This window comes from Salminus brasiliensis, chromosome 25, assembly GCF_030463535.1.
Source record: "Salminus brasiliensis chromosome 25, fSalBra1.hap2, whole genome shotgun sequence".
Classification (NCBI taxonomy): domain Eukaryota; kingdom Metazoa; phylum Chordata; class Actinopteri; order Characiformes; family Bryconidae; genus Salminus; species Salminus brasiliensis.
In genome coordinates this window covers 3,420,796-3,702,377 of record NC_132902.1, presented here as the reverse complement: position 1 = coordinate 3,702,377, position 281,582 = coordinate 3,420,796, and the positions used below count along the sequence as shown (strand labels likewise).

The window sequence follows — 281,582 nt, the reverse complement described above, 5'->3', positions numbered from 1 at the left end:
TCTGTTTGGGGTTGCTTGGGGTCACTCTCCTTTTTCTGTGACAGAATAATTGGTGGAAGTTTTTTTTCTATTTTTGGAGGGTTCTTGTGAAAGCAACACAAGTCCAACAACATCCAAGTCTTTGAACCTGCTAAGGCCAGGCTCTCTTACCATCCTGTTAGTGATCATAATTGACTGCAGCTGGTAGCTTCTTTGTGTCCTCATGAAAAGGATTTGTTTGTCAGCACTTATTGGACTGACCAATACACAGTATACAATGGTGAAAGTTCAAGGAGCTCAGTGCAGATCTGAGAAGGATGATCATAGACTTCCTGACACAAGTCAGGAATGTCACTTAGATCCATTTCTAGATAACTGAAGATTCCAAGATCACTAGTTTAAATACATGGGAAGAAGACCCAAACTGTCACCCTTAGCTAAGAGGAAATTGGTTTGGCTGGTCAGGAACAACACAAGAACCACCAAGGCTTAGGCCTGCCCTGATCTGGAAGCTGCTGGGACAACAGCATCACTGTCGAGCTAGTTGTAAATAGCCATGGACTGATACGCTGCCGTTCAAAAAAGAAGCCAATAAACGTTTAATGGTTGTTTCGAGGAGTAAATGTGAGGCATTCAACCCCTATACCAACTGTTGAGCAAACCCTGGACCAGCTGTTTAGCAGGGTGGTGGTTACACAAAGTGAATGAAGTAGTGAAGAAGGAGGAGGACAGCCTCAGAATTCTTCAGCATGACCTTAAAACATCAACTAGATGGTTGATACTTGGACACAAATGGGAGATCCTACAGGACAGTGACCTCAAACAAAGATTGTGGAATGGATAAGGTAGCTTCTGGTAAGCTTCTGGAAAGCTTCTGGAACGTCCTGCCCAATGTGTATAATTTAATATGACATATCCAAATTTATGTCAAATATAAAACTCAATCTGCAATCCAATAACGACCACCTGGGATACCATAACAACAATTTGCAACACCATAGCATTCGCTTGAAACAGTATAGCAACCTTCTAGCAAGCACAGCAACTGCTCAGTAACACTGTAGCAACACCCTAAGAACCACCTGACCTGATAATCGCTTTATTTAGCTTTGAAATAAAGAAAATGAATAATGATTATGAATCATCATAATGTTGCTGAAATAATACAATAATACATTTTTTACATTCATACACGTTTTTAAAATGGACCTTTGAACAGTTTGGAGAAAGTGTGTGATGACTTCCATAAGTGTCCGTTGCTTGTTAGCTTAGCCTCGTAGCTCCAGTGCGAAACCTAGGAGATAAACTTCACACCTTGCTTTAATCAGTCAATCAGTCACCAAGCCGTCATGCGCAGTCATGCCGGAACAGCGTTCCCAGCATCTTCCTAGCCTGGATAGTCAGGAATGTCATCGTATATGACGTAGCTGTGCTGCTGATGCTGTGCCAGACAGCGCTGGATGGTCTTAAGTACTGTTGCCAAGCGCCGGTCTAACGCAGAGAGGTGTGGCTCCGCCAGCATGGGGGCCACAACAGACAGAGGGTCCTGGGACAGGGAGGCCCGCATCATGTTGCTCAAGCGGTACTGAGGGAGGGAGAGCAGACGTAGGCGCAGCAGAGTCGAGCGGCGGATTCTGGAAGAGAGGAAAGGTCAGAGCTGCTTTAGTAGGAATGGCAGCACACTGTACTGCACTGCACTGAGGGTACAGCCGTCATTACCTGTGCTAAAAGGCTCCAGCTACAAGGAGGGACTGGCGCGGTGCAATGCCAGTGCAGTCTAGCGCAAAGCTGAAGGAAAGCTATGGGAGTGAAACTGCTAGAACAGTCTGAAAACAGTGGAGATGCAGAGCAATTTGAAGCTATTTGGCAACCAGTGGGGTTGCCAAATTAGTGATTTACAGTTATGGCTGGTATTTATAGGCCGATCAGTCTAACATTGAGTATCTTCACATACAGTGGCATCTATCAAGGGGTGGATATACAGTATTAGGCCGTAAGTAAACACTGATGTCTAGACGACTGGGTCAGAACACAGGTCTTGTGGGATTGTGCTTCAAGGAAGTACAACCAGTGAACCCGTGGCAGGGTCACAGGCACCTAAGTGGCTCATTGATGTGACCCATGGAGGCCCCAGTTCACAACTCACAGAACTCTCAGAGGTCTGGTGGAGTCCATAAATCAATTGGTCTTAATGTTATGGCTACATTCTTAATGTAGCAATAATCCAGATTACTGCCTACCCTAATCTCACATGGGTCCCATCTAGGCCTTGTATACATGTTTAACCCCTTCTGGTCCCATCACCGACCCTGGTGGGTCATCTTGAAGCCTGTGTTGCTACCCATACAGGCCCCACATGGTTATGTTAGCTGGGCCCAACCACCTAGCAAGACACAAGCATCCACTTGGAACGCTCACTGAGTGGTTCACTGGACATTAAATCAGTGGTGCAAACTTCCAATATATCTTTTAACTTGCCATGTTCAAGGCCTTTTGACTTCCTGATAGTGATCATGATGGACTACAGCTACTCTAGCTTCTCTGTACCCACATTAAAAAGGGTTTGTTGGACAGAACTCAAATCCTTAATGAACTCAAACACTGGATCTGTAGCAGAAAACCAACTAATTTAATTGAACTTTACCAATATCCAACCAGAATTCTTGCCAAATGCTTGTTGATGGCCACCATAAGCGTCTAATGCTAATGCTTACAGACATTTAACCAAATATTAGATGTGCTGTCTGTATACTTTTGACCCTATATCAATCATTTTGACCCTGTGTTGATTTCAGAATTGACAGTGCAGTGTTTTGTCTCGTTTATGTATCTCGCTAGCTGCTAGCTGGACTTCTGGCTCTTATTCATTCTTTACTAACACCACTAGCTTAGCACTGCTCCAGTCACGAATCCCTGACAGACTCTATACTATAATAATTTGACCTCTAGAGTAACGTCAGATTTACCTGCAGCATTGAACAAGAGGGGTGAGGATGGAGGGCTCGTCCTTAGAGTATCGGCCAAACCTGCAGCGTCCACACACATCACACAGAGTATGATTAGTAAAGTTCATATGCTGTTCCAGCAGTTAGATTAGGAGGAACTCATCAAGGTCACTCCTTAGCTGTATGTAGGCCAGATGAAGGTGGTATGTGTGGGCCATTATGCATTAAACCAATGTACATACAGTATGCCATAAGCACTCCATTGGTCTACTACAGTGGTCCCCAACACTGGTCCTGGAAGCCCACTGACCTGCACATTTTTGAGTTTCCTCAGCTTCAGCTTTGTAAGGACTTGCTATTGAGGTCATTAGTTGGGTCAGATGGTCTGGGAGCAGGGAAAGCATTAAAATGTGCTGGACAGTGGGCCTTCAGGACCCAGGTTTGGGGCTGCTGGCCTAATATGGTACATAATTAATACATTCTTGGACCAGTGGTGTACATATCTGAATGCGACTCTGTGTCTGTATCCCTGCGGTGTGCTGTAAGACTGCCACTGCTCAAACACTCACGCTCTCCCGTTATCCAAGTGTATGAGGAACGTGTTGTTGCCAAATATCTCAAACGTTTCATAATGGTGTCTGTCCATATTACCTGCCATAAGAGAACATAGCAGAGAATGCTGGAAAAGTCAGCGGAAATATGGTACGAATTTGCTAATATGAGTCTTGAATCTTCCAACTACGAAGGTCTTTACTCTGCAGGAAGTCCAGGATGGTCATGTCTATGAGATCCACCAGTCGGGTTCCTCGGTTGTAAGGCGGAGTCTTTTTCACAGCTTTGCAGTACGTTGGGGTGTTCTCCCACCTGGAACGTAAGACGGCATCCAGGCACAGCCATATTAATGATGGACTTCTAATTATACACGTAATCATAATCATACATATAAGCAGCCAATATCTGCAAAAAGTCATATAATGATGACATAACTAATCACCACATAATAAAAATATTAATAATAATAATAATAATTGTATTTATAAACATCTTTGCCTGGTTGTTGCTGCATGGTTGCTATGGTGCTCCAGGTGGTTTCTATAGTCTTCTTAGCTAATTGCTATGGGTTTGCTAAGGGGTTGATAGGTGGTTGCTATTGTGTTCCTTGGTGGTCACAACGGTAGTGTAGCTGATTGCTACAGTGTTACTTAAACACAGGTTTTTGCTATAGTGTTGCTAAGTGGTTGATATGTGGTTGGCATGGTATCCTAGGTGGTTGCAACGGTATTAAAGGAGTTTGCTATTGCGTTGCTGGGTGGTCACAATAGTAATGTTGCTACGTGGTTGCTGTAATATTGCTAGATGGTGACTATGGGGGTTCCCAGGTAGTTTCTATGGTCTTATTAGCTAGTTGCTATGGTGTTGCTAAGTGAACAATAGGTGGTTGCTATATTGCTGCTAGGTGGTTGTCCTGGAATTACAAGTAGTTGCTACTGTTTTTTGCGAGGTGGTCACAATAGGAAGGATGCAAAGTGGGGGGCTACAGTGCTGCTAAGTGGTTGCTGCATGCTTGCTATGGTATCCTAGGTTGTTGCAACAGTGTTGCTAAGTGGTTGCTAGGTGACTGTTACAGTATCCCAGGTTGCTGCAAAGTGGTTGCTATGTTATCACAGGTTTTTGCTATAGTGTTGCTAAGTGGTTGATAGGTGGTTGCCATGGTATCCTAGGTGGTTGCAACAGTATTACTGGAGTTTGCTATTGTGCTATTGTAAGTGGTTGCTGCATGGGTTCTGTGGTATCCCAGGCTGCTGCTCTAGTGTTGCTAGGTGGTTGCTAGATGGTTGGTAGGTGGTTGTTATGGTGTCCTAGGTTGCTGCTATAGTGTTGATAGGTGTTTGCTATGGTATACTAGGTGGTTGCTAAGGTCTTGCTAAGTGGTTGCTATGGTGTTCCTATGTGGAATATTGGTCCTGATTCATCTCCTCTTATTCAAATACTCTGCAGACGTTTGAATCAGTTGAATCAGTGCATTCACATCACATCTACCAACTTAATGATTACCTCATCACTCTATTGCACACACACACACACACACACACTCCACCCACAGTGCAAGCTTGCTGCGGCTGTAAGAGCGCCTCCAAGGGTTTTTCCATGAGCGGCGGGGGGCCAGGGCAAGGTCAGGCAGCATGGCAGCCAGGGAGCCCTCCAGAGAGTGGGGTCGGCCACACACAGCATGCTCCGTGGAACAGTAGTATGAGCACTGGCCATAAAAACACGCGTTCCCCACTGACTCATGCCGAGATAAAGGGCGAGAAACCACAGAGGAAGCAAAAGTTGACACAACAGCACAAAAAAACACAACCAGTCACTTATTACTCAACAGTAAGATGGCGGGCCTGAGTTCCAGTAACACTGAAGGAAGGAGGGGTGAGGCAATGTGTATCTCCTAAAACAGCCAGAGGGTCACGGCACTTCATTATCCATATCATCCATTCATCTTGTGGTGTTATGGGCCGAACCCAGTTTAACCATTTCCCAGCCTCGCTACGTCCCTTAGAAATGAATAAGGTGTTTATATAACTGTGGACTTATATATGTAAAAAAGAAAAAAAAGCTCTGTTCTGATTTGCTGCCCTGTATTGTGCCTCATTCAAAAAGCACTTAAAGCTGAAACACTACTTAAACATACATGTCAATCCATACATACAATTCTGGTGTATCATTCAGTCCCGTTGCCACAGGTGTCTGGAATCAAGCCCACAAGTATCCACTATGAATGATTCAGGATCTAATAGAAAATATTCAGTATCCGCTATGAATTATTCAGAATCCGCTATGAATTATTTAGAATCCGCTATGAATTATTTAGTATTTCATATGAATTATTCAGTATCTTATATGAATTATTCAGAATCCACTATAAATTATTCAGAATCTGCTATGAATTATTCATTATCCACTATGAATGATTTAGTATTTAATATGAATTATTCAGAATCCGCTATGAATTATTCAGAATCCGCTATGAATTATTCAGTATCTGCTATGAATTATTCAGTATCCACCATGAATTATTCATTATCTGCTATGAATTATTCAGTATCCACTATGAATTATTCATTATCCGCTATGAATTATTCAGTATCCACTATGAATTATTCAGTATCCGCTATGAATTATTCAGTGTTTACTATAAATTATTCAGTATCCACTATGAATTTGAATAATTCAGAATCCACTTTGAAGGTAACCACTATGAATTATTAAGCAACTACAATGAGTTACTTAGTATCCACTTTGATTTATTCAGAATCTACTTTAAATTATTTAGTGCCCACTATGAAATATAACTCATATTTCAAATATAACACAGTTATTCAGTATGTAAATTATTCAGAATCCACTAAGTACAGTAGTATTAAGGATCTAATATGAATTAATCAGTATCTACTTATTTAGTATCCACTAAAAATGATTTACTATCTAAAATGAAATTGTTCAGTATGTATTCTAAATTGTTCAGTATTTACTATACGTCATGTATAACTACTACACAGTCTGTATCTGCAAGTAAGTTCATTCATATCCATTAGAAATGATTTAGTACTATGAATTTAGTATCCACTCCCAATCAGTAAATATCCTATTAATTAATTAATTACAATGAATTATTGAGTACATTAAATGAATTGTTCAGTAATTACTGTGAAAGAACTGCGTAAATTATGAGCCCTTAAGGCTGGACATGAATGGCCAACATTTCACAAATGTTTTAAAGGCAAAGCAACAGCTTTACCGCTGCCAAAGCCAACCTGGGGAGTTGAAGAAGGTCCGGGCCAGTTTATGATCTGTGGTGACATCCTTAATCTCTTTGATGACGTCAACCAGCCTTCCCACGGCCGGAGGAACCCGCCTAAAACCCAGAATCCTTCCAGACAGAAAGCAGACAGAGGGAGGAAGAAAGAGGAAGCGAGGGAGTGACTAGCAAAATATTGAATAGAGCTGCAGATATTTCAGACAAAAGGGTTTCTGTTAAATGACGGCGGTCTCTTCCCCGTATGCAGAACGGTGCGGGGGGGTTGGGGGGCATATGTTTATCAAGTGTGGCCTGAAGAGACAGTCACAGTGCATCCAACAATAATGGTAGCATGAAGCTGCTTATACTGTATATACAGCCATACACAAAAATACCATGAAATTCGAACAAAAAAAATTATATTTACACATATTTAATAATAATAAAATATAAATATGATATTTTATAATATTAGATACTATATTATATATAGATATATAATATTTTATTTGATTTTATAAGTGAAGGTGCCAAATAATGCAGGAAATGAAAATTTGGTGTATAAATAGTAAGTATATGAGTATCTGTTCTGGGTTTTTTCAACCTTATTTAGAACCCTTAGAGTGAAATTCGCTGATTTTATGGTTTATGGCACCGGCAACAGCTTGCAGAACCCCCATATTATAGCACAGTTTTAACAATACAGCAAAAAATACTGTAATTATTCCTTAATTAGCGGATAAGACTGCTGTCCTCCCGTTGTGTTTTTGCAGCCGGTTAGCTTTTAGCCTTGCCCCCAGTCCCTTGATTTGCCTTTCTCAAGTCTTAAGCCAGTGCTTTCCCTTCTGATGTGTGTTTAGCTCCATTTCGGTTCAGCTGAGGCAGTCTGAGGTGTTTCCGAGGAAGCAGATGGTGGAGAGAAGCGATGGTAAAAGCTAGCATTGTTTTTAGCCTAACTCAGATCCTCATTTGCCCGTTTTAGCACCCATTCTGTGGACATGGGCGCAGGAAAAGCCATGGGCACGAGGCCTGGTTCGCATAACAACTCGTAGAGCTGCCTAGTGGGTGGAGTTTTTGGAAATGTTGGGGAGTCAAGACTGTGATGTAACAGTTTGAGGGTTTTAGCATCGGCCCGGTTCACGGTTTGTCACGTCCCTGTATCAAACTCTCATTATTATTATTATTATTATTATTATTATTATTATTCTCAGATGAAAACAGTTTGCTGTTATACTGGGGGGGATTAAACACGGCACTTTCTGCAAAAACAGCACTTGAGCAGGGATGCCCGACCTTACGATGAGGTTAAAAGGCTGTGTCCTGTCTGTACCTGTCCAGGTGAAAAGCTGCGATCTCAGCATTGTGCCTCTCAAAGTCAGAGAAATAATACAGGTTCACGTCGGTCTCCTCGTGTCTCGCTTGTCTGCAGTAAAAATAGAACGAGACTGATGAAGCGATCAGATTTTTATAGCTCCATGCAACACTGAAGGACAGTATGAGTTCCTGTTGCCTAAAGCGTCTGCTGAACTCAGTGGAATCAGGGTGAAGGCCAACTAAAGGCCAACAGGACCTATGTAGCCTTACTCCACAGTGACGCCGCACACTGAAGAACCTAGCTTTAATTACACTCCTGCACAGGCGAGTGTGTGTGAAAGTAAGTGAACCTCTGTTTCCTAATGATTCTGTTAGAGCTAATTCTCAAAATGTGTTTCTCTCAAAGAGATGATCAAGCCTGGTTACTGACAAATCTGTTCCTCTCAAAAAAGATAGAAATGATTCAGTAACTGATATAAATAATCCAGTAACTGATATAAGTGATTCAATAACTGATGTAAATGATTCAGTAACTGATATAAAAGATTTAATAACTGATATAAATTATTCAGTAACTGAAATAAATGATTCAGTAACTGATATAAATAATCCAGTAACTGATATAAATGATTCAGTAACTGATATAAAAGATTTGGTAACTGATATAAATGATTCAATAACTGATAAAAAATGATTCAGTAGCTGATAGAAAGGATTTAGTAATTATGGGGAAATAATTAAGTAATTAATATAAAGGATTCAGTAACTAATATTAATGATTCAGTAACTGAAATAAGTGATTCAGTAACTGATAAAAAAAGGATTCCGTAACTGATGTAAATAATTTAGTAACTAACATAAAGGATTCAGTAACTGAACAAATGATTTCGTAACTGATATTATTGATTCAGTTTTATTATTAAGTATTATTAAGTAACTGATATAAATGATTCAGTAACTGATATAAATAATCCAGTAACTGATATAAGATTCAGTAACTGATATAAATGATTCAATAACTGATATAAATAAGTCAGTAACTGATATAAATGATTCAGTAGCTGATGTAAAGGATTTAGTAACTGATGTAAATTATTTAGTTACTGATATAAAGGATTCAGAGACTGAAATAAATGATTCAGTAGCTGATATAAATGATTCAGTTACTGACATAAATGATTCAGTGAACTTGGCAAGTGTCTGAGGGCTGTGACTGTCATCATCGTGATCAGCCACAGACGTGTGTAAAAATGGCAGTTATGCGTTGGACTCACTTCATAGGCTTGAATAGAGCCTGTCCGTAGTTTGGGAACGTCATCACCAACTTCAGCTGGGTTCCTCCTGTCTTCTGAACTGCGACATGTAAGACACAGAACAGCAGAGTGTAGTATACCACATGGACAAAAGTATGAGGACACCTGTTCATTCATTGTTTCCTCTGAAATCAAGGGTATTAAAAAAGAGCTGATCCTGCTTTGGTTGGAGTAACTGTCTCTACTGTCCAAAGAAGAAGACTTTCTACTAGAGTTTAGAGGAGCATTGCTGTGAGAGTTTGATTGCATTTAGCGACAAGAGCGTAAGTGAGGACAGGATGTTAGATGATCACCACCACCCCACCTCATCATCCCCAACTCCCCATCTTATCCCAAAGGTTATAAGATGGAATGATGGATGGCGCACCATCCATCATTCCAGAGAACACAGTTCTTCCACTGCAATTCCATCTTTCTCCACTAGGGGTCTTCCTGCTCCATCTCTGTCCATCTGTTTAGTGGCCTTTCTCATTTTCTTCCGCAGGGACAGTGTGAGAGATCAGAGTGAGCAGTAGCTACCTGCGCTGATGATGCGGCTGGTTGCCATCTGCTTTAGGAGCACAGGCAGGTTGGCATCTCTGTGCTGGTACAGCTGCCAGCGGGAGATGCCCAGGTGAAACTGAAGCCAAGGCGGGTGGGTGTCTGCGCTGCTGTTCCAGTTGACGGGGTCGTAGCCTTCCTTGCTGTTACTCATCCTGAAAGGAAGGGGGCAGTTTTTAAATCGGTGACACAGGGTGTGTCCTATCATGGAAATGTGGGTGGAGAGGTGGGAGTGGCTAATGCAAATCAGCCCATAAGTATTTGGACATGACCCAACTCTTACCAAATACTTATGGGCTGATTCTAGAAAGTGAGATATTTGACCTGCCCTTTGCATTAGCCATAAGTATTTGGACAAGAATAAGCCCATAAGTATTTGGACAAGAGTTGGCTATGTGTCCAAATACTTATGGGCGGATTTTAGAAGCATAATTAGAGCTCTATCCAATCTTGAGCATATTGAACTTATTTTTTCTCTTCAAACTTACACTTAATGGACAAAAGTATTGGGACACCTGCTCATCCACCGTTTCTTCCAAAATCAAGGGTCTTAAACATTTCTCCTGCTTTTGTTGGAGTAACTGTTTCCACTGTCCACGGAAGAAGGCTTTCTATTAGATTCTGGAAGGGCATTGCTGTGAGGATTTGATTGCATTTAACAACCAGAGTGTTTGTGAGGTGATGTTGAATGATCACCACCCCAACCTCATCATCCCCAACTCCCCAACTCATCTTAAAAGTATTGGATGGAGCACCACCAACCATCATTATAAAGAAAAACAGTTCTTCCACTGCTCCACGGCTTAATGCTGGGGGGCTTTATACACCCCCTAGCCCATGCCTCTTATTGGGCACAGTGCCAATAGGTTCATGTTTATCTGCTCTATAGACTCTTGTTCTTTTGACTGAACTTACTCTACAGGGACTAGACAAGCTGTGTGTCAATCTCTGTCAGCAGTGGTAGCTAAATGCATTCATATGCAAAGAAGGGGTGTCCACAAACATCTGGACATACAGTGTAAGCAAAATGAAAGCTAATAAAAGTGATGTTCCTCTCACCACTGCTCTGCATTTTGCTCTTCGGACCCCTTGGATCGGATCTTCAGCAGCCAGTCCTCGTCGGGGGAGGGTGGAGCGTGCAGGTTATACAACGGGTGAGAGAACAGAGCCTCCAGGTTGGCGAGGTCCGCCGCTTCCACTCGTATCACGCCGTTAACCGTGTTGACGGAGGTCAGGTTGGTTTGCGGCTGAGATATAGGCGGCTGAGGGGGCTCGCAGGTCGGGGGGCACACAGACAGAACGAGCACAGCCACCAGCAGGTGCAGGACCACCGACACACACAGCAACAAGGCGCACATACCCGGCAGGCGGCGATACCGACATGCTCTCATACTGGCAGAGAGAGAGAGCATCCTGTTAGTTCTTAACCGGGTGAAGCATCTAAATGGTTCTCTGAGTGTCATGTTTCCTCTACCGAAGAACCCTTGAGGAGGCCTTCGTTCAAGAGAGTGATCACGCAGCGCTCAGATCTGCTCCCTGAGCTACCACCACCAAACCGAACAATCCGCCCAAGTCTGCCCGGAGCACAATGAATCTGTCCAGCTTTGGTGAACGTACCTGTCTTTATGGCTCCAGTGAGAGTTCCTCAGTAAAAATGAGGGAGTGCCGCTATCACTCGCGGCTTTCTTCATCTGTTTGTTCACCTTCTATCCCTCAGAGCGAAAAAGGGCACTGCCAGGTTAGGATGATCTGAACTGCTGTGTGTTTACTTGTCCCCGTTGTCACTCAGTAGCAGTTACAGGTACAGAGGCCCACATTATCTTACTTTCTCTCTTCCATGATTGTATTATTCATTCAACCCACCCACATCTCAGTAAGATCCACAGTGAGATCACCATCCCTAGAGTCGAAGGACTCTCTATGGAGAAACAGACAAGAACAAACTCCACCGCATCTCCAGAGAGACCACCTGTCCCTACAGACTTAGAGAAACCAGTGATCCCTGTAGTCAGAAGACAGGACCCTACAATTTCTACAATCCAGACAAAAGAAAGACGATCTGTACCATAGAAAATCCACTGCCCATATCTACAGAACAACAGTAAGGCCTAAGGCAGGGGTCAGTTCATGCTCACACTGAATAGGACTGTATGGAAAGATAAGACCGACCTCAGATCAGTGTTCTAACTAAAGACCAGTAGTCTTGCAACTCTTCGGAGAGAGACCATGCAGTCCCTCTAGTCTAAAGGAACACCAACAGGATCTTTAATGTCTTCAGGAAGATAAGCAGTTCCTTTACTAAACAGAAAGACTAACAGTTCATCTAGTCTACAGGGAGACCAGCAATGCCTCTAGTCTAGACGAAGACCAGTAACCTGTCTAGTTTTCAGGAAGACTAGCAGTCCCTATAATCTATAGAAAGATTAGGACACCAGCAGGTTATTTAGTTCTCAGGGAGACCAGCAATTCCTCTAGCCTGGAAATAGACCAGTAGATCCAGTCTACAAAAAGACCAGTGGTCCCTCTAGTCTACAAAAAGACCAGCAGTTCCTCTAGTATACAAAAGAACACAAACAGTTCATCTAGTTTACAAGGATACCTTTACAAGGAAACCTTCTCCTTATGGAAACCAGCAGTTCCTCTAGTCTACAACAGAACAATCAGTCTCTCTAGTCTAGAGGGATACCAGAAGTTAATTTAGTCTTTAGGTAGACCAGCCTTTAATATAGTCTACATAAAGACCAGCAGTTCCTCTAGTCTACAACAGAACAATCAGTCTCTCTAGTCTAGAGGGATACCAGAAGTTCCTTTAGTCCTCAGGGAGACCAGCCGTTAAAATAGTCTACATAGAGACCAGCAGTTCCTCTAGTCTACAACAGAACAATCAGTCTCTCTAGTCTTGAGGGACACCAGAAGTTCATTTAGTCTTTAGGGAGACGAGCCTTTAATATAGTCTACATAAAGACCAGCAGTTCCTCTAGTCTACAACAGAACAATCAATCTCTCTAGTCTAGAGGGACTCCAGAAGTTCCTTTAGTCTTCAGGGAGACCAGCCTTTAATATAGTCTACATAAAGACCAGCAGTTCCTCTAGTCTACCACAGAACAATCAGTCTCACTAGTCTAGAGGGACACCAGAAGTTCCTTTAGTCTTCAGGGAGACCAGCCTTTAATATAGTCTACATAAAGACCAGCAGTTCCTCTAGTCTACAACAGAACAATCAATCTCTCTAGTCTAGAGGGACTCCAGAAGTTCCTTTAGTCTTCAGGGAGACCAGCCTTTAATATAGTGTACATAGAGGCCAGCAGCTCCTCTATAAGGAGACAAGTAAACCCCTTTACATGGAGGTTAGCAGTCCCTATAGTCTTCAGAGATGCCAGTGGTCCCTCTAGTCTACAAAGTTCCTGTAGTCCACACGGAGTTCATCAGTCCCTCTAGTCTAAAAACACACCAGTAATCTCTCTAGTCTTTAAGGAGACCGACAGTCCCTCTAGTTTACAAAAGGATGAACAGTCCCTCTAGTTTACAAGGAGACCAGGAGTCCATCTAGTCCAAAAAAAAGACAAACAATTTCAGTCCCTTTAGCCTAAAAGGAGACCAGCAATCTCTCTGGTCTACAAGAAGACCAGTAGTCCATCTAGTTCACAGATAGTCAAATAGTCCCTCTAGCCTAGAAGGAGACCAGACGTCCCTCTAGTTTACAAAAAGACAAACAGTCCCTCTAGGCTAAAAAGAGGCCAGTAATCTCTCTGGTCTACCAGAAGACCAGCAGTCCATCTAGTTAACAGAAGGACGAACAGTCCTTCTAGCCTAAAAGGAGGCAAAAGGTCCCTCTTGTTTACAAAAAGACAAACAATTCCTTTAGTCTAAAAAGACACTAGTATTTTTTTAGTCTACAAGAAGACCAGCAGTCTCTATAGTCTAAAAGGAGACCAGCAGTCCATTTTGTTTACAAAAGGACGAACAGTCCCTCTTGCCCAAAAGGAGACCAGTAATCTTTCTGGTCTACAAGAACACCAGCAGCCCGTCTAGTCTACATTAAGGCCAACTGTCCCTTAAGTCTACAAGGAGACCAGTAATCTCTCTAGTATTACAGAAGACCAGCAGTTCCTCTACTCTCCGTAGCCGTCACTTGCTGTCTACCGAAAGACCAGCCGTCTCTCTTGTCTACCGAAAGACCCGAGGTACGTCTTTCTAGGTAAGCGTAAAGTGCGACAGGCGAATAGAAAGAGGCTTGTAGGCTGCTGGGCGTCTGTGTCTATAGGCCTGATGAACAGAGCATCACCATGACAACCCTGTGGAGGTTGAGAAGAGTTTAACAAAGGCTCCGGTGCTGGGTGCTGGGTTCGCAGGCTTTCCGCTCGTGCTGTTACACAACAACAAGCCCTGAAGGTTGAAATATTTAGAGCCGCTTTTGACAGCAGACTTTAGCAGTAACGCGTCTGAATGCTCCTACAAAGAAGGGCCTCAGGAGCCCTCCTGCGACTTAAATGAAGAAAATGTCTGGCTCAGGTTTCATCAAATATGTATCTGCCTCTCTGTTCCACCCGTCTGTGCCTCTGCTTTCTACCAGCATCATGCTCTCCTCCGTAAGGCCTCCTCCGAACGCCTGCTTGTGCCGAGATTCTGATGTTTAACAGCGGGTCTCGGAGTCGGCCTCACGCCAGCAGGCACAGAGCTCTGCTTTGTAACACCGGTCAAGTGCCAGCGACAGCTTAAACGGAGAAGAAAACACTACGTCAGTGCCAGCTTGAGATGCATTGGTACAGGGTGTTGGTGCGAGAGAGAGAGAGAGAGAGAGAGAGAGAGAGACAGAGAGCGAGACTGAGCGGAGTTGAGCAGAGGGTACGGACTGAGTGTGTCTGCACATGAATATTTCAGAGAGTAGAGATTAGGCACGCTGAAGGAGCTCCATCCATAATACAGCAAATGCACCTGCTCAGAGTTCACTGCACCACAGAGCTAAAGAAAGGACGGCCTCCTGCCTGAAGACCAGCAATCCAGCAGGAATCTCTGCTTACGAACACCTGATTGACCATAGAAGGTCATTGCATCCATCCTGAATCCACCCCTTACCAGTGAAATATCCCCCCCTGTCCCACTCACTTCAACACTAGCCCAAAGGTGCTGGAAGACCTTCAGCAGATGCTCTTCTCCAGAGCAACTTCCAGAAGTGCTTCAGTATGGAGACCAATAGTACTCTACACTACACTAAGTACTCTCAGAAGAGGGGGGTCTTCAGTCTGCGACTCCCAGGGGAAGTTCGATCCACCACTTCGGTGCAGGAAAGTAAAAAAAATCTGGACGCTCGTCTTCCGTGGATCTTAAGGGATGGCGGGTCGAGCCGAGCTGAGCCGACCCGTGCTTAAAGCTATAAGGGCTCTTGGTGCAGATCAAAACTTTGGAATGCCGATTATGACCCCAGTATGTACGTGTTTTCTCACCATTAAATGCATTAAAAAATATCAACAACAAAATGATACATTTTACAAACAATTCAAATAATATTTCAAAGGTTTACTTATGTTTAAATATAAAATAGATTTTGGATAATATAATATTTCATATTTCAAAAGAAGTAAATACATATTATTATTATGTATTCCAAAATAATTTATGTCAAATTAATGTAAAAATATGTTTTTTTTTTATCGCTGTATGGATTCATGAGAGAATTTTAAAATCTAAATTTTATGACTTTAATTTCATTTATTTAAAAAAAATTTAATACTTTTTTTTAATCCATTTGTTTCCTATTTTGCAAAAAAAAAAAAAACTATGCTTATCGTATTAGTGATGACATCATGTACCACAGTTGTTGCCATATCGTCCACTATGTGTGTTTGAAGGGGGCGTGATCAGGCAGGCCGAAAGGGCACCATGACCCGACGCTGTGTGTCTCTCAGTAAACAGATGCTCCGAGTCAGATTGCTACACTGTATAAACAGAAGCTGTGTCCAAACTCCTCCCACTCGTGTGTGTGTGTGTGTGTGTGCGATTTGCGATTTGAGTTGTGTTTAGAAGTCCCAGAATGCAGTGTAATATGTCAATGTCTCTCTGGAGCATGTAAACACCTCCCAATGAGAGCTAAGACAAGACCTTAAGGTCTTAAGGGCCTTGCTCAAGGACCCTACAGTGGCATCTGGCCGAGCCTGGGTATCGTACCCACAATCCTCTCAGCAATGGCACTGTGCTATAGCTGGTCTAGTTGCTATAGTGAAGTACTGCCAATAGAATAGGACTGCCTGAGCAGTTAAACTTGAACCTATTGGCATCATACATAATTCCAAGCAAGGGCTGGAGGGGTATAAAGCCCCCCAGAAAGCATTGAGCTGTGGAGCTGGGTGCTCCATCCAGTACTTTTGGAATGAGTTGGGGAGTTGGGGATGATGAGGTGGGGTGGCGATGATCATCCAGCATCCTGCCTTCAGTAACGCTGTTGTCGCGGAATGCAATCAAATCCTCACAGCAATGTTGCTACAAAATCTTGTAGAAAGCTTTCTTCCCTGGACAGTAGAGATATTTACCCCAAGAAGAGCTGGATTATCTCTTTTAATACTGGAAGAAACAATGAATGAGCAGGTGTCCCAATACTTTTGTCCACATAGTTCTTTATGTATGTTCCTCATACAGGTATCAGATATTAAGCGGAGAGACAGTCGGGGGGGGGGGGGGGGCGTAGAGAAAGAGAGCGCGCGAGAGCGACAGCTGACCAGAGACGGAGCTGAACACCCAGATGGTCTGGCAGGGGAGTGAGAGCCGTTGGACGGAGAAGCAGAAAACGTGAAATGTCATAATTCTCCTACTAAAATGTCTCCAGGAAAAATGCATGGAAGTATGTAAGTCCAGTGATACCAGTGCCCATGTGTGCTCATACAGTCGTGTGCAACAGTTTAAACAGCCCTGAAGCGAAAGCCAGCTCCAGGAAACCTGGATCCGTAGGTGTTTCAGAAACTGTGCCCTAGTCCCTATCCACCGTATTCCATAAAGTAGCAAGATCAGCTCCAGTTTGGTTCAGTGGAGGCGGTCCAGCTTGTTTTTGAGGGAGCAGACGATGGTAAGAACAGAAGATAAAAACTAGCGTCGGCTAGCGTTAGCTTTCAGCCTCTTGAGCTCCCTGTCTGTGGACACTGGCACAGGACAAAGCTGTGATCATAAGGCCTAGTTCCCATAGCAACTTATGTTCCCATAACCAGCAGATTCCGGAGGTGATAAGCTGCTCTCCAGTATCAACAACACCATATTCTCCTGAAGTCGCCATAGTGTTTTACATAGCGGGTGGAGTTTATGTAAGGACTGTGATGTAACAGTTTGGTGGTTTTGGAATCGGCCTGTTTTACAGCTCTGTTTTGGTTCTGCTGGATTGTCTTTTGAAGTAGGAACAACTGTGTTTGAGGTTTACGGTCCATCTCCTCCAGGGTCTAGGGACCCTTTAAAGGCATGGAAACCCACAGCACACACCTCATTATCTGTGTATCTGTGTCACCTCATTATTACCCTTAAGAGACAGGACGGAGAGTGAGACTGCAAAGAACGAGAGAGGAACTCTTTGAGTAGAGCAATGTCTCACACATCGTCCACCCCCCGTTCTCTTGCGTCAACTATTGTGTGTGTCATTCACCGTGAGCGGATGTCCACTCTGTTCTTCTGTCTCGACTTGCTGGCCACAGTTACACCCTCGCCAACTGGTTCAAACGGATACACACTCTGTCATCGCCTGATAATATGAATGAATGTCCTTGCTTTTCCTAGCTGGTTACGCCTCCCATAGCAGGCACCATTGTGGGAGCCTGCCTTAATCTCATATGAGGCCCATTTTGGCCCCGTGTGCACTGCACAGTCCAGATGTGGCACATGCTTAACCCCTCCTGGTTCTATCCATACGGGCCTCACTTGGACATGTTAGCTGGGTTGGATCATTGTCCTGTTACATGACCAAACTGCACTTTAGCTTCAGCTCACAGATGACAGATGACCTGATTTTCTCATTATCTACACCATTACACCACCTCCACCAGGCAGGTTGGGTCCAGGGATTCAAGATGTTGGTGCCAAATCCGGACCCTGCCATCTGATGCCTCAGCAGAAATCCAGAGATACAGATCAGACCAGTCTATAACTGCCCGGTTTTGGTGATCCTGGGCCTACTGCTGCCTTAGCCTTCTGGTCTTGGCTGACAGTGGAACTGGGGGTGGTTCTAGAAAGTACTAGAAATTCTAGCAAGTTTTATGTTATGTTCAAAATCACATTCTGATGGTTGATGTTAATGAACATTAGCTGAAGCTTCTGATCCGAATCTACATGGTTTTATGCATTCCATTGCTGCTACATGATTGGCTGAGACATTACATTATTGCATGAATAATACAGGTGATACAGGTGTTCCTATTAAAGTGTCCAGTGAGTGTATGTTTACAACTCCAGCATGGGGAATTGTCTGTATTTGACAAATGAAGATGACAGCATGCACAGCGCTCACCACTCTCTCCCTCTCTTGCTCTCTCTCTCTTGCTCTCAGGCACGCCTGACCTAAATATTTGCCGCTGCCACATCTGGCTGCTGCAGGTGATTCTGCTGCTGCCCCAGATATCCCTCACTGCAGGATCTGACCTGACAGCATGAGTGGGCTCAGACACGCATCTGCCCGTGAGAGTGAGATCTGACCAAAACAACAACAGGCAGATGCTGTAACCCAGTAGCTTCTGTAACCTCACTGGTTCACATGCAGTCACTGGTACATTGTCTGGGATTTGACCCTGAGACCTTTTAGATTTTAGGGGGGGTTATTTTAGGGGGGGTTAGCGGTCAGTTTATCGTCACCACATTCTTCATTTTTAAGCATTTTGCTCAAATATTTAAAGCAACAGACGAACGTCTGACTGTTGACGTCAGCCTAGGCTGTTTTCAATCAGTGGAGCTCCTGTGTTTTCCTTGCCAAGACAGCTATAGGCCAGAAATTGACCTTTCGAGACCACAATGCCCATCGGGGTAGATATATTCACAAGGCATGAAAATAGGCGGTTGGTGGGTGAGCAGGGTATAGGATAGGGCCCCATGACTGTCTGTTATGTATGGAGCAATACAGTTAACCCTCTTTACTGCATATGCCCTTGCTGGTGTATAGTTAGAGAATGTAGGGTTTTTTTTAGTGGTCAGAAAAGAAACTGGGTGGATATCCTCTTGGGTGGACGACTCCTTACCTAGCAGTGTGTGAAAACAGTGCTTAAAGGTCCACCACCCATACACATCTGGCCGACTGACCAAGAACGAAGGCTGTAGAGTTGCTGATAAATTGTATATTTGACTGACAAGATTAGCCAGCGTTAGCTTTCTGAGGCATTATGACCACCTGCCTAATGTGTTATTGGCCTGGAGTTGCGGACAGGGCTTAGCATGGGCACTCTGACCATTCTGCAGCTAGGCAGCGCAATGTGCAACATGGTTCAGTGCTACAAACCTCTGGAGGAGGCACAGGGAACATTCGGTCAGCTTAAAATCTGAGTTTGAGGAATCTCATGTGTAAAACAGCAGCCTGGGTCAGGGAAGGACGCTGTGTGTGTGTGTGTGTGAGTGTGAGACAACGCTTCGATTTCAGTTTCGAGGATTAGTGAGGATTTTCCGTTCCTGGATAGATTTACAGCAGAGGCCAGCAGTATTTAGGTCACGTGTGAATGTGAGTTTGTGTGTGGGTGGGGTTAGCGCACCCACCCGAGCAGTAAGATAAGCAAAAAGCTGATGTTCTGATATGAATTATTGCTGGGGTTGTGGGACTGCATCCATCTGAAGGTGTTAATTCAACTGCATTGATTTTGGAATGTTGAGTACAATTGATTATAAGAATATTCCATTAGATTTGGGCTCAAGTTTTGGTCAAAATAAAATAAAACATTTGGCACACGTTCCCTTTATTCCGCTACTCTGTCAATTCCTAGTTCCACCAATCATATGTGTGTATATAAAAAAAAATCCTCAAATCCAATTAAATTCATAAGTAAATTAAGTGAAATTGTGAAATTTTCAATTTCACGATGCATTGAATCACTTGCCAAAGACCTGTGATTCATTTAATTTTATGTGGCACTGAATCATGATACATTTTATGTGGCACTGAATTATGATACATTGAATCATTTCTTAATGAACTACAATCAAAGCAATTTATGATATATTGAATCATATATTATGAATTAAAAGCTACTCAATTTTGTGTCATATTGAACTGCTTTCTATGAATTTCTTCTCAGTCTCATGATACACATAATTAAATCATAAATTACAATCATCTCAATTTCATGTCGTAATTCTACAATCAAACAGTTGTGCAATTCTGAACTACAATCAAAAACATCTCCATGATACAATGAATCATTTCTTATTGAACTACAGCCAAATCAATTTCACAACAAATTGAATCATTTTGTAATAAAGAACAATCAACTTAGTTTAATGATACATTGAATCATTTTCTATAGAACTGTAATCAACTCAGTTTCATGACTCACTGAATCATTTCCTAAAGATTTGTTATAAACGCACTTTAATGATAGACTGAATCATTTTCTACAGGACTGAATTTCTTGAGTGACTGATACATTTTCTAATAAAGTAAAATCAACTCTGTGAATCATTGAATCATCATCCTAAGGAAGTACAATCCAGGCTATTTCATGGTGTATTAAATTGTTACCTACTGAACTACAATCACATCATTCTATCACTACAAGTCACATCACTACAAGCAAATTAAGTTCATGATGCATTGAATCAGCTCAATTTCATTCCATATTGAATCATTTCCTAAAGAAATTCCAACTGAATTTCATGACACTTTGAATCCTTTTCTAGTGAATTATTATCAACTCGACTTCATGATACATTGAACCATTTCATTGTTTCATAATGAATTCAAAACAACTGAATTGTGATACACTGAATCATTTCATAATGATTATTATTCTTATCTTAAAGAAAAGAAGGAAGAGCAGGAATGAGAATGATGATGCCACTGGTTTCAGTGGTTGTATTTGCTCTGAGGTTTCATATTCTGCCCTTTATAGAGATCCAAAAGAGAGGAATCGAGATGGAGGAATGAGGACAGGCCGGGGAGTGGAAAGAGAGTGTGTGTGTGTGTGTGTGTGAGGCTGAGTGATGGAGGAAAAGATGTCATCCTTGGTAAATAATACATGATATGGCTGTCATTTTCCCAGTGTGAAAATGAGCGAATGTCATGAAAGAGAAAGACAGACAGAGAGAGAGAGAGAGAGAGAGAGAGAGAAAAGGGGGAAGAGTGACATAGGAAAACATGGAAAGACAAGCAGAGAGTGATATAATGAGGTAGAGAAAGAACAAATGAGAGAGAGAGCGAGAGAGAACAGTGGTGGTCTGAGCAGGGGTCCTGAATGAGGTGATTAACACACATTTATAATTCAGCAGCAGCAGCAGGGAGAAGGGCGGTGAGGATGAGGATGGTGTGGCTCTGGGCTTCGGCATGACTAGAGCAGCGAGCTCTGGAAAGGCTTCTGTGGGTTAATGCTGGAGTTTCATCGGGCTGCATACTGTACAATATACAGTGTGGGATACGGTATAAACACTTATGAGCCAAAATATTATAACCATATGCCGTTAGTCCCCCATGTGCCACTAAATTGGCTCACTCTACAAGCCCTATAAAGGTGGTATCTGTGGTATCTGGCACCAAAACTTTCCAGCAGATCTTTTAAAGCAGCAGTATGTAAAATTTTTAGCTAAGAATAGCTTGTCATGCAGATCATGCAGATGCTCCACTGACCTGTAATAGAGTTAATAGCATCACTGTTGTTACTATTCATTTCCTAATGAACTAAAAGTAAATCTGTTTTCTCAAGTTTCCTAATTAATTAAAAGGAATTGAATTTCATGACACACTGAATCATGTCATAATAGTCAAATCTGGTCCATGACATATTTCTGAGTATTACCATCAACTCAATTTAAAACCATATTGAATCATTTCCTGTGAATTAGAATCAAATCAATTTCATGATGCCCAATCATCAAACCAAGCTATTTTGTTGTCCCAATTTTTGCTTTACTTTCTGTTTGTAAATATAATTTTATTAGAAATGATCTGTTCTAAAAATGAATATGAATGAAAAGTATAAATGAGAATGATGACACTGACGATTCTGTATCTCTCAGCTTGTAAAATGCACATGACATGCTTGTCCTTTAGTGGAGGCTCAAAGCGTAAATTCCACTTCCCAACTGTAGGGGGAGCCCAGGAGCAAAACATGCCAATTCCTACATACTGCTGCTTTAAGTTCTGTTGTGAGTTGTGAGGCGAGGCCTCTATGGATCTTACTCCTTGTTGGCAAGCCTCCCACAGGTAAATCGCGTCAGGTTAAAGCTGCTATCAGCACTTTCCAGGCCAGGTGACCTTCTTCCAACACTCCATGATCTAATTCCAATGCTTGAATGTCAACTGCAGGTGCTTTTGATGGTGGAAAAGGGTTAGCATGGGTACTCTGACCAGCCTGGAGCTTTTTTCATAAAAAAAGTTCTGAGACCTGATACACCCTAATGAATAATTGATGAAACCAGGTGTTGGATGGGATCTGTTAATACTGGCCCAATCCCAGTATACCCATAGCATCCTGAAGGCCATCATTAGCTGGCTTAGGAGTGTGTTATACATTTTCAGAGTGACTGGGAGTCATAAAATGGACGTCAGGCCTCTTGAGGCATTTCAGAAGGAATCACCATTGTCCTACACCACCAATCACCATTGTCCTACAACCCTCCCCATTTTGGGGGGCTCAAAAGTAAGGACAGTTCAGGACTGCTCAGGCCTTCCATGGCCAAAACCCAGAAAGATTTACCAAATGAACAGTTAATGAATGCTCTGGTAAACCGCAGGTAGGCCTCAAAAACAGGAAGCCTGATTAGACAGATTAGATTTGAGAAAAAACACCTAACAATTCTGGGACAATATTTTATGGAAAGATGAGACAAAGATCACCTTGTACGAGAATGATAGAAGGAGAAGTGTATAAAGAACAGGCTTATGATCCGAAGCATACCACCTTACCTATATTGGGGTGAGGTCTGGACTTTGACTGGGACATTGCAATACCTTGATTCTTTTCTTTTCCAGCCATTGTGTTGTAGATTTGCTGGTGTGCTTGGGGTCATTGTCCTGTTGCATGGCCCAATTTCTGTTGAGTTTTAGCTGTTGGATAGATGGGCTCACATTTGACTCTAGAATAATTTGGTATACAAAGGAGTTGACTCAATGACTGCAAGATTCCCAGGTCCACCACCGAGCTTGACTGTTGGTATGAGGTGGTATGAGGTGTTGTGATATGCTGTGCTTGGTTTTGTCAAACGTGGGTTCCAGACATCTTGTGGTTTGTTCAGCTGCAACTTTGCAAACTTTTTAGAAAGAAGAGGCTTTCTCCTGACAACTATACCAGTCTTTTTAATCATACTGTCATTAACTAGAACGTTTAACATGCTAACTGAGGCCTGTAGACTGTAGGTTTTTTGCAGCTGTTTTGAGTCTGGAACGTCCACTCCCGGGAAGATTGCCAACTTTCTTGAATCTTTCTTCACTGTAGAATGATGGACACACTCAAATTGTTAGGACATGGCCTTATTACCCTTCCCAGATTGATGGGCAACAACAGTCGCTTCTCTAAGGTCATTGCTGACGTCCTTTCTCCTTGACATTGTGTTAACATATAACACAATCGCTGGGTACAGTTAATTAAGGGCATTTGTTTGTCAGCACCTGGCTGCTACTCACCCTCTTAAGACCTTCTAAGGACAACATTTCTTTTATTATTACCTGATATGTACAATCATAGAATTCAAGGAGGAGGTATTTGGTTTTTCACATGACTGCATGTGTATTGTGAGTGATCTTGTCATCTTGTAGTTGAGTGGGGATGAGGGTGTGGATTTTCCTGAACTGAGTTGCCAGCCAATCTGCTCCATTTTAATCTGCGGCAGTCCAGCCGTATGCACCAGAGAGCCTCTCAGTCCATGATGAAACGCTAGATTATCAAAGTCTTAGCCGTCTGACCATGTCACTCAAACAGTAGACACAGCGGTTCTTAGTGTTTGACAGTGTGTGATGTCTGCTTTTCAATCTCGGTGTGCCTTACTGTGTGGTTTACTGACTCCCTACTGACTCCCTAGCACTCACAAACACCTACTCACACGCCTACTTACACAAAGATACACTCACACCACCCACTGCCTTAAACACTTCCCCACCAAAGGCCATTTATTGGCCACTTTATGGGCTCTGTTTACCCCATAGGGTCACTATGCAGGTGGACAATTCTAGACTGTAAACCTTCTGATGCTGAACTATTGATCAGCTCACCTCTACTCCATTCATCAATGCCAGCTTCTGACCACAGGGCTGATGTTGACCAAATGATAACTTGCCCGTGTGAGGCCTTTATGGGTAGCCCAACTGGGAACTAGAGAGGTTTGTCCATGGGTTTCATATGAGGCCTAGATGATGAGGCCCATTGAGAAGCCCAACTAACACATCCCCAACACAAACTCACTCAGAACCCATGCCCACCTAGAACCCACCTAAAACCCATGTTCCACCCATATGAGCCCCAAATGAGCATGTTGGCTGGGCAGTTAGTGTCACTGCTAGGTTGAGAGCGGGTCCACCATCCAAAAGACAAAAATGTCCTCCTCTATGTAGCTGCAGAAAGGTTTAGCTGTGGGCGGAAACTCTTTGGCATTTGGTGATGTCCATGGCTTCCAAACCGAAGGCAGTCAGTGACAGTTTCAATGACAGTGTGGGTTTGTCCAATTGCTAAATGGTAAATGCAGTATTTCTGATAAACCTCTTAACGTAAAGCTGAACGTCTCAATGTCAATCATGTCCTAATTGCTTCACTGCAAAGAAACATTACTGTCCAAATACTTATGACTGCATAAACAATACATCAAATAAAGTCACTTGTGGACACCAGCTTTTTTAATTTATTTTTTTAATATATTTTCATCCACATATGTCACAATATCGTCATAAATCCATTGCGGTGCAAACAATGCATGAACAAGCACTACATTGACATCACAACTGATCGTCGTCGACCAATAGCAAAAGAGGAGAAAAGAAAAGTGGGTGTGGCCACCCAGACAGGCACTTCCTCATGCTCCTTATCTCTCTGTGCGACGTGTGAGAGCGACGGATGAGTTTCTGAAACACGGTGACAAAAAAAGATGTCCCTTTGTGAACCAAATAAGCTAATACTGCTGAGTCCAACCTCCATGTCCGCCATGACAAAAAGGTGATAACTTGCCAGCTTGTAAGCGTCGCGTTTTGATTACGAAAAAAGAACGAACCGTACGAAAAGTAAGAAACGCCAGGAAATCACACAGCACATGAAGTGAGTAAAAAGTTGTAGCAGAGCATGGATGCGACAGGGAGAAGACTGTGATAATGGAACGGTACGTTTTCGTGGTACTCTACTGCGGGCAGGGAGCCGGCGGGTGCGAGGGGCACTAAAATACAGCCACAGGACACGGGACGACACGGACGAAGCTTAGCATTTGTAGCGTATGGGTCTGCCGATCCAACCACACACATATCGGCTACACTACAGTTCGGAAAAAGCCATATATGTACAAAACGACAACTACAGCGACTAGCATGCTAGCATTACATTAAGCTAGCATTATAGAAAGCTGGAAGTGACGTTTGGAAAAATGTAAAATCATTTTATTGTCACTTAAAAAGCTGTTTAACCTTAAAAAATTAAGAAATAGAAGAGTTAACATCCAGACTGCCTTGCAGTGTCTAATGTATAATATTTGAATCCTCGTTGTATACGATATTATTACTATTATATTGAATATATTATTGAATTCTTATATTATTGAATAAAATAATAATTATTAAAGCAGCACTATGTAAATTTAGGGAATTTGGCGCCCTCTCTGGTGGAATATGCAATTGCAAGTAACACACTCTTCTCCTGAATGGATTATTCTGATGATTGCAACCGCATACACACTTAGGACGTCCTTTAGCCTCTTCTTAAGTCTACATCAAGCAAATTTACTAGGACAAATTTAGACCTTCCGAACAGTAGTGCACGAGCAAACAGACACTAATGGACACCAGCCAGCTTCCCTGCCTGCTGATACTCACAGATACACACACGTACACATACAGATCCCTGCCCGGCACACATATACAGCGGCGAGCATGATTATGAATGTAGTTCCACAGTGGACATTCTTCACCAAGACATTCGGCCATGTCACAGCTTCAAAAACCATCCTTCTGATCTCCAAGCCAACCCCGACCCCAAACCCCCCCCCCACAAAGCCACCCCTCACTTCTGGGCCCCAGTCCCACCAGAGCAGGGATCTACGGGTTCCTTGACTGCCCCCCCGAACACATCGATGTCCTGCTCCGTCCAGGGCACCACGTTCCCCTGCTGTGGGGGGTCCCTGCAGGATGCCAGTGCGGCCACCTCTGCCGGTGGCAGCACCCGGTCCCACAGGTTAAACAGCGACAGCTCGCCCACCAGAGCCTGAGAGGCGTCAAAACGGCCCCCCAGTGTGTCCTGCAGCAAATGGGCGAGAGACAGAGAGAATGGTTATATATATTTATATATGTATATACAAATGTTTGATATTATATTACAATTAATATTAATATTTCTGAAAGTCAAGAGTGTTAATATCTGATATCAATAACCAATGCAGTTATCTGGCATGCTGAAGCGGCTAAAGGCTAAGCTTAGGACCGATGCTGTTACCCAGGGCCTTGGAGCCTTTGGAGCAGCTAAAGGCTAACACTAGGTGACCAAAGCCTGGACGGATGCTATTATCTGACACATTGGAGCCTTTGGTGCGGCTAAAAGCTAACCATAGGCGGCCGAAGCCGTGTTGTAGCCTTTGGAGCAGTTAAAAGCTAATGCTGGGCGATCGAAGCAAGGACCAAAGCTGTTATCTGGACTGTTGGAGCCTTTGGCACAGTTCTTTTTGCAGTTCTAAATGCTAGGCTACTGCTCAGAGGTAAAATAACAGGGTTGTAAACAGGCTCATAAAACAGCATCTGGGCATTTTTAACCCCAACCCCACCCAAGGTGAAATGGCACAAACTCACCCACCCCCTTCCCCAACCTACCTGTTCTTGTCCCAGCACCAGCGCGCCCCCCGCTCTGATTGGATGCCACGATGACAGCCCCTCACCCCGCCCTTTCATTTTTCCCCCTTGGTAGGCCTTCCACACACCATCACGCAGAGTCCAGCTCACACAGACATGCTGCCAAATGCCCTGAGGGAAGGACAGGGGCAACTGCGCCACCTATAGGACAGATTACATCAGAGGCACAGTTAGCTTCCTTCACGGATGGCAGCCTTTTAGGTAGACAGCGACACTGGTGTTCCTGTGTCATCTTCCAGTTCATGGCAGGCCTGTGCCTTGGTGGTCCCCGGGTTCTCCCTGACCATCCAAACCAATTATCTCTTAGCTGAGGGTGACAGTTTGGGTCTTCCTCCAGACCTTATATCTTATATCCCAATATCTTGTACTGACTTGAGAGTGGTAGGCCTGTGGTAGGCCTGTGCCTTGCAGGTTCCTGGGTTCTCCTGAGCATATGTCAGCTGACCAGCTGCCAGCTGTAGCCAATCATGATCACTAACAGGGAGTTTAGAGGCCTTGAGCATTTGGAACCTTTAGATGCATTGAATTAATAATCTACCCTCTTAAAAAATAAAAGTCCTATAAAAACCATCTTCGTTTCCATAAAGAACAATTTTTGGGACACTCACACATTTCTATGACAACTGTGGTTCTTTATGGAACCAAATGTGGTTCTTCTATGGCACCTTTATTTTTAAGAGTGTGTGTGTGTGTATTATGACTTTTGTGTATGTATAATTTTGACCTTTGCTAGTTCAGATCATGCCTTCAGCTTCTGATGATTTGAAGATATGGAATTTATAGGACGTTAGATTAGGGAGGAGGGGCTTCAGGCATGTTCCTTGTCCCTACTTTAGCCCTCGTAGCTCCAGTGCAAGGCTAAAAGAGCCAGGATTCATCTTTAAGTGTTAATCGCTGTCTCCGTGGTGATTATTTTCCTGGTGGGAACTGAAGAAGTGCTGTTTGAGGTGTGTGTTATTGCACCTTGTCATTGACCAGCAGCTCAGCTGGATTGTGGACCCCCTGCAGAAGGACGAGTTCGTTGGGCTGTTCAGCCACGGCGTAGGAGAACGGCGTTCCGATCCCGTTCTCGGCCGCCTTCAACCACATGCAGGCTGTGAAGGCGTACATCTCCGGAATGTTCCGCCTCACCAGCCCGTACATGTAGTTGGAGCGCACTGGAAAGGACAGCTTGTAGCCCTGCGGGAATAGGGGGCCCGTGAGACCTGTTGAGACAAAGAGAGGTTTCAAACCATACCTACTCATCTACTCGTCATGACTGTATGGTCTACAGACGAACCCAAAACATAATCTATTTGGAATGGATCACGGATGTGATGTCAGCCTATAGCAGTTAGGCCCCGCCCATTTGTAGCAACGGGAAAAGGAGTGTTGTTACACTGTTAAAAGAATAAGATCCTTTGAAACTGTGGAGGAACCTCCTAAGGTGCTTTTGAAGGTTCCTAGAAGGTTCCTCAAAGCACCTTTAGAAGGTTCCTCTACTGTTTCAACCCTCCAAAGGTTCTGTGCACTGCAGAAGGGCTGAAGCAATAGTGTCCCTGAAGACATTACATTTTAGCCCATTTCTACTTTTTTAATGAAGTGCCAATCAGAGCATAGCTCATTTGCATAATCTTAAAGCCTTCTTAATTCTGAGAGACAGAAATGAGACATAATGAGGCTAACCCCATTATGCCCTCCCCCCCAACCATGTTCAGCCCTGAAGCCCCCCTCCTCACTTTGCTCCAGCTCTGAGATGCGGCCCTGCAGGGTGTTGATACCCTTGTCGATGTGCTGGTGGTGGATCTGCGTTTCTTTGCGTAGGTTCTTCCTCCCCTCCTCCAGCAGCTTCACCTTCTTCTCCAGATCGCCACCCACGTCCTCCACACGCCCACCAGCCTGACCCGATACGCCTGGAGCCCCCACCACCGCCTCCGAGTGATTCAGCACCACAGGAACCATCTCCAGCTGAGGAAAGAAAGAGAGAGAGAGGGGGGGGGGGGGGGGGGGGTGAGAGGGTTTGTTAACCCTTTAATGTCTGGGATTGTCGCTCTTATAAAACGTTTCCACACTGATGTGAATTGTGCTCTGAATGTGTGAAGTGCATCCAACAACTAAGGCAGCACAGAGCTTCTTTTATGCAGTAGAGTGGAAGCAAACACAGTAGCACACCTAAGAGTCCAGCGGAGAGTTCTGTTATTATGCTCTACTAGTACAATCATACAAGCTCAGTTGAATGGAATGGACCTGAAATTAATTGTTGAATTGTTGAGTTGAACTGATCTGAACTATGTAATGTATGTTATGTGGCTATGTAACTAATTATGTACTGATAGAACTGCACTGACTAACTGCAACTGCATTGAACTGAATTCTATTGAGTTGAATGGAATGGAAATGAACAGAATTGAACATAATTGCATATTTTAATTGAATTAATTTGAAAAGTTGAGTTATGTAATTATGCTCGAGTAGTATAACAATGCAAACAAATGGAATACACTGAACTGAATTGAATTGAATTACAATCAACTGAAAAACAGAGTTATGTAATTATGCTCGACTAGTATAGCAGTAATGTTAAACTGAATGCAACAGAATTGAACTGAATTTGATTTATGTGTTATGTAAGAGTTATGTAGTTATTCTCAATTATTATAACAATACAATACAAAGGAACTGAACTGAACTGGATTAAATTCAATTGAATTGAAAAGCTGTTTAACTAGTACATATAACAATACACTTACACCAAACTGAACTGAACTGGATTAAATTCAATTGAATTGAAAAGCTGTTTAACTAGTACATATAACAATACACTTACACCAAACTGAGCTGAGCTGAGCTGAACTGAACTGAGCTAAGTTGAGCTGAAAAACAGTTATGTAATTATGTCTGAGTAGTATAACAATACAGTTTGGAACTTAGCTGAACTGAACTAATATGAATTCAACTGAACTGAACTGAACTGAACTAATCTGAATTCAACCAAACTGAACTGAATCTAAACTGAACTAATCTGAATTCAACTGAACTGAACTGAACTAATCTGAATTCAACTGAACTGAACGAATCTGAATTCAACCGAACTGAACTGAACTAATCTGAATTCAACCGAACTGAACTGAACTAATCTGAATTCAAGTGAACTGAACTGAACTAATCTGAATTCAACTGAACTGAACTGAACTGAACTAATCTGAATTGAATTTTTTAAAGCTTAACGAACGGTTCCACGGTCTGTCGATGAGGGTGTTTTTACCTTGGAACCTGACGTGAAAGCCAAGGAAGCTGGAACACCTTTATTTATAAGACTGAGCGCTCAGCCTCGGCAAGAACCCCGTGGCATCTACCCCAAGGCTGTTTCTCTCACTCACTCATATTTTATGCATGTGTTTTCCCCCACAGCAAGTGCTTTACAGAACACAGGAGGAGCCCAGGGAGAAGAGAGAGAAGGAGCGAGAGAGAGAGAGAGAAAAGGAGCGAGAGAGAGAGAGAGAAGGAGCGAGAGAGAGAGAGAGAGAGAGAGAGAGACAGTTAGAATGGCTATTTCCCAGAATGATGGAGGACGTTTATTGGAAATCAGCTTTTGCTGCCACTGAAACCGAAGGTTCCACAGAAGAACCACCATTTACTGCTGTGTTGTGTTGTGAGATGCGTTACCTGTCCAAATGTTTGTGGACACCCCTTCTGCTTGAATGCTTTCAGCAACTTTAAGCTGCACCCCCCTGTAGAGCGGTACTGCCAATGGAATGTTGGAATAGGAACATTGGAAGCAGATCAACATGAACCCATTGGCACCCTGCTGCCAAATGCCAGGCGTTGGCTAGTAGAGGGGGGTATAAAGCCCCCCAGCATTGAGCTGTGGAGCAATGGAAGAACTGTGTTCTCTGAAATGAGGGTTGGTGCTCCATCCAATACGTTCAAGGATGGCTTGAGGAGTTGAGGAGGGGATGATAAGGTGGGGTGGTGATCATCATCCAACATCCTCATCTCACCAACGCTCTTGTCGTTGAATGCAATCAAATTCTCACAGCAATGCTCTTGCAAAATCTAGTAGAAAGCCTTCCTCTCTGGACAGTAGAAAGTAGACAGTTACTCCAACAAAAGCAGGAGAAAGTCATTGTTTCTGATTTCAGAAGAAACAATAAATGAGCAGGTGTCCCAATACTTTTGTCCATATAGTGTGTGTGTGTGAGCGTGAGCATCTATGTACAGTTTAAAAAAACGAGGAAGAGCTTCAAATGGTTCTTTGAGTGGAAGAATCACTAGAGTGTACAGAACCTTCAAATTGGTTCAAATTTCATCAGGTGAAGGTTCTTTAGGCGTAGACTGCCTTGTTCTGGTTCTGCTCCATTTGAGGGCTTTCCTACACTCTTACAACTAAGGGGTCTTAGCGAAAATGGTTCCATGTACACCCTAAAAATGAGGTTCTTCAGTAAATTTAAGCAAGGTTAAAAAAAAAACAAGTTAAAAGCATTGTTCTGATGGTTCTCCTCAGAACCTCCTCAAAAAATGAGCCAAAGAACCCGCTTCAGTTCTGTATGGAAGCCTTTCAACTAAGAGTGCAGCACTGAAAAGTGTTATTTGACTCGTGACAATATGTGCTGATATGTGTTTGGTGCTATCTAGAACCCTTTTAAAGGTTCCTTAAGTTACCATAGATATGAGGATATCTTTCATAGGAAACAACAGTTGTCATGGTTCTATATACTGTATAACCGTTGCCTTTAGCTAGAAGCCCTTGCAGCAATAAGGGTTCTTTATGGTATTAAAATAGGGTCATTTCTCTCACAACAGTGGTAGAACCCCCTGTTCTGTTGAATGTTAAATTTGGAGTAATGCTGTAGAAGAACCATTTTTGGTTCCCTTAAGAAGTGGGCTGGAGTGACGCCATAGAAGAACCTTTTTTGCTTTCCTAAAGAACTGGGCTGGAGTGGTGCCATGGAGAACCCTTTTTGGTTCCCTAAAACTGGGCTGGAGTGGTGCCATTGAAGAATAATTTTAGATCCCTAAAACTGGTGATGGGGTGATTCTGTAGAAGAACCATCCTTGTCCCTTAAAGAACGTGCATTGAGTAGTGCCACAGAAGAATGTTTTATGCTGTAGAAGAACCATCTTTGGTTCCTTTAGGAAGTGGGCTGGAGTAATGCCATAGAAGAACCCTTTTAGTTCTCTAAAGAACTGGAAATGGAGTGATGCTGTAGAAGGTGGCTGGAGAAATGCCATAGAAGAACCTTTTTTGGTTCCCTACAGAACTGGGATAGAGTAGTGCCATAGAACCTTTTTGGTTCTGTAGAAGAACTGATGATGGAGGGATGGTGTAGAAGAATCATTTTTGGTTCCTTAAAGAACTGTTGATGGAGTGATGGTGTAGAAGAACCTTTTTTGGTTCCTTAAGGAAGTGGGCTGGAGTAATGCCCACTAAAAGAACCCTTTTAGTTCCCTAAAGAACTGGAAATGAAGGGATGCTGTAGAAGAACCGTTTTGGTTCCTTAAACTTGGCTGGAGAAATGCCATAGAAGAACCTTTTTTGGTTCCCTACAGAACTGTGATAGAGTAGTGCCATATAATATTTTTGGTTCTGTAGAAGAACTGGTGATGGAGTAGTGCCATAGAAGAACATTTTTTGGTTTTCTGGTGAACTGGGGATGGAGTGACGCTGTAGAAGAACCTTTTTTGGTTCTCTAAAGAACCTTTAATGGAAGGTTTGATTGTGTGTAAATGAGATGAACCATGAAGAACCTTTTTTACAGTGTAAGAACCTAATAATGGGTTTCCTGTGCTTTAGAACACGAGGCTACTAACGGTTCTTCAGAGTGAGGCCAAAAATAAAACCACGTTTGGTTCCCTCTGGAACCCCCAGCTGGTCCACATCTCTGTTCTAAGTGTTGCAAACTGGGTTGGAGCCAAAAGTTAAACCATCTGGAGGTCTAAAGAACCTGTATACTGTAGCTAGAACCACTCGTCCAAGCCAGGAGCCATTCTGGAACCTGTGTTTTACAGAGCAGCCCCACTCACCTCTAGCTTCTCTATGCGGTCCTTCAGCTGCAGGATGGCCTTCTCCAGCTCCTCAACGGCCCTCGCGGTCTGCAGCTGCGACGCCGAGGTGCTCACGTCGTCCCCGGCCATGAGTCGGCGCCGGCCGCCTGCCCATGCTCCGACGCTGCGCTCAGGCAGGCTCCTCTCCTCCAGGCCGCTCTCGCACTCCGACAGCTTCCCTGTGAGCTCCTGGATGGTTCTCTGGTCCATGAGGATCTGGTCGTTCTGCCTGAGGACGGTCTGACGGAGCTCCTCTGCGGCGACGCTCAGCTGTCTCCAGTCCTCATCGTCTTCGTCGCCGCCGTCCGCGTACGGCTGGTCGGCTTGCACCTTCAGGCTCCTCGTCTTGCACTCCCCCGGAGGCACGGGCGTGCAAATGAGGCGGCTGAAGGAGAACTGTTTGGGGCCGGGAGAGCCGGTGAGCTCGTTGCGGAAAGGCACCTCCAGGCCCAGGCCGAGTCCACCACCCTCGAAGGAGCCGGGCCCGTGGAGAGCGCCCAGAGAATCGGGGCCGTGGAGAGCGCTCGGGGCTTCAGGGCCGTGGAGACCGCCCGGGGTTTCAGGACCATGGAGAGCGCCCAGCGGCCCGGCGTGCGCCACCGAGCCGGAGGAGAGCAGCGCGTCCGCGGACACCGAGTGGTTGTCCGCCAGGGCCTGGGGCGCGGCGGCCCGGGAGCGCGGATACACGCTGGCGATGATGCAGATCACCGCGCCGACGAAGGCCAGCATGCCGGCGGCCACCAGGATCACGACGAATTTCATCGCCGATGTTAGAGCCGCAAAAACAGGGCCGACTGGTCAGGCTGGAGGGGCGATTCTGATGTCCAGCGAGCCGCTTCTAGAGCATCGAATCCGGCCTGTTCTGCTGAGACGGTCCGTTTGGGGTCGGCGGTGTTGGTTCTTTATTTATTTATTTGCTTGTTTTTTTCATCTGCAGGAGTGATGAAGCTCTCTTCCTCCTCCTCCCTGCGTTGCTAAGCTCCTCGTGCGCTGGTTACTATGGTCACTGATCGAGTGGATGGATGGATGGATGAGGAGAGAGAGAGGGAGAGAGAGAGAGAGAGAGAGGGAGGGAGGGAGAGAGAGAGATGCCGACGTAGACGGAGTAATATAAGTCCCGCCCCCCTTTGCTGGGATTGGCTTACAAGCCTTTCTACGACGCTTCGCCTTTGAAGTAACCCCGCCCCCTTCGCTATGAGCGTTTCAGCATGTAGTACGAGCCAGTTTTGTGAGCATAAACCATCAGCCAATCCCATTGTAGTGGGCGGGGCTTGGTGGAATACGGGTGCGGGAAAAAAATTACGGATGAAACTGCCAGCATAAACCACCAGCCAATCCGCGCGTAGGAGCTGGAACCCAAACAGCCAATCAACAGAGAGTGGTACGCTACAAGCCAATCTTGGCGCGGGAGGCGGGGCTTGTTGGGTTACGGGTGGGAAATAGGGTTCTTTAGTAAATGCAAGCGTTCTATATAGAACCATGACTCGTAGAACCCTTCTGTGACTCGATGGAACCCTCATTGGTGCTATCTAGAACCGTTTTAAATGTACTTGAGTAATGATTGCCTTCCGTTATAGGGTTCTTTATCTCAAAACAATAGTAGAACCCATTTTGGAGCTACAATTTTTTTAAACATTTGTTTAGAGAACCATTTGCAAGAGGTTCTCCATTATAGAGCGACCAGGCAAAGAACCAATAAATCACTGAACTGCTTGTTTTGAGTTGTTATGGTGCTGTAACCTATAAAACCACAGCATTTACTGAAGAGTTGAAGGGGGTACAAGTACCTGGTTTGGTTTTAATGGATGGTTCTGCTTGTAAATCAGATGAGCAAATGTGAACAACCTCTTTAAAAGTCTGAGAACCTCCACATAAGGGAGTCGGAATACTGGCAGGAAAGGAGTTAGGGTAGAAGTAGCCTAGCTTCTTGTCTTATATTAGCTAGAGTTGCTAACACGTGTATCTGAGGGAAATTAAATTACAGATTGAAAAACACAGATAAGAAGATGAAAAATGTTCTAACAGATATAATTCTGTAGACCTTGACTGATTATGAAGAGCAAACTTCCAGAATATGGGAAAAATCTGTTATTTAAGATCAGTATGGAGTACTTTGCTAGCTAGCCGGCAAAGTAGTGTAAACAGCGGCTGACAATCCAGAGCCGAGACCGAGACCAGGCCGCAGTCAGACCAGCTGCCTTGAGATGCCACCTAGATCCAGGGGTTCATGGATGTAGGGAATTGTGGTAAATTAAATAAGTTAGTGCTGTCGTCCCGCCGCCTGCATGTGATAACCCACATTTCTGGACTGTGGAGTGGGGGGATGCTAGTGTTTCAGAGTGCTCCCATGTCTGTGTTACCTTCTGGCTCTTTCCTTTTAGTTAGGCTGTTACAGTCAGATCTGCCAGAGCTGTTAGCCACACTCAGACTCAGTTTTATGTGCTGTTTCGGTCACTTTTATCAATTATTTATTTAAATAGTTCTGATCAGGGGAGGATGGGTCACCCTTGTTCGTCCCAAGAGTCACAAGACACAATTTATGTTGTATTAGTTCATAAATAGAGTGCAGCACCACACAGCCAAACGTTTGTGGACACATTCTTATTCAATGTTTCTTCTACCTTTGTGCAAACACTCTCTCTACTGCTCTGGGAGGGCTTTCCACTAGATTGGGGAACACTACCCTGACAAACTGATTTCATTCAGCCTCAGGCCCTCACAGCTTTTTCAGGGTGCCTTATTCTAATTTTCAGACATGGCCTATAAAGTCCTATAAAAGCCTCCTAGATTGGTCCACTTGATGGCGATGTGGAGCTGTGTCAGGTACTCTGTACTCTGTACACCCTACTTCTGGTACGATATCAAACATTATATTGGGAGATATGGGCCAACACATTTAATCCTCTGCTGGATAAGGTATCTTTGGGAGCCTTATGCTTTGTCTGAGGGCTGATGTAACAGAACTTGAAGTAGGTGTTCTCCTCCAAGCATGCTGAGCTGTCCGGTGGCATTGTGGTTGGTTGGGTGGCATCACGTGATGGAGAAGTCCTACGTAGTGGGTGGGAATTGGACTTGACTAAGCTGTGAAGAAAGTACAAAGCCAAAAAATCCCAACTGGGGGCACTGGAGACAATCTTGGGACATGTGGCACTGGGGATGATCTTGAGACATTTGGCACTGGCGATAATCTTGGGATGTTCTTGGGACACTTGGCAGTGGGTGGCACTGGGGATGATCTTGAGACATTTGGCACTTGGTATGGGATCTGGGATGATACTGGGACACTTGGCATTGGGTGGCACTGGGGATGATCTTGAGACATTTGGCACTTGGTATGGGATCTGGGATGATACTGGGACACTTGGCATTGGGTGGCACTGGGGATGATCTTGAGACATTTGGCACTTGGTATGGGATCTGGGATGATACTGGGACACTTGGCAGTGGGTGGCACTGAGGATGATCTTGGGACATTTGGGACTGGGGAATGATATTAGGATGATCTTGGGACATTTGGCACTGGGTATGATCTTAGGATGATCTTGGGACATTTGGCACTGGGGATGATCTTAGGACAATCTTGAGACATCTGGCACTGGGGATGATCTTAGGACGATCTTGAGACATCTGGCACTGGGGATGATCTTAGGACGATCTTGGGACATTTGGCACTGGGGATGATTCTGGGACATTTGGGACTGGGGATGATCTCAAGACGATCTTGGGACATTTGGCACTGGGGATGATCCCAAGACGATCTTAGGACATTTGGCACTGGGGATGATCTTGAGAAATTTGGCACTGGGGATAATATTAGGACGATCTTGGGACATTTGGCACTGGGGATGATTCTGGGACATTTGGGACTGGGGATGATCTCAAGACGATCTTGGGACATTTGGCACTGGGGATGATTCTGGGACATCTGGGACTGGGGATGATCTCAAGACGATCTTGGGACATTTGGCACTGGGGATGATCCCAAGACGATCTTAGGACATTTGGCACTGGGGATGATCTTGAGAAATTTGGCACTGGGGATAATATTAGGGTGATCTTGGGACATTTGGGACTGGGGATGATCTTAGGACGATCTTGGGACATTTGGCACTGGGGGTGGTATCTGGGATGATACTGGGACATTTGGCACTGGGTGGCACTGGGGAGGATATCTAGGATGGAACTGGGGCATTTAGCTGTGAAGAAAGCACAAAACCACTCAGCAAAAAACTTCCCAACGTCGCAGTCCCATTCCAGTCTTTATTCACACCACCAAGAATTCCAAACCTCTGATTTAACTCTGTTTCAATGGTCTCAGTTTTCTTTCCAAAACAAAATTGAACTTTCTGGAGCTTATTCTGAATCTTATGAGTGACTTGAAGGTCAAGAACAAAAGAGTAATCATAAAAACAAAAAAGATCATGTATGGAATCTAGAGTTATGAGCATTGTGTGGCACAGAGCTGGAGTTTGGAGGGAAGGCACCAACAGCTTTTGCTAAACACTGCCCACCCACTGAAGTCGACAAAGAAATGAACCCTCTGTAATCTGTAATGCTCTGGCCAGGATTCTCCTGCTACGTGATTCTGAGAGGAAAACACCGCCTAGATATGACAGGAAGGTTCATCACAGGGATGAGGACATCTAGCGCCCCAGAGCACTGCTGTTATTTCAGTTCCAGATCACAGCGATTGCTGTCCAGCATAAATAAAAACATCTTATGTTGCATCAAATTGCTGCAAAACATACATGGCACTTTCTCCACAGAGAAAAAAAACCCTCAAATAAACAAAAACAACAACAAAAAATAGTCCACCGCTGCAGGTCAGAAGTCCAGCCACTCGGCCATGTACACGCAGGTTGAGGGCGAGATCTCTCCGCCTTCATGGCAGTCGTCAAACACCTGGGGGAGGGACAGAGGAAAGGGGTCAGGGATAGAGTCTTTACATTTTTACCATCAAGTTCTGACTAACTGTAATGATCTGGGACTGGGGGGGGGGGGGGGGGTTTGGGACAATCTTGAGACATTTGGCACTGGGGATGATATTGGGGACGATCTTGAGACATCTGGCACTGGGGATGATATTGGGGACGATCTTGAGACATCTGGCACTGGGGATGACATTGGGGACGATCTTGAGACATCTGGCACTGGGGATGATATTAGGACATCTGGCACTGAGAGGGATGATCTTGGGGACGCTCTTGAGACATTTGGCACTGGGGATGATCTTGGGGACGCTCTTGAGACATTTGGCACTGGGGATGATATTGGGGACGATCTTGAGACATCTGGCACTGGGGATGACATTGGGGACAATCTTGAGACATCTGGCACTGGGGATGACATTGGGGACGATCTTGAGACATCTGGCACTGGGGATGACATTGGGGACGATCTTGAGACATCTGGCACTGGGGATGACATTGGGGACGATCTTGAGACATCTGGCACTGGGGATGACATTGGGGACGATCTTGAGACATCTGGCACTGGGGATGATATTAGGACATCTGGCACTGAGAGGGATGATCTTGGGGACGCTCTTGAGACATTTGGCACTGGGGATGATCTTGGGGACGCTCTTGAGACATTTGGCACTGGGGATGATATTGGGGACGATCTTGAGACATCTGGCACTGGGGATGATATTGGGGACGATCTTGAGACATCTGGCACTGGGGATGATATTAGGACATCTGGCACTGGGGATGATATTAGGACATCTGGCACTGGGGATGATATTAGGACATCTGGCACTGAGAGGGATTATCTTGGGGACAATCTTGAGACATTTTGCACTGGGTATGATATTGGGGACGATCTTGAGACCTTTGGCACTGGGGACGATCTTGGGACATTTGGCACTGAGAGGGATGACATTGGGGATGATCTTGGGACATTTGGCACCGGGCATGATCCTATTATATTGGAAAATGTGGCACGGGATGATTTTTGGGCTGGCACTGGGGATATTTGGCAATGGCACTGGTGCATATGCCACTGGGTGTGGCATTGGGGAGGGCACTGGGGAGGACATACTGGCTGCTGGGGTAATGATCGTACTTACCGGACACAGTCCACAGGGTGTTTTGACCAAGCCTGTGGGCTGGATGATGGGGTTCACTCCTCTGTAGAGCTTCATCTGACCGTCCACACACCCCACTGTTCCCTCTTTGGCTGCAATGATGGTCATCTCCACCTTCCCATCGTAGATCAGCGTGTTCAGGATGGTCTCAATGTCCTCCATAGAGAGATCCACCTGTACACAGGATCCCAACTGCCTCAATCATCTCCACAACAGACCACAGCTCAAATTGTCCTAATTGCTAGAAAAATGTCTAGCAAATGTCTAACAACTTTTAGCAATATTCCTAAACAGGGTTAGACTTCCCTCAATCAGTAAAATGTCCCTCGTGCCACTGGCTGCAACACAACCTTAAAGCATGATCAATCCACCCTTATGCTTAACAGTTGGAGAGGTGTTCTACAGGACGTTTCCAGAAGACATCAGGGCTTGTTTAGACGTTCAATAACGCTACCTGCCATCAGCAGCCGGAGCCCAGGAGAGCACAACTAGCCATGCTAGCCTTTCTCGCTCTCTCACTCTGATGCTTTACATTGGACTAGGATTGGATTAGGATAAATAATTAAATAATAAAGCTAGGAGTATGGAGTTAAAGGAATTTGGGTCTGAGAGGGATGACATTGGGGGACGATCTTGAGACATTTGGCACTGAAAGGGATGACATTGGGGACGATCTTGAGACCAGAAGGCATCAGGGCTTGTTTAGACGTTCAATAACGCTGCCTGCCATCAACAGCCGGAGCCCAGGAGAGCACAACTAGCCTTGCTCGCTCTCTTACTCTCATGCTGGTCGACAAGGGCGTCTGCTAGCTGATGCATCAGAGTTGGGTACACTGTGCTTTCCTCAGATTGCGTTGGTAGCCCAGTGACGCTGCATCAATGGCAGTGGCTGGTGGTGAATGTGTCGAAGGAGGCATGTGCCAGTCCTCACCCTTCCAGGGTTGGGAGCATTACGTGTGATAGGGGGAAGAGCACTCACGAGTGGGTTGGGTAATTGGCTATTTAAAAGCTTAAATTATTGGAAGCTTCTCCATGGTGAATCAACCTTGTCCTGAAGCCAGCTTTAAAGGCAAATGTCCAAATCCTGTGTAATCCTACAGTGTAAAGTGCAAAGCAGACTGAGACTAGCCTTGCTGATGCCCAGCTCGCAGATGTATTTCCACACTTCGTGCGACGTGGCGAAGGAGCTGTTCCTCTGCACCATGGGACTCTGCTTACTGTCCCTCGCTGCCTCCGCCTGGAACACACAAATGGATGCAATCGGATTACGGCTTTCCATCTTGGGCATGCACTCCATTTCAAGCCACACTGAACAGCTATGCGCTAACCTCCAAGTCACTGGAGATGAACAGGTAGAACGAATAGGCTCACCTTGCTTTGTAGGAACTTAAAGCACTGCTGGTTGAGAACCTCCACAAACTCTGACTCAAAGTCCTGATCACTGTACCATGCTCCCCCTGTGACCGAGCGGTCCGGCTGCAGGTTATACAGCATGTAGACCTTCTTCTTTGAGGCCTGCACACAAGAGCCTGTGGTCAATATGGCATACAAAACAGTGGACCTAACATGTTTATTTACTTCAAAACGCTGCTTAAACCCTTTAGATTCACCCTTAAATCACTGGTATCACTACAATACTGTCATCATTAACATAAGCTTCATAGGCCCCAAAATAAAACCCTGTGGGACGCCACAAGATACGCTAAACCAAACAGCTCCCAAATACTTTACATTAGACTCTGGATTAGGATTAATAATTGAATAGTAAAGCTAGGACTATGGAGTTAAAGGAATTCGGTTTCTCAACTCACTGCGACAGACTTCACAGCTTTGATGAGCTTCTTGCTCTCGAGGTTCTTCAGGATTTTGTTGATTTCAGTCAGAGGGAGGTTGCTCTTATATCGGATATCCCTGCTCCAAATGCCTGTAAAAAAAGTACAGGTAACAATGAATCAAAGACAAGACCTCTCTCTGTAAAGCTCATGCTAGTTATCGAACATACACAGATGAGCCAAAACATTATGACATTAAAAATTCCTGATTATCTCATAACACAGCAGCACCTGTCAGGGTCTGGGACATATTTCACAGTAAGGGAACAGCCAGCATCTCTGAATCAGCAAGGCTTCCAGTCAACAGTGGTAAGAACCTACCAACAGCAGCCCGAGGTTGGACAGACCACTACCCGGGGACAGTGGTATTGGGCACCCAAGGCTGACCCAAAGAAAGCTTTCCAGGAACATTCAGCACCACTGAATTATTAACCTAAGTGAGTGTACAGATATTTTGTACCCTGAATGAACAATTTGAACCCAGTGTTGATTCCAGAAACCCCCACAGAAATCACCAAGAATGACCGTGCCCCTACCACTTGCAATGCTCCAGACACTAGGAGGGTAAGCATCCCTAGGCAGCCAATGTTCTTAGAGAAAAGCACCGGATCCCCAGCTCAGATACATGCCAACAGACGCCTGTGCTGGCCAGCATTGCAACAGGAATGATGCCGCCATCTACCCACTCAGAGGGAGCAAATCCAATTGTGCTCACTCTGGCTCTGGCAGATGATGGCGAAGCAGCATGAGGGTCAGTGTCCAAGTCAGCCACTTGTTTTTAGCTTAAGCCAGTCTGCCATCCCAATAAACACAACAGGAAAAGGAAATAGCAAGTCACCTTTATTCCCAGCGTCCTCAATGATCTGGTAGACTAGCTTCTCTTGGTTGTCGGAGCCCTTCATTTTACTGAAAGTACAAAAAAAAAAAATGACCATGTTGTAAAAGCCTAACAAGCAAAACTACTCTATAATCAATAAGTGAACGACTCTTACCTTGTTGACTGGACATCCTTCATCCTGTACAACAAGCCATTGCTGTTTCTGAGAAGATCCAGCTGGCCCTGCATAAGGACATAAGAGCAGGACATGACTTACATGAGCCATGATGTCTCATGCAAACTAGGACAGTGTAGTTTACAGTACACACAATATTTCGGGCAAATGCTGAGATACCCTGACTTTCATAACATTCAAAAAATGTTCTATTGGATTCTGTTCTGGTCACTAGGAAGAACCACTGAAGCTCCACTGTGTTCCATCCAACACATCTGGGATGAGTTGGGGAGTTGTGGATGATGAGGTGGGGTGCTGATCATCCAACATCCTGACCTCACTAACGCTCTTGTGGCTGAATTCTCCATCACTAGGCCTGACCGTAGCTTCTCAGATGGCGAGCACTTACCACAGACAGCAGTCGGTTGATGGCCATGGCCCGCTGCTGGGGCTCCACATGAGGCATGTCATTCTGGATGACCTGATCGGTGATGCCATGCGGGAACTGCTGACAGAGCTCCTTGATCCTGAACACAGATATTCAAATGAATAAACTTTTCCGCGTATGTGCGTTACATCAGGTGTCCGCTCACGTCAATCAGGGGCTAAGCTAAGAAGCCCAGAGCAGTAAAATCGAAACAGCTTTCTTAATTCCTGGAAAATAAACCAAAATGAAATGTTTATTGTGTTCTTACTTAGCAACACTACCACCACCATGCTTAACAGTTGGGTGCTGCCCTGAGCTCCTTGGACTTTCCCAACTGCATACTATGTGTTGGTCGATCCAACGAGTGCCGTCAAACCAACCCTTTTCATGTGGGCACAGAGAAGCTACCAGCTGCAGTCAATCATGATCACTAACAGGAAATTAAGAGGCATTGGCAAGTTGGAACTTTCAGCACCACTGACTAGTAATGAAAGTGGGTGTGTTTTATTATTATTTTTTGACCCTGTATGATTAATTGTGACCGTGCTGATTTTAGAAACCAACTAAAAATACACACCAGATTATTATTATTATTTATTTTCTTTTTTTATGTACATTGTAACTCATTCTGCCCCTAAACAAAGCCCAGATTAAATAATAGGAAGCTGTTATTCAATTTTATCTAACTGTTTAAGCAAGAAATTCATCAAACCACCAAATAAATATTATGCAAATACTGTGCACTTCCCCTTTAAATTAAGCCTCTCTCTCTCTCTCTCTCTCTCTCTCTCTCTCTCTCTCTGACGTACATTGTGCTTTTAATGACATTCAGATGGCTTTATATAAAGTTAACTTAGACTAAGAGGTCAGATCTACGTCTAAATGAGCTGCAACGCGACTCTAAACGTTGTACTGCTGGACTACAGAGTGGCCGGCCTGCTGTCTGTCTGTCCTCCTCCCGACCTCACCTGTTTTCGATGTCCACCGGATCTGTGGACTCCTTCTTCACTTTAACGTCCGTCATTGCCCCTGTCGGACTGAGAGGATCGTGGAGTCGCGATACGGAGGAAGATCATTCAGTTAAACTCTCCCAAACGTTCCTGTCAACACAGCAGCATGTCGGCGAGGTCCTTCTCCTCCACAAGAGCCCGTTCCTGAAGGCTTTCGGTGGCTCACAGATGGCCTGTTTAAAATATCCGTACGACTACGCTGTTTAGGACTGTTTTGTATTTCCTTTTTTATATTTATTATTATTATTTAAAATTATAACAATAAAACATTCTTATTTTCATGTCATCTTAATTTCAACCGAAGACGCGCTATAAAACAAACCGAATGCTTCGAGTTACGGAGAGGCGATAACGCCTGCCTAAGGCTACGTCTCAAATAGCTCCCTACTCCCTACATAGTGCACGTTATACGTCGTGAAACCAAGGCTTTTATTAATTGGAATTGTATTCAGTGCTAAACGAGGAGTCGTGTAGATTATGAATGAATGTACATGTCTTTCTCTTCGACATATAAAGAAGCCCTATTTGGGTGCTTGACAGAGTGCCCTATGTAGGGAGCATGTCAATTTGAGATTCTGCCAAAGCAAAAATAAATAGAATTGGCGTTGCACAATTTTGTTAATTAATTATTGTTATTAATTTTTTTATGTAATGTGGTGTCCAGAATGGCAGCCGCATCTGTTTATTATTTCCAATGAAAGTTTGAGAAGAATGTATTAGAATAAATTATTTTAATTAATTTAATATTTTTGTTTGTTTACGTCCAGTAATTATTGAATGGTCATTATTATAGTAATTATTGAGTGCTTAGAAAAAATAAATCATAATAAACTTGTGACCGTTTGCATCGGCTCCGACGGTTGCTAAGGGCTACGCGATTGACCAATAGCAGCGCGCGTTGCTCCACGGTCGAGTTGATCATTGCGGCGTCGCTGGAAACGATGCACATGCAAGACGTAGAGGAGAGCGCGCATCCCAAATACCGAGCAGATCATCGAGGAGTGGCCGCTGTGGTCAGTTCTTAATCGTGCAGATTGCTTCTCCTGTTTTCCTCCAGGGTTTGCATCAGTGTTGTGCTCGATGTTACGCACTAAAAACCCCAGCTGGGCTCTTTAACACCTCCTACTCTCTCCTCTTTCATATCTGCTGGGTTTGACCTCCAGGTCTGCAGGGTTTGAGCTGTGAAATCCAAAAAGCTTAAAAAGCCCTGGACACCTTTGACCTCTGACCATGACTGCCGGCTCCATTGTGGCCCCTTTCATCATCCCTATCCGTGTGCCCCTCCCTGGTAAAGCTAAGCATGAGATAGACACCAGCACGCCCGTGGAGATCAAATCAGGTGAGTGGGTTCAGGTGAGTGTCTGTGTTTTTTCCCGCGCTGCTCCATAGCTGTGTGTTGTGTGATGAAGGGCTTGTCTCATTTCAGACACCCCTGACGTGAGCATCTTCTACACGTTGGACGGCGGGAAACCTGAGGTGGTGAGAAGGCCTGGGTTTGGGGACAGCAGCACCATGACCTACACTGGACCCATCCACCTACCAAGTGGGAAAGTGTCTGTGAGAGCAGTGGCGGTCACCAGGTAGTGGTTTCGAAAATGCACCAGGCTTGTTTAGGTGTTGCTTGGTGTTGATTGGTGGTGAGGAAAGGTTGGGTGTTGCTGCACAGTAGAACAGTGTACCACCAGCTTTCCTGGTCTGTCGGACCTCGACTTGACCTCCACCATGTCTGTATATATCACTTTCCTCTCAAATCCACTGTTTTAGCAACAAACTGACGGACAGGTCCCTCTCTCTTGGTGCAGTGATGGCCGACAGAGTGCCGTCGTAACCAAGGTCTTTGTGGTGGAGCAGGTTCCCTCCGAGCTACAGGACGAGTCGGAGCAGGACCAGCAAGATATCTCCACCCTGCAGGTTGTTTTTTAAACCTTTGCTATCAAATAAAAGCCCTTGAAGGTGGTGTCAGACATTCGGCTCCTTTATTTTTTTGCACTGGAGCTACGATGCTAATGTAGCTAACCGGTACCGTCAGCTGATGCCCCACCAATTAGCAATGCAGCTAGCATTTTAGTCTAAGAGTATTGTGGCTGTAAGTTAATGTTATGGCTGCGTATTGCGAAGCCACAGAGCAACCACCTAGCAACAGCATAGTAACCACCTAGGGTACCATAGCAACCATCTACCAACACTAAAGTGACCACCCAGCAACCTGGTATATATTAGCTATAGCAGAAACCTGACAGTAACACTGTAGTTGTACCCTAGTGACCACATATCAACAGCCCAGCGACTGCTGATTTTTGATGAATTTGATTTTTTTTATTATTATTTATGTCATATTTCATGTTTACCAGGATCACACCGCCTTTCTGAATGGTGCTGGAGATGCCTCTGGGAAACATTTAGGTACGTGTCCTACTAAAAAAAAAGTAAAATTGAAATCTAGCTTGATTAGCTACCTATGCTAAAAACGTTAGCTTAATTTGAATGCTAGATTATATTAGCTAGCTAAGTAAGCTAGCTAATGATACTCCCAACAGAGCAGCTTTAGATTTAGCGCTGGCCGGATGGACCAGCAACAGTTACAGCAGTAAAGTCGTAAACGCACACAGTAGCTGATTAGATCTTAGCTAGCTAAATGGATAGCCTTTATACTTTTCAATTTATAATATAATTCAATATAATATTATATTATAAATATAATGTAATATAAATGATATATATATGATAAGATTAATTGCTACTTTAAAACCCTACCCTGGTTAAATACTTTACTAATATAATACTAATATTTTATACAATTAAAAAAATTATATTGCAAATATTTGTATATTTTATATCTTATTTTTAGTTTTAATTATTTATATTATGTATATATATTGCAATGTTTTAAATCTATTTTTTGTATCTATTTTCTTGCTATCCCTAATAAAGGATTATCTTATCTGATCTTAAATAAATAAATTAAGCAACAGTAAAATTATAGCATGTAATTATGTTAATATAATAATTATATATATATATTATATATATATATATATATTTTAAATTTTATTTATTTTTTTTTTGTGTGTGTGTGTGTGTGTGTTAGATATTCCTCCTTCAAGTGGATCCCGGCGTGCTCGAAAAGGCCCTCGCTTTCTTTCCCAGCGGCTACACACAGCACCCGGAGCCCTTCTCACCAAACACACACAGGTAAGAGCTTCTGCTGTGGCAGTTTAATTGAACAATATTTATTGTTTTATTATTATATTTAGTTATTTATATATATTTCTTTATTATTATATTTTTATGATGTTTCGCTTATCGGTGGCTCAGTGGTTAGAGCTCTGGGGTACTGATCACAGGGAGAGAGGGAGCCATGTACCCACCCAGCCAGCAGTGCTATATAATATATCATAATAGCAGTACCAAATGCTTATAATATGCTTATTTTTAAAAATGCTTATAATAATAATAATAATAATACATATTTATTTTATTAAATATTATCATTATATAAAGGATATTATTGGCAATCACACACAAGACAGTACGGTATGACCTTTATCAATTGTGTCCTTTTCAGAGTGCAGCTGCTGTGGACAGCGTTTTCAAAAATTTGACCAGCACTCAAATGTCCCGCATTCAGCGAGAGACTGATTTCCTAAGGTGAGAGAATAAGGGGTGTCCATATGTTTGTGGACACCCTTCTAATGAACGCATTCAGCTACTTTAAGATGCACCCATTGCTGACACAGATGTGCAAATGCACACATACACACAGCTTGTGTAGCACCCATAGAGAAGCACTGCCAATAAAATAGGACACTCTGAAGCAGATAAACAAACCTGGACCTATTGGCACCATGCTGCCTACTAATGCCGTGGGCTAGTAGAGGGGTATAAAGCCCCCAAACATTGAGGAGCTGTAGAGCAGTGGAAGAACTGTGTTCTCTGGAATGATGGATGGTGGAGCTCCATCCAATACTTTTAAAAGGAGCTGGGGAGTTGGGGATGAGGTGGAGTGGTGATCAGCCAACATTCGGACCTCACTAACACTCAATCAACGAATGCAATCAAATCCTCAGAGCAATGCCCCTCCAAATAGAATAGCCTATCCTGGACAGTAGAGACAATTACTCCAAAAGAAGCAGGGTAAACTCTTTTTAATACCCTTGATTAGATACGATGAACAAGCAGGTGTCCCAATACTTTTGTCCATTTATTGCGCATGAATATTTTCTCTTCCCAAGTGCTGGATGCACAGTCTTCTAAATAAATAGTTATTTGAGAGTTCCCACTCAAAAGGTTTTACGGCAACATGCACTTTGTGGACAAAAGTATGTGGACACCTCACCCTCACAGCTGTTTGAGCTTGTTGGACATCCAGTTCCAGATAGCGAAGCATGATCATCTCTCCAGAGAACCAGTTTCCACAGCTCCAGAACCCACAATAATAGCACTTACAGTTGACCGGGGCAGTTTTAGCAAGTTACTGTACTATTATTACACTGTACATTTTATTATTATTTATAACATATATAATTATATTTACGACAAATGGTCCCAAACATTTGAATGGTGACAAATCCGATGCTGAGTTTGATTCTTTCGGTCTGCAGGTGCACTAAGTGTTTAAGCCATCGCCCCTCGGACCCCTTTGCACGGTTCTGCCTGCACTGTGGGGCCCCGGTACCCCCTATCCCGGGACAGAGACTGCCTCCCACTGAGGGTGGACAGGTAAATGCAGCCTATGTAGATATCATGTAGGTTCCCTACAGAGTAGGTGAATGGTCCCTAATGATATGTGTGTGTTTGTGTGTGTGATTCCAGATGATCCTGTGTGTGCAGTGTAAGAGCATGATCCCAGCAAACACGTCCTCATGTGTGGTGTGTGAGGCACCGCTGGCTCCACAGCTTCAACCGCAGGCCAGCCTGAGACTGCAGGTGCACATGACTGCACACACTCCCCGGCCACTTTATCAGAAACCCAAACCTTGTAGCGCCACCTGGATGGTGTACAGTTGAAGACACCATCTGTTGAAGCTCCATTTGTGTTAGCAGTCTTCTAGTCCTCCATCAGTGATCAGTTTCTGACCACCGAGCCACTCTTGATGTTATGGGTACATAGTGGAGCAATAAGGTACACTGTATGGACAAAAGTATTGGGACACCTGCTTATTTGTTGTTTTTGAGAGTTGATCCTGCTTTTCTTGGAGTAACTGTCTCTACTACTCAGGGAAGCATTAGATTTTAGATTTTGGAGGAGCATTGCGGTGAGAATTTGATTGCATTCAGCGGCAAACGCATAAGTGAGGAGGGGGGTCCACAAACTTTCAGAATAACATGGCCATTGCTTTGATAATAAAAGGTGGCATTGGCATTATAGTGATGTTTCAACTCTTCCCCTATAGGACAAACTGATCTGTCAGTCATGTGGAACAGGAAACCCCGCCCACGTCACTTACTGCGTGACCTGCGAGACCAAGCTACCTCAGGCTGACTGCGTAAGAGCTTCATTTTTACGGTGAATCGTGTTCCGAAGCAATTGATTCATTTGATTCAAAGCTTCAGAAAGCCTTGTTTATTCCACCATGCTGTTTTCTAGCCTGTACTGAGTGGTCAGCGCGCCCCTCCTCTACCCTGCACTGAGGGGAAGATGGTGTCCTGCTCTAAATGCAAGAGAGTGAACCACTCGGACGCCCGATTCTGTGACTGGTGCGGAGCCAAGGTCAGTAAAACGCAATATGAATCCACTTCCATTAGAATATGTATGAAACAATGACTGTGTATATCAATGTGTGTGTGTGTGTGTGTGTGTTTATGTGTGTGTCCCAGCCTGGCCATGCGATTAGTACTCTGACCTGTTCTCAATGCGGAGCAAGCAGTCACCCTTACTCTAACTACTGTGGAAGCTGTGGTGTGTTTCTGGAGGGTCCACCCCGACTGCCCACCCGCACCACACAGCTGGGCTCACAGGAGGGCGCAGTGGAGTCTAAACAGGTGGCTTACCGGACTTTAAAAAATGAATGACATAATAGCCACAGTGGTGGGCATTATACAGCATCCGAAAGAGTTCGATCACTATCATTGCAAGTCACTGCAAGAACCCTTGTTGGTACTATCTAGAACCATGCCTGTAAATTGAAGAACCTCGTCCTTTCTCCCTCACACCATAGACTTCATCTGGAAGTGCAACCTGGCAGCCTGTCTCCGCCTGTGCGTCCTCATCTGCGGCAGATGTGCCAGCGGTGAGCGCGGCAGTGTGTGCGGATGCACAGACTCAGACCGCTGGGCTCTTCTACCCCTCCACCGCTGAGCTGCAGAGGCGGAGTCAGAAGAGGGAGGAGGAGCTTAGCAGGCAGGAGAAGATGAGTGACAGGAAACCTCTGCTGACTTCCATTAGCCCTGGACGAGGTGACATTTCCTACTACTGCGAATGTGTAGAATTAGAACCAGCTGCCGATGATCAGAACGTGGTCAGAGAGGATTCTGGGGGATCTTAGATGTTTACTGTAAACAAAAACAGTAAACACCTCGCCAGCTCTTCATCGTAGACTCCTCCATCACTTCTTTATTGTATTAGAGAGCACGCGAGGAAAAAAAATAGAGACCATCTGTCTTAAAAACTGGAGCTGAGACATCACATAGCTGAAAGATCTCTGCATAGAGGAGTGGGAGCAACTTTAACACATGGGCCTTTATGTGAAGAATGTGGGCCTGAATCTGTCCAATAGCTTTTGATTACTGTGTGTGTGTGTGTGTGTGTGTGGTTGCAGGGTACTGGAGGAAGCAGCTGGATCATATCTGCGCTCACCTGCGCAGCTACACGCAGAACAACAGTGAGTTCAGAGCCCTGATAGGAGAGCCGAGGATGGGCAGGGTGAGACAACTTATGTCAACTTATGTCCCTGTAAGACCTTATGGAGACACTGGGTTGTCCAGGAATCTAGCTTGCTAGTTTGGCTTAGCTAGGTAGTATTATACGCCTTGGCTCACAGGAACTGACTGGTTTTAGTGTTGTGTAGCTTTTTAGGTTCCAGAAGTCAGAATCAGAAATACACGATTTGGACAAAAGTATTGGGACATTTGCACATAACCCTTATAGGAGCAGGCATCTTTAATATGGAGTTGGTCCCTCTTTGCTCTAAGCTCTAACAGCAGCAGAACCTCCCACTCTTTCACTAATGTGTGGAAATAGGGGTGTCCCATATCTAATAGACCAGGATATGATAGCCTGATTGGGACATCCCTGTTTGTGAAGGCAGACTGCATGGCTAGAGGCTCCATTTTATACGATGGGAGTGACTGACATACACCTGAATTCTTAGGATTAAGAGGTGTGTCCCAATATTTTTGTCCATACCGTCTGTCTCTACATGCTAATCTTAAAGGGATACATTCATACGGATCGGTGCAGATCAGAGTGGTTTGATGTGAAATGGGGACCTGTACAAAACTGCAGACGCCAGATGATCTAGCCAATTTCATGCATCAGTACTATTTTGGCATCAGACATCAGTGGATTTAGAGCGTATTAGCTTTCCGTGGGGGACGACCAGGATGCTCTTCAGATGTCTGCCTCCCATCACCTCCACTGTGAACAAAGCATTTCACACCAAACCACTCTGAATGACTTTGATTTTAATTGGATTAAAAATGAGAGATTTGTTAGGAGCTTTATGAGAGTGTATCCTCTGTTGTTGTGCTCTCCAGCTGGTTTCTGCGGTTATTGAAGAGGACAGTTATGAAGTCAGCCTACGTGTTAATTTCATCTCTGCTGCTCCTCCGAGATCCATGGTAAGGAACCAGAGCCATTCACTGCAGCTGTGTATGTTCAGTAAGCACTGCGGAGCATTTCGGAGGATTCGGTGGCTAAATGTACACAGGGCCAGTGTTGCAAGCTAATATGTCAGCCCACAGCTAACACACTAGCCCCTTCCTGTAGCTGCTGCCCACATCGCATTCAAATCCCTGACGCTGGCCTACAAAGCCAAGACTGGACCAGCCAGCCCCTTTGTACCTGATGGCGATGGTCAAAAGCCGATCTGCACCAAGAGCCCTTCCAGCTATAAGTACGGCTCGGCTCGACCCGCCATCCTTTAAGATCCACGGAGGACGAGCGTCCAGACTTGTTACTGTCCTGCACCGAAGTGGTGGAACGAACTTCCCCTGGGTGTCCGAACGGCTCGCTGTCCTCAAACCCAGCCTGAAGACCCTCCTCTTCCAAGAGTACTTGGGCGAAATTTAGTGTAGAGTATTGTAGCCCAGTTGGCTGTGTTCCAGCTAAATTCGAACAAGCTAGCCAAGGACTTCAGAGTTTACCACAACTGGTTTGACGATCCTTTTCTGCTGTTTAATGGCGAGTCTAACCAAAACATGTCCCACTTCTTATGTTCTAGGTTAGCATCGTTAGCATCATTAGCATCATTAGCAATACCGGTCAATAGCAATGCATTATACAGTATTTTGCGTATCCAAACATCAAGAAACACGTCCACAGCTAGACGTTGGACAGCCCTGTGTGTATGACTGACTAATTGAATGAGACACAAATATTACACAAATGCTAACAAACTGAAAGTAGATGGAAGACTGTGGCCATCTTGGATTTTGAACTCTGGGTTGGGGAGGCTCTCACGCCTTTGGGGGGCGTTCCAGTTTAAATGAAATTCTGGGAAATCCGACGTCCCAGTTCAGATGGAACACGGCATTAGTTGTGGCTAGCACATTGGACTTGCAATGTTAGTGCTTAGCAATGCTAGCATTATTTAAGTTCTAAAGTAAGGCAGAAGGTGGACAGCAGGACATTTCACAGTCTTTAAAAGACCAGATGAAGCCGTTTCTGCTGCTCTGTCTGAATGCATGATTAGCATAGCTATATTATGTTAGCGGTGCGCTTCACGGTCGTACCATTTCACCTAGGACAGGAAGCAAATGAAAAGTAGCCCTGACCACAGAACACCTCCATTATGGATCAGTACCACCAATGTTCTAACAGAGGTACTCTGTGTGTAGTCGTTTCCAACAGGGCAGCTGAATGGATCTTTGTCCGAGATACACAACCTCAGTGCTGTTACAGAGGGTCGAGAAACCCTAGCGACCAGCTTGACCAGCCTAGGTACATGAATATACACACAAACTCATCATACACACACACATATCGGAAACTATGCTCAGATCTTAATGGTGTGTGTGTGTGTGTGTGTGAACTGGCAGCGAGTGAGAATGGGACAGTAGTGTCTGGGACAAGCACCAAGAACCGGAGAAAGAGCCGCACATCGGCCATAAGAGAGCGACCTGTGGCCTCTGCGGTCAGTATTCTTCACACAATCCACACGTATTTGTTTTTGTACAGTGCAAGGACGGCTTACTCTCGGCTAAGCCTAGTTCTTCCTCCGGTAAGTCCCGGAAATGTACAAAAACAAGTGCAGCCATTAAGACTGTATTTTTTGCCATGTTGGTTATTGTGACTGCTGTAATGTAGTTAATGTGGTTGACAGGACTCGAAAAACAGCCTGCTGCTGAAGGAGGTGGGGCCAGAGGGGCATGGCCGAATCTCAGAAGTGCAGCAGCTATTGGACGAGGCAAGAAAATGACTGCTTTAATATATATATATATATATATGTGTGCAGATTCTAGAGAATTCAAATCCATTACTGTCTCTCTATCCAGGGCGCTGACCCATCGTGTCTGGGCAGCGATGGTCGCCCCGCTCTGGTTGCCGCGGTGATAAACGGGCATCATGACACCATCCCTGTGCTGGTGCAGAAAGATGCAGACATCGACCAGCAATCTGGACCGTGAGTGTCACAACTAACCCGATCCTGCAGAGGTTACGTTTAGCAAGGAACATGCTAGCCTATGCTATTCCAGGACTAATTGACTAATTGTCATTGTGCAAAAGTTTGTAGACACTTGCTCACACAGCTTTTCATCTGGAAAGGATGTATACTAGGCTTTTATTGGATTCAAGGTCACATACTGATCCCAAAAGTACTGGCTGGAGCTCAATCACTCCAAAGAGCTCCTCAGTGCTGGGGGGCTTTATACCCCACTAGCCGACACTTTGCTATGTGCACTCAGCAGATGTTTGGATCTGGTTACAAGCAGGAATGAATGTTTTGCAGGGTGAACAACACAGCCCTGCATGAAGCTGCAGCTCTAGGGGATGAAGGCCTCCGGAGTGCTGAAGTCCTGCTTGGGTGAGTTTGGGTGTACACTTGCACATCTGTGTCAGCAATGCATGCATTAGAAGGGGTGTCCACAAACATTTGGACAGCTAGTGTGTGAAACGCGCTTCGGCCGATAGACTGCATCCAGTGGTGGTGTGCTGATTTGTCTCGCTTACAGATGCAATGCCAGTTTGAGGAAGGTGAACGCCCGCGGTCAGACGCCGTACGACGTGGCAGAATCAACGGGCTGCCGTTCAATGATGGCTCTGCTGACCGCTCCCAGTGGGCGGGGCATGACCCGAGTGCTTCTCAATAGCAGGAGCACCTCCGGACTGGACACGTTCTCCTAGGTTGTGTTCGCAAAGCCAGATGCTGGCTCCTGATTGGATCTTACTTTTTATGATTATGATGATGATTACTATTATACACTGACCCTTAAAGGAATGTTCAAAATTAAATACAGAATTCATTTTGTAATGAAAGTAGATGGAAGATGTCTCCTTTTTCAAAATAAACAAGAAAGCTGTATGTGTCATTTTAGAACTATTCTGTTTCCAGTTATTTCCTGGAAATATTTTTCATTTTGGATTGATCTGCTGGTAATATTCAGCTTTAAATCAATTCACTGTTCGTTTTTTAAAACACTAAAATAGTAGGAAATCGGTGGGTTTCTCTGTTTGGTTGCAACCTCCCTCCCTCCAATCCTCCAATCCCCCCCAGTAAGCAAATTTACATGGTGTGATAACCAATTTTTCTACCAGGGTACAGTACTGCAACCCATGCAAACGTTTTTTTTTAGGAAGACATTAGTAAAGGAGGCCAATACATACTTAAACAAACTAAAAAAGGTTCTCAACCATTTGCTTGAGAATTTCCCTACTGCGGGACTAATAAAGGATTATCTTATCAAGCCTTTTATTATTTTTTAAAATTAATTAATTAATTAATTAATGTATTTATTAGATTTTCCTAAATTTTATTTAACGTAGCTGTTTGTAACAATCTAAACATCGAAAAAACGCATGAAATCCAAATTCTTCCAATTGAATTCCAACCATATTTGTATGTGGTTCCAAATTGGATTCAAATTGCTGGACGTACGGCTCAGTTGGACCGGTCACTCACGGTTTTTCAGTTACTTGAGTAAAACAAGTTTCTCTGATAGATTGTTTACATTTGTTTGACCTGGAATGATGCGGAGTAGATTTATTCTTATTATACATACACAAAATTTATTGGGTTTTTTTCTATTTATTTATTCTTTTGGAAAAAAGAGGAGCCCTGCTAGAATGACTTTCTTAAAACAACACAAAGCTCCAAACACAGAAACTTACATCCTTTTTTTTTTAAACTCAATTTTCTCCCATTTCTGAGTCTATTAACCCACCCACTCACTCACTCACATTGACTCCTCCCATCACTTGCAATGCTTCCAATGCTAGGAGGGTGAGGACAAGTACATGCCGCCGCCTCTTTTCACCATTTAGCCCAATGCGCTCGGAGGATGCCAGCTAGCATCACAATGGGAGTGATAAAGGAAGAGAGAGTATGGACAATTGTGCTCTCTCCAGCTCCGGCTGCTGATGGCGAAGCATCATGTCCAGGGATTTGAACTCGCAGCCATAGTGCCAAGTCTGGTGAGCCACCCTGATCCAGACTTCCGTACATTTAACAGAGGCTCTGCAGTCTGATGCAGCCCAGGGGTCGCGGGTTTGAATGTCGAGCTTTGTCGCTTTGCCATCAGCAGCTGGAGTCAGAGAGAGCACAATAGCACAATGCTTTCTCTAGGTGGGTAGATCACGCTTTAAGTGATGTTGGCCGACACGGTTGTCTGTTGAGGTGGGGACATGGCCCCTTCCTCCACGCTGCCCGGCGACGGTCATGTACATGCGTTAATCCCTTGCCTTCCTAGTGCCGGGAGCATTGCTAGTACTGAGGGAAGCTACGATCGGCTGGGTTAATTGGCAGTACGAAACTTGGGAGAATGGAAATGGAAAAATTCATCAAGAAATAATAAAAAATATATATATAATGGTCCTCAATTCAAAGGTCAAGATCAGTCACATGTAATCAGTGCTGATCCTATAAGACAGCAGTCTCTATCATGAACCTCTTTTGCTAACCACGCTCTTCAGCTTTGTAGGAGAACATTGCCTAGCCACTGGCAATCGGACTGTGACTCAAAACTCAATGGTACTCAAAACACTTACAGAAACCAAGACCCAAGTGAATGCTGGGTCTCCACAACAACACCCAAACATCTGGTTTTAAAAAAAGTGCAGTCATCTACAACTGTGGTCGAAGTTTATACACACTCAACATGGACATGGATGTCATGGCGGTGTTTGGCTTTCAGTGATTTCCCAGGGAACTGTTCATTTTCTGGAGCAGAATGAGGGACAACATGCATTCCTACTAAGGAAAAACAAGAATTTAGGTCACAGTTTTTCAAATTTGAGGGGATTCTGAAATCAACACATGGTCATAAATCTATAGACATGTTTTAAACTATACATACACCCACTGCAGATTAGTAATTCAGTGCTGAAAGTCCCAAATGTCTATAAACCTGCCACAGCCAAGGCCACATGGAAAGGGTTTGTTTGATAGCACTCATTGAATTGACCAACACATGGTACGATGGGGGAACGCCCAATGAGTCATTTAGAGCCATTTCTAAACAGCCGCTTTGCCCAGGAGTGAATCAAGACCCAAACGGACACCCTTCAGTGGAGAGGAAACTGGTTTGGATGGTCAGGAGCAATCCAAGAAAGTCAAAGACACAGGACTGTCTGTCTTCTATGTAATGAACCAGAAGATGCTGGAACACCAACACTGTCACTGATGACAGTCAAGCCAGTTTTACATCATCGTGGACTTAAGAGGTTGGGCTGCTGTCAAAATCAGCTTGACACCTCCAATCGATCGACACCTCGACTGAAGTTGGCAGGTGAACCACATGGACAAAAGAACAAGTCTTCCGGAGGAGGTTTTATGGTCAGATGAGACAAAGATTAGGTTGTTTGGTCATAAAGAACTGAGACATGGTGGTTTGGAGGAGTAAACATGGTACCAACTGTTAAGCATGGTGCTGGTAGCCACCTATAAAAAAAAAATACATGGACTGTGCTTAAATATTGGGTCTGTGCCAGGAAACCATTCTTCTAAAAAGAGTGGGCAAACATCCAACCCAAATTCTGCCAAGGTGCAACTTGACCATATATTTTATATATAAAATCCTGACCGTGTGTTTATTTCAGAACCCCCACCCCCACCCCCACCCCCCAAAGAATCAAACCACCAAAATCAAATAGACAGCCCTCTTCCCTGGACAGTAGAGAGAGAGGGGAAAAAAACCCCCAAAAAAATCAGCAGGTGTCCCAATACTTTTGTCTATGTTGAAACTCATTCAGCCTAAAGAAAAGAACAGTTCAAAGAAGTCATTACAACCATGACAGACACTACCATGACATCCGTATCCATGATGAGTATATGTAAATGTGTGATCACAACTGGATCTACTGGGTGGATCACACACACACACAGCAGAACACACTTCTATACGAATGCAAACATCCTGGGACTTGACATTTTGCTCTTTGAACCTCATCCTCAGTGGCTAAACCTGACTGGTAATGGTGCCCGATACCTTCTCTACATCGCAGCAGTACTTTCCCCTGTACCCTCAGCGACGGCCAATCAAGCTGTCTGAGTTAGTGTTCGCTCATCAAGACTGGCCTGTGTGACCAAATATGTGTGAAAACATAAGTGAGTGAGTCACAATTAAGAAACAACGGAGAGCGCAGCCTTAATTTGTGAATCAGCCAACGTCTTAAATGTGACGCTGTTTGCTCTGAACATCACAGTGAATCTCCCGGTTGCGTTTTAGTCTGGTCCACAGTTTGCTTGAAAGCCTGGAGTGCTGCAAACACACAGTGCTGCTGCTGTCCAGTGCTGACGGACTGCCGGACTGCACTGCATCAAGACGGAAATGAATGGACGTTCAGCACTGACAGATGTGTCGTTCCTTATTTGGTCTTCTTCTGTCCTGTCCCAGGTCTGGAATAAAGTCAAGTCCATGGTCAGCCATCCAATCAATCGTGACAGGCAGCTCAGCGGCGTAGTCGCAGGAAGAAGGCATGGCGACACTCTTTGCTGTCCACTGGGTAATATTTGTCGTAGAAGTCCAGGATGTACTCTTCCGTCTTAAAGCCGAACTTCTGATAGAGCAGCATGGCTGGATTACTGGCCGACACGTGCAGAGTCACGTCCTTTCCCATGCAGGTCTGGAAGTGAAAGAGAGAGAGTGAGTGAGTGAAGGAAGTCCACTGCAGAAACAGCCATGCGAGCCCAAGCCACGACACTACCTCCACCATGCTTGACATGGCTCACCTGAATGAGATGGTAGATCATGAAAGTGGCGATGCCGGCCCTCCTCCACTCTGGGTGCACCAGGAGAAATGAGATGTAAGCCTCGTTGTACTTCACGTCAGGCACCATGAAGCCAAAGCCGATTATAACTTTCTTGTACAGCACCACCACACTGAAGTCGGGGTACTGCAGGCACTCGGACAGGTCCACGCCTTCAAACACAAAGGAAGTGCAAACAAAGACTTTGGGTGAAAATGTGACCCAAAAACTTCCAAACATTACATTTAAGTACTCAGGAGATTGCTTCTTTTGTTCGGAATACCTTTCATTGCACGATTTTTTAGCCCCGATTGTCGATCATTAGTTTGATCATTATCTTGATAATACATATAATACAGAGTACCATTGGCAAGAGGGGCTCACCAGGCCAGAACATGTCGTGGCACATGGAGTTGACGGAGGGGATGTGGTTGGGCCGCACGTAGCAGTAGTCTATGGGCGCGTCGGGCTCCGGGACCCACGACGAGTCGTTCCTGTGAGGGTACGCACGGATCTCAGCCAGCAAGTTCATCTTCAGCGGCTTGGTCTCATAGTCTCTCCTGAGGACACACATCAAGAAGCCACTTTAGCTGGAAGAGCCAGCACTCTCCATGGTCTTTAGGACCGCTGGTTCCGGCCACAAGCGGCCCAAAGTCGTTCAGTGCTTAAAGAGAGGGCACATGCACTCTGTATGTACCTTATATAAGGTTTGAGAGTTCTGGACGTGTAAGGGCTCTTGATTCCTTGGTCTATGCAGGCATCGGAGCCCATAAGTCTGTGCCAGAAGGAGACACTGGACTGGTAGAAGCCCTTCCTGTTGGACGCTGTGACCTGTAAAGAAAAACAAAAAAACCATTGAGTCATAAAAATGTGAAGATATCTCTAACACAGACCAATGCAGGAACGAGGAGAGCAATCTTCAGTCCTCCAGTCAATTCCTGACTGACGTGTGTGTGTGTGTGTGGTGTTACCTGGAAGCGGTCGAGTATACGCAAGTCCTGGCTAGTGGTTCTGTACTTGCCAGCCTCACGGGTGATCACGCCGGCCTGCGCACTGTAGACGCCCCCAACCAGGCTGAGGGCAGCGCTGACAGCCTGGTCAGCGTCCAGCAGGGGGAGCCCTCGCTCACGCTTGGCTTGCCGCACCAAGAGCTTGCGTCGCAGCCGCTTGGCCTGCGGGGTGACGGCCAGCGCTTGAGGGCAGGACTCCAGCCTCCGCAGCAGCATGCGCTCCTCATACAGGCCAAGGAGGGCGTAGCGGGGTCCGGTCTCTGCCTTCTCTAGGGCTGTCCATAAAAAAAAAAAGAAATAATTTTTAGCCTCCTTCCACAGCTTCTTCCAGCGATGATCTAACAGATCTTGGTCATTTTAGATAACAAATAAAATCTATTCAAATGAAAAATGAATGCAGCTTCTGAACCCTACCCTTCTCTTTCCTCCGCTCGCCGCCGGCAGGGGCTCGGGTCCGTAGGCCTTCATCCTGGCCTTCCTCTCCCTCTGCGCCACGACCTCTCTCCTCGTCCTCACTCTCCGGCTCCTGCTTGATGAGCTCGGCGGGCCGCTGCTGCTTCTTCCGCACAAAGAGTGCACCTGCTGCCATCGGCATGCTGGGGGGCGGGATATACTCGATGCCTGGGTCGATCACGCCCTCGCCGTCCAGCTCCTCGTCGTCTGGAGTCACAAACACAAACACACATATTTAGACAAATATATTTGTACACCCTCACATGACCCTAGTGCAACCACTAGGATAGCATCAGTACTACAAGCAGGGCCTGTCAGGATCTCACCGTGGAACAACGCCTGAGGGGGCATGACATCAGGAATAAGGTCTGCCTCCGACAACAGGCTGGGCGTGGCCGAGTGCGAGGCGGGCGTTCCCGGGGCAGAGAAATCAGGCGAGGGGGATGGTGAAGGAGACGTAAGCGGTGTCCTGTCTGACGAACTCAGCGAGGAAAAGTCGATGACCTCCCCCTTCTCCAGCAGCAGGTCTGGACGTCGCCCGCGGTTCCCCAGTTTGACAGGCGTGGAGGACGCGCTGCGGTCCAAGAACCCGGCGGCCTCTTTCTGCGCGCGTCGGATGTCCTTGGCCTCCTGTGTACGAGAGCGCTTCTCCTTCAGCTGCATGGCGCTCTCCACCGGGTTACGTCCCCCTCGCTTCCGCAGGCCCTCCACTGTGATGGTGGGGTCCAGGCATGGCTTGGACACGGCTTGAGGGGGGTGGGGGGGGTGGGGGGAATAAGAGGTACATGCTTTTCCAAGTCTTAACACAAGATCTTTCCTGCACAGCAGCTTATGTAGAGAGCTTTACCTTTGGCTTTGAGGGCAGCAGTGGAGGTCTTCTCTCCGTCTGGTCTTAGGGTCGGTGGACGGTTCTGGACCAGCTTCCACCAGCCGGGCTCCCCGAACTCCTGCGCACCCGAACGGAAGAACGTTGGGCTGCCCACAGACAGACATCCTGCCACCGTGCTCCACCACGTGGACGTCTTCTTCCTGAGCAAGGCAAAGCAAAAAGCAAAAGCACAGGTCGATGCACGGCTCTATGCTCAACCATGAATCAGCGAGGTACGTGAGCCGTCACCAGTGCTGCCAACCAGCATTGTAACAGGGTTGTAAATAACAGGGTTGTACATTTTCAACCACAACTACACACAACATTCAGGCTTTAATGGCTGCTACTACCAAACGCATGCCAAAGCTCATTTCAGTTTCTAAACAGCTTCCCGTCGGGGTGTTCGCCTCACTCACCTGGTGCCCAATAAGAAGGTCCAATGTCGACTGATGAAAGCACAGATGTCCTCCTTCCACCGGAAGTAGCCCTGCCGGCCTGTACCCTCCAGAGACAGGTTATACATGGCCAGCATCACCACCTGCATACAGAGGGAGCAAAGCCTTTAGGATCTTGATCTGAACAGAGCACACTCATCAGTCAGTACTTTATACTAGGCCCGCAACCAGTTATTTACCAGTTCAGTAGACAAATAAAAGCTCTAGAATACTGCAATCATATGATTTTACTATTTTTTATTTATATTGAGCCTTCCGTGAAAGCTCAAAGAGCATAATAAACATTAGGTTAAAAATCAATACACTAAAAAAAATACATAACTAACGTTGAGAATGATGTTATGTAAGTAATTTAATATTTCTGGACCAACAACTATACAATTTTAGGTCATGGCCAGAAATCTTATTTTGAGACTCCACCTCTTAAAATAACGAATTATTTAATACTGATATCATTATTGTGCTCCACATGATGCTCAATAAAGTCACACAGTGCTTGGTCCCCTGAATATTGCCACTGCTTGGTTCCAGCGGCTACGCAATACATGCAACGCATTCGACAGTGTCATCTTTGTTCTGACTACGCCATGAAAAAATAAATACCACATATGAGGCCTGGAGGAACTGTGACGTGAGCCACTGCTGTGCCGTGTACCTGCTGCCACGTGAGCCGCATCCTCTCGAAGCTCTCCTTGCCGTCATCGGAGCAGTCTGAGCAGATGAATTTGAAGAAGTTGTCTCCTTTCAGGTAGCTGGGCTGCTCTCCTCGGAGCTGGGCTGAACGACCAAAAGAGACGAATGAAAAGAGAGCAAAAACAAAGAGCTGAGACCGGATGTGCTTTTTTTTTTATTTCAGAGACGGACTTTATTGAGATGTGAAGGTCAATACAGAGGTCAATGAAGATGTCCATCAAGTCTTTTTCCACAGAAATTATATTAATAATAAATAATTAATAATATATTTATACTTATACATAATTTAAAAATATTTGATTAATACATAAAGGTCAAGGGCTTTTCCCCACTAGGGAACCGCCAGCCATCGCCCGGCCATCCCCTTTATGCGTGGGCACTGTGCTGTCCCCTCACCAGTAGCGATCCACTTGTGACACTTGTCGCAGTAGTAGGACATGTCTTCGTTCCAGCTGCCCTCTCCGTCCTCGCCCACGTCGCTGTTCAGAGAATCGCCACTCTGGTCATGGGAAAGATCTACAGACGCCTGGTCCTCCGACTCCACGATCAAGAGGGTCTCGCCCTCCACTTCCCCCTCCTCCAGGCCTTCCGAGGCTGAGGTGCACATGGCATCTTCATCCTGCCCTGACAGGCCCCTCTGATCCCCACCGTCCATGTCCCCCTACTAAGAAAAGCAAACGCAAACAGAACGCCCCTCATTAGTGACTGTAACAACCTGAATGTTCATCACCGGTGTTCTATGCGTCCCAATGATGACGGGTGGTGCCTGGTCCCCAAATAAGTTCCACTGCCTACTGTATTAAATTTGCCCATTTGTTATTGCAATCGCTCAAAGAACCCTTATTTCTGTCTGTGTACCATTCCTCCTCGCGCTTCTGTGGGTTTTTTTGTGATCCGCATGAACATATAACTGAACATCAACCATGTTGGCTCAGGCTGAGCCCCAGCACTACTGGTCAGGGGCGCGGATTTGCATCTCCAAGTTATAGACAACTAAACCAGGCCATTTCTCTACCTGCTCAGATGGGCTCTTCAGGACCCCCTGGCCGCTTCGGCTTCCTGGCGCGCTCGTTCAATCACAAGCTCTTTGGTCAGCTGGATCTGCTCCTCGAGCGCTCGCAGGTTCTCCCGCTTCCGCTCTAGACGCTCCACGTCCCGCAGCACCCCCTCACGCAGCCTCTGCAACACACAGCAAGAAACAGAGTGCACACATGTAAACAGCCTGGAAAGAACAGCCTGTATCTGTACATCTAGTCACTTTACTCTTCATCAGAGGCTTCTACATAAGGCTTCTACATAGATTTGCTGTAGTGTTCCTTCATGAACAGAACGAACTAGACCTTCAGTGAAAGCCTGCTAGGACTGGGGCGTAGTTATTAACGGGTGTGCGCTGTACACCTGCCATTAAATGGGGCGATTTCAAAGTGGTAGAACTTCAGATTTGACATTACCTAGAATGTCTCCCACAGATGCATGCAGGGTTGTCCAATTTTATCTGCAAGGGGTCAACACGACTGCAGGTTTTCCTGTCTTACACCCAGCGGACCACATACACACACACTTAACTACACACACATGTTCATGTTCAGGGAATACTATGTGCAATATCCCCCCCATGTGCAATTAAGAGTCTTTTGCTGTAAATAGTATTGTTATTGCTCTTTTAATTCTTATTTATATTGTGTGTATATAGTGTAAATTATTTATCCAAATTTTTGTAACTGAGTGTCTTGCTATCCCTTTCTGCTGTTACACTGGGAAATTCCCCACTGCGGGACTAATAAAGGACTATCTTATCTTATGAGGTTCATCCAGCTTCTCCTAGAAGTCTCCTAAGGATGCACTTGCGATTAGGATAAGTGGAGCCGGTTGTTCTTCACCTTCTATCCTCATCACTGATAGTCAATCACACATCTATATCCTACGGATCTACCGCAATCTGATGGACGAGGATCAGGGCAGATCCAGGCTATTTTTAAGCCCTAGCCAGTTCCGATCCTTAGTTTTTACCACTGAGCTCTAGTAAAGTACAGAACGTCACAATGTTCCATAAACTGTTATTTAAAATAAATCTGTATCTGCCGATACTCAGCACTAAGGCACTCGGATCGGTTCGAGGGGGGAAACCACCGGATCGACCCCTTGTATATCTGCATTGTTGACAGACTGACTTTCACTGCCTTCGCTGTACAGAAACCTCAGCAGTTCAGTCTCTCAACCACTGAATGACTTTGTTTACATCTCAGCCATTGAATTTGACTCACATGTGGGGATAAACTGTGAGAAACCAGTGAATGCAAGTGTGTTTTGAAAAGACATCAGACAAAATGAGGAAAAACTACATACAGAGATGCTGAACACTGGCTGTGTCCACACCACCACCCTCATCTGCTAGCTATAGCACGGACGGTGGCTATAGTGGGGTGCTAACCCTACAAACTACTGCTAGTCCCACCTTTTTTTTATACCCCAAAACATATGATCTACCTACCTCTGCAGTTTATGTGTGTTATAGTTAACTCCTGTGGATGTGCTCTAGCTAATCACTGAGCTACTGAGTCTCGGGTCAGGCATCGTGTGGTCACCAGTCTGTGTGTGTGGGGGTTAGCCACCGGCTAGCGGAGCTACAACCTTTACCTGCCGGTCCCAGTTCTGCTTTACGTGGACTCCCACAACCGTGCTGACCGTCAGGACCACTGATACCCCGAGGACCACTTTAGAAGCTGTAGACATATTTAAAGGACATTACTGGAGGGGGGCAGCAGTTAGCGGACTAGCTAGCTTAGCCGCGCTACTAACAGGACAAATGCTCACTCGGGGAGTTTCGCGGCGGTGGGGAGGAGGACGAGCTGCCGCGTTTCCGCCCCCTATTGAGCTGGAGAGAGCAGGGCAGCCTGGCAGCCTGCCTCCTGAAATTACCTCCGAGATTTTAATGGTCAAAAAAACAAACAAACCCCACAAAGGTTTCCACAGTTTTCTCCTCGCCCCAAATAAACAGCCGACCGACCGCAACGTTTGGTTTATTTGGCTGAATTTACATTCGTCCACTTTTTTAAATATTTTATCTTCACAAAACTAGCAAGCAAAACTCATGAGACCAAACCAAAGTTTTTTAAATAATTTATTTTACCTAAACAAATTAATTAATTTTTTTACACAATTCTTTAAGACTTTTTTTAATTAAAAAATAAATTTTATAAATAAATATTTTTTTAAAAAATTAACGAATCGGTTTTAAACTAAAAAAAAGCAACGCAGCGATTTTTAAAAGAATGCATTTTGATTTAATTGAACATTTATTGTTTTCTTAATTTTTAATTAACTTTAATTAATTTTTAAAAACAGAAGCTCTTTCAACTTTATATTTTTTTTCTATGTCAATAAAAAACACACCGCCTTTTCTGATCAGTCTAAAGCAGTGAAATGTCTATGCAAAATAAATTACTCTTTTATCAACACTAAAAATACCATAGCAACTAGTTAGCAACACCAGAACAATCCACCTATCAAAAACAGTTTCGTCCTAGTGACCACCTAGCAACAGCCTAGCAACTGCCAGGAACGGAAAACCACTTAAGCAGCACAACCTTTCAGCGCATTCTTCAGGAAATGCACTTTTCCAGGCTCAATCTGACTAGAACACCATAGCAACCAACCAGCTACCACTTAACAATATCTTAGCAACCACTTGGGATACTACATAGCAACACCATAGCAACTACTTATCAAAACACCTTAGGAAACACTTCACTTCTTCAGGAAATGGACTTTTCTGTGTGTCTTTTGACCTGCGTGTCCTTTAGTGTCCTGCTGTCTCTCACCCTGTTCCCTTCGTCTGAGAAGCTCTAATAACCTGAACCAGCCTGTTAGAGAAAGACACGACACATGCGGTCTTACCTGCGCCCCCCAGTGGTTAGCATGTGAACTACAACTAAGCTACGACAATTAATCATGATATTGATTATTAATAAATAATAAAATACCCGGACGACTGGAAAGGTTTCCTGTTCACGGTTGGCCTCCGAAAAATAATCACAGAACGTAAGAAACAAATAATTTACATAAATCAACCACATAATAATATTCATCAATACATAATTAATATATATTATATAATATATATTAATATAATATAATATATTAATATAATATAATATTGTGGTGGTCAGTTTTTGTCTAATGCCTTTAATCTAAACTGTGATCAGAGGCTGCATTTACCACCAGCTGCCAGCAGAGGGCGACGCAGCACAGACTGCAAAACTGGTTCTGAATAAAGAAACTTTAATAGCGTCTAAACGGTTCATCATATGACTCTGAGACACGTTGCATTTTATGAGGTGCCTCCTTCACAACTAACTACAGCTCTTATATGGCTATTTTACAGTCCACTACATTGTGGTTATCGGTTTTATCTAATAATTTCAATATTTGAACAGGGTAAGGGGTTCAGGCTATGCAGACAGCTGCCAGCAGAGGGCGACGGCGTTTCTGCAAAAAAAAAGGCAAATAAATGGTTTATCATTTCTCTCCAAAGTAAGTAATATTTTATCAAGTGTCTCATTCACAGTAAACTACAATTGTTATATGACCTAATTTAACATTATATTTTATTTGTGGTGATCAGTTTTTGTCTAATAATTTCAATATTTGAACAGGGTAAGGGGTTCAGGCTATGCAGACAGCTGCCAGCAGAGGGCGACGGCGGCACACAGTTCTACTGGTTCTGTATAAAGAGGTTTTCTCTGCAAACAAAACAGAAGAGAAAATAAAGAACTTCAGCAGCAGCTGGGTTGTATTGTATTAAGTGCATTCTTCACAAGAAGCTATAAATATTATATGTCCATAACTTTCACTTTATTGTGGTGGGCATTATATATATATATATATATATATATATATATATATATATATATATATATATATATATATACACTGTTTCCTCCCTTCCACCAAATCGCTCAGCACCCCCTGCTGGTCTCAGAACTATATACATAAATAACCACGACATATCTCATTATCATTTTTTTATCCAAATAGAAAAAAATATTTAGTTAAAATAGCTACTGTTTTTAATTAAAAATGAAGAAAACAATTTTTCAATGTAATCAAAATGCACCCTTTTAAAAATCAGTAAATTATGTGAAAGTAAAAAAACGACATAAATACGTAGTTTTATTTTTTAATATATTTTTTTCCTTTTGAACAATTAAAACATAAAATATTTTAATTTATGGGCAACAAAAGTAGAAAACTGAAAGTATCTTGAAGTTAAACACCGTTTCCCTCTGATTTGTGTCATTTTCACACTTTGTGGCTAATTGAATGTGGATGGCGCCCTCTGGTGACGAACACCAGCTGAGCTACACATCACAGGAACAACAGCCTCATTAACCTCATACAGGACTAAGTGTAAAAATGTTATTATTAACTCTTTGAAGTGCAACTATATTAATACAACGAAGAAAATAACAAATTTTTATATTATTATTTTTATATTATTATTATTATTATTATTATTTTAACTTAAATTAGTTTATACTCACTTAATGTGTCAGTATATTATTTTTAACAGATGAATTCAAGCAAAATTATTCAAATTAATCTATGTATTATATATTCATTAACGGTTCACGGGTAAATAGTGCATGTAGATATGTCGTGTTATTGCTGTAACAGATATCAGATATCTGAGCATTAAAGTCAGCTTTTATTCAGTAAAGTTTGAGGTATTTTTATGTTTTATGTTTTTATCTTTTTCTGCCTCCTGAACGCTTTTTAAAGAGCCCTTCTGAGACCAGCAGGGGGTGCTGAGCGAGGGGGCGGTCTGCAGATTTGGTGGGAGGGAGGAGACAGTGATGTAGCCAATGGTTTTTGGAGCCACAGTGTTCAAAGGAGCAGCAATTGTGTTGCTAAGTGGTTGCTATGGTGTCTGTAGGTACTATGTTGCCCGACACCAACCTTTAAGATGCATGTGACATTTTTGCTTGTTAGTATTTTGGCCAGATTATGCAGACTTCAAAGCCTTAGTGGTAGCTACGTGGTTGCCATGGTATTTCAGATGGTTGCTACAGTGTTGCTAGGTGGTGGCTAAGTTGTTGCCATAGTGTTGCTAATGTATCCCAAGTGCTATGGCGTTGCAAGGTTGATGCAATGGTGTTGCTATGGTATCACAAGTTCTTGCCAATGTATTGTTAAGTGTTAGCTAGTTGGTTGCTATGGTGTCCTAGGGGGTTGCTATGGTGTCTATTGTGCAGATCCGGTCAGCAGCCATGGTCAGCACCGCATCTTTTTGCGTCCTCACCGCATCTTTCTGCATCCTCACCGCATCTTTTCGCGTCCTCACCACGTCTTTCTGTGTCCTCACCGCATCTTTTCGCGTCCTCACCACGTCTTTCTGTGTCCTCACCGCATCTTTTCGCGTCCTCACCACGTCTTTCTGTGTCCTCACCGCATCTTTTCGCGTCCTCACCACGTCTTTCTGTGTCCTCATCGCGTCTTTCTGTGTCCTCACCACATCTTTTCGCATCCTCATCGCGTCTTTCTGCATCCTCACCACGTCTTTCTGCGTCCTCACCACGTCTTTCTGCATCCTCACCGCGTCTTTCTCTGTCCTCACCACATCTTTTCGCATCCTCACCACGTCTTTCAGTGTCCTCACCGCGTCTTTCTGTGTCCTCACCACATCTTTTCGCATCCTCACCACATCTTTTCGCGTCCTCACCACGTCTTTCAGTGTCCTCACCGCATCTTTCTGCGTCCTCACCGTGTTTTTCTGCGTCTTTCTTGAGGAACCTTCTTGCAGTGTACAGCAGGAGACGGCAGGAGAACCTCGGCAGCTTCCTTCCCCACAGGGTTTCCCCATGGGACGTTTTCCTGAGAGGAGACTTAAGGAATGGTCCTGCCACAGCTGGCCAAATACTCATTTACATGTGTGGAACTCTCATCCCCCCCCCCCCCCCCCCTCTCTCTCTCTCTCGCTCTGGCTTCCTCTCTCTCGTCCAATGACCTGGGCCTGCTGAAGGACACACTCCTGCCATTACAGCATGTCCTATCCATACGTGTGTGGTCTCACACTGAGTGCATATTTACGCTCCATCATAACAGAAAACCAAATGAGGGCTGTTGTGTGGACATTTCGGGGGCCTCGCTTTGACCTTTTGACCCCTGTCCCCTGTGTATCAGCATCACAGTAAACGTTCATGTTGAGCACGTGTCCATACTGGGGCTGGAGTGCTCTGAGAGGTCAGGAACCAAAACCCTTAACGAGACACACTGTATGTCCATATGTTTGTGGACACCTTCTTCTAATGAATGCATTCAGCTACTTGTATCTGCTGGTACAGATGTGCAAATGCACACACACAGCTTGGCTAGTAGAATAGAATAGGACTCTCCAAAGCAGATCAACATGAACCTATTGGCTCCATCCAGTACTTTTGGGATGAGTTGGTGGAGTTTGGGATGAGGTGGGGTGGTGATCATCATCTAACATCCTAAGCTCACTAACGCTTTTGTAGCTGAAAGCAATCAAATCAATCAAATCCTCACAGCAATGCTCTTCTGAAATCTAGTACGTCTAGAACGCATTCTTCTCTGGACAGTAGAGACAGTCACTCCAACAAAAGCAGGATAATCCCGTTTTAATACCCTTGATATCAGAAGTAACAATATATGAGGAGGTGTCCCAATACTTTTGTCCAAATGGTGTAGATTGTTTTTTAAAGACCCTTTTTGCATCCAGATGGTTCTTTGAGTTGTCAGGGATCTATCTAGGACCTTTGCCCTTTACTGAAGAACCTTCGAAGAACCCTGTGAAGAACCCCACACCCCTCCAATACAGCTCACTCTAGAAGATCAAGGTCCGGATCCATGTCCATTGTAAGTGCTTTTGGTGGTGGGCTGGGGTAAGCATGGCATCCTCTGGCCAGTTGTCTCACTGCATACACGCATGCACACATTCTCTAAGCCACACACACTTACACACATAGCTGATTCTGTCTCTGGTGTGTGTACTAGCACCTTGGGTGTGTTCAGAGACCTTTAGAGAACAAACAGCAGTTCACACACTGTAAGCAGGCCCTGTGAAAATAAACAGAGCAGCATAGCTGGAGGGTATTTCAGCAAGTGCAGGCTTGACTTTGGGCTTAATGTAGCTGGTTAAACTGACCCATCCTCAGGTCACCAGCAGAAACCAGAGCATGCTGTGTTGTGAACACTGGTGTACTGGTCAACCAGCACCTGACCAGCTTCAGACCAGCAGAAACCAGCATACGTTAGGTTGCACCCACACAGATGTGCAAAAGCACACACACACTTTTGAGAAGTACTGCCATTAGAATAGGACTCTCTGGAGCAGATTAGCATGAAGCTATTGGCACCATGCTGCCTAATGCCAGGCGTGGGCTAGAGGGGTATAAAGCCCCCCAGCATTGAGGAGCTGTGGAGCAGTGGGTCTCTGGAATGCTGGATGGTGGTGCTCCATCCAGTACTTTTGGGATGAGATGGGGAGTTGGGGATGATGAGGTGGGGTGGTGATCATCATCACCACTCCTGACCTCACTAACGCTCTTGTCGCTGAATGCAATCAATCAAATCCTCACAGCAATGCTCCTCCAAAATCTTCTTTCCTGGACAAAAGCAGGATTAACTTTTTTAGAATATCCTTGATTGAGGAAGAAACAGTGAATGAAAGCAGGTGTCCAAATACTTTTACAGATTGACAGAAGGGTTCTTTGACTCGTAACTATAGTGGAACCCTAATTGGTCGTACATAAAGCATCCATTGAGTCTACATAGAACCTATGCTTGTACTAAAGAACCTTAGAAGAACCATTGTTTAGGCCATACCTCTGTGTGGTGTGAGATAATGCCGCGATGCCTTGATTTCAGCGAAAACAGCGAATAAGCAAGTGTCCCAATACTTTTGACATGTGACAAAACCCTTTTTGGTGCTATGGATCCCCCATTTCGAAAAAGGCTCTCACCACCCCCAACCCCTGAGCTCCAAAACATTCACGTGGGGACAGTCAGGGGCCAAAGGTGTTTGTGTGTTGCTCTGGAAGGGTATGTGTTTGTTGTGGGGAAGGGGAGGGGGAGAGGAGGGGCTCCTGAGGCAGAGCTGTTGTCGTCAGTGTGTGGATGAGCGTACCTAACACACCTGATTCAACGCCTGGACAGGCATGGCGGTCAGCTGTTGAATCAGGAGGGTTACAGCAGGGCAGAGAAGGGGGGGGGGGGTCACTGCTCCTAAAGCTGGAACTGAAATCTTGCACCGGTCGTGTATCCATGTGTACACTGACCCTTATTGCATAATGTGACCTCACCATTTACGGCCGGGAAATTGATCACATTTTTAGACCAGGCCTCAAAATCCCACTTTTATCAACCAGGGACACTCTGCATGGCCTAGAGGTCTTAGCTATGGTCACTAAATGCAATCAAATCCTCACAGCAATGCTCTTTTTTTTAAATACCTTTGATTTGGGAAGAAACAATGAATGAGCAGGCGTCCCAATACTTTTGTCCTGCTGTGCGCTTTAAGAAACAGATACGGCAAAGGAGAAAACAACCTAGCTGAAGTGCGCCACTATGTGCAGCAGGTGGGATATGATAGATGGGAGTGTAACACAGGCGTGTGTTGTGGCAGACACACACACACACACACACATGCCTAGAGGTTGCTTGCCCTTTTTTGTATTCAGTTCGGTTCCAGGCTTTGTTTTAAAAATGTGGAACGCACACACACACACACACACACACACATACACACACACACACACACACACATACACACACACATACACACACACAGACACACTTTGCATTCTGCATACTTTGTCTATTAGTATTCCAAGACCTCTAGTGGCAGGAAGTGTGCGTTCCATAGCGAAAGCTCAGTAATCACTCCCAGGTTCTGGTAAGTGTGTGTGTGTGTGTGTGTGTGTGGTGTGTGTGTGTGTGTGTGTGTGTGTGTGTGTGTGTGTGTGTGTGTGTGTGCAGGCAGCCACTCACTCCCATTGCCTTCCACTCTATTCCACACTCAGCGAATCAACCGTTTACTCTGAGCCCCGTGGGGATAAGTGGGCCTGTACGGCTTATACATTGCTTTAGAGACTTTCTAGAGGTCGAGAATGATGGGATATGTAAGGAAACCTGCAGTTGATCCATGTTCTAAAAGTTCTGATTACATCCATAATACACAACGAAAAGTACACAGCACTTCACAGCGATATATACCCATAATATCCACATAATAATCCCATAATATCCCCATAATATTCCCATATTATCCCCATAATAATCCCATAATATCGCCATAATATTCCCATAATATCCCCATAATAATCCCATAATATCCCCCTCTCTCTCACCATAATATGCCAATAATATTCCCATAATATCTCAATAATATTCCCACAATATCCCCATAATATCTCTATAATATCCCCATAATATCCCCTTAATATTCCCATAATATCCCCTTAATATCCCTATAATATTCCCAAAATATCCACATAATATCCCCTTAATATTCCCATAATGTCCAATATAATATTCCCATAATATTCCCATAATATCCCCTTAATATTCCCATAATATCCAATATAATATTCCCATAATATCCCCTTAATATCCCTATAACATTCCCAAAATATCCACATAATATCCTCATAATATTCCCATAATATCCAATATAATATTCCCATAATATCCCCTTAATATTCCCATAATATCCAATATAATATTCCCATAATATCCCCATAATATCCCCATAACATTCTCATATTATCCACATAATATCCCGATAATAATACCATTATATTCCCATATTATACTCATAATATCTCTATAATATCCTCACGACCATAATATTCCCATAATATTTTCATTATATTCCTATAATATCCCCATAATATCCCAATCATATTCCCATATGTCCACAATATCTCTCTGATATCCCCATATTATCTTCAAATCTCCATAATACTTCTCATATGTCCATCATATTCCCATGTATCCATAATATCTCCATAATATTCCTATAATAAGTAATAAAAGGGGGGTGAATACCATTGATAGGTACTGTAGCACTTCTAGCCCAGCATGTCCTGTTCTAAAGAGTGCAGATCTCCGCTGCATCTGGGGTCAGTGGTCAGTCATGCTTTTTGCCAAATCTCTCGTTTAAGCACAACTCAGACCAGGCAGTCGTTAATCACTCACTCACTGCTCCCCACCCGAGCCCTCAGCAGGAAGGTGAGATAACAGTCTATCATCATCTGATCAAATCACAAAATACAAAGGGTCACTGACAGGGAGACGAGATTGACAGCGGTCAGCTGGGGGCCATTATCAGTTAGCATTAGCCACTGCTGTGTGTTCAGCTTCTACACTGATGCCCCGTCTATCAGAGTATCTGACCTGAGGAGTAATGAAGGAGTCTCTACAGCTCTAATCCACTATCCCCTCCTGTTCCCTCTCTGACTCGAACTGAGTCGTACTGGCTCACTGCACTGATTCACTCACTCACTCTCACTCACTCCTTCACACCCTTTCAGTCGCTCACTCATTCACTCTCCCTCACTCATTCTCACCCTTTCAGTCGCTCACTCATTCACTCTCCCTCACTCATTCTCACCCTTTCAGTCGCTCACTCATTCACTCTCCCTCACTCATTCTCACCCTTTCAGTCGCTCACTCATTCACTCTCCCTCACTCATTCTCACCCTTTCAGTCACTCACTCATTCACTCTCACTCACTCATTCACTCTCACTCACTCATTCACACCCTTTCAGTCACTCAATCATTCACACCCTTTCAGTCACTCAATCATTCACTCTCACTCACTCATTCACACCCTTTCAGTCGCTCACTCATTCACTCTCACTCACTCATTCACACCCTTTCAGTCACTCACTCATTCACTCTCACTCACTCATGTACACCCTTTCAGTCACTCAATCATTCACACCCTTTCAGTCGCTCACTCATTCACTCTCACTCACTCATTCACACCCTTTCAGTCACTCACTCATTCACTCTCACTCACTCATTTACACCCTTTCAGTCACTCACTCATTCACTCTCACTCACTCATTTACTTCCTTTCAGTCGCTCACTCATTCACTCTTACTCACTCATTCACTTAGTAATTCTCATTCACTCTCACTCACTCATCCACTCTGACTCACTCCTTCACTTATTCACTTGTTCATTTACTCATCCACTCTGACTCACTCCTTCACTTATTCACTTGTTCATTTACTCATCCACTCTGACTCACTCCTTCACTTATTCACTCGTTCATTTACTCATCCACTCTGACTCACTCCTTCACTTATTCACTCGTTCATTTACACATCCACTTACTTTCACTCTTGTTGGTGGAAGAGAATCATTAACCTGCAGAGGTTTCTGTATTTACTCTCGCCTCCTGCCAAAGTGAGTTTGTCTAAAGTTTACGAAGCAAACAACCCTCCTGTCATGGATGTGTGTGTGTGTGTGTGTGTGTGTGTGTGTGTGTGTGTGTGTGTGTGTGTGTGTGTGTTTGAGGTCTCAGTGTTCTTGTGTGTGTATAGACGTTCTCCAGTGTGTCAGTACGCGCTTGTGTGTGTCAGGTCTCTATGTTTCTGTGTGTTTACATACATGTGAAGTCATTGTGTGTGTGTGTTAATCTGATGTGTGTCTATGTGTGTGTGTGTGTGTGTGTTAATCTGATGTGTGTCTATGTGTGTGTGTGTGTGTTAATCTGATGTGTGTCTATGTGTGTGTGTGTGTTAATCTGATATTTTAGTTTGCAGCATTGATATTGCAGAAGGCTGAAATATGCAAATGAGCCCTCTAGTAATAATTTACATAATAGGTCAACGTAACGGAGGTGGAACATTAAACAGACCATCAGAGGTTCTTATTCACCCTTTCACTCTTATTCACTTATTCACACACTCATTCATTCACTTTTACTCATTCACTCTTATTCACTCATTCACTCTTATTCACTCATTCACACACTCACTCCTATTCACACACTCATTCATTCACTTACTCATTCACTCTTATTCACACACTAATTCATTCACTTACTCATTCACTCTCATTCACTCATTCACACACTCACTCTTATTCACACACTCATTCACTCTTATTCACTCATTCACACACTCACTCTTATTCACACACTCATTCACTCTTATTCACTCATTCACACACTCACTCTTATTCACACACTCATTCACTCATTCACACACTCATTCATTCACTTACTCATTCACTCTTATTCACACACTAATTCATTCACTTACTCATTCACTCTTATTCACTCATTCACACACTCACTCTTATTCACACACTCATTCATTCACTTACTCATTCACTCTTATTCACTCATTCACACACTCACTCATTGTTCACTTATTTACTTAATTTAGCCTTACTCACTCATTCATTTATTCACTTGTCCTGTTATTCACACACTCATTTACTACCACAATTATTCACCCAATTCACTCTCGTTCACTCACTCACCTCATTCCCTCACTTTCTTACTTTATTAATTCTCACTCATTCACTGACAACCTTATCTCATTCATTCTTACTCACTCATTCACTTTCTCATTTACTTTACTGCATTCACGCTCTCACTTCATTTACCCTCCCTCTTTTACTCTCATTCATTCACTTTCTTATGTCATTTACCCTCACTTACTCGTTCACTCTCACTCACTCGTTCATTCACTTTCTTACTTCATTTACCCTCACTCACTCGTTCACTCTCTCACACACTTATTCATTTTCTTACTTCTTTTCCCCTTACTCACTTGTTCACTCTCACTCACTCATTCATTCATTTTCTTACTTCATTTACCCTCACTCACTCGTTCACTCTCACTCACTCATTCAGTCACTCTTACTTCATTTATCCTCACTCACTCATTCACTCTCACTCACTCATTCATTCACTTTCTTACTTCATTTATCCTCACTCACTCATTCACTCTCACTCACTCATTCATTCACTTTCTTACTTCATTTAGCCTCACTCACTCGTTCACTCTCACTCACTCATTCATTCATTTTCTTACTTCATTTATCCTCACTTACTCGTTCACTCTCTCACTCACTCATTCATTCATTTTCTTACTTCATTTAGCCTCACTCACTCGTTCACTCTCACTCACTCATTCATTCATTTTCTTACTTCATTTATCCTCACTCACTTGTTCACTCTCACTCACTCACTCACTCATTCACCTCACGCACTCTTATTTAGTTGTCGGCTGCATATGAAAAGCTACAGCAGCAGCACTTGAATGAAAGAGCTGTTTACTGAGTGCTTTGTTAGTTTTAATAGTTGACGTGGAGGAAAATCTTGCACCCAAACCTTAACCTTACATTTATTCAAGCACCCTTCTGCATCATGTTGCGTGTCTTGCATGCATACAACCTCAAATATTTGCTTGGAGACATCAGGAATTTCAAGTTCAGATGGTCCTAATCGCACTCAGGACTCTGAACCTTCCCTGTTCTCACCTCAGGCTAATGTGAGGCTAATGTAAGTCTTGGTCACCCAAAGAATTCTTTCTGTTAGCCTCATATCTCGAGTACTATAGATAAGAGGCAAACTTCGGACACCCAGCATGACTTGGCCAGACATTTACTTTCAATTGTGTAGATTTTATTTTTGGGTGAACTTTCCCTTTAAAAGACTACAGTCATCACATCAAGAGCTCCTGTCTCCTTATCCAGAACAGGACAGCTCCAGGACTGTAGTATGTGTGTGTGTTTGAGACAGGGCTCCAGCATTCCCTCTCGTGTGTGTGTGTGTGTGTGTGTGTGAGGGGAAAATTTAGGAGGGGGGGGGGGGGCAGCGACCCTGACCCCTAAAGTGATGACGAGCCTTTAGTGCTCGCGCCCTCTCTCTCTCTCTCTCTCTCTCTGTCAAGTTTGCTCCCCTATAAGACTAATGCAGCTGTACAGTTAGCTAGCAAGTTAGTCTAAAGAGACTAAAATCGGCTCAGACCTGGTTTAAGGTGGAACTGAAACTCGACCGAGAACCGATTTAAGGTTCTTCCAGCGCAAAGACGAAAAAAAAGGCGTCTTGGGATCATCTTATCTACAAGTAGTCAGCTGGCCATGCAAATCACACGAAACTGAAACGTAGCCTGGGGCATAAACACGTCACCAGCACACTCCAGGCTATATCTTTTCTGGCCTGGTTTAAAAGAAAATCCCGTGTAACGTTGCCCCAACGTTTTCAAACGATGTTTATGGCCGCTCACATTCCAGCATACGTGAATATGGACTACAAACCCCATTCATTGAGCCACGACGCCTGCTTTGTCCCCCCCCTCACCCCCCCCCCCCCCCCCCCCCTCACCCCCCCCCCCTCCTTTTCTCTCTTCTGTGCGGACTTCCCTTAACCCGATTGGACGGCACGCATTTGCGCGACAGCTCTGTGGCCAATCAGAGCGCTCGGTCGCGCGTCGTGTTCGGCCAGGAGGCGGGAGCTCCGCCAGCTCACAGAAAGTGCCACGACTCCACAGTCAGCGGCGAGTCCGAATCACTGACTGAACATTTGGACGTCTGGTAAGTTACGTCTCGCCTTTTCCTCCTTAATTCCCTTCTTTTTCCATCGACTTCGAGCACCAGTGTAGGTTAGAACTTTAAAAATGGGGTTAAGCTCGATATTTTACCTCAGAAAAGTCTCGAAGCGACGCGTGAACTTTAAGCTTTCTGCTGGGATGGGATGGGATGACCGTTTTTGTGTTGCTAGCTAACTTAACTTCAGCGTTAGTGTTAACTAGCTCTCCTAGCTGGTCTACCGAGCATAACCGTCCCCCTCAGGTTTTCTGTGGAAAATGGCTTCAGAAGTGTGTTAACTCGCGTGTGTATCGTTTAATTGAGGATTTGTAGCTTTATTTTTAAGCTCTCCCAATCTCTCACTGACCGGCCAGTCTTGACCCGAGCGCTTAAAAAAAAAAAAAAAAAAAAAAAAAAAACGCAGCTAAAGATGATGTGGCCCAAAGTAGCCCCTCTAACACCACTGCAGTCCTGCCTTTACTGGGTTAACCCACTGGTTTCGCTTCACAATACTTTCTTTAATCCACTTTTCCTTCCAGTCTGCCTCTTTTTTAAGCCCTGGAGAAGGAGCTTCTGACATGGCTTTTGTACACGTTTCACTCTGTGGAGAAGCAGAGGATGAGGCTCCCTCAGCTCTTCAGAGCAGGACTCTGAACCTCTGAACCTCTGAAGTGAATCATCATCTTCATCTTCATCATGATGATGATGTTGATGAGGATAATATGAGGAAATATCATCTGATATTTGTTTTGCAGGGTATTTTCCATAATTTCAGCAAATATGTGCAATGCCAGACAGACAGACAGACAGAGAGACAGACAGATACAGACAGACAGTCCTGAAAAGGAGCACCAACTAAGAGGTAGAATACCCTCATTCTCACGTGCTTTTAAAAGGCTCAACTAAGGCCTTCGAGAGCTTTTGAGGGTTCTCAGAATGCCAAAACGACCCAGACTGAACTTGGAGAGAGAGTGAGAGAGAGAGAGAGAGAGTGAAAGAGAGAGAGAGACGGTGAGCTGGCTGCGTGGAGTTATTAATGTTATGCAATCCTCCAGATCCTGCCTTAAGGGGTTAATGTCTGAAACTGTGCCGTGGCCCGTCTTCTCTGAGCCGCGGAGTCAAACACGTTGGCATTCTGCCGCGTTTGCAGAAGCTTTTCAGCTTTTTTTCAGTCTACTTCTCAGCATCCATCCACCCGTCCATCCACGATTCTGGTCCATATAGTCATGCTCCATGAAAAACTGTACATATTTCCATGGATTTTAAGCATTTGATTTGATTTGGACGATCAAAAGTAATTGGACGGCTGGCGGCTAGTCTGTCATTTCTCAGACTGCTGAATCATTTTGCCGTATTCGTGCATGCTTTTCAGGATGTCCCAGAAGAGAAGAGTACATTCATGATGTATTCAAGACGTATAAGTCACTGGAAGACATCTGCAGTAGGGTCGTATGTATGTATGTGGATAAACATGGTGGAGGTAGTGCCATGGCTTGGGCATCTGTGGCTGCTAGTAAATGGGTTCAGTTGTTGTCTGTTAGAAGTGTTACTGGTAGACATCTGGAACAAGGTTGTAAGTATGTAGATAAAGTTAATAAAGGCCTTACTTTAGTAAACAAAAGTCCCACTCATGGTCAAAGGCATACCACTTCATCTGTCAAACATGGTGGAGGTAGGGCCATGTCTTGGGCATCTATGGCTGCTTGTCAGTGAATTAAATCTGTACTTATTAGAAGGGTTTTGTGTCTTGCAGTATATTAACACATCAGTATGTGACGTCCTTGAGTCATGGCATATCAGTAGAGGGCTCTTTTTCATATAGCAGCTTTTTGTTGCCTTAGTAAATAGTACATGAAATTTTGGATAGGTCTAAAATGAAGCAAATTGAGATTCTCTTTGAAATTATGTCACAAAAATTACAGTAATTTGAGATTTTTTTGAGAATTGAGAATTTTTTTTTTTGAGAAGTCGGTTTCCAGGAAGGGCATAAAACAAAATAGACAGAAAATAGAAATTGGGTACCAGCTCTATCTTTGTAGCTCCCTTTTATGATTTGTGTACACTTCTAATAAAAAGACTGTGTGTAACAAAGCATGCAGTGCTTTCGGTTCGTTGAAACCAGCAGTCAAATCAGACCCCCCCCCACTTGATTTGATATGCATCATTGTCCTCGAAGTGCAAGCAGTATGCAAGGTCTGACCAGCTCTTTTGCATTTAAGCTTCAAATGCATCCATGCACTGATACCGCCACAAGTTAGCACATGTTAAGATCATGTATCACAATACTTATCAGATGCTCCTCAGAGGGGAGTCTAATCCCAGAAGGAACTCTGGAACCATCTCGGTTTGGCAGTTTTCCACTCATGATCCACAGCATACCATACTTTTGTCTGTGAAACGTGGTGGAGGTTGTGCCATAGCTTGAGCTTCTGTGGCTGCTGGTAAATGAGTAGAGGTTGTTCATGTATAGCCATGCTGTCTCAATGATAGATAGAAATGAATGGAAGCTAAAAGGGGAAAGCATATCTTGATGGGTGGTGTCTGGTTTCATTCCCAGTTGATATTCCTGCAAAAAAGCAATGATAGAAATGGACCAAGTAGTCCTAATTGCCCCATTTCTGACGATTTATGAGACATTAGGGGATGCTATTTATTATTATTATTATTTTATTATTTATTTATTTATTTTACACTTTACACTTTTACTCACAGTGTTGGCTAAAGGCACATGAAGCACACTTCCTGTACTTCATGTGAACCAGAGTTGCAACATAAGTAGGATCTGAACTTTAAACTGGCTCTTTAAATTCAGAATTAGGATAAAATATTGGCTGCTTTTTTAAAAACATTTTTATTTATTTATTTATTTATTAATAAAAAGGTTTAAAATAGCACTACTTTTTTTGTACTCCATATCGCCCCACATTGTTGGATTAATTTCCAGTGTGTGAGTGTGTGAGTGTGTGTGTGTGTATTAAGGCCAGTCAGCGTTTTCCCCCCTCACCTGAGGGCCTCTCTGCATGCGGTGCACGTTCAAGCGCAAGCGTGCCCCTGTGGGTTCTCGGTCAGGCTTTAAGACATTCCTGTCAGAAAACCTCCAGCTAGTGCAAACACACACTCAGCGTAGGGGAGTTAGTGTGTATTTGGTGGACGGCTGCATTGTGTGCTACTGCTACTGCGAACCGATCACACAGAAGCTGGAGAGCCCTTTGCAGACCTGTGGAGTGGAATGGAGTGGGCTGGAGTGGGATGGCATGCTCTTTGGACAGCGTTGCGTAACCTGCTCTCCAGTGGTCGAGAGTTGGGGAGCTGCCATTTCTCTGTGAAAAGGGCATTGAGAGTTCTTGGACGTTGTCTTTACCTCTTTACCTGAGCAGACTGCTTGGTAGGAAAACAGGGATTTTTCTTATGTGGGTAGTCTCCTGTCGTTGGTCTCTTTAGGCATTATATACACGGGGCAGGATATACCGTGTGAGGTTTGTACTGTACCGATGCCCGCCTCATTTAAGGGTCATCATAAGTGTACTGATCTAAAAGTGGTGGAGTCCTTACTACTGATTAGGAATTGAAAGTGACCTAATAATTGGGGTAAAAATCGGGCTAATACTCCAGTAGACTTCACAGATGCTTTTCATCCTTTTACAGAAGCAGGACCAGCGGACCAGGACAGGACTGAGCAGAAATGGACGTGTACGACCCTCAGACTCTGGGCATCATGGTGTTCGGTGGCTTCATGGTGGTTTCAGCCATCGGCATCGCCCTGGTGTCCACCTTATCCATGAAGGAGACCTCATACGAGGAAGCCCTGGCCAAGCAACGCCGCGAACTGGCCAAGACCCAACCCCTACGCGTCGACAGGAAGAAGAAGGTGTCAGAGAAGAAAACCAAAGCCAAGAAGAAGGAGGATAAACCCAATGGAAAGCTTCCGGAACAGGACTCTGGGCCTGGCTCAGAGACCAGCGAACCAGAACCTGAGTCAGAACCTGAGACCGCGGCTGCACGTGAGCCTGTCCCTGTGGTCCATGCCCCATCTGTCCCGGTAGCCACAATCCCAGAGCTGAAACTGGAGGTCGAGGTTAAGGCTGCCGTAGCAGCCGCCCCACCCGCACCTTCCCCAAAAGACAAGAAGAAGAAGAAGGCAAAGGTTGAGTCTGCCCCTGCTAAATCAGTGGAGATTACAGCAGAGACCGTCACCAAGGAACAAGCCCCTAAAGTTACTAAGGAGCCCGCAGTTAAGGAATCATCTGCGAAGGTTGTCAAAGAACCCGTTGCCAAGGAAACGACGGCTGCTAAGGCCGCCAAGGAGCCGGCTGCTAAGGCCGCCAAGGAGCCGGCTGCTAAGGCCGCCAAGGAGCCTGCTGCTAAGGCCGCCAAGGAGCCGGCTGCTAAGGCCGCCAAGGAGCCGGCTGCTAAGGCCGCCAAGGAGCCGGCTGCTAAGGCCGCCAAGGAGCCGGCTGCTAAGGCCGCCAAGGAGCCGGCTGCTAAGGCCGCCAAGGAGCCGGCTGCTAAGGCCGCCAAGGAGCCGGCTGCTAAGGGTGCTAAGGAATCCGTTCCTAAAGAATCAGTTACAAAGGTCGCCAAGGAATCTGCTGCAAAGCTTGCCAAGGAACCTGTCAATAAGGTTGCCAAGGAATCTGGTGCTAAGGAGTCTAACGCTAAGGCTTCCAAGGAGCCTGCTGTTAAGGAAGTGGCCACAAAGGCTTCGAAAGAGACCTCCAAGGTCGCAAAGGAATCAAAAGCCACTAAGGAAGCAGCTCCTAAGGTCGCTAAGGAGCCGGTGGTCACTGTGGCGGCGGAAGTTGCTCCGGTGTCTGCTGTTCCACCAAAATCTGAGGACGCAAAACCTGAGACACCTTCTAGAAAGAGGTCGAAGAAGAAGGCAGAGCAAGGTAGGTGTTGCAGGGTTACAACTTAGGAACATATGCTAATGTGACTACAGTGAGTGAAAACCAGTGAAGACTAGTTAGCATAGTCTGCTTGGCATCATGCTAACTTGCCCATGCTTGCTTTCATTCTTTAGTAGCAGTGTCAGCATTTCTGGCTGAGATGTTTTTTGAAGTTGCCGTACCTTATAGAAGACGTTGAAGTGCTCTGACCGGTACCCACATCTCTTGTCTTTCAGCAGCTAATGGGGATGCAGCGGACGTGCCTCTTCTTTTGCCGTTTAAGACGCTGGTTGCCACTCTGAGCAGCTCTGTGTTCAACGAATCTGAGATCCAGAAACTTCTGGAGATCATCAGCGACAAGGCGGGAGCTGATACTTGGCAGCTGGTACAACCTCATTCTCTCTCTGTCCCCATTATGCATCTGCACTGGTCATAGCTGAGCGGTCATCTAGTAATATGAGCAGTTCTTCTTGACCTTGCTTCTGTCTCTGCCCGTACCTTTATTCTGCATTTCTCTGTGTTTTTCTCTCTGCAGGCATCTCAGAAGGGTGACCCCTTGGCAGCTCTGAAAAAGCAGTTGGAGGAGAAGGAGAAGATCCTGTCTGCTGAGCAGGAGAATGCGTCTGCAGCCAAGACGCGCCTACGTGAGCTCACCAAGGTAGGTACTCGAGGAGCTGAATATTTGGATACCTGACCCTCCAGGTCAAGATCGACATGATACTTAGATCTCTGTGCATGCCTAATGGGTGGACTTCCAGGCTGAACTTTCCTTGATCCACCTGGTCACTGATCCGCCTGTGTTTTTTGACAGGAGTTGAACACTGAGAAGAGCAAGCTGGCGTCTGTGGAGACTAGAATGAGTTCTGAGCTGAGCGCCCGCGAGCAGGAGATCACTGCCCTGCACGCACGCATGAAGGCCACTTACGACGACCACACCCTCCAGACCCAGCAGCTCAACAGCAAGGTCAGAGTGCGGAGAAAATCTCAGAGGTTCTCCATAGTTTGATAAGAATCCAGTGCTTTGTCCTATTTTCTGTCAGGCCACTCCTCTCTCTTCTATCAGTGTCTTCGTTAAGCTTAGATCAGACTCCTTCTCATCAAGGCCTTTAATTACTCACAGCCCACCTCCTTTCTTAATTTAAGCAAATTTGTGTATGCATACAAATGTAGGGACAAGTGCTAGGCTATGCTAGCGGCTACGCCCACACTGTCTGCATCAATCTGGCTAAGCAAATAAAACAGACCAAAGCCAAGACCTGAAACAAAATCTGGACGGAGAAAAATCTATTTCGATCAATTCTATCAATTTTACTCTATCAAATCTGTAATCCTTGTTACAGCCAAGGTCTAGCAAATAGTGTCAGTGTATTCATATTACAGATAAGGCCATTTGTGGCCACTAGGGGCAGTAAACAGGCTGACGTTCTCCTTAAGAATGTAAAGTAAATAAATGCTTGGGTTTTTTTGTCTATTTAACATAGCAGGTTAAAAATGTATCCCATCTCACATAAAAATCCTTAATATTACCATTTGTGTTTAGACATATTCACAATAGAATGTGACAGGGTGGTAAATTTCATCCTAAGATAGCCATGGTTTCTAATGTGGTCATGTACCTGACCTAGTACACAATTTTCCTTGCAATAATGGCGTAAATTCTTTAATAAACACTTTCCCCTCTCTGTTTTGTGTGACGGGGTGGTTGGCTTGTGCTTGACGGACCCTGTCTAGCATAAAAAAGCATCAAATAAACAATGTGAAAGAATGTCAGAACTTTCTGGCTGCTTCAAATGCTCAACCGATGCCATTTAAAGCGACAGTACATTATTTATTGACAAAGCAATTAGGGCTGTATGATATTGGAGGGGAAAAAGTGACATTGCCATATTATTATTATTATTATTATTATTTTTTTTTTTTTGCAATTTAAAACAATTCTCACCAGATTTTACAGATTTTTTTATTTTTTCGCGCATGTGCACATTGCAATAAGGATGCTGAAACGATATGTTGTGCAGCCCTAAAAGCAATGTAGTGTGACGGGGTGGTGAGTCCAATTGAAGGAGACACACACAAAACATGCTTACAAAAATAAAGTAAAGTAAATATAGAAAATCAATATATTATGTCAACAGGGACGCACAATGGTTTGATTAAAATGTGTTAATTAATTCAAACCTTAATTTGATGATATTTTAGAACAAAGACATGTAGAGCAAATCATCATGATGGCCAATACTGACCAGTGGAAAAAAGTAATGTAATGAAAACACTGGTTTAAAAATAGTGTTCCTAGAAATGTCTGTATTGAGCTGTACAGCTTGTGCAGTTTATTAAAAGTATGTGTGTGTGGTTGCTATCACAGATCCAGAGCCTGCAGGAGCAGCTGGAGAACGGCCCCAACGCCCAGCTGGCCCGTCTCCAACAGGAGAACACCATCCTCCGAGACGCCCTGAACCAGGCCACCAGCCAGGCTGAGAGCAGGTACATGCAACCACAACCAGTCAGGGCTCAGAGCAAGTACATACACGTGTACATACACACACACACCATTTACATCAATAAATCGCAAGCCTTACATGCAAACATTAACCAAAGAACCAGGCTGGCTGAAATACAGGTACACAAACATGCATACATACACACACATCATTCAAAGACTCCCAAAACAGACCACCAGCATAGTTTCAGGTCAGGCATACGCAAACTTCTCTCACACACACACAAACAGGTGAGCAGCCACATGAAGATCAGATAATAAACACACAAACACACGTGTATACACACACAAAACTAGACTGGCTAAAGAAGAAAAAGAAACTGCGTAGTTGGCTCTAACCCTGGAGCACCTCCACTCTCCACACTCTGGCTCTCTGGCATCCACTCAGGGCTTGGACTCTCTTTCTTAGGACCCAGATTGGAATGTCTGATTGTATCTTTTAGTGTTGTCTCTCCTCTTGTCTTCTGTCTCCGTCAGTATGTACGGCCTGAGGGCGTAGAGATGAAGGCTGTAGTTCTTTTATAGCCTCAACCTCAACTAGCAAAGGCTGTTCGAGTAGTGCTCGCCCACCCTTTCATCTACCTGTAATTGTCATTCCGTCTGGCTGCTGTCTTTATCTTGCGCATATTACTGCGTTTGCAGGCAGAACGCAGAGCTGGCCAAGTTGCGGCAGGATTGCGTGCGCCTGACCCGTGAGCTGAGCGACACCCAGCACGCTGAGGAGGAACGGAGGAAAGGACTTGAGACAAAAGTGGTGGACACAGAGGAACAGCTGACCCAGGCAAAGGTGGGTGCCAGTGTCTGGCATTGGAGGTATATATCTATATACCGCCTACTATCTGAACTAGCGTTAACTTGCACACAGATCCCAGAACACACCACAGAACACCAAAACTCACCAAATTCACTCCACAGCTTTTTACTCTGGCTTTTATTCTGTAGAGTTAGGTAGAGCCAAGCTTATACTGTGACCTGTGGCACCTTTGGCCAGATATCTAAAGTAGCATTAACTTGGCTAACTGGCTATAGAACAGGTTTGTATGCAAGTGACTCAACAACGGCTAACCGCTAAACACACCACAGAACACCAAACCCCATACGCTTATCCCACATATTTCGCCCTGTTTTTAATCTTCTAAACATTTAGCTGAAACTGACCCTCTACTGAGGCGTGTCCGACTTTTGGCCTGCTAACTAAATTAGCATTCGCTTAGGTAATCGGCTACAGATCCAAACACCCAAAAAGCAAACTTGTAGGCATGCAAATCAAGAACTAGCCAACAGATAACTACACAACTGTTTACCACAATTCCAATCACTCAAATTACGCTAGCTAGAACCAAGCCTGTACTGTGGGGAATGGCTCGTTTGGACTGCCAACTAAACCAGCTTAGCTAACCAGCTACGTATTCGAACGTCTAGAGAACGAGTGCGATTTTGTCTTATATTTAGCTTTCTTCTTCAACTTGCATTGCAAGTAACGATCATCGGGGCCCAAGCACTGCACATCATTATAGAAGAAGTAGAGCACAAATAACAGGCAATGTCTGTAGAGACCCTGCTTTTATTATAAATGAGATTTTTGGATATGACCTAAAAATCCTATATTTTATGATTCAGTGCACCAGAGTGGATATTGTTTACCATGCTAGCAAAATGTATTATGATATCAATAAAATGTGTTCATATAGCCCACCTTTACATACCAGTGTGCCATTTTTTTTGGGTGTATTGTGCAATTGGAACTCTGCGAGCATTCACCGCCCTCAGTTTTGGCCTTTGTTTTTGTTTATTCTTTTAAATATTTGCCAAAAATCAAATCTCATCTATTAGCTTTCTTGACTTTGTCCAGAATAAAGAAAGAAAACATTTCTGTTTGCTCAGGCAGGACACGTGGAAGCTGAGCAGGCTCTTCAGCAGCGTTTGGAGCAAGTCAAGGCAGAGTTGCAGCAGGTGCAGGACAACAGCGCCACCCTTCAGGCCCAGCTAGAAAAAGCTCAACAGGAGGCCAGCAAGTTCACTGGTACGTTTACACTGATGTGAACATCTGGAATTTCAGGGCCAAACCCATTATTTTATCCAGTTTATTCATTTCTCTGCGTCAGTTGTGAGAACGTATTAGATATTTGATATGCTGTGTGTTCAGAGCTGCAGGAGCGTGTGCGTGGTACGGAGGCCCAGCTTAAAGACAGGTGTGCAGAAGTGATGGCTTTGAAAGCTCAGCTTGCTCAGGTACAGGGCGGCACACCAGCTCCCTCTGAGGCCCCGGTGCAGGTGCAGAATTCTGCAGAACTGGAGCAGCTGAAGAACAGGTAGAGGAGATGTGTAATGATGATATTGTGTTTAAAAACGTGCTAAAACATGACGGATGCCAAGTTCACAGCCTAAGTTTCAAGACTGCTCATAGCTCCATAGCATGCTAGCCTTTTTTTTTTTTTTTTGGGTTACGGTTCTGACATAATTAACGCCATTGTTCCTTTAATTACTCAGTTCTGTGTTGATGACCACTTTGTTTTTATCTTCTTAGTGTGACAGAGCGAGAGGGACAGGTGAGATCACTGGAGGCGGAGCTTAAGCAGCTGAAGGAGGAGCTTCAGGCAGCAAAGAGTGCACGTCCTGAGCCCACTCCTAACAGGTGCGACACACACTTGGTCTGATCAAATCTAGTAGTAGTTTCGTTAACAGTGCAATTAGCAGTTAGCCTAATCCTGTTTAGTCATCCGGGAGCTGAACTCTGCTGATCCTGTGTGTTTTAGGGAAGCGGAGCAGCAGCAAACTGAAGCTGAGATTCACCTCCTACAAAACAGGTATCTACCTCTCCTCTCCTGTCCTGTCCTGTGCTGCGCTCATTCAGACTTCACTGTGAACTCACCTCTCATGTCTCTCTCCGACAGCCTGAAGGAGAAAGAGGGTTTGGTGGCATCTTTACAAGAACAGCTGAAGAGCGTGAAGGCCAGCGTCAGTGAGGTACTTGAGTGTACCCTCATTCTGTGTTCATATCCATTGTGTTTGCTACTAAGCTTTGTGTGCAGTGATGACTTGGTACAGTGACCCACTGTTCGCCACAGTCAGTCTGACACACCCGGGATCTTCAAAATGCTCAACGGGGGTTTGGCCCCTCAGTGGTTGTGCAGATTGTGCAGTGACGGCCTGTATTTCTGTGTGTGTGTCAGGCTCAGGGTTCAGTACAGCAGCTGCAGGGCAGTCTTGCTGAGAAAGAGAGCCGTGTGGTCACGCTGGAGGAGGAGCTGAAGCAGCTGAGGGAAGAGAAAGAGCAGCGGGAGACTGCGGTGAGTACTGATCCCAGTCCTCACTGATGATGACTTTGGTTACTTGGTCCTTGCTCTCTTCCCCTCAACAAGTCTGTTTTTAAGTGCTTTTTAAAAAGTTTTTCCACACGGGTTTCTGTAAATATTTTTGTTTGTCTAAAAAAAATTAAATCAGAATTTCTATAATTCTTTTTCTATAAATAGTTTTTTTTTAGTTTTCTTAAACAGAAAAACTATAGTATTATATAGAAATGTAAAATAGAATTTTTTCTATTAGTATTTTAGTATTAATATTTGTAATTTTTCCTATGAATATATATATATATATATATATATATTTTTTTTTATTTGTATTATCTATATTTTATGTTTTTCTTAGTATTACAATTTCTGTTTGTATTTCTCCATTTTTTTAATTGTCTAAAAAATTTAATTGGTATTTCTATAATTTTATATTAGTATTTCTTAGTTTTTCTGTTTATTTCCGTAAGTGTTGTAGTAGTTCTGTAAGTAGTTCTATAAATATTTAGTTTTTCCATACCATTCCATTTGATTTCCATTAGTATTATGTAGTTTTTTTTTGCTAGTTTTTCTATGAATATTTCAGTTTCTATTAGTATTTCTGCTTGTATTTCTAAAACTACAGTACTGTAGTGCTGTGTACTTTTTCTGTATTTTTCTATTAGTATTTCTTGAGCTCATAATATCTGTATAATAAGTTGTAAAATATCTGCAGTATAACCTTTTTTATAGTACATGGACATCTATTTACTTAACTTCTATTCTTTAAATAGTTTTCTATTCTTAGCAGACATTCTGAATGGCTGTATTGTTTGTATCTATTTTTCTGGTGTCGTCTCGCTCTGCTCAAAAGTTTCTTCTTTGTCCACAGGCCGAGATTGCGGAGGCCGAGCAGCCGTTTGAGAAGTAAGGAACGTCTCAGAAATTTTTTGTTTGTGAGCTGTCCCACTAAACGCTTCTGGTTTTAAATCCGGTTTCGTTTCTTCTCTTAGCTTGGAGAAAGATGCTCGTTTGATCTCTCTGGAGGAAGAGCTCCAACAGCTGAAAGAGGAAATGGAGCGGACGAAGACCAAGAGCAACGTGAGTGCAAGCAGCAAGCAGTTAACACGCTCCCAAACATCAAATACACCAATATGTTGCTGCTACTAAGTCCTAATCCCGTTTTATACCCATGCTTGGGTCTGTAGGAGCTGCGAGAGAAGAACTACGCTGCTGTGGAGGCTCTGGCTGCAGCTGAAAGACTGAATGAAGAGAGACTAAGCCAAGCTAGGAATGCTCAGGTACACACAAGCATGCCTGAGTGTTTTTACGGTGCTTGCTTCCTTGCCCTTGGTTGAACTTACTCACACTTCTAATACTTCTCTGTTTCGTACAGAGTGAGGCTGAACAAAAGCTCAACTCTCTCCAGATGGACACCAGAAAGGCTCTCCAGACCATCTTCCCCCATGTCACAGTGGAAACAGAACAGGTGAGGGCCACAGCAGTTTGGCATCAGTGAAATGATGAAAATACACTGTTAGGATTATAAGAAGGGCTTCTTGTTTGTTTTATAATAAACAATAATATCAGTCAATAAATGAAGAAATTGCAGAGCGATTGTGCAGCTTAAGCCATTCCATACTGTTGCTTAAGGTATTGCCAGTGGGTTGCTGTGGTATTTTGCTGGTAGCCAGCTTATCTCAGTTTAGCCCGACCCACTAACCCTGCATTTCTCCCTGTTTCAGGTCTGCATGCTTTTTGAATGAGGCACAATACAGCACAGGCAATTAGAGCAGAGCTCATTTACCTTATCTATCCTAAATGTGCAGTAACAGATTCAGAATAAAGAACAAAGAATGGATAGAAATTGATTAATTATGACAGATTTTTGGACATAAAATCACAACATTGAAGCAGTTTCCATTTTATTTCCCATTCCCGCTCCTCAGTGTTGATTAATTGTTGATCTAAATGCAGCTGCGGTTTGTTGTGATTGTTTTAAAGAGTAACTGGTTGGAGACGTTCACACTACAAGCTCAGGAGACGCTCTCACACAGCCAGCAGGCGCCAGCTGAGCAGCAGAACACAGAGCTGACAGTAAGAGAACATGCACTACTCTATTACAGTACGTCGGTTCACAGACTAGGAGTGCATGTGCTAAGTGTGTGTGTGTGTGTGTTTGGTTCAGGACGCCCTGAAAAAGCTGAGGGAGGCAGATGAGAGCCGAAGCGCACTGCAGGCCCAGTGTGACCAGTACAGAGCTACTCTCAGTGAAACGGTCAGACACACTTACTCACTCGTTTCCTCTCTCGCGCTCTCTTACACTCTCTGATGCAATACATAATCTATGTTCACATCATTTTTTTTTACGGGTCCAAGCATGTACTTTTTTTTTTCTTTTTCTTTAGAGCCATAAAACTTTGGCAGCTAGTAGTAGCCTCTCTTACTCTTCAGGTGCGTCATATAAATCGGATCATTGCAGTGCAGCTTGTTTGAACTCCTAAACTGAGAATTGTACATCCAGATTTTTTTTTTTGTCTGATTTTTTGACTTTAGATGAATTAATCTAGGCCGTGCTCATAATTTTCGCCCGATTATTATATTTCCTGCTATTTTACACAATATGTGAAACTGAAGTAGTCCTAGGGGTTATTGGGCCTGATTGTCATGCTACTTAAGTCGTTGCACATTTGGTTGGGGCTTATTAATCTTTCCATATAGGAGCAAAAGTGTACTGTAGCGGCTGTAACTCATGTGCTTTATCCAGTTTGGAGAATTTTGGCTTATTCTTTTTGGAGCGGATGTGTCAATAGGGGCGGAATAAACCCTACATAGCTGTTTCTCAGTGACCGTCCATCTGATCAAGCTAAAATTTAGCCAGCTGCAAATTTGACCTAGACTGTACAAGTGACGATACCCCGGGAAGAAAACCACAGATACCTTGATAATTGTGATTGTTGTTAGCCAATCGATTGGCAGCATGCATTTCACAGACTAGACATTAGCCAATTAGGATGAAACTTCAGTGGTACACCCATCTAAGCAGAATGAATCAATACAATTTTAATTGGTCAGTGTGGGGGGGCGACTGGTGCGTCTTAACAGGAGAGCTGGCGTAGTAGTAGATGATCTGCCGAGCTTGGACATGCTTGGACCCCTTATATATTATATAGGTATCGGTATATTTGTTATTGTACATATGTATTTATTTATTGTAAAATAATTCTTTTATTGCCTCCTGATTCTCTTGGTCTCTGTAGGAGGGCATACTAAAAGACCTGCAGAGCAGTGTGGAGGAAGGAGAGCGAGCGTGGAAGGCAAAGATCTCGGAGGCCGAGGAGCAGCGCCAGGCAGTAAGCACAAACTCTCTACCTGTAGTGATGTGTAGGTGTGCTGAAAGCTCCTTGTGTTGCGTGTGAACAGTCTTTACATCCTTTGTGCATGTTTGTGTCCTCCAGGCTATCTCTCAGCTGAAGGAGCTGGAGGTGAGGGTAGAGGCTCTTAGGGCGGAGAACCAGAGCACAGAACAGGTAATGCAACACTCAGTACTGTTGAGGTTGGGTGCGTCTTATAGAAACTCTGGAATTACGTTACAGACAGCAGTGTACACTTGGATTCAGGTTTAGCAGAACGTCCTCCTGCACGCTAACTAGTGCTTCTGTCACCACTGTCCTCATTACCAGAATAAGGCAATGTCTCTGACCAGCTGCTCACAGCGCCAGTATTGGTCAACTAGTCGACTACGTTCTGCGTCAGATCGTCAGTCTTACGGATTTCTGAGCTTCTTTGTGCTGCAGCTCAGTGGTCATGGTCACTCATGGTTCATGTTTGAGTTTCGTCTGGCTCGCTGTTTAGGTTTTGTGGTCGGTGAAGTCCGTCACTGCTGTTGCCCCACCCTGTCCACTTCCTTTTTTCCCCCCCATCCACTCAGCAGACATGTGCTCTCAGATTAAAGGAGCTACTGGTTTGGCTGTAAAAGCACTCTGTGTCTAATGTGGGACATCTTTTTGCAGAGTGCTGGAAATTATTGCGACATGAAGCCGAAATCTTCAGGATGTGTCGTAATCACACCAGTGTGAAAATTCAGATATCACACTCATAACAGAAATTGTAGACACATCAGTTTTCTTAATGCCAAGTGTCCCACAATCTGCATTTCCTATTGTGGATGCAGTTAATTGAACGATACGACACGTATCCCAGGTTCTTGCCAATACACAGCCTGGAGCTACACGCAGTGGAACCTTATACACTACCAGTTAGCACACAATGTTTTCATTTGCATAGCAAACAGTGTTACATACTGTGTCGGGAACCACAAGCAAAGGCATATCTGCTTGAGCTTACTTAACAACTGGACACTGTTCGCGGATACAGCAAGTGTGTGATGATTTAGGCCTGCTGTCGAAACCATTGTCTCATTAACCTGGCTACTACGCTCTAGCTCCTTAAAGAGTGTCTAAAGATGTCCACATTGTTACAAACTACCTAGAGAAACTCGCTTGAGTGCCACCAGTGTTGAGTTTAGAGCTAGGATTAAAACCAGGGTTAGCCACTAGCCTTGTAGCTGCAGTGCTAAGTTGTATGGGACGCTGACGGACCTTCTCTTTCCTCCTCTAGCTGAAAGGTCAGGTGATGCTGCTGGAGGCACAGCTGGAGAAACAGTTGGAGTCCATCAGCTTTAGCCAGACGTGCGCTCAGGAGGTGGAGCAGGTAAACTCCCACAGCCCTGATGTAAATGAACATGGACGATGCTTGGTGGTGGTTTGTTCTGATGACGTGATCTTGTTTGTTTCTCGTACAGTTGAAAACGTTGTTATCAGCCACTCAGAGTCAGCTGGAGTCTACCCAATCAGAAGCTCAGAAACAGAGTGCTGAACTCTTATTGGTAGGTTCAGTTGCACTCTCAGTAAATATCATGTCATATTTAGGATGCTTTGAATTTGTATGGGTTGTTTGACCTTGATTTTAAAGGAATAGTTTGGCCAAACCTCGATCACCGACCCTGGATGCAGCCTTATATCTGACCGATCCGATATCTGACATGTGCTTCTTTAGATAGTAGAATGGGAGATGCTAAGCTAATGTTGCTAACACACTGGACTTGTACAGTCACCGATTTCATGGTTTTATATGCACACTCAAATGCGTCTCAAAATGAGACTCCACAGTTCAGTCTTCAACTGCGATAAACTTCTCCACATGAGTGACTAGCTTTTAGCTATTTTTAGCTTAAACATATAAATCAGGTCTATTCATGCTGTTTTTCATACAGTTTATAATGAATCATGGTCGTGTATTTACAGAGGTGAGATTGGTGACCATCTACGTCCAGTGTTTGTTAGCAATGTTAGCCTTACATTTCCTGCTGTAAACACAAGAAGCAAACTTCAGATACCGAACTTGTCTTGGCTGATCGATTGCATCTGTGGTCAGTGATCAACCATGCTAACTCCATTCTTTGCCAAACTACGACTTTAACATCACCGAGCTGGATCTGCGATCTGTTAAACCTAGTACGGTTCCCAGGCTTCTGTAGCAGTGCTTTGAAAAGCAGAAGAGAGACGACTTCTGTGCGGCTGTGGGTTTGGTCAGGTCTGGAGTGACTGTTGTGCGTTGCAGGTCAGGCAGCAGCTGCAGGAGGTGACTGAACGCGTGCAGAGCAAAGAGGAGACACAGTCCGGCCAGGTCAGCCTGAGGAGAAGCCCTGTGCGCTGAGACAGTGTGGCTTTTCTAACCCCTTCTGTTAACAGTAGCTCTTGCCGGACACTAGTTTGGCTGCCTGCTGTACCTGACATGCATGAACATGGAACAGAGCAGCGTTTAGTTATTTGCTTTGCTGGATGTTGGTCTAGCTGTGCTGCAGAGGCTGAAATGTGTGGGTGTTTTGTACTGGATGTTTAAAGCAGCATTATGTAGCTTTATTACCTTTTACATAACTGCTTCAAAAATCATTCTGATGCTCCACTGACTGCCTCAGTCCACATGCTTCTTTCACTTCCAGCATGTCCTTTCGGAGTGATTTAAAGCATGAATTTATAACACTTCCCAGCCGTAGGGGGAGCCTCTGAGCAAGAAATGCCAATTCTCGCATAATGCTGCTTTAAACTGTTGCATGTCTATCTGTTGGCCTGCCATAGCTGCCTGCTACTAACCTAACCTTTCACCTCCGAGCCTCCGAGCCTGGTCTTGCCTTGCCTTTGTGGACCATAATTCGGCTCCATTTGCCATAATGTAAGATTACCTGGCATGTGACCTCTGCTGACCTCCATCGGCAGGTGCAAAGTCAGCTGGAGCGGACAGAAGGCCGTCTGCAGACAGAGGAGGGCGTCCGCCAGCAGCTGGAACACAACTACGATCAGGTAAACGGGATGACGTATACGTAGGTCACAGCCAAACCGTTAAGGCCACCTGTCTCAAATGCTGGTGGTTATCTGCGTGCTATCAAAACTGCTCACCAAGATGTTACCATCAGATTCTTGAACTCCTGGTCATCCAAATGGCGTAAAAGAAAACAGAATTATTTTCCTTTCATGGCTCCAAGAGTTCAAGGATCTGATGGTAATGTTTTTGGTGCCGGATCTCATAGGGCACCTTTGTAAGTCTTATAAAAAAAAAAACAGGACTCCTCAGACCTGGTGACCTTCTTCCATTGCTCCAAAGTGTAGTCCAAGCATTTTTGATGGTGGACATGGAGGCTAATGGGCAGTCTGACTGGTCTGCAGCCACACTGCACGGGGTGCTGCACTTTATGCTGTGAGAGATCCTCCCATGATCATTAATAAACTTGAGTCTTGAGCCACAGTAGACTAGATGGGGTAGCCTTTGTTCAACTCATGGGTCAATGAGCCTTTGGCAACCAACTCAGACAGCTGTTGGTAGGTACCAGGAGCACCGGAGAAGTTGCTTGCTGTTTCTGGAGATGCTCTGACCCAGTTGTCTGGACCTTGTCAAAGTGACTCTTCACACTGACCATCTATTCCACATCTAACCAACTATTCAGCTACCGTCTAAAATAGTCCCCTTGTTATGGGATAATCAGTACTACTTGCTTCATTTAGGAGTGGTCCTAATGTTTTGGCTCATTTGTATGTATAAATTAATTTGGAAATGAATCAAGATGATCATTAAGTTATTAATTACAGGTGTGATGATGCAAATGTGCTTGTTGTCTCTTTCTCCCAGGCCCAGAAGTGTGTGAGGGATCTGGAGGCTCAGTTGGAGGAGCTGAAGGCAGCTGGAGAGGGATCCACCGCTGAGCTAAAGGTTCCTACTGCTCAACAACAACAAGAACTCCCCCACCTGCTACGTGCACCTGCAGAGCCACAGTCTCACTGTGTGTGTTTTTCAGGAGAGGCTGGAGAAGGAAGTGAAGCTGACACAGGATCTCAGCGGGGCGGCCCTGAAGCTCCAGCAGTTACTGAAAAACACCCAGGATGATCTGACCAAAGAGAGGGAGGCAGTAAAGAGCCTGCAGGAGCAACTACAGGAGAAGGTGGGGCATACACTTCTGGACCACTCTGCAGTCCTGCTAATGACCCAAGCTGCAACAGCTGTCCACCCTTGCTATCCGATAAAATCTCTCTCTGTGTGTCTGTGTGAAAAGACGCCCTGTGTGCACTACTGTGGGCACTGTCAGCCAGTAGTTTGCTGCTATGGTCAACAGCACACAGTGAGCTCCCTATTCAAAGTAGTGTGTGTGTGTGGGGGGGTGTAGGCCTGTGTGAAGCAGAGTGGACAGGCTATAATGGCCAGAACAGTAAAATGATGGAGCAAGGGGGGATTGTGCAGTTATTTTATTTTTAAAGAAATTAATCCACCCCTCCACTCACTGGCCAGTTTGAGCTCCACCTGCCTTGTAGGTCCACTTTATATGGGATAGGAATTCAGATAATTAATAACACTATTATGAAGTGTCCTGATAAAGTGATTTTTATATATATATATTTAGAATAAATAAATAGGCCTTGGATTTCTAAGTTAATATTGTTGAGGACCAGGATCACCACAGCTAACCACTACTGCTTACCTGACTCGCCGAGTAGCTGATTAATACAATTTCTAGGGTGAAAAAGAGAAGCTGAGGCCAGACAAGATTACAAGATCACTGCTGACAAGATATAAGGGAATTTTTAAGCAGCGTCAGAAACGGCTAGTTCTGCAGCTCTGCTATGGTAGAGTTGTTTGTTTGCCACACACTTGCACACTACTGCCATCAATTAACAACAATTTCAAAGGTCCTAAAATAGAACCCTGTGGGACCACATATGCCAAATCAAACTGTTACAAAAGTTCCAGAGTATTTTCTGTGTGAGGATGAATAACAACAATAAAACCAGGGTTCAGAGGTTAAAGATTTGATTTCGAGGATGTGTAGGTGTGCTAGCTGTTAGCACCGTTGCTTCAGAGGATCGCTAACATGCACTGCGTCGACAGCCGTGTCTTTTAACTATACCCCCCCCTTCCTTCTGTAAGGTGGAACTACAGGGGAAGTGGCCAGTGCGTGTAGTGTCCTTTACCTTGGCGTGAACTGATGTCCCCTTCTTTTTCGTCCCTCTGCAGGAAGGGGAGGAGCTGAAAGAAGGAACCTCTGTGTGACGTCCCAACCGGAGGAAGGAGCGACAGATCAGCCAAAAATGCCTTAATTCTTCTTTTGCGTTCTTGTCTTTATAATCTCTCTTATGTACTGTAGTGGAAACTGCATAAACGACAAGGAATTTCAAGGGAGGGGAGTGTCATAAATAGGTTCCAAAGGGAAGGGAGTTGCAGCGATGGATCATGTTTTAGTTGATGACTCTTTTTTTTTTTTTTCCATTTTTGTTTGTTTGGTTTTTTTCCTTCTTTTTTTCAAGACTCTTCACATTCCTACAACTCTCAGCGCTCAGTGTTACAAAGAAGGGCTCGTGCATTAAGACGTGCGCCGATGTGCAATCACTTACTTTTTTTCTCCAAAAAAAAAAAAAAGACTATCCTTGACGTGGAAGCCAAAGGAGAAGGAACGTTTCGCCTTACGCTATTTGTAGTCGGCTGCCGACCAAATGTGACTTTAAAATAAATAAAAACATTTAAGGGATGATGTGCTTTGTCTTTCAGTTTACTTAGAGGTTGACATTTTGCACCATTGTAGGACATACGGGCAAGACTAGACCACCACATTCACCATTAGTGTTGACCACCACTAGCAGTGTTCACAGTGATTCAGAACTTTTACTGTAAGGGTTAAGTCCCAACTGCCCTTTAAAAACAAGCTCAGTCATACTTCCTGTGGAAGTAAAAGACCAAAAAAGGAGAGAATCATGTCTTGGAGCTTGTTTAAGCTTCAGTGTAGCCCTGCTTAGATGCATTGTTGGTCGCCCACTATACAAATGATCATTTAATTAGTAAAAAAATAAAAAATTAACCATTGATTTGAATTGAACCAGTGAATTAACCATAGAAATTTCAATTATATCACTGCTGTCCAGTGAAAAAACGCAGGCCTACTTTAGCTATCTTTATGTGAGCCGGCAACCGCGCACATAAACCTCAGCTTGATTTAGGGCGTCGGTGTGTCTTTGCTATCGTAAGTCTCTTAATGAACACAGCTTTAATTTTTCTGGTTCTGGTTACTGGGAAGGTCACTGGTGCATCTACATGCTGGAAGTATGTTTCTCCAGTCTTCAGTGGTCCAGTATTGATGAGCCTGTGCTGAGCCACTGCAGCCTCAGCTTTCTGGTCTTGGCTGAACGGAAGTGGATCCCGACAGAGAGGTTCTCTGAGCTACTGTAGTCTGGCCATTCTCCATTATTGACCTCTCACATCTACAAGATGTTTACGTCTACAGGACGGCCGCTCAACCTGTCTAGAACAAACATGGTTGTGATGATCACCTTATAGGCTGCACTGCTGCCACGTAATTGGCTGATTAGATAATTGCATGAATGAGTAGGTGTGCAGGTGTTCCTAATAAAGTGCTTCATGAATGCAGATTTCTATTTAAGTATCTTATGTGTTTATACTGACTGTTAATATAGGCATTCATAATAATAATGTCTAATAATGTCTGAATAATTAATAAATTATTCATTTTATGGGATTATTTCATTAGAAATTTCCCATATTAGAAATAAGTATTAATCCAATTAAGCTACACAAATAAAATAATAAGTAAATGTTATTTTTGTTAAATAAGTAACATACGTAAGACTGTAAAATCTATTTTCATAAGTTTATATTTAATATCAATGTGTTAATAATAATAATAATAATAATAATAATGCATAATGTCTCTTATTTTACGTTTTAATATTTTTTTAAAGCAACTTTTATTTTTAAAAAACTGCACTAAATATCAAACGACTTCATATAGTGCACTTTTTCTTACACGTAAACGCGCCTATTACACCCGAATTGAGTAACACTAGTGCTGCGTCCCAAATCACACACTCCTATACTTTACATCGTTAACTAACCTCTGATCGAGGTGCACTGCCCTTACGTACTACTTAGGGGGGTAGTGTGTGGTTTGGAATTCAGCATATATCTTTCAATAGAAGGCGATTTGGGCTTTAAGCCATAGGCTGCACTAACTACTGCACATTTGGTAGAGTCTGCTGACATTCGTAGTGCACTATGTAGGGAGAACGGAGCCATTTGAGACTCAGCCTCCGGCTCCTTCGTCCTCGTTTCTGATTGGCTTCAAACCTCAGTCCTCAGCCTTGATTGGTTCCTCCGGCCTTGGCGCTGATAGGTCGTTTCTCCCCTGTCACCGAGGTCACCGGTAAACATGGCCGCGTGCATCCGAGCAGCGCGTAGCTGCGCGCGCCTGAACGTTGCCGCGAGCGTGCGGCGTTGCTCAGCTCTGTCACGCGCTCGCGGTCACTTCACGTCGCAGAAAGCGCGACGGACGTTCATCGAGTTCTTTACGGAGCAGCACGAGCACCGCGCGGTACCGTCTGCGCCCGTGCGCCCGCGCGGAGACCCGAGTCTGCTGTTCGTGAACGCCGGAATGAATCAGGTACCAGCGATTCGATTCGATTCGATTCGATTCGCAGCGAGGAATCAACTCGTGAATCGTTTCTTTTTCTTTTTGAATCTTTATTTCCTTCTGTAAAAGTCCTCCTGAGTTGTTTTGAGGTAAATATGAGGTACAATATTACTGTTAAATAATAAAATAAATTAATAACTCGTGTAGAAATGAATTTAAGTTATATTTACACAAATAAAATGACCAGAGATTAAACGATAGATTAATTTATTCGACCGTGTTGGTCCCAAATACAATTTCTAAATCACGTTTATTACAGAAAAAAATATACTATTAATTTCTGAGTTGCAAAAAAAAAAAAAAAAAAAATTAACTGAATAAAAAGCAGATATTTTACTGTAGTAATCCAGCTGAACCTAAACACGCTTCTTCTGGAGTTAAAAAGAAATGAATCAAAATATGAGTCAGATTTGTTCAACATTATGTATCGATACCGGTTTTTAGAATACTCTCATTACTCTCATTGTTTACAGACAGGATTAGAATGAACTTGACTCATGAGTCAGTGAATCATTTGGTTCATTGAATCGGAGAGTTAGTTTAATCACAATAAGATCTGTTCAGTTGGAAATGCTTCATTATGTATGTAGGATGCAGAAGCCCTGTATCACCCCCATAACCTCAGTTCAGCTGTAACTGTTTACCCCCCCCACAGTTTAAGCCCATCTTGCTGGGCTGTGCGGACCCTCGCAGTGAGATGGCCTCTTACCGGCGGGTGGCGAACAGTCAGAAGTGTGTGCGTGCCGGCGGTAAACACAACGACCTGGAGGACGTGGGCAGGGATGTGTACCACCACACCTTCTTCGAGATGCTGGGCAACTGGTCTTTCGGCGACTACTTCAAGGTGTGTTGCCCCCCCCCCACCACACACACACACACACACACACACACACACACTTACAGGAACAGTTAAAGGAATAGTTTGGTGGAAAACTGAGTTCAAGTGGTTGACCACTGACCCCAGATGCAGTGAATCACCCAAGACTTGTTTAAGCTGGAATGAATCAGAAGAAGCACACGTCAGAGAACGGACATTTCTTGGCCCTTGACCGATGCTGGGGTCAGTGATCGGTCATGTTGATACGATTTTTCACTGAAGTTTACCTTTAAGTAAACCTTTAAGTATCTGTATCTGGTGTCCGTGATCAATCGTGCTCAATAGATTTTTCCACAAACTATTCCTTTAACTGTTCGTTAACTGTTCGTTAACCGCTCCTCAGTGGAGGCTCCTCCTGAACTCATTTTGCTACCAAATGCTTTTCACCGACTCGATTTTGTGTATCTGGTGTATTCCAGTGTAGAAACGTGTCGCCGCTGTGTTTCAGGTGGAGGCCTGCGCGATGGCCTGGCGTCTGTTAACGGAAGTGTACGAAATTCCCGCTGAGCGCCTGTACGTCTCGTATTTCTCTGGGGACGCGGCGAGCGGCATGCCTGCGGACGAGGAGACGCGTCACATCTGGCTCAGTCTGGGGTACGGTCACATCAAATGAAATGATCATATTTTCAAAAATCAATAATCAAAATGGACCATCTGTAGGTGTAACATGTAACAGGGGGGCGTGAACACACCCCTGGGGTCCGCCAGGAGCGCTTATGTGCTAGCCTACAGTCGCTAGCAAAACACTGCTAGGCATTTGAGCGGCGCATAACGGTATTACGGTATCGTTGGAAATATGAAATCTGCAACAGCCGAATTCTGATTAATAAATCCGAAAATATGTAAAGTTATTTTATGCAGTTCTGATCCAGCAGGATTGCTCTGAAGATTTTAATGAAGCGCTACAGACAGTTGAATTCGCTCACTTTTCCTTGTCTGACCCTCAGAGTGCCTCCGGATCATGTGCTCCCGTTCGGAATGAGGGACAATTTCTGGGAGATGGGCGAGACGGGGCCGTGCGGACCCTGCACCGAGATTCATTACGACCACGTGGGCGGCCGCAACGCCGCTGCGCTGGTCAATGCCGACAGTCCGGATGTGGTGGAGATCTGGAATTTGGTGTTCATGCAGTACAACAGGCAAATAACTCTATTCTCTGACACACACCTACACACACTTACATAGTATAGTACAAACTGTGTGGTTCCTATTATAGGGTTTAATAACCAAAAAAATAAAAAAACGCTACCAGGTAGAAGTGTCGGATTTTCGGCATGCATGTCTCGAGCAGACAGTCTTGCCACAAGAGGGCGTAAAAGTGCTTGAAGAAAAAAAAAAAAACAATATCATGGATTTCCGTGACTGAGCAGCTGCATGCAATCCTTACATCACCAAGCGTCGGATGGACTGGTGTAACGTAGGGCACCACTGGGCTGACTCAGTGGAAGCGTCATCCGCGGAGTGAGGAATCACGCTTCTCTGTCTGGCAGTCTGATGGACCAGTGCCTGACTGCAGTGTGCTGACTGTAAAGTTTGGTGGAGGAGGGATAATGCCATGGGGTTGCTTTTCAGGGGCTGGTCTGTAGGCCCCTTAGTTCCAGTAAAGGGAAGTCCTGATGCTTCAGTAGATACAATTTATAAAAGCTCCTGTAGGTGTCCAAATACTTTTGTCCGTATGGTGTATGTGTGAAGGTACCTTAATGAGTGTGTGTGTGTGTGTGTGTGTGTGTGTGTGTGTGTGTGTGTGTAGAGAGGGTGACGGAGGTCTGCGGCCGCTGCCTCAGTGCAGTGTGGATACGGGAATGGGTCTGGAGAGGCTGCTGACCGTGCTGCAGGGCAAACGCTCCAACTACGACACTGACCTCTTCACCCCTCTGTTGTCTGCTATCCACCAGGTATGTCTCTCTCGCTGTCTCTCTCACTCGCGCACACACTCTTTCTCTCTCTGACATTCTCTTACACACTCTCTCTCAGGCTCACTTATGTGTGTGTGTGTGTGTGTGTATGTGTGTGGTGTTTGTTTTTGTAGTGCAGCAAGGCCCCTGCCTACAGCGGCAAGAGCTGGCAGGGCGACGAAGGCCGAGTGGACATGGCGTACCGCGTGGTGGCGGATCACATCCGCACGCTTTGTGTGTGTATCGCCGACGGAGTGTATCCCGGGATGACCGGAGCAGAGTGAGTCACACAGTATAGTATCTACTGCGATGAGATTGGTGACAGTCTAATTCCAGTGTTTGTTAGCAACGTTAGCCTCGAATCTCCTGTTCTGAACTAAAGAAGCACACGTCAGAGAACGGACATTTCTTGGCCCTTGACCGAGTCTGGGGTCAGTGATCGGTCGTGTTGATTCGATTTTTCACTGAAGTTTACCTTTAAGGTTAGGGCTGGGGGTAGATTGTTGGAGTCAGTGGTTCTCACTGCATGTAGTGAAATGTATTTATTTGTAGGCTGGTTTTGAGACGGATACTCCGCCGCGCTGTGCGCTTCTCCACAGAAGTGTTACAGGCTCCCGAGGGCACGCTGGCCAGCCTGGTGCCCACTGTGGCCCACATACTGGTGAGAGGAGTCGCACTCACACCCGGTCCATAAACTCTTAATCTCGTAAGTGAGCAGAATGAGCAGCCTGTTCACTTTCCTCTCATTACCGTTGTCCCCCTCCACAGGGTGAGGCTTATCCTGAACTGCACACAGAAACTGGCAGGGTGAGTGTGTGAGGATGCAGTCACCCCAGCCACGAACACCTGCCTTGTGCTTTCACTCACTGGCCACTTTATTAAAAACACCCATGTTGTTGTTTTAATCACTGGCCACTTATAAATGTGTACCTAGTGCTTCCACTCAGTGGCCACTTTATTAGAAACACCTAGCCTTCTACTTGAGATATTCTCTCTCTCTCTCCCCCTCTTTCACGCTCTCGCTCTCTCACTCTCTAGATAATGGAAATCATTAATGTGAATGAGGCTCAGTTTCTCTCCTCCCTAAACCAAGGCAGAAGAGTGATTGACAGGACGCTCAGTAAGCTGGACAGAGACGCTGTTGAGTTTCCAGGTAAATTAGTTTACGTAAAGTTATCACCACCGTCTACCACGGTCTAATTTGTGTTGTCAATGTTGAATTTCCCAATGATTGTCCAGTCCTCAAATCCTTCATTTCCCTTCGTTCCGTCTTTAAATCCCTCATTTCCCCTCAGTCAGTCTTCAGATCCCTCATTCAGTCTTCAAATCCCTCACTTCCCCTCATTCAGTCTTCAAATCCCTCACTTCCCCTCATTCAGTCTTCAAATCCCTCACTTCCCCTCATTCAGTCTTTAAATCCCTCATTCAGTCTTCAAATCCCTCACTTCCCCTCATTCAGTCTTCAAATCCCTCACTTCCCCTCATTCAGTCTTCAAATCCCTCACTTCCCCTCATTCAGTCTTCAAATCCCTCACTTCCCCTCATTCAGTCTTTAAATCCCTCACTTCCCCTCATTCAGTCTTCAAATCCCTCATTTCCCCTCGTCCAGTCTATAAATCCCTCATTTCCCTTCATTCAGTCTTCAAATCCCTCATTTCCCTTCATTCAGTCTTCAAATCTCTCATTTCCCCTCATTCAGTCTTCACATCCCTCATTCATTCTTCAAATCTCTCATTTCCCCTTATTCAGTCTTCAAATCCCTCATTCAGTCTTCAGATCCCTCATTTCCCCTCATTCAGTCTTTAAATCCCTCACTTCCCCTCATTCAGTCTTTAAATCCCTCATTCAGTCTTCAAATCCCTCATTTCCCCTCGTCCAGTCTATAAATCCCTCATTTCCCTTCATTCAGTCTTCAAATCCCTCATTTCCCTTCATTCAGTCTTCAAATCTCTCATTTCCCCTCATTCAGTCTTCACATCCCTCATTCATTCTTCAAATCTCTCATTTCCCCTTATTCAGTCTTCAAATCCCTCATTCAGTCTTCAGATCCCTCATTTCCCCTCATTCAGTCTATAAATCTCTCATTTCCCCTCATTCAGTCTTCAGATCCCTCATTTCCCCTCATTCAGTCTTCAGATCCCTCACTTCCCCTCATTTAGTCTTCAAATCCCTCACTTCCCCTCATTCAGTCTTCAAATCCCTCATTTCCCCTCATTCAGTCTTTAAATCCCTCATTCAGTCTTTAAATCCCTCATTGTCTTCAAATCCCTCATTTCCCTTTGTTCAGTCTTCAGATCCCTCATTTCCCCTCGTCCAGTCTTCAAATCCCTCATTTCCCTTCATTCAGTCTTCAAATCCCTCATTTCCCTTCATTCAGTCTTCAAATCCCTCATTTCCCCTCATTCAGTCTTCAAATCTCTCATTTCCCCTCATTCAGTCTTCACATCCCTCATTCATTCTTCAAATCTCTCATTTCCCCTCATTCAGTCTTCAAATCCCTCATTCAGTCTTCAGATCCCTCATTTCCCCTCATTCAGTCTTCAGATCCCTCATTTCCCCTCATTCAGTCTTCAGATCCCTCATTTCCCCTCATTCAGTCTTCAGATCCCTCATTTCCCCTCGTCCAGTCTATAGATCCCTCATTTCCCCTCGTCCAGTCTATAAATCCCTCATTTCCCCTCGTCCAATCTATAAATCCCTCATTTCCCCTCGTCCAGTCTTCAAATCTCTCATTTCCCCTCATTCAGTCTTCAGATCCCTCACTTCCCCTCAGTGCTCACATCCGTTTCTTTCCCTGCCTGATCTTTGCAAATCCTGACGTTCCTTTCACATGGTCCCTTAGTCCTCAAATCTCCATCTTTTGAGATACACGTTCTCCTGGTTTCTGTCGTTCCTCAGCCGCCGTTGCTTGGTCCCTGCACCGGAACCTGGGCTTTCCTCTTGACCTCATAGACCTGATGCTGGAGGAGCGCCACATGACCGTGGACAAACACGGCCTGGATCAGCTTGCAGCTGAAGAAGAAAAGGTACCGGCACTGTATAAAACTCCGGCTTAGAACCGTGGGAGGAGCGCTGGGTTTTTAGCTGCATTGTCCTGTATTTTGGGATACAGCGTAATCGAGCGACTTGCTCGATATGATGACTAAAGTCTTTCTGGGCTGTAGTTGCGTAATCAGACCGAGGGGGGCGCTGAAGAGCGAGGACTCCACATGGACCTGCAGAGTCTGGCTGAGCTCCAGCGCAGAGAAGTTCCTCACACTGACGACTCCCTGAAATACAACTACAGCCTGCAGCCAGACGGCTCGTACGGTATGTGTAATAGATACGTTATAATTGTGAGTTAGCATTTGTTATAAAGACCTTATAACAGTGTTAGCATTTGTTATAAAGACCTTATAACAGTGTTAGCATTTGTTATAAAGACCTTATAACAGTGTTATAAGGGCGGCATTTGCAATAGATACCATATCTCTCTCTATCTCTTTATCTCTCTCTCTCTCTCTTTCAGCTTTTCCCCCATGTAGTGCTTCAGTATTGGCGCTGTACTCTGACCAGTCTCTGGTGTCGGAGGTGCCCGAGGGTCAGCGCTGTGGGATGGTGCTGGACCAAACCTGCTTCTACGCTGAGCAGGGCGGCCAGATGCATGACCTAGGCTACTTCACCAAGGACGGCCTGCAGGTCAGACCGAAATACTGCCCGTTGGTGTGAGCTTATCTGAGGGTGTGAGCAAGGGCAGAGTGGCTAAAGAGTGGCCAACACTACCGTGAAAAGTGTGTGTGTTTGTGTGTTTTCAGGATGTGCTGTTCCCTGTTGAGTGTGTGCGTCTGGCTGGAGGATACGTGGTGCATGAAATTACTGCAGCAGAGACTCTGAGAACTGGCGACCGGATACGGCTTCACGTGGATGAGGTACTGTAACGCACACTGTCCAGTGGAGGAGACATACTATTGACACACTGACCTAAAGGGTCCATTAAACGGTACGGGTGGGGATCTTCATGGGGACGTCCATGTTTAAACTACACAGTCCATATATGGAAGTGCTGTTGCTGTGAACGGTAGAGTAGTGTAGTAAAGTAGGTGAGTGGAAGTGGATCCCCTTAATCCTTCCAAACACATGGCACGGTACACGGCAGCCAATCAGAAGCTAGCTAATTTACATAGGAGTTGCTGCTAATCTGCTGCTTACGTGAGGCGCTCTGTTGTAGACTCAGCGTCTGGCCTGCATGGTGAAACACACCGCCACCCATGTGCTGAACTTCGCCCTGCGGGAACTGCTGGGGTCTGGCGTCGCTCAGAGAGGATCCCACGTGACTGCTGATCGCCTGCGCTTCGACTTCAGCGCGGAGGTGAAAAGACACCGTGTCCCTCAGTAACCTGAACCACTGGAGGTCTGGAGAACCTCCCCGGGTTACTTTTTTTTTCTTTCTTTTCCTCCAGGCCTCTCTGAGTGTGTCTCAGCTACAGGAAGTGGAGAGGATGGTTCAGGCCATCGTTGGGCAGAATGAGGAGATACACGCGCAAGAAGTTCCTTTGGCCAGAGCCAACCAGATTGCGGGATTGAGGACGGTAGACGAGGTAACGTCAGTCGGAGTGACCAATTGTGGTGGTGCTCCGGAATGTGTGTGGTATATTGACCTGTGTGTTTTTAGGTGTATCCTGACCCGGTGAGAGTCGTGTCGGTGGGCGTACCCGCTACCAAGCTGCTTGGCGGTCAGGGCAGTGAAGGCACCTCGGTGGAGCTCTGCTGTGGCACGTAAGACTTCATTTAAACCTAATAAGACTAAGAAGAATCATTATTATTATTATTATTACTATTAGGAATAGTAGTAGTATTACTACAATTGGGGCATTGTGGGAAATGTAGTGCATGTAATAAACCTGCATGGCGTGCCCTGTAGTTCTGCTCAGCAAGGACATTGGGTATAGTGATGCTGAGGTCAGGGGTACCCAAACTTTTGCATGATTTGCAGACTGGTCTTTTTGAATCAGGCACTTGCTGCGGACAGGAGGAATCGGGGACTTCGTCATTGTGTCGGAGCGGCAGATGGTGAAGGGCATCAGTCGCATCATCGCTGTTACCGGGGGTGACGCCGAACAGGTGAGACGAAATTCCCGCAACCCGCTGCATCCACGTTTTGCATTTCGGATAGTGTGTCTGTAGCCCTTCATCAGTGGCTAGCTTCTGACCACAGATCCTCTAACCACTAATCGCTGACTCCTTCTTTTCCGTCACTCAGGCGCGGGAGGCGGGGCAAGCGCTGCTGCAGGAGGTGGAGTCTCTGACGGCGCGGATCAGAGCTAACCCCACTCTATCGTTAGCCACCGCGCAAAGGCTCTCCAAAGAGGTCGGCCTGCTGACGGACGTACGTATCTCCATCAGTTCATCCAATCAGATCCTGATAGATATATTCGTGTCCCGCCCCCAACCTTCAGTTCTTCCCCCTTTCTTCTCCTGGTCTTCTGGAGCACATAATCTAGAGTGAGTTTCTTCAGGTGGGGTTTGCCTGCATTTCAGCACCTAAACGCCAGGGGGTGCTAATTCTAATCCTCCAGGGAAGGGATTGTGCAGGACTGTATCATTTTGAAAACCAAAAAACATCATCTTATGATTTGAGCAGGACTGCTCACACTACACTAAACGTGCAAAAGTTTGTGGACGCCTACTTCTCTAGAGTTGCTTTTGAAATCCAGGGTAAAAATAGGGAGTTCATTTTCCCTTTGCTGCAGCAACAGCCTCTACTCCTCTACGCCAAGACCTTAGGCTAAATGTTGGACCATTTGCCATTGGAGCATTTGATGGCATTCGGCCATAAGAGCATCCTTTGTTAGCTGCTGCTTTATTAAGAGAAAATCACCCCTGTGTGTTTGTGTGTCAGGCTGTGGAGGGTACTCTCATCCCGCAGTGGCAGAGAAGAGAGCTACAGACGCGACTGAAGGCCTTCCAGAGGAGCACCAACACAGCCATCCGAAAACTGGAAATTAAAGAGGTACACACACACGCAGACACACACACACAAACACACACACACGTTCACAACTTGCATGCCTGTCCTTCTCCCAGTCTTTATTTCCCACGGGCCTGAATGTTCAGCAATGTCTTGTAGGCTGCAGCGAAAGTTGCGGAGCTTCTGAACAGACACCCTAATAAAGCCGTGCTGGTGGACACCGTGGAGACCGACTCCTTATCGGTAAGGCTCCATCTCTCCTCCTTCTCGTATTGGTCGCATTCAGTCATTATGACTGATGATGATGATGATGATTATGATGGTCATGTAAATTGGGCAGGTGGTGATGAAGACGGTGAATCAGCTGAGTGAGCGTGCTCCGGACTCTCTGATCATGCTCCTCTCTCACCTACAGCCATCGGGGAGGGTGCTGTGTGCTTGCCAAGTACCCAAGGTAAAAACACCCATACAAACATACACACTATGTGTCCAAAAGTTTGTGGACACACAGTCAGCTTGTCTAGTCCCTGTTGAGAAGGACTGCCACTAGAATAGAGAAGACTCCCAGGATCAACAGACCTTCAGGAAGACCTTCAAAAGAAGCGGCGAAGGATTTGCCATGCCCCTGAAAATCTGTGGACAGACCCCAGACCCAAGAATCTCACAGAGCTAGAAAAGTTTTGTAGGAAGAATGGGTGAAGATCCCCCACCCAGGAACGGACAGACCCTTAGCAGCTACGTGATCCTCACCAGAGGGTTAGCCGTCTCGCTGGTTTGTGCTGTAGTGAGTGAATGGCTCTAACCACCCCCCCCCTCTCTCTCTCTTGCACTCTCTCTCTCTGTAGGGTCAGGTGGCTGTATCTGCGAGCGAGTGGGCCCTGGCTGTGTGCGGTCGTCTAGGGGGGAACGCAGGTGGCTCCACCACCGTTGCTAAAGGGGTCGGCACAGTAGCGGACGTCGCTGACCTGCTGAAGACGATGCGCTGGGCCGAAGAGTTCGCCCACAACAAGCGCCAGCGTGCACACTGAGCGCCACACTGATCTGGCCCTACAGCCTCCTGCCCTGCACTCACAGTGCTACCCGCACACACTTGCAGTTCAAAAAGGGGCCAAATCTATTTACACATGGAACCAAGAACTCTGAGAACGGTCCTGGACTGGATTTCTTGAGATTTCAACATAGAAATCATTCTTTCTTTGTTTTAAAAGGAAGCCATTGTTGTTGTTGTTGTTGTTGTTGTTGTTGTCCTGGAGTTCTTCTTGCCGTTTTCATGGACTTAAATGTATACATAATGGGCATGTATTAAATTATTTTTATATTTTAACATAAACCCTTAAGGTCCTGGTGAAGTCAAAAGTTTCATGTGTTTTTAGATGCAAAGCACCACATTCTCCACAAGGGGGCGCTGCTGTTAGCACCCTCATAGCGTTTGCATTAATAGTCCAGACTCCAGGAGAAAAACTACCTAAAGAGCATATTTGTTTTTTTTTTCTTATGAATTTATACATTTAGTTTATAAAATACCAGTATCAATTTTCAACTTTAAATTGTAAATAATTTTAGGAAGCTGTAAACCTTCCCTTTTTATTGTAACTTTTAGATTTTGTCTTGAATAAAGAACGCAGCCATAGGTCAGGCAGAAATCTTTAAAAATAATATACATATAAAAACTAGCAGCTAAATAATATCAGTAAATAAACTTTCACAATATATCACTGAAATTATATAATTCATTTATTAAAAATTCAGTAATTCAGTGTTCAAATTTCTTCTGGTTTATATCTGACTTATATAAATATAATACGCAGCCGAGCCTGAAGGCTTGTCTTACATCGTTAAAAACTCTCAATCTCTCTGTGGTTACAGTAAACCTTAATTAGTTGTATGTTGGGAGAGAATATGCTGTGTCTGGGGTCCTCCTTCAGAGCAATGTCACACTCAGCCACTAGAGGGAGACAGAGAACAGATCAAATTAGCAGCAATTCAAGAAGAATTTTGTCCATTTGCCCAAAATTTCAGCGAAACGCAACCATTAATCAGAATGGTTTAGTGTAAAATACTGTTATAGAGAAACTTAGAGAGCCAGATATGTTTAAAATAGTACTATTATAGCAATATAATTCACTCAATCATTCGTTAATTTATTTAATTTCATCTAGGAAGGAGTTAGCTTAATGCTGTGGTAGACACAATAATGCTAATTCTCAATATACATGAATACGTCTGATTTTCTTCTCATGGTGCTTTGCATCAGTGAAACTGTGTGTCCCTGGTTTAAGGTAAATAGCACTTGGGGGCCCTATCTCACACCCCACCAACACCCCGTCCGTTTCATGCCTGTGTTGTGAATATATCTACGCCGATGGGCGTGCTGATCTCGAAATGAGGTTTGTCCAGGTCAATTTCTGGTGTATTACTTTCTTGGCAACGATACTTACGATAGCAAAGACACACCGACACGCCCTAAAGATCGCTAAAATAGGGCCCTGGATGTTCTATACATTCTGTGGACATTCATGAGGACACTGGCTAAAAATCTTCGGTGTGCCGTCTCACCAACACTTGAGTTCAGGATTTGACTGTGGAAAGACACCCGTCAATCAAAGAACACAAACCTCCATCATGTTGAATTCTACCTCTCCTGAGCCGTCCGTGTCCAGCGTCTGAAATATTTCTGTACGGAAGACCACGATCACGGGTCAGCTTTCATAGAACTCACTTCAGTGTCCTTTCTTACTCTCACAGAGTGACGGATTGCTGATCTTGGACACTTACTAAACATGCACTCCAGACGCACCAGGCAGCCCACAAAGTCGTCAAAGTCCACGGTGAGGCTGGGCTGACTGTAGCGGGCCACCAACACCTGATGCAGAGGGTTATTCACAGAGAATCCTGCAAAATACAAACACCCACTCCATCATACTCAGAGTTCAGTGTGTTTTCAGCCCCCCAATGCCCCCCACCCCAGCACCTGGGTCCCCGGTGTGTCAGGTGTGTCCTGAAGCTGGGACTGTACAGAAACATCGCTTAGGGCCCAGAGGTGCCCAGATGAGACTTATGGTACTGAGGAACGCTCTCTGAGATAATCTGAGATGCTTTTGGGAAACTCCTGCACCCCCGATTTTAAAGCAAACATCATCTCAGACCTGCCGCCTCCACCGCCTGCCTCATCTCCATCGAGCTCATCATGCCAGATTTGTCCTCATCCTTCTCGTTGTAGATGTTCTGGTGGAACACAACAAACACAACAACCAAGGCTGTACAGACGGGGACCTTCTCAGGACCTTCTAGCACAGTCATGAGGACTTCCTTCAAAGCCACGGTAGAATCCACCAAAAAAACGGAAACCTGAGGAAAGCCTGATGATTTATTGAGTGATGCATGCTGGGTAATGTAGTAATTGATTAACGAAACATGAATATGATACAAACTAGGGAGTTCTGTCAAATCCACAAGGCTGAGGTAGATTAATCACTGGATTTGATAAATCTGTTCAGAAATGACTGTTCAAGTATGACTGTTCATTTAGGACTGTTCCTTCATGACTGTTCCTTGACGGTTCTCTTTTTTCTAACATGTTTGAAATATAAAAGAGTATTATTATTTAATCTTCGTAGCAAAAATAGCAGCTCACTTACCCCATAGCTCTGGATTTTGTCCCAGAGAATCTTAAATTCCACCAGACTGAGTTTTCCACTGCCGTCGTTCTGTCAGACTGATGTAAAGGAGCACTGCTGTAGGTAATAACAACAGCGCCCCACCAACTTTGCAAAGCCCCTAGCAATCATCTACGATAGCATAGGAGCCACCTGGAACACCACAGCAACCAGCAAGTAATAATAATATGGTCATGTGTTTATATACATGTAAGTACCTTTATATAATTATATATCAATTATATATGACATATATATGTGTAAGTACTTGGTAAAAATATAACCATATGTATTTTAATAATGTGCAAGTACCTATTTAATAAAAGTACATACCATATTCACCCTAGCAACCACTTGGAACAACATAGCAAGTAATACTAATACAATCATTTGTTTATATATATGCAGATAATTATATATTTCAATATAACAAGTATCATATACACCCAAACAGTCTTGGGACAGTCAGACTTGGGATGTCACTGTAGTACACTGTACGTCTAGTAACTACCTGAAAAACCATAGCGACCACATAGCAACCCCCTTGTAACCAGCAAGTAGTATGCGTGTGGGTGTATATAATTATAGTATATACCATATACACACTAGCAATCACCTGGAGCACCACAGCAACCACCTGGAACGATGTCGCAAGTGATACTAATACAATCATATGTATATATATGTACTTGTAAATGAAATATAATCAATACTAAATACACCCAAGGACATCACAAAACCATACCAACCCCATAGCGACCCCCTAGTAACCACACTGAACACCACAGCAACCAGCAAGTAGTAATAATGAGATATATATATATATAGACTTACATATATGTACAGACTTACCTATAAAATATAACTACCATACCATAATCATAAAACCATACCAACCACACAGCGACCCCCTAGTAACCACCTTAAACACCACAGCAACCAGCAAGTAAAACAATAAATAATAAATCATTAAAAAAAAAGAACTAAAATGTAAGTACTTCTATATCTTATATACTATGTGCACCATAAACATCCTTTTAATTACCTGTAACACCATAGCAACTACACTGTAACACCCTAGTAACCACTTTGCTATATTGGGAAATTAACATTTCCAGTTTGTTAATATTACTATTAGTAAAACTGGCACCAGCAGCTGCACTGTAAGGATACGTCCAGTAGGTTGACCATATTGCGGCAGCTCTGCAGGCTGAACCCGTCCGTCTGCAGGTCCGTAACTGTAAAACACAAGACGTCCAACAAAATCAACAAGCCGGAAGTCCACTGCATCAGATACTTGTGCGTAAGGCATGGTAACATACGCTTGGCGACCTCCTTGTTGAAAATGCTCCTCAAATCAAAGGCTGACAGTTCACACCCCTTAAAGACACCACAGTGGACAAAACAAGACACTGATCAGAGATATTTGAGATCTCCATATCTCCATAATTCCAGCCATGCTGAAGCACTCACCTCCCCCGCCTGCTGTCCGAAGAGGCCGATGAACTGACCGTCCGCCTGGTCTTGCCTGGAGATGTGCAGCTGAAACCCATTTCACAGAACCTACATTCAAATACGGTTTCCTTGGCTGGATTCATTACTGAGAAGACCAGAAATGCAACCCTTACGTCTTGAACGCGGGACTCCACCTGGTCATCAAGCTCCCTGGAGGACGAGCACAGACATGTTTGATATGGACTGTGTTTCGCTGAGGTTCCCTCTGTTCCCCTCGTTCAGCTGAGAAGAACACACTACTACTAAAGCCACGATCGCTGCGTCAGAGAGTCCTATTCTATTGGCAGTATTTCTCTACAGGGACTAGACAAGCTGTGAGTGTGTGTGCATTTGCACATCTGTGTCAGCAAAGGGTGCAACTAAGGGGGCAAGGTACTCACTGGAAGTGGGCCTGTGTCTCGGAGAAGACACGCAGGCAGAAGTCTCCGTCCTGATGCGGTTGATAGGTGGAGGGGATGATGAGGTACTCTCCCGGCAGCAGGTGGAAGCGGCTGCACACCTCGCGGGTGTTTATGAACTTCTTAGAGTGGGCGGTCGTGCGGTGGGTCATGAAGAACTTGCGACCCAGGCGGACGTTCCTCTGTCCTGAGTACTGAGGCGATTAACTTGTCAGTGAAATCCGTACAAAAAAACGCTACACCTCCACCTCCACCTCAGTCGGAGTAATGATTCAATTCAATTTCTTTGGTAAATGAAGAAAATGTATCCACAGACCAGTGGATACATGGAAGCCCCCCCCCCCCCCACCCCCCCCAGTGTGGGCCTTCCATGTATCCACTGGTCTGTGGGTGCTGAACTAGGCCAGAATGTGGACTAGGGTGGGATTGTCTGCCTTAGCAGAATGAAGGATGGGAAGTAGACGGATATCTGTTGCTTTGTGCACCTACCTCCGCAGGAAGCTGTGGGGAAACAAACAGGAAGAGGTTGAGAGAACAATTAGCAGAGGTCAGGGCCTACATGTGTCCAGTGTCATGAGCTAAGCTTGCTTTATCAAGGTTTGGGACCTGACTGACTTCTAGAAAATAATAAAAAGTAGCCCAGCAGCAAATAAAAGTTTGTGGACACCTACTATTGGTGATGGTTTAAGTTAGCAACGTTAGCCTAGCATCTCCAATACTAAACTAAAATAAAAGCATACATCAGACATCAGACACGATGTGGCGGCCTAATACGACGGCCACTATGGGTTCGAATCCTGAGCCATGGTGCTTTGCCATCAGCAGCTGGAGTCTGAGAGACCAAAGCTTCATAAAAAGCTTCATGTAAGCGACTCACTTTATAGATGAAGAAGCCGATGGTCAGCAGTGATTCTCCAAGCCTCCTCCTCCTGCGTCGGTTCTTCTGAAGCAGGCCCACCACGAAACTGCACCCTGAGGGATCATCATCTTCCTTGCTCAGCTTAATCACGAACTGAGGGTTCATCCAGAATGTTTCTGCAGAGAGAGGACGGTCAGAACGGTCAGCAAAAGGTGAGAGTTCAACCAAAAATGTAGGAAAGAGCAGGACACACACCTAACATGGGACAACAACATCGTCTGTCTTGGGGGGGTCTCACATTCCAAATGGCTCAGTGATCTAACGTGCTGCCACAATGGTTACTATTAGGCAATGGGTGGCGGGTTTGAATCCCGAGCCATGCCACTTTGCCATCAGCAGCCGGCGTCTGAGAGAGCACAACTGGCCGCGCTGACGTGACCAAGTTTCTCCTCCACAAAATGGTAAGAGCAGACGTCTAGACATCTGAACGTCTGGAGGTTTGGGTGGATGTTTTGAATTAAGTGACCTTAACCACAGACGCAGGTCCTCTTCTCTGGATGTGGTGCCCCACAGCACTGATCTTTTTGTGAAGCAGCAGAACTGAATTTTTTGACCACTTGGGGGCGCACTGGCCCCAAGTCTTGTCTTTTTTTGGACGAATACTTGATTTGACCGAAAGCTACACTGAGTACATGTGCAAATGTTTGTATATGAAAATAAATATAATTAACAAGAACCAAACTGTTCTAATTTTTCAGGCGAGATCAGGAGATTAGTAGTTGTAAGGGAATTACTTAGAAAGTCCCTGGAGCCTCCTGCCGTGGATCCCCTCCTCCAGCTGCCCTCGAATGTGGACAGTGTCCATTTCTTAACGCCTCCGCCGCCGTCCAGCGCGTCTGGAGTCAGGTGACAGATCTCCAGCACTGAGTAGTGTTGCAGGAAATCAGAGAACGACATCCTGGATCACACAAACACAAACACACACACACACACAAGTAGTCAAAAATATGGTCAAAATACCTGATACTTTTAATAATTAATGATGTAAAAGATGACCAGACTTCCAAAAGGCAGTTTTAGGTTAGGTCAGATTAGGTGTAGGTGTAAATTAAGGTGTAGGTTATGGTTAGGTTCATATTGGGTTTGGTTGTAGGTTAAGGTATAGATTAAGGTGTAGGCTACGATTATGTTTAGGTGTGGATAAAGGTGTAGGTTAAGATTAGGTTTAGGTTTAGAAGAAGGTGTATGTGTAGATTAAGGTGTACGTTAAATTTAGGTTTAGGTGTGGATTAAGGTGTAGGTTGAGATTAGGTTTAGGTGTGGATTAGGATTAGATTAAGGTGTAGGTTACGATTAGGTTTAGGTGTGGATTAGGATTAGATTAAGGTGTAGGTTAAGATTAGGTTTAGGTGTGGATTAAGGTGTAGGTTAAGATTAGGTTTGGGTGTAGATTAAGGTGTAAATTGAGATTAGGTTTAGGTGTAGATTAAGGTGTACGTTAAGTTTAGGTTTAGGTGTGGATTAAGGTGTAGATTAAGGTGTAGGTTGAGATTAGGTTTAGGTGTAGATTAAGGTGTAGGTTAATTTTAGGTGTAGAATAAGGTGTAGGTTAAGATTAGGTTTAGGTGTAGATTAAGGTGTAGGTTGAGATTAGGTCTGGGTGTGGATTAAGGTGTAGATTAAGGTGTAGGTTGAGATTAGGTCTGGGTGTAGATTAAGGTGTAGGTTAGGTTTAGGTGTGGATTAAGGTGTAGATTAAGGTGTAGGTTGAGATTAGGTTTGGGTGTAGATTAAGGTGTAAATTGAGATTAGGTTTAGGTGTAGATTAAGGTGTATGTTAGGTTTAGGTGTGGATTAAGGTGTAGATTAAGGTGTAGGTTAAATTTAGGTTTGGGTGTAGAATAAGGTGTAGGTTAAGATTAGGTTTAGGTGTAGATTAAGGCGTAGGTTGAGATTAGGTCTGGGTGTGGATTAAGGTGTAGATTAAGGTGTAGGTTGAGATTAGGTCTGGGTGTAGATTAAGGTGTAGGTTAAGATAATAAAATGACATTTTACAGTTCTGTGGTTTGTGCTTCGTTACAGTCAGGCTGGATTCGAAGAGTCGACTCTCAATTGTGAATCGATTCTCAGTTGTGAATCACCTCAGACAGGCGTCCCCAGTAGCCGTGTTTCTTAAATACGTAAATACGGCTCATTTCACGACACGGTGACAGACAACCTTCTAGCGATCTACACCCTGACCTCCACCTTCTTCTTCTTCTTCTTCTTCTTCTTTGAGTCTTCTACAGCTTTATGGGCATCAGTTATTAATGTCCAGGCTGCTGGACAGCTGCTTAGAGGAGCTCATGGCCGCTAATCTTGAACGTCATGTCTTTTGGAGGTCAGTTCACGATGCTCGAGTCACAAATAAGCTTCAGAAAAGAGAAAATGAAGGTGTAAAGTACCAGAACTCTCCATCCTCCGCTTTGTGCCTCAGCCTGGCTCTGTCCGCATCGCCGATCCCTGTCCACTCTGCTGACCTGTGGGACGTTACACACCCGCTCATTATTAAAGGAATGGTTCGGCAAAAAATCAAACGTAGACAATTTGCCACCTCCCCCGAATGTGCTCCATCAACCAAGACACGCTTCGTCTCCAGATTTAACTTCTTGAGTTTTAAGGTGGAGTTATAAGGCTAATGTAGCTAATGTCGCTAACAAACACTACAAGTCAATGGTCACCCAAATCGCTTCTGTCCGCTAAATGTTAACCTGTTAAGCATGTTCGGGCACACGGGCCGGTGTGTAACCACACAGCAAATAAGCCAGCAGCTGAGCCCACAAGAGACTGCAGACGGCATCCGCCCGGCAACACAGGCCACGCCTCTTGACTGCAGCTAGGGTTGCAACAATAGGGCTAAGAACTGAGCTATTGAAATCTAGGGGGGGGGGGTTTGTTTACACTGCATTGTGGGTATTGTTGAAAGAGCCATAAGCCCCAGGGATCTTTTGATTGCGTGGCTCCGTTTCCACACTACGTGTCCAAATGTTTGTGGACACCCCTTCTAATGAACGCATTTAGCTACTTCTAAAATTGCATACATTGCTGACACAGATGTGCAAATGCATGTACACATACTGCCAATAGAATAGGACACTCTGGAGCTGATAGGGGTATAAAGCCCTCAAGCATTGAGCTGTGGAGCAATGGAACTAATGGTGTTCTCTGGAATGATGGTGTACTTTTAGGATGGCAAATAAATGAGGACTGTTATTATTATTATTAATATTATTATTATTAGAACTATTAACTCACCCATCACTCCAGGGGCCCTTCCACTCCACCTTCCCCCATGGATTCCTGATCCGTATCAGTTGAATCAGTTCATAACTGGACTGCACCGGTACAGATAAACACACACAAATACGGCTCAAAATTTTGGAATAATTTCTTCATATTATTATTTTTTGTATTAATCAGCCATTACATTAAAACCACAGACAGGTTATCTGGTTCTTATGGCCCCTGTTGAGGGGTGAAGTATATTAGGCAGCAAGTGAACCGTCAGTTCTGGATCTGAGCCATTTTGACAAGAACCAAATCGTGATGGCTAGACGACTGGGTCAGAACCTCTCCAAAACATTGGGGCTTCAAGGAAGGACAACTGGTGAACTAGGGTCAAGGACAGGGTCATGGGCGCCAAAGGCTCACTGATGCTCACGGAGGCCCCACTTCAGTGATCTGCTGCTGCTAACTTGGCATTGGTGCCAGATACCCAGGACACCTTCAGATATTAGACAGGTGGTTTTATTGTTATGGCTGATAGGTGTATAATAATTAGCATTGAATAGTTTAATAGAGCTATCACTGAACACCGTGTCTCCTAATTGTAGCTAACTTACACACAACCATGGAAATCCACATGTAAATCCACCCGGGGGGACAAGGGCGACCTCCTCGGCTCCTGTTACAGAGTAGGCGTGGCCCTTGACCAGTTTCTCCTTGCTCACATCTTCAGAGTCAGCCTCGGAGCTGGAGACCTGGAAGACGTCACAATAAACCTTCAGAAAGTTTTTCTTATTATAGGCGGTCAAACCAATGGGCAGAGCCAATTAAGATCTCTGTTTTAGCTGGGGGCGGGACCACAAACAGTCAAACTCAGTGGCAGAACTAATTAAAACCTTAAAGGTTAACTGGAGGCGGGACCACCAACAATCAAACCAAGTGGCAGAACCAGTCAAAATCTCCATTTCAACTGTGGGCGGGGCAAATGGCACTTAAACCCAGTGGCAGAACCAATCAAAATTGCTATTTTAACTGGAGGCAGGACCACCGACGATCAAATCAAGTGGCAGAACCAATCAAAATCTCCATTTCAGCTGGGGGCAGAACAACAGGCACTCAAGATCAGTGGCAGAACCAGTCAAACTCCCTATTCTCAACTGTGGGCGGGGCAAAAGGCACTCAAACTCAATGGCAGAACTCTTTAAAATCTCCACTTAAGGTGGGAACGTTTCCACAATCAGTCAAACTCAGTAGCAGAGCCAATCAAATTCTCCAGACAGTCAAACCAAGTGGCAGAACCAATCAAAATCTCTGTTTTAGCTGGGGGCGGGACAACAGATAGTCAAACTCAGTGGCAGAACCAATCAAATTCTCCACTTTTAACTGGAGGCGGGACCACTGACAATCAAACCCAGTGGCTGAACCAATCAAATTCTCCAGACAGTCAAACTCATTGGCAGAACCAGTTAAAATCCCCATTTCAGCTGGGGGCGGTAGCACAAACAGTCAAACCCAGTGGCAGAACCAATCAAAATCTCTGTTTTAGCTGGGGGCTGGACAACAGGTAGTCAAATTCAGTGACAGAACCAATCAAATTCTCCACTTTTAACTGGAGGCGGGACCACTGACAACCAAACCCAGTGGCTGAATCAATCAAATTCTTCAGACAGTTAAACTCAGTGGCAGAACCAATCAAATTCTCAGTTTAAACTGTGGGCGGGACCACAGACAGTCAAACCCATTGGCAAAAAGCAGTCAAAATCTCCATTTCAACTGTGGGCGGGACCACAGACAGTCAAACCCAGTGGCAAAACCAATCAAAATCTCTATTACCTCAATAGAGCAGCTCAGCAGTGATCCCTGGCTCAGAGCTTCCTGGATAAGCCTGAACAGGTCTGGATTTGCTTTCTCCAGCTTGTAGGCCTCGGTGATGCCTCCAGTGAAGTCCTCAGATGCCTCGCAGGTCTGGCCTCCAGACAGAGCCTCATAGTAGCCATACAGCCTATGTACACACAGACAGCAGGTATGCGATACACTTGGTATTTACTGGCATTTACTGTTACAGTAATCAGGCATTCCTGGAATCTCAGACTGGCTGCTGCTCAACTGCTACTAAAGCAGTGGTTCTTTCTGTAGTAGATGGTCCTACATACATCCCTGACTGTAAAATGGTGTTTGTTAGCAATGTTAGCCTTTCAGTTGCAATGCTATCCTAGTGAAGGGGAAAAATGACACGGGGTTACGAGGGCTCTAAGGGGTTAACAACGTAGGCTAAACTCACTTTGCGTAGGCCTTCTCCAGCAGGGCACTCCAAAACTCATTCCTATCCGCTGAATGGACAAACAGCAGCTTCCCGTCTCTGGTGGGCAGTCGGTCATCAACAACCACATCCACCCACTCACCATACTGCCAAAACTGTTGCGTCATTTGGACAAAAATAACATTATTATTAATTACTATACCATTATTATGTAAGTGTACACTGATCAGCCATAACATTAAAACCACATACATAACAGGTGAAGGTGATATGGGTCAGATCATCTCCTAAACATCTGGCAAGTGTTCCTGGTATGCAGTGGTCAGTACCTACTAAACGTGCTCCAAGGAATCCGCCATGGAGGCCCCACCTCACAACTTACAGGACTTGGTGCTTACTAATGTCTTGGGGTCTGATACCACAGGACACAATCAGAGGTCTTGTGGAGTCGATGCATTTGAAATCCCCCAAGAACCTTTGCACATACATCTCTGGTTCCTTATGTACCCAAAAATGGTTCTTCTATGGCATCGCTCAAAGAACCCTTTGGAGCACCTTTATTTTAAAAAGATGTAGCCTTTGTGACCTGGAAGTGAAAGATGCCGGCGTAGTCCTCCTCAAAGCTCTGCCCAGGCAGCACCACGCGAGCCAGAATGTCCTGGTTCAGCGTCAGTGAAGCAATGGCTGCCAGGAGCCAGCAGTCGCCTACAAAGCCAACACACAACCAGTTACACAACTCTTATTCTCGGCCTGATCTCAAAAGCTCTGGCCGAATCCTGCAAGAACCTCTTAATCCTTAACAACACCCGATGTGCTAATTGCAGGCCTGTTTACTGTGGTCTACACCCTGTCTACTTCAGTTTCCACACGATTCCACCCACACCACCTAGATCTTTCCACAGGCAGACGGCTAGGCAACAACTGGGGGATCCTGGACGTGTGTACACTACCTCAGTGGATTTGAAATAACGCAACCAGATGTGATACACTTCAGATTTCTTCCAGCTTCTTCTATCAGCAGTTTTATCATCAAGAAACATCAGTGACCCAGTATGAAATAACAGTGCCTCCGCCATGTTTGACAGGTGATGTGATATGCCTCGGATCATGAACTATTCCAGTTTCCTTCTCCATACTCCAGTTAATCTTGCTTTCATAAAGGTGCCTCTTGATACGTTAACCTCCCCAAGTGTCCTTCCCTGTTTCGGACTAGCGTTGGATTCTCTAGCCAAGCACACCATGCTACACCAATAAGTCATCTGACATCACTCAGAATGACTCTGTTTACGTCCTAATGATTTAAGTACGTAGACAATTCTGCTTTACTGAGCATGTAGCTGAATCAACTGGGCAGCGTTAGTTATGGTGTATTAGCTTAGCAGAAGAGTTCCTTACAACTGTCACTTACCCAGAGCACCCTGGCAGATGTCCGTTCTTGTAGCTCCTTCGGTAATGAACTGAGGATTTGTGGTCAACTCCTGAAGCGCAAAAAACAAACAAACACAAGACAACCGTTAATATAGTGTAAAATCTCTGACTTGGACCTAATTCTGTTCGAATTTGACATTTTTGTTGATGATTGTTCTACAAACGACGTTGTTATAGGGCATGTTTAAAGCACCCAAGCTGAGAAATGAGCTATCTTGCTTGGTAGTTAGCGTAACATATTAGCTAACTACAATTCGTTTCTGCCCAGATGTATATTCAAATAATACAAATGTATATGACACTGTTATGTATTCACACATACATCCACAGATGTCTACAGTCCATCTTGTGCCAAGTCTAGGCTAATTATCTCCTCAGAGTGTGAAGTGGCTAATTAGCTAGCTTGCTAGCCGGGGTTATGTTCCATGTTTTGAGAACTCTATACGTTTATTCCTTGTACTGAAACTACTTTATAGTAATAAGTAAAAAAATAGTCACTGGATTAATTAATTAACAGCACTTAGAATATTACAATATTGATGAACAGTTCCTGAGGAAGCTGATTAGCAAAACAGACTGACAGGAACTGCTTAACGCAACAGTTTGACTGACAGGATTAGCTAACATTAGCATGCTAACTAATAAAACGTGTCTGTTTACATTGCTTTATCGGACGCTCATTGGTACTTGTAGCTCATTTAATGATATTTGTCCATTTATTTCTAAATGTAAGGGCATTTTTAAGTAGATATTAACATCATCTACGTGGTAATTTTATTAAAGCTGGCTACAGTTAGCCTACTAGCTGAGCAACTGAGCTAACCTAGCTGGATAGTTAGCTAGCAAACAAATTAACCTGTTTAAAACCAGCACTATATATCTAGCTTATTTTGTTGTCACAAAAAGTAAAAATTGTCAAATTTAAGACCAAAGTCACCATATTTTCAGGTAACTATTTAGACCTAGTATGTTTTCTGTCATATAGCACTAGCTTGCTAACTAGTAACCCAGTGCTGGGTTATTCTTAGCTTAACATATTATATGTGTATGCAAATGAAGTGAAATATAGTTTGTTATTCTCTCTAAAGTGTAAACTGGCTAATTATCTTGCTCGATTGTTAGCTGATTAGATCGGGCCTAAAAATGGCAGCACAAATACGAACACTGTTGCAGCACGGATTAGCATTAATGCTAATCATATGTTTGCCCCCTAACTCGCCAAAGTGATAGCAAATTCCTTACAAATTAATTAACAGCAATTACAAACATAAACATACCAATTTAATTTACGCTCTGGTGCATGTAGTGGTCATGTAGTGCTTGGTGACTAAGTTCACATGGAAGACTAGTTAGCTAGTTAGCTTCTGAATTTGTCTGTTGAGGTAAAGTCCTTTCTGATACCCTGGCAGCTAAACCTGAGACCCTAGCCCAGGTCACTTCCCTCAGCAGGTTGCTATCGACCCCTTTTTGTTTTAAGGTCAGCTGCCCACCCTACAAATCCAGATGATCCCTGGGACAAAATCCTCCTAACGTCGCTAATTTATCCAAAACTATGGATCCCTTTTTACCACAGAATTCTAACCAGGCCGAGACGTCCTTCCTCTGCTACAGCAGAGTTCTCATTCCCAGCAACTGTGTGGGTCACGAGGGGCAAATCAAAACATAGGAAAAGCTCTGGACAGGGCGGTCAGATAAGAATGCATTCCTTTCCAACAGCCAAAAACAAACACTCAGTTAGTGGGAATTTCTAACAATGTGCCTCATGAGAGCATGAGAGCCTGACTGTGCTGGTTGACCAGCAGAAGGAATGTATTACATGTAACCAGTATGACCAAGCTAGTCAACCATCATGATCAAGCTGGTCGACCAACGAAATCAAGGTCAGTATGATCAAGCTTGACCTTGCTGGTTGACCAGCATAAGGTGGCTATTAGACTGGGTTTGATGGTTTTGCTGGTCTACCAGCATGGCTAACCTGGCCGATCAAGCTGGTCGACCAACGAAACCAAGGTTGCTGACCAGCATCACCAGCATGACCAACGAAGTTGGTCCACGATTATGACCAGCTTGACCAACTAGTCAGCCAGTATGATCAAGCTTGACCTTGCTGGCTGACCAGCATAGGGTGGGTATTAGACTGAGTTTGATGGCCAACCTGGCCAAGCTACTCAACCAGCATGATCAAGCTGGTCAACCAACGAAACCAAGGTTGCTGACCAGCATCACCAGCATGACCAAGGAAGTTGGTCCACGATTATGACCAGCTTGACCAACTAGTCAGCCAGTATGATCAAGCTTGACCTTGCTGGCTGACCAGCATAGGGTGGGTATTAGACTGAGTTTGATGGCCAACCTGGCCAAGCTACTCAACCAGCATGATCAAGCTGGTCAACCAACGAAACCAAGGTTGCTGACCAGCATCACCAGCATGACCAAGGAAGTTGGTCCACGATTATGACCAGCTTGACCAACTAGTCAGCCAGTATGATCAAGCTTGACCTTGCTGGTTGACCAGCATAAGGTGGCTATTAGACTGGGTTTGATGGTTTTGCTGGTCTACCAGCATGGCTAACCTGGCCGATCAAGCTGGTCGACCAACGAAACCAAGGTTGCTGACCAGCATCACCAGCATGACCAACAAAGTTGGTCCACGATTATGACCAGCTTGACCAACTAGTCAGCCAGTATGATCAAGCTTGACCTTGCTGGTTGACCAGCATAGGGTGGGTATTAGACTAAGTTTGATGGCCAACCTGGCCAAGCTACTCAACCAGTATGATCAAGCTTGTCAACCAACGAAACCAAGGTTGTTGACCAGCATGACCAACCCGGCTGACCAGCATAACTGGCCTGACCATGCTGGTCCACGATTATGATCAGCTTGACCAACTAGTCAACCAGTATGACCAGCATAGGGTGGGTATTAGACTGGGTTTGATGGTTTTGCTGGTCTACCATCATGATCAAGCTGGTCGATCAGCGAAGCCAAGGTAGTTGACCAGCATCACCAGCATGACCATAACTGGCCTGGCCACTCTGGTCCACTAGACAACCAGTATGACCGTACTGATAGACCAGCCAGTCCATAGTACTCAAATCAGGACACACACTATGCTGGTCAGCCAACCGCCTTGACCATCAAAGACCTTGACCAGCTCAGACCATCTGAAACCAGCTACCGGCTGGTCTCGAGCTGCACCGCTCAGTAAGGGTTCGGTTCTAGGTAACGGAGAGTAGCCCGTATTTACCGTGGGTCTCTGCCACGTGACCCCGCGCGTTTTGTAGGACCGCGGTCCGAGCTCTTTGTAGCCTAGCGCGTCCGGACCGGCCTCGAACTTCTCGTCCTCGAACAGGCGGCCCTCGCGCACGCACGCGCTCCTCAGCGCTTCGTAGTCCTGCCCGAAGTACTGGAGCGCGCGAGCCCCTCGCTGGCCGAGCCCCTCCGACCGCGCGCGCGACTGCTGCAGCTTCCCCGCGATCCCGGGCATTTCTGCTCGCGATCTGCTCCTCAAAACCACTGCGCGTGCAGGCAGGCTTACAAGAAGGGGAGTCCCGGGGGGCGGGCAGGGGGTCTGCTAATTATTGTTTACCACCTCCCTCCTTTACACGCACGCACACACACACACACACACACACACACATTCATGAGGCCAACGACATAGGTCTTATATTAGGCTATTATTAATATTGTTAATATTAATATTTAATAAATTAGTCAAACAAGCTTACACTAATTGGACAAAAGTATTGGGACACCTGCTTGTTTAAGGGTTTTAGAAAGAGTTAATCCTGCTTTTGTTGGAGTAACTGTCTCTCCATCATCCATCATACCAGAGAACACAGCTCTTCCACTGCTCCACAGCTCCTCAATGCTGGGGGGCTTTATACCCCTCTACTAGCCCACGCCTGCATCAGGCAGCATGGTGCCAATAGGGTCATGTTTATGGACCTATTCTACTGGCAGTACTTCTCTACCCTCTCCTCCCTCCTGTTTCATCATCCTTGGACGTGATCTATACTAGCAAACTTACCTAATAGTACGTTTGGAGGTGGCTGACCAGTCGTTGACCGATTGCCTTGCTGATAACGAACAACCACGGTGGAACAGCAGCTGTTCCAGAAGGCCCTCTTATTGAAATGACAGGTTCTAGCTTTGAGGAACATCATGAGTTTAGTCTCTTCCATGTTCAGCTCAACTCGGGTCTGAAGAATGTTAATCCTCTAGGAGTGCTAGACAGCTGCGTGGAGGAGCCCATGGCTGCTGATTGTTGGGACGAGGTTTGAGGAGCTTTGAAATTTGCATGATGTCTATGAACAAGTCCCAGCATAGTCCTAACATAGCCCTAATAGGCTGATTAAGGGCTGAGACCATAGAAAAAGGTCTGAGAGCTCCCATCTGCTGGGGTGCCCAAACTTTTGCATGGTGCACCTCCTTTTCCTACAATGTTAAAGAAAATGTTTCAGCTTTACCTTTATGCCTTTTGGAGATCAGGTCATTGAAGATCAATTCTTTGTAGATCAGTTGTTTGGCGATCAGTTATTTGGCGATCAGTTATTTGGCGATCAGTTATTTGGAGATCAGTTAATTGGAGATTAGTTAATTGGAGATCAGTTCTTTGGAGATTAGTTAATTGGAGATCAATTAATTGGAGATCGGTTCTTTGAGGATTAGTTATTTGGAGATGACTTATTTGGAGATCAGTTCATTGGAGATCAGTTCATTGGAGATCAGTTCATTGGAGATCAGTTCTTTGAATATCAGTCTCTTTGGAGATCAGTCCTTCTGAGATTAGTTCTTTGTAGATTAGTTAATTGGAGATCAGTTCTTTGGAGATCAGTTCTTCTGAAATTAGTTCTTTGTAGATAAGTTAATTGGAGATCAGTTCTTTGGAGATCAGTTAAATGGAAATTCGTTTTTTGGAGATCAGTTCTTTGGAGATCAGTTCTTTGGAGATCAATTCTTTGGAGATTGGTTGTTTGGCGATCAGTTATTTGGAGATTACTTATTTGGAGATTAGTTCATTTGAGATCAGTTCATTGAAGATCCGTACTTTGGAGATCCGTACTTTGGAGATTAGTTCTTCGGAGATCAGTTCTTTGGAGATTAGTTAATTGGAAATCAGTTCTTTGGAGATTAGTTAATTGGAGATTGGTTCTTTGGAGATCAGTTAAATGAAAATTTGTTCTTTGGAGATCAATTCATTGGAGATCAGTTTTTTGGAGATCAGTTTTTTGGAATAGAAATAATAGGTTTTTATGTATGTTGTGCTAAAAATGATGTTTGATGCACCATGAACTAAAAAGAATAAAAGGAAGGACCAGCCTCGTACCGTCATCAACGATCAAGCTTTAATTTTCTTAATGTTTTTAATTTTAATAAGCTTTTTAATTTTCATCGCAGCAGATTTTTTCATCAGTGTAAACAGTGGTGACACCTACATTTCTACAATTCTCATCATTCTGTTCCAAAAATATCATCCTCATCGCGTTTACTAAATTATGTTGTTCACGCCGGCCTCGGCCAAGCTTCACCGTCTTCCGCAGATCTGCGGCAAGGCCCCTTCCTCCCTGGGCTTTCAGCTCAGGGCCAAGCAGAGCCACTGAAAGACACAAAATCCAATCAATTCAAAATGATCATGTTTGGCATGTTGCCAAGCGTCCTCGTTCAACCGTATGCATGTGAGGGTTTACCTCCATAATGTCCAGCTCAATCTTCCCCGTGTTTTTCTTGTCAAACTTCTTGAACATTTCTGGACAGAACAGAAGCAAAGCAGGTATGAACATGGAAGCAGGGGCGCTGGCAGGGATTTGGGGCCCCCGACCTATGACCTGGATTAAAATCTTCTCACATCGACTTTCATTGAAAGTTAGGAAGGTTTTTTTTCCCCATCTCCTGTAAAGTTGCCGTACAGGGTTTTCTCAGAAGATCTGAGGCTGCTCACCTACTTGTGGCTTAGCTGTTCAGATCTTGACTCATGAAGCATGTGGCCTTATTTACACTATCTGGCAGGGCTTTAGCATGGCTAGTTTGACTGGAAGAGCACACTCACGGAAGAGCATCTCCAGGCGGATCACGCAGCCCACAAAGCAGTCGAAGTCGATGGCGCTCTCCAGGTCAGCAAAACGTGAGATAATCACCTGTAGTACCGAGGTGTTCAGCTGGAAGCCTGAAAAAGCAGGCTTCGTGTTAAGTCACACTTGGTGCAGTTAGCAAGCTCGCTAAGTTGACCACCGTGAAAAGTAGAAAGGGTTGTTATAGCAGATGGTTATATATTATACATGCACAGTTGGAGTTGGATATTTTTGGAAATAAGTCAAAATAATTATGTGAAATATATGAAATAATAAATATGAAATAAAAGAAATGCTTCATTATTTGAAATATCAGTAAAATTAATGGGTTAATAGTTTGACAAATGAGCAAAGTTAATCTATTAATTATAAGATTACAGAAAATGACCATTTTATTTTTTAAAATAACAAACTATACTTTGAGTTAATATACTTTAATACTTTATTTGAAATAACAGAACATTCAAAATGTAAAAATATTTTGTAAAATTAATAGTTCAATGATTTGAAATATCAGTCAAATTAATGATTCATTCATTTAAATATCAGTTAAATGAATGCTTAGTTTTTTCAAATATCAGCACAATTAATGAGTTAATAGTTTGACAAATCAATAAAATGATCTATTAATTGAGATTGCAGAAAAGTATCCATTTAATGATTTTAAATAACTGGAAATTTGATATTTAATATTATATTATAATATTTGAAATATCAGTAAAATTAATTATTTAATTCATTTTAATGTCAGTAAAATTCTTTTTTTTTTCAAACATCAATACAATGAATAAGTTAAGTTTGACAAATCATACAAAATAGAATTTATGAAATATCAGTAAAAATAACAGCTTAATTTCTGTAAATATCATCAGTAAAATTCATGTTTCATCTTAGTAAAAGTAATCTATTAATTATTTAAAGTAACAGAATCCAGTAATTAGTAAGATTTAGTTAACAAAAACTACCATGGTTAGAGGGCGCTCACAACACAACCCATACCTGCTTCATTCAGCGCTTCTCTGATCTCGTGTGAGCTCATGGTACCGGAGTTGTCCGTATCCCGGTTCTTAAAGATCTCCTGATGCAAAAGAGAGAGAGCAGTTGATATATTAATGAAACTCCAGGCCTGGAATATGCTTTATCATACATAGCTCTGTTAAAGTCAGTAGTCACAAACTCGCTAATGTGCTTTAGGGCACATTCCTTCCTTAGGCCTACAACTTTCTGTGAAGTAGAAAAATGAGCCAACCTTAACTATTGACTTCCAGTGTTTGTTAGCTACATTAGCCTCATGCCTCCCGTTTTAAAACCAAAAAATGAGACTACATCTGGGCTAAGCTCAGTTCTATCCAGCTGGGTGTAAATGAATACTGTCCTAGAAGGCCCACTGGGTGTGTAGCCGTCCAGGACCACACTCTGAGCATCTAGGTGTGTGGGTGAGAGTGAGTGTGGTGTACCAGGTATTTCTGCAGCTTCATCCAGAGAGCATGGAATTCCATTAACCCAAGCTTTCCATTGCCGTCTTTCTGCGTAGTGTCAAGGCTAAAACCATGATTCCTTAGTTCTGTGAGCTAAGACTAGTTTACTAAATAATAAGGGAGGGAATGTGGTGTGTGTGTGGTGGGGGACTAATACGCTAACACTGTAGACGCTAATGGCATGTCGCCATCAGTGGCCGGAGTCACTTCACACTATGGCCTTTGACACGCCCAAATGCAATCACCCCTTTTAGCCAGTCATTACCATCTGCTTTGCGACCCATTTTCTACAAATTAACAAGGCACTCAGTGCACTGTACTGTACTCTTCTCATAGTCTGAGTCCTGGCGCACACCCGTAAGTATTTATAGCACACATGTATTTATAGATGCATTAATAACACTTTGTTTGGTCATGGATTAGCATTGGTTCCAAATCTCATCCCATTTTTACATTAGCCATGTAGCCTGTAGCTTTCTGGGACAGTAAAGTAGTGAAGTTGAATGAGAGTCTCATTACAGGTTGAGGAGTTTACAACCTAAAGCCCAGCAAATCAAATGCTAGTCCAATGCCAGTGTTCACTTGACCCTCCCCCCTCCCCCTCCAACCTTAGCTAACGAAGTAAGCTAAGATTGTAAGTTAAGATTGACGAAGGGAAGGGCAAATGTACAGGCTGGGCAAGTTGACGAGGGCATGTTTAAACAGACATTGAAATACAGAGATCACTGTGGTATACAAAGAGGATACGTCCAGCAGGCTGATGATGTGGCGGCAGGTCTCCATACTGAAGCCGTCTGTCTTCAGGTCAGTTCCTGTGGGTCACAAACCAGAATGCGACTAGAGTTAAGTAGACTTGCAACAGAAGCCTCTACGAATCAGGATTACAGCGTCTCAAATCCAAGGTGAATACAAATGTCATCAGATCACCTAACTATTTGTCCAAAAGTTTGTGGACACAAGGCATTAAATTGGTTAGATATCTGGTTCCCACCATCATCACCACAGTGAACATGTCTGACACTGTGAGTTAATCTATAACACTGTTAAAAGTATAAGATCCTTTGGAGGTTCTTCAGTTTGAAACTGTAAAGGAAGCTCTTAGGGTGCTTCAAGGAACCTTAAAAGGTTCCAAAAATGGGTGAGAACATCTCCTAAACAGCAAGCCGGTCTTGTGAGGTGTTCCTGGTGTGCAGTGATCAAAACTTACCAAAAGTGCTCTAAGGAAGAACTACCGGTGAACCAGCAACAGGGTCATGGGCACCCAAGGCTCACTGATGCGATATATGGAGGCCCCACCTCATAACTTACAAGCCTTAAAGGACCTACTGCTAATGTCTTGGTGTTCCAGATACCACAGGACACCTTCAGAGGTCTTGTGGAGTCCATGCTTTGAGGGGTCAGACCACGAGGGTGACCTACTTAATACTGTGAACAAATCCTGTCTGATAGCTCTGGCAGCTCGACCTCTTTTAAGACACCTAAACGATTGCTAGAGAAGATGAGAAAGGCTGAAGGACACATCTTACGCTGAGACACAATTCTGTCCAGAATCTTCTGCAGCTCAATTGCTGAAATTTCAGAATCCTGCAGAGTAGAGGCAAAGATCGTCAGTGGTCTGAAAACAGTCTATCCAGAAGTAGAACAATCAGTGTAGATGCAAGCTACACGTAGTGACGTACGTTTCCAGCAATCTGCTTGAAGAGATGCTTGAAGTGTGGGTCCACCTCTTTCTCAGAGATTTCCTCCTGTCAGGTGAAAACAACATGGTTAATCAAGGTGCACTGTAAAAAGTGTAAGATCCTTGACCCTTCTAAGGTGCTTTAAGGAACCGTCAAGAAAGAGTTTTTAGAAGAAAAATGTCCCTTAATGGTTCCTCAGAAGATCTTAAGAGGTTCCTCCACAGTTTCAAATCGAGGAACCTCCAAAAGTTCCTAAGGTATCTTATACTTTTACCAGTTTGTTATCTGGTCAAGAAATTGGGGTTCTTCAAGGGTTCTTGGCTTGTTTACCTGTTTAATATCTGCACGGATGTCCGACTCCATTGGGCTGGATGAACAGAGAGAGAGAGGATTGTCAGGAATTTGATCAATGCATGAGATCGCACCACAGTTACCTCCCACCTTGCAAAGTAATTGGCTGCGGGGTACTCTACGAGCTATAACCTCTGTACCGCCTTATTCATCTACAACCTACATGCCTAAAAAAGGACACGCGGTGTTATTGATGCGAAGCACCAAAAGATATTAGCGAGTACCAACAGCACCCCCTTGTGTACACTCCTGTTAAAAGTGAGTGAGTGAGTGCATTAAGTTAAGCTTATGGTTTGACCAACTAAGGATCACTGTTCCGAATTCCGGGTCATGCTGCTTGCCATCCATCAGCACCTGGAGTCTGAGAGAGCACAACAGGCCTTGCTCTCTCAGGGGTGGTTAGATGGCACTTGCTCCCCACAATGCAGGCGTCTATTAGCTGTTATATTGGAGCTGGGGGGGGGCACACTGTCCTCTGAGCATGCTGGCTACCTTGCAATGCTTTGAAAAGAGGCAATACCTGGCTGGCTTGACTGTAGACAGTGCCACTGGTCATGAACTTCCAGTAAGTCTGTGCATTGTTGGTTCTTGGGTCATTCCTGACCATCTGAACCTCAGGTTCCTCTCAGCCGAGATTGACAGTCTGGGTCTTCTTACAGACCATAGCAAAGTGGCTACACCTCCCAATGACCTATGTCTGAACTGATGAGTCGAACTGGAGGCTCCGATAATCTCAAAGGACTATACCTGGCCTTTGCGTGCTTCTCAGCAAACACGCGCAGGATGAAACTGCCCTTGCGGTGCGGCTCGAAGGTGGAGGGGATGATGACATACTCCCCGGGCAGCAGCTTGAAGCGGGAGCACACCTCACGCAGGTTAATGAAGGTGTCGCTCATGGCGACAGCCTTCTGGCGCAGCAACACGTCGGGGCCCAAGTGAATGTTGTTGAGACCTTTATACTGCAGAACACACATGAACAAGGTCTTGAACAGGGAAAAGGAGAACCTGGGAGGATGTTCCCAATTGGCTATCATGTTGGTAGGAAAAGGAATGCGGACTGTAGCTTTCAGGGAGTGATCATGTGGTGAGGACAGCCATACACACCTGGTCTGGAACCTGAAACACACACACACACACCAGAGAATAACGTTATTGGAACTATTTGGAACTTTCTACAGTGCTAAAATCCAAATTGTCCTTTTGTGACCGTGGTCATGTTGCTCAGGCTGGTCCTGCAGTTTTACCACCATAATTTAGGACAGTGGTCTCCAACCCTGCTTCTGTAGAGCTACCTTCTCGTAGACTTAAGATCTAATCCTAATCCACTTACTTGATCCAACTAATTACTGCCTGCAGAAGTTCTTGGATGGACCATCTTGGATTTTGACCTCAGGGTTGGTGAGGCTCTCCTGACTTTCCAAGTAGACTTTGAAAATCCTAATCCTAATCTTATCCTAATACATCCACCAGAAGTTCTTGATTGGCTGAAAGGGGTGTGTGTAGATTTGGGTTGGAGTTGAAATCTGCTGGAATTGAAGGCCAAAGGTTGAAGACCACTAGATTAGACCAACACTTCTGTGGAATTCCAAGTCACCCCATGGAAATCATTGGTTAAATTAGGTGAAAGGTACACCATGAGATGTGGTTACACTGGGGTGAACTCTGGTAACACTCCGTGATGTAACACTGCATGATTAGTACAATGCTCCTGAAGAACCAAAGCACACCATAGAACTGATGGGTGGTGGCACAAATCGAACACTCCATTAACCCTGAGGTAGCACTATGGGAACGTCAAGGGAACTTCAGGAGCATCTGAGAACTGTCATAATACCTTGTAGATTGCAAATCCAATAGTGGTGAGGTCCCGTCCAAACTGCCTTTCCTTGCGTCCATCTTTCTGCATCAGACCAACCAGAAACGAGCAGCCGTCTACTCCATCATGGGGGTCATCATCAACATCCTCCAGCTTTATTACAAACTGGGGGTTTGAGCAGAAGGTTGCTGCACAAAACACAAGATTTCGGCAGTTTTTAGTATGTTAATTATTAGTATTACTACTATTTCTTTGCCCAAGAAGCATTAGTGGCCTTGCCCAGGCCCCTTGCCTGGTCGGGGACTCTGGATCCCCAGTCTGCCACATAGAAGGCAGTGTTGTTATCCACCACACTACACCATCTATACACTAAGCTATAATTTACAACAATTTGAATCATTTACTGCACTATTCAAATTAAAGGAGCTTTAAATGGTTCTATGAGAGATCCCAAGAGCCAAACCACCTATAGAAACCATAGAAGAACCAACGTTGGGTTCCATTGTAGCAACAGTTTGCTAATGCTAACCTAACTAAAGCTAATCACTTGTCATGGCGTTGTTCTCCCCAACATTATATTGTGGTATTTGGTCGCACAACATTTGCGAGGGGTTTCATGGCCACAAAGATCTAGAAGGGGTGGAGCTTCAACTGATGTTCTCCAGAATCGTATACAGTGTCTTTAACCAAATAGCGGCTCAGCTGTCTAATGCGCTACCACTATGGCCCAGGGGTGGCAAGTTTGAATCCTGAGCCATGCTGCTTTGCCATCAGCAGCCGGTGTCAGAAAGAACACAATTGCCTCTCCCCTTTTAAGCGATGGTATCTGTTCGCTGGTGGCCCGAGCTTTCCTCAGAGTGTGTTGGCTGCCCAGTAATGCTGCATTGGCGGTAGTTGGAAAAGAGGCAGTGTTCGGCTTTGCGTGTATCGGAGAAGACGTGTTAAGTCCTTACCCTCCTCGTGTCGGGAGCGTTGCTACAGCTAGGGGGAGCTACAAAAGTGGTGGGTTAATTGGCAGTCACCCCCAATTTGACCAGCAGGTGGAGCTCTGGGTGTTTGAAAACAATATATCATTTTTCGAAACGATTGGTTCAATTGCTTCAACATTTCGGAGGGCCTTCTTTCTCCCATCACCACCCGTCAGTAACACACCAGCGAGCGTTCACGTGGATGCTTTTAACAGACGTTTAATAGACACGCACCCGGGTTGTTCCTGCAGCCACCAGCCGTCGAGCCCACCTTCCAGCTGCCCTCAAACTGGTGGTAGCTCCAGCGGCACACCCCCTCGCTGCTCAGAGTGTCCGGAGTCAGGTTGCAGATCTCCAGCTTGTCGTAATGCGTAAGGAAGTCTGAATACGCCATCCTGAAAGACAGACAGGCGAGAATGCTGAAGTAGAGGAAGAGAAAGAAAACACTCTTTTGGAACATCCTGGAAGCCCCGCCTCTAACATGTCTCATCTGGTGTCTTTATGGGACGTCCACCAGGGTCAGTGATGGGACCAGGAGAAGCTGAGCATGGGCCCCATCTGGGTTTAATCACTGCGCATGGAGCCTAGATGGGATTTGGGAAGACTTGGGAAGCTCAACTGGGTCCCAGTTAAAACACATGTACAAACCCCCTTACAGCTCATGCCCACCTGGAACCTACCTGGAACCCACCTAGCCCATGTTTCACCCATGTGTGCCCCACGGGAGCATGTTGGCTGGGCTAACTCTTCACAGTAACAGTCATTTTAACCAGGGGTGCCCAAACATCTGCATGCCAATGTGCCTAGTAGAATAGAGACTTCTCCAAGCAGTTCTGAAACGTCTCGCCATTCCTCACCAGAACTCTCCATCATCAGCAGAGTAATCCAGTTTGGCCTTCTCCTCTGGCAGCACCCGGTCCCACTCTTTGGAGCTGAGGGAGATGAAACCGTGGTCAGTTGTCACAATACTAGCACTAAAGCAGGCTAAACCAATGGGTGACCCAGTCTGGACTCACTCGTCACTCCAGGCACCGGTCCACTCCACCTGGCCCCACGGGTTCCTGAGCCGCACCAGCTGGACCGGGCTGCCGTACACATGGACCTACATCGAAACACGTTCGAGTGAAGCAGAACCCAAACTTTTGCAGAGCAGCACTCTGGTTGCAGGGCCACTTTCGGCCTTTGTGGGATGCGCTATGTTTTTTGGTGGCTAGCGTGAAGCAAAAGACATTCTTTCTTATTTAGCCACGCCCACTTTCAAGAGTTTTACTTTTGTGTAGAATTTCCCGTCATTTCACTTGTATCACATTCAAAGTCAATGCATTGATCAGTGTAAAGTAGCTAGCTATGCTAACTAGCTTTCAAACTAGATAACCTGCATCCATGGTTGAATGCGCGTAATGTAAAACATCCACCCAAACATCCACACATCTCTGTGTGGACATTTGGGTGGATGCTAACATATAGCCTGGACTTTTACCACCTTTAACCACAGATAGTAAACATAGCTGGCCATACATCGTTTTTATGGAAAGTAAGGTGGATGACGTCCGTGTGAATGGGCGGAGCTACACTGCTGTAGGCTGAATTGGTAGCTTGTGTTGTTTTTTTGTGACATCACAAAGACATTAAACTCAAAACAGGGTTTTTGGCAGCTAAGCTTCCTTATGTGGACTGTATGGGTTAAATTATTGTCCCTTGAATAAGGTAAAGGCCTATTTTACGAACAAGCAATTCGCTGCTGTTCACCCACTGACCCACTGAGCAAACGCAGAACCACTGATACAGCGAGTTTGCTGATGTGTATCTGTATGGAAGCCATGAAGCCAAGGGTTAAAACAAACATTTGCTCATTTTTCAATATTTGCCCGTTGTAGAAATGAGCAAGTACACAAGCATTATGACGTTTTTTTGGAACCAACCGTCACAGGACAAGCCATGCAAATATTTACCCCTGTGTTTAATTAGACTTCAGACGTGTCCTTAACCCTAGACTCCAATAAAAACCAGGCAGGAACCTGGACAGTGCTGGTCTGATTTCCAGATTTCCTTTGCACTGAGTGGAGTAACACTGCTAATACTGAGGGATTTCCGGCATATGGGTGGGTGGGTGGTTTGATAAGTTTGTGGGTGGGTGTGAGTCGTGTCTGACCTCTTCTGCTGCGGTGATGGAGTAGGCGTGTCCCTTCACCAGCTTCTGTCTGGTCATGGCTTCGCTTTCATAGGAGTTGGCGATCTGCTCAGAAGCAAAACACATCAAACGCTTAGCCTAGAGCACAGTGTATAGCGCTAATAGCCAACAGCTCTGCCTTTGAAGACAGCAAGTGACCCATGGGACGGTCATGCCACCTTGGTAGCTGAATAGAGAGAAGTCTAGACACTTGTCTTGCATTCATCTTGATTGATGGTTAGTCAAGTCGAGCCGAACCTGAACCTGAAGCTCGAAGGGCTCTTACTATAGATCGGGTGTTGACCAATGCCATCAGGTATGGAGAGGCCAGTCTATAGTTGGCTTTGTAGGTCAGCATCTGATGCGGGCAGCTTCCTGAAGCTAGTAGCGGAGTTAGTTAGTAGAGGAGATGGCTGAACCTAGGAAGATTCCCGATCATCTGCAAGGGGACTGATGGTATACACAGGAAGACCAGCCAGGAGCAACTTGCAGTAGTCAAGTCTTCAAATTACCTGACCAAGCATCTGAGTGGACTCATATCAGAGTTAGCTCACATTAAGTGGATTAAGTTGGGCAGCTGCAAAAGTGGTCAACCCCCCTTAAAAAGTCATCAGATTTCCCATTGTTTCAGAGTGCTCCCATGTCTGTGTTACCTTCTGGCTCTCGCCTTTTAGATTAGGCTGTTAGAGTCAGATCTGCTGGAGTCGTTCTCCATGAATCCAAACCTGGCCACCTGCCCAGCCTGACCGTCAGACTCTCCTGCTACACGCTTCAGACCAGCCGTTCACCGTTCAGGTAATGCTACCTCACTGCTATATCAGTACACCTCAGCTTGACAACAGACTTGTGTGTGGTGATACAGTGACTATCAACAGCAGTTCTGACCAGAGGATAATGGGTCCCCAGCATGCTAATCGCTGGTTACCTCTTCAGCTAAGAGGAGCTAACACACCAATCACCCTGTTGCCTAGCATAACTGTGTAAGTAACTGACTTGTTTAGCATGCTAATCGCCAAGTTATCTCCTCAGCTGCTCTGAGCTAATCTACACTATTGTGGGACCGCCAGTGTCAGTTTCCATGCTTACGTCTATGGAGCAGCCCAGCAGGGAGCCTCGGCTCAGCGCTTTCTTAATGATGTTGAAGAGGGTGGGCGGAGCTTTCCTCAGCTCGTAGCTCTCAGCGATGCCGCCAGTGAAGTCCACAAAGCCCTCGGTGGTGGAGCCTCCGGTCAGAGCCTCGTAGGAGCTGTTCACCCTGGAAAAGAAGCAGGAGCTGAGTGAGGCAGTGCTGACCGTAACTGTAACTGTGTTAAAACTAACCCCCCCAGGAGGAGGCTGTACCTTACCCTGGTCAGCTCTTAATGTGAGTTGTCATGGGGAAATCACAGGGTTTTGGGTTCTCAAGCAAGGTGTTTAAACCTTGTGAAGCTTGTAAAGAGAAGATCTTGGTGAATTGTTTGGGGCAATGGTGGCTCAGTGGCTACTGCGCTGGGTAATTACCCACAGGGTTGTGGGTTCAATTAAAATGTTTTGGCCCTGTGCTAAGCTGCTAAACTGCCACAGGGTCCAACCCTTTGCTCTGACCATGGCTTTCTAAGCTGGGTTGTGAAGAGAAGCTCTCAGTGAGTTGTTTGGGATAGTGGTGCCTCAGCGGCCACAGCACTGGGTTATTACCCACAAGGTTGTGGGTTCAATAAAAACTGTTGGGTCCTTTGCTCTGACCATGGCTTTCTAAACTGGGATATGGGCTGTACCTTGTTTTAGCACAGGTCAAGTCTGAACCCAGGTGATGCCACAGACTCTTATCCGTGGTTTATGATTTGGTTGTGTTTGCGGAAGCACAAATAGGTGTGGTTGGCTAGCTTCATGTGACTCTGAGGAGGGACATGCTAGCCTTCACCCTCCCAGCGGTTGTAGCTTCGTGTCCTAGCTAGTTAGGGGGAACTGAAAAGTACTAAATTGGCACGAAACCAAATAATTGAGGCTGAAAGGCCTTTCCTGGACCAGATCTCAGTGGGTACACACTTGCATAAATTTGCATACACTTTATGCAAACCATACATTTTCAGTTGTGGTCCGTTTGCATAGCCTCCTCCTCCGACATACTCACTGTTTCCTGATGTCAACCTGCATTGATGTGAAAACCCATTTAGTCACGCATCGCTACGTCAGGTAATACCATAAGTACGCCTCCTGAGCTCGGGACTGAATGTGTGTTTAGAGGGCTGTGGCTGTGGTTAGCAATGTTTGTTAAACTTGCAGCATGACTCATGACCTCCTGTTAGCCCACCTCAACCTGGTAATGCTACTGAGACACACACACACACACACACACCCACACCAATCCAGACAAAGATACCATCAGCTTTGTTTACCCACACCAACATGGGCGCACTCACTTAGCATAGGCCTTCTCCAGCAGGGCGCTCCAGAACTCGTTCCCTTCTTCAGAGTGGACAAACAGGAGCTCCCCATTTTTGGTAGGTAACCGGTCGTCGATGACCACGTCCACCCACTCGCCATACTGCCACAACTGCGGACAGAGGTTTAGGAACATGTCATCTCTCCTCACGCCCAGACAGAAGCTCCCAAAGTGCTCCTCAAACACAGGATTGTCCCGGACCTTCTAAAAATAGGTCCATTGAAATGGCGGCTAAGAAGAAGACGCCAAAGCTAGTTGGCTGTGATTAGCATGTATCGTATCGTGCCAATTGGTAGGTACTAGCATTCGTTAAATATTTGAGTTAGCATTTGGTGTAGCTTGTGAAACAGCAAACCTTCCCAGGCCCTTGGAGGAATAGGCATTTTGTAATCATGGCTAATCACTTGCTTAGCATTTGATTTAGCTAGCATTTGAGGAACAGCTTCTCAAGTGTTCTTCAAATACAGGATCAGGCCCACTAACACACAAGCATCGGAAGACATATACCGAAGCCTATAAACCCAACCTGAAAGTGGAAGATGCCGGCATAGTCCTCTGTAAAGCTCTGCGCAGGAGGAACTACGCGTGCTAGAATTTCGCTGTCCAGAGTCAGAGAGCCGATGGCCGCCAGTAGCCAACAATCACCTGTAAGAGTCAAAGATTGGCAATTAGTTAGTCCGAACAACTGGTCTTTTTTTGCTTGCTTCCGTTGATATGGGAAATGATACGAATGTGAGGCACGTTGTGTAGCTAACGCTAACGTTCTATTCATGTGTAGTTTTGGATTAGCCATGCTAGTAAACAGACACCCAGGCCAGGCAGCAGAAACAGGTTAAACTGGTCTTGTTAGGACTGTAAAGTGTCCTGAAGTCTGCCTTACTTTAGGACTATTCCAGACATTGGTTTGTTTCATGATGATGCAGCAATCTTTTTTTTATTTAGGTTGAACAATGGAGCTAATTTACTTTAAGAGTACATCATTAGCCTCATTATTAGAATCATTATGGCCTAATTTTTTAAAATATCTGTAATATTTAAAAAAATTGTATATATTTAAAAATATTGTAATATATATGTGTAATACTTGCTTTAATGGGAGGGAAAACTCAATGCACATGAAAGCTGCAAAGCTAGGCAAAGGTTTTCTTAATTTGGGAAGTTGCACAACAGTGCAGTAACATTTATTGTATCATTGCATCAGATCTAGCATTAGCTCGTGGCTGGTGTGTTAGCTAGCGACTAATTTAGTAGCTTGATGCCAGAGCAGGAGATTCGGGGGTGGTGAAGCAGTTTTTGACACATGTAGCTTCCTGAATGCTTATGAAACAGCAAACCCTCTCAGGTCCTAAGAGGGACATGACTTAGCTAAACATGGCTAATCATTTGTTTAGCATCTCAGGCCCTACTAGGAGCAGATCCACTAATAGTCATGGCTATAAAGAGGCTGTTCTTTCTATTTAGCATTTATCCTTTAGTAACTTTCCTTTCGCATTTGGTTTAACATGGTCAAAGACATCCCAAGTGCTCATCAAACAGAGGACCCTTCTAGGAATAGATGCACTGTAATCATAGCTAATCATACGTGTGCTAAAAGCTAAGTGTCTGTTTTCTGGCATTTCTGGCTAATTGGTGGCTTCAAATTTAAGCTTGCATTATTTACTGAGTGGTTCCTCAATAATGGGGACTTTATGCCCTCAGGGTATAACCACTATATAAACAAACTTAATAGCTTAGCTATAATATATATTTATTGCACTAAAATATTTATGATTTCCATTTTGTTAAACATTTCAAACATCACTAATTTGCCATGGTGTGTTTTTAAAATAACGCAAATAAATACATCATTACCATCATTACCGTAACAGCCTTTTGTTAAAGAATTAGGGCAATAACATTATATTATTAGACATTTTAATATGTGGAAAAGTGAGTAATTTATTATTATTAATTATGTTTCTCTCCTGATCGTGAAGATTTAATCAACGTCATTACCGTTTATTCTGTTAGGACAGTATTTTTACAAACAAATTAAAAGTTGACATTATTTATATGTAGTTATACTAGCATCCTGTACCAGCTGTTAATTAGTGTTTGGAAAGCTATGATTTTTTTTTTTATTATTATATTTTTAATAAAATGGCAGGTTTGTAGTTTCAGCATCAGTATTTCTTTAAAAATGTAACTTAAATGCAAACTAAACTTGCTAAATGTCCTAAAATTGTTTTCATGCGTCTCTAGAGCCGTAGTGAAAAAGTAAAAGATTGAAATGATTGAATTATTTAATTACTGTAGTTAAAAAGATTGAAATTATTGAATTATTATCTTGGCCATGGTTGAGTCTTTACCTAAAGCGTGGAAACATTGTCTGGACATAATTCTCACTAATTTAATTTCCAAAAAGGTCCAATTTATGGAACTCTTCTACACTAGCCTCTTTGATTGATAAAGAACAGCGTTTTGGGGGGTTTGAAAGGTTCCCCACACTCACACATGGTTCCTCTCTGGCATCACTCAAAGAACCATTGGACACACCTTTATTTTTTGGAACCACTGAATACCAAACATGCTCCTGGCCTTATGCTACTGTTTGCAGCTCTCTGTGGAGCCGGTATGAATCCAGCTGATGAATGGAAGTAGGTTAAGACCACAGTAGAAGGTGTGTGTGTGTGTGTGTGTGTGTGTGTGTGTGTGTGTGTGTGTGTGTGTGTGTGTATACACCACATGATTGTATACCCAGTGACTCAACTGAGATAAAAGGCAGCTAATGTAAGATTTGAGGCCGCTGATATTTAGCAAATTGACCGTCCTCTAAAACGCCCTGATACAGGACCTGTGTTTGCTGACTCACTGGGATGAGGTCGGGCTGTGCTGCCTTGTGTAAGTTTGGGGTGGATGTCCTGAGGGTGTGAGTTGCAAATCAACCCCTTACACAATATCGTAGACTTCCATACTGTGGAACTGGTCAGGGCAAATATATTTACGCTACAGATCAGCAGAGTGAGCCTGTAATCCAAGCCGGTGTAAGGGCCCGTTCGCCATATGACGCCCTCAGACTTACACACATGCATAATACATGAGGAGTTTTCATTAATTACTGTAAACATTATGGACTGAACCGATACCCCTGACACCCCTGAACATTTATTATACCATTAATATTCAGGACTACAACCATTAAAAGATGCTAAACAGTTTTCTTTTCACTGGTTTTTCCCCTTTCAGGTGTGAGACACAGGTAAGCTCACCTAAAGCTCCCTGGCGGATGTCTGTCCTGGTAGCTCCATTGGAGATAAACAGAGGGTTTGAGCACAGCTCCTATAAATATATATAAAAAATAGATTTAATGAAAACTTTAGCCATAAAACTCAGCAGTAAATAATTTAGCAGTAAATAATTTAGTATAACATAATTAGTATAACATAATTAGCCACAGAAACTGAATGAATTAAACATGTAAAAGAAACTGCATTTAGCAAAAACAGTCATTTTACAACATATAATAATATTGTAATAATATATAATAATTATATTATTAATAATATAATATATTAATACAAATATATTAATTCATATATTATAATTATAATAAGCAAGACACTGAATTTAGTAGCAGAAATTTCATTAGCAGAAATATTAGGTTAACCTTTAATGTAGAAAAGAAAAATGAACTTTGTAAAAAGAAATAGTAAAGACTTAGCATTTACCATAAATATTAATAATAAATAATTAGCCTCAGGCACTGAATTCAGAATAATTAAACACATTAGCACTAGAAACTGCATTTAGCAAAAATATTAGTAATAAATCATTACCATTGGACATTTAATTATTCAAAAATATAATCATTTGTAGATTTTGCAAAGAAATTGCAAACAATATGTATTAGAAACTGCGTTTCACAGAAACATTAGTAATAAAATAATTGTTGGGATACACTGGATTTTGCCACAAAAATAGTAGTAGACAAAGCATTGTACATTGAAATGTTAGTAGTAAATATTAACTAGTAATAAATTACTTATTTTATTACTAATAGTAATTAGTAATAAACATTAACTGAATTTGGCAAAAGAAATAAATAAATAACCGGCAAGATAAATTCTGTAAAACAATTATTACTATAAACTGCAAACGGAGCCAAACAGCTGTCAGCTAAATTACTCTAATTAATTTAAAAAATACTTAATTTAATAAAAAAAATATATTCATATTTAGACAAAAACATAGCAAGTCTTAGCACTGACATAGCTGAAATTTCATTTCATGCTAAATCTGAAATGTTTACAGTATAATTTCCAGTCTGTAAAGCTGTAAAATTGAAACTTGCTAAAAAATACTATTAATTATTAATATTGTTTGGTTTAATTTTGAAGAAGCCCATATCAACACACTTATCAGAAGATGAATGTATCATACACCAAAGCACCAGAAAGACTGACTGTCTATCCCACAGACGTACAGCACTGTTCAAAAGTTTGGGAGTTATTTAATAATAAAGTGTATATTATATAGTGTAGTAGTATTATATAGTAATAACATTATTAACAGTACCTTACTCTATAGATCTGTCTGTCTGTCTGTCTGTCTGTATATATATATATATATATATATAATGTGTGAAAGGACTCCTACCGTGGGCCTTTTCCACTCCACCCCCACAGTCTTGGAGGAGTAGCGGCCCAGCTGGTTATAGCCAAGGGAGGACGAATCAGCAGGGAAGGTGGGGTCACAGAAGAGGGTCTTGCGCTCCAGGCAGTCCCGCCGCAGGCTCTGGTAGTCCTGGTTGTTGAAGAGAATGGCTTTGTCGTTGCTGCCCAGACCCTCCCTCCTGTCCTGCCTCTTGGCCAGCTCATTGGCAATGCTGGACATCCTGACAGATAGCTCGAGCACCAGTGAGCAGATCCGAGAGTGTGTTTGCGCTACAGGGCTTTGTTGGGAGTGTGTGATGCTGTTGGAGGGTGATGCTGTGAAGTGTTGTGGGAAGGAGGGGCCGGAGGTGGGGCAGGAGGAGGGGTGGGTGGGTACCTGTTTACCTGTCTGCAGGTGCTGTGCCCTCTGGTGGACGAGGGAGTACTGGCCGGTGAGTTTAGTGGAGGGCTTTGCACACCATGCAGTTTGTGTGGAGCAGAGGTGGAGAACGTATGGAGTTAGATACAGATACACCCTTTAAGTATCGAGAACCTAATATACACCCCTAGCATCCCAAGCATCCCTAGAATGGAAAACTAACTGTGTTGAGTTTAAAAGGCTTACTCCACCCAAATACGACTTTATCTTACAGCTTGTAGTTTACTTTAGTTTAAAAGGCTTACTCCACCCAAATACAACATTATCAAACTACTTATAGTTTGGTTTAGTTTAAAAGGCTTACTCCACCCAAATACAACATTATCGAACTACTTATAGTTTGGTTTAGTTTAAAAGGCTTACTCCACCCAAATACAACTTTATCTAACTGCTTATAATTTATTTTAAAAGGCTTTCTCCACCCAAATACGACTTTATCTTACAGCTTGTAGTTTACTTTAGTTTAAAAGGCTTACTCCACCCAAATACAACATTATCAAACTACTTATAGTTTGGTTTAGTTTAAAAGGCTTACTCCACCCAAATACAACTTTATCTAACTGCTTATAATTTAGTTTAAAAGGCTTACTCCACCCAAATACAACATTATCGAACTACTTATAGTTTGGTTTATTTTAAAAGGCTCACTCCACCCAAATACGACATTATCTAACTACTTATAGTTTATTTTAAAAGGCTTACTCCACCCAAATACAACTTTACCTGGTTAGAGTTTAATTGAAAATGATTACTCCACCCAAATACACATTTATCTAACTGATTATAGTTTAGTTGAAAAGGCTTACTCCACCCAAATGCAACTTTTGGCTTTATCTTGGTGAAATCAATAATCAATGAGAGACAAGGACTATATATATATATATATATATATATATATATATATATATATATATATATATATATATATATTAATAATTAATTTGCAAGAGAGAGAGAGAGAGATGTAAGTGAACTGAATGGTACTGACATTTGCCTTCTGAATTTTAATATTCAAACCCCACAAAGTGGATTACATCACTGAATGGTCAGACATGGACATGGACACACTATCTGTCTGTCTCACACCGCTCACACCACCTCACCTAAGCTGTCGAATGAGATTTTAAATGTTTAATGTTAAATGAAACACAGGCTGCTTCACAAGAAAGGCCTAAAGCAATTCATATTGGCCATATGCCAAATATAACATCTCACCATGAACATGATTATAGATTCACTCTGATCATCTTCATGCTGGTGCTGTCGTCCCGCCGCCTGCACATCATCACCCAGGCTTCTGGACTGTGGCGTGGGGGGATGCCAGTGTTTCAGGGTGCTCCCGTGTCTGTGTTACCTTCTACCCACCTTACAGTCAGATCTGCTGGTGTCGTCAGACCTACTCTGATCCTGCTGAGGCCATCTCTTTACCTTTTACTGACTGCCCACCTGTCCGGCCTGATGCTGATGGAAGGCTGACCGTCTGTGTTCTCCTGTTACCACTTCAAACAAGCTAACTGCTCTCCCTCCAGGCTTACTCCACCCAAATACGACTTTATCTAACTGCTTATAGTTTAGTTTAGTTTTAAAGGCTTACTTCACCCAAATACAACTTTATCTTACTGCTTATAGTTAAGGTTAGTTTTAAAGGCTTACTCCACCCAAATACGACTTTATCAAACTGATTACAGTTTAGTCTAAAAGGATTACTGCACCCAAATATGACTTTATCCAACTACTTATAGTTCAGTTTAAAAAGCTTACACCACCTAAATACAACTTTATCTAACTGCTATTAGTTTAGTTTAAAAGGTTAACTCCACCAAAATATAAATTTAACTGCTTATAGTTTAGCTTAAAAGGCTTACTCCACCCAAATACAACTTTATCTTACTGCTTATAGTTTAGTTTAGTTTAAAAGGCTTACTCCACCCAAATACAAATTTAACTACTTATAGTGTAGTTTAAAATGCTAACTCCACCCAAATACAACTTTATCTAACTGCTATTAGTTTAGTTTAAAAGGATAACTCCACCAAAATATAAATTTAACTGCTTATAGTTTAGCTTAAAGTGCTAACTCCACCCAAATACAACTTTATCTAACTGCTATTAGTTTAGTTTAAAAGGTTAACTCCACCAAAATATAAATTTAACTGCTTATAGTTTAGCTTAAAGTACTAACTCCACCCAAATACAACTTTATCTTACAGCTTATAGTTTAGTTTAGTTTAAAAGGCTTACTCCACCCAAATACAACATTATCGAACTACTTATAGTTTGGTTTAAAAGGCTTACTCTACCCAAATACAACTTTATCTTACAGCTTATAGTTTAGTTTAGTTTAAAAGGCTTACTCCACCCAAATACAACATTATCGAACTACTTATAGTTTGGTTTAAAAGGCTTACTCCACCCAAATACAAATTTATCTAGCTGCTTATGATTTATTTTAAAAGGCTTACTCCATCCAAATACAAATTTATCTAGCTGCTTATGGTTTATTTTAAAAGGCTTACTCCACCCCAATACAAATTTAACTGCTTATATTTCAGTTTAAAAGGATTACACCACCCAAATACAAATGTAACAGCTTATAGTTTAGTTTAAAAGGCTTTCTCCACCCAAATACGACTTTATCTTACAGCTTATAGTTTAGTTTAGTTTAGTTTAAAAGGCTTACTCCACCCAAATACAACATTATCGAACTACTTATAGTTTGGTTTAAAAGGCTTACTACACCCAAATACAAATTTATCTAACTGCTTATGGTTTATTTTAAAAGGCTTACTCCACCCAAATACAACTATATATTACAGCTTATAGTTTAGTTTAGTTTAAAAGGCTTACTCCACCAAAATACAAATTTAACTACTTATAGTGTAGTTTAAAATGCTAACTCCACCCAAATACAACTTTATCTAACTGCTATTAGTTTAGTTTAAAAGGATAACTCCACCAAAATATAAATTTAACTGCTTATAGTTTAGCTTAAAGTGCTAACTCCACCCAAATACAACTTTATCTTACAGCTTATAGTTTAGTTTAAAGGGTTACTCCACCCAAATACAACATTATCGAACTACTTATAGTTTGGTTTAAAAGGCTTACTCTACCCAAATACAAATTTATCTTACAGCTTATAGTTTAGTTTAGTTTAAAAGGCTTACTCCACCCAAATACAACATTATCTAACTGCTTATGGTTTATTTTAAAAGGCTTACTCCACCCAAACACAAATGTAACTTCTTATAGTGTAGTTTAAAATGCTAACTCCACCCAAATACAACTTTATCTTACAGCTTATAGTTTAGTTTAGTTTAAAAGGCTTACTCCACCCAAATACAACATTATCGAACTACTTATAGTTTGGTTTAAAAGGCTTACTCTACCCAAATACAAATTTATCTTACAGCTTATAGTTTAGTTTAGTTTAAAAGGCTTACTCCACCCAAATACAACATTATCTAACTGCTTATGGTTTATTTTAAAAGGCTTACTCCACCCAAACACAAATGTAACTTCTTATAGTGTAGTTTAAAATGCTAACTCCACCCAAATACAACTTTATCTTACAGCTTATAGTTTAGTTTAGTTTAAAAGGCTTACTCCACCCAAATACAACTTTATGTTAAAGCTTATAGTTTATTTTAAAAGGCTCACTCCACCCAAATACAAATTTATCTAGCTGCTTATGGTTTATTTTAAAAGGCTTACTCCACCCAAATACAAATTTAACTGCTTATATTTCAGTTTAAAAGGATTACTCCACCCAAATACAAATGTAACTTCTTATAGTGTAGTTTAAAAGGCTTATTCCACCCAAATACAAATTGAACTGCTTCTATTTCAGTTTAAAATGATTACTCCACCCAAATGTTTCTGTAGCCAGGTGACTGGACCTTCCAGACTGGTGTCTTTACACTACTATCACTTGAATCACACATTCACTGCCTTCAGGCCAGCTCTGCTTCACAGTCTAGAACCGATTACCTGTTCCCCTGTTGAATTGATTGATGTTATGTTATGAGGATTTGTGCTTGTTCCCAGTTTTAATGCATAAAACACATGGTCACGCTGATCGAGCCTACCAGCCCCGAGGCCCAGACTAAAGCCATGATAAACTCACAGAAGCTCCTGAACATACAGAGGCTCTTCTGATAAACCTTCTAAGTGTGAGTCTATGCAAAATAAGCCGACCATGACTTTGGCTATCACCCTCGCTGAGGCCCGGAGGTGTCAGATGGATCAGACTAAGTCTGAACACTCCGCTGCAGAGTAAAATTGGCAAGTTTCCCCAAACTTCAGAAACCTGCCGAGAACGTCTTTGGGCCACTCTCAGCTGAAGATCCCCCCAAAAATGGGAGGGGCTTTATGTTCAGCCATGGACGGGACCGCTGCCTCCAACACCGGCGTGCATCTAAACCAAGACTTTGAGGCACTGAGGAAACAGTGCTTGAAAGAGGGGGTGCTCTTCACTGACCCGAATTTCCCGGCTGGACCCAGATCTCTAGGCTTCAAGGAGCTCGGGCCAACCTCTGTCAAGGCCAGGGGAGTGGAGTGGAAGAGGCCCAAGGTGAGTGTTTTAGCCTAATCTCCGTCTGCTGCTGGGGTCAATGGAAGCCAATGGGAAGGTGCTAAAGCAAGTGTCCATTGACCTCCATTGTAAATGTGCTTCGGGTTTAGTAAGGGGAAAGCATTTGTAAGGCTACATGTCATCTACATGACATAAGGGTCATGCTCTGTAGTCCAAGACTGGGCTTAATTAATGCTTGTCTGGGAACCCATCCGGATAAAAGCTTATGTGCTACATGCAGTAGTCTTTAGCAACACTAGCCATTACATTAAAACCACCTGTCTAATACTAGTAGATTCCTTCTCAAATGACCCATCTAAGCATGGACTCCACAAGAGCTCTGCAGGTGTCCCGCAGTATCTGGCACCAAGATCCTTTAGCAGGTGGGGCCTCCATGAGCATCAATCCATGATCCATGGGTGCCCATGACCCTGTCGCTGATCCCACCTCATGACAGGTGCCACTAGAACCAGATAGCCAATGCTGGTTTTAATGTTATGGCTGCTCGGTGTTTTTCTAGCCTTTCTGTTGCTTGCTATCAGATGGAAAAGAATAAGGCAGTAGCTCCCGGCCTGCTGTGTTTCAGGACCTGTGCTCAGACCCGCAGTTCATCGTGGATGGAGCTACAAGGACCGACATTTGCCAAGGAGTGCTGGGTGAGTTTGCCAGAGCAGTGCCTCCAACAAGGGGGTTGTAGCATTTTATGCTAGCATTTCAGTCAATTATGGCTAAACACTTGAAGTGGGCTTGAAGGCTTGAAAAATAGTAGTATTAAAAAAGATTATAATATAAATAATAATAATTGGTATTAATAATATTATATAAATATATTATAATGATGTTTATAATGATGATGGTCTGTAAAATAATAGTGTTTCTCTGCAGAAAACTTCTGTAAATGTATTATTACATTTATAATAATAATAATACATTAAATTATTATTATTATTATTATTATTATTATTAATAATAAAATGTACACTCATAAAATATCAAGGATATTTGACTTACATTTTATGTTTTTTGGTTGTTAGTTTTTATTACATTGTTTTTATTTTTTACAGTGTACACATTATTATAAAAATGCTATAAGTATAAAAGTAATGAAATTTTTGGCTAAAATTACAAAGAAAAATAAAATATAAATTATTAGCACGGACCAAGAATTATTATTTTGATTATAATCTGCTTGTTTATTTATAGATAATTATTGTGATTTTATATACATTTGATGTAAATCATAATTTAAGAAAGCAGAAAAACAAGTATAAATAATGTCATATTTATTATATATTTTTAAATGTAAATACATTTTTTATTACAAATAAAATATGTATGTAAAAACATATAAAATATATGTTATATAATATAATATATTAAAAGATAATATTATTATAAAATATAAATAAAAAAAATAGAATAGTTTAATAATTCATTTCTGATCAAACTTTTGCTTCCATTGAGATCCATGTGTATGATGGAGATGTTTGAGGGCGACGAGCTGCTTAAAGGTCTAAATGGCCTCCAATCTTCTTTACCTATTCTGTGTGTACCTGTAAATCGAACCAGCTGGCAGTTCTGAGCCTAACCCAGTGTTGTGACCTCTGACCTTGGCAGGTGACTGCTGGCTGATGGCGGCTATCGCCTCTCTGACTCTGGACAAAGACATTCTGGCACGCGTGATTCACCCAGAGCAGAACTTTACCGACGACTACGCTGGCATCTTTCATTTCCAGGTAATGTTTACTAGCTGTCCAAATATTTGTGGACACCCCCTTACTGACGAATTCATTCAGCTGTTGAAAAGAAGGATAAATGAGCAGGTGTCCAAATACTTTTGTCCACACAGTGCTTGTATTTGAAACACATTTAGAGCTAGATGAGTATATTGGCTGAGGCTGACCAGCCTGACCAAGCTGTAGTCCATCTGCTGATGCTAATCTGTGTTAGCCACCCAATGCAGCACCAGATGGGCTACAGGGTGGACCCGTTAAGCAGGTGGACCTCATAAAGTGAACCTTGCTCTCCCCAGCTGTGGCAGTACGGGAGGTGGGTGGACGTTGTCATTGATGACTTGCTGCCCACCAGACAAGGGAAGCTGCTGTTCGTCCACTCAGTGGAGAACAATGAGTTCTGGAGCCCTCTGCTGGAGAAGGCCTATGCTAAGTGAGTGTGACCTGTGTGTGTGTGTATGTGTGGGCACAGCTGTAGCTGTGGTGCTGTGGAGGCGACGTGGTCTCAGAGGGTCTTGCTCTGCAGGGTGAACGGCAGCTACGAGGCTCTTTCTGGAGGCTTGGCAACGGAAGGCTTCGAGGACTTCACCGGAGGCATCGCCGAGCGCTACAAGCTGACCGCGGCCCCTCCGGGCCTGTTCAGCATCATGAGGAAAGCACTGAGTCGGGGGTCTCTGCTCAGCAGCTCTATATCTGTGAGTATGGCTTCACCAACTGCCCACTTTATTAGAAACCTCTCCTGTGTGGCTCCACCTTGTTGGTGTACGGTTAGAGAAAGTCTGGGTCAGTCCTCCTCTGTCCACTGCTGTGGTCACAAACGGACCAACTGAGTAGGGGTGCAACGTGGGTGTTTCTAATAAAGTGGCAGCATAAGGTAGGTGTTTCTTATAAAGTGGCCAGCGAGTGGAGGTGCAAGGTGGGGTTTCTAATTAAGTGGCCAGTGAGTGAATGTGCAAGGTAGGTGTTTCCAATAAAGTGGCCAGTGAGTGGAAGCGCAAGGTGAGGTTTCTAATAAAGTGGCCAGTGAGTGAATGCGCAAGGTAGGTGTTTCTAATAAAGTGGCCAACGAGTGGAGGTGCAAGGTGGGGGTTCTAATAAAGTGGCCAGTGAGTGGAAGTGCAAGGTAGGTGTTTCTTATAAAGTGGCCAGTGAGAGCAGGCGCAAGGTGGGGGTTTCTAATAAAGTGGCCAGTGAGAGCAGGCGCAAGGTGGGGGTTTCTAATAAAGTGGCCATTGAGAGCAGGCGCAAGGTGGGGGTTTCTAATAAAGTGGCCAGCGAGTGAATGCGCAAGGTGGGTGTTTCAAATAAAGTGGCCAGTGAGAGCAGTCGCAAGGTAGGTGTTTCAAATAAAGTGGCCGGTGAGAGCAGTCGCAAGGTAGGTGTTTCTAATAAAGTGGCCAACGAGTGGAGGCGCAAGGTGGGGGTTTCTAATAAAGTGACCGGCAAATGCAAGTATGAGGTATGTGTTTCTAATAAAGTGGCCAGCGAGTGGAGGCGCAAGGTGGCGTTTCTAATATAGTGGCCAGCCAGTGGAGGTGCAAGGTGGCGTTTCTAATATAGTGGCCAGCCAGAGGAGACGCAAGGTGGGGGTTCTAATAAAGTGGCCAGCAAGTGGAGGTGCAAGGTGGGGTTTCAAATAAAGTGGCCAGTGAGAGCAGACGCAAGGTGGGAGTTTCTAATATAGTGGCCAGCCGGTGGAGGTGCAAGGTGGGGGTTTCTAATAAAGTGGCCAGCGAGTGGAGGTGCAAGGTGGGGTTTCAAATAAAGTGGCCAGTGAGAGCAGATGCAAGGTGGGAGTTTCTAATATAGTGGCCAGCCGGTGGAGGTGCAAAGTGGGGGTTTCTAATAAAGTGGCCAGTGAGTAGAAGCGCAAGGTAGGTGTTTCTGATAAAGTGGTCAGCAAGTGCAAGTATGAGTTATGTGTTTCTAATAAAGTGGCCAGTAAGTGGAAGTATGAAGCAGGTGTTTCTGATAAAGTGGCCAGTGAGTTTCGTTTCTGTTTCTGAGCAGCCCAGCACAGCAAACGAAAAGGAGGCCAAGACCAAAGAGCATCTGGTGACGACCCACGCCTATTCCATCACCGGAGCAGAAGAGGTCAGCCTCAAGTTCGTCTCGCTAGCTGTGTTAGCTTCCCTAACCTCACACCCCGTCTGAATTTACCGCCCCGAGGACCCTCAGGCAAAAGTTAGCCTGGATTAGCCTGAGCTAACCCTGCTAGCCGGTATTATGACATGTGCTCTTGCCCTCAAATTTGGTTAGAAGTTGAGTGATGCTGTTGAGTGGTTGCTATGGTATTTTCAAGTTCTTACTGGTTGTTACATATTGGTTGCTAGGATGTTGCTTGGCAGTTGCTATGGTAACCCAGGTTGTTTTATAGCCATTTATCATTTTTTAGGCAGTGGCTGTAATTGCTGTTGCTTAGTGGTCGCTACAGTGTTGCCAGACATGTATCCCGCATGTCTGCTGTGGTGTTGCTAGACAGTTGCTGTGATGTTGTTTAGTGGTTGATAGAAGGTTGCTATAGTGAATGCTAGGTGGTTGCTATGGTGTTGCTAGGTGGTTGCTATAGTATTCTATTCTATGCCATGGTGTCGCTTAGCGTTTGCTAGATGACTGCTATAGTGGATGCTAGGTGGTTGCTATGGTGTTGCTCTTTTTATAGTATTTTAGGCAGTGGTTGTAGTGCCAGGCAGGTATCCCACATGGCTGCTATGGCGTTGCTAGGGGGTTGCTGTGGTGTTGCTACATGGCTGCCGTAGTGGATGCTGGGTGGTTGCTTGATGGTTGCTTTAGTGTTGCAAGGTGGCTCCTATGGAATTTTAGGCCGTTGCTGCGGTGTTGCACAGTGGCTGCCATAGTAAATCAGGCAGTTGCTAGGGTGTTGCCTAGTGGTTGCTATAGTGTTGCAAGGCAGTTGCTACGGTATAGCAAGTGGTTGCTGTGATGTTGCTAAAGTGGTTGATATGGTGTCCCTAGATAGTTGCTATAGTGTTGCAAGGTGGTTGCTGTGGTATGTCAGACAGTTGCTACGGTGTTGCCTGGAGGTTGCTATGTCGTTGCAAGGCGGTTGCTACGGAATCCCAGGTGGGTGCTATGGTGTTGCTAAATTGGTTGATATGGTGTTCCTAGATAGTTGCAAGGTGGTTGCTGTGGCATTTCAGGCAGTTGCTATGGTTCTTTTGGACAGTTGTGCTTATAAAATCAAATCTTTCACTGATTGTTGGCAGCATTACTGCCGTAGCTTCAATTAAAACACCTAAAGAAGCTAAATCTGGACACCAGACCTGTCTTGGCTGACCAGCTACTTTTCCTGTAAATAATGTCACCTGATCTTGCAGTAGTTTCTGAACTGCAGTGTGTCGTGGGGACTGTAGAGGGGGCACTCACCGCTGTGTCTGTAGGTTCACATGAGTGAGAGTCCAGTGGAGCTGGTGCGTCTCAGGAACCCGTGGGGTCACATGGAGTGGAACGGCGCTTGGAGTGATGGGTGAGCCGTCAATGAATTTTTTGTTTATTTTATATTATTTGAGTTATTTTTAGGTGGTTTAAAGGTTCCAGATCCTAAATGTTTTTAGGATTTTATGTTAATGAGCTCTGTTCTGATTGGTTGGCCTCATTCATAAATGTGTCCAGACTGAAACACTGCTTGTAAGCTTTAAGAATGAGTGTTTCAGTCTGGACTGGTTTTTGATTGGATTTTGGTAGAAATATATATATAAAAAAAGTCATCATGTGACTCAAGTTGAGATATGTTAATGAGCTGTGTTCTGATTGGTTGTCTCATGTATAAAGTATCAAGTATAGCTAAAACATTAGCTATACTTTTAGGGCAAGGGAGTTAAACCCTGAACGGGTTGGAGATATGCAAATTCAAATTCAATTTATTTAATGTATTCAAATCAGGCTGGTATATTTGCATATTGGGATATATATTTGCATATATGGACATTTGTGCAGTATGTATGCACTGTTCATTCCCCAGCCCATACATAGACACTGCATAGACAATGGCTGCGTCCCAAATGCGCACTACACACTAATACTATACGGAATAGACTGTATGCTAACCTTAATAGTGCCCTTTTCTAGTAACAGGAAGTGATGCAATGTTGCCATGCCAACACACGTCACCGCAGGTTCTTCTTATGCTGTCGTCGTTGCACTTAAGGTTATCGCTATCCGCCATTTTTCCGAATAATTGTATGGAGAAACGTGATTAGCTCCTCCCTTTCCATTTTGCATTGCATTGTGGGAGTATATATCTCAGATATTTAAGTATACTCAACTTTCAGACGATTATCTGCACTACGTACTTCTTACTCAAAACCTAGGCGGTGTTAGTGTTCGGTACACTATTGGGACGTACCCAATCCTTGTGTTTGTGATGTCATAAAAACTCAACTCAACTAATTTGCATATATTTGTTTGGTTCAACCTACAAGCGAAATGTTCAAAAATCAGCCCCGCCCGAAGCACTCCTGCTGAAGTTATGAGGAGTGCTCATCATTAAAGGAGGCCAGCCCATTAGAGCAGAGCTCATTTGCATAGAGCAGTCTTAAAGGCACAGTAACAGAAATAGCCACAGATTTAAAGGGGCCTGCCAGAGGTCTTGTGGAGTCCATGGTCAGATCAGTTGTGGCGGCAGGTGGTGCTAAGGTTGTGGTATGTGTGTGTGTGTGTGTGTGTGTGTGTGAGACAATGGCACATTTCTAATACACCACTCTGACCATCTTCTTCAGCTCCAAAGAGTGGGATCTTGTCTTGCCGGAGGAAAAAGGTAAACTGGACCACTCAGCTGATGACGGAGAGTTCTGGTAAGATTAATCAGTGTAGCATGGAGACGCATTCACTAATTACCCATCACACCTCACACACACACACGTGTGTATCGATTGTAGGTGCGATTTTGTGCATCGTAGCTGTCCAACGTGTCCAAAAGTGCTTGGTCCCCCTATAATTGCCCCCCCCCCCCCCCCCCCCACTAGCCCTCATTGCCGTTCTACTGTAACTAATGTAAAGGGCTTTTTTTTTTTGGAAGGTTCTTCATGCTCAATCATGGTTCTGTATGGAACCAACCTCCGTCTCCGTCTCTGACACTGTCTCCGTCTCCGTCCCTCTCTTCTCCAGGATGGCGTACTCAGACTTTGTGCAACGGTACTCTGTGGTAGAGATCTGCAACCTGACTCCAGACGCTTCTAGCTGTGAGGAGGTGCAAAGCTGGAACTTTTACCAGTTCGAGGGCAGCTGGAAGGTGGGCTCCACAGCCGGGGGCTGCGGTAATAACCCAGGTGCCTGTCGCTCATACGCACTCACACAATCCTTTGCCACTTTATTAGAAACCCTAGAAGTACTGTTAGAACCTCACCACTGCTGACCGTGTTGCTAAAATGCATCGTGTTGGTCAGGGTGTTCCGCAGGGTTCTATTCTTGGTCCCCTTTCTTTTCTCATTTTACAGTATTTCCAAACCATCCCAGTCGAAGTATCCTAGCAACATCATAGCCATCAACCACCTGGGGATTTCACCCTGGGGACTAGACAGTTGCAGCCTGGCTAAACTAGCCGTACAGTAGGTGGCTCTGATGCCGTTTCTGTTTCCTCCAGCTACATTCAGCTCGAACCCCCAGTTTGGGATAAAACTTGACCACATGAATGACAGGGACAATGACGGAGAATGCTCTGTCCTCGTGGGTCTGATGCAGAAAGGTGGGCGCAGCGAGAGAGATTTGGGACATGGCTACAACTTCATTGGCTTCGCCATCTACAAGGTACCACCACCACCACTACTGTTTCTTGCTTGGGTAATCTGGTCATTGGTGAGGGCTGTGGTTTCTAGGCCTGTTTACTTTATGGTGGTCTTAAAGGGCGGGGGGGGGGGGGGGGGTGTCAGTCTTGTATTGTAGTGATCTGGTGTTTTCTCTGTGTTTGTGTTGCAGGTTCCAGTCGAGGTGTGTATGTGCACACAGGACGATGGAGTGGATGCGGCGAGGATCCCTCTGGGCCCGATCATTTATTTTGTATTTATTTTATCGCAGATGTAAACAAATGCCCGTCCGTGTGTGTGCTTAACCTGTTGCGCATCCCTGTGTTTTTGCCTGTGTTGCAGCGTAAGGGCCGCAAGGATGTCCACCTGGGCCCCGATCATCTGCAGCGCCTGAAGCCGGTGGCGAAAAGCAGCTTCATCAACTCTCGCGAAGTGTGTGAGCGCTTTAAACTGCCGCTCGGAGAGTACGTCATCATCCCCTCCACCTTTGAGCCGGACCACGAGGGCAGTTTCCTGCTGAGAGTGTTCTCTGAGAAGTAGACGTCCTCCAATCCTCAATGATGGGGATCTATGTCTGTTTAATTATACATATAAATACAGAAAAACATACACTTTAATAATATATAATATAATTATACTTTATATATGTATAATGTTGTAATGTGATGAACCAAAACATTCCCGATACAAACACCCAACCCTAAGCTAGTGGCTGCCAGCGCTGTTTTTTTGACACATTCCCCATTTCGGCTTTGACGGACGGCCCAGTTTGAGCTCACGATAATGAGCCACTGCTCAACCCACCCCCCTACGGCCCCCCACCCCCCACTCACCCCTCTTTTTCAATAAATCAAGCCAAGCGTCAAGTCAAGACTCTAGTTTGTACTAGCTAGCGACCATTTACTTCACCTTGAGTTCATATCCCTAGCTCTCTCTCTCTTTCTCTGAGCCGTAGTCTGTAACTATACCTATACCAATCTTTCTCTCCATATTTATTTTATTTATTTTATTTATTTCATTCTTTTTGCTATCTGCAGTTAGTTTTTGTTGGACATGGTACATTTTCGTACATTCTGAAATAGCCCAAGACACTATATAGCCCAAATAAAAATGCATCTTGCAAACAAAGCTGCCTTTAGAAACTGCTTTTGCAAAAGTATGGGGGGCAGTGTAATTCTAATAAGCCTGCTGGTGATGTAGTGGTGATGGTGGTGTACTGTTTTCTCTCTTAGGCGGCCCACAAAAACTGACTAATGGACTGGAGCCTTAAATTTACACCCCCCCCCCCAAAAAAAAAGGGTCATTAAAAATTGCAACAATAAACTTATCAATTAAATAATATTTTATTTCTAGATTCTTCTTTCTCTTTGAAATATGTTGGCTAGATATTTAATGACATTCATATGATTGAGCCTTGGCAGCCGACGTCTAACTACCAGTGTTTTGGTTTAATGGAGTCAAACAGGCCCTTATTTTTGTTCTATTAGTAGGATAGTAAAATGATAGTAATGGGCCATTACTAGTAGTGCCACAAGGCTCGATTCTAGGGCCTTTGCTTTTCCATTTGTGCAGGTTACCTCTAGAAAAACTAGGAAGAATTTGTTACAATGAGAAATTATTATTATACACATCATCTAAAGAAGAGCAATCTTGAAGCTTGGCCTTCTGACTATTACTAGATCTAGCTCTTCAGTTTGGGTTCAGTGTTCATAAACACTGGCAAAAGAAGGAGGAAATGAACACCTGTATGATAACGCTAATTTCTGCTAGCCTTCCTGTGGGGTTGTGTTTGTGGGAGCCCCTTGTAATGAATGTATTAAGCTACTTTAAGTACTTTAATTACCCAGATACAGCTTGTCTAGTCCCTGTAGAGAAGTACTGCCAATAGAATAGGACTCAACATGAGCCGTTTGGCACCATGCCTCCTAATGCCAGGCGTGGGCTAGTAGAGGGGTATAGAGCACCCCCAGCATTGAGCTGTGGAGCAGTGGAAGAACTGTGTTCTCTGGAATGATGATGGTGCTGGTGCTCTGTCCAATACTTCTGGGATGAGGTGAGGTGGTGTCGCTCAGTGCCATCAAATCCTCACAGCAATGCTCCTCCAAAATCTACTAAAGACAACTGAGCAACCACACAAGACGCCATAGCATATGCCCCAGCAATCACCTAGCAACCACTTAACCACCTAGGTTGCCACAGCAACCCCTAACCCCCATTAAAGTTTAACGGTACTAAAAATCACTAAAGTCTCTAGACTAGAACGTAGCTCAACTGAAAGTATGCTGTTTTTACCTTCTTCCTAATTCGTCCAAACCCCGCCTGACAAAAAGTGCCCGGGGGGGCGGAGAGACTCAAACTCCCTTAACCCGCTTCTGGAAGCCGTAACCCTCACTGTCAGTGTTTACACCCTTCCTGAGAGGAGAAATGTCAACAACGGCCTCAACCTTAGGCAGGGTGCGAGCCAGGGCCTCCGTTCCGTACCTGGACCAAGACTTCCAAGTGTTGAGGAACAGGTGTCTGAGTAGTGGGCAGCTGTTTCGTGACCCTGCTTTCCCTGCTGCCCCCGAGTCCTTGGGCTTTGATGAACTCGGACCCACCTCGCCCAAGACCACAGGAGTGCAATGGATGAGACCCAGGGTAAGTGCTGCCAAAGTCAGGCTAACCAAGGTCATGTTATGAGGTAAAGGAAGTGCAGTAGCAGATGTTTGTCCGCTCAGCTGCTCACTGTGTCGCGCAGGACCTGTGCTCCAACCCCCAGTTCATCGCCGGCGGGGCCACGAGGACGGATATCTGCCAAGGGTCCCTAGGTAAGTGGTGACGGAGTGATCTGTGGATCTACAGAAAGCTTAGGCTCATGCTGGCAGAAACTGCAGTCACTCTCACACGCCTACCTGCTCTTAGGCTGCGGTCAGAAACTCCCCGAGCCTGTTATGCCAGAGCCTTTGTTCTGAGGAGCTCTCTGGTGTTTATTTAGCTGAGCAGCCATGTCATAAATGCTGAAGATCAGAGGAGATGCGATATGGGCCAGATTCCAGAGGCGCAACGGCACTTGCAGCACTGTAAACTGTAAACTCATTCATGAAGCCGCTGTAACGGTGTACCACTAGCTTTTAGCCACTCCGGAGGCTCTAGTGCGCCAGATAAGGACATCGGTCCTTGCTTCAGTTGGCCTAGCGTTAGCTTTTAGTCCTTTCAGAGGCCCATGAGGCTCCAGTGTGCCAGATAACGCCACCAGTCCTTGCTTCAGTTGGCCTAGCGTTAGCTTTTACCCACTCCAGAGGCCTGAGAGGCTCCAGTGTGCCAGATAATGGCATCAGACCTTATTTTGGCTGGCCTAGCGTTAGCTTTTAGCCACTCCAGAGGCCTGAGAGGCTCCAGTGTGCCAGATAATGGCATCAGACCTTATTTTGGCTGGCCTAGCGTTAGCTTTTAGCCACTCCAGAGGCCCGAGAGGCTCCAGTGTGCCAGATAACGCCACCAGTCCTTGCTTCAGTTGGCCTAGCGTTAGCTTTTACCCACTCCAGAGGCCTGAGAGGCTCCAGTGTGCCAGATAATGGCATCAGACCTTATTTTGGCTGGCCTAGCGTTAGCTTTTAGCCACTCCAGAGGCCTGAGAGGCTCCAGTGTGCCAGATAATGGCATCAGACCTTATTTTGGCTGGCCTAGCGTTAGCTTTTAGCCACTCCAGAGGCCCGAGAGGCTCCAGTGTGCCAGATAACGCCACCAGTCCTTGCTTCAGTTGGCCTAGCGTTAGCTTTTACCCACTCCAGAGGCCCGAGAGGCTCCAGTGTGCCAGATAACGCCACCAGTCCTTGCTTCAGTTGGCCTAGCGTTAGCTTTTACCCACTCCAGAGGCCTGAGAGGCTCCAGTGTGCCAGATAATGGCATCAGACCTTACTTTGGCTGGCCTAGCATTAGCTTTTAGCCACTCCAGAGGCCTGAGAGGCTCCAGTGTGCCAGATAACGACATCAGTCCTTGCCAAATTTGGCTTAGCAGCTTTTAGCACTTGGACCTCTACAGTCACTAGTTATATACTGACAACAAACTGAAGAAGTATTATGGGGGATCTAGGCTGCTGCTAATCCAGCTTACTGCAAGACATTTGCTTTCATCCCGGCAGGTGACTGCTGGCTGATGGCGGCAATCGCCTCTCTGACTTTGAACCAAGATGTCCTGGCACAGGTCATTTACCCAGGACAGAGCTTTACGGAGGACTACGCTGGGATCTTTCACTTCCAGGTCAGAGTCTGCTGCTGTCTAGCTGAGGACACCCAGAATAGCAGCGTATTGTTTAATAATGATTGGTTTAATTCTCTCTACAGCTGTGGCAGTATGGGCAGTGGGTGGACGTCGTCGTTGATGACAAACTGCCCACCATAAATGGAAAGCTGTTGTTCGTCCAGTCAGCTGACAGAAATGAGTTCTGGACGGCACTGCTGGAAAAGGCCTATGCTAAGTGAGTGCCTAATTGCGACAGTCCTCTAAAACTTCTTCACAGGTGCATAATTAAATGACCGACACTGCTTTCACTAATCTGGGCTGGACGCAGGACCCCGAGACCCCGGGACCTGGACGATCTCCAGCCTTTTAGTAATGCATTCATTAGAAGGTGTGTCCTCAAATGTGGGGGATATATAGGGGGTGTAATTATAAAAAAGTTTGTGGACACCTGCTTATCTGCTCATTCAATGTTTCCTCTGGAATTAAGGGTATTCATAGGGAGTGTGTCCCCTCCTTGTCGTGTCTTTATTGATGTTAAAACATTGCTGCGAGGGTTTGATTGTATTGAGACACTGATGAGCTCCAATAGGTCAGTGGTCTCCAACTATCCAGTTCCTCTGGTTCTTTAACATAATATGACTGAGGCAGTGTATCTCCATGCTCTTCAAGGGTGAACGGCAGCTACGAGGCTCTGAAAGGGGGGTGTGCCATTGAAGGCTTTGAGGACTTCACCGGAGGCATCTCGGAACGTTACCAGCTCAGCGAAGCTCCAGCCAACCTGTTTCGGGTCATGAAGCGGGCCCTGAAGAGAGGCTCCCTGCTGAGCACTGCTATAGCCGTGAGTTCCAAAGCTGGCATGAAGTTCTGCTGGGTAGACATGGGCTCTAACATTCTAACGTGTTGCGTTTTTGAGCAGGGCCATGTGGACGAGGCGGAGGAAGTGACCAAGGAGCAGCTGGTCAAGAGACATGCCTACTCCGTCACAGCGGCAGTAGAGGTCAGGCACAGCGGTATTAGAAACCCAGGTTCTAAAGGATTGAGCTCCTGTTCTCACTGACGGAAGTTTCTGCCGATTTTCTCTGCTGTAGGTTCATGTGGGAGCTGGTCAGGTGCAGCTGGTGCGCCTGAGGAACCCCTGGGGTCACAAGGAGTGGAGCGGTGCTTGGAGTGATGAGTAAGGCTCTTGGCCAATCATGGATCATGCTGATTTGGATACTGTGATACTGTGGTTGAGGCCGGTCTGGAACAATGCGTTGCTTTCAGGTCAGGGTCGTCTGGCACTTGTCTCAGACTCCATGGTTTTTGTACTCAGACTTATCTTGGACTGGTCAGTATTTGTAATTAGACTTGTCTTGGACTAGCTAGCACATGTACTTAGACTTGTCTCGGATAAGATAGTATTTGTACTTAGACTTGTCTCGGATAAGATAGTATTTGTACTCAGGCTTGTTCTCTTGGACTAGATAGTATTAGTAGTCAGACTTTAATTGGACTAGCTAGTACTCATGTTTAGACTTGTCTGGGACTGGATAGTATTTATGCTCAGACTTGTCTTAGACTAGACAACACATACTCAGACTTGTCTTTGACAATGTGACAATGTGATCAGACTTGTCTTGAACTAGATGGTATTTGTACTCAGACCTGTTTTGGGCTAGAAAGTATTTGTTCTCAGACTTTTCTAGGATTGGACAATTTGTACTTAGACCTGTTTTGGACTAGCTAGCACATGTACTTAGACTTGTGTTGGATAAGACGGTATTAACACTCAGACTAGCTAGCACTTGTCCTTAGACCTGTCTGGGACTAGATAGTATTAGTACTCAGTCTTGTCTTGGACTAGATAGTTTTTGTTCTTAGACCTGTCTAGGATTGGATAGTATTAATGCTCATACCTTCCTTGGACTAGATAGCACTTGTACTTAGACCTGTCTGGGACTAGATAGAACTTGTGCTCACACTTGTCTTGGACTAGCAAGCACATGTACTTAGGCTTGTCTTGGATAAGATAGTATTTGTACTTAGACTTGTCCTGGACTAGACAGAACTTGTACTCAGGCTTGTCTTGGACTAGATAGTATTAGTAGTCAGACTTTTATTGGACTAGCTAGCACTCATGCTCAGACCTGTCTGGGACTAGATAGTATTTGTGCTTAGACTTGTCTTGGAAAAGACAGCACTTGTACTCAGACCTGTCTGGGGCTAGATAGAACTTGTGCTCAGACTTGTCTTGGACTAGATAGCATATGTACTTAGATTTGTCTCGGATAAGATAGTATTAGTATTCAGACTGGTCTTGAACTAGAGAAAACTTGTGCTCAGACTTTTCTAGGATTGGACAATATTTGTACTTAGACCTGTTTTGGACCAGCTAGCACATGTACTTAGACTTGTTTTGGATAGCTAGTATAGACTAGCTAGCACTTGTACTCAGACCTGTCTTGGACTAGATAGTATTTGTGCTCAGACTGGTCTTGGACTAGCTAGCACATGTACTTCGACTAATACTATCTCAGATAAGATAGTATTAGTATTTAGACTGATCTTGGACTAGATAGAACTTGTGCTCAGACTTGTCTTGGACTAGATAGTATTTGAGCTTAGACTTATCTTATACTAGACATCACCTGTACTCAAAACTGTTTGGGACTAAGTAGCATATGTACTAAGATTTGTCTTGGATAGTATTAGGATAGTATTAGCATTCAGACTGATCTTGGACTCGATAGAACTTGTGCTCAGACTTTTCTAGGATTGGACGGTATTTGTACTTAGACATGTTTTGGACTAGCTAGCACTTGTACTCAGACCTGTCTGGGACTTAATAGTATTTGTGTTCAGCCTGGTCTGGGACTAGCTAGCACATGTACTTCGACTAATTCTACCTCAGATAAGATTTAGACTGGTTTTGGACTAGATAGAACTTGTACTCAGACTTGTCATGGACTGCATAGACTTTGTGATTGGGCTTGTTTAGGACTAGCTAGCACATGTATTTAGACTTGTCTTTGACTAGATGACACTCGTACTTAGATCTTATTTGTTCTCAGGCCGGTCCAGGATTGGATAGTGTTTGTGATCAGACTTTATATTCAGATCCATTTAGGACTGAACAGTGTCCTAAAGAAGAGACGGATGAACCTGTTTTAAAGAACCTGTTTCATATATCTAAGAAGATTCTCTTATCATCTATCTCAGATCCAGAGAGTGGAGTAGCGTCCCGCCACAGGTCAAGGCTAAACTCAATCACTGTGCAGATGATGGAGAGTTCTGGTGAGTTTTCTTAAAGAAAGAGTATATTGGTCAAAGATGTCCCCCTTCCTTCTGCCTGTGATTCCCAGTGCTTTTGTCTCCTGGTCTCTCTTGCAGGATGTCATACACAGACTTTAAGGAGCAGTACTCAAAGCTGGAGATCTGTAACCTGATTCCAGATGCTCCAAGCCACAGTCGTGTTGGCCACTGGGACCTTTGGCAGTTTGAGGGTACCAAAATAATATCAACCAGCCCTTTACAATAACAAATTATAATATGCATGCCATCAAAAGTCAGTGAGGACTCCTGCCACCCAGATGTTCAAGTTCAAATTCAAGACATTTCAGGCATCCTTGGGGTTGCAGTTACTTGTCCGAGTCAGCAGAGGGCGCGTATAGCCGGACAAGGCAGAAGCAGGGCTTATACTGTGGACAGTCTGGGAGAGCCTTGGCCTCCCAGGCCTCCTCGGTGTTTAAGTGAGAGAGATTAGTGAGACTAGTGAGAGAGACTAGTGTCTGGGCGGCCAAGGTCCTGTTATGCCTCACATGGGTGTCCTTCAGCTGGGGTTCACCAGCAACCACTAGCCAACCATGATTTCTCTGCTGCACCCCAACATGGCCTCTGAATTGAGGAGCCTTGGGCCAATTCAGCACCCTGGAGAGCGTCCGGTAATAATAATGGCACGATTCCGAGAGCCCAAAAGGAGTGAAGCCGGGGGAGGCCTGTGGTGTCTCCCTCACTGCAAAGAGCTGGTAGGGGTGGAGGAGGTCCCAGTTGAGTCTCATCAGCCGGGGCGGCATGGGCTTTGGTGATTGGCCGGAACCTCGGAGGTTCTGAGGTTTGCGAGGATATTTAGTGCCTTAAATGGCCTCCCCATGGGACGCCCCTCATGAGCACCCCCTTATGGTCAGTTCTAAACCTGTTCTTTTTTGCTACAGTTGCTACATAGAGTTTTTCTGCTTTCTCCAGCTACGTTCAGATCTAATCGGCAGTTCCTGATAAAACTGTCTAGCAAGGGCCAGGGTGGCACGCGCACCTGCTCCGTACTCGTGGGTCTGATGCAGAAAAACGTCCGCAAACAGAAACAGCTTGGATGCCACTTCAGCAACATCGGTTTTGCCATCTATCCGGTAAGATATGAGGCTAATCCTTCTTAAGTGACACGACTGAGTGCTAATATTGCTCGCTAAAAACAGTGTTCTCCGGTGTGTGTTTGTGTTTCAGGTCCCGAAAGAGGTGCGTACAAGCAAACATTGCCTGTATCTCTGGATGCTTTTACTTTCGCTTTTTACAGCTCATCCCAAAGGGCTTGATTCAGTTATTACCTGACGAGCTGGGTTGACGATCAGGTTGTGTTGGGGAAGGACATAACTGAACTTGTGCATGGCGTTGGATCCCCAGGTCTGGCGATACCATAGCTCTAGATCTGTGGTTCCTTACCTTGAACCTGGAGGACTTTCTGTCCTGGACACATTTTTTTGTGTTTACCCTGCTCCCAGCACTCCTGGTCCACCTGATCAGCTAATTTATAAGACCTTCCTGAGCTGAAGGTATTGAGGTATTGAGAGCAGGAAACCACAAAAATGTTCATCAGTGTAGATGAGTGGTCTCCAACCCTGCTTCTGGAGAACTTCCTTCCCACAGACTTTGGGCCCAAGCCTAATCCAGCCCTTCAGATCCAAGTGATGACTGCCTTCTGTAAAGCTTACCTGGCTGAATGGGGTGTGCTTAGATATGGGTTGGAGTTGAAGCCTGGATGAAAGCAAATCTCCATGAGGAGGGTTGGAGACCACCGCTCTAGATGTGTAGATGCACGTTTACATACTCTTGTGTATATCCTCAGTATGCAGGTCGCAAGGGCGTCCATTTGAGTTCTGAAGCGCTGTCTCGCATGAGGGCCGTCATCAGATCTGAACAACACCCGATGCGTGAAGTGTGCCAGCGCTTCGAGCTGCTTCCTGGAGAGTACGTCATCATTCCCTCCACACATGAGCCGAACCAGGAGAGCAGTTTCCTGCTGAGGGTGTTCTGTGAGAAGTAGCCTCTAGGTCTGTGCTTCCAGAGATGTTTGCAGATGTGCTGGAACACAGTTTACAGTCCAGCAGATTCTGTCCTTTTTTTAAGTGAGTCTTCAGAGTTAATAAAAAAGTTTGTTGGAGTTTTTCACCTTTCCTGCTTTGTGGAATAAGAAATGCTTAAACCATCAGCAGCCGGAGCCAGAGGGAGCACAATCGGCCTAGCTCTCGCTCCCCAGTGTGAGGCTGGCCAACGCGAGAATCTACCAGCCGATGAATCAGAGCTGGGTCGCCCTCCTGGCACTTTCCTCCAAATGCATTTGATAGCTATCTAAAATTGGGTAAAAATAAATAAATAAATAAATAAATAAAATGTATATGCAATGTTTTTGCTGCTACTGATTATTATTATTATGACAGCAGATCAGATAAGTGTTGTATAATCCGGGCAACAGAAAACAAAAATTATGGAATTTTTAAAATAAAATGTTATAAATTATTAATTATTATTTTTTGACCATATTGACAATATTGACATTTAAGATCAAAAACAAAATTTCAGTTGACAATTTGGAGAGAAAATTAGCAAGGGTTTAGGTAACAGTAGCATTAAATGCAGATAAGAATAATAAACAAATAAAATAAAGAAAATAAAATATTTTAAAAATTCTCTGTTTTTAAAAACACATATTTTTATTTAAAAGTTAGAAAGCAAACATGTTTATATAACATGTAAGATTTAGATCTACATAGCTTACTCATTAAAGTGACAGTTCTAAAGTGATTTCATAATTTTTATTTCTTTATATATATATATATATATATATATATATTACTTTTATAGAAATAGAAATAAATATTGCTTACTATTACTTTATTATTTTTGTTTGAAGTTAGAATCCATAGTTCTACTGGGTGAAGTCTGTGTGAACCTACTTCATTTCTGACTATAAATATCTGACTTTAATAGCACAGCATGGGATTTATTAATTTGTTTATTTAATTATTTTCAGTAAAACGCTCACCATTAAACGTAAAGGGCCTCTTGCAGTCCCCGGTAACTGCTGCCATCTACCAGGCAGTGCGGTGAACTGCAAGATTAAAAAGGTAGGAAAATCATTAAAAGAGCACCTTGCCAACTGTGAAGCATGGGGTTGTGTTGCAGCCAGTGGCATTGGAAATACTTCAAGGGAGGAATACATTTCACAAATTACCAGCAAATGCTGGATACAAACGTCAAACCATCCATTAAAATGCTGAAATTGAAAAGAGGATGTACAGAAACCCAGCTAGCGGTGGCTATAGTTACTATATATGGGTCTACGAAAGATAAGTTTTGTGTCATGTCACAAAACTGCTCTACTGAGAGCTAACTCTTCTATGAAAGTTTATGGGAGACGATGTCACATTATATTATATAACATTATAACACATTTAAGGCCAAAAACTGGTCTTGATAAGCATTTTGATAAGCATTTTAGGTAATAACTTTCTGTATGGGGGCGGGGTTTATAGGGTACTAAACTTTTCAGATGTCTAGTTCCATTCCCCACCACTGTAAACAGGCCTGGTTTAGAAAATGTCTCTAGAACAGAGCACTTCTCATAAAACCCCTCTCAAAAAATAGATACAATTTTAACCATTTAATTATACAGAGAATTTTTGAAAATGGGTGACATTCCTCTTTAAGTACTTAACACTGAGTTTGAATGTGGTATAAGGGGTCATGCTGAACCATTAGCATTTGTCCTCCTTAAACAAACCCCCTTTGTAGGAATGCTGAAAGGATGAGTTGCTAATAAAGGTTTGCATCCCTCCATGTTTCCCTCCAAACCCAGCTGGTGCTAGTGATGGGAACCAAGGGTCCGGATGTCTACAACAGGTCTGTGGGGTTATTTTACCTCACTAAATACATTTGAGGCCAAAATCAGATCTTAAAAATCTCATAAATCAACGTTCCCAGCATCAAACAGTGCATTTACAAGCATTTCAGGTTATAATGTTCTCTGTGGGGGCGGGGTTTATAGTGTACTAGACTTTTCAGACGTCTGGTTCCATTCACCACCACAGTGAACAAATCTGATTTAGCAAATTTCTCTGGAACAGAGCATTTCTCACAAAACCTCTCTAGGTGACTTAGTTAACATTTTAATCGTTGAATTATTCATAAAGTTTGAAGAAGGGGTGAAATTCCCCTTTAATGGCTTAACAGCGATGGAAATGCGGTCTAACGAGGCGTCTTCCTGCCTCTCTGACAGCCATGACAGCCGGAGCAAACCCCGCCTGAGACCGAGCTTTAGGAGGGGCGGGGAGGACTGAAGTTACTCAACTCACATCTGGAAGTCTGAGCTCTCTCAGTCCGTGTTTGTAAGAGTGTGTGAGAGAGTGTGTGTGTGAGACAGAGAGAGAGAGAGATACCAGAGGAGAACCATGTCGGGAGTGGCTTTAACTTTGGCCAAGAAGCGAGCCAGGGCCGCGGGGTTCGGCACCAACGCCAAGGCCAACAAGTACCTGAACCAGGACTACGAGGGGCTGAGGAGCCAGTGCCTGAGCAGCAGGCAGCTGTTCTGCGACCCCGCTTTCCCCGCCGCCCCGGAGTCGCTGGGCTTCAAGGAGCTCGGAGCCAGTTCCTACAAAACCCGGGGAGTGCAGTGGAAAAGACCCGGGGTAAGAGCTGCTGCGTTCAGGCTGCGCTGAGGCAGCGTTACCCTTCAGTGAAGTGGGGGGTGGGGGTGGGGTTTCGTCTCAGATTTTTTTTTTTTTTTTACATTTATTATTAATTAATTAATTAATTAATCTCTGTTTTATATATTTATAAATATATATTTATATTTATATATATATGGTTTAGTCAGTGTGTTGGGGACTGGGTGTGCCTTGTGGTTAATAGGCAGCTCTGTCGCTCCTTCAGCCTCAGGGATGTTGTGCGTCGCTGAAGCAGAGAAAAGCAAAGCAGCATTTTTTAGCCTTAATTTCTGGTATTTCCTCCTGAAATCTTGCTTTTCTAGGGAAAAATCGTTAAAAAAAGATATACATCATCATATAAATCAACTTTTTTGTAACATTTTTATGGTGAACTCTAATGTTAGCTAGCTTCACAAGTATCACAGGTTACTGAGGCAGCCCTCTCATCCCAAATCTCATGTTTTTATGTCATTTTTTGCAATAAATTTCTATAATTTAGGATTATTTTTCTACTTTGGGTCAGTCTAGGTGTCTAAAAATTCCTCACCTTAATTAAAAAGTACTGAAAAGGTGAAGTAAGGCCAGATTTTGCACACCGTTCTCAGTAAGGCTGTGTTCCCGAGGGCAAAACAAGGCCCTATGTGGACGTATATAGCTTTGACCTATTGACCTATAGGTGTTTTGGTCCCCACCGAGGTGTTGCAGGACAATTGAGGGACGTTTTAGGTCTTAAGGACAGGTTCAATAAGCCAGCTAATCCTCAGTTCAACCAAAAAAGTACAAAAGTACTAAAAAGGTGGAGCAAGGCCTGATTTTACACCCACAGTTCCTAAGAAGGCCGTGTCCCAGAGGCCAAAACGAGGCCCTTTTCGGGCGTTTATAAATTTGACCTATTGACCTATAGGTTTTTAGGTCTTGCAGGACAATTGAGGGACGTCTGAAGTCTCAAGGACAGCTTCAGTAAGCCAGCTGATCCTTCCAGTTCCATCAAAATGTACTGAAAAGGTGGTGTAAGACTAGATTCCACCCAGAATTTGACTCGGCGGGACGAACTGAGGACAGTCTACGTATCAAGAGCAGGTTTAGGTTCCATCTAATCTTCATTTCAGTCAAAATAAGCTGAAAGGGTGGTGTAAGACCAGCTCCATGGTTGGCGTAATTGGTGTATTTGGAGATTACTTGAAGCTCAGCCGTCTGCTCTGTTGTGCAGGAGCTGTGCTCGAAACCCCAGTTCATCGTCGGCGGGGCCACGAGGACCGACATCTGCCAAGGAGCCTTGGGTAAGTTGGGGCAGAAGCCAAATTCCGCTGATCCGTGTTTGTAGCGCTTCAGTTAGCCTCTGGTTAGCCGCTTGCAGCAAACCCTGAGAGTCAGGAAGTGGCGAGGCCGTCTTACCGCCCACCCGACACACCTGCTGCTGCTGCAATACGTCGACCTGGCTGCTGCTGCTGCCCTCGTAACGCCGCTAGCCGAAACAGCCCGAACCTGTTGAACAGCCTGTTGTGTGGAGCCTGTAGGTAATTAGATGGGCGTAGCTGCAAGTCTGAGTGTTTAATTGTTCCATAGGTGTGGGTTTTGCTGGGGTGGGGGTGTGTGTTTGGGGGAGGGGGGGGTGGTGCGACTAGGCTGGTTGTTGTTTTCAGGAAAGCACTTAGAAGACCATAAGCTCATAAGACCCCTTGAGGACCTCCTTGACCCTGTCTAGTCTGGAACCCGAATTCAGACCCAGAGACTCGTTTAAACCAGATACAAATCCATAGCAACCATGTAGTAACACAATATGAACCACTAGCAACCATCAAACAGCTTGGTAGCAACTCATTGGCAACACCACAGCAACCAACTGGGACACCCAATCAACCATCTAGCAACAAAAAAAAGCAATCAGCTAGCACCTAGGAGCCATGAAAAAAACCTCAATTGCAACTGCTTGGCTACACCATAGCAACCACATGTCAACACCATAAGCACAAGCACTAGCAACCACTAAACAACTCAATAGCAACAGAATAGCATTGCAACACCATATTAACCACCCAGCAAGCACTGAATAACTCAATTGCCAGTCCTTAGCAACACCATCGCAAACACCTGGGATACCATGGCAACCATGTTGCAACACCATTTTAACCACCTAGCAAACATTAAACAACTTGGTACCAGCTAAATAGCAACACCATAGCAACACACTATTAACCACTAGAAACCATGAAACAACTTAAAGTAGCAACCACCTAGCACCTAGGAACCATGGAACACCTCAATAGCAACTGCTTTGCAACACCATAGCAACCACCTGGGAAATTATAGCAACCATCTAGCAACACCATAGCAATTACCTAACAACATCTTTGCAACCATGTGTTCACACCATAGCAACTGCTTAGCAGTGCCTGGGTTGCAACACCATATTAACCACCAAGCAACCACTGAACAACTCAATTGCAAGAACTTAGCAACACTACAGCAAACACCCGGGATAGCATAGCAACCTTGCAGCAACACCATATTAACCACCTAGAAACCACTAAACGACTCAAGTAGCAATTACATCAAAACCGCCTGGGATACCAAAGCAATCACCTGGGATACCAAAGCAACCACTTAGCAACGCCATGGCGAGCACCAGGCAACCTGTTCCTGTATTCGGCCACATCACCCGCCCCTCTACAAGCACCAGAATGAAGCGTGTGTTGGTGTGGGAGGCGAGCTGACGGTTGGGGCTCATTTTCCCCAACAACACCAGATAGTGGATTTACACACGGACATGAAGTTTACACACACACACACACACACACACACACACACACACACAAACACACCCACATACGTCACGGTTAGTTTGGCTGCGGGACAGACAGGCTCACCCTGAATGCTGTGGGGGGGTTTTCTTCCTCCGTTTTCAGTGCAAACAGCTGCTGAAGAATGGAGGAGATTACCTGCAGGGCCAGGTGTGTGTGTGTGTGTGTGTGTGTGTGTGTGTGTATACAGTGTCCTGACTCATGGGGAAAGCATTAGGAGGGGTTGTCACACTGGGCACAGGGCCCTGTCTCGTAGTAGGAGGAGGAGGTTGGCTGCGTATTGGCTTGGGTTTTCGGGGGTTCTGAAACCCGTAACCGAGTAACCGGCCCATATACAGGTTCGAGCTTGAAGGGGGACCCGTCGTCCCTCTCGCCCAACGCCCAGCGCCTGTCTTCTGGCTATAGATCTTCAGAAGGGCGGCAGGTGCCGGATCTGCGGGACGATGGGCCACGTGGTGCAGGTAGCTCCTTTGCCACGGTTGATGTCAAAGTACAGCGTCTACCATCAGAAGGAGACCAGAAGGAGATCTTCATGGGAGCTGTGCAGGGAGGAAAGGGGGAAACCCAAGGCTGAAGTTTGCCAGAGAACATCTAGACCGAGAACTAAAGACCAGGACATCTAAAAAAATGTGGACGATGGATGGCTTTGTCTCAGCAGAGATGCAAACCGCTGGGTGTGTCCCTCACAAGAAGATCAGGCCTATTCAAGGCAAATGCACAACAGATCCTCCTATGGTCTGAGTCCATATAGGGCCTGTAGAGAGTCTCAGAGAGCTCACAGAGCTGCAGTGCAGTCCTTTGTAATCTGCCGTTCGCACGAAAGTCCCCCTAAAGCACTTCTGAAACCTGATCCATGTGGCAGACAAAAGGAGGTGGACCCTTTCACTGTTTCAATACCAAACACACACACACACACACACACACACTTGCACACTCAGCCGCGAGGAAGAGGAACTATAGCTCGGAGGTTGCGTGACTTTGTGACCACAGACTGGCTGAGCTGACGATTTGCATGTCTCGTCCTGTGTGTGGCATCACGTTGTTTGTTAAGCAGTATTGCCACTGCAATACTGGTAGATGCACTCTGTGGACAAAAGTATTGGGACACCTGCTGATCCGCTGGGGGCGTTCGAAGAAATCCCGACCTCATATCCATCATTCCAGTGAACACAGTTCAGTGCTGGGGGCTTTAAAACCCTCTAGATCCATGTTGATCTACTGAAGAGAGTCAGAGTCCTCTGCAGGGACTAGACAAGTGTGTGTGTGTGTGTGTGTGTGTGTGTGTGTGTGTGTAAGTGCAGTTGCAGATCAGTATCAGCAATGGGTGCAACTTAAAGTTGATAAACGCATTCATTAGAAGGGGTGTCCACAAACATTTGGCCATGTAGCGCCTTGATTTGACTTTACTGCATAGGGAGGCTCAGTCTTCAATTAGGGAAGTCTAAAGGCAATAGAGTTCCCGAGTGAGGAAAGGCTTCCCTGCAATATGGAGGCTACCACCACCATGCTTCACTGTCGAGATGGTGCTTGTTGAGGGGAAAGGGTGGTGTCAGGCAGGTCTTATAGGGTGTTCCCAGAAAGCAGTCCCTTGAACCCCACAGCCGACTTGGATATCATTGCTGTCCATCTCCATCCCTTTATGGTATGAAGGACATATAGGGACGCTTGTGGGATCCATGCCATGAATAATTGAGGCTGTTCTGAGAGCCTACAGAACGGCAGAAGCAGGATGATGCTCTTCAGTATGGGCGGCATGCAGTGCGGGTTGAAGTGTGGGCGTCGAGTACGTGTGCAAACATGCTATCATTGTGCATTCCACGACAAAGATCTCCCTTGCACTTGGTTTTCTCAGCAATAAATTACCCAGTGTCTCCTGCCTTTGGGACGTCCGTCTGTTCCTTGGACAACCGTCAGTCAGATGCCATTTGACCACAGTTGCCATCCCCACTCCTGTATTGAAAACGAGCCTCCTAGAAGCAAGGGAGGCCCGAGGACGTCGTCCAGAATCCGAGCTAGGGGAAGTCAAAAACGGACTGCTAAGACGCTTGTGTTATCATGCCAGGCGGAGCTCAGCTATGATGCAATGTAGAGACTTTGCATATCGATCGATACCCGATACCAGTCCGATACCATTGCTGAATTAATAAACCCTACACCTCACCATGTGGGAGAGACTTAAGGCATCAACAAAAAAAGAACGTAATAGGATCGGTTCCATGGATCAGCCTGATTATCCGATACCCGACCCAGCTAATTTTGTTAATATCGGGACCGATATGCGATCCCAATATCGGATCGGTGCATCCTCAGACTCGACTAACAAAATAGGCCCCAGAGGACCAGTGGCTCCAACGCAGTCAAAGCACTGGAACCACAAATGTTCCGTTAGGTTGTCATGCCTACCTGTGAAGTAGTTCCACACTGCAGGCTCTAAACTGTTCTGCTGCCTCCGGAGAACGCTCCTCGTTGCTGTGGGCTAGGAGCAATGTCCACCAAGGAAACACCAAGAGAGCTCTGCTAGAGCACAGCGGTAAAAACATAGGATCCCAGTACTGGAAAAGACTGGATCGAATTGGGACGTCCGCCATAATTGCTGCCATAATTACTTCCAAAAATGAATGTCTAATGATTAATTAGGGAAGGGGATGGTGGTGGTGGGGGGCACTGGGAGGCGTATTTGTAGCACTGTGCTAAAGCTAACCCCGTCGTGTGGAGGCTGCACTGTAGGCTGGCTAGCTCTCACTGTTCTCACTGGCTGTGTCCCTCTCTGTTTGTGTTCAGGGGACTGCTGGCTCCTGGCAGCCATCGCATCTCTCACTACGAACGAGGACGTGCTGGCCAGGGTGGTCCCCAGTGGCCAGGATTTCGGGTCCAGCTACGCTGGCATCTTCCACTTTCAGGTATCGGCGTCCTGGGAGGGGTAACTGTGTGTGCTGGGATGGGTGATCATGTTGGGATCAGTTAAATGAAAAATAAAAAAGAAATCTGTAGCTTCTCATTTCTCAAGACATTTGAGCTGACAAAATGTTGAATGACCGTCGTTACATCGTCCTAAATACTGTTCTGTTTACAATAATACAAAACTAATTTGGTTGCAGACTCTGGAAATTGATCATTGTGGCATATTATTTCACATTCTCTAAAGTCATTGGAAACATTGGATATAACACAATGTAAATTTCATTTAGCAGTTTATAGCTTTTTTGTAAACTTTGATTAGCAGTTTATAGTATTTTTTGTAAATTTCATTTAAAAGTTTATAGCTTTTCTGTAAACTTTGATTAGCAGTTTATAATGTTTTTTGTAAATTTCATTTAAAAGTTTATAGCTTTTTTGTAAACTTTGATTAGCAGTTCATAGTATTTTTGTAAATTTAATTTAGAAGTTTATAGCTTTTTTGTAAACTTTGATTAGCAGTTTAGTATTTTTGTAAATTTCATTTAGAAGTTTATAGCTTTTTTGTAAACTTTGATTAGCAGTTTATAGTATTTTTGTAAATTTCATTTAGAAGTTTATAGCTTTTTTCTAAACTTTGATTAGCAGTTTATAATGTTTTTTGTAAATTTCATTTAGCAGTTTATAGCTTTTTTGTAAACTTTGATTAGCAGTTTATAGTATTTTTGTAAATTTCATTTAAAAGTTTATAGCTTTTCTGTAAACTTTGATTAGTAGTTTATAGTATTTTTGTAAATTTCATTTAGAAGTTTATAGCTTTTTTGTAAACTTTGATTAGCAGTTTATAGCTTTTTTGTAAATTTCATTTAGAAGTTTATAGCTTTTTTGTAAACATTGATTAGCAGTTTATAATGTTTTTTGTAAATTTCATTTAGATGTTTATAGTCTTTTTGTAAACTTTGATTAGCAGGTTATATTTAAAGTTTCTTCAGCAGTTTGTAGTTTTTTTTTTTGTAAATTTTATTTAGCGGTTTATGGCTTTTTTGATGTTTCATTTAGCAGTTTTTAATTGTGTAAGATTAGTAAAGTAGTTTAATACCTAAGGGTAGTTTTTGTCATTTTAGTTTATGATTATGTAATATTTCACAGTTTTTTCATAAATTTATTTCAGCAGTTTGTAGCTTTTTGTAGTTTTTTCATTTTGCAGTTCATATTATTTTTTTTTAAATTTGTTCAGCACTTTGTAGCTTTCATTTAGTTCATAGCTCTTTTTTTGGTAAATTTTATTTAGCAATTTATAGATTTTTTTGGTAAATATCATTTAGCAGATTTTTTTATGGTATTTTTATAGCAGATTATATTTGAAAGGTTTCTTCAGCAGTTTGTAGCTTTTATTGATGTTTTATTTAGCAGTTTTTAATTGTAGGGTATTTTAAGGGTAGTTTATAACATTTTTGTCATTTTATTTTATGGTTATGTAATATATTATACTGTGTTTCATTTAGGTAAGTGATCATGATATTCTCATATGAATGTATTTTAGCAGTAGTTGTTGTGTGAAGTCTTTGTCACTTATAAAATAACCCTTTATTTTTTATGGCCCTATTATGACCCTATTATTTTTTAAGTGATTTCCAAACTGATTGCGAACTGTAGTGTTAGAGCTGATTATCTTCCATTTAGATAATTTCAGTTTTATGATTATAATCATAAATGTTGTTGTTGACTATATTTTAGAATTATCATTGTTTTTTTGTTTTTTAAAAGCCCCTCTGTTCTCGCCACCTTTAGTTTTGGCAGTTCGGTGAGTGGGTGGACGTCGTCATTGATGACCGGCTGCCGGTGAAGGATGGCAAGCTGATGTTTGTCCACTCTGAGGAAGGCAGCGAGTTCTGGAGCGCCCTGCTGGAGAAGGCCTACGCCAAGTAAATACTGTGCACTCTTTACAGTTCAGCCTCAGGAACATTCCTGACCACAAGATGGTCAGTTAGCTTTTTGTGAGCCTTTCTGTTTGAGGTTTGGTCATGTGCTGGTCTGCCGGCAAGGGGAATGTAAATGCTGGTGCTTGTGACTGGTTACAAGGCTTCAGATTGGGATCAGCATTGGAAGTTTAGGCTTTAGAGTTCCTTAAGTCTGGTCCTGGAGGGACAGAGTCCACTGGAGTCCAGCCCAGTTTGATCATTTCCCTGTTTAAACAGATCTACTAAAGCTGACCAGCAGTGTTTGAATAGGGAAACCGTCAGCTTCTCCAGAACTGGAGCTTAAGGGTTAGAAGGTTTGAGGTAGGGTCATGCTCATGCCTTGCTGACCTCCGCTGTCTCTGGCAGGGTCAACGGCAGCTATGAGGCTCTGTCTGGAGGCTCCACCACTGAGGGCTTTGAGGACTTCACGGGGGGCATCGCTGAGACCTACGAGCTGAGGAAAGCTCCTGCCGACCTGTTCCAGATCATCCAGAAGGCCCTGGAGTCAGGAGCTCTGCTGGGCTGCTCTATAGACGTGAGACCTTCCACTGAATGCACGGCTCACTGGCTGGCTGTCTCGGGCCGGGTGTGACAGGGCTGCTCACGTGGTGGGTTTGTGTTTGTGTGTCCCCAGATCACGAGTGCTGCTGATTCCGAGGCGATCACCAGTCAGAAGCTGGTGAAGGGACACGCCTACTCTCTCACTGGGGCGACCGAGGTACCAACAGAAAGCACTGTTAAAAGCTGAGGGTTTTTATTTGAGACTGAAGGACAATAGGCAGGAACCGGTTTAAGAAGGAAAAAAAAGAAAAAGAAAAAAAGAAGAAAGGAAAAAAAAAAGGGAAGAAAAAAAAAAAAAAAAAGAATAAAGAAAAAAAAAAAAAGAAAAAAGAAGGAAAAAAAATAAATAGTAAAAAAGAAGAAGAAGCCGTTTCTCGAAAGCGAGCATTGTTAGGCAGTTATCCGTATTCGGCTACAATGACATGTAATCTGTTAAGACGGCAGCTTTGTCTGCGTGTAGCGTTCTCGTATTGGCTACATTCCCTATATATGTATACAGTCTTTGGGAAAATTGTAAACGCTTCTCTAAGTAGTTTCTAAGTGAAAGTAAATGAACCAATTCTGTACACAGAAAACAAACATATCTGATCATTTTAAAGTATAATTCTTTTTTGTGTATTGGTGTAATGTAATTAGTGTATTTAGTATATTGAAAAAAAATAGTAAATATTTAAAATGCTATTACTTTTGCATCCACCACATTTTAATAATATGTATCAACTAAACATTAATAATCAAAAACACATGCAATTTGACCATCAGAGCCTAAACCTTTACAACCTTTGAGGGTTTTTGTTTTTTGTCTAATTTATTATTGACTTGTAATGCTAATTTTAATGCTAATGCATTACTTACATGCAATGCTAATGAATTACTTTTAATGCTAACAACTATAATGTATTCATTTTTAATTAATTGCTTACTTGTACTTATTTCATTTATTATTTACTTGTAATGCTACATAACTGTTTATAATTTAATAATTTAATGAATTACTTTTAATGTAAAACAATTCTAATTTATCATTTAATTCATTATTTTTAATGCTAAATAACTGTAACTTAATTTAATTAATTACTTTTCTTAAATATTTTAATGCTAAACAACTCTTTATAATTTAATGAATTGCTTTTAATGCTAAACAACTTGTTATAATTTTTGTTTAATTAATTACTTAAATATTAAATATATATACAAATCTTTATAATTTATTATTTAATTAATTATTTTTATTTAAAATATAACTGAAAAATATTAAAATACTGAACAACCTTTTCTAATTGGTTCATTTAATAAATTACTTTTATTAATAACTTACTAATAACTGTTTCAAATGTATTAATTTAATGATTGACTTATTTACTGTAAATAATGACTGTAATTACTTTTAAGAACTTAAACAACTGAACAATAATGATCAAAAACACATGGAATTTGACCATCGGAGCCCAAACCTGATTTCAATGAATTAAATTAATTACTTTTGAACTGCATTAAATTAGCTTATCTACAGTGTAAAAGTAATGATTTCTTGTTGAAATCTTGATATAAACCAGAAAAACCAGGCAAGCCTAGTTTGGCCGGACCACCATCGGCTGCATAGAATTATCAACAGCATTTCAGCAGTGGGGAGAGTGTGGGTTCATAATATGCTGAGGTAGCGATGGTAACAGTGCAATAGTGATGCTGGGCCGTGGTAGCAATGCTGGACGAGGCCAGCAGCCGTTGCACGTAATCTTCTTTTCATATAATAAATATCATAAATATATCAATAAATGACTTTATAAATTTCGACAAGTAAAAAAACTGTGCTGAATAAAGAGTGTGAGCTGGGGTCTGCATGTATGTTTTCAGATTCTACCTCCTGCTGCTGGGGTGATGGTGTGTGTATGCTTGTAACGGGACACCTGGGTTCTGTTTGTTTAAGGTGCACTACCGCGGCGGACTGGAAAAGCTGGTGCGGATGCGGAACCCCTGGGGCCAGGTGGAGTGGACCGGAGCCTGGAGCGACAAGTACTGTACAACACTAACCACAATCTGCTGATTCGCCACTATATGCCCTATATGCCCTATATGCACTATATGCTAAATGTGCCAAAGCGAATGTACAGCCTAAAAAATGTAGTGATAACAGACGTGTGGTTCGGTGGTTACATTGTTGTGGCAGTTAAACAGGCAGATAATCATGAGTATAACATCAACAACACCTCCTTGTTTTCCTGCAGCTCGTCTGAATGGAAATCCGTGGATCCTTCGGAGCGGCCCAACTCCAGTGCAGAAGATGGGGAATTCTGGTAATTTTACATTTTTAATTTGATATATTACTATATATATTACTATCACACCAGTGCACCAAGATGTTGCACAGTAAGACAAATTAATTTCAAATATTTAAAAGTAATATTTAACGCTCTTCTAATTTTGAATAATTTGTGGCCTTTGTCCTAAAACAATAATAATAATAATAATAATAATAACTTTTTTGCATATATATTTATGTGTGTGTATACTACAACACTAAAAATCATATTTGTTTACCTCTCCATAATTTTTTCTTTGGCCTTTGTTCTAAAATAAAAATATTTACATGAAGTTAATATATATATAATTTGTGTGTGTGTGTGTGTGTGTGTTCGTTCAGGATGTCATTTCAGGAGTTCATGCGTCAGTACTCTCGTATAGAAATCTGCACGCTGACCCCGGATGCTATCAACAGCAACTCGTTCAAGCCCTGGAGCGTGTGCAACTACAGTGGCAACTGGAGGAGGGGCTCCACTGCAGGGGGCTGCAGAAACAATGCCCGTAAGAGCCAGTGCTTATATTACCCTTCTATGCTTTGTCGTCTCCTCTTAGTCTTCTCCTGCCTTGTGAGCCTCAGTCATGTTAGTGCTCGGCAGCTGCTTAGAGGAGCCCATGGCTGCTGATTGTTAGAACAAGCTTTGAAATGTCCATACCGGGCCTTTATTAATGCTAATTAATACGCTAATTAAGCTCTGAACCGTAACTTCATGGCTTTCGGAGGTGGCCAAAGTTCTGTATGCCAGACCAGACAAGTTACAGTCAGTCAACTGACCTGAGAATAAATATTTGCGAACAGGAACTTTACGGAGACTCTGTTGGCTTGCTACTGCAGCACAGTGCTTTTGGACTGTCGAGCTAACCATCTAGGTAGGCCGTCCAGATCAGCCAGTTCTCCGGCAAACATTTGGTGTGGCGTCTGCTGCTCAGAAGCTACAGCAAATAAAGCACCGGTAATGGCCGTCGGGGATATCTTAGGCCTGCTTGTCCAGAGTGTAAGTTCTGGTGTGCTTCAGTCCATCCGACTCTAAGCTGCTCATTTAGCCTGGGTTTCTTCTTTCACCCGCAGAAACCTTCTGGATGAACCCTCAGTTCGTGATTAAGCTTGAAGAACAGGACGACGATCCGAACGACAACCAGTCAGGCTGCAGCATGGTGGTGGGCTTGATCCAGAAGAACCGTCGGCGGCTGAGGAAGGAAGGGGAGGACATGCACACCATCGGCTATGCCATCTATGAGGTAGGTAGCTCCACTGCTTAAGACTGAAGAAGCAAACCTGAGAAGTCCATGCGTGTCTTGGCTGATTGCTAGAATCTGAGAAGCACTGGTCCTAGGAAGTAGGAGAACGGGAGAAGGGAGAGAGCAGAGAGGCAGGAGAGGAAAAATACTGTGTGGAAAATGTTGCTCTAGGAAGCCTCCTGTGTTTGTTTTTATACACCCCTGCACACAGCACCATTCACCAGGTTGGACCCACCCGATTAAATACACGGTTTTCATAGCTCTAACTTGACTTTGGCAGCCAGTGAGGTCTGCGGAAACTCGCCAGTCCTGAGTGGCTTCTCAAGAAGGCAAGATTTCGGAAGAAACTACATGTGAAAGTGGGGTTACTGGGGCTCTGTGGCTGCCTTACTTCCTCTGGTCCCGGAAACCCGCCACATGTGGATGGAGGGCAAGATGGATTCAATCAGCAACCCTGGGAGAAAACCTGCCTTCTGTAATGAAAGGTAAAGCTTGGGCCTTGCAACAGGACAATGACCCCAGGCATACCTCAAAGTCCTCCAAGGCTTTGTTTCAGAAGTTTTCAGAAGATTCTGAACGTGAACCCCATAAAAGTCCCTTGGTGAGATTTGAAATAGGTGGTTCTTCTTCAAGCAAACCCAAGAATGTTAGTGAACTAGAGGCCACTGCCTCTGAGGAATGGTCTACGATTCCTCAGTTCCTCAGTCCCAGGTAGTTTCCAGCAGTTGCCATGGTATTTCAGGTGGTTGCTAAGATGTTCTGGATGGTTGTTAGGAAGTTGTTTTGTCTGGTACCGTACATAGGGATTCTGTCTCTTATGTCTGACACTGATTTTCTGCCTTTTGTTTCTGTTCCCACAGGTGCCTCCGCAGGTAAGATCTTATCCAGCATCCAACCACCTTTAAGTTCATGTTCTGTCGCCTCAGGGCTGTGCGCTTTTCTGCCCTCTGATTGGCTCTTTCCTCTTTTTTTTTAAAACTAGTTCAAGGGCCAGAGGGACGTACACCTGGACAAGAACTACTTCCTGACGCATGCTCAGAAGGCCCGCTCGGAAACCTTCATTAACCTGAGGGAGGTCAGCACCAGGTTCCGCCTGCCTCCGGGAGAGTACCTGGTCGTGCCCTCCACCTTCGAGCCCAACAAGGACGGAGACTTCTGCCTGCGCGTCTTCTCCGAGAAGCAGACCGAAACACAGTAAGCGCTTTTTTTAAGGGCCCGGAGAAATCGGAGACCCTGAGAGCGTCCAAAACTCAAAAGGTGAAGCACTGCTGCTTTGCCATCAGCGGCCGGAGTCCCAGAGAGCACAATCGGCCATGCTCTCTCCGGAGGAGCTCTCACCGCGCCCCCATCCTGTGGCTCTACACATTGGGACTGGGCTTATTTGGTCATGGCCTAGTGGCCTAGTAGCCTTCAGTCATATTCTGTAGCCTAATAAATGACTGTTTTGTTTTTTACCCCCGTTTAGGCAGTGCGACGATCCTGTCGAGGCTAAATTACAAGATGTAAGTAGGCTTCTTTGACTCTTTTAAAAAAAATGACCTTATGACCTTCTGAAATTAGCACGGTCCGAATTACCCATACAGGGTTACAGCTCTTTATACAGCACACCTAATATTTGGTGAAATTATCCTCGCACCTCTGGATGAATTCTGCTTGGACACTTGACCACTCCTCTTGGCAGAATTGGTAGAGATTCCCGGGCACGGACTCGACTTCGGCGCACCGTCCACACATTTCCGATAATGTCGAGGTCAGGACTTTCGGATGGGCCTTTCCTAAAGCTTAAAGTTGAACAGTCTGCTTCATCCATATCCACAGCCTGGGGTCATTGTCCTGTTGGACGACCCAGTAATGTCCAGATTTGAACTGGGCCACGCCCAACAGTACAGTTTGTCCGAACATTGGGTCCTTCACCCTGTATGTAGAATTTTGACCGTGCTGATATTTTGAAGACCCTTAAACTGTAGCCCACCTGCCGTGTCCGAGTGATTGCTGTGATGAAACTGGCCCAAATAACGTCTGGTTATTTGAAACTGACCAGTAATGGCCAGAATGGAGCCTCATCTGTCTCAACTCTCGTTTTTCAGGAGACCGTGTCGGACAGCGAAGTAGACGCCAGCTTCAGGGGTCTGTTCGCGAAGCTTGCGGGAAGCGTGAGTACACAGCTTGAGTCACATGATGTCTACTATGGATCTACTGTGAGATCCATACAGTCCAGGTGCCCTCCCTGCCCCCAAGACCCCTGATTAAGCTAATCGTCTCATTAACAACAAGCACTTTCTGAACAGCTCTTAATTAGGTTGAATAGCCTGTTGGAAAGTTGTGCTTAGCACTGCTAGCCACTGTATGGTCCTTTATGGTCCTTTACGGATGTTGACCGTGCAAACGTCTGATCTACCTCCCCTCTGCAGGACATGCTGATCTCGGCAGTGGAGCTCAAAACCATCTTGAATAAAATCATCGCGAAACGTAAGTACGCTCGTTCCACAGGATGTGGAAGGGTCGAGCTTTCCTAACTGACCTAACGACCGTCTTTTGTTTTGTATTGTCATAGGAACTGACATCAAGACAGACGGCTTCACCCTAGACACCTGTCGGATCTTGGTCAACCTCATGGATGTATCCTTCCTGCTGATTTTTAGTTTTTCTCATCTTTTTCCAAACGTTCTCGCCAGGTACACGGAATTGGTCTGACCAGTGAAGGGGACCAACACTGGCAGGCCACAGCCTACATACAGAAAGGTATATGGACAATATGGTTCTAAGCAGCATCTAGTAAAGGTTAGTTCATCCAAATGGACCATCCAGTGGGGAAATCTCCACTTAATTAGGGCATTGGGTGTCCTAACTTTGATCATTTTAAGAAAATAACATTTTTCATTATTTCTATTTTATTTCATTTTTATTTACATTTCTTTGGATGTATGTGGCAATAGTCAGGGTCCAAGCACTACGTGCTATTATGGAGCCAGTCGGGCATAAATAAAGGCTGACGTTTTTCACACAGCCAGTCTTCCAGTCTTTTAGTCCAGCCCCTTAAACCATACCCCCCTCCCAACACACACACACACTCCAGACTCTAGATGTAGAACCTCTGGATGTCTCTGGGCATACCGAATGTTTCCCTTGACTGACACTCAGGACGACGGCAGTGGGAAGCTGGGTCTGGGCGAGTTTGCGACGCTGTGGAAGAAAGTGCAGAAGTACTTGGTAAGACTTTTTTTCAGATCAGGACGTCCTCGCGTGGCTTGTTGGGGCTATGGCTTGTTCATCTATCTGTCTTATTTGTCTGTTGCAGAACATCTATAAGAAGAACGACTTGGATAATTCCGGGAATATCAGCACCCCAGAGCTGCGCTTGGCCCTGAAGGAAGCGGGTGAGTCAGACAACAGTCACATGACCACTGTTCACAGCTCTCTAACTTTCATATTTATAGCTAAGTCTCAAAACAGAGAGGAAGGAAGGAAGGAAGGAAAAAAAAAGGGCTCAGGCTTCTAGAGGGGCTCTTTCAGTTGCCTGCTTGCCAGTCGTACAGACACTAACACTGGGTACACTAGGGCCTCTATTTGCAGTCAGGACAGCCTCGGTTCCTCATGGTTCCTCATGATTGCATCACCGTACCTTCATGCTCTGAATCTCCTGTTCTACCACATCCCAGAAGCCACAGATCTGGTGACTGTTCTGGAAGAGCCAGCACTGAAGAGCCAGCAAGGACACTGAAGTCCTGGAAGCTCACGTTCATGAAACCAGTTCCATGAAGGGATGCACATGGTCAGCACCGATATTCTCCACACACCACCTCCACCAGCCTGGGCTGATCGCACAAAGCAGGTTGGATCCATGGATCTGTGAGCCTTAGCAGAAGTCCAAGTTAACATTTCGCCAGTGTCGATGAGCCTGTGCTGAGCCTGACACTTGCGGTTGAGGCCCGTCCTCCTCAAGGTTGGACGTGGTGGCATCTGAGTGCTTATGTGAGTTACTGTAGCCTTTCTGTCAGCTCCAACCAGTCTGGCTAGCCCTTCTCTGTTGCTCACTGGATGCCTTTTCGCTTATTCCGCCATTCTGAGAAGATCAGCAGCAGAAAACCACCAACTCGCCTGCATGATTTCATACACTGCACTGCTGACCGCATGACTGGCGGATTCGATAATTGCATTAATGTGTAGTTAGGTCATTAATTAATTCATTCATTCATTCATTCATTCATTTTCTTTCAACTGCAGGATTCAGCATCGACGACACCATCTTCCAGCTGCTAGTGGCCCGCTACGCCGCTTCGGACCTCACCATCGACTTCGACGACTTCGTGGCCTGCCTTATGCGCCTGGAGATGATGTTCCGTAAGTGCAGTCCCACCCAAGCAGTACCTCTCAGTAGACCCAGTGATCAGTGGCTGACCTGCGGCGGGTGAACTGCCTGGGAAACCTCACTAAAAAGGCTCTTCTTTGTTTCCTGTCTTGTCTTCTCGCATTCAGGGATGTTCAAGAAGGTCGACGCCCACAACACCGGCTTCATCGAGGTGGACTTCACTCAGGTTGGTCAAAACGCACAAGATACAGGCGTCTTTTACAGGCAAATGCGACGGCAGGCTCTTGTCTGCGGTTGATTTTGGCGCCCTCTGACTCTCCGACTCTTCTCTGGTCTTGTCTTTTGCAGTGGCTGTGCCTAACTATGATCTAGATGACGTCCCGTCCACCGCCCCCCGTCCCCCGTCCCCTCATTCCCCTCTGAACACAGTGGACAAGTTAAGACACGATAATGAATCGTTCTCAGTTGCTCGAGCGCTCGTCTCGCGTTTAAATGTCCACAACAGTTCCAGTAACCTCCAGAATGCTATGTGCTACGTACGGCTAGCCGTGATGTGCCAGCGTTGCTTCTGTGCCAATAGTAGATTTGGCAAAGTGCCCCTAATCAAGAAGTCCGCTGCAAACTTAAACGAGCATGGTCGATCACTTTCCTCAGATGCAGAAGATCAGCTAAGACAACTTTGCTGGGTGAAATGTGCTTCTTTAGCTTATAACAAGAGATGCTAGGCTAACGTTGCTAACAAACACTGGACTCAGACGGTCAACCGATCTCATCTCTGTAAATATACGCCTTAAAAAATGTGTTCCTTTGTTCGGTGCAGGCAAATAAATGTGGTGTAGAGCGCGGCATGGCTTACTTTAGCCTATAAACACAAAAATCAGGCTATCCGGATCCGGATGTAGTTAACCTGTTTTGGCTAAAATTCAAGTTAGCCTCTCGATAAATTACATAAGTCTTTATTTCTCAAAGTAACAACGTTTAGGGTGCGTTAATAATGTCAAATGATGTTCCTTAATAATAATTTTAGGAGTGTGAAAGGTCTGTTACTGCTGTATTTTTGGCCATGTAGCTGAGCTACCACTAGCATGGTGGCTAATTAGCTCCATTTTTAGCTGAAATGTTTACATAAGGTCTGTTCATATCTTATTCATTATTGATTCCTCTGATTTTCTGCAGTTTTTACACGACTTTTCGGTGTTTGCCGTGATGGCATTGGTGACAGTCCGAGTCCAGTGTTTGTTAGCAGTGCTAGCCTAGCATCTCCCATTGTAAACGTAAAGAAGTACACCTCAGATATCAAACTTTTCTTGGCTGATTGGCTGCATCTGGGGTCCGGGATCAGCCATGGTCATTGGGTTTCTCGCGGAACTACTTCTTTAAGAGTTTTCCAGGTTGCCTGATTAACGAACATGATCTAGCCGACTGCGCTATGACCGAGCGAGCACGGTGGCTCCGGCAGTCTGCTGTTATGAACCGTTACCCAAACCATAGAATGTGCTGAGATTTGTGCCAAAGCAATTGAGAACGGATGCAACTACATTTAAAACTTTATATTTGTATTTTATTTTTTGGTATATTTGATACTTTGTAATAGACATATTCAAAATAATCTGTATTATGACTTATTAGCTATTGTGATTATTTGATGATTTTTTTATTATTTTCATATTATTCTTCTAAAAATTATGGGAAATTCCCCCAGTAACTGACAAAGGCCTTCTGAGGATGAAGGTCTAATAATTATAATCATTGATAATTGCGATAATTTAGAAATGATAGAAATCTGCATAATTTATCGGGAGTGCCGCTGCTATAGAAAGCTCTGTACTGACCCCAGTGTCCAGAAGCTAGAAGCTTGTGGACGTCACAGGGAGCTTTCATTTTTCCAAAACCAAATTCAATCCTTGAGCTATCCATCAACAAACTGGGCTTTGAATTTGAATGGCTGCTGCGAGGTTGGACAGGCCTCGGAAAATGGGCGCTAAAATCCAATTTAGCCTTTTGCTAAATCAGTTAATATCAAAGTAACAAGGTTAGGGTGTGTCAACATTTGCCTTAGCTAACATTAGCATGGTGGCTAATTAGCAACAATAAATTAGGGGAGACGGTGTCATTAATGCGTATCACAGGAATCTATTTGAGTGCTATTAACAGCGCCCCCTTGTGGTGAATCCTTCCAGCTGTTAAACATGAGTGAACCAGAACCGGAGGATTCTCGGCTTTAATCCGGAACGAGTTTCAGATATAAACGCACCCTAAAGCGTGTTCAGCTTCGCAACAGTTGCTACGAAAGTGAACCGTGATTGTGGGCGGAGCATGGATAGCTCATTAAACTGTTCGAAAATTTGTTCTAGCGTCTGAAACACCGGCCAGTTCCGCCCTTTTAGATCAAAAGTGCATGGTTTTGTTGGGATTTTAAATGGTGTGTAGGGGGTCTCGGGTCCAGTGGTGGTCTTCAGTGGTGGCAGAATGTCTTAACGTCCTTTGACCACTCTGTGATGTAATGCTATACCCATGTACTTTGGTTTAAGATTGATTAAACATTGTTTTCTGACAGTTCAACCTTCCTCTCTGGCACCTTGCATCCTTGAGTTTGCTGTCAATCATTCCTAAAACCCCGCCTCCAGCGCCCTGACGGCCTTATCTAGCAAAAAAATAAAAACACTACTGTACAAAATGATGCTTTCACATCAGGTATTTAGATATTTCCGTAGTGGCACTATGCCAGATTATTATTTTTTTATTTATTTTTGGTCACTTCCCTAAAATAATGTCGGAATAAAAAAATGTTCTATTTATTTATTTTTAACATGTGACGCTAAAAGACATGCTATTACGTGACGTGAGTCAGTTGCATTTCGTTAACCATATGTAGTAGGCGGGACCTTAATCTGCCCTGGCTGTCAGTCATCCCAAAGCCACGCCTCTGTCGTATATGTGCATCAGAAAAAGGATAAAGGATAAAGGATAAAGGTGCACGTATTCGTCACTGTACAGTGTGGACTGTACAGCGAAATGTGTCCTCCGCATTTAACCCATCTGGTAGTGAACACACACTCACACACACACACGTGTTAGGGGCAGTGAGTACACACACACACCCAGAGCGGTGGGCAGCCAACTCCAGCGCCCGGGGAGCAGAGAGGGTAAAGGGCCTTGCTCAAGGGCCCAACAGTGGCAGCTTGCCGAGCCCGGGAATCGAACCCACAACCCTGTTATCGATATCCCGGCGCTCTAACCGCTGAGCCACCACTGCCCCTAGAAATGTGACGTGGTTGAATGTGACGGGGTTGAAGGCTTTGTGCTAAAATGTCAGATGGCATGCAAAAACACCACTGTACAAAAGGATGCTTTCACGTCAGATATTAAGATATTTTCGTATTTGGCACTATGCCACATATTTTTGTGATCCTTTCATTTAAATTAAAATTTGTATTTTATTTCATTATTTTTTTTGTGATGTCACTTCCTTCTTTTTTTGCAATATTTCGAAAATATGAGATATTTATGTTATATTTATATTATATAATTTTTTTACTTATTTATTTATTGGCTGATCTGTGTCAGGAAGAACCAGCTTTAAACGTTTATTTATTTCATTATTTATAATATATTTAAATAAATATATATTTTATTATATATATATATATATATATATTATTTATAGCATGTTAAACTATTGAGTTCGTTACATTTCAGCACATTTTCCTACCCGATAATACATTAACCACATCTCGTGGGCGGGGCTTTAATCTGCCCTGCCTGTCAGTCATCCCAAAGCCACGCCTCCACTCTGCTCTTGGCGGAGCGAGACGAGCAGGTCGCTGTCAGTCTTATCTTGGCCCCGCCCCCATGGGCCGGGCTGCGTGGGCGTCTAATGTTGTCAGTCATTCTGTAGCCCCGCCCCTAAGGGCTGGGCCGCTGACTGCAAGCCGGTGATTTGTGCGTTTCTGCGGGATGACTTCATTCCCATCCCGTGTAGTGCAGCTCCAAGCCTCGCCTCAGGCAGACAGCAGGACAGCGCCGTGTAAGCAGTGGTGAGTCGGACCAGCTTCTCTGCTCTCGTCCATTATTATTATTATCATTATTATTATCATTATTATTGGCTATACTTTGGTCCTCGAGCTTCAGCTTCAGAAAAGGAGCATTAGCAGAGCTAGCTAGCTAACCATCATAGCGCTGTAACGGTAACCCGGCTTCCTCCTGTATCATGTGTAACCTTATAGGCAGCTCACCCGTCCTGACACACCCTCGCTTCTCACTGCGCTCATATTCTCATATTCTAGGAGAACAGTCCTGAATTATTCATCAGTCACAGATGAAGCCTAATTCTCCGCTCCACCTTAAATGCTGCCGCAGTGTCGCGCTGAGGCCGGGAGGCTCGAGCCGCCGCTGCTGCTGCTGCCGCCGCCGCCGCTGGGCGATTTAAGGTGGACCGGAGAATTCCAGCCAGGTTAGCGACAACGAAAGGGAATGCGACGTTTTCCGAATGTTTCTCGGCTGTTTTCGGAGTGTTTCTCTGTAGTTGGAGCTGGAGGAGCTGTCCTGCAGCCTCGCACTGGGCTCGGTCAGAGACCTGCTGAGTGCTGACTGTCCCTGCAGCCCCGCTGTTTGTTTACACGGCCGGCTGAGTGGATGCTGCTGCTGCTGCTGCTGCTGCTGCGAGGAGGCGGCGAACAGATGCTCTGCAGTGTATCTGGAGTGGCTATGGTGGGGGTGGGTGTGTGTGTGTGTGTGTGTGTGAGAGAGAGATATCTGATCTCTTGGGCTACGTGGCCTGTTTGTCTGAAAGCAAGCCTTTCTCTCTCTCTCACACACACTCACACTCACACACACACACACACACATCAGCATGCACAGAAGTGCTGATTCACATTGCCCTGCATTGATTTCACAAACCCTTGGTCAGAGAGGGGCGGTGCGTGAGGTCAAATCACAGCCGACAGTGGTGGCTCAGCGGTCAGAGCTCCGGGATATTGACGACAGGGTTGTGGGTTCGATACCCGGGCTCGGCAGGCTGCCACTGTTGGACCCTTGAGCAAGGCCCCTCAACCTCTCTGCTTCTCTCCAGGTACTGGAGTTGGCTGCCCACCGCTCTGGGGGTGTGTGTGCGCTCACTGCCCCTAGTTGACTAGTGTGTGTGTGTGTGTGTGTGTGGGTGTTCACTACCAGAGATGGGTCAAATGCAGGGGACACATTTCTCTGTAAATAGTGCAGTGAGAAATATATGCACCTTTATTTATATATATATATATATAATATAGACACGTGTATATATGGTCACTTATGATCGGACACATGCAGTCATGGATGGACACTCCCGCTGAATGTGGGCAGCTGGGTGCCAGGATGGACGGGCGGTCCCGACACGGCACTGTAGCTGAGTATAGCCTCCGCCTTACCAGCACAGCGTGTAGCCTGCAGCCGAAGCGGGGAAGTGAAGAGGTGACCGGTGCCGGGCGGGAGGGACGGGGCAGCCGCTCCGCCGGTCGCAGCTCGAGCTCGTATCTATAAATATGGGCTGTTAACTCATTGAACCCTAAAGGTAAAGATCAAAGGATGCGACTCCTGTGTCTCAAGGCTGTGTGCGTTGCCATGGTGACGTAAAGAAATTTCCCAGTTGCCCAGTGATGGAGGGTTGTCAGTCACACACTTTCAGCCCGGGTGGAGCAGTATAGTAAGATGTGGTGTTGCATGCACATACACACCCTGACAAACACTGGAAGTCACCAGGCATACTCACACACACACACACACACACACACACACACACACACACACACACACACAGACGGGAGTGGTCAGCTGGTTCAGTGATGTGAGCTCCTGTCTGCATTTGTTGTTGTTGTTCTTCACTCCGGACCTGATGGTGGTTCACGGTGCCTCAGCTGAACTTTCTGTCTCTTCAAGCCTGCGACTGCGACGAGGAACTGCAGGTACACACACACACACACACACACACACACACACACACACACACACACACGTAGCTGCTCTGAGGCTGCGGTTTGGAGCTTCCTCTTAACAACGAGACTGGCTGGCCTGTATGCTCTGTGATCTCATCGACTTTCTTTACCTGCTCTGTTGAACTAACAGGCGGCTCGGCTCAGCAGGCCGTTCTCCAGGTGTGGGGGTCCGAGGCGGGGGTGGGGGGGGGTATTCAGTACATGAAAGTGACAAACCCTGAACCTCAAAACTCTGCTGTCCCCCAGAACCAAAACAACTGCTCAGCAGACCAATCCTAAAACCCCCCAACAGAGCCGGCCTAAGGCATTCTCGAATTACGCGGCTGCTTAGGGCCCCATGCCACCAGGGGGCCCCCAAGAGCACCAAGAAATCATGATTACAAAGTATATAAAAATGAATAATAAAACGAAATGGAAGTTGGTGGTTGGAGTTAGGAGACCATGCCTTCCTATGGTGTGATGAAGCGTTTGGTGCTGAGGTGTTTGTATGGGAGGCCCCAATTAAAAATCAGCATAGGGCCCCATAAAGACTTGTGCCGACCTCCTAAACTGTTACCTAACAGTCCTGACTGGTTTAATTTACATAAACCCCGCCCACTCGAGAAATCCCTAGTCAAAGGTGGGTGAAATGGCTAACGGTGTGGGTGATACTGGAGAGCAGCTCCTCGCCTTCTCCATGCTCTGCTAGTTACGGGGGTATGGGTTGCTACCGGAACCAGGCCTCAAGCCCAGGACGTGCCAGGGGTGGGCTAGAAGGGTATAAAGCCCCTCTACTGTCCAATAGAGTCCAATCCGTCATCATCATCATCATCCCAGAGAACACAGTAGTTCCACTGCTCCACAACTCAATGCCTAGCTTTTCTTTATATCATTGATTTCAGACAAAACTATGAACTAGCAAGTGTCCCAATACTTTTGTCCCTTTAGTGTAGTACTATTAAAGGATTTTCGGAGGACTATACTTTGGTCATCAGCCTCGTTTTTGGGCTGTAGGATGTATGGGAATCCTATCGCTCGTTTGGTCACGGTCCACCTTCGACCCGGTGGGAATTTGGTGTGTGTGTGAGCGCCCCTGGTGTAGGATGGTGGTATCACTCACAGGGGGATGTTGTACAGTACAGTATGGTGATAGGATGGGGATATGGCACCGCACTGGGATGTCGTATGGGGGAGTGTCCGTCCAGGCTTTCTGATGCTGCTCTGGCTTATTCCTGCATGGTCCACTAAGAGCTCTGTCTGACCTGAGTGCTGCTGACCACTCTTCCACTCAGACTGTCCGTAAATACACTTCCTCTCATCATCAGCCAAGCCTCTCCCTCTCTCTCTCTCTCTCTCTCTCTATCTCTCTCTCTCTCTCTCTTACTCACACACATTTGCTTCTGCCAGTGTATCCTCCACAGTTCCCAGGTTTAGTTCAGTTCAGATTAACTCAGTTCAGTTTAATTCAGTTTAGTTCATTATAGTCTAATTCGGTTTCATTCATATTAATTCAGTTTAAGTTTAGTTCTGTTCATATTAATTCAGTTTAGTTTTATTCAGTTTCATTCAGTTTATATTAATTCAGTTTAGTTTAGTTTAGTTTAGTTTTATTCTGTTTAGTTCTGTTTATATTAATTCAGTTTAGTTTAGTTTCATTCAGTTTAGTTCTGTTCATTTTAGTTCTGCTTATATTAATTCAGTTTAGTTTAGTTTTATTCAGTTTAGTTCTGTTTATATTAATTCAGTTTAGTTTAGTTTTATTCAGTTTCATTCAGTTCAGATTAATTCAGTTTATTTTAGTTTAATTCAGTGTAGTTCTGTTTATATTAATTCCGTTTAGTTTCATTCAGTTTAGTTCTGTTCATATTAATTCTGTTTAGTTTAGTTATGTTTATATTAATTTAGTTTAGTTTAGTTATGTTTATATTAATTTAGTTTAGTTCTGTTCATATTAATTCAGTTTAGTTTAGTTCTGTTTATATTAATTCAGTTTAGTTTAGTTCTGTTCATATTAATTCAGTTTAGTTTAGTTCTGTTTATATTAATTTAGTTTAGTTTAGTTCTGTTTATATTAATTCAGTTTAGTTTAGTTCTGTTTATATTAATTCAGTTTAGTTTAGTTCTGTTCATATTAATTTAGTTTAGTTTAGTTCTGTTTATATTAATTTAGTTTAGTTCTGTTCATATTATTTCAGTTTAGTTTAGTTGTGTTCATATTAATTCAGTTTTATTCAGTTTAGTTTCATTCAGTTTAGTTCTGTTCAGATTAACTCAGTTCAGTTTAATTCAGTTTCGTTTAGTTCAGCCAGTTTAGGCTACACTGGTACACTAGTAAGGCTTTAGGGGCAGGACTGTATTAAGTTACAGGTTAGTACACTTCACTAATTAGTCCAGTAAACCGGTAAAACCATTAAGTTAGGAAGGGTTTTCCCATTTCCTGTAAAGTATTTGGAGATACGAGTTCTTGCGTGACAGTGGCCAGGTGTCTGACTATGTATGCTAGTGCACATCACTCTACAAACCAGTGCCACCATTAACACCACTACTCCCACTCTCCCTCAGACGCTGCCATTCCCACACCTGTCTGCCAGTTAGAGCAACCTTATGTCTCTCTCTCTCTCTCTCTCTCTCTTTCTTCTCATTCCTCCTCTCTCTTCCTCTCACTCGCTCTCCCTCTCTCTCTCACCCTCCCTCTCCTTCCTTTTACTTGCTCTCCTCTCACTTTCTTTCTCTCTCTCTTTCATTCTCTCTCGCTCTTGCTCTCTCTCTCCATCTCTCTTACTGTCCTGTGCTCGCTCGCTCTCTCTCTCTCTCTCTTTTTCTTCTCCTTCCTCTCACTCGCTCTCCCTCACTGTCTCTCTCTCTCTCTTTCTTCTCATTCCTCCTCTCTCACCCTCCCTCTCTTTCCTCTCACTCGCTCTCCCTCACTGTCTCTCTCTCTCTCTCTTTCTCTCTCTTGCGCTCTCCCTCTCCATCTCTCTTACTGTCCTGTGCTCTCTCTCTCTCTCTCTCTCTCTCTCTCTCTCTCTCTCTCTCTCTCTCTTTCTCTCTTTCTTCTCATTCCTCCTCTCTCTCACCCTCCCACTCCTTTCTTTTACTCACTCTCCTCTCATTTTCTCTCTCTCTCTCTCGCTCTCTCTTTTATTCTCTCTCTTTCATTCTCTCTCTTTCATTCTCTCTCTCTCTCTCTCTCTTTCTTTCTCTCTTTCTTTCTCTCTCTCTCTCTCTCTCTGTCTTACTGGCTCATAATGTGCTTTCCTTTTTTTGGTCTTTCACTCACACACACACACACACACACACACACACACGCTGTATCAACTTTTCTTTCTCGGGGTTTCTTTCTAACTTTCTAGACCTCTAAACACACTGCCGCTCACACACACACACACACATTGTCCTGTTGTTTCTTTGAGTCTGTAACTGTCTATGCTCTCTCTCTCTCTCTCTCTCTCTCTCTCTCTCTCTCTCTCTCTCTCTCTCTCTCACTCACACTCACTGGCTGATTTTGTGGTTCCGGTTTTCATGTTGTCGTTCACACTTGCTTTCACACACACACACACACACACACACACACAAACGCTGTATCAACTTTCTCTTCGCTGGGTTTCTTTCTAGCTTCCTAGGCCTGAACACACACACACACACACACAGGCTTGTTGTTTCTGTGGGTCTGTAACTGTCTATGCTCTCTCGCTTTCTCTCTCTCACTCTTATGGTTCATGTGTGTGTGTGTGTGTGCTGTGTTGCTGCAGTATGGACGTTTTTGGTGGGATGTCTGCGCGGATCCAGCGTGAGCGGCTGCAGGCGGAGGGCGTGGGCTCTAATGATCGAGCGGTGCGGTTCCTCAGCCAGGACTTCGAGGCTCTGAAGCAGGAGAGTCTGGAGAGTGGCCAGCTGTTTGAGGACCCCAGCTTCCCCGCCCAGGCGCAGTCTCTGGGTTTCAAAGAGCTCGCCCCCCACTCCTCCAAAACCCGCGGCGTGACGTGGAAGAGGCCCACCGTGAGTCCAGCGCCCTGACCCCATTACTGACCCCATTACTGACCCCATTACTGACCCCATTACTGACCCTATTACTGACCCCATTACTGATCCCATTACTGTACCCATCACTGATCCCATTACTAAACCCATCATTGATCCCATTATTATACCCATCACTGATCCTATTACTATACCCATTGCTGATCCCATCGCTGATCCCATTACTTATTCTATTACTATACCCAACACTGATCCCATTACTAAACCCATCATTGATCCCATCGCTGATCCCATTACTTATTCTATTACTATACCCATCACTGATCCCCAACACTGATTCTATCACTTATCCCATTACTTATCCTATTACTGTACCCAACACTGATCCCATTACTAAACCCATCATTGATCCCATCGCTGATCCCATTACTTATCCTATTACTGTACCCAACACTGATCCCATTACTAAACCCATCATTGATCCCATTATTATACCCATCACTGATCCTATTACTATACCCATTGCTGATCCCATCGCTGATCCCATTACTTATTCTATTACTATACCCATCACTGATCCCCAACACTGATTCTATCACTGATCCCATTACTTATCCTATTACTGTACCCAACACTGATCCCATTACTATACCCATCACTGATCCCATTGCTGATTCCATCGCTGATCCCATTACTTATTCTATTACTGTACCCATCACTGATCCCCAACACTGATTCTATCACTGATCCCATTACTATACCCATCACTGATCCCTTTACTATACCCATCACTGATCCCCAACACTGATTCTATCACTGATCCCATTACTTATCCTATTACTGTACCCAACACTGATCCCATTACTAAACCCATCATTGATCCCATTATTATACCCATCACTGATCCTATTACTATACCCATTGCTGATCCCATTACTTATCCTATTACTGTACCCATCACTGATCCCCAACACTGATTCTTTCACTGATCCCCAACACTGATTCTATCACTGATCCCATTACTTATCCTATTACTCTACCCTACATTGATCCCATTACTAAACCTATCATTGATCCCATTATTATACCCATCACTGATCCTATTACTATACCCATTGCTGATCTCATCGCTGATCCCATTACTTATCCTATTACTGTATCCATCACTGATCCCCAACACTGATTCTATCACTGATCCCATTACTATACCAATCACTGATCCCCAACACTGATTCTATCACTGATCCCATTACTATACCCATCACTGATCCCATCGCTGATCCCATTACTTATCCTATTACTGTACCCATCACTGATTCCCATCACTTGGGATCTTTACTTGCCCAGCATCGCTAACATGGCATTAGTCACAAGCCATGTTGATGAGGTCCTTAGCCCGTCACATCTAAACCCTAAGAAAGAATACGGGGTCAACATCTGAAGGCTCTGAGGACGAGGCTTGAGTCCTTCACCAGACAGGCTCACAGGAAATGCTACAGGAAACAGAATCGGGGTCATTTTACACCACAGAACCTTTTTCAAAATAAACTCCCCATTGCTGAAATGCCATTAACCATTCTATGCAATTGATGGCGGTCTGGCAAAACTGGGCTTAATGATCAGTCAAGATCAGCCCAGTATATCAGTTACTGGCTATCTTGTCTACCTATAATCAGTATCAGTATTGATCCAGAAAAGCACATATCGCCCCACCCCTACTGACCTGCAGCAAGCTGAAGTGCTCTTTGCCACAGGCCTGCATAGAGCATTACAAACACAACACTTCAGGCCTACGTTTTGGTGGCTGTGCTTCACAGATTCCCCCAGATCATTTAAATGACGAGCAGCATGAAAATGAGAGCACAGGCGTGTCGAAGGATCCACCCAGATCCACCCAGGATGACTAGCTACCTATTACAAAAAGCTCTTAAGGTGTCTGGCAGCTTGGGACTGTCCCTCACAAAAGCACCTTCTCATTTCACTTCCCTGCATGAATCAGCTTTCAGTATTTATAGGAGCCAAACCCGGTACGGTATCCTGTATTTGTGCAGGGCTGCTACAGCTTAGCATATAAGGCCTTGTTCACGTCTCACATTTGCATATGTCTTTGGTTCTAGAATCAGCAGTGGACAGAGCTGAGTTGTTCAGTTGTAAATGGGGTCCAGTGTAGCTCTGGTGGTAAGTCGTAGGGGTACCTATTTAGGGCTTAGCAACAGTTTAACCAGTCCATATTTTTGTTCAGTTCAAGCTCATTGGTCAGGGGATCCCAGGGCTGCATGAGGAACCTCTGACCAGGGAAACTCTGAGTCATCTGAGGACTCATGTATGAAGAATGTGGCATCAATTTCTTGTAGCTAAGGACAGATTGACAGACATTCCACTTATCATCCAGTAATGAAGCCTTTAAGAATGCAGTAGTGTCTCTCAGGGATTGGGGTATTTGATGTTGATCATAACTATGTCATTTTTTAATGCTGTTCTTCATCTCCTTTGGGTTTTTCACAGGAGCTGACAGAGAGTCCTCAGTTCATTGTCGGTGGAGCAACCCGGACAGACATCTGCCAGGGAGCTCTCGGTGAGTGCTGTGTCCTGAGTTATGGAATAGTACAGTCAACAAGTACATTTTCTGGGGTCTGGAAAAGAAGTCCAGGACTTGTTGATTTGTAAAATAGTACATATAAAACTAGAATATGTTAGAAGATGTTTTGAAATTCTTGAATTCATCAATTTCCATCGAATGGTTCATGTCAGCAAGTTCTGGAATGGGCAATTTCTAGAAATCTTGAGTTCTAGGACAGTTTAAGTGAACAAGTTCTGGAATTCATGAAATCTAGAGAAGGTCAGGCTTTCAATTTCTAGAATTTCTTGACTTTTAGAATAGTTTATAGATTCTTAAAATCTAGAATAAACAAAGCTTTCAATTTCTAGAATTTTTTTTACTTTTAGAATACTTTATAGATTCTTACAATCTAGGTGAAGCTTTCAATGTTTAGAATTTGTGACTTTTAGAATAGTTTATAGATTCTTACAATCTAGAATAGGTGAAGCTTTCAATTTCTAGAATTTTTGACATTTAGAATAGTTTATAGATTCTTGAAATCTAGAGTAGGTCAAGCTTTCAATTTTAGAATTTTTGACTTTTAGAATACTTTATAGATTCTTGAAATCTAGAATAGGTGAAGCTTTCAATTTTAGAATTTTTGACTTTTAGAATAGTTTATAGATTCTTGAAATCTAGAGTAGGTCAAGCTTTCTATTTTTAGAATAGTTTATAGATTTTTAAAATCTAGAATAGGTGAAGCTTTCAATTTCTAGAATTTATGACTTTTAGAATAGCTTAAGTGAATGGTTTAAGTTCTGGAACCCTGTAACTTAATTTGTTCAATTGTGGAATAGTTCACTTCAGCAGGCGCTTGAATTCTTTAGTTCTGGAACAGGTCAAGGGATCATGTTTTAGAATTCCTTCATTTAAGAAAAATGTTAACGCAAACATGCACTAGAATGTTCTTCAAGTCAGGTTGTAGAATCCCTGAGTTATGGAATATTTGAAGTCTGATTCCTAAGTCTAAGTCAGTTCATTCCCACATTCTTGAGTTCTGCAACATTTCAAGTCAATAAATTCCTATTTTCTGTCATTAAGTTGTAGAATTCAGCAGTACGTTCTGGTGTTATTGACTTCTTCTAGAATTAATGAAATCATCAGGTTCTAGAAACTTGACTTGTCTAGAATATGACTTAGAAGTCTTAGAATTGTATCTGCATTCACCTGACCTTGGGTTGCACCTGGGTTACACCCCACACCAGGCCTTTCCCTACATAACTACAGAGGGTGTTCTAGAGGGTGCCATGCAACCACTTATGTCCAGTCTGTTTAGAGCTTTTCTCAAAAGCATTTCTAAGTTGTGCAAGTCATGTTGTCTGTTTTGTGAGTACAAAGTGGCCTTAGGCGTCACAGCAACAAAGATAACAACAAAATGTGGGATGGCCAAGGTGGTGTTGTCGGCAAGCAACCAAACCTACTAAGCCAACAGCCATTGCGCAGTCAGGGCAGGCCAGGAGAGCATCAGAGGAACGCTGATAACTGCATCTCAGGAATTGGTGTAATTCGTTTCCTCACTGGGATTAAATAAAAAACATGGGCAACAAGATGCAACCTAGACCTTTGTGGCGAGATATATAAGGGCTGTTCTTGCTTGCATTACAAGCAGTGGTACCTGTGCTAGGTTGGATGTTCTACAGCAATGTGCTGATGTTCAGCAGGTGATATTTAAAACTTCTGAGAAGAAACCTCATCAGATTAGACCTGCATGGTGGAGTGGCATGGTGCGTACTGAGGGCAGAAAACTTCCAAGAATGTTGTGGGTGTAAAAGAGAGAGAGAGGGAAAAGAGCAAAGGCCTAATATATGTGTGTGTGTTTGTGTGTGTGTTTCCTGGGGGTGGGGTGTGTAGAACTTGCTGCCTGAGCGATGAGTCACAGACTGGGTGGTTTAGCGCAAAAGGGCTTTGGGAAATATGGCAGAGTGCCATCATTTTCATTGTGTCAGTGTGTGTGTGTGTGTGTTGTTGAAATGGCTCAGGCAGTTTGTACTGGTGAAACTGGGTGGAGGAGGATCTTACTGCGAACACATTACAATTGCTCAGACTAATAGAAGACAGTCCTCTTGAGGAGCACTATAGGGATGCCTGTGCATTAGAGGAGAGTATGAGTAAACAAGGCAGAGCTAAGGCTAAGCTAAGTTCTCCTAATGTCATTGTTATGCTCTCTCGCTCTTTCTCGCTCTCTCTCCCATACACATCCAGCTATTTTCCCCTCTCCCGTCCACTGCCCCCTGCTGATGCGCTGTGGTACTGCAGTTGATGTATCAGCAGTTACCAGCTTTATCTAACGATGCTCCAATATGGGAATTGTTTTTATGGGAAGCTGCTGCTGATACGTAAACAGCTGTAAAGCGAAGGCGTTCCAAACAACTTGATTTGTGGAGTAAGTCAGGTTCTGGAATATGAGTACCGGAAATAGGACAAGCTATCAACTTCTAGAATGGATGAGTTGTGGAACCATTAAATGGCAACATGCATTCTGAGATTGATTAGGGCAGCAGTCTTCAACATTCTTGAGGTCTAGGTCAGGTTTTAGAATCCGTCAGTTCTGGGACAGGTCAGGTCATGAAGTTCTAGAATCTTTTAGTTCTGGGACAGGTCAGGTCATAAAGTTCTGGAATCCTTCAGTTCTAAGACAGGTCAAGTCTTTAGGTTCTAGAATCCTTCAGTTCCAGGACAGGTCAGGTCACGAAGTTCTAGAATCCTTCAGTTCTAAGACAGGTCAAGTCTTCAGGTTCTAGAATCCTTCAGTTCCAGGACAGGTCAGGTCATGAAGTTCTAGAATCCTTCAGTTCTAAGACAGGTCAAGTCTTTAGGTTCTAGAATCCTTCAGTTCCAGGACAGGTCAGGTCACGAAGTTCTAGAATTCTTCAGATCCAGGACAGGTCAGGTCATGAGGTTCTAGAATCCTTCAGTTCTGGGACAGGTCAGGTCATGAGGTTCTAGAATCCTTCAGTTCTGGGACAGGTAAAGTCTTCAGGTTCTAGAATCCTTCAGTTCTGGGACAGGTCAGGTCATGAGGTTCTAGAATCCTTCAGTTCTGGGACAGGTAAAGTCTTCAGGTTCTAGAATCCTTCAGTTCTGGGACAGGTCAGGTCATGAGGTTCTAGAATCCTTCAGTTCTGGGACAGGTAAAGTCTTCAGGTTCTAGAATCCTTCAGTTCTGAGACAGGTCAGGTCATGAAGTTCTAGAATCCTTCAGTTCTGGGACAGGTAAAGTCTTCAAGTTCTATAATCATTCAGGTCTACGACCGGTCAGGTCTTCAGGTTCTAGAATTCTTCAGTTCTGGGACAGGTCAAATGTTCAGGTTCTAGAATCCTTCAGGTCTACGACAGGTCAGGTCATGAAGTTCTATAATCCTTCAGTTCTGGGACAGGTCAAATCTTCAGGTTCTAGAATCCTTCAGGTCTACGACAGGTCAGGTCATGAGGTTCTAGAATCCTTCAGTTCTGGGACAGGTAAAGTCTTCCAGTTCTATAATCCTTCAGTTCTAAGGCAGGTCAGGTCTTCAGGTTCTAGAATCCTTCAGTTCCAGGACAGGTCAAGTCTTCAGGTTCTAGAATCCTTCAGTTCTGGGACAGATCAAGTCGTGAAGTTTTAAAAGCAGTGTGCTAATAGGCTCTGGGTGGTACTAGTTAGGGCGGCCTGGCGGCGCCTGAGAGGGGCTGAGCCCCTGTCCCCGCCTCCACCCCACCACAGTGGGTTGTCTTGTCCTACTGTAACTGAGTTTGTGCTGTGTGCAATCAAACTCAATTTAGGAAATGAGTATGAAAATCAACTCAACAGTACTGTCTCCTTTGTTACCACCTCCAGAGCAGCTCAGTGACGGAGGCTTGGAGCTCTGTGCGATTGGATTATGTATGTATGTGTGTGTGCTGTGTGTGTGTGCTGTGTGTGTGTGCTGTGTATGCCTAATGGCCACTGACAGTAATGCAAACACTGCAAGTCAGCGTAATGGATGGAGCAGACAGAGTTACTGGCAGAGGCCTGATCAATGATGGGCTGATGGTTCTTCAGTCATCATCATCATCATCATCATCATCACTTCTCACTTAACTTAGTCATTCATTTCCTGAAGGTGTCCTGCTGTGGTATCTGACACCAACAAGACAATAGCAGCAGATCCTTTAAGTTCTGTGAGTTCTATGAGCCTTGGGCACCCATGACCCTGTCGCCGGTTCATTGGTTGTCCTTCCTTAGAGCACCTTTGGTATGTTCTGGTCCAGTTGTCCAGCCATCACAATTTGGTTCTTGTCAGTGCTACACACTTAACCTGGTGGTTTTAATGTTATGGCTGATTGATATGGGACATCTTTGCATGGTTCTTAATTAAATGGAATTCTCTCTCTCTCGCGCTCTCTCTCTCTCTCTCTCTCCTGTAGGTGACTGCTGGCTGTTGGCTGCTATAGGGTCTCTCACTCTAAATGACCGGCTCCTGCACAGAGTGGTCCCTCACGGCCAGAGCTTTACAGACGACTACGCCGGCATCTTCCACTTCCAGGTACGCAGGCTGGAACATCTGACAACACCAAGCTCTAGTACGCATATGAATAACACGTCCGAAAGTATGTGGACATCTGATTTACACACAAATATCTGGGGGTTATGTGACCTAGTCAGGCATCCACATACTTTTGGCCATAGATATGAATAAAAGAGATTCAGATACCCAGATATTTGTATGTGATGGCCAAAAGTATGTGGACGTCTCATTGTCACACAAATATCTGGGGGTTGTGACCTAGTCAGGCATCCACATACTTTTGGCCATAGATATGAATAAAAGAGATCCAGATACCCAGATATTTGTGTGTGATGGCCAAAAGTATGTGGACATCTGATTGTCACACACATATCTGGGGGTTGTGTGACCTAGTCAGGCATCCACAAACTTTTGGCCATAGATATGAATAAAAGACATCCAGATACCCAGATATTTGTGTGTGATGGCCAAAGGTATGTGGACGTCTGATTGTCACACAAATATCTGGGGGTTGTGTGACCTAGTCAGGCATCCACATACTTTTGGCCATAGATATGAATAAAAGAGATCCAGATACCCAGATATTTGTGTGTGATGGCCAAAGGTATGCGGACACCTGATTGTCACACAAATATCTTGGGGTTGTGTGACCTAGTCAGGCATCCGCATACTTTTGGCCATAGATATGCCCATGTTGGTAGAAAAGGCATGTCCGACAAGCTCGTTAGGTGAATGGTGTCCACCTACTGTACCATTGACCGCAAGGGTGTGGTTAAATAATGAAGATTATCATAATCCGGTCAGGACTGAGCTCGATGTGGGCGTTATTCTGAATGCTGAGTGGCTTATTCTGAATGTGCAGTTCTGGCAGTTTGGCGATTGGGTGGATGTGGTCGTCGACGACCGGCTGCCGGTGAAGGATGGGGAGCTCATGTTTGTGCACTCTGCCGAGGGAAGCGAGTTCTGGAGCGCCCTGCTGGAGAAGGCCTATGCTAAGTGAGTGCATGCATGTGCCATCCGAGCCAGGGGTGGATATTCCCACTATTGGGTAATAGGTAGGTGGTAATGTGTGTGTGTTTCCAGGCTGAATGGTTCCTACGAGGCCCTGTCTGGAGGCTCCACCACCGAGGGCTTTGAGGATTTCACCGGCGGAGTGTCCGAGATGTACGAGCTGCGCAGCGCTCCCAGGGACCTGCATCGCATCATCGTTAAAGCCCTGGAGAGAGGCTCGTTGCTGGGCTGCTCCATAGACGTGAGTCCCCACAGTGAGGGCAGCCGTTCTGCAGCCGAAGGCACTGAACTTGCACAGTTATCAGCCTGTTTGCCCCAGCGTCTCAAGGGTGGGTTAGATGTTGCATCCCTGGCCGGTGCTGGTCATGCTGCTAGCCATGGGCGGCCGGTGCCCGTGAGAGGGCGGATGGCCTGGCTCTCTCCAGGGTGGATGGAGCTTTCTCCTCACGTCCTCTAGTGCAGTGCTGGACGGTGCCGGATGATGCGTGAGAGCCAGGGCACACAGCGTTTTCCTCTGGGTGCTTTGGTTGCCCGGTGACGTTGCAGTTCGGAAAAAGAGGCGGTGGCTGGCTGTGCATATGCCCGAGGAGGCCTCCCAGTGTGGGGAGCGCTGCATGTGACTGGGGGAGACAATAATATAATACAATATATTCTCATATAATATTGATATATTTACTGTAAATACAATCAAAATGCCTGAATATATGAAATATTACAGCCTGTGTGGTTCTTAACTTCACAGATTACCAGTGCCTTTGATATGGAAGCTATAACATTCAAGAAGCTGGTGAAAGGCCACGCCTACTCCGTCACAGCTCTCAGGGAGGTACGTCAACTGGTTGCTGTTTCTCGCATACAGACATACGGCACCTTCTTTCAGACACGAGGCATTCGGGCCAGCAGTGTTTACTGACACATTTTTTACACCTAATCAGGTGGATTTCCGAGGTGCCCGAGAACGGCTGATCCGCATCCGGAACCCCTGGGGGCAGGTCGAATGGACAGGAGCCTGGAGCGACAAGTGAGTTCTCCAGTGAAACGAGCATTAACCTTCACCTCTTGTATCCAGAGTTAATGGTGGCAGACGATTTTTTTTAACTCTCTGTTTAAAAGCCTTTAATACTTAATAATAAAGTCTTCACCCCTACCTCTGGTCCTGGAAAAGGAAATGACCCTGAAATGACCCTCACATGGTTCGTCTCCTTCATGTGTTTCTTTAGTTCCTCTGAGTGGAATTCGATCGATCCCACTGACAAAGAGGACATGAACTCCAAAATGGAGGACGGAGAGTTCTGGTGAGTCTTCAGATTTGGTGAGCTCGGTCCTCGTCGTCCACATCGGTCCCCAGTGCTTTGTGCTGGTCACTGCTTCTCTACACTGGTCCTCATTCCTTCACGCTAATCTCAGTTGCTCTACACTAGTCACCGTTTCTCCACATTAGTCCCCATTTCTCCACACTAGTCCCCATGTCTCCACCATAGTCCCCATGTCTCCACACTACTCCTCAATTTTCCACACTAGTCCCCATGTCGCCACAATAGTTCCCAATTCTCTACATTAGTCCCCATGTCTCCGCCATAGTCCCCATTTTTCCATTATGTTTCCAGTTTCTTCACCCTAGTCCCCAATTGTCCACCCTAGTCCCCATATCTCCACACTACTCCTCAATTCTCCACACTAGTCCCCATGTCTCCACCCTAGTCTCCATTTATTGCTCCCAGTTTCTCCACACTAGTGCCCAAATCTCCACCCTAGTCCCCATGTCTCCACCCTAGTCCCCAATTGTCCACCCTAGTCTCTATATCTCCACCCTAATCTTCATTTATTGCTCCCAGTTTCTTCACCGTAGTGCCCAAGTCTCCACCCTAGTCCCCATGTCTCCACCCCAGCCCCCATTTTTCCACACTAGCCCCCAATACTCAACCATAGTCCCCATTACTCCACATTAGTCCCCATTTTTTCCATTTTCTTCACATTGGTCCTCATGTCTACTGTTTGGTCCCCATGTCTCATCTATGGTTTTATATTTAGCCACATCGGTTCCTATTTCCGGACCTCGGATTCAGTTTTTCCACTGTTGTCCACAGTTCTCCACACCAATCACCATGTTTCCATTCCTGTGATGTTTGGAGCTATTTCCTGTACCTTGTTCTCTCTCTCTCTCTCTCTCTCTCACTCTCTCTCTCTCTCACTCTCGCCCGCTCTTTTAGGATGTCATTTCAGGAGTTTAAGCGTCAGTTCTCACGGCTGGAGATCTGCAACCTGACACCGGATGCTCTGAGTGACGACACCCTGAGTTTCTGGAACACCGTCAAGTTCGAGGGCGGCTGGAGGAGAGGGAGCACGGCAGGAGGCTGCAGGAACCACCCCAGTGAGGATTACACACCCACACCCACACCCCTGCTAATACTCCACATAGTTACATAGTTACTTTATAGGTGTTTGTAGGTGGGTGTAGGTTTATGTACGTATACATAAGAACAAGGGCATCTCACCTCTCCCTTTCAGATACGTTCTGGATAAACCCCCAGTATAAGATCACCCTGCTGGAGGAGGATGATGATCCTGATGATAATGAAGTGGCCTGCAGCTTCCTGGTGGCTCTGATGCAGAAGGACCGGCGGCGCTACCGCAAGCAAGGCCAGGACATGCACACCATTGGCTTTGCCGTCTACGAGGTCAGCAACTTTTGTAGTTGGGCCTCCTTTCCACTGCGCTGCCGCACCGATCCGCCGATACGGAACCTTCCGTACTCAGACCCGTTCGGCCCTGCAGTGGAAAAGAGTGGACTGCAGATCTTCGTACCTAAGTTCTCTAATGTTCTGACAAGTGTATCATTTTACAGCTTTGCCTCTTTCTCTCTTTTTCAGGTCCCAGATGAGGTACACATCATTCTTTTATTCATCAGAGTTTTCCCTTTTGCTCCCGGTATGGTACGGCCAGTTGACCCACCCTCTCGTAGCTCCCCCTAGCACTAGCAGTGCTCCCGACACTAGGAGGGTAAAGAGTCCATGCCTCTGATACATTCATTGCGGCGCCTGGGGAGGGGAAAGGGTGAAGGGCCTTGCTCAAGGGTCCAACAGTGATCAAAAAACCACTACAAATATACAGTATAACCCCCCAAACTCTACACTAACTCAACATTTAGCGTTAGCCATTCCCTAGTCTTTCATCGACTGTCGGGTTCCTACATGTGTAAAAACCCAGCAGCTCCCTGAGAAAAGTGCAGATATTGACCAGTGATGATTGAGGTAGATGGGGCTGAGGTAGATCCCATGTCATCCAAAAAACCTCCATCATGAAGATCCACAGATCAGCCATAACATCACCTCCACCTGCCTAGAATTGAGTATGATCCCCCTTGTAATGCCACAATAGATTGAAACATTCAGCGCATGGTCTCTGGAGATGCCCTGTGGTATCTGGACACCTTTAGACGTTAGCAGCAGCCCTGTAGGTTGTTAGGTGGAACCTTCATGGATTGCTCGGAGTTAATTAGACACATCAGTTGGTCCTTTGAAGTATAAACGAATGAGATTAACGTGCCCTGGAGCCCTTTAGATCTCCCTTAGATGTCCCTTTGTTGCTCATCCTTTCTATCAAAGGTATTTCCTGTCTTTTGATCCGTCATATGGTGCAACTCGGTTGCCACATCTACCCAATTATCGCCCCAATATACCCACCACCACCACCACCACCACTCACTAGGACTCCCCCTATCACTTGCAATGCTCCAGACTCTAAGAGGATGAGGACAAGCCCATGCCTCCTGCCACCAGTGCAACATCACTAGGCAGCGAAGGTGCTCGGAGCAAGGTGCCAGATTCCCAGCTTTGATACGTGAGCCTGTGCAGGCCGGCCCAGCATCACACAATGGGAGTGATGAGGGAGAGAGCGCCATCTACCCACTCAGAGAGGGCATGGCCAGTCGTGCTCTCTCAGGCTCCGGCTGCTGATGGCAAAGCAGCGTGACCCGGCATTCGATCTTGCGATCTCTGGGGCACTCTCGAGTCCACAAGCGCATCATTTGCTTGTCCAATTGGACCTAATTGCTGGGTGTAGATGCTTACCCAAGGGTAGCTCTTGCTGTCTGACAAAGTCTTCAAGGGTCAGTCGGGCCACCACAACAGATCAGAGCATTCGAGGCATGGAGCTCCACAAGATCTCTGAAGGTATCTCTGTCCTGTGGTATCTGGACATCTTTAGATGTTAGCAGCAGATCAGATGTCCTGTAAGGTGTTAGGTGGGACCTCCATGGGTCACGTCATCGTCTAGCCATGATCTCCATGTGTCCGTCTGACGAAGGTGGCCCAATACCGCACCTGTTTTCTTGTTGCGTAGTTCCGTGGTTGCCAGAGTGTCCATCTGAAGAAGGACTTTTTCCTGCGCCACTCTTCCTGCGCTCGCTCCGAGACCTTCATCAACCTCCGGGAGGTGAGCGCGAGGCTCTGTCTGCCTCCAGGAGAGTATCTAGTTGTCCCCTCCACCTTCGAGCCTGGGAAAGAAGCTGATTTCGTCCTGCGAGTCTTCACTGAGAAACAGTCCGAGACACAGTGAGTGAATCGCATCGGCAGCATTTTAGGCTCGATCAGTGAACCTAAAGGAGTTAACCTTTAGGACAAAAGTATTGAGACACCTGCTTTTTTTTTCTAAATCCAGGGAAGATGGTGTTAAACAATCTTCAGCAGACCTGCTGACGTGGCTCCTAATACTGCACGGCATATACAGTAACGCAACATGTCCAAATGTTTGTGGACACCCCTTCTAATGAATGCATACAGCCACTTTAAGTTGCCCCCATTGCTGACACACACACACACAGCTTGTCTAGTACCTGTAGAGAATTCTTTCCAATAGAATAGAACTCTCTAGAGCAGATAAACCTGAACCTACTAGTACCATGCCTATAATGCCAGGCATGGGCTAGAGGGGTGTAAAGCCCCCCAGCATTGCGCCGTGGAGCAGTGGAAGAACTGTGGAACTCTAGAATGATGGTGGTGGAGCTCCATCCAGTACTTTTGGGATGAGTTGGGGATGATGAGGTGGGGTGGTGATCATCATCCAACATTCTGACCTCACTAATGCTTGAATTGTCGCTGAATGCAATCAAATCCTCACAGCTTTGCTTTTCCAAAATCTAGTAGAAAGCCTTCTTCCCTGGACAGTAGAGACAGTCACTTCAGTAAAAGCAGGATCAGCTCTTTTTTTCAGCCCTTGATTTCAGAAGAAGCAGTGAATGAGCAGGTGTCCCAATACTTTTGTCCATTTAGTGCATGTCGTGGTTGGTCAACTACTGTCCACCAAACTGTGCCTCGCAGTGTGGAAGTGTTGAAACACTTGGCCAGTGTGACCAGTATGACTGATGATGCTTTTCTTCTGTGTTTTAGAGAGATGGATGATGAGGTGTCTTTCATCCTGGATGAAGAGGTGAGGTCCAGCTACTGTTCATTTCTATTCAGTTCTTTTCTGGGTCAAGAGTCAGGAGTGTGTGTGTGTGTGAGTGTGAGTGTGTGTGTGCGAGGGAGAGAGAAAGTTGGGCCGTGTTTTACACTTTGCTTTCATTTCTTCTCCAAGGGGGAGATCACAGAGCAAGACATCGAAGCCTCATTCAAGACCATGTTTGCTCAGCTTTCTGGAGAGGTAAGAGTTTTCTGTGACCTGACCAAATTGGACCCACTGACCGGAAGTGCACCTCACCTACGTTACATGTGTCCTCCGTCACCTACGTTACCTAAAGCAACAATTTGGCCATTTCCCCAACCAAGCACTGGGTTACTATACAGCACAGGACACATGCTGGGTTCAACTGGGTTGTGGGAATAACCCAACACACCTGTCTACCTAAATAAACCCAATGCAGTGGTCAGTGAGAGTGTCTACCTGTAATTAACTCTATATAAAATTAGAATAAACCCAAATAAACATGAAGTCAGTGGTCAGTGAGAGTGTCTACCTGTAATTAACTCTATATAACATTAAAATAAGCCCAAATAAACATGGTCAGTGGTCAGTGAGAGTGTCTACCTGTAATTAACTCTATATAACATTAGAATAAACCCAAATAAACATAAAGTCAGTGGTCAGTGAGAGTGTCTACCTGTAATTAACTCTATATAAAATTAGAATAAACCCAAATAAACATGAAGTCAGTGGTCAGTGAGAGTGTCTACCTGTAATTAACTCTATATAACATTAAAATAAGCCCAAATAAACATGAAGTCAGTGGTCAGTGAGAGTGTCTACCTGTAATTAACTCTATATAACATTAGAATAAACCCAAATAAACATAAAGTCAGTGGTCAGTGAGAGTGTCTAACTGTATTTAACTCTATATAACATTAGAATAAACTCAAATAAACATAAAATCAGTGGTCAGTAAGAGTGTCTACCTGTAATTAACTCTATATAACATTAGAATAAACCCAAATAAATCTAAAGTCAGTGGTCAGTGAGAGTGTCTACCTGTAATTAACTCTATATAACATTAGAATAAACCCAAATAAATATAAAGTCAGTGGTCAGTGAGAGTGTCTACCTGTAATTAACTCTATATAACATTAGAATAAACCCAAATAAACATAAATTCAGTGGTCAGTGAGAGTGTCTACCTGTAATGAACTCTATATAACATTAGAATAAACTCTAATAAACATAAAGTCAGTGGTCAGTGAGAGTGTCTACCTGTAATGAACTCTATATAACATTAGAATAAACTCTAATAAACATAAAGTCAGTGATCAGTGAGAGTGTCTACCTGTAATGAACTCTATATAACATTAGAATAAACTCTAATAAACATAAAGTCAGTGGTCAGTGAGAGTGTCTACCTGTAATTAACTCTATATAACATTAGAATAAACCCTAATAAACATAAAGTCAGTGGTCAGTGTATCTCTGCAGGAATTCACTCATCTCTCTTGTTTGCTTTTCAGGACATGGAGATATCAGTCCATGAGCTGAGGACCATCCTGAACAGAGTGGTGGCCAAACGTAAGGTCGCCTGATAGTAGCCCTTCTGTTTGTAGAGGTCACTCAGTTTACCATGTGCAGTGATGATACCCAGGGCCAGTATGGGTAGCACAGACGGTTTTGTCCATGGGTTCCTTGTTGGCCACACATATGGATGCCCACCAGTGTCAGTGATTGGGCAAGGAGGGTTTAGTCGTGGGCCCAATCTGGGATGTACACTGCACATAGGGCCTAGAGGGGACCCATGTGAGATTAGGGTGGACTGTAACAATGGGGCCCATTTGGATTAAAACATGCTCATGTGGGGCTGGTATGGGAACTGGGAATCAGAAGGTTTTGCCCATATTAGGGAATGCCCACTAGGGTCAGTGTTGGGGCCCCATTAGGGTTGTACACTGCACTTGGGGCCTAGATGGGACCCATGTGAGATGACTCTGTCCTCCTGCATTTTTCAGACCGGGATCTAAAAACAGACGGCTTCAGTTTGGAGGCGTGCAGGTGTATGGTGGCCCTCATGGACGTATCCTTCTTCACAAACTAAACCAGCCGATCAGCTCTCGTGTTATTAGCCAACCTCATTTTTTTTTAAACATACAGATGGACAGAGATCTGCTTGCTTATGATCCTTGACTAAGATGAACCTCAGAAAGATGGCAGTGCTCGTCTGGGCATCGTGGAGTTCCAGATTCTGTGGAATAAGATCAGGAAGTGGCTGGTAAGTGATTGTTTTCTAAAAGTGCTGTACTTTCACAATGCTGAATGTTCTAATAATCTTATAAATGAGCACATTAATTAGTTGAAACCCAAATTCAGCATCGTCCAATAGTAGAAGAGAGAACCGGCATTGCTACCTTTACGTTACCTGGCTAAGTGAGAACACCCTGATTTAAATAACCAAGTGGGTACCAAACTCTATAAAAACTCAGTCAGTGGTCAGTGAGAGTGTCTACCTGTAATTAACTCTAAATAACATTAGAATGAACCCAAATAAACATAAAGTCACTGGTCAGTGAGAGTGTCTACCTGTAATTAACTCTATATGTTTATTTGGGTTTATTCTAATGTTATGTAGAGTTAATTACAGGTAGACACTTTTACTGACCACTGACTTTATATTTATTTGGGATATTCTAATTCTAGTTAGTGGTCAGTGAGTGTCTACCAGTAATTAACCCTATATAACATTAGAATAAACCCAAATAAACATAAAGTCAGTGGTCAGTGAGAGTGTCTATCTGTAATTAACTCTATATAACATTAGAATAACCCAAATAAACATAAAGTCAGTGGTCAGTGAGAGTGTCTACCTGTAATTAACTCTATAGAACATCAGTATAACCCCAAATAAACATAAAGTCAGTGGTCAGTGAGAGTGTCTATCTGTAATTAACTCTATATAACATTAGAATAACCCAAATAAACATAAAGTCAGTGGTCAGTGAGAGTGTCTATCTGTAATTAACTCTATATAAAATTAGAATAACCCAAATAAACATAGTCAGTGGTCAGTGAGAGTGTCTACCTGTAATTAACTCTATATAACATTAGAATAAACCCTAATAGACATAAAGTCAGTGGTCAGTGAGAGTGTCTATCTGTAATTAACTCTATATAACATTAGAATAACCCAAATAAACATAAAGTCAGTGGTCAGTGAGAGTGTCTACCTGTAATTAACTCTATATGTTTATTTGGGTTTATTCTAATGTTATATAGAGTTAATTACAGGTAGACACTTTTACTGACCACTGACTTTATATTTATTTGGGATATTTCTAATGTTAGTTAGTGGTCAGTGAGTGTCTACCAGTAATTAACTCTATATAACATTAGAATAAACCCAAATAAACATAAAGTCAGTGGTCAGTATGAGTTTCTATCTGTAATTAACTCTATATAACATCAGTATAACACCAAATAAACATAAAGTCAGTGGTCAGTAAGAGTTTCTATCTGTAATTAACTCTATATAACATCAGTATAACACCAAATAAACATAAAGTCAGTGGTCAGTGTGAGTGTCTACCTGTAATTAACTCTATATAACATTACAGCCCTTCTCTCCAAACTATGCAACATAAGGTCTTCTCCTTATTTGCAGGGAATTTTCCGGCAGTTTGATCTGGACAAGTCAGGCACCATGAGCTCCTATGAGATGCGCCTGGCTTTGGAATCGGGAGGTGAGTGTGTTAGATGCACTCATTACAGCGTCTTAACCCGGAGCCAGTGGTAGCGCTAAGATCGGGCCTAGCTGGTCTAGGCTATCTCGGTTTGGTCGCTGGCCAGCCATACACTGATCAGCCATAACATTATTACCACCTGCCTAATACTGGGTAGACTCCACAAGACCTCTAAAGGTGCCCTTCGGTACCTGGCGTCCAGACTAATGGTAGCAGCAGATCCTTCTTTAAGTCCTGTAAGTTGTGAGGTGGGTGCCCAGACCCTGTTATCAGAGCTGTCTGATGTTTTGGAGATGTTCTGATGTTGTCTAGAACATCCCAAGTTTGGTTCTTGTCAAAGTGGCTTCCAGCACCTCCATCACCTTCAAGACCTGACTGTTTACTTGCTGCCTAGAACATCCACCCCTTGACGTTGACCAATTCAAATAGACGTTGTGTAGGAATTGAAAGTGATGATTGGGTTGGTTCCGAACTCTGGGTGCCCCCTAAGGGTTCATTTTGTGATGACGTTGTGTGCAGCACTGATTAGGGGGTAACTGTTTAGCTTTGGTCATAATTGCCCACTTGAATTAGGCTTAGGCTTAGGCCAATGGGAATGTGGCCTAATGCGCTGAGAACAACCGAGGGATGATCCAAGCCTGGCCTTGAGGGTGTAATTCAACACACACCCCTCTTGAATCCTCTTCACAATGGGGTATATAGGCATGCACAGTCCACTGCTTAGCGTTTATATACCCTCTCTTTCTCCTCGTACAGGTTTCAAGCTCAACAACAAGCTGAACCAGGTGCTGGTGGCCCGATACGCCGAAAAAGAGATGATCGACTTCGATAACTTCATCTGCTGCCTGGTCAAACTGGAGGCCATGTTTAGTATGTACCCTCCCCTACTACTGACCCATTTGCTGGTTACCAGCGGCTCACAGCACCTTGCAGGTTCCTAAATATGGTCTTCTCCAAACAGGAACCTTCCAGCAACTGGACAGAGATGGTGCTGGAATGGTGGAGCTTAACGTATCTGAGGTGAGTGAAGCAGCATTTACACCGGTTTTACTCAGACAGGTGCAGACCTCCTGAACGTTAGGGGTTAGCCTTGGCCTGACTCTGCTTCAGAATTCCAGCAAGTGTCATGAAATCGAGATGACAGAACTTTTACAAAGGCTTTTATTTTGAAATAATTGAGACATCCAAGCCAGGCTTCCAAACTTCACACACCTGGCAAGAGGGAGTTTGGATAAGAAGGGTAGCTTAAACTAGCTCACAGTTGATGGCGGAAGATCTTGGAAGGAAGAAATTCCACCAGCTGACTTGTTGCTGCAGTGGTGGCTCTTTAGGACCACCCATACTTTCACTAATATGTGTAAGAAAGGCAGACTGCATGACTAGGGGCTTAATTATATACACCTGTGGCAATGGGACTGAATCAAACACTTGAATTCACTGACTAATAGGTGTGTCCCAATAGTTTTGTCAATTAAGTGTATCTTCTGGAATAGAGCAAAAGCATTCCAGTGTTAATTTAATTTATTTAGTTTTAAAGGGCCTCAGAGCGCTGGTAGCATAGTGTGATGGGGTTGTTCTATCTTTGAGGATCCTTGAAGGTTCCAGGAAAGCATAGTATGATGGGGTTGTTCTAGCTATTGGTGGGAAAAAAATAATCCGGAACAACAAGCAAGCAACCATTTCTTGTTCCTGAGGAACTATATTCCTTCACGCTTCCTTTCATGCCAATTAACTTCCTCTGTTGCACACAGTGGCTGTACCTGACCATGTGCGGTTGACCGCTCAATCTCCAGAGCAGACGGACGTCCATCCCGATACGATACCTGGAGCAGACCGCACACCAGTAGCACTGTCAGAGCTTTTTGGGCTTCTTCAACATCCAATCCAAAGACGCCCGTTCGGCTCGGCACAGCCTGCCTTACCCACTTCAGCGACCACCTCACAAACCTTAGTACGTTTCTGCCTGGGGCTTTGAAGGAATACCTTTATCTATGCAAGACTGAAGAGCTTAGTTACTTAAAGCCATGAGATGTGTTCAGAATAATGTTGCATGACACTAGAACTACTAACCTCATTTCTAAGGGAACTCAATAGCTGACAAACGTTTCCTCTCGTTTAGAATGAACTGGATATAAGGGATGGGACTCAGAAGCATACACTACACTGCTGAGGACCTTTTGGAGGTTCTACAAATTGAAACTGTGGAGGAACCTCTTAAGATGCTTTGTAGAACATTGAAGAAAATGTTTTTTAGAAGAAAAAGGTTCCTTGAAGGTTCCTCAAAGCTCAGCAAGAGGTTCCTCCACAGTAGAAACCTCATTTCTAAGGGACCTCAATAGCTGGTGAACGTTTCCTCTTGTTTAAATTGAACTGGATATAAGGGGGTGGCCTCACTGCTGAGGACCTTTTGGAGGTTTTACTATTTGAAACTGTGGAGGAACCTCATAAGGTGCTTAGAAGAACCTTAAAAAAAGGGTTTGAGAAGAATAAGGTTCCTTGGGAGGTTCCTCCACAGTAAAAACTTCATTTCTAAGGGATCTCAATAGCTGATTAACGTTCCCTCTCGTTTAGCATGAACTGGATAAAAGGGATGGGACTCTGAAGCATACACTACACTGCTGAGGAATACAATTCTATTTGAAACTGTGGAGGAACCTCTTAAGATGCTTTGTAGAACATTGAAGAAAATGTTTTTTAGAAAAAAAGGTTCTTTGAAGGTTCCTCAAAGCACAGCAAGAGGTTCCTCCACAGTAGAAACGTCATTTCTAAGGGACCTCAATAGCTGGTGAACGTTTCCTCTTGTTTAAATTGAACTGGATATAAGGGGGTGGCCTCACTGCTGAAGACCTTTTGGAGGTTTTACTATTTGAAACTGTGGAGGAACCTCTTAAGATGCTTTGAAGAACTTTGAAAAAAAGATTTTGAGAAGAATAAGGTTCCTTGAGAGTTCAGCAAAGTACCTTAGGAGGTTCCTCCACAATAGAAACCTCATTTCTAAGGGACCTCACTAGCTGACAAACGTTCCCTCTTGTTTAGAATGAACTGGATATAAGGGATGGGACTCTGAAGCATACACTACACGGCTGAGGACCTTTTGGAGGTTCTACAATTTGAATCTGTGGAGGAACCTCATAAGGTGCTTTGAAGAACCTTAAAAAAAGGGTTTGAGAAGAATAAGGTTCCTTGGGAGGTTCCTCCACAGTAAAAACTTCATTTCTAAGGGATCTCAATAGCTGATTAACGTTCCCTCTCGTTTAGCATGAAAAGGATAAAAGGGATGGGACTCTGAAGCATACACTACACTGCTGAGGAATACAATTCTATTTGAAACTGTGGAGGAACCTCTTAAGGTGCTTTGAGGAACCGTGAAGAAAAGGTTTTGAAAAGAAAAAGGTTCTTTGAAGGTTCCTTCACAGTTTCTGAAACTGAAAACCTTTAAAAGTTTCGCAAGGAACTTGTTCTTTTAACAGTGTACACAGACCGTGCTGTTTTGCACTAATAGAAACTAGTGTTTTGGGTGAAGACTGACATAACTAAGTACTAACACTGAGCAGGATTCAGCGGATGTGGAACTGTAGAGCTGTGCCTTTAGAAAGTGGCGTTTTAGGTGAAGATGTAGATCTTAGAACAATAGAATGAGAACTAACAAGAGACAGGTGGTAAACAGAATGATGTATTTGGCCCCGCCCCTCCTCTTTCTGCATAATCAGTATGTATCCAATGTTTTTAATGAAGCTACATCTATATATTGCCTGATTGCTTGGCATTGGTTAAGCCGAGTCTTGGGGTCAGGCTGGGCCTAATCGTCCATTTATTTGACCGAATAAACCAAAGGTAATCAGCGCTCCACGCCGCCATCTTGCCACAGCCTTAGTTCACGCTGTCTAGAGTTTTATCTCATTTTATTATTTATTAAATGCTGCTTAATAAAGTGATATACACATGCCATCTTGTTCTTCATTGATTGCTCTCAGTATGCAGTAAACGGTAATAAGAATTTCGGACGTATCTGAAATATCGATATATCCGCAGCATATTTTTTTATCAACGAATCCATCTTCACATCAGGGCAACGCAAGTCTGGATTTTTTTTCTAGCCTAGAAATGAGACACAGTAACTATGACCAGAGGACCGTGTTGCTAGCCATTTCAGTGCAGTGCTGGCCAGCACTGGCGTCTGCTGGTACGCAGCCTTTTCCTCTGAGCGATGTTGCATCATGGCTGGCTTTGCACATGTCAGAGGAGTTTGAGAGGGGGAACGCAAGAAAGCTTAACCTTGGAAAGGGATTGCTTATTTCACGCTAGGCTACTTTTACTTTACTTTAATGGCATTTAGCTGACGCTCTTATCCAGAGCGACTTACATGTTACAGTAGTCAAACTACAGAGCTGGACCAATGTAGTGTTAGGAGTCTTGCCCAAGGACTCTTATTGGTGTAGCACAGTATAGTCACCCAGACTGGGAATCAAACCCCAGTCTCCTACATGGTGTGGTAGCTCACTGGCAGGTAGTGGTGTTACCTGTTGCACCACACCAACCACCAGGCTATAAGCTAACCCCTTAGTCAACCAGTCACAAACTCCTCAGCTAGTTAAGCACACACCATGCCAGAAGGTGGCAGAGAATACAGTAGCGCCAGCCATGCTAGAAACTATGCTATGCAATGCAATGCTATGGTGCCTTTCTATAAGTAAGACAATCCAGCCCTCATATTCATGCTCCAGTGAAACGGGACGTCGTAACACACCGCTGACCAAGTGTTCCTAATCTTGAGTAATATATTTCTCTCATAATTGCAATTTTGTTCATATTATGAATAAAAAGATTCATTTACACCCCGTTGTCCTCATGTTTTCCAGGGGTGCTAATATTTGTGAAGAGCACCTTCTACATACTTGGTCCCACTTGCGTTGTCTTTACATCAAGTGAAGGTTCTGCAGATCCTTAAAAGTTTCTTCACAGCCACATCTCTCTATTACAAACAACGCTTGAATATAAAGATGCTTCAAATGGTTCTTTGAGTGTAGCCATAACAGAACCACTTGAGAAATTCATTTTGTGTCCGAATATTTGAGAGAAACTATATTTTGAACCCTCAATTCCACAGACCTCGCTCAGGTGTCTGTGGAAGCCTATTATGGCCACTTAAAATAAAAAAATCCAAATGTCAATTTTCTGGCTTTTAAGTCATTATGTTATATCTCATTATTATTATTATCTCATTATTTGCGGATGCTAATCATTATTCTGAGATATTATCTCAGACTTTTGAGATGCTAAGTCATTGTGAGATACTATGGAACTATTTTTAGATGCTAAGTCATTGTGAGATGCTATCAGTAATTTTAGGTGCTAATCATTTTGATATATTATCTCAGGCTTTTGAGATGCTATGTCATTGTGAGATATCTCAGGTTTTTAATATGGTTTTTATAAATAGTCATTATTTGCAGATGCTTATCATTATTCTGAGATATTATCTCAGGCTTTTGAGATGCTAAGTCATTATTGTGAGATACTATCTAAGTAGTATTAGGTGTATTTGGAGATACTATCTCAGTATTTTCAGATGCTAATTATTATTTTGATATATTATCCCAGGTTTTTGAGATGCTAAGTCATTGTAAGATATCTAAGGTTTTAATATTTTTAAGTCATTATTTGCAGATGCTTATCATTATTCAGAGATATTATATCAGGCTTTTGAAACACTAAGTAATTATTGTGGGGTATCTAAGATTCTAGAGATGCTAAGTCATTATTTGGAGATACTATCTTATTATTTGCAGATTCTAATATGTTATTAGATATATTCTCATTCTTCTGAGAAGTCAATATTGTGAGATATTATCTCAGGTTTTTGGAATGCTAAGTCATTATTCTGAGATAATATCTAGCTAACTATTTTAGATGCTAAGTCATTGTGAGATACTATCTCAGTAATTCCAGATGCTAATTATTATTTGGACATGCTATCTCAGTGTTTTTACATGCTAATCATTATCGTAAGATATTATCTCATTATTTTGAGATCATTTCTTGTTGTTTTGAGATGTTTGAGATGTCCTCAAAGCATGAGGGGAATGGAGCTAAACGACTAAAAAAGCAGCAGCCGCTACTAAGCGCTGACTGGCTGGCGAGCGGACACTGGAGAGACGGTCAGTTAGGACACACCAGCTTTGTTTGGTGGAAACTGGCAGAGCAGCTTCATGGAGAACCTGACCACTTCCAGTGGAGGAGGTGTTTATGCTGAAGGTCTGTAGAGGGTCCTATTCCTGTACCTGCAGTTCTCCAAAGACACTAAAGTAGAGAAGAAGACGAAGATGAAGTGTTGTTATTATACAAACCCGGACAAGAACCTCCTCTGCTGAAGGTAAAGAAACACATCTGCGCTTTTCCCTACAGAAACAAAGCTGGAGAAGGTAGATGGTACCTCGTTATCCACTGTTCATGGTACTTAGTGGACACTCTTATCCAGAGCTTACAAACGTACAGCTTCACTGTCCACTCGTGAAATATCCATAGCTGGTGTGAATTGATTGAGGTCAAGTGACCCCTCTAAGCGGTCTGAAGGGCCTGGTGGCACACGTAGGAAGACTAGCCAGAAAGGACTTGCTGTGGTCAATCCTTGAGATGACAAGGATCTGAACGAGCCCCTGGGTGGCTGTTTTAAGATAGGGACTGTGTATTTGGTTAGTCAACAGACTACACACTGCACACTTGGTTCGTGGTTACTACAGTTTATTAACAGCATATAATAAAAGGGAATAAAAATATATGCAGCACTTATCAAAGAGGATGATGTAATGGAGAATTGTGCTCGACAGAGTTAGGTTTGCAACTTGAGTCGAGAACGTAAACTGGTGATCTGCAACTTCACCAAGACAATCTCCAGGGAACAGCTCATACTGTGTGGAGCAGATGTGGACCCCCTGGAGGTCTGGGAGGTTGCTCTGAGTGAAATAGAGAAAGTTTGTTGATGGTAGACAGAAATTTAAGGATCTTTTCGAAGATATAGAGGAGAGATATGGTCTGTAGTTGTCCAAGCTGTCTAGGGTTTGCTTCTCTGTAGGTCTGGAAGGCAGATGGTAGAAGAAGCTGTTTAAGATGAAAGGCCATCTTAAGCTACCGAGATGGGATGGGGTCTAGCCGAAGGGTGGCTGGATGATTAGATGTGGGAAGCTGTAGGACATCATGCATGGAAAAAAGAGGAGAGAACAAAATAGATAAAGTAGTAGTAGTAGGAGGAGGAGGATGCTAACTTTTGGTAGGGGTGAAGATAGGAGGAAAAGATTGGTAGATCTTGTTCACCTTCTCCTCAAAGGAGGTGACACAATCTGGGGGGGAAAGCAAGATTACACCAGTGTTTAGAGTGCGGAAGGATTTTGTAGCGGAGGTGGTGCCCTCAAACTACACCAGCAATTCGTACAGGAGAGAAGCCATATGAGTGCTCAGACTGTGGGAAGAGTTTTAAAAGACAGAGTGTTCTCCAAAAACACCAGCAGGTTAACACAGGGGAGAAACCATATTGCTGCCCGCAGTGTGGAAAGAATTATACCACACAGCGTTACCTCCAAAAACACCAGCGCATTCACACTGGAGAGAAACCGTATTGCTGCTCAGACTGTGGAAGGAGTTTTACAGATAGTAGCTCCCTCAAGAAACACCAATGCATTCACCCAGGTGAGAAACCCTATCAGTGCTCAGACTGTGGGAAGAGGTTTAATCATTAGAGTAGTCTCCAATCCCATCAGTACATTCACACAGGACAGAAACTGTATCAGTGCTCAGACTGTGGGAAGATTTTTCATAGAGAGAGTATTCTCCAAGTACACCAGCGCATTCACACAGGAGAGAAACCGTGTCAGTGCTCAGACTGTGGGAAGAGTTTTAAAAGACAGAGTAGTCACCAAACCCATGAGTACATTCACACTGGAGTGAAACTGTATCACTGCACGGAGTGTGAGAGGAGTTATAGAGATATTCGTTCCCTCAAAATGCACCAACGTATTCACACAGGAGAGAAACTGTGTGAATACACACAATGAAAACTAACAGACAGAGTGTCCTCCAACAACACCAACGCACTCACACCGGAGAGAAACCGCATCACTGCTCAGACTGTGAGAAGAGTTTTACCACCCAGCATTATCTGATGTGTAAGATGTGTTTATACTTCTAAGCTTTGGTTCCATTAAAACCAACCCTGGTGCTCTGTTTGTGCAGTTTGTAAGTAAGTAAGTGTAGTAAGTGTAAGCGCTGCTGTTGGGAAAGACATGGGTAGGACTAGCTCATTTTACAGGAAACAGGATGGTGCATCAATCAGAACACAAGATTGAAGATTGTTTTGTCATATTACAGTGCTTAGCAGTACAGCTTGACATTAGGCATTGCCCTCAGTCATATTTCTGACTGTTTAAGGCTAAATCCGAAAATGAAAAAATTGATTCATTATTAATTTTTCCATTTGGCATAGTACCTCCACAGAGATAAATGTCTGACCATGTCATCTAAAGACTTGACTGTGCAGCAATTAATGTCAGTGTTCAAAGTCATCTAATGAATCATAATCATAAAGTTCTCTAGCTAACAGTTAAATGGCTATGGCTTAAATAGCTGGCTAAACTGTTTTTTTGTTGTTGTTGTTGTGTATTTTACAGGTTGACGCTGACAGAATTTATCTAAATGACTTTTCCAGGGAGCCTTTCTTCCCCAACCCAAATGGAAAGTTTGACAATATGACTGCTTACAGTAAGTGATGATGTGCACCCTCACAACCTCAGCTAACAGTACTAGTTAGTAAGCGTTCTTCTTTTGGACACCATGTATTGTGTATATAAATTATAACCCAGGTGCTCATGCAGGTGAAAACATACCCCAACTGGTAAGCAAGCTGGTTATGCTGGTTGATAAAGCTTAGCAATTGACCAGCATAATGTAGGTCTTTGAGTTCAGTGCTAATCTGATCAATCAGCTTGGTCAGATTGCTCATGCTGGAAGACCTAGTAGGAAATATTGTAGACAGTTATCCAGGGGCTTTGTCACCAGACTAGTGAACCTAAGAGTTTGAGGGTGTGTTCAGCAAATTAAAATCTCCCAAATTGAATATTATGACCACCCCTGGTTTGAAATGATCTCTGGCTCATCACTGTGTCCACTTACTGTCCACTCCATTAGATACTCCGACTTCTTGTAGATGTGAAGTCAGAGACAGAAGCTCTGTATGTGTTGCTGCACAGTTTCTGCTGGTCATGCTCTAGTCCTAGTTGGCTGCATATTCCTGGTTGGTGGACTACTCTCAGTCCAGCAGCACTGTGGGTCCAATCCACTCGTACCACTATTCAGTGTCACTGCAGTGCTGAGGTTGATTCACCACCCAAATAAGACCTGCTTTGTGGTGGTCAGTCCTGTGGGGTCCTGACCATTGAAGAACAGAGTAAACAGATAAACTACAGTTTTTGAGATTGAGATTGTGTTCTTAATGTATTTACTGTCCTAATGTTCAGATTTACTGTTATACATTCTGGTCCTTTTCTCTGAGATTGGAGAACATTTCCGAGTTATTATTATTATTAGTAGTAGTAGTAGTAGTAGTAGTATTTTTTTTTATTTTATGAATTGAACATTGTTTCATGTTAAGTTTGAACTCTGAAATTAAACACTTCTGAACAGCATATTGTGTTGCTTGATTCTCAATTGTCTTTGAGTACAGGGCAGTCTGGATTGTGTATATTTGGCAAAACGGTGCCACTGGTGGACGGGAGCTCCTAGTAAATTGTAAATATGTGTACAGAATGTTTAATATTGTGGGAATGTTATGAATGTCTTGGGGTTTACTGGGTGTACTTTAGTTGTATATGTTCAGATTTTATAAGATCTTTTTTTTATAAGATTCAGAACAGTGTCTGGTTTTAATGGGTTAAATGTGAATGGTACTACTGGCTGGAGTGTGTGTAATGGATATGTAAACATTAGACTTGTGAAGTTGTCTAAGGAAAGTGTTTCATATTAAAAATAACGTGCATACAATTTTAAGCAGAGCTGGCCCAAGGCATACTCAAATTACATGGCTGCTTAGGGCCCCAACACCACCAGGGGGCCCCCAAGAACACTAAGATTTCATGGTAAAAAATACATATTTAAAAAATAACATTGAATAATAAAACAAAATGGTATTACACAGGTAAGCGTAATTTATTTTCATAGTTGGCCCACCAATATTAGGTTAATCAATTCCTGCCGCAATTCCTGGTCGATAAAGGCCTAGACACTTCAGCATATTGCACAATATCTCTTTCTCCTTATGGAATGATGAAGCATCTGGTACTAAGTGGTGGTATGAGGGGCCCCAAATGAAAATCTGCCTTGTGCGGTCACCACTGGCCTCCATACAAGGTAAGGTAAACAGATGGAATTAGTTCTGATTGGATTTCTAGAGAACAGAGGATGTTGAGTAGTATCAGAGTGTGTCTGACGGCAGATCTGACTGTAACAGCCTAACTAAAAGGAGAGAGCCAGAAGGTAACACAGACATGGGAGCACCCTGAAAAACTGGCATCTGGAACCTGGAACTTTCACTTAAGCTTTCATTTCTTTGGGTGTTACTTTAGTATTTTGCTGGGTTTTCCTCTTTCGATCATTCTGGAGGTTTACTTTCCCTGTTATTGTCCTTATGATTGGTTCTTCAGAAGACAGCATTTGCTCAAGGATAGAGTTCTCACTTTCACACTCTCTCAGCAGCCCACACTCAAAGAAGCCTACTAGTAACTGCCCTGGTCTTTAAAATTAGAATATGAAGTTCAGGTTAGTATTTGGTTCTGTGCTTGAAGCTGCATGGCCCCCAGATGTCTGTAGAAAACACTTCTGATGAGCAGATTAGATCCACCTAAGCGGAAGATCTCAGATTCGGAAACACGTTTGACCTTGCAGGTCTTAACAAGGACCGGTCAATTCTGTTACCAAGTTCAGAGCAGGATGCCTCTGGAATCATTCCCACAAAGTTTCGCTAAATGAAGCAAAGCAAAATTCTGTAGCGAAATCTCTCTGTTTCAAAGGCTTCCCATGAACAGCAGCTGCAGCAGAATAACATGCCCACTCACAATGATGGGGATCAAAACATGCTGAAGCTCTTACTTTCATATTCCACAAAGATCTGAAATAAGTGCAGTAGTAAACAGAACACAGCATCAAATCTCATGACCAAAAATAAGGGCAAAAAGTTTTTGAACCTTCTAGTACACACCTAAGCAAAAACGGTTCAATATAAGACTACAAAAGGGTTCCACCAATCCAAAGAACCCTTCAACCAAGCAAAAACTCATTTCCTTTTGTGAAGAACCAATAAAGAACCATTTTGTCTGTGAGGTTGGAGGTTGGGGGATTCAATTCATACCTACCACCCAAACACAATCCCAGCCAGCATGCTCACGTGGGGCTCACATGGGTGGAACGTGGGCTAGGTGGGCTGTTTTGTTACTGGGAACCAGTTGGGCTTCCCAAATGGGCCCGGTCATTACAGCCCACCCTAATCTTACATGGGTCCATCTAGGCCGTCTGGTCCGGTCCATCTGTGCAGAGTAAACCCTGAATGGGACTCATGTTTAGCCCGTCCTGGTCCCATCGCTGTCCCTAGCGGGACCCTGCTGGACATCCATATGTTTGGCCAATATGGAACCCATGGATAAAACTTTCTGTTTCTCTGTTGGGCTACCCATACAGGCCCTAGCGCTTGAAGTGTGAAGGTCAGCGTGTGGTTCTTTTGAGACCCATGAAGCAGCACCATGTCTTTTCACCCTGCCGCTAATGCAGCACCACTGGACAACACTGGAGGACAACGCTTGGGGGACAACACTGTAGTTATCACATATTTTTACTTTTTCCATGGTTTTATAGGTTTTTCTCACAGTCTTGGACATGCATTGTCTTGTGTTGTGACATAACACTATATTAAAATATGTTAAAACATATCTAACAATAATTTCTTGTATAGATCATTTGTATTTAAAGCTTAAGGATCTTCTTATGCAAACTCCAATTCCAATCTTTACTTGCGGCCTGAGGTCTTGAGGTCTTGAGGTCTTGCTAAAAGAAGCGGACAATCTGTAGTAAAATCTCTCTGAATCAGAGGCTTCCCAGGAACAGCAGCTGCAGCAGATGGACAAGCCCCATCGCAATGATATGGATCAATACCTGTTAAAGATCTTACTTTCATATTCCACAAAGATATGAGATAAGTGCAGTAGTAAACAGAACACAGTATCAAATCTCATGACCAAAAATGAGGGCGAAAATGCAAACTTTGGGCTCTGCAATCCAGTTCCTTATTGACGTGTACACTCTAAGCAAAAATGGTATGATGTTGGACCACAAAAAGGTTCCACTGATCCAAAAAACCCTTGAATCAAGCATGGCAACCAAGCACAGATGTCTGCCACTACACAGGGTGAATGCTCGCAAGACAGCAGGTCCTAATGGAGCACATGGCCGTATGCTTAAAGCTTATGCCGAGCAGTTGGCTGTGATGTCCTAAACATCTTTAAGACCGCCACCATTAAACCACTGAATATGTCAGAATGCTGTTCATCGACTTTAGTTCAGCCTTTCAAACTCGTCTCCTCCACCATCTCTCTAAACACTGGCGTGCCACAAGGCTGCGTTCTGAGCCCCCTCCTGTTTTCCTGTTTATGGCTCTAACGCCATAATCAAGTTCGCGGATGACACCACGGTGATAGGTCTGATCAGAGGTGACGATGAGACGGCCTACGGGGACGAGGTGCAGCACTTGGCTGCCTGGTGCGATGACAATAACCTGGCACTCAACACCCAGTAAACCAAAGAGATCATCGTGGACTTTGAGAGAACAAGGAACCAGGCACACACTCCAGTCCACATCAGTGGAGCTGAGGAAGAATATGTGTCTGACTTCAAGTTCCTTGGCATTCACATTTGGGAGGATCTCACCTGGTCACTGAACTCCTCCAGCATGGTCAAAAAGGCGCAAAAGCGTCTTTATTTCTAACGGAGCTTCAAGAAGACTGTCCCAGAAGACTGGTGGACTTCTACTGCTGTACCATTCAGAGCATACTCACAATTTTTCTATATATTCTATTTATATATATGTGTATATCTTATTTATATACCACCACATTTCCAAAATCCCCAAACTGTGTAATAAAATAGTAATTTCTATTTTGCCCTTTATGTAAATAATACTGTATTTTGGTTGAATGTCAACTGCATTTCGTTGGCGGCTTTGTACCTGTACTCAGCACAATGACAATAAAGTTAAATCTAATCTAATCTAAAAAAAATAGTATTTGGCCACACCCACATTCATTGACACCATTAAGCCAATTATTAACATTTGCTTTGTAACCCATTTTTCACACTCTCAACGAGACACTCGCTGCACTGTACTGCAGTCTTCTCAAAGTCTGAGGCCCTGAGCCCTGAGCCCAGAGCCCAGTTACTACCACCTGATTTTTTGTACAGGTTACAGATCTGCAGTCGAGCTCACTGGCCCATTGTATACTGTGTGTACGCTATCAGCTGTAGTCAATCATGATCACTAACAGGAAGCTAAGAGGTCTTGGCCTAGGCGCGGTAAATTCTGGAGCTTTCAGCACCACTGAATAATTGTCTAAGTGTGTGTGGGTAAGTTTTTGATTTTGTCAAATCAACCTCAATTAAACCTCAATAATTCCATGGAATTGATGTCTGTTATGGGTCATAGACTGAAATTATCCTTCTGTGATCAGGCCTGTCTGGGGTAGAGGTTTCTGTGGTACAGTATCTGCTGTATATTGACATGATATGACAAAATATTCAGAAGATCCCAGACTCCTATATTCCTTATAGAGATAAGATCTGTATGTGCCTGAATGGGCTTGTCCTCAGCTTGGTATCAGAAATGTGACACGCAAGAAAATCGAAGTGCATCTAGTAGTGTTACTGAGGGGATCAATGGGGGTCCAGCATTCAGGAGAAAGGCAAATCGGCCTTCTTGTCCTCACAGACACATTTTCTGGCTTATTAAGATTGCAGGTTTTTGCTGTGTAGATAATCCCGCAGCTGTAGTGCACTCAGAAAGTTCTGTAAGGTTTGTGCATTACTGAAAAAACTCTTCATAAAGATGGCGGAATCCCTTTTTGCCGCTTTTTGGTGGAACCACCAACAAAAGCATTACCGTCTATGCCAAAAACCCTTTAAGCAAATAAAGTGTTAGTGTTTAGCCTTTTTAGCCTTTCTTCCTTGTTCTCCCAAAGATCAAGAGCCTAAGCACTACAAAATCCACAGTACCATTTTCATTTTGCTTTTTCTTCTCCAATTCCTCAAACCTAAACGCTCAACAAGGCATTCCAGACAGACCGTATCTGTCACGCAACTAAGAGGGGAGGAGAGATACAAGGGTATTTAAATGGCTTGTGGAAATCAGACGCTTCACTATTTCACTGTGTGCTTGGTAATTACCACACAAGACAGGGACCATGCCTCAGGTCGTCTCCACCTTGGCCAAGGATCGAGCCCAGGCTGCAGGGTTGGGCACCAAGAGCAACGCCGCCAAGTACCTCAGTCAAGACTTTGAGGCGCTGAAGAAAAAGTGTCAGAAATCCCAGCAGCTGTTTCGTGACCCTGCCTTCCCAGCCGACCCCAGTTCCCTGGGCATAAACCAGGACGTTGAATGGAAAAGACCCAAGGTAAGAGTCGAGAAAATCAGGCGAACCCAAGATGACTTTATTTTTGACCTAGACCTAGTGGTACTGTAGGAAAATAATGTGGACTCTTCACCCATAGGACGCCGGATTAGGAGGTCAAGGTCTAGCTCGGCCCACAGTAGAGCTCGAACCTGCTCACCATTTACCCATGTTTTTCATTTGTAGTCCAGCTAAACTGACCTAGTAGTGATGTAAACAGTAAACACACAGACCTGAAGGCCACTGTGCTGAAATCCTTTTGCTTACTGTGTTGTGAAGGACCTGTGCCCAGATCCCAAGTTCATCGTGGGTGGGGCCACAAGGACCGACATCTGCCAAGGAGACCTGGGTAAGTGGAGGACATTATACAGGAGTGATTTATAAGTAAACCCTCTGCATTATTTAGATGATAAGTTCTGCAGATCTGACCTTTAATAGTGGCATAAAATGAAAAAAAAAAAAGACGTTTTAATTTAAGATAATTAATCACGCTAACTTGGATGAGTTATTTAAAATAATGCTGGGAATTACATATAATAAACACAGTAAAAATATTTTTATTTTGTAAATAATATAAAAAAAGTATAATATTATAATATATAATAATATTTATACAATTAATATTAAATAACATATATATATTAATTGTATAATATAATTATACAGTTCATATTATAATAATAATTATAGCGAACGTAAGCTAATCTACACTGAACCACCCTCCTGTACAGGACACAACCGTCACATTCAAAGGCCTATCTAAACTAAAGTTAGCTCTCTAAGCTAATGGCTACCCGATCTGAACCCCCAGGTGACTGCTGGTTGATGGCGGCCATTGCCTCTTTAACTCTGAACCAAGAAATCCTGGAGCGTGTGATTTACCCTGAGCAGAGCTTTGCGGAGGACTACGCCGGCATCTTTCACTTTCAGGTCAGACTCTACTTTTAATTTTGTAGATTCAAGACGATCTGACGTCATAGGATTTCTCAAAATAAGAAAAATCCTACTGTACTGTCAATCATCTTATAGTCTTAGAATCAATCAACATCCTGATCTCAGTAACATTTTTTATTTTATTTTAAATTTCTCCCAAAAAAACAAAGAATGGGCAGGTGTTCCATTACTTTTGTCCATACAGTTTTCAAAGTGAGGCATGGAAAGTGCCAAAACCGTCACACATACAGTTCTGGTGGGAGGTTTTGCCTCCTAACTTCCTGTTAGTGATCATGATTGGCTCCAGTTAGTTGCTTCTCTGTACCCACATAAAAAAGGGCTTGATCTCATTGGATTTCCTCTTAACCCAGAATTTACATTTACATTTAGGGCCTTTAGCCAATGCTATTCTCCAGAGCGAACTGCAAAAGAGCTTCACTGTTTACTCAGACAAGACCCTTAGCTAGTTTGTATCGGCTACAGTCCTGAAGATCCATCTAAGCTTAGACACTCTTAAATACAGAAGTCAGTCTGGAGACCAACATACTCTATACTTCGCCCAAGAGAAGGGGCTTCTGTCTGGGGAAGTTTGTTCCCCCACTTCGATGAAGAACAGAAAAAGCCTGGATACTTGTCTTCTGTGGATTTTAAAGGATGGTGGGTCAAGCTGGGTCGTAATGGAAACTGGAAGGGCTCTTGGTGCTGATCGGCTTTTGACCGTCACCATCAAGTACGGAGGGGCTGGTCCAGGCTTGGCTTGTAAACCAACGTCAGGGTTTTGAATCTGATGTGAGCAGTATATAATAAGAAAGTCCAAGGAGCTCAGTCCAGGTCTGAGAAGGATGATTGTAGGTCAAGAATGACTCTGGGAGCCATGTCTGAACAACTTCCGTTCAAACCATTGTACAGAAGAACAAATGAAGGTAATGGGAGGTGAAGCTACTTTGCCAAGGTCTGGAAGGTCATTGACAGTTTAGCTGGTCTACAAACATGTTGCCCTCAGCTGAAAAGAAATTGGTCCGTATGTCAGGAACAACCCAAGAACCACCAGGGCACAGGTCTTCCATGAAATGGAAGCTGCTGGGACATCAGTATTACCGTCTACAGCTCCACTAAAGTTTGCTGCTGAACCACATGGACAAAGACAAAGTCACACTGTACCAGCTGTTAAGCATGGTGGCGGTAGCATCGTGCACTGGTGGTTGTCTTGCTGCCAGTGGAACTGGTACACTGCACCAACAGACTCGACTAGTGCTGATGTTTCATGAAACCTTCTCCCCTCTCCACAGCTATGGCAGTACGGGCAGTGGGTGGATGTTGTCGTTGACGATTTGCTGCCCACCAGAAATGGACAGCTGTTGTTCGTTCATTCAGCTGACAGCAATGAGTTCTGGAGCGCACTACTGGAGAAGGCCTACGCTAAGTGAGTACTGAAACACCTTCGTAAGAAAACACAAAACTGGTAAGCATGGTGGTGGTAGTCATCTTGCTTTGGGGCTCACCATCATTCTTCACCATAACCTTAAACCAGTTTGCTGGATTTATTTGAGAATTGTTGCAATTTGAGGAACTACCATAGACCAGCATCTTCTGGCCTACTGGTCAGCTAGCTTGCCAAGACTGCTGGGCCAGTAGCTCCATATATCATCCATCCATCCATCTCCACTCCACTGCTCAGAAGGTGTCTCTCGTTGCGCTTCAGGGTGAACGGCAGCTACAAGGCTCTTGATGGAGGCTTGGCTAGTGAAGCTTTTGAGGACTTTACCGGAGGCATCATCGAAGAGTATGAGCTCGACAAAGCTCCTTCTAACCTGTTTAACATCATGAAGCAGGCCCTGAGTCGTGGCTCTCTACTGTGCTCCTCTATAAATGTAAGTATGCTGTAAATGTAGGACTGACACCAAGACTTAACTACCAGTTCAGAGGTTTAGGTATTAGGTTAAAGAAATCTTTCCTGCTAAAGAAACAGCCTGGTTAACCTTGAACAGCATAGGGTATGTTTTTGTTTGAGTTTGATGGTTTAGCTGGTCTACAAACATTATCAACCCCACCAAGCTAGACCACCAGTATGACCACTGTGTTCTACCATCATGACCAGCATCACCAAGCTGGTTGACCAGCATGACCAAATAAAATGCAAAACAGTCTGGCTAGCTCAAGCTCTTAGCTCTGGACCAGCACAGGGTATATTTTTGTTTGAGTTTGATGGTTTAGACCATGGTCTACAAGCATGATCAACCTGACCAAGCTAGATCACCGGTATGACCAGCATGACCAAGCTGGTCGACCGACAAGACCAGCAAGACCATGCCGGTTAAACAGCATATCCATTTTGTTCTACCATCATGACCATCATGATCAACCTTCAAGAGCTCTTAGCTCTGGACCAGCAAAGGGTATGTTTTCGTTTGAGTTTGATGGTTTAGATCATGGTCTAGATGGTTGAACGACAAGACCAGCAAGACCAAGCTGGTTAAACAGCATATCCATTTTGTTATACCATCATGACCATCATTATCAACCTTTAAGAGCTTGTTTAGGGTATGTATGTTTTCATTTGAGCTTGGCAGTTTAGCTAGTCTACAAACATGATCAGCCTGACCAAGCTAGACAACCAGTGTGACCAGCATGACCAAGTTGCTTAACCAGCAAGAGCAAAATCAAATGCAACATACACTATGCTGGTCAACTACCTAGCTTACCAGCACTAGGTATGTCCAGCGTAGACCATCTGCAACTAGAGATCAACAGAAGCTGGTCTTCAGCTGCGTGTTTTAGCAGGCTGGACATACATTGATATGATGATAGTAATATTCTGACTTGACCAGGAATAATCTGTGGGTTACCTTTCCGAGCAGGGCAGTGATCATGAAATGGAGGCTGTGACTCGAGAGAAACTGGTCAAGAGACACGCCTACTCCATCACAGGGGCACAGGAGGTCAGTCACAACTCAAACGTTCCTACACACAGCAACACAACACATCGGTCAGTTTGAGGGACAGGCTTCACATGACAAATGGAGTATATACATCCTCATCACTTAGGCCTAGTGTTCATACTTCATCCGTTTGTGCGGTCCTGCCTTTCTGGTACTCTCTGGTACACACCAAACAAGTGGGCCGAGACCCACCTCACCTGCTCAAGCACTTTTTTGGTGCGCAACAGAGTTGGAGGTTGGTGTAGTACGCAGAGTTGGGCACGGGGACGGGTTGCCAATGCCTGCCTGCCTCCGTGCAGATGTTCCCATTGCTCGTTTCGATGCTCAGATCATAGTGGCAGCGCCTCAGTCCACTGGACCACTCAAGCAAGTTAGGTGTTTGACAATGGCGCAATGGTGCAAATGATACAAAGGAGATAGAAAAATAAGGAAGCACCTTTACAGCCCCCCCTCCCCTTCATGCTGGTCCAGGGGATTGAACCAGCAACCCTCTGGTTCCAAGCCCATCCATTTTGCTGACCTTTATCTATTTCCTGCAGGTTAATGTGGGTGGGACTCGGGTGCCACTGGTGCGCCTCAGGAACCCCTGGGGTAACAAGGAGTGGAACGGAGCTTGGAGTGATAAGTGAGTGTGTCCGTCAACCTTACTGTGCGATACTGATGAATGAGACCTTGGATGATGCTGTCTTGCTCAGAACCTGTTGTTGTTGTCCTCAGTTCCAAGGAGTGGGACAGTGTCCTGCCCCAGGAGAAGAACAAACTCAATTACTCTGCCGAGGATGGGGAGTTCTGGTGAGTGTACTCAATGAACGAGGTCTCACTGTCAGACGCTGCCAATTCCAAGTCCTGGAGCTGTGCAAGACTTCCTGTCATTTGTTTATCTGTCCAGGATGGCATATTCAGACTATAAGAAGCAGTACTCGAGGGTGGAGATCTGCAACCTGACTCCAGACAGTTCGGGCAGCGATCGCGTCGGCAAGTGGACCCTTCAGCAGTTTGAGGGCAGCTGGAGGATGGGCTCTACAGCCGGTGGCTGTGCTAATAACAGAGGTGCCTTTACTCTATCTGTACTGAGTCTTTGGTAAAACATGGATTCTCCATGCCAAGATACTAACAAAAAAAACAACATTCCTTTGAGATTCTGGTCCATTTTGACATGATTGCATCAATTCCTCAAGGTCTACCATAACCCAGTGGTGTTCTACCGGATTAATATACGGTACCCGGACGACCACGGAGGACTAAAAATACAAAGATACCTCTAATCTTAGACTCTACTAATCACAAGTCAGTAAGGTGAACACTCTACTATTCGCCCAAGTACTATTCGCCAAGAGGAGGGCCTTCAGTCTGGGTTTGAAGACAGCAAGCGTTGGACTCTGCTGTTCGGACACCCAGGGGAAGTTCGTTCCACCACTTTGGTGCAGGACAGTAAAAAGTCTGGACGATCGTCTTCCGTGGATCTTAAAGGATGGTGGGTCGAACCGAGCCGTACTTGAAGCTGGAAGGGCTCTTGGTGCAGATTGGCTTTTGACCATCGCCATCAAGTACAGAGGGGCTGGCTGGTCCAGTCTTAGCTTTGTAGGCCAACATCAAGGTTTTGAATCTGATGCGGGCAGCAGCTACTGGAAGCCAGTAGTATCGTATTCATATGGTCTCTGTCATAAAACCAGCTTGAGACGACTTCTGCTTTGTGACTTCGACGACTTTGGTGCATCGCCATCCTGGAAGTAGCCGTTAGAGAACAGGCAAATGTGACCATGAAGGGATGCACATGGTCATCAACAAAACTCTAATAGGCTAGGCAGATTGGAGCCATAGATCCAAGCTGTCAAGGCCAAATTCTGACTCTACATCTATGTTCCTCAGCAAAAATCCACATTCATCAGACCAGGCTATGTTTCACCAGTCTTTAATGGTCCAGTGTTGGTGAGTCGTGGTCTTCTGCTGCTGAGGCCGTGAGAATCGTTGAGAATTCTGATATGCTTTTCTGCTCTCCACAGTCATACAGAATGGTTATCTGAGTTACTGTAGCCTTTCTGTCAGCTCCAGCCAGTCTGACCATTCTCCATTGACCTCTTTCATCACAAAGGCTGTAGTTTCCGGCTGCAGAACTGCAGAACTGCCACTATCGGCATGACATGATGCAATTGTGCAATTGAGAAAAACACTCATAAATCTATTTAAGCCAAAGCTTCCCTGACTTCCTTCTCTTTTTTCAGAAACGTTCTGGATAAACCCACAGTATAGGATCACCCTACTGGAGGAGGACGATGATCCTGTAGACAATGAAGTGGCCTGCAGCTTCCTGGTGGCACTGATGCAGAAAGACAGCCGCCGCCGCTGCAATCAAGGCCAGGCCATTGGCTTTGCCATCTACAAGGTCAGTAGTAAAGGAATGGAAATGGCAGATTTTGTGCAGATCTACAACCAAGGTAACAGTAATAACAGTACAGGACAGTCTGAACATAGCCTTAGCTAATTGCGGGGTTAAGTTTTTAGTGGCAACAACAACTTACTTAATTACTTTCATTTTATACTAATAACAAACAAATGGCACAGTCAGCTGCCCACTACGCCTGACTGGTAACAAACCCTGATTTGTGTTTATGTGCCGTAGGTATGCAGTTCCCAGAGCCAGCGTCTGACAAAGGACTTTTTACAGCGTAACAATGCATGTGAAAGATCCAAGACTTTCATCAACAGTCGGGAGGTGAGCGCAAGATTCTGCTTGCCGCCAGGAGATTATGTGATCATTCCCTCCACCTTCAATCATGGGAAGGAAGCTGACTTCATTCTCAGGGTCTTCACTGAGAAACAGACCAAGACAGAGTAGGTGACTTTTATTTACTGTTGCTGTCACACAAAAACGTTTTATCTCCATTTTTGACGTGTGTCACTTTCTGACATAATGTGAATCCGGCTGTTGTTCTTCATACCATGCCTCAATTTCCTGATGAATAGACCAATAGAAGTGCTCCAAAATGGCTTGGAATAAAATATTTTTTTAATTGAAAATCATATATAAGTTAATAAACTCTGTTGCTGAAATGCTGTAACGCTGTCTTATCTTTCTCATATATTTTAGAGAGGTGGACAATCAGGTGTCATTCACCCTTGATAATCAGGTAAGGGTCCTGATAGGGGGGCACTCTCTTACAGTTACATGTTGAAATTAGAGATGAACCGATTGGGTTTTTGGGGGCGATACCAACCACAGATGATCTTTTATCACAACTGAGTGATCACCAATCAAGGTTAGGGCTGGATGCCACATGAGCCTTTCCAAGCATTTGGGAATCAACCACATCTTAAAATCTTTGCTGGACTCCAAGAACCAGCTGAAAGATATTATGAATTCTGAACAGCACTGTGGAGCCCAGTGTCATTAGCGGTGTTTGCTAGCTCTGCTGTGTTCTGATACTCACTGTACTGAGCTGAGTGATGGACACTAACCGGAGGGGGATCCGGTTAGTGGTGTTAAAATCATCCATTTATCTTTATATGGATAAATGTATTTATTTAAATATATTTCTTTTAAAAAGTTGTTGAAGCATTTTCTCTATTAAAGCTTCTGTGTCTGAACTTTTGATGTTCAAGGCTAAAGTTCTCTAAACTACACTGAGATACTGGAAAAACAAGCTGGATTCCTTAAGCCAATTTAATTACTTGTTCTCCTGCCCAAATATTCATGGACGTGCTAGCTAGCATTTTAACTATAAATATATTACATTTAAAAAACATTAAATATATTATTGTTATAATTGACGAGATTAAACTTTTTAATCGATTGACACCATTAGTAAAAAAGTATTTCTTTGACAAATTTGAAAAATTACAGAAAATACCTCATAAAGAGGAATAGGAGTCCTCTCTAGGCCTATTTTATCGGTTAGCACTGTTAGCTAGCTCATTAGCTTATCTGAAGTAGCAACTTTCCCTACTTACCGAAAACACACAATTTCTGTACAAAAGTCTTTGTACAGTAAAACATATATTTAATAAACATGTCAATGTTTGTGCTGCTAAATTGTAGTGTTTTTGCCATTTTTAGCCTCCTAGCATCAATGCTAATACATACACTCTTAAAAAATGAAGGTGCAACATGTGGTTCTTTGAGCAATACCATAAGGAACCATGTTTGTGAAAGAGATGTGGTGATGTTATTGCATCTGACTGTTGTAATGTTCTGAATTTTGCTTGAATGAACTGTTGTAGAGGGAGATTACTCAGCAAGACATTGAGCCTTCATTCAGAGACCTGTTTGCTAAACTTGCTGGACAGGTAGGATTGTTTCTAACTGTTTTTTTACTGGCTTACTGGTTTAAGGTGTGTTTCCTTGCCGCAGTTAATCTCTTTCACTCTCTCTTTAGAATAAGGAGATATCTGCAGATGTACTGAGGACCATCCTGAACTCTGTAGCATCCCAATGTAAGACAGCTGAGTATTACTAAAAAACAAATTAGCCAAACATCTGCTTGTGAACATCTGCATCAAGGGTGTTAGCTCTTTTGGGAAGGCTTAGCAGCATAGCGTATGTGAATGTGCCTGGATGACCAGTATTTCAGCCACCTTGGCCTTCAAAGACCAGCTTAGATCATCCAAAACCAGCTTCGCACACAGTTCTCTGGTATGTTTAGGGTATTTCTAGGTGGTTGCTATGGTATCCTATCTGCAATGTCTTGGAAAAACGGATGGGATGAGATAACGCACAAAGATTTGGGTACTGGGTACTGGGTACTAGAGATCATACAAACATCAAGGCTGGGATTAAGCCTAGTCTTGGACTACAGAGCATTCTGAATGGTGATTCTCCATTGAAAGTATAATTTAGTCTAGGACTAGGCTTAATCTCGTTCTGGGAAAGTGAGCGGAGAGTGAGCGGATGAATGGTGCAACCCTCTTCTCTTGTGTTTTTTAGTCACCGACCTGAAGACGGATGGTTTCAGTTTGGAGGTGTGCAAGTCTATAGTGGATCTCCTGGATGTATCCTTCCTCATACACTCAACCAGTCATCCAGCCATCTCCCACGACAACAGCTCCGGCTTTAAAGGGTCTCACAGTTAATAATATTTTTCTCACACTTCAGTGAAGGGAGGGATTCGGAAGAATACAAGGCGTCTACAGTCGAAAAGAAAATTACAAAAAAATTAGGACACACTATTTAACACTTTTTTTACTTCTAAGAAATATGGACATATCAAAATCTAGTTCCTACATCAGCTGGGAGAACGCTGTTCCCACTCCTCCTCCATGCAGAATCTGTCGGGCTTTGTGATGCTCTGATTTTTTCTTTTGAGCCATTACATGGTGGAGTCATTGTCATGTTGCATAGTCCACCTCGCTTCAGCTATTCAGTTTTTGGACAGATGGTCTCATGTTTTCCTCAAGCAGCATCTGATACCACCAGACCCCAACCATGCTTTGCTCCTTCAGGGCCTAGCTAGCTGGCTAGCTCACATTTTGAATACTCCACACTGACATGCACTCAGTAGTAGCTTACTGTTAGCATGCATAAACCACAGTCATCTCAGACCACGCCAAGGAGGGCGTTTTATCTATGTACTGCCAAAAAATGTTGGAATCCAGTAAAACAAGTCTGTTTGACGCGATTATGTGACGACTTTGGTGTGCAGTTAGCACTATGCTAATGGATAGCTATGGGTTTAAAATGGCATAAAATATCATAAACACAGTCCAGCACAGCTGTTCCACATCAGCTCTTAATACAGAAACCCTGCAATTAGCTTTTAATTTTGCCACAAGAAGGTGATGCTAGCTTCCACTAAGCAAGTCGGGCTGTGCCAATGGTGCGGTTCCGATGTTGGACTAGCTCGGCAGGGGGTTATGCTAATGCCATGGTAGCGATATTGGACGAGGCAGATGGTCTGACTATGAATTTAAATATTGTGAAATATCCTCATGAACATCCTTGACTGAACCTCAGAAAGATGCCAGTGGTCGTCTGGGCCTGGTGGAGTTCCATGTTCTGTGGACAAAGATCTCAAAGTGGCTGGTGAGAGACCCAATGAGTGTTTACTGAACAGAGTGGTGTTATTTCCCCCTCCCTCACAACACCCACTGTCCCAGCCCAACCAGGCCTTTTGACCTGTGCCCCAATTGGTCTTGTTTCTGTGTCTCTGTAGGCAATTTTCAAGGATTTTGACCAGGACAAGTCAGGCACCATCAGCTCCTATGAGATACGCCCTGCCTTGGAAGTGGCTGGTAAGGCAGTAAGACCCTCTCGTCACAGCGGTGCACAATGGCTAGAGAGTTTGGTCTGTGACCTGTTCCACTGCTCTTCTTTTCTAGGGTTTCAGCTCAGTAACAAGCTGCACCAGGCCCTGGTGGCACGATTCGCTGAACAAGAGGAGATCGACTTTGATAACTTTGTCAGTTGCATGGTCAAATTGGAGGCCATGCTGAGTACGTATCTGCTGCTATTACCTTAGTACATCTCAGTACACTACATGTCCAAATGTTTGTGGACAACCCTTCTAAAGGGATGCATTCCACTACTTTAAGTTGCACCCACTGCTGCACACACACTGCTTGTCGAGTCCCTGTAGAGAAGTACTGCTAATCTGCTGAAGATTTCTGAGGTAGTCGTCCTTCGTCATTGTTGCACCTGCTTTGTGCATTGTATCAGATCCACTGGCAGCAAAACAGCCCCCAGAGCATGATGCTACCACCACCATGCTTAACAGTTGGAACAGTGTTCCAACCTCCCAACCTTAACTGTATATCATGCCTTGGCATTGATGGCTTATTAAACACAGTCTTCTCACGCAGGTGCCTTCAAGCTGTTTGACCCAGACAAGACTGGGGTGGCTAAGCTCAGCGTCTCTGAGGTGAATTTCTTTTGCTAATGAATTTAATCAGGTGTTTATAGACTTAATGATTCAGTCGCTAGTTCTGTCCTGCAGACAGGATACTGGGGATGTCTGGAAAGGTGGGTATACCACGCTTACTTTTAACTGTATGCTCAACCAGAGGGCAGTGCAGTCTGAATTCTATACTCCATCAGAGGGCAGTGCAGTCTGAACTCTATCCACCACCAGAGGGCAGTGTTGTCTGAACTCTATACTCCACCAGAGGGCAGTGCAGTCTGAACTCTATACTCCATCAGAGGGCACTGTAGTCTCAATTCTATACTCCACCAGAGGGCAGTGTAGTCTAAATTCTATACTCCACCAGAGGGCAGTGTAGACTAAATTCTATACTCCATCAGAGGACAGTGTAGTCTGAACTCTATACTCCACCAGAGGGCAGTATAGCCTGAACTCTATACTCCACCAGAGGGCAGTGCAGTCTGAGCTCTATACTCCACCAAAGGGGCAGTACAGCCTGAACTCTATACTCCTCTAGAGGGCAGTGTAGACTAAATTCTATACTCCATCAGAGGACAGTGTAGTCTGAACTCTATACTCCACCAGAGGGCAGTGTAGACTAAATTCTATACTCCATCAGAGGACAGTGTAGTCTGAACTCTATACTCCACCAGAGGGCAGTGTAGACTAAATTCTATACTCCATCAGAGGACAGTATAGTCTGAACTCTATACTCCACCAGAGGGCAGTGTAGTCTGAACTCTATACTCCACCAGAGGGCAGTGCAGTCTGAGCTCTATACTCCACCAGAGGGCAGTATAGTCTGAACTCTATACTCCACCAGAGGGCAGTATAGTCTGAACTCTATAGTGTACTATAGTGTAAAATCCTCCTATTATTATCCTAGACCTTCATCCTTAGTAAAATAAACCTTAATGTAATCAGTGTTGTGTTTGTTTGTGTGTTTATGTGTGTGTGTGTGTGTGTGTGTGTGTGTGTGTCTTTAACCTTCTCTGTTCAACACAGTGGCTGTACCTGACTGTGTGCAGTTGAGTGTCCCGTCCACAAGAGCTGATGTCCATCCTACTTGCATGCCAGGACAACAGACGCACACCCAACATATAAATGGAAAACTCCCCAGACCCAACGCATATAGCCTGCATCTACTAACCCTATTACCTACAAAGATTAACGAGGAACAAAGCTAGACAGGTCAAGGGCGGTCGCCATGGCTACAGTATGTCTGCCCCCTATTATTACTGGGTTTTATATGGTTTTTATTTCAATGGCACGTCTGGTGTATTTGAGCAGCTCTGTGCTAATTAAGATGTATCCAATAAAATCTACTAATCCAACATTTAAAAGATGTGTCCGTTTATTTTAAGGACCGGATCTCCGTTGGTGTGTTAGTAGCATGTGTTGTGCTGGTGGTACGAGTGGATCAGACGCAGCAGTGCTGCTAGAGTGTTTAAACACTGTGTCTGTCCACTCACTGTCCACTCTCTATTAGACCCTCCTACCTAGATAGAGCACGACACACACTACTAACACACTCGCCACCACCATGTCAGTGAGTGTCACTGCAGTGCTGAGAATGGTCCACCACCGACATGCTACCTACCTGAACACAGCAAATGGGTTCTAGTAACCATTTGGCCCAGCTGTGTGAAAGAGGCCATGCAGAGAAACAGATGGACAACAGTCCATCTGATAAAAAACAGGGGTTGATTTTCTGATTTTCACGCTCAACTAAATCAGCAACTCATCTGACGGAGGTGCTCAAAGTTATGCACTTTGTCAATATTAGCAGAACATTGCACCACCACACCACTGCTGAATGTTCCTGAAGGTAAAGGGGGAGGGGGGTGATTTGGCTTTCTATCAATCCTATAAGCATTCTTCTCCCATTTCTTTCCCTCTCAACTTGACCTCCACCCTTTCTGGGTGTGGTAGAAAACAGCTACCTGAAAACACTTGGCTATCTTCTTATACTCTTCTCATAGTCTGAGTGTTTGGCAGCTGCTCAGTGTAAAATATTGGCTTCGTTGCAGCAGGATTATTGCAGGTGTGACCCACTTGGGTTTCCACTGAATACCCAGGTTTCACTAATACTGAAAGAAGCACTCAAGCAACTGGGATTTTGGCAAGCGACGAGCAGACAATCAGATCTTACGCTACGTTCCATTTAAACTGGGGTGTCGGGTTAAAAATCCAGGATGGCTGCACCGCACATCCACAGTGATAGCAGCAGTGGGGTCATACAGTTTATTAGCCCTTCTATCTAGTTGTGTCTCATGAAATCAGTTGTGCACACACAGTACCATCCGAGTTCTATCTGTGGGGACGTGTTGTGGGGAATGCATTGCTATCGATCATTGCTATTGATTTTCCAGAAAGGACTGTCAAACCAGTTGTGGTGTCCAACTCTTTTAGTCTTTAGCTAACTGTTTTTGGAAATTCCTCAAAATAAAGTACAATTAGGAATGTACCTGGAGGTCCATTAACTTGGTGTGCCGTCATTCCCAGCGCCGAGTTCCGAGATAAATGCAAGGCAGCATCACTGTGAGGGACTTTGCTCTATATTCATTCATTCATTCATTCATTCATTCATTCATTGCTCTATCTATTCATTGCATATAATAAGGTAGTACTGTGCACCAATGCCAGGTTCGCATTACTCCGGTAATTGTGAATCTTTCCGTGGGTGTGGTGTGCACACTACACGACTGATGAGCAGATGATTCTTCTCACTGGCTGGAGCTAGTCACTGCACTAGCTTCCAGTATCACAACATTTTTCACACTGCTGGATTTAGAGTCGCCAACAGGTCCAGATATTAAACCTGCTGGATATTATTATATCGGGGGCTTGCAAGGCATCTGCGGTCACTCTGCGAGCCCTCGAATTGTGTATTTCAGCAGTTCACACATAAGAAACTGGCGTTACCTAGCTATCAACAGGCCTGTTTGCTTTTAAGCTTTTAAGTCGTCAGTCGAAGCGGGCGACTGTCTGCAAAGCTGCAAATACACAGTTGATCATCTGTGGGCAGATGCGCCACTCAAAGTTCCGCAATGCACGATTTCACAACTCGAAAAGTCATGAGCAGCATTGTGAAAGAGAAGCCAGCCGTCACTCAAAAACCTGAAAACAGCACAGTGCCAAGGTTACCTGTACGGGGACGCGAGGATCGCTGGTTCGAATCCCGGGTATGCCATCAGCAGCCGGATCCCGAGAGAGCACAATTGGCCTTGCTCTTTCTGGCTGTCTGTAAAGCTGGTTCAGTAACTATGCAAATACACAGTTGATCAGCCATGGGACGGATTTCACAACTCAAAAAGTCTTGAAAAGCATTGTGAAAGAGAAGCCAGCCGTCACTCAAAAACCTGAAAACAGTACCTGAAAATGCTGGGAGCTTTTTTTATACCCCTCTAGCACCACACCTGGCATTAGGCTCATCAAGTTTATCTGCTCCAGAGTCCTATTCTATTGTCCGTACTTCTCTAGAGGGACTAGACAAACTATGTGTGTGTGGATTAGCACAATGGATTGATTAGAAGGGGTGTCTACAAACATTTGGACATGTAGTGTATATTAGTGTCAATGCACTGGTTCCTGAGACTATAGCTGTGTGAAGTGTGAATTGGACCTTCACCTCCGCTACTGTCTAGTCAATCGCTTTCCTCATAAAGGTGTGAAACTTTGGCTCGGGCCGGTGCAGACCGATATGCAGATAAGAGGAAGCCAAGAGGCAGGAGGCAAGATGATGAATCATCCAGCAAGGTCGCCTACTTCAGTGGAACAGCACTACTGACTTCCAAGCTTACAGCGACCGACACATCCCAGTTTCCCCGTCTCGCTTCTCTGACATGATGACGCAACCACTCCACCTTAAAAGAGTCCTAAAAAAAGAGGGGAGTGGAGAACCAGCGTTGGTGTATTTAACCCCCGTCTGGAGGTCAGAGGCTTCACTACATGCTCTGGTGTCGTTGACCACGCAAGACAAAGAAGACCATGTCTGGAGTGGCCTCATCATTGGCTAAGGGTCGAGTCCAGGCTGCAGGTTTGGGCACCGAAAGCAACGTCGCCAAGTACCTGAATCAAGACTTTGAGGCGCTGAGGAGCCACTGGACAGCTGTTTTGCGACCCCACTTTCCCAGCTGCCCCAGAGTCCCTGGGCTTTAAGGAGCTTGGGCCGAAGTCATACCTTACCAGGGGAGTGCAATGGAAAAGATTGGGGAAAATTGGAAAATTGGGGGTTTTTTTCCGGAGTGGCGTCTGGATAGATACAATTAACCACGCTCTCCCATTGGCCGGGACTTCACAAGCCGAGCTGAAGGCCGTGTCAGATTGAGCACCAAAATAATTAGCAGCTGACAGAGGAACGAACCAGTGATCTCCACTGATTTCCAGTGGTTGGCATGGGTCCGCTGGACCATGGTTACACTCCAACAGATGAGGTCAAATATACGTTAAGGACTGTTAGCAGCTTCAGAAGCGTCACGCTAACGTCCTGCGAAAATCCTACAGTACGGCTAGTGGGAATGAGCATCATCGTACAGGTGGGCGCAGATTTTAACATTTGAGGCCTGAACTCAAGTCCTAGGTCTAACAGTCAGGGGTCACTACTGGAAAGTGCATGTACACTAGATGTCCAGAAGTATTGGGACACCTGCTCATAGGGTATTAAAAACAAAAAGAGCTGATCCTGCTTTTGTTGGAGTAACTGTCTCTACTGTCCAGGGAAGAAGAAGGCTTTCAACTAAATTTTGGAGGAGCTCTGCGGTGAGGATTTGATTGTATTCAGCAACATGATGTGTGATGATGACTCAACATACCCCTCTAGTTGACGGCTGGCATTAGGCATGGTGCCAGCAGGTTTCCATTTGCACATCTGTGTCAGCAATGGGTGCAACTTAAAGCAGCTGGACGCATTCATAAGAAGGGGTGTCCACAAACATTTGAACATATTGTGTATGTTGGTGCCAATGCACTGGTTCCTGAGAATATAGCTGTGTGAAGTGCGGATTGGACCTTCACCTCCGTTACTGTGAAGCCAATCGCTTTCCTGCTCATATGCAGATAAGAGGAAGCCAAGAGGCAGGAGGCAAGATGATGAGTCACTCAACAAGGTTGCCTTGCCTCGCCTGGCCTCACTTCAACAAACACTGATCAGGTGAATCTGACAAGTCATGGTAACAGCACTATTGACTTCCCATCTTACAACAGCTCTACCGTCTCGCTTCTCAGACATGATGATGCAACCACTCCACCTTAAAAGAGTCCTAAAAAGAGGGGAGTGGAGAACCAGCGTTGGGTATTTAACCCCCGTCTGGAGGTCAGAGGCTTCACTACATGCTCTGGTGTCGTTGACCACACAAGACGAAGAAGACCATGTCTGGAGCGGCCTCAACTTTGGCTAAGGCTCGAGCCTGTGCTGCAGGTTTGGGCACCGAAAGCAACGTCGCCAAGTACCTGAATCAAGACTTTGAGGCACTGAAGAGCCACTGCCTGAGCTCTGGACAGCTGTTTTGCGACCCCACTTTCCCAGCTGCCCCAGAGTCCCTGGGCTTTAAGGAGCTTGGGCCAAAGTCGTACCTTACCAGGGGAGTGCAATGGAAAAGACCCGCGGTAAGTGCTGACCTGAGAGGGCATCATCTTGATCCCTCCTAGCAATAAGGGTTCTGTATTGTACCGGGACAAAAAAGGGGTTCTTTGACTCTTGGGAACGACTGTGGGACTTAATTTGAGAAGGGTCTGACCACTCCACAGTTTCTGGCCAGTGGTGTTGAACGCATGCAGAGCTGGACATGTGGACTGAGAGATGTAAACTAGTGAAGGCCCAGGTCTAACCGTCACGGTTCTCCACCGGACTCCAGAGTATTTAGTTATACAGTGATAGCAGTTAGCAGTGATGGCTTCCACACAAGACCTCTACAGGTGTCAATGCTGCTAACTCTTGATGCTAACTGTGTTTTGCAGGACCTCTTCCCAGACCCCCAGTTCATCGTTGGTGGAGCCACGAGGACTGACATCTGCCAGGGAAAGCTGGGTGAGTTCCAACATATCGAGTTCTTCAGACTGTAGCTGTTCTAGAACATGGCAGGACTTCCCCATATCAAAACAGTCCATCGCCGGTACACCCCTGAGACCCTGCATGGCCACCCCAATCTGGGAGCCACCCCAAAGATTGGTCACCCATAGCACTGTTTTTGACAAGGTGTCAGACCTTGATTAGGAAATCAGGCCTGAGGCATTACCTGCTAAAAACTCCAGCTCAAGCTGGTCATTGATGGTCAAGGGGTGAAAAGCTGGTCATCCAAGAGAAAACCTTTGCTGGTAAGCAAGATGGTTAACCAGCTTCTGACCAGCATAGGGTAATGATGCATTTGATTTTGGTCAAGGTTGATCTTGTTGGTCGACCAGCTTGGTTTTGCTTGTCATGCAGGTTGACCAACATGGTCATGCTGGTCAACCAGTTTGGTTAGCCAGCTTGGTCTTGGGCTTGTCATGCAGGTTGACCAGCACAGTCATGCTGGTCATCCTGGTCAAGCAGCTTGGTCTTGTTGGTTGAGCAGTCTGGTCTTGTTGATCAGCCATCTTGGTCTTGCTTGTCATGCAGATTGACTAGGTTGGTCATGCTGGTTATGCTGGTCAGCCAGCCAGGTTTTGCTTGACATGCTGGTCAACCAACTTGGTCTTGTTGGTCAACCAGCTTGGTTAGCCAGCTTGGTCTTGGGCTTGTCGAAGCTCTGTCATTTTTATCATGCTTGGTCATGCAGGATGGCCAGCTTGGTCTTGTTGGTCAACCAGCTTGGTTAGCCAGCTTGGTCTTGCTTGTCATGTAGATTGACCAGCTTGGTCTTGTTTGTCAAGCAGCTTGGTCTTGGGCTTGTCATGCAGGTTGACCAGCTTGGTCCTGCTGGTCAAACATTTTAGTCTTGCTGCTCATGCTGGACATGCAGGTCAAACAGCTTGGTCTTGTTGGTCGAGCAGCTTGGTTAGCCAGCTTGGTCTTGGGCTTGTCATGCAGATTGACCAACTCGATGATGCTGGTCGAACATTTTAGTCTTGCTGGTCATGCTGTTCGACCATCTTGGTCTTGTTGGTCGAGCAGCTTGGTCTTGCTTGTCCGGCTGGTCATGTGGGTCGGTCAGCTCGGCCAGTGTTTTCAGATTTCAGTGAGACTATTTTCCAAGAAGGCCAGTGGTAAGCTGACCAGTATGAACTGTTAGTCAGTTCTTTATGGGAAACAGCAAAGATTCCTTACCGAGTCACCGTACAACCGTGAGACACATCCAGCACAGAGGAGATTATCAGTGTGATTGTCCCTCAAAAGAGCTCAGTAATGCTGAGAAGTTACTGGCTATCTACAGTGATGTTTACGTCTACTCATTCTCTAGCAGGAACCGTGGTGTTTGTAACGTTTCCGCTCGCCGAGTTCCTCTTTAGAGTCTGTGAAGAGTGTGTTTGCTACTTCCTGGGTCCAGTTTGAGTCAGTTTTTCAGAATAACACACCTCACCTCTGCTCAAACCTGCACCGCTGTACCTTAGAAAACAGCAATGCTAGCCCTATCACTACATACAGCAAGGATGGCCACTGTGAACAAAGATGGCCGGTTCAATACACAATAGTGTGGTCTTACTGGTCAACCAGTAAGCTCTCGCAGGTCATGCAGATCAACCAACGTGGTCTTACTGCTCATGCTGGTCAACCGTACTGGTCATGCTGGTCGTTACGGGTTGACCAGCAAGCTCTCGCAGATCTTGCAGGTCAACCAGCCTCTGGTCTTACTGGACTTGCTGGTCGACTAGCCTGGTTTTACTGCTCATGCTGGTTAACTAGCCTGGTCTTCATGCTGGTCGACCAGCATGGTTTTACTGGTCGACCAGCAAGCTCTCACAGGTCATGCACGTCAACCAGCCTCTGGTCTTACTGGACTTGCTGGTCAACCAATGTGGTCATTCTGGTCATGCTGGTCGACTAGCCTGGTCTTACTGCTCATGCTGGTCAACCGTACTGGTGATGCTGGTCATCATGGTCAACTAGCCTGGTCATCATGCTGGTCGACCAGCGTGGTCTTACTGGTTTACCAGCAAGCTCTCGCAGGTCATGCAGATTAACCAGCCTCTGGTCTTACTGGACTTACAGGTCAACCGTCCTAGTCATGCTTGTCATGCTGGTTGAGTAGCCTAGTCTTACTGCTCATGCTGGTCAACCATACTGGTGATGCTGATCATGCTGGTCAACTAGCCTGGTCATCATGCTGGTCGACCAGCATGGTCTTACTGGTCGACCAGCAAGCTCTCGCAGGTCATGCAGATTAACCAGCCTCTGGTCTTACTGGACTTAGTGGTCAACCGTCCTAGTCATGCTTGTCATGCTGGTTGACTAGCCTAGTCTTACTGCTCATGCTGCTCAACCACCTTGATAATGCTGGTCACCCTGGTCGACCAGCAAGCTCTTGGTGGTCATAATGCTGGTGGTCTGGTTTGGTCAGCTTGATCATGCTTGTAGACCAGCTAAACCATTAAACTCTAGCAGAAATCTACCCTATGCTGGTCTAAGAGCTCGAGATGGGCCAGATGGGTTTTTTTCAGCAGGGATGACTTGGCTTAAAAGCGAGGTGTTGGGAAATTGACCACAGTGTGACTAAGATACACCTCGAAACTATGTAAAAACAGATAAACGACTGTTAAGATGACCGTGAGTCAGAGTTTAAAACTTCGGACGGAGACGGAAGGAAGGGGGGGGGGGGGGGGGCTTCGGGACTCTGGGAACTTAAAGGGAGGAGACAGGGTGGTGGTGAACACCTGAACAAGGTAGATTTGGGAGGAATGCTCAAGGGCATTGTTGTTAGCTTCTCGCTAACATACTGCTAAAATCCAGTAGAAGGACAAAAGTATATGGACAAAAGTATTTCTAGCCCATGCCTGGCATTAGTCATGGTGCCAATAGGCTCATCAGGTTTAGAGTGCTAGACAAGCTATGTGTGCATTTGCTCATCTATGTCAGCAATGGATGCAACTTAAAAGTAGCTGAATGCAGTCTTTAGAAGGGGTGTCCACAAACATTTGGACATGTAGTGTATAATGTTCATTGTCAATGTACTTTATGTATCAACGTTCAAAGGACAGACACCACTTGTATTTTCATTCCTGCAGGGAACTGCTGGCTCATGGCGTCCATCGCATCTTTAACTCTGAATCAAGAAATCCTGGCTCGCGTGATTTATCCTGAGCAGAGCTTTACGAAGGACTACGCCGGCATCTTTCACTTTAAGGTCGGATTCTCCTTCTCGGGGTTGGTTTAGCAGCAGCAGTGGTAGCAACCGTTTTTATTTATTTCCTGTAGTTTTTTATTTTTTGGTCTAATAATTTGTTGTAGTCTAATATTTGATGTAGTCAAATAGTATCAAAGTAATCTAATATTTGATGCTGTCTAATATTTGATGTAATCTAATAGTATCAAAGTAATCTAATATTTGATGCAGTCTAATATTTGACATAGTCTGATAGTATCAAAGTAATCTAATATTTGATATAGTCTAATAGTATAAAAGTAATCTAATATTTGATGTAGTGTAATAGTATCAAAGTAATCTAATATTTGATATGGTCTAATATTTGATGTAATCTAATAGTATCAAAGTAATCTAATATTTGATGTAATCTAATAGTATAAAAGTAATCTAATATTTTATGTAGTGTAATAGTATCAAAGTAATCTAATATTTGATGTAGTCTAATAGTATAAAAGTAATTTAATATTTGATGTAGTGTAATAGTATCAAAGTAATCTAATATTTGATGAACTCTAATATTTGATGTAATCGAATAGTATCAAAGTAATGTAATATTTGATATAGTCTAATATTTGATATAATCTAATAGTATCAAAGTAATCTAATATTTGACATAGTCTAATAGTATAAAAGTAATCTAATATTTGATGTAGTCTAATAGTATCAAAGTAATCTAATATTTGACATAGTCTAATAGTATAAAAGTAATCTAATATTTGATGTAGTCTAATAGTATAAAAGTAATCTAATATTTGATGTAGTCTAATATTTGATGTAGTCTAATATTTGATGTAATCCAATAGTATCAAAGTAATCTAATATTTGATGTAGTCTAATATTTGATGTAATCTAATAGTATCAAAGTAATCTAATATTTGATGTAGTCTAATAGTATAAAAGTAATCTAATATTTGATGTAGTGTAATAATATCAAAGTAATCTAATATTTGATGTAGTCTAATATTTGATGTAATCCAATAGTATCAAAGTAATCTAATATTTGATGTAGTCTAATATTTGATGTAATCTAATAGTATCAAAGTAATCTAATATTTGACATAGTCTAATATTTGATGGAGTCTAATAGCATCAAAGTAATCTAATATTTGACATAGTCTAATATTTTATGTAGTCTAATAGTATAAAAGTAATCTAATATTTGATGTAGTCTAATAGTATCAAAGTAATCAAATATTTGACGTAGCCTATTGTATTAAAGTAATCTAATATCTGATATAGTGTAATATTTGATGTAATCTTATAGTATCAAAGTAATCTAATATTTGATGTTGTCTAATATTTGATGTAATCTAATAGTATCAAAGTAATCTAATATTTGATGTAGTCTAATAGTATAAAAGTAATCAAATATTTGATGTAGCCTATTGTATTAAAGTAATCTAATATTTGATATAGTCTAATATTTGATGTAATCTTATAGTATCAAAGTAATCTAATACCTGACATAGTCTAATATTTGATGTAATCTTATAGTATCAAAGTAATTTAATATTTGATGTAGTCTAATAGCATCAAAGTAATCTAATATTTGACATAGTCTAATATTTGATGTAGTCTAATAGTATAAAAGTAATCAAATATTTGACGTAGCCTATTCTATTAAAGTAATCTAATATTTGATATAGTCTAATATTTTATGTAATCTTATAGTATCAAAGTAATCTAATATTTGATGTTGTCTAATATTTGATGTAGTCTAATAGTATCAAAGTAATCTAATATTTGATTTAGTCCAATAGTATCAAAGTAATCTAATATTTGATGTAATCTAATATTTGCTATAGTTTAATATTTGATGTAGTGTAATAGTATCAAAGTAATCTAATATTTGATGTAGTGTAATAGTATCAAAGTAATCTAATATTTGCTATAGTTTAATATTTGATGTAGTGTAATAGTATCAAAGTAATCTAATATTTGATGTAGTGTAATAGTATCAAAGTAATCTAATATTTGCTATAGTTTAATATTTGATGTAGTGTAATAGTTTTAAAGTAATCTAATATTTGACGTAATCTAATATTTGACGTAGTATAATAGTATAAAAGTAATCTAATATTTGACGTAGTATGATAGTATAAAAGTAATCTAATATTTGACGTAGTCTAATAGTATAAAAGTAATCTAATATTTGAAGCAAGTTACTGTACATTTCACTGTGCTCTTTTTACAGTGTGGTAGTTATAAAATATAGACCTGAATGGGTTGATAGTGAACTCAATTACTAATGGCTAAACACTCAATAATTAATAATAATGAATGACTTAAAACACCTAATCATTGACAAATGAACCACATCATCAGAATCCATTGGATCAAACCTCTCTCCATCTCCACAGCTGTGGCAATACGGGAAGTGGATGGACGTTGTGGTCGACGACTTGCTGCCCGTGAGGAGCGGGAAGCTGCTGTTCAACCACTCTGCCGACGGAAATGAGTTCTGGAGCGCACTGCTGGAGAAGGCCTGTGCTAAGTAAGTGTGTGTGAGGGGATAGTTTACTCACACACCTTCATATCATCATGAAATTACAGTCTTCCCAGCTAACGTGCCCTTGTGAGGCCTGTATGAGGAGGCCAACTGAGACAATGCCCACCAGGGTCAGTGATGGGCCCCATCTGGGTTGTAGACTGCACTTGGTGCGTAGCTGGCAGTCATGTAAGATCAAGGTGGGCTGTAACGATGAGGCCCATTTGGGAAGCTCAACTGGTTCCCAGTAAAGAAAACGCATGTACAAAGCCACCTGGAACCCACCTAGCCCATGGTCCACCCATGTGAGTCTGGGTTGTATGTACATAGGATGCGGCAATCCAAGGGGTCCAAGCACTACAGCTCATTTTAGACCCAGTAGATCACTGATGATGGGCAACGTTGTCGGAATGGGCTCTGTTTGTGATAGATGTGGGGTCTCGAAAGAGATCTTGACCTTTTGACCTTTGAACCTTTCCGCCTGGAGAGCAGCAGGCTCCAGAGTGCCCAACAAACCCATTAGCTTGGTGAAAATTGTCCTGCTGGTTTCTCTCTCCCGTTGCTCTTCAGGGTGAACGGATGCTATGAGGCCCTGAAAGGGGGGAACTCTATCGAGGGTTTCGAGGACTTCACCGGAGGCATCGCGGAATGCTACGAGCTCAGCAAAGCCCCCTCGAACCTGTTTAATATAATAAGGCAGGCCCTGAGCCGGGGGTCTCTGATGTGCACGTCTATATTCGTGAGTATGCTGTACATGTTAGACCTGATAACCTGGTTTGACGTCAAGCCTGGACAGGTTAAAGTCTGTTAGCGTGCACTGAGGTAATGCCTTTCCGAGCAGGGCAGTGCCAGTGAAATAGAGTCTGTGACCGCAGAGCAGCTGGTGAAGACGCATGCCTACTCCATCACGGCAGCAGAGGAGGTGAAACCCTGTTCAGCGGCTACACTCTACAGTCATTGCTTTTCTGGTACTGTGCTCTCATGCACTTCTATCTTTCTCCTGTAGGTTCAGGTGGGTGAGAGTCGGGTGCAGCTGGTGCGCCTCAGGAACCCCTGGGGTCACAAGGAGTGGAACGGCCCTTGGAGTGATAAGTAAGTGTATCAACCAGCCGTGGATCTCACTAATACACTCTGAATAATGATGGATACGGATAAGGCACTGTTGTCGTTCCTCAGTTCCTCAGAGTGGGACAGTATCCTGCCGGAGGAGAAGGCCAAGCTCAGTCACTCCGCAGAGGATGGAGAGTTCTGGTGAGAAGACCGGTACATTATATATGCCGCTTTTAGTGCCGTTAGGGGTCCAAGCACCAGTTGTGCTAGATTTGTATCGGTTTAGGACTCCCTCCTGGAGTGAGCCTCCTCGAGCTGCTCATATTACACACATATTAGCTTCACAAGCAGATTCTGAATAATTAGTGCTAAGTAATGAATATCTATTGAACGATTAGGAAATACTACTTAGTACTTGAGTAGATATTGGATTATTGGTAGAAACTCATTGAATAATTAGGAGGTACAGAATAATTTGTAGGTACTGAATACTTAGTACTTTTTAAAAGATTAGTACTAAAAAAACACCTTTTGAAGTAGATATTGGATTATTGGTAGATACTGAATAATTACTATGTATTTAATTATTAGTGTTATTATTGGCGCTGATAGTCCTGGTGTGAAACTGTGTACTGAATAACTAACACATTAGGAGATATAGGAGGAGTAATAGTAGTAGGTACTGAGTACTTAGTACTTATTAAATGATTACTAGATACTAAAAAGAAGAACTTATTGAAGTAGATATTGGATTACTGGTAGATACTGAATAATTACTATTTTAGATATAATTAGTAGATATTGCATAATTAGTATTTACTGAATAACTGTCACTTATTGAAAAATTAGGTGGTACTGAGTAATTAGTAGGTACTGAACAATTACTTTGTTATAATAAGTACTTACTAAATAACACTGAGTAATTAGGTTTTAAATGAGTATGTAGTAAATAATTACTACTCATTGAATGATTGATACTAAAAGAAGCACTTATTGAAGTAGTGGATTATTAGTAGACACTGAATAATTACTATTTTAAATTAGTCTAATATTAGGTGGTAATAATTATTAGGGTATTAATTAGTAGGTATGAATAATTACTACTTATTTACTACTGATACTGATTATCAAAGTAGATATTGGATTATTGGTAGAGACTAACTAATTACTATCTTATAAATAATAAGTAGATACTGAATTATTAGTACTTACTAAATTACTAAATTAGGAAATACTACTTAGTACTTGAGTAGATATTGGATTATTGGTAGAAACTGAACTAACACATATTGAATAATTAGAAGGTACTGAATAATTTGTAAGTACTGAATACTTAGTACTTATTAAATAATTAGTAGATACAAAAAAGAAGCACTTATTGAAGTAGATATTGAATTATTGGTAGATACTGAATAATTACTATTATATAAATAATTAGTGGCTACTGAATTATTAGTTTTTACTAAATAACACTGAAGAATTAGTAGGTACTGAGTAATTAGGTTTTAAATTAGAAGGTATTGAATAATTACTACTTATTGAATGCTTGGTAGAGACTGATTATTGAAGCAGATATTGGATTATTGGTAGATACTAAATAATTACTATGCTATAAATAATTAGTAGATACTGAATTATTAGTACTTACTAAATTACACTTACTGAGTAAGTAGTACTTATTAAGTGATTAGTAGATACTAAAAAGAACACTTATTGAAGTAGATATTGGATTATTGGTAGATACTGAATAATTACTATTATATAAATAATTAGTGGCTACTGAATTATTTGTATTTACTAAATATCACTGAGTAATTAGTACGTACTGAGTAATTAGGTTTTAAATGATCTCAACAGCACTCTGGAGGTGTAAGCCTATTTAAATAAGGTCAAAAGGTCAATCTGTACACAACCTGAAAAAAGAAAAGGTACCATTTACAAGCATGGCATTTAGGAGGCTTTTGGGAAGCGCCAACTCCCTATCATTTACCCTCTGCCTGCAGAAAGGTACCATCGTGCCTTATGCCTCGTTGAGCTTGTTGGTGCTTGGGCCCCGAATATTGCTGTTTGAAGTGTGTCTTCCTATTGTCTGCTTTTCTGTTTGTTTATCTGTCTTCCAGGATGGCATATTCAGACTATAAGGAGCGGTACTCAATGGTGGAGATTTGTAACCTGACTCCTGACACTTTGGCCAACGATCAGCTCGGCCAGTGGGCCTTCCAGCAGTTTGAGGGCAGCTGGAAGTGTGGTTCGTCGGCTGGCGGCTCCAGTAGTCACAAAGGTGCTTTTGCAGCACATGAGATAATCCATCATTCTTTTGTCCATGTGATTTTAGTCCTGGTAGGAAAGACGCCAGACATGAGGTATGAGGACTTTATGGTTTATCACTTATGCATATTCATATGCTAAGCCTTCCACACTTCTCTCTGTCAGACACGTTCTGGATAAACCCGCAGTACAGAATCACTCTGCTGGAGGAGGATGACGATCCCGTGGACAATGAAGTGGCCTGCAGCTTCCTTTTGGCCCTGATGCAGAAGGACCGCCGGCACTTTCGCAAGCTGGGCCAGGACATACACTCCATTGGCTACTGCATCTACAAGGTAAGGAACCTTAGGTCAGCTATCCGCAGCCCCACCCCACTAAATCAACAGAACCCAGATAATCCCCCATGTGAGGCCTGTAGGGGTATCCCAACTGGTAACCAGAACATTTTGTCCATGGGTTCCATGTTGTCCCTCAATATGAATGTCCACCAGGGTCCTACCAGGGTCAGTGGTAATTAGGGTTGGATAACACCCAGATGGGGCCTGTATGGGTAGCTCAGCTGGAAACCAGAAGGTTTTGGCCACCAATATGAACGCCTACCACTGTCAGTGGAAAGCACACACTGTTGGTGGGTGGGCAGTTGGGGCCACGGCTGGCCCTAGTTGTACCTCGTCGGCTACCAGTTCTTGTTGTATGGTTCGCTGACGAGTCTAATATGAATTTTTAAAGCAGCTTTATGCAAGAATTGCGAGGACCTTTATTGCTCCTGGGCTCCCCCTATAGATAGGAAGTGTAATTCGCACCTTGTGCCCTGAATGACATGCATTTCTGGACAAGCTGAAAATTTCAATGATTCAATTCAATAAGTATTTTGATGAGCATTTCAACCAATTCCTGATGGCTCAGTGTGTGTTTTATGTTTTTCTCTCTTTTAGGTCCCAGAGGAGGTAAACGCCTTATTCTGCCTGTGCTGCGTTAAGATTGCATCGGAGTCAACTGAGGATGCATTATGCCCTAGAGGCCTCGCTATTCCCATCTTTAAAAAACAGCCTGTTCAGCTCAAGCTCAATGATCTGGCTGGTTAAGCTGGTTGACTAGCTTAGCTCTTGATCAGCATAAGGTATCTTTGAGTTTGATGATGTAGCTGGTCTACCAGCCTGATCCACCTGACTAAGCTGAACAACCAGTATGACCAAGCTTGACCCTGCTGGTAGAGACCAAGACCAAGCTGGTCTACCGGCATGACCAAAGTCACAAAACTGGTCAACCAGCAAGACCAGCAAGACCAAACTAGTTAACCAGTATAACCAAGCTGGCCAAGAGCTGGTTAACTAGCTAGCTTACCAGCATAGGGTATGTTTTTGCCTGGATGACCAACATTTTAACCACCTTGCCCGTCAAAGACCGCCAGTGCCCCCCAGCTAAGCAAACCCTGGCCTGTGTTTCTGTGCTGTAGTTCCGCGATTCCCAGAATGTGTGTCTGAACGGGGAGATTTTCCAGTCCGCCACCGTCTGCGCAAGTTCAGAGGACTTCATCATGCAACGGGAGATAACTGCACGACTCCGCCTTCCTCCGGGAGATTACCTGGTCATTCCCTCCACCTCCCAGCCTGGGGAGGAGGCCGACTTCATTGTCAGGGTCTTCACTGAGAAACAGTCCAAGATAAAGTGAGTAACTTTTATTTATTTATATATATACAATATATGTTCAAAAGTTTGTGGACACCCTTTCTAATGAATGCATTCAGCTACTTTAAAAACACAGCTTGTCTAGTTCCCAATCTATGGGCACCATGCTGCCACGCGTGGGCTAGAGGGGTGTAAAGCCCACCAGCAGAACTACTCTGTTCTCTGGAATGATGGATGGTGGAGCTCCATCCAATACTTTTCAGATAAGTAGGACAGTTGGGGACCTCACTAAACCTCACTAAAGCTCTTGTCGCTGAATGCAATCAATCAAATCCTCACAGCAATGCTCCTCCAAAATCTAGTAGAACAGAGCAGGTGTCCCAATACTTTTGTCCATATAGTGTATATATGTATTTCATCGATTTTTCAGGGGTCAATCAGGGGTCACCAGTCTTCTCTTCTCTGTGGTGAGACTGCTGACCCCTCCACTATGTGAATAACTGGGAAAGGCCGTAATGCTGTCCTGATCTCCTTGTCTCTTTTAGGGAGGTGGACAATGAGGTGGCCTTCACCCTAGATGAGCAGGTAAGGGTCCACAGAGCAGGTCCAGTATATGGGGTCATGTCACAGGTGTGAACCAGATAGAGTGGAGGAGGAGGGGGGGGAGGGCGCTGCAGAGACTCAACTGACCACAATCATGAAGTTATTTTAACGAACGCTAAATTGACAAAAGTACTGGGACACCTGCTCATTCATTGATTCTTCTGAAATCGAGGGTAACTGTCTCTACTGTCCTGGGAAGAAGGCAGTCGGTGTCAGCAATAGATGCAGCTTGAAGAAGCTGAATGCATTTATTAGAAGGGGTGTCCACAAGTATTTGGACATGTCGTGTATGTAGGAGAATTAACCGTTGAGAGTTTTGAAATGTTTCATGTCTTGCTTGAATTAAACGTCCCAGGTTGAGATCACAGAGCAAGACATCGACGCCTCGTTCAGAGACATGTTTGCCAAGTGGTCTGGAGAGGTAAGAGTGTCCTACACAATTTACGGTGTACATATGTTGGCCTGCTGACCTGTGGGTCACCGCTGCAGTTCATTCATTCATTAGTCTTTACGCTTCAGGATAAGGAGATTTCTGCTGCTGAGTTGAAGAGCATCCTGAACGAGGTGGCATCCAAACGTAAGTCTGGTTTCGGCATGGCCTGTTGAGACTGTTCGTACTGGACGAGAGCGTAACTTTGCCCACGTGTTTTTCAGACCCGGACTTAAAGAGCGACGGATTCAGCCTGGAGGCGTGCAGGTGCATGGTGCATCTCATGGACGTATCCTTCCTCACAAACTCCACCAACTCCACCATTTACGATTCCGACAATTAGCAATAACGTTAGAGACAGAAAAGACGCTGCACAGTAGAAAGGCGCACCACCATCCCTGTGTCGGCTCGGATAGTTGACTTGGACGTTTTCATACATGGGGCCCTATTTTAGAGAAGTACGCAAATGGCATGAACTAAGCCTCTTTAATTAATCGTGGGTGTGTTTTGGCCGTAACATTCCCTATAAGAGCCAAGATTGCGGTTTCAGGGGTGTAAAGCGGGGGTGTTTGGGCCTGTGTTGACGATTCACTGCCAAGATAGCAACAAACGTCCGACTGTTGACGTCTGCCTAGGTTGTTTTCGGTCAGTGAACACCCCTCATTTCAAGACCGCCACGCCCATCGGCGTACAGACATTCGCAAGCACCGTCACTATTTAAAGGACGCAGGAGGAAGGCGTGAGTAAGATAGGACCCGGAGAATCAGGTCCGGACATTATCCAGAGATAACCTTCCACACATGTAGCGTTCAGCCGGAGATTGTCCCTGTCAGACGCTTGTCTTGTCTTGCAGCAGATGTTCGGCAGGCCTGGCAGGATGCAAAAAGTAGCACAATCTACAATGGTGAAGGAGGGGACCGCCTCGCCCACTGTGAGTTCTCTGGATAATTGCCCTGAGTTTATACTAGTGGGCTGGCAGGATACAGTCTGGGTCATGTCCGGGACAACTGACCTGGACATTTGCGCTTGGGACATTTGCCTTAACTGTTTAGAGGAGTTTAGAGGAGCCATCAGACGACATTTCCTACTGACCCCCATCCAGCAAAGACTCATTGAGAAGAAGTCGTCTCGTTCAGGGCGATGACAAGACGTCTCTCTAGAAAAAGACGTCCCTCTACGTCTTAATTTGGTTGAAAAGTGGGAGTTGAAAAATAGGTCGCGTTCAGGTTGCTTCAGCGATTCCAACCCAACCATAAACTTACTGCGGCGTCCCGCAGACCACCAACCCCCCCCCCCCTCAAACAAGTATGTGGTCTGAAAAAGACGTCCACTAAGGGTCCATGACGGCCCAACCGGATGTAGCCCAGAAACCCGCGTCTCTATGGCATCTGGTGTTGAGTATAAGTGAGTACAGCTCTAATAAAAAAATATCCTTGACTGAGGTGGAACTCAGAAAGACGGCAGCGCTCGTCTGGGAATCGTGGAGTTCCAGATCCTGTGGAACAAGATCACAAAGTGGCTGGTGAGAAGATCAGTGCTCTTTAATCTGTACCAACACAACCGACTCGCCTCCTCACCAGACTCTGAGTCTTCTGACCTCTTGTGATCTCTTGGTCTCCCTTTTCCGTCTCGTAGGACATCTTCCAGCAGTTTGACCAGGACAAGTCGGGCACCATGAACTCCTATGAGCTGCGCCTGGCCTTGGAAGCAGCCGGTAAGGCAGTATGAGCCTCTAGTGATCTCCCATCTTGACGAGTTCAGATCCAGTAGGCTTGCATCTATTCAGAAGAATGAACCTGGAGGTTCATGCAGGTTTCTCAAGACGTGGTTTCACTTTCTCCTTTTCCAGGTTTTAAGCTCAACAACAAGCTGAACCAGATGCTGGTGGCACGATACGCCGCCCAGGAGGTGGTGGATTTTGATAGCTTCATCTGTTGCCTGGTCAAACTGGAGGCTATGCTGAGTAAGTACAGTATCTGCCGCTGTTACCGCAGTACAACCGCAGTACATCCTCAGTCTGTAGGACGTCAGTGTGGTTTGTAAATCTTTATACCGTGTACAATCTCCCCACACAGGAGTTTTCCAGCAGCTGGACACGGACAAGAGCGGTGTTGCTAAACTCAACGTCTCAGAGGTGATTTTCTTGTGTTGACCAGGGTTCCTAAAGTTGCAGTCCTGGTGGGCCGGTTGTAGTCTGGCTTATCACACCTACTTAAATTAGCAATAACAGCTGTGTACCACGAGCCATGCTTAACCAGGGACAGCCCACATGTGGACGTTTACTTTCAGATGTTTACCACTACCAGCATTAATCTTCTAGCCTCCTTCAGGTCTTCAGTACATTAGTTTTATGAGCACAAAATATTTTCAAAATGTATTTATCAGTTATATTTTTGCTTTGTGCAAACATGGCCAAAAATGTATCTGTTAAATATATTTTGAAATACGTGTTTAAATGTAAAATAATTAGTTAAACATGCATTTAACAATTTGCATTTGCATTTATCAGTATATATTTGAAATGGTTTTTTTTTACATACATTTAACATATGAAATTGACCAATTAATATTGTTTATTTTAAATAGATTTTAAAATATTTTAAAATAGATTTAAAAAATATCTTTGGCATATATGCAACTGGCACATTTTTATATATTATATTATATTATATTATTTTATTATATTTACTATCTATTTCTTTTGATTTATTTTTTATTTCTATTTAAATAAAATAATACTTTTTTGTTTTATATATATATTAATCCTGTATTTTTGTTGTTTTTAATGCGTTTGGCATATATGAAATTTGCCAATGAATATATTTTATTACATCTACAAAAATACATGTATTTAAAAAAATTTAATTACCATATATAAACATACATTATACATGCTTAAAGGATACCATCACTAGATAATCCAGTTAAACTAAGCTCTAAAACATTTCTTATTCCTTTTTTTGTGTGTAAAAGAAAAAGGTTGATTTCCCCGTTGAGTTACTTTGTGTACACATTTTTATTACATTTATTTTCGAATACATTTTAGGTTAGATTTGGCAAAAGGTTTATATAGGTTTGGCATATATGAAATATATTGTAAAATACATTTGTTTCAGTTCCTAGTTCAAAAAACAAGATATATATCAAATGATCCAACTGCATCTTTACAGTGTATCTGTATTCATGGAACATGTTAAATGTGTATTTGCCAACACTAGTAATTCGTTGTATATGCAACATATGTAAATGAAATGTCAGTCTGACATTCAGTGTTCGGGAAAAAGGGGAAAACGTATCAATTTGTTCATTTGTGCCTTCTCTGTCAAACACAGTGGCTGCACCTGACCATGTACGAATGAATCGTCCAGAGGAGCAGACTGCCGTCCTGCTAGCCTGGGACCCAATGTCCACTGCAGTTTTTTATCACCATCCAGTCCAGAGTAGGGCTGGGTACCCCCCCCCCCAAAAAAAAAAAAAAAAGCTTTACAATGCGCTAAACATCAGTTGTGTAACATCACCCATATACGCTTTGTTTTCTTCTTTAAAGAAATTCATTGGATTTTGGCAAATTGCTGCTGTCACTTCCTATCAGTACACAAAAATGTCCTGTGAACCTATGAGCATTGCACTGTACTGTCATTTACACAGCTTAGGTGACGTCAGCTTTTAGGGTTCATATCATTGGTTTCTTTTTTCGCAGTACTGCTCAATAAAGTGACCACCCAAAAATAAATAAATAAATAAAATAAAATACATTTTTAAAAAAGCTGACTTTTTCTTGCGTATTTCAGTGTAATACTGCAAAACATGGACCACATGGCTTCTTCTTATGTGTGTAAATTCCTCGAGGAAGTTGGGAAAGTTGGGAAATTGACCATGGGAATTAACAGGAATTAATGAGACCAAAACTGGAATATTTGAAGCTATAATCCTGGCTACAATAAATAGATATGATACCAAAACAGTTGAATAGCAAAGTGTATGATAAAGTTCCTGAAAATTATAATTATAACTCCCAAAGTTCCCGAGCTAAAGTTCCCACAGGTTACCGGTCATTTTTCTTACATTTTCCACCCCTTTACAAGAATAATATTATATAATTAAACCAATAAAAAACAGTTAATTTCCCTGTTGAAGTGATTTGTGTGATACATCTCATCACCAAACTGCTGGAGAATATTACTTTCCTTCATTAGTAATCTCTACAAACACCCTTAGGGTCACTTTATGAGCCCTTATCCAATCCCTGGTGAAATAAACCCCACTGCTTATCCCGTTCCAGACGTCCAAGAGGTCGATATATTAGGCAGGAAGTAAACACCTGCTGGTTGGTCATGCTGGTTGACTTGGTCAAGATGGTTAACCATCATCACCAAGTTGGAAACCCAGCATCTGCAACATACACTACGCTGGTCTCACTGGTTTACCAGCATAGGGGATGGGGGCTTTGGTCTGGATGGCAGCTCAGACCAGCCTTGAGACGGATTTCTCAATGGGCCAGTGTCTACCATGCTTACTCCAAGGGAAAGACCACTGGAGACCAGGAGACGGGGGCATGCAATCTACTGTGGCCCCCCCTTTACCACTGCCGGGACTCTGACTAAGGAATCTGCTCATGTCTTGGTGCCAGACACCACAGGACACCTTCAGAGGCCTTGAGGGGTCTGCGGCTGGACGGGTTAGAACTTACACAGGATATGGGCTTAAATGAATAATGAATAATTCAATAAATAATAATGCAAAACATAGTTTGATCAATTTTACTGAACAGCTTTAACATCTTAGAAAACAAAAAAACACACAAATGGAGGGTTGACTCGTAGTCTCAGGTTATGCACAGTCATAAATGATGTCCAAAAGTGCTTGGTCCCCGTGAATCGCCGCTACTCCTCCAGCTTGTCCTCCGCCTTGCCCTCCGCCTTGCCCTCCGGCTTGCCCTCCGCCAGGGAAATCAGCGCGGCCTGCGCCTCCAGCAGCGTGGTGTCGGTGCTGGCGCCAAGGAAGCGGGAGGTGAGCTCCAGGCTCTCCAGCCTCAGCTTCACCCTGCTGCCCTTGACGTAGCGCTCACCGTCCGCCTTGGGCCGCGGACACACGCAGTGAAACTTCCCCCCGAAGTCGATGTACAGGTCGTCCTGGACCACGTGGAAGACCCTGCCGATCACTTCCGTGTCCTTGGCCGGACCCATCTGTATGAACGGCGAGTGGCGAAGCAGCGAGGCGAAGGAGGCGTCGTGCCGGGCGGAGCTCCTGGAGAACCGCTTCGCTGCGCTGCTGCTGCCGCTGCTGCTGCCGCTGCCGCTGCCGCTGCCCTCCTCCTCCCCCTGCTGCTGCTGGAGCTTCAGGTCAGAGTGGAGCTCGTAAGCGGCAGCGAAGCCTTTCCTCGGCTTCTCCTCTGGTTCCGCTAGGGGTTCTCCCGTGGAGGCGCCTGGGTCAGTGCTGTAGGACCTTCCCGGAGGCAGAACTCTGGGCTCGGTGAGGTTACTGAAGGCTCGGCACCTCACAGCCCTCACGACCTTCTGACACACGCACGCCATGCTGAGGTAAACACACGCTCGCCTTCTCCTTCCTCCCCTCTCAGGGCTTCCCTCAGACTGAGCGCGGTGGTGGAGCCGCCACTGTCGCCACCTACCGTACAGAGGAGCCGTGAGTTCTCCAGGGCTGTCTCAAACCGAGCACTTGTTCACTAGGTAGTAAACAAACCGAGCCCTTGTTCACTAGGTAGTAAACAAACCGAGCCCTTGTTCACTAGGTAGCAAACAAACCGAGCCCTTGTTCACTAGGTAGTGAACAAACCGAGCCCTTGTTCACTAGGTAGTAAACAAACCGAGCCCTTGTTCACTAGGTAGTAAACAAACCGAGCCCTTGTTCACTAAGTAGTGAACAAACCGAGCCTTTGTTCACTAGGTAGTAAACAAACCGAGCCCTTGTTCACTAAGTAGTGAACAAATCGAGCCCTTGTTCACTAGGTAGCAAACAAACCGAGCACTTGTTCACTAGGTAGTAAACAAACCGAGCACTTGTTCACTAAGTAGTGAACAAATCGAGCCCTTGTTCACTAGGTAGCAAACAAACCGAGCACTTGTTAACTAGGTAGTAACCAAACTAGGTAGTAAACAAACAGAGCCCTTGTTCACTAGGTAGTAAACAAACCGAGCCCTTGTTCACTAGGTAGCAAACAAACCGAGCACTTGTTCACTAGGTAGTAAACAAGCCGAGCCCTTGTTCACTAGGTAGCAAACAAACCGAGCACTTGTTCACTAGGTAGTAAACAAGCCGAGCCCTTGTTCACTAGGTAGCAAACAAACCGAGCACTTGTTCACTAGGTAGTAAACAAACCGAGCCCTTGTTCACTAGGTAGCAAACAAACCGAGCCCTTGTTCACTAAGTAGTGAACAAATCGAGCCCTTGTTCACTAGGTAGCAAACAAACCAAGCACTTGTTCACTAGGTAGTAAACAAGCCGAGCCCTTGTTCACTAGGTAGCAAACAAACCGAGCACTTGTTCACTAGGTAGTAAACAAACCGAGCCCTTGTTCACTAGGTAGTAAACAAACCGAGCCCTTGTTCACTAGGTAGTAAACAAACCGAGCCCTTGTTCACTAAGTAGTGAACAAACCGAGCCCTTGTTCACTAGGTAGTAAACAAACCGAGCCCTTGTTCACTAAGTAGTGAACAAATCGAGCCCTTGTTCACTAGGTAGCAAACAAACCGAGCACTTGTTAACTAGGTAGTAACCAAACTAGGTAGTAAACAAACAGAGCCCTTGTTCACTAGGTAGTAAACAAACCGAGCCCTTGTTCACTAAGTAGTGAACAAATCGAGCCCTTGTTCACTAGGTAGCAAACAAACCGAGCACTTGTTCACTAGGTAGCAAACAAGCCGAGCCCTTGTTCACTAGGTAGCAAACAAACCGAGCACTTGTTCACTAGGTAGTAAACAAACCGAGCCCTTGTTCACTAGGTAGCAAACAAACCGAGCACTTGTTCACTAGGTAGTAAACAAACCGAGCCCTTGTTCACTAGGTAGCAAACAAACCGAGCACTTGTTCACTAGGTAGTAAACAAGCCGAGCCCTTGTTCACTAGGTAGCAAACAAACCGAGCACTTGTTCACTAGGTAGTAAACAAGCCGAGCACTTGTTCACTAGGTAGTAAACAAACCGAGCCCTTGTTCACTAGGTAGCAAACAAACCGAGCCCTTGTTCACTAAGTAGTGAACAAATCGAGCCCTTGTTCACTAGGTAGCAAACAAACCGAGCACTTGTTCACTAGGTAGTAAACAAGCCGAGCCCTTGTTCACTAGGTAGCAAACAAACCGAGCACTTGTTCACTAGGTAGTAAACAAGCCCCCACCCCCTTTACCCCTAGTAGGTATATCAAAGTCAAGTGGAAGAGTTTTGGAATCGTGGAGTCGACTCGCTTCCCTCCCATCACTCGGAATAGGAATCGACTCCGATGCTTCCGGAATCGAACAGCCCTGGTCGCGCTCGCTCGCCCGCCGTAGTGACGCATTAAAGCCTCGTCCACACGGTCGGTGTGTTATTTTTCGGCTCCAGCAGCAAAACAACATGGATGTTTTTGTCGTTTCTCCATATTTTCGCTTTATTAATCTCACTGTAGGTCAGGGGGCGACTGTCAGTGACCTGAAGGACCTGCTGACCACCAGAGAGGTGAGTTCCGTCGTGTTAGCTTAGCGTAGGCTTCGCGTTTTCTCACAGGGTTGGTGGGTGGGTTAGCTTGCTAAGCTAGGCTAAGCTAAGCTAACTACGGGACTACGGGACGTCTGTAGTAGAACTCGGCGTGTTTATGTTTTTAGACTTAAAATACTTTAGTTTCGCTTTTATTTAGATCAGAATTTAGTTTAGTTTAATTTCTAATGTCCATGAACCCTTTAGACCCCGTGTATGAGTCTGTATTTTGGGTTTATGAAGCTGGTGTCCCAATTAATAACAGTTTCACAGGCCCAAGGATGGAACCCTGTGGGACTGTAGCTACATGGCTAGCTAATGTGCTACACAGAAATATTACAGTAGTTTCTACATTACAATTAATAACTGAATGAAGTTCTAGTTTATATAGTTAATAACTGAACTTAAAGCTGGAATAAAACAGTTTTATTATTTATTATTAAATTAAGTGCCTGGCATGGAGCCTTTATTTCAGTAGCCGTGGCCCCCATAATGGAACATAATCATTGAATCCTTAAATAAATTCCCCAAATAAGGTGAATTATTGGTTTTAGAATATAGCCAAGGCCACAAGGCATCACTGACTGACCAATACATTCACATAGAAATGTTCCTAGGCCCTAAAATAGAACCCAGCGGGACGCCAGTTTAGAATGAATAACTAAATAACAAACTAACAAAAGAACTTTGTTCATCATTGACCCACGTACTTGAATGTCCTATTCACTAACTAATGTGAATTATTATTATCTAAAATTATGAATATACCCAATGCCCCAGGCATCCGTGACTGACCAATACTTTAATATATTATAATTAAGAAACATCCATAGGCCCTAAAATAGAACCCAGAGGGACGCCACTTTGGAATAATTAACTGAATAACAAACCGAAAGGTGAAAACAGCAAATCTAAAACTCAGAAACTAGAAAGTGTCCCTATTGTGGAGCCATGAATCTCTACAACATAATTTTCCAACCCCAAATAAATCTCTAGAATAATGTGAATAGTAAAATATCTTACCCTTATGATGTCTGATGAGCAGCTGAATCTGATTTTTCTGCAGTTGCGGTTTGTGTCAATGGTCCATATCAACTGATGTGTGTTTCCATGTAGGGAATCCCGTGTGAAGATTGCTACGTGAAGAGCAATGGACGAATATCAGATATGGGGCACAAACTCCAGGCGGGAGCGGTGTATCGCCTGGAGCCTCGTCTGTGCGGTGGAAAAGGGGGTAATGCATCCTGCTGTTATTCAAAAATTATTTATTATTATTTATTTATTTATTTATTTGTATCGCTGTCAAGCAAAAACGGTGTATTTCCAAAATGATGACTGGACAGGCGGTGGTGCAAACCTTCTAAGCTTCCAGTGGGAGTCACTTCTATTGGCCCGTTCATCGTGACATTTTGGCACATCGTCAGGGGGGCTGTAAAATTGGACATGCAAGGTTTTTGTGTGGCAGTGATAATAGTTTAGTTCCCTTCGCTGATGGTGGACTGTGTTGATGTTGCGTGCTCACCTTGCTGCCCTTCTGTCTCTGTTACAGGCTTTGGGTCTATGCTGAGGGCACTTGGGGCGCAGATTGAGAAGACCACCAACCGCGAGGCTTGTAGGGATCTCAGCGGCCGGAGACTCCGAGACGTCAACCATGAGAAAGAGTAACTACATACTGTCTTTGTCGCATTACACCTTTGTAAAAGGGGACAGTCGTCGTTGTGTTGCTTGAAATAACTGCAGTAATCCTAGTAAGGCTTTAGTAGTTTGGCAAAAATTTAGCTGCAAGTTTGCTCATAATTTGTGAATAACCCCTGAAAGTATGTGGACGCGACCAGCTGATATTGCACAGGTGAGATCTGTGTTGCAGTGCAATAATGTGTGGCTAAGACATAACTGGCCTGCCAAAATGACAACTGGACTACTCGTCCAGAAAACCACTAAAGAACCAGAAGAACATCTGAGTAGCTCTCATAATTCCACTATTAGAAGGAAGCTGGGCAAACTGGTAGCCATCCACTGCTGATGAAGTTGAACAAGAAGGCTCAAAGAACAGCTTGATCACCCAAAGCTTTTTGTAACAATGTTCTGGACTAATGAGTCGAAAGTGGGACTTACTGGAAGACCGGAATTAAAGCTAACACAGACTTCCACAGTAAGAACCAACAGTAGAACTCGGGTGGTGGTGCTTTAATAGGGGCTTCCAATGTGGCTGCGTTAAAGCAATTCTGCAAGGAAGGGCGAGCCAGAATTTCTCCACAATGATGATCTCAAGTTTTAGGAACCTTTTAGTTGCAGATGCTGCTGCTAAAAATGGCACCAAGTTTAGTTTGGAGGAGTGTTTTCATATGCGATGTAGCTTTTCCTTCATTGTTGCTTCCTCTTATTCCATTTTTTTATGAAGATCTGAAACCATGCAGGTATCAGTAATGGGATGTGTTCATGTGTAGGATGGCCGAGTGGTTGAAGAAGCAGGCCGACCGTGAAGCTGAGAAGGAGCAGCGGCGGTTGGAGCGGATTCAGAAGAAATTGGCCGAACCGAAGCACTACTTCACAGATGTGGACTATGAACAGCAGTGCCATGACCTCTCTGAGAGGCTGGAGGACTCAGTACTCAAAGGTTTGGTTTGGTTTGGTTTCACAATCCAGTACAGTCTCACTGAGAAGATGGTCCTGTGTCATCGTGCGTTAAAGGTCCAGTTTGAATTGCTGAGATGATGACTTCGGCACCCTTGGGCGGATGTTAAAAATCTGCTTTTTGTTTTGTTAGGCATGCAGGCTTCGTCCAGTGGCCTGGTGCAGGTGGACGAAGGGCCAAGTCGCAAAAGGCCAGCAACGAAAAATGGAAATGCAGCCACAAAGAAGAAATGCTTCTGGTAAGTAGATCTGCTGTGCAGGTAGAGTCTCCCATGTTGGCTCCTTTCATTTTGGTCCTGCCCTGGTTAGATCCCTGGCACTGACGCAGCCATCTCAAGGCTGGGAGTCCCAGAGAGCCCTACTGGCTACTGGATAGGTAGGGTGGCCCTCCATAAAGTCCTGCATTTTTATCCTGACATTTTGAGACACTCTTGATCCAGCTTATCAGAGAATTATAAACCCTTCCTGAGCTGTATCTTGTGTGTTTGGGACAGAGACCTCAGAGCCAGCTTGTTTAAAGTGGTCCTGAACATATAGTGGGAAAACAGCAGCCCAAAGTCTGTGAAAGGTGGAAGACTAGCTCTGAGAACCCCGATTATGAAATCTAAACCTGCGTGAAATGCATAGCTCTAATGTAATGTTTCTAAACCCCTCTTCTCCCAGGACTGGCGTTGGTGATTTGGAGGACATGGACAGTTCAGATGCAGACAGCGATGAAGGTGATGCAGAGGCTTCCACATCCTCCTCCGTCTCTGGAGCTTCCTGCAGCTCTCCGCCTCCTGTAATACCGACAGTGACCAGCAGAGGGAGCGAGATGCCTGAGGCTCAGGAACAGCCCAGCTCTTCCAGCAGCAGCAGTAGTTCCAGCAGCAGCCCAGCAGCCTGCTCCCCCCCTGCACAGGAGAAGGAGGCAGAAGAGAAGGCTGTGACAGAGGAGACCACAGAAGAACCGAACATCCAGAACAACAGTAATGATCAGGAAACGGAGAGCGCTGTTATCACAGAGACCAAGGAGGTGGCCGGGAGCTGTAGCTGCCCAGCTGACAGTACTGAAACACCGCCAGCGCAACCAGTGGTGAGGTTTACCTACACCTGAAGAGGGTCTACAGTATTTGTGGAATTTTCTGACATCTGGGTGTTTAAATCTGATCCCAGACCATGAATCTGTAGTAGGTGCGATGGCTTGAAGGGTCACCGTAGAAGGTGACCGTCTACAGCACAGTGGAGACCACTGATCTGAAGTCTTTAGGAGAAAACCTCAATTTAAAAGCTGTGAAGCTCGGAAACCAAGCCACTGTTGTGGGCTCCAGTTCCTAGTAGAGGACGTTAATGATTTTAATGAAAACTGAGGCTAAAATACAGGGCTGATTACAGGGCTGATGAAAAATCTCTCAAGACCCCAGCTATAATAAGGCCAGTCTAAAACCACTGCCCATTACGGAGCCAGAAGGGCACAAATAAAGGTACTAACAAGCCTTTTCTCATCCACTATTGGAAAGCTGTTGAAGGAAAGCTACAGATCAGACGCCTCATAGCTCTTAATTGAGGCTGTTGATCGTTAGAGAGAAGCTACTTTGCATTAAAACATGCTATTCTGTTACTATTTGCCTTCCTGCAAAGTAAAGGAACCCTATGCCCCACCAGTTTGCATCGTAGCCATCTCCAAGCCTGAATTTCGTCTGTGTAACGTAGTTTACATTATGCTGATTGGTGGCGATACTGTACCACTTTCCATTACTTAGCCTAATTTGCAAACGTGTGACGTTACATTACAGATGGTGACCACGTCCCCCTTCGTCTCTCAGCAGGCGGAAGGGCCGTTGGATCTGCTCGCCGTCGGCGGTGTGGAGGATCTCGAGGCACTGGGTTTGGAGCGGCTGAAGGCAGAACTTCTGCAGCGAGGGATGAAGTGTGGGGGAACGCTGCAGGAGCGCGCTGCTCGTCTCTTATCCGTCAGAGGGCTGAGCCCAGATCAGATCGACCCAGCGCTCTTGGCCAAGCCAAGCAAAGGCAAGAAGAAATAGCTGGGATGGACAATTTTTTATATATATATATATATTAAAAAAATATTTTCTTTACCATCTGTAATTAAGATCATCTGGAGCATTTTTTTAATTGGTCATTATCTTGAATACGCAGTTTTGTAAGGAGAGGGTCCAGGTGTTGAGGACACTCTTCATATGAGCTGTTTGAGCTGGATTCGTTTTCACAGAGGAGGCTCGGGAATGTAATCTGACTGGCTGATTCATCCTGTATTACAGACTTAACTGATTCGTACTGGATGAAATTCCCAGGTCTCGCCGGGCAATTGGTCAGATCACCTCTGTTCCAGCTCGACTTTAGTGTGTCCGAACATCGCTGTTTTTTCAGCTGTAATCTGTCTGATTTGTGATGTATGTACATTTGATTTAATAAAAAAACAAAAACAAAAAAACACATTTGGGCACGTACTTATTACATTTACTTTACACAATACTTTACACAATACTTTACACACACTACACTCTACGCCCAAGTACTCTTGGAAGAGGAGGGTCTTCAGTCAGAGTTCGAAGACAGGAGAAGTTCGTTCCACCACTTCGGTGCAGGACAGAAAAAGTCTGGACGCTCGTCTTCCATGGATCTTAATGGATGGCAGGTCGAGCTGAACCGTGCTTGAAGCTGGCTATTGACCATCGCCATCCAGTACGGAGAGGCTGGCTGGTCCAGTCTTGGCTTCGTAGGCCCGGGTCAGGGGTTCGAATCTTATCTTATGAGGGCAGCAGATACAGGAAGCCAGTGAAGAGGGAACGCAGCAGAGGAGCTGAATTAAGAAATGCTCGGCCGAGCCTGCTAGCCCTGTGTGGGGTGATGAGGTTTAGTCCTAAATTACACGCTGCTCCCTACGTAGTGCACTATGTGAGTCAGGAAGTGACAGCATTTTAATTACGGCATCATATCTGTAATCGAGCAGTGTTTACACTCAGGAATATTTGGAAATCTGGAATCTAGTGCTATCTGGATGTTCACTAGGTAGGGAGTAAGGAGGGTTTTGAGATTCAGCCAGAGCCACAACTCTGTAGAGCAACACAGTGCTCCCATATGGATGGTCGTTGGAGCTGAAAGAATGGACAATGGGTGGTGCTAATGTTATGGCTGAAGTATATTCCCTAGATGTCTTCTATGGTCACATATATGAATATTATGTAATTCCATATTATTCAGATGATTGTCGCCTGACTGTAGTCTCTTCATGTGTCAGTGTCCTCCCAGTCAGCAGGGGGCGCTGAAGAGCCTGCTAGCGCCACAGTCTCTTAAGGGAAAAATGGCAGCTGTAGGTCTGAGATGGGGCTTCAGGATTTCCCCCCTTCACATTTATTATTAAACCGGTTTCAGCTTCAACCGAATCCAAACCGGACTCGGCGTCGTTTAAACGGAGCTAACCGGACACGCCAGCGCTTCTCAAGGACACCGAAACAGACCACCGAACCGGGGTCGTCTGCTTCGCCCCCCGTGTTGTTTCTCCAGCATGTCTTTCCCCGCGCCGCGGCCGGAGGCTCCGCGGCTCCCGCAGCACCTCCTCCGGACTCTGGAGTGCCAGCAGGGCGCCGTGAGGGCGGTGCGCTTCAACGGTAAGCCGGGAGCAGCGCGTCCTAACCCCGCTGTCGTTTACGGTGGCGCGCACGCCCCGCCTTTTATGCAAATGCGAGGGAACGTAGATGGTGGGTAGACCAATCCGGTGAGAGCAAGGGAGCAGCCTTGTGTAAACCTGTACATCCAAAATGACAAAAATATATATATATATATTCAATTTATTTATTCCAAGTCATTTTGGAGCATTTCTATTGGTTCGTCCATCGTAAAAATTTGCCAGATTAAATTTATATTAAAGAGTGAAAAATTATATATATATATGTATTTAAGGAAAAATGATCGACAGCAACATAATAGTTGCAATAGTAAAACAAAAACTGTACTTTAAAGCAGCAGTCTGTAAAAATTTTAGCCAGGTGAGCTCTCCTATCCACGTCACACGTCTTTACGTACTTGCGTCCCGCGCACAGCCTCCGAAATCCGATCTGGTGCCGTTTGCGGTCTACCTGAGCCACCGCGGCGCTGCTAATGGCGCTAATACAAACAGGGCCACTACTTCCGAGAGCCACTGCGAACGCTCAGATATCAGAACGGCGAAGCTACATCTTCACCTGCTCGTTCACCCACTGTCCAACCAGGTTCGTCCGCTCTTAAAATAGCCAGTGCTCGATGCAATTACACATTCTCGCCAGAGAGGTCTCTAAATCCCCAAAACTTACGGACTGTTGCTTTAAAGACACCGTCACAGTCTTGGTCGCCTGTGTTGGACATGCTTGGGGTTTGACTTTTTGGGCTTTCAGAAGATGTGGTCAGTAAAACCCACGCAAACACATCGTGATTAACAAGGGTATCGAACCCTTGGCTTCGAATGGCGCTAGCGAGACGCCATGGCATGGACCGTAGTATTAGGTGATGGAAGGTGTTCATTGTGGAGCGTCGATTGCTTGTTGTTCCCTTCTGGTGGGACACTGCTGTTATGCTAGGGCGACTCCAGAACGTCTCGCCCGGTACCGTATTATCGTGCCCTTTAGGACATCGGTCAGACCGAGCGTCCTTTGACCATGACGATGGTTCTCCACTCGCTGGCTTAACTGGCCCGGGCCACATCGGTGGTCAGGCTAGCAGTCAGGATTTCCTTACTGCTGTGTGGCGATTCCCAGTTGGCGCACGGCATGCTTACACAGTGCATGCTGGGTATTGTAGTTCAGTGAAAACAAAAACAATCGGAAAAAATAAGTAAACGGACACACAAGCGCCGGGTTTTCTGTTTACAGCCGAGTGTGACAACCGAAGTGTGTCCTTTTTTAGCTGATGGCAACTATCTGATGACCTGCGGCAGCGACAAGAGCATCAAGCTGTGGAGCGCGAGCAGGGGAGCACTGTTGAAGACCTACACCGGCCATGGCTACGAGGTGCTGGACGCTGATGGGTGGGTTTGCCAACTGACAGGTTCTTGAGGACCTTTTGGAGGATCTTCAGATCTTCAGTTATCAGACTTGTCTTCCCGGTTCTTGCAGGTCGTATGATAACAGCCAGCTGTGCTCGTGCAGTTCGGACAAAACGGTGATCCTGTGGGACGTCGCAACCGGCCAGGTCACCCGCAAACTCCGCGGACACGCAGGGGTGAGTAGAAGCAGTGTGTGATTGGGCAGAAGGGAAGACGGGTTCTCAGCTAAAAAGTGTTCCCAGCTCCACCATCAAACCTCATAAAGGACTTGATGGTTCTCCAGTGAGCTGAATCCAGTCTGTTAGGGCAGGGAGGGTTCTCTGTAGGTCCTTTTGGGCAATAAGAAGGTCTGTGCGTCCTCTAACGTCCACTCTGCTCTCGTCTTTGTGATGCAGAAGGTGAACTGTGTGCAGTTTAATGAAGAAGCCACAGTGATGCTGTCAGGTGAGTCTGCCAGCTTTGTGTGACCGGCACCTTCTCAATTCTCTGCATCGCTGTGCTGAAGAGCTGTAGAGGGGAGACCAAGAGTCTTGTCGTGTCTTCCAGGCTCCATTGACGGCACGGTGCGTTGCTGGGACGCTCGATCCAGGAGGATGGAGCCCATTCAGGTTCTGGACGAGGCACGGGATGGCATCAGCAGCCTGAAGGTTTCTGAGCACGAGCTGCTGACCGGGTGAGTTACAGCCTGATTAGAAGCAGAAACTAAGAGGTGACCAGTAGAGAGGATGCTAGGCCCCTGGCTAAGCGGTGATGGACAGTAGAGAGGATGCTAGGCCCCTGGCTAAGCGGTGATGGACAGTAGAGAGGATGCTAGGCCCCTGGCTAAGAGGTGACGGACAGTAGAGAGGATGCTAGGCCCCTGGCTAAGCGGTGATGGACAGTAGAGAGGATGCTAGGCCCCTGGCTAAGAGGTGACGGACAGTAGAGAGGATGCTAGGCCCCTGGCTAAGAGGTGACGGACAGTAGAGAGGATACTGGGCCCCTGGCTAAGCGGTGATAGACAGTAGAGAGGATGCTAGGCCCCTGGCTAAGAGGTGACGGCCAGTAGAGAGGACGCTAGGCCCCTGGCTAAGAGGTGACGGCCAGTAGAGAGGACGCTAGGCCCCTGGCTAAGAGGTGACGGCCAGTAGAGAGGATGCTAGGCCCCTGGCTAAGAGGTGACGGCCAGTAGAGAGGATGCTGGGCCCCTGGCTAAGAGGTGACGGCCAGTAGAGAGGATGCTGGGCCCCTGGCTAAGAGGTAAAGGCCAGTAGAGAGGACACTAGGCCCCTGGCTAAGCGGTGATGGACAGTAGAGAGGATGCTAGGCCCCTGGCTAAGCGGTGATGGACAGTAGAGAGGATGCTAGGCCCCTGGCTAAGAGGTGACGGCCAGTAGAGAGGACGCTAGGCCCCTGGCTAAGAGGTGACGGCCAGTAGAGAGGACGCTAGGCCCCTGGCTAAGAGGTGACGGCCAGTAGAGAGGACGCTAGGCCCCTGGCTAAGAGGTGACGGCCAGTAGAGAGGATGCTAGGCCCCTGGCTAAGAGGTGACGGCCAGTAGAGAGGATGCTGGGCCCCTGGCTAAGAGGTGACGGCCAGTAGAGAGGATGCTGGGCCCCTGGCTAAGAGGTGACGGCCAGTAGAGAGGACGCTAGGCCCCTGGCTAAGAGGTGACGGCCAGTAGAGAGGGCGCTAGGCCCCTGGCTAAGAGGTGACGGCCAGTAGAGAGGATGCTGGGCCCCTGGCTAAGCGGTGACTGCCAGTAGAGAGGATGCTCCTTGTGTTTAGACTTAGTAGAAGTGTAAGCTGACTGTGTGTGTGTGTGTGTGTGTGTGTGTTTGTGATTTTGTCAGTTCTGTGGACGGCAGACTCCGGCGCTACGACCTGCGGATGGGTCAGCTTCATGTCGACTTCGTCAGCAGTGAGTGTTTCTGTTGTTCCTGGACTTTCTGTCGGCCTTTCTGTACACAGCCCAGTGTGGCCGATTTTGGCATGTCTTTTTAACTTTGTGTGTGTGTGTGTGTGTGTGTGTGTTTCAATGCAGGTCCCATCACGTGCGTGTGTTTTAGTCAGGATGGTCAGTGCACCTTGAGCTCCAGTCTGGACTCCACTGTGCGTCTGCTGGACAAGAGCTCAGGAGAGATGCTGGGAGAGTGAGTCTGCAAAACACACTGTCCACACACACACACACACACACACACACACACAGACAGCCTATAATAGTGGGCATAAATGAACATAATAAACATTAAATTAGTGGATGAAAACTTGGAAAATAATAATAAATACAAACTTGCTCCCAATTTTGCGTAAAAACTAAATATTTATTTATTTATTTTTGTAAGCAAAATTGGAAGCAATGTTTATTTATTATGTTAAGCTGACCGTGCTGACCGTGTTCGCTGCTCCTGCGCAGGTACACTGGACACCAGAGTAAAGACTATAAGCTGGACTGCTGCCTGTCCAACAAAGACACTCACGTGCTGTGCTGCTCGGAGGACGGCCACGTCTACTGCTGGGACCTGGTGGAGGTGGGTAGTGATGCTCATGAGAATCCCAACCACCGTCTAACTTGGGGTGCACTCACACACACTTAACCCCCCCCACACACCCCCCTAAATCATTAATCAGTCACCATGTGCCTTTTGTGTCTCAAAGGGCTCGGTCACACTGAAGCTGCCTGTCGGGAAGGCCGTCGTCCAGTCTCTGTCCTTCCACCCGACGGAGGCCTACCTGCTGACGGCCATGGAGGGTCGCGTGCAGGTTTGGGGGACAGAGCCCGAGTCGTCGGACGACGTCATGGCTGAATAGTGACTGGTGAAAGCCTGCGTATAAAGCCTGGACTCTATAATTCTATTTTTTTGACATTAATGTACTTTTTCACTCATTAAATTTCTTGTTTTTATAAATTTGTGGGGGGAAATGTTTGTTTTTTTTTCATTTGAATCATCGATTTGTAGATTTATTGGTGCGTTTTCTGCCGAAGAGACCACTCGAGTCAACTGGAGTCATAGAAAACGTTGAAGGTTTATTGGGACCGTACACACCTTATGTACACAGCACTAGAGGACCAGAGAGATTAACAATAAGTTAAAAACAAAATAAATAAATAATTTATTGTACATAAATACATCTGATGCTGTCAAAACCAACAGCGACGCTACGAGGGAACCCGCGTCCTCAACAAGTTTGACCGGTGCCGGGTGTTGATGCACACTCGAGGGGGGAGGGGGGGGGGGGGGCGCTTCACTCATTGCTCACTAGCAAGAAGCTGGAGTGGAGGGTGGTCAGGGCTTTGGGCAGCCAATTGCAGGGTCCTTCGAATTACAGCGAACCCAAATCTAAATCGGTCAACCAAGCTTCTTCGACTCTAGCTTTAGCCTAATGCCGCTAGCAAGTTCCTAAATATCCAATTTCTGTCACTCGACGCCTGGCTTCAACGAATACAATCAACCATCAATCAACGACTCATCAGCAAGAAGTCTTATGTACAGCCTGAGCAAGTTTTTGAAAAGGGCCCTTGGACCCTTCCCCTCCAAGGGGGTCGAGGGTGGTCGGCCCCACCGCGTATACGCGGATCCACAGTCCCTCCAGCCTGGCTAGCCCATGCAGGTGCAGGCGGAGGCTGAGACCTTCTCCAGTTTGTGCCAGCGGTGGGCGTTGTCGAGGAAGGCCATGTCCTCCAGGCGCATGGGCCGGCAGCAGGGTCCGTGGTGGCGCAGCGGGGTGGCGTGTGGCAGGGCGCCGCTGTACTGCAGGGTGGCCAGCGTGAGGTCGTGGTTGGACAGCATGCGGGGGCAGGCGCCGCTGCAGTACTTGAACAGCACCATCTCGTCCGAGTCGTAGCCCAGGCCCAGGTCGCGCACCTGAAGCAGGACGGAGTGGAGGCCACACGGCTCCTCGGCACTGCGGCGGGAGCGGACCACGACCTCCTGCTGCCCTCCTTCTCGCTTCCTCTGCTCCTCGGGGAGTCCGGCTTCTGGGTCGCCTGATTCTGGAAGAGTCCAGGGAAGGAGTTCAAGAGTGAGTTCAAATGGACTTGAGGAATACAACAATGTCCCAAATGTCCCAAAAAGCATCCTAGACTGCTAGACCCCCAGACATTTAACACAGAAGCCTTCAAGGTTTCAGCCCAGGTCTGTATTACCGTTCAACTCGTGCTCTAAAATAGCCAGACGCTTACCCAGTAGTGTCCTCAGCCAGCGTCCCTCTCCCACTTGAACGCAGAACAGCAGCATGGTGAGCTTCAGCAGGGACCTCATCTTCCTCTATCTCCTTCTGTTCTCTCTGTTCCTTCCTTCTGCAGCAGTGGGGGTGAGTAAGTGGATGATGCTGAGGCGCACCAGAGGCCGGTTCATATATATACACTTCTCTGAGGAGGCTCGGGGAAGGGGGTTTGCCTTCGCCCCTCCTTCCTTCGCCACCCCTCTCACCTGTGCCCGGGGCGGGCGATCAGCTCTCGAGCCAAAGGCTGGTTTGATCTCAGAAAAACGTACATTAAAATGGCATAAATACCTTTTTTTTTTTTTTTTTTGGACAGTCGCAGGTGTTTTCCGAGGCCGGGGCCCCGAGCGTATGGCAGACGAGGGTAAATCACTCAAAGCTGTTAGCATGGCGGCCCGGGAAAAGGCCTCCCTGATCCGGAGCCGTCGTCTGCGAATGGGAGGGGTAACGTCCTGGAAGAGCGATTGATCCGCCAAGACGAAAACCAACGGGTTAAACCCAAGGAGGTGGGATGAACAGAAGGGCCATAATTAAAAGAACAAAGTCCACCGTGGCAGACGTCTTTCTGAAGATTCCAAGAACGATGACTGTCTTCTGAAATCCGAGCATAAATTTTAGGGATTTTATCAGAAATGTGCTTTTTTTTTTTTTTTTTTTTTTTGCTAACAACATTCCTTAAATAGCTAACGCTGGAGGAATCATGGAATGTGTCTGACTGTTAGCGCGGAGCGCGGTCATACATTTCTCTTTATAAGGTCATGCTCAAGATAAGCGCGTCGAAGGCCGTGAGCACAGGCCGCCTTCAGCCCCCTTGTCCTGTACAGCCTTCCAGTTGCGTGAGGTGTGCCTAGTGAATATTCATGAGGCCACTCAAGAGTACACCAGCTCAGCAAGTCGAGGTACTCGGCCTACTGGGGTCACCGGTCGGGAAATGGAACGACAACGTTCGATCAAAAGTAAAAAGGCAAAAGTATTGGGACGCCTGCTGATTTGTTGATGATGATGCTCACCTCCCCAACTCATTCCAAATGTACTTGATGTAGCACCATCCATCTTTCTTCCACTGCTCCACAGCTCAATGCTGGGAACTTATGGAATGAATCATATAGAAATGAATCATGTTATGTTTAAATGACTCATGGGAGCAGTCCCAGGCTGGTCAGAACCGCGTGTCTCTGTCAGCTGCAACGGTAGCCGTCAAACCGTGGCTGTGCAGAAACCACTGACTCACCCTCCATCACACGCAGTGCGATGCCCTGACTCACCAGTAGAAACAGGGGCCGGTCAGGGTTCGTACTGTTCAGTAGTTTAATTCAGAGGCTTTACAGACAGCACATTCACTGGAGAGGATTCTGATCTCTGAACGTTTAGCAGTAAACGTCCATTTTGGACACCCAGAATTTGGGTTTGGGTTTGGGGCCCAGAATAGCTGCCTTATATAGCTCTCTTCTGTTTCCTGTAGCATTTCCTGTAGAGCCTGCCTGGTGAAGGACTGACTCAAGCCTCATCCTTAGAGCCCTCGGATGTAGACCCCATATTTTCTGCGTTCTAGGAATCCCTTAAACTCAGGCTGACCAATCCGTGCTCCTCGTCATAGCTGCAGACCAAACAAGCGGGCATCAGGACGGCAGCAGAACAGCTCATCTTGTTGGTGGCGAAACACAGAAGCTATCCCCCTGACACACATCGGTACTCTGAACCAGCTCTGGCCTGTTTTGGGTGGAACTGGACCAGGTAAATGACTGGACACGAGGACCCTGAACCTGTGCGGCACTTGTTCTCTCTGGATTAGTCGAAGCCCGGGACGCTGCACTGACTCAGCATTGGTGGGAAAGCAGCGCGAGAGCCCTGTGCTGCATATCAACGAGCCTCAGATATTCATCATCCACATTAAAGCAGCTCCAGATCAATGGAAAAGGCTTGTGGGCGATTTGGCACGCAGCTTAGGTCAGACGGGAGTTGGGGGGGGCTGTAAAAGCATGTGCTTTACAGGGAAACTTCCACACACAAGCCAAAGTCTGTCTGTTTTTACTGCCCGACAGCTGTCTAGAACCTACAGGACTAGAGTCACGGCTCGATGCTTGATTGATCGGGTTTAAGACCAAATGCCAGACAGCTTAGGCTGGTTATCTGCTTCCAATGGCAGCAAGTGGGCAAGGGTAGGACTCAGACGCTCTGGCAGGAGCCACATTATGGCGGCTGGGTCAGAACATCCCATCCAAAACATCAGGCAGGTCTTGTGGAAGAAGCGGTCACCAAAGAAGGACAACCGGTGAAGCAGCAGCAGGGTCAGGGGTGTCCAAGACTCACTGATGCGACCCAGCCCTTGTGTCCCAACGTCCAGGACTTGAAGGATCTGCTGCTAACCAGCAAGCTGATTGGTTCTTAGTACTGAAGGGTGGGGCTTTATCCATAATCAGCAAGCTCACAGACTCTTTTTACTGAAGGGGGCGGAACTTTATCTGTAACCAGGGAGCTGATTGGTCTTTTTGTTGAAGGGTGGGGCGGTACCCGTTACCAGCAAGCTGATTAGCTCTTTTTACTGAAGGGAGGAATGTTATCCATAACCAGCAATCTGATTGGCTCTTTTTGCTGAAGGGCGGGGCTTTATCTCTATCCAGCATTATGACTGGCTCTTTTTGCTGAGGGGGAAGGACGTTCCCCGTTACCAGCAAGCCGACTGGCTCTTTTTGCTGAAGGGAGGGATGTTACGTTATCCATAACGAGCAATCCGATTGGCTCTTTTTGCTGAAAGGCGGGGCTTTATCTCTAACCAGATGATGACTGGCTCTTTTTGCAGAAGGGCAGGACGTTCCCTGTTACCAGCAAGCTGATTGGCTCTTTTTGCCTAAGGGCGGGATGTTACATTACCCACAACGAGCAATCCGACTGGCTCTTTCAGCTGAAGGGTGGGGCTTTATCCCTAACCAGCATGATGACTGGCTCTTTTTGTCGAAGGGCGGGGCATTACTCGTTACCAGCAAGCTGATTAGCTCTGTTTACTGAAGGGTGGAATGTTACCCATAACCAGCAATCTGATTGGCTCTTTTTGTTGAAGGGCGGGGCTTTATCTCTAACCAGCATGATGACTGGCTCTTTTTGCTGAAGGGCGGGACATTATGTTACTCAAAACGAGCAATCCGATTGGCTCTTTTTGCTGAAGGGTGGGGCTTTATCCCTAACCTGCATGATGATTGGTTCTTGTAATTGAAGGACGGGACTTTATCTGTAAACAGACGCCATGCAGAGTGTTACTGATGTTTCGGGTGACATCACTGGATTGACTAACTTGAAGATTTCTCCTTTTACAATCAGCTCGTGTCCATATGAGACTCCCACGCCTCAGACCAACAGACCCCTGTCCGTGTTGCCTTCTGGCTCCTTGACGATTATCTCCACACGCTCCACGCTCGATTATTTGTTGCACCCCTATTCCATACTACCATATTTGTCCAGCCTTTTGTTTTTGGGCTTTACCAGAACCTTTAGTTGCACTACGCAACTAAAACACCTCATTCCAGTCCCAGCTCTGAGAGTTTTCAACAGAGACGACCAAGCGATGAAGCTATACCTCCTCAACGCTCCTGAGCCTGAAGCATAGGAATTTTATATTTACAACTCCCATGATTCCTATCAAGTCACGCAGCACCTCCTGGATTGTATTTGTCTACCTATCACTGTATCCCCATCATAGTTAACTGGATTTAAAAGCTTTGGTTTGGTGTATATCTCTGCTGAGGCGCGGCAGATCTTCTGGCCGGCCTACAGCCTGCCGGTGGACTGGCTCCAGGAGAACGGACTCTCCAGCAGCTCCATCAGAAAAAGAGTGATGGGCCGTATGCCGTTCCGCTGCCACGCGCTTCCATTATAGACATGAGCTATTTTCGTCTCGTTTGGTCATTCGTCTTCCGACGGAGGCCTGCTGAGGCATAATCGGAGAGCTGCTGGAAAAAATTAAGCAGAAGTTCTTCCTTTTTTACCCTCGGTGTGGAAAATTCAGAGGCCTTCTGGATCTAATCAAATCCTGAAATCGGGCTATTTCGGAGATTTAGTCCAGTCCACAAGTTAAAATCCAATTAGGGAACTTGTGGAAGACTGGCCTTAAGCGACCTAGGGAAGGCCAACAAGCTTACCAAGTGTGTCAGAAAGCAAACATCCAATTCCTGCGGTGCCGAGTCAGATAAGAGAAGGAACTGCAGCCAAACCACTCGGAGCTGTCTGGGTAGTAAGCCCACTCCTCTCCAGCATGTTAACCACGTGTTTTATAACGTGAGGGCGAGAGTGGTTTTTCCATTGTGTGACACTAATACCAGATTCCTGCCATTCTGCTTTCAGACCGGCCCGGATTCCAGAGTGTCTGTGTAAGGGCATGCCAGAGGGATTGCTGTATCTTCCACTGTACTCCTCCTCCTCCTCCTCATCCGTGTCTCTCTTTGCAGGAACTCACGGAAGGAATGTTTTCTTCCCCTCTTCCCCTTTGCCCCCTCTCTACGGCAGGATTTACCAAAGATGAATGGCTATTCCATCTCTCGTTCCTTCTCGTTCTGCACCCACCTGTACCCATCTGTCCGTCTCGCCGCTGTCAGTCCATCCACCCTCTCATCGCCCTCTTGCTCTCTAGCTTCGATCCAACCACCACGTCTTCCCATGCGGACGTGTGCTGAGGCGGTGGAAGGACTTGGTGTGGTCCTTTTCTGGACCCAGGTCTGCTTGCTCAGCAAGTTCAGTACGCTTGGTCAGGTGTTAAAGCTGGTTTAGAGCCCGGGAGCGGTTTCTGGTCCTCCTGAAATTGGTGGTCAACTTCAACTTATCGCTTGCATGGTTGAAACCCTTGTACTGTGAGAACGGCTCTGTGTGAGCAGGTCTTCCTGCATCGTGAAATGCCATGACTCCAGAAAGCGATGTTCTTCATCAACATCGCTTTAAGAGTGATAAGGGGAGAGAGCGCCATCTATCCACCCGAAGAGAGCAGCATGGGTATTTGTGCTCTCTCAGACTCTGGCTGCTGATGGGCAAGCGGCATTGCTCTGGATTCAACCTTGCAGGTTAACTTTTCTATGGTCACTCTTCTATGGGAAAGCAAACCAGTGATAACAAGCTTCTCCCCAAATGACCCCAGAATCGGTCCTGGGTACAGACTCGTGTTCGGGACGAGTGTGGAAACTAGACCCCTACACTCGACGAAAATGATCCAGGTCTGGCATCCCATTCCACCGCCGGACATCCTTAGGAGTCCTGCTTCCAAAACCTGAGAATTTGAGAATACACATGCCTCCACTTGACTCGTTGAATCATGAGACTCAAAGAAGAAGTGATGGCCTCCTCATCCAGGTGTAGCATTGTTGTTAGCATGCTAAGGAATGTCAGGAATGTCAAATAAGGGCTGGAACTTTGCTCTGAAAGAAGGTCAATAAAAGTAGACTTTTGTGGCAAGTCCCTCAACACGAGTGCAACAGTGGGCGCAAGGCGGGAATCTCCGATGGCTAAGGTGCCAGTCCATCGCTGGGTACCATACGCACCCATTTACCCACTACTACGTCACCCCTTGTCCTAGAAGACCCCCAGATTTTACAATGCTCCTAAAGGGACAATGCTAATGAAGAGCTTAAGAACCTGCTGATCAGTAGAACTACAACCTGCACAGGGACCTGGACCTCCAGGGCCCAACAGTGATGAAACCCCGCTCTACACAGAGCACAACGCGTATGGACGCACCACTCAGGCTCAGGCTTTCGGCGGTTGGCGGAGCATTCCGAAGGGCGCAGGCCTCCTTTCTGGTCCATATAGGGTCCGTCTGCATTGGGCAGGAATGCAGGAGCCATAATAAGAAGCATTTTGTGGGAATTAGTGCGGAATCCCAAACTCGCCGCGCGGCTGCTGTTTACGCCGTAAATTCGACCTAGCACACCTGAGGCAAAGGACAGCGCCCGGCCTCCTCCACCAGCCCAGCATATCCCTGTTTTGCCTCCCATCACTCCATCCAGCATCACTTGTCTTCAGTGGCTCGATTGGACTCTTGGAAGAGGACAAACCCAATTCTCAATTCTTCCACACTCTGACTGGGTTGAAAGCTCCCATGGCAGACTGTTAGGAGCGGGAGCTCGTTGCCTAATAGCTCCATCTTAATACGGCTATTTCTCTCATCGCTTACCACTCAATCTGTCTCTCTTCCCCCCTAATAAAACACTACCGCCTTAACGACCCTCTTCCCTCTCATTCCTTCTCCATGACTGTCAGTCTCCACTGCAAGGCTATTTCATCTCACATTCTTTAAACAAAGAACATTTGGAGGTTCCTCAACTTCGCCAGAACCCTTTCATAGAGGTTCTGCAGGTGCAGATCATCCTAAAGCCAGAAGAAATGACTCTGAAACTCAAGTGTTTCTGTTGAACTTTGGATATTCAGGGGCTTCAGTCTCAGTTCCTGCCCCTCCGGCTGCCGGATGCCCTGGGTCCGTCAAAGGCGCTCTGACCCATCAAGGGATGGACTTAGCCAGCATTGACCTTTTCAGTCAGTTCTGCTATGTGGGATCGGACCAGTGAGGCTAGCCTGCATTCTGCAAGCTGATCCATAAGCTTTGGGGTGGCCAGGACCCCTGTCCTCCTGCTGGTTCACCGGCTGACCTTGGATCGCTCTTAGTAGATACTGACCACTGCATTACAGGAACACCCACAAGACCTGCCTTGTTTGAACGTTTTGGAGATGTTCTGATCTAGTCCAGTCATCTAGAACATCACAGTTTGGTTCTAGGGTTCTAGTCTGAGGGTCTCAGATTCTTATACTTGCCCATTTTTCCTGCTTCAACACCTCCATCACCTTCAAGACCTGACTGTGTACTTGTGTACTGCATAATGCATCTACCTCTTGACAGGTGCTACTGGAACCTGATCATCAGTGTTATTCACTTTTTAGATTTTAATATTATGTTATAAATAAAAAAAAACTACTAATATATAAATAATACAAATAAAAATATATATAAAAATAAATGAAATGCTATGTTTTATAAAATCTGATTTTTCTGAAAAAAAAATCTGAATCTTTGCCAATTAAACCCAAGAGAATTCCAAATGGAGCTGTTAGTACTAATGCTCTCGTCATTTCATTATTATTATCTTTTTATTTTATAAAAAAAGATTAAATGAAAAAATGTAAATGAATTATAATGAGGGAAATACAACGTATGTCATTTTTATTCATTCAAAGTAAATCTGAAGGATTTATTTGTTTTTAATTCATTTAATTGTAGTAGAAAATTTCAGCCTGAGTGACCAGATTCTACTAAATACTGTAAAGCAAATGATTAAAATATATAATTTTTAAAATTATATTAATACATAAATTCATAAATACATAAAAAGTTGGTGAAGCAATTTCTCTATTAAAGCTTCTGTGTTGGAGCTTTGTCGTGCTCGAGGCTGATGTTCTCAGTACATTATAAAAAGAATAAACCCGGATTGCTCAAGACAGTTTATTAGGAACACATTTATTTATTAGTTTTTCCACTCACAAATCTAAGACCTGTCTAGGGGACGAATTTTACCTATAAATTTAAAATATGTTCAAATATTGATCTTTTTTTACAATAAAAACCAGTGGTGAGAGCAGAGAGGGTGAAGGGCCTTGCTCAAGGGCCCGACAGTGGCAGCTTGCTGAGCCCGGGGATCAAACCCACAACCCTCATTATTATATTAATAAATATTAATATGATGATTAATCACAAGGTAAAATTCGTCCCCTAGACAGGTCTTAGATTTGTGAGTGGAAAAACTAATAAATAAATGTGTTCCTAATAAACTGTCTTGAGGAATCCGGGTTTATTCTTTTTATAATGTACTGAGAACATCAGCCTCGATCACGACAAAGCTCCAACACAGAAGCTTTAATAGAGAAATTGCTTCACCAACTTTTTAAGAGATAAATGGATGAGCAGTCATTGGATTGGGCTGGATTAAGCTAAGAGTTAAAGGAGGAGCAGCTGTGTGTGTAAGTGTGTGTAAGTGAATGAGAGTTATTAGTTATGAGATTTAATCCATATTCCAACAGAAATAAAGTTTAATCTGAGCTCAACAGTAGCGTCGCTGTGTTTACATCGCTCAATAAAAGCACTAATAGGGCTCTGTAAAGAGACAGAGAGACCTACGGGAGGTCAAGTTGGGGCCAAACTTGGTAAAACGATTAATTTACGTTAAAAAGGTAATGAGTTAAAGTTGAATTAGCAGATTAAACGAGTGTGTTAGCACAGATATCTCAATATATTTTGATGATTGGACTAATAGAAATGATCAAAAATTACTACGTGTAAAATCGTATTACATTTATTTATTAATTTATAAAAAATAAAAACATTTTTTTTCTCATTTTAGGGATATAAGATTTCTGTATGACAGCAACAGCAGTGGTGGCTCAGTGGAGCGCCGGGCTATTGATCACAGGGTTGTGGGTTCATTACCTGGGCTCACAGTTGGGCCCTTGAGCAAGGCCCTCTGCTCCCCGGGCGCTGGAGTTTATATATATATAATGAAT

The 281,582-nt window shown here is 44.3% G+C and overlaps 20 protein-coding genes across 26 annotated transcripts; 11 read left to right on the top strand and 9 right to left on the bottom strand.

Moving 5' to 3' along the window:
• Positions 1-1,366: 1,366 nt before the first annotated feature.
• On the bottom strand, positions 1,367-11,275 carry fam20cl (family with sequence similarity 20 member C, like). The gene is made up of 10 exons (XM_072671455.1): positions 10,944-11,275; positions 9,864-10,039; positions 9,306-9,384; positions 8,048-8,140; positions 6,734-6,849; positions 5,027-5,207; positions 3,679-3,788; positions 3,494-3,575; positions 2,946-3,005; positions 1,367-1,613 (listed from the first exon to the last, which is right to left on the bottom strand). Exons 1-10 carry the CDS (start codon positions 11,273-11,275, stop codon positions 1,367-1,369), a joined length of 1,476 nt encoding a protein of 491 aa, XP_072527556.1.
• A 13,577-nt stretch (positions 11,276-24,852) lies between these two features.
• Positions 24,853-34,146, bottom strand: nptxrb (neuronal pentraxin receptor b). Its single transcript, XM_072671649.1, has 5 exons — positions 33,079-34,146; positions 28,794-29,022; positions 28,039-28,280; positions 27,037-27,216; positions 24,853-26,470 (listed from the first exon to the last, which is right to left on the bottom strand). The coding sequence occupies exons 1-5, from the start codon at positions 33,859-33,861 to the stop codon at positions 26,237-26,239; spliced, it is 1,668 nt and encodes a 555-aa protein (XP_072527750.1). The 5' UTR covers positions 33,862-34,146; the 3' UTR covers positions 24,853-26,236.
• Positions 34,147-37,339: 3,193 nt separating this feature from the next.
• On the bottom strand, positions 37,340-43,582 carry polr3f (polymerase (RNA) III (DNA directed) polypeptide F). The gene is made up of 9 exons (XM_072671315.1): positions 43,407-43,582; positions 42,421-42,538; positions 42,012-42,079; positions 41,858-41,925; positions 40,999-41,111; positions 40,559-40,702; positions 40,317-40,424; positions 39,170-39,361; positions 37,340-38,001 (listed from the first exon to the last, which is right to left on the bottom strand). Exons 1-9 carry the CDS (start codon positions 43,460-43,462, stop codon positions 37,924-37,926), a joined length of 945 nt encoding a protein of 314 aa, XP_072527416.1. The 5' UTR covers positions 43,463-43,582; the 3' UTR covers positions 37,340-37,923.
• Positions 43,583-44,316: 734 nt separating this feature from the next.
• Positions 44,317-54,090, top strand: dzank1 (double zinc ribbon and ankyrin repeat domains 1). Of its 2 annotated transcripts, XM_072671296.1 has the most exons (21): positions 44,317-44,461; positions 44,612-44,787; positions 44,875-45,028; positions 45,251-45,359; positions 45,800-45,851; positions 46,537-46,640; positions 47,014-47,096; positions 48,050-48,167; positions 48,261-48,374; positions 48,842-48,934; positions 49,036-49,158; positions 49,266-49,430; positions 49,607-49,844; positions 50,207-50,310; positions 51,144-51,227; positions 52,446-52,548; positions 52,647-52,741; positions 52,931-53,014; positions 53,103-53,230; positions 53,558-53,632; positions 53,781-54,090. In XM_072671296.1, exons 2-21 carry the CDS (start codon positions 44,679-44,681, stop codon positions 53,950-53,952), a joined length of 2,307 nt encoding a protein of 768 aa, XP_072527397.1. In that variant the 5' UTR covers positions 44,317-44,461; positions 44,612-44,678; the 3' UTR covers positions 53,953-54,090. The 2 variants fall into 2 exon arrangements, with proteins under 2 accessions (XP_072527397.1, XP_072527396.1); XM_072671295.1 differs by having other exon boundaries at positions 44,317-44,787.
• Positions 54,091-56,893: 2,803 nt separating this feature from the next.
• kat14 (lysine acetyltransferase 14) lies at positions 56,894-62,146 on the bottom strand. Its single transcript, XM_072671177.1, has 11 exons — positions 61,888-62,146; positions 61,454-61,575; positions 60,760-60,881; positions 60,323-60,504; positions 59,802-60,221; positions 59,437-59,682; positions 58,984-59,297; positions 58,710-58,843; positions 58,397-58,572; positions 57,995-58,185; positions 56,894-57,888 (listed from the first exon to the last, which is right to left on the bottom strand). Exons 1-11 carry the CDS (start codon positions 62,144-62,146, stop codon positions 57,715-57,717), a joined length of 2,340 nt encoding a protein of 779 aa, XP_072527278.1. The 3' UTR covers positions 56,894-57,714.
• A 377-nt stretch (positions 62,147-62,523) lies between these two features.
• Positions 62,524-64,314, bottom strand: pet117 (protein PET117 homolog, mitochondrial). Its single transcript, XM_072671178.1, has 2 exons — positions 64,129-64,314; positions 62,524-62,670 (listed from the first exon to the last, which is right to left on the bottom strand). The coding sequence occupies exons 1-2, from the start codon at positions 64,222-64,224 to the stop codon at positions 62,524-62,526; spliced, it is 243 nt and encodes an 80-aa protein (XP_072527279.1). The 5' UTR covers positions 64,225-64,314.
• Positions 64,315-77,020: 12,706 nt separating this feature from the next.
• On the top strand, positions 77,021-96,790 carry rrbp1b (ribosome binding protein 1b). 3 transcript variants are annotated; one of them, XM_072671293.1, is made up of 28 exons: positions 77,021-77,074; positions 80,714-81,957; positions 82,194-82,339; positions 82,490-82,612; positions 82,766-82,918; positions 84,320-84,438; positions 85,097-85,241; positions 86,339-86,477; positions 86,601-86,766; positions 86,982-87,089; positions 87,211-87,261; positions 87,349-87,421; positions 87,628-87,744; positions 88,616-88,650; positions 88,737-88,824; positions 88,932-89,024; positions 89,120-89,212; positions 89,728-89,820; positions 89,912-90,001; positions 90,984-91,076; positions 91,182-91,253; positions 92,344-92,436; positions 92,528-92,611; positions 93,346-93,411; positions 94,002-94,085; positions 94,909-94,989; positions 95,075-95,218; positions 96,286-96,790. In XM_072671293.1, the coding sequence occupies exons 2-28, from the start codon at positions 80,751-80,753 to the stop codon at positions 96,319-96,321; spliced, it is 3,792 nt and encodes a 1,263-aa protein (XP_072527394.1). In that variant the 5' UTR covers positions 77,021-77,074; positions 80,714-80,750; the 3' UTR covers positions 96,322-96,790. The 3 variants fall into 3 exon arrangements, with proteins under 3 accessions (XP_072527394.1, XP_072527393.1, XP_072527395.1); XM_072671292.1 differs by having other exon boundaries at positions 82,191-82,339; XM_072671294.1 differs by lacking the exon at positions 93,346-93,411 and having other exon boundaries at positions 82,191-82,339.
• A 1,698-nt stretch (positions 96,791-98,488) lies between these two features.
• aars2 (alanyl-tRNA synthetase 2, mitochondrial (putative)) lies at positions 98,489-108,798 on the top strand. 2 transcript variants are annotated; one of them, XM_072671124.1, is made up of 22 exons: positions 98,489-98,719; positions 99,405-99,593; positions 100,075-100,220; positions 100,574-100,765; positions 101,377-101,521; positions 101,656-101,801; positions 102,074-102,182; positions 102,290-102,328; positions 102,560-102,674; positions 104,420-104,547; positions 104,686-104,830; positions 105,030-105,199; positions 105,316-105,429; positions 105,729-105,869; positions 105,961-106,098; positions 106,173-106,276; positions 106,513-106,621; positions 106,761-106,886; positions 107,400-107,510; positions 107,628-107,711; positions 107,809-107,922; positions 108,314-108,798. In XM_072671124.1, the coding sequence occupies exons 1-22, from the start codon at positions 98,489-98,491 to the stop codon at positions 108,494-108,496; spliced, it is 2,979 nt and encodes a 992-aa protein (XP_072527225.1). In that variant the 3' UTR covers positions 108,497-108,798. The 2 variants fall into 2 exon arrangements, with proteins under 2 accessions (XP_072527225.1, XP_072527226.1); XM_072671125.1 differs by lacking the exon at positions 98,489-98,719 and adding an exon at positions 98,772-98,838.
• Positions 108,799-109,184: 386 nt separating this feature from the next.
• LOC140548291 (calpain-2 catalytic subunit-like) lies at positions 109,185-124,443 on the bottom strand. Its single transcript, XM_072671812.1, has 21 exons — positions 124,097-124,443; positions 120,829-120,898; positions 120,007-120,125; positions 119,442-119,575; positions 118,994-119,162; positions 117,778-117,915; positions 117,191-117,270; positions 116,341-116,415; positions 114,691-114,854; positions 113,915-114,072; positions 113,527-113,538; positions 113,020-113,231; positions 112,753-112,789; positions 112,598-112,666; positions 112,447-112,504; positions 112,298-112,362; positions 111,107-111,175; positions 110,615-110,693; positions 110,244-110,360; positions 110,084-110,142; positions 109,185-109,413 (listed from the first exon to the last, which is right to left on the bottom strand). The coding sequence occupies exons 1-21, from the start codon at positions 124,334-124,336 to the stop codon at positions 109,390-109,392; spliced, it is 2,148 nt and encodes a 715-aa protein (XP_072527913.1). The 5' UTR covers positions 124,337-124,443; the 3' UTR covers positions 109,185-109,389.
• A 1,981-nt stretch (positions 124,444-126,424) lies between these two features.
• Positions 126,425-142,676, bottom strand: LOC140548257 (calpain-2 catalytic subunit-like). Its single transcript, XM_072671729.1, has 21 exons — positions 142,440-142,676; positions 141,053-141,122; positions 138,331-138,449; positions 137,782-137,915; positions 136,469-136,637; positions 135,365-135,448; positions 134,229-134,314; positions 134,070-134,144; positions 133,447-133,607; positions 132,263-132,432; positions 131,533-131,544; positions 131,176-131,387; positions 130,408-130,444; positions 130,078-130,143; positions 129,925-129,982; positions 129,146-129,210; positions 128,378-128,446; positions 127,920-127,998; positions 126,899-127,015; positions 126,540-126,598; positions 126,425-126,448 (listed from the first exon to the last, which is right to left on the bottom strand). Exons 1-21 carry the CDS (start codon positions 142,674-142,676, stop codon positions 126,425-126,427), a joined length of 2,103 nt encoding a protein of 700 aa, XP_072527830.1.
• Positions 142,677-147,231: 4,555 nt separating this feature from the next.
• On the top strand, positions 147,232-155,482 carry LOC140547786 (calpain-2 catalytic subunit-like). Its single transcript, XM_072670976.1, has 12 exons — positions 147,232-147,447; positions 148,034-148,103; positions 149,065-149,183; positions 149,480-149,613; positions 149,707-149,875; positions 151,191-151,274; positions 152,582-152,667; positions 153,920-153,994; positions 154,308-154,468; positions 154,783-154,946; positions 155,115-155,126; positions 155,285-155,482. Exons 1-12 carry the CDS (start codon positions 147,232-147,234, stop codon positions 155,480-155,482), a joined length of 1,488 nt encoding a protein of 495 aa, XP_072527077.1.
• Positions 155,483-157,366: 1,884 nt separating this feature from the next.
• On the top strand, positions 157,367-164,457 carry LOC140548284 (calpain-2 catalytic subunit-like). Its single transcript, XM_072671802.1, has 12 exons — positions 157,367-157,579; positions 157,680-157,749; positions 159,064-159,182; positions 159,266-159,399; positions 159,834-160,002; positions 160,081-160,161; positions 160,253-160,338; positions 162,363-162,437; positions 162,534-162,646; positions 163,386-163,546; positions 163,641-163,652; positions 164,260-164,457. The coding sequence occupies exons 1-12, from the start codon at positions 157,367-157,369 to the stop codon at positions 164,455-164,457; spliced, it is 1,431 nt and encodes a 476-aa protein (XP_072527903.1).
• Positions 164,458-166,708: 2,251 nt separating this feature from the next.
• LOC140548283 (calpain-2 catalytic subunit-like) lies at positions 166,709-185,742 on the top strand. Its single transcript, XM_072671800.1, has 21 exons — positions 166,709-167,098; positions 168,327-168,396; positions 172,699-172,817; positions 174,604-174,737; positions 175,140-175,308; positions 175,408-175,491; positions 177,262-177,347; positions 177,560-177,628; positions 177,976-178,136; positions 178,702-178,871; positions 179,732-179,743; positions 179,854-180,065; positions 180,337-180,373; positions 180,959-181,024; positions 181,283-181,340; positions 181,426-181,490; positions 182,013-182,081; positions 182,170-182,248; positions 183,096-183,212; positions 183,348-183,406; positions 183,529-185,742. The coding sequence occupies exons 1-21, from the start codon at positions 166,862-166,864 to the stop codon at positions 183,550-183,552; spliced, it is 2,097 nt and encodes a 698-aa protein (XP_072527901.1). The 5' UTR covers positions 166,709-166,861; the 3' UTR covers positions 183,553-185,742.
• Positions 185,743-187,128: 1,386 nt separating this feature from the next.
• Positions 187,129-214,295, top strand: LOC140548282 (calpain-1 catalytic subunit-like). 2 transcript variants are annotated; one of them, XM_072671799.1, is made up of 23 exons: positions 187,177-187,217; positions 189,069-189,116; positions 192,878-193,124; positions 195,612-195,681; positions 200,089-200,207; positions 201,052-201,185; positions 201,273-201,441; positions 201,943-202,026; positions 202,136-202,221; positions 202,421-202,495; positions 203,411-203,571; positions 203,709-203,878; positions 204,071-204,082; positions 205,542-205,753; positions 206,588-206,627; positions 206,775-206,840; positions 208,133-208,190; positions 208,625-208,689; positions 208,816-208,884; positions 210,271-210,349; positions 211,106-211,219; positions 211,311-211,369; positions 212,101-214,295. In XM_072671799.1, the coding sequence occupies exons 3-23, from the start codon at positions 192,879-192,881 to the stop codon at positions 212,125-212,127; spliced, it is 2,115 nt and encodes a 704-aa protein (XP_072527900.1). In that variant the 5' UTR covers positions 187,177-187,217; positions 189,069-189,116; position 192,878; the 3' UTR covers positions 212,128-214,295. The 2 variants fall into 2 exon arrangements, with proteins under 2 accessions (XP_072527899.1, XP_072527900.1); XM_072671798.1 differs by lacking the exon at positions 189,069-189,116 and having other exon boundaries at positions 187,129-187,217.
• A 10,540-nt stretch (positions 214,296-224,835) lies between these two features.
• On the top strand, positions 224,836-235,783 carry LOC140547740 (calpain-1 catalytic subunit-like). Its single transcript, XM_072670874.1, has 19 exons — positions 224,836-225,045; positions 225,322-225,391; positions 225,854-225,972; positions 227,265-227,398; positions 227,678-227,846; positions 228,831-228,914; positions 229,454-229,539; positions 229,632-229,706; positions 229,804-229,964; positions 231,137-231,297; positions 231,535-231,746; positions 232,003-232,042; positions 233,133-233,198; positions 233,288-233,345; positions 233,836-233,900; positions 234,862-234,930; positions 235,061-235,139; positions 235,227-235,340; positions 235,707-235,783. Exons 1-19 carry the CDS (start codon positions 224,836-224,838, stop codon positions 235,781-235,783), a joined length of 2,049 nt encoding a protein of 682 aa, XP_072526975.1.
• A 5,269-nt stretch (positions 235,784-241,052) lies between these two features.
• On the top strand, positions 241,053-257,280 carry LOC140547881 (calpain-1 catalytic subunit-like). Its single transcript, XM_072671127.1, has 21 exons — positions 241,053-241,372; positions 241,724-241,793; positions 244,907-245,025; positions 247,407-247,540; positions 248,105-248,273; positions 248,376-248,456; positions 248,541-248,626; positions 248,711-248,785; positions 250,705-250,865; positions 251,018-251,187; positions 251,788-251,799; positions 252,309-252,520; positions 253,027-253,066; positions 253,440-253,505; positions 253,604-253,661; positions 253,739-253,803; positions 254,968-255,036; positions 255,150-255,228; positions 255,364-255,477; positions 255,590-255,648; positions 256,847-257,280. The coding sequence occupies exons 1-21, from the start codon at positions 241,136-241,138 to the stop codon at positions 256,871-256,873; spliced, it is 2,103 nt and encodes a 700-aa protein (XP_072527228.1). The 5' UTR covers positions 241,053-241,135; the 3' UTR covers positions 256,874-257,280.
• Positions 257,281-258,260: 980 nt separating this feature from the next.
• On the bottom strand, positions 258,261-259,122 carry mrps28 (mitochondrial ribosomal protein S28). The gene has a single exon (XM_072671126.1). It carries the CDS (start codon positions 259,046-259,048, stop codon positions 258,398-258,400), a length of 651 nt encoding a protein of 216 aa, XP_072527227.1. The 5' UTR covers positions 259,049-259,122; the 3' UTR covers positions 258,261-258,397.
• A 1,696-nt stretch (positions 259,123-260,818) lies between these two features.
• Positions 260,819-266,267, top strand: sde2 (SDE2 telomere maintenance homolog (S. pombe)). Of its 2 annotated transcripts, none has more exons than XM_072671621.1 (7): positions 260,819-261,181; positions 262,316-262,433; positions 262,749-262,860; positions 263,647-263,816; positions 263,967-264,072; positions 264,497-264,908; positions 265,639-266,267. In XM_072671621.1, exons 1-7 carry the CDS (start codon positions 261,080-261,082, stop codon positions 265,855-265,857), a joined length of 1,239 nt encoding a protein of 412 aa, XP_072527722.1. In that variant the 5' UTR covers positions 260,819-261,079; the 3' UTR covers positions 265,858-266,267. The 2 variants fall into 2 exon arrangements, with proteins under 2 accessions (XP_072527722.1, XP_072527721.1); XM_072671620.1 differs by having other exon boundaries at positions 260,820-261,181; positions 265,609-266,267.
• An 847-nt stretch (positions 266,268-267,114) lies between these two features.
• wdr83 (WD repeat domain containing 83) lies at positions 267,115-271,741 on the top strand. Its single transcript, XM_072671619.1, has 9 exons — positions 267,115-267,444; positions 268,715-268,835; positions 268,924-269,029; positions 269,249-269,297; positions 269,400-269,526; positions 270,686-270,753; positions 270,877-270,985; positions 271,249-271,363; positions 271,491-271,741. Exons 1-9 carry the CDS (start codon positions 267,342-267,344, stop codon positions 271,641-271,643), a joined length of 951 nt encoding a protein of 316 aa, XP_072527720.1. The 5' UTR covers positions 267,115-267,341; the 3' UTR covers positions 271,644-271,741.
• A 690-nt stretch (positions 271,742-272,431) lies between these two features.
• LOC140547739 (persephin-like) lies at positions 272,432-273,094 on the bottom strand. Its single transcript, XM_072670873.1, has 2 exons — positions 272,980-273,094; positions 272,432-272,826 (listed from the first exon to the last, which is right to left on the bottom strand). The coding sequence occupies exons 1-2, from the start codon at positions 273,092-273,094 to the stop codon at positions 272,432-272,434; spliced, it is 510 nt and encodes a 169-aa protein (XP_072526974.1).
• Between the last annotated feature and the right edge of the window lie 8,488 nt (positions 273,095-281,582).

Coding starts and splice junctions, on each gene's coding strand:
- dzank1 (XM_072671296.1), top strand. CDS start 44,679: ATGACTGCCGGCTCCATTGTGGCCCCTTTCATCATCCCTATCCGTGTG. Junction 45,852..46,536: donor TGCCTCTGGGAAACATTTAG/GTACGTGTCCTA, acceptor TGTGTGTGTTAG/ATATTCCTCCTTCAAGTGGA. Junction 53,633..53,780: donor AGTGCTGAAGTCCTGCTTGG/GTGAGTTTGGGT, acceptor TCTCGCTTACAG/ATGCAATGCCAGTTTGAGGA.
- polr3f (XM_072671315.1), bottom strand. CDS start 43,462: ATGACGGACGTTAAAGTGAAGAAGGAGTCCACAGATCCGGTGGACATC. Junction 42,080..42,420: donor TCAACCGACTGCTGTCTGTG/GTAAGTGCTCGC, acceptor GTCCTTATGCAG/GGCCAGCTGGATCTTCTCAG. Junction 40,703..40,998: donor AAGCTGTGAAGTCTGTCGCA/GTGAGTTGAGAA, acceptor TCTTGTGTGCAG/GCCTCAAAGAAGAAGGTCTA.
- sde2 (XM_072671620.1), top strand. CDS start 261,080: ATGGATGTTTTTGTCGTTTCTCCATATTTTCGCTTTATTAATCTCACT. Junction 261,182..262,315: donor ACCTGCTGACCACCAGAGAG/GTGAGTTCCGTC, acceptor GTTTCCATGTAG/GGAATCCCGTGTGAAGATTG. Junction 263,817..263,966: donor GGAGGACTCAGTACTCAAAG/GTTTGGTTTGGT, acceptor TTGTTTTGTTAG/GCATGCAGGCTTCGTCCAGT.
- LOC140548282 (XM_072671798.1), top strand. CDS start 187,138: ATGACTTCATTCCCATCCCGTGTAGTGCAGCTCCAAGCCTCGCCTCAG. Junction 203,572..203,708: donor AGGCTGCAGGAACCACCCCA/GTGAGGATTACA, acceptor TCTCCCTTTCAG/ATACGTTCTGGATAAACCCC. Junction 206,628..206,774: donor CTTTCATCCTGGATGAAGAG/GTGAGGTCCAGC, acceptor TTCTTCTCCAAG/GGGGAGATCACAGAGCAAGA.
- aars2 (XM_072671124.1), top strand. CDS start 98,489: ATGGCCGCGTGCATCCGAGCAGCGCGTAGCTGCGCGCGCCTGAACGTT. Junction 106,887..107,399: donor AGGTCGGCCTGCTGACGGAC/GTACGTATCTCC, acceptor TTTGTGTGTCAG/GCTGTGGAGGGTACTCTCAT. Junction 107,923..108,313: donor GTGCTTGCCAAGTACCCAAG/GTAAAAACACCC, acceptor CTCTCTCTGTAG/GGTCAGGTGGCTGTATCTGC.
- kat14 (XM_072671177.1), bottom strand. CDS start 62,146: ATGGACGGTGGGGATCAGAGGGGCCTGTCAGGGCAGGATGAAGATGCC. Junction 60,882..61,453: donor TGCGGCTCACGTGGCAGCAG/GTACACGGCACA, acceptor CTCTGTATGCAG/GTGGTGATGCTGGCCATGTA. Junction 58,573..58,709: donor ACTCTCAAACCTTATATAAG/GTACATACAGAG, acceptor GTGTGTCCTCAG/GAGAGACTATGAGACCAAGC.
- LOC140547740 (XM_072670874.1), top strand. CDS start 224,836: ATGCCTCAGGTCGTCTCCACCTTGGCCAAGGATCGAGCCCAGGCTGCA. Junction 229,965..231,136: donor TGGCTGTGCTAATAACAGAG/GTGCCTTTACTC, acceptor CTCTTTTTTCAG/AAACGTTCTGGATAAACCCA. Junction 232,043..233,132: donor CATTCACCCTTGATAATCAG/GTAAGGGTCCTG, acceptor GAACTGTTGTAG/AGGGAGATTACTCAGCAAGA.
- wdr83 (XM_072671619.1), top strand. CDS start 267,342: ATGTCTTTCCCCGCGCCGCGGCCGGAGGCTCCGCGGCTCCCGCAGCAC. Junction 269,030..269,248: donor AACTCCGCGGACACGCAGGG/GTGAGTAGAAGC, acceptor TTTGTGATGCAG/AAGGTGAACTGTGTGCAGTT. Junction 270,754..270,876: donor TCATGTCGACTTCGTCAGCA/GTGAGTGTTTCT, acceptor GTTTCAATGCAG/GTCCCATCACGTGCGTGTGT.
- LOC140547739 (XM_072670873.1), bottom strand. CDS start 273,094: ATGAGGTCCCTGCTGAAGCTCACCATGCTGCTGTTCTGCGTTCAAGTG. Junction 272,827..272,979: donor TTTAGAGCACGAGTTGAACG/GTAATACAGACC, acceptor GGACTCTTCCAG/AATCAGGCGACCCAGAAGCC.
- pet117 (XM_072671178.1), bottom strand. CDS start 64,224: ATGTCTACAGCTTCTAAAGTGGTCCTCGGGGTATCAGTGGTCCTGACG. Junction 62,671..64,128: donor AGCAGAACTGGGACCGGCAG/GTAAAGGTTGTA, acceptor TGTGTGTTGCAG/AGGCTGCGTGAGGGGGTGCT.
- LOC140547786 (XM_072670976.1), top strand. CDS start 147,232: ATGGGAGGGGCTTTATGTTCAGCCATGGACGGGACCGCTGCCTCCAAC. Junction 147,448..148,033: donor TGGAGTGGAAGAGGCCCAAG/GTGAGTGTTTTA, acceptor GCTGTGTTTCAG/GACCTGTGCTCAGACCCGCA. Junction 151,275..152,581: donor CCATCACCGGAGCAGAAGAG/GTCAGCCTCAAG, acceptor CTGTGTCTGTAG/GTTCACATGAGTGAGAGTCC.
- mrps28 (XM_072671126.1), bottom strand. CDS start 259,048: ATGGCGTGCGTGTGTCAGAAGGTCGTGAGGGCTGTGAGGTGCCGAGCC.
- LOC140548257 (XM_072671729.1), bottom strand. CDS start 142,676: ATGTCCAGCATTGCCAATGAGCTGGCCAAGAGGCAGGACAGGAGGGAG. Junction 127,999..128,377: donor TGAAGCTGCAGAAATACCTG/GTACACCACACT, acceptor CTTTTGCATCAG/GAGATCTTTAAGAACCGGGA. Junction 126,599..126,898: donor CCGCCTGGAGATGCTCTTCC/GTGAGTGTGCTC, acceptor TGTTCTGTCCAG/AAATGTTCAAGAAGTTTGAC.
- LOC140547881 (XM_072671127.1), top strand. CDS start 241,136: ATGTCTGGAGCGGCCTCAACTTTGGCTAAGGCTCGAGCCTGTGCTGCA. Junction 255,229..255,363: donor CCTGGCCTTGGAAGCAGCCG/GTAAGGCAGTAT, acceptor CTCCTTTTCCAG/GTTTTAAGCTCAACAACAAG. Junction 255,649..256,846: donor CTAAACTCAACGTCTCAGAG/GTGATTTTCTTG, acceptor TGTCAAACACAG/TGGCTGCACCTGACCATGTA.
- fam20cl (XM_072671455.1), bottom strand. CDS start 11,275: ATGAGAGCATGTCGGTATCGCCGCCTGCCGGGTATGTGCGCCTTGTTG. Junction 6,850..8,047: donor GCAGCTTTTCACCTGGACAG/GTACAGACAGGA, acceptor TCTGTCTGGAAG/GATTCTGGGTTTTAGGCGGG. Junction 1,614..2,945: donor CCTCTTGTTCAATGCTGCAG/GTAAATCTGACG, acceptor CCTCTCTTCCAG/AATCCGCCGCTCGACTCTGC.
- LOC140548291 (XM_072671812.1), bottom strand. CDS start 124,336: ATGCCCGGGATCGCGGGGAAGCTGCAGCAGTCGCGCGCGCGGTCGGAG. Junction 111,176..112,297: donor ATATGGTCAACCTACTGGAC/GTATCCTTACAG, acceptor TCAGTCTGACAG/AACGACGGCAGTGGAAAACT. Junction 110,694..111,106: donor ACAAAATCCAGAGCTATGGG/GTAAGTGAGCTG, acceptor GTGTTCCACCAG/AACATCTACAACGAGAAGGA.
- rrbp1b (XM_072671292.1), top strand. CDS start 80,751: ATGGACGTGTACGACCCTCAGACTCTGGGCATCATGGTGTTCGGTGGC. Junction 81,958..82,190: donor GAAGAAGAAGGCAGAGCAAG/GTAGGTGTTGCA, acceptor CTTGTCTTTCAG/CAGCTAATGGGGATGCAGCG. Junction 93,412..94,001: donor AGGAGACACAGTCCGGCCAG/GTCAGCCTGAGG, acceptor CTCCATCGGCAG/GTGCAAAGTCAGCTGGAGCG.
- nptxrb (XM_072671649.1), bottom strand. CDS start 33,861: ATGAAATTCGTCGTGATCCTGGTGGCCGCCGGCATGCTGGCCTTCGTC. Junction 28,281..28,793: donor CATCTCAGAGCTGGAGCAAA/GTGAGGAGGGGG, acceptor TTGTCTCAACAG/GTCTCACGGGCCCCCTATTC. Junction 27,217..28,038: donor AGCTGCTGGTCAATGACAAG/GTGCAATAACAC, acceptor TCTGTCCTATAG/GTGGCGCAGTTGCCCCTGTC.
- LOC140548283 (XM_072671800.1), top strand. CDS start 166,862: ATGTCGGGAGTGGCTTTAACTTTGGCCAAGAAGCGAGCCAGGGCCGCG. Junction 174,738..175,139: donor CTGGAGAAGGCCTACGCCAA/GTAAATACTGTG, acceptor TGTCTCTGGCAG/GGTCAACGGCAGCTATGAGG. Junction 183,407..183,528: donor TCGAGGTGGACTTCACTCAG/GTTGGTCAAAAC, acceptor TGTCTTTTGCAG/TGGCTGTGCCTAACTATGAT.
- LOC140548284 (XM_072671802.1), top strand. CDS start 157,367: ATGTCAACAACGGCCTCAACCTTAGGCAGGGTGCGAGCCAGGGCCTCC. Junction 159,183..159,265: donor CTGGGATCTTTCACTTCCAG/GTCAGAGTCTGC, acceptor TTCTCTCTACAG/CTGTGGCAGTATGGGCAGTG. Junction 162,438..162,533: donor GCAGATGATGGAGAGTTCTG/GTGAGTTTTCTT, acceptor TCTCTCTTGCAG/GATGTCATACACAGACTTTA.